The sequence below is a fragment of the Xenopus tropicalis genome, chromosome 6 (genome assembly GCF_000004195.4).
Source record: "Xenopus tropicalis strain Nigerian chromosome 6, UCB_Xtro_10.0, whole genome shotgun sequence".
NCBI lineage: Eukaryota > Metazoa > Chordata > Amphibia > Anura > Pipidae > Xenopus > Xenopus tropicalis.
Genome location: NC_030682.2, coordinates 32,051,160 through 32,304,067, shown reverse-complemented (window position 1 = coordinate 32,304,067; position 252,908 = coordinate 32,051,160). Strand labels below are relative to the sequence as shown.

The window sequence follows — 252,908 nt, the reverse complement described above, 5'->3', positions numbered from 1 at the left end:
AATTAGATAATTTGATAAATTCATGAATTTGCTAATAAATGGCGAATTCATTGGCAGGTTTCGCCTGTAACCAAGTGCCCTTTATGGCTCCTGCACAGACACCATCGTTCCGTTTATTCTCTAATTGGTTCATTCAAAAATGACACATATAAATTTCATTGAATATTATGAAATCATTTGGTTACAAGAATAACAAAGAACTGATAGTTCGCTGGAACCCTGTGTCGGTTTCAGGACGTGTAGCCATTTCCTGTGTATGGAACATGAGCACAAGGCCTACTTGGTACCAGCAGCTGCTCCTCAGGCCCCATCCCCACATACAGCCAATCGGTTGCTGTTACACAGATATTGATGGTAATGAGGGTTTATCAGGAACGCAGTAAGCCATACGATATGCTGACATTTCCGCTTCACTCCGATTGGCCGTCACAGTGAGGAATAGTTACATGGTGTGACCATGATGTTTGTGCTTTCTCTTCTGTGCTAAATGAATATTAGAAGGTTTTTGTAAAATAAAACAAAGGAAATTGAGTTTGCTCATAATGCTGAAAAGAAATTTAATCAGAAGTTTCCTCTTAAGGCAACTTTAGCGACTTCTGCAAATCGCGGCGCTGCATATGCCATCCCACTGGCGATTTTCATTCTAGCCGGTGCAATGGCATTTCGGGGAGATTAGTCGCCCACGACAAGGGAGATTTGTTGCCGGGGACTAATCTCCCCGTGTGTCACAGCCCTAATACTGTCAACTACTATTTAAACTCCTCCCACCCTGTAAGGCATTACAGACTAAATACATTCTAGACCCTCCCTCTGCTCCAATCCAAAACCTCCTTATTCAGGCCCTGAAGGTCCATTTATATGTTATTTACTGCAAATGTTATTTCATGTGATGTTCTTACTGTGTTTTCCTTTTTTTTCTCCCCTCCCCCGATTTTCTTCTGTACCCCAAAATTTGAAAATCAATAAAGAATTACAAAAAAACCCAAAACATAATTCTAAGCAACTTTCCAATATGAATTTATTAAAAATGTTCAGTACAGGTATGGGATCCCTTCTCCGGAAACCCATTATCCAGAAAGCTCCGAATTACAGAAAGCCCATCTCCCATAGACTCCATTTTAATCAAATAATTCAGCATTTTAAAACTGATTTCCTTTTTCTCTGTAATAATAAAACAGAACCTTGTACTTGATCCCAACTAAGATATAAATAATCCTTTCTTTAATAATCCCGATTCTTTAGAAGACAAAGTATGGCGATCCAAATTACAGAAAGATCCCTTATCCGGAATACCCTTGGTCCCTAGCATTCTAGATAATGGGTCCTATCCCTGTACTTTAAAATTTATGTGTAAATGTAATTGCTATTGAAAGCAGCATTTGCTGAACTCCTGGTTGTTACTTTTTATACAATGTTGCAAAGGTTAGTCTCCTCCAGCAATGCAGGTCTGTCAGTCTGCTGCCTTGTGTTACATTGTTTCAGTCAGAGCCCCCAGGGCAGGGAATTGGATAGACACTGCTTCTAATAGCAATTATATATACAAATAACTCAAAAACCATTACATATTTGTAATAAATGTATATTGCAAAGGTGTCTTTTATTAGGCAAGAAATATATTCTGGGTTGACTTGTCCTTTAACCCAACAGTAAACAAGAATTCTAAAATGATTCCAAGAATGTTGTTAGCAGCCAGGAGGCCGTAGCAAATCCTTAGTGAGTGGAAGGGCTTTACATGAGAGTATGGGGCTTATCGCTTCAGCAGCTTTAAGCAGAGAATAAATATGTATAAGCAGCGTGCTGACTGAGGAGATGAGAAGTGCTGATTGGCTACCAATTCTTGTACATTTATAATTGGGTTTTGTTTTTTTTAATCAGTGTAAATGTACAGTATTTACAGAGTTCATTCGGGTTGCGTTATTGAATGTAGCTGCGTTCCCTATACTGGAATATACAGAGGCTGCCATACATGAGTGCTGAGGTGCCCGCCCCGCCATTGAGGCATTCGCTAATTGTTTCCTGATTATTTTTAATATTTGTATTGAAATATGAAATATTTTTATTGAAATGTAACAGGTACATTGCAGACCCTGGATAAAGACGACTAGAAAATCAATAGAGTAGAGAATAGGAGCAGCAGGTTCATCTAGAAAACTATGGGGCAGATTTACCAAAATGTGAGTTTAGAGATTGATACATAAAAACTCACCCACGTTCTATTCATTCCTATGGGATTTTTAGAAGTGTATTTATCAATGGGTGAAAGTTAGAGCTCACCATTTCATAAACAGGCTTCTGAAAATCCCATACGAATGAATGGAACATGGGTCCATGAGTCCATGAGTTTTTATGTACCCATTATCCGGAAACCCATTATCCAGAAGGTTCCGAATTATGGAAAGGTCATCTCCCATAGACTCCCAGAGAGATGTATAAAAACCCGTGTTTAAAAACTCAAAATGGGTCCCATATCTATTGTCTGAGTGCCATACATCTGAGCTAAGTTAATTGAAGAATAGTTTAAATACATTTGTATTCTTAATTGCCTATAATTAAAGAGCAGGGACCATACGGAACAGGATCAGCCACCTTTCTGCTGCATGGGGCATTTTGTAAAGTCTATGGACACAATGCAATGTGTAGAAATGGCACCACTGCTCTATATATATATAAATATACTGAACACTGCAGCCTACAAAGAGCTTTCATCGCTTAGTTACTCCAATACATTGACCATTAATATTCACTAGCATTGCAAATGTAATGATATAGTAAGCTAATAGGGCCCGTGGAGACAAATGCTTAAGACTAGACTTTAGAAGATATCCTCACCCTATCAAGACTGGACTTTATGGGAGATGGCCTTCCCGTAATTTGGAGCTTTCTGGATAATGGGTTTCCAGATCAAATTCCTAAATATATATATTCATATAGAGCTTTTATTTAAACCTTGCAATGCTATATATATATATATACATTATAAAACTGCACAGTTTAAATAAAAGCTCAGTATATATTCCTATATATTACTGCTTCCAAAGGGCTTAGTCGTGTTTCCGCATGGCAATAATAAAATCTGAAATTGGAATGTTTCACATGAAGGTCATGCAAATACTGTGCTGTGCTTCATCTCCAGTGAATAACACAGACACGGGGATCAAATTGATTTATTTCTAATAAAAAGAGACATAAATGGGAACATTCACACATTGGAGGATTCATGCTTGAATAGGTAAGACGGCATAAATGCTGAAGAAAGATTACCTAGCACGCTCTTACTGTAATACAATATCCATTGGATTTGGCTGTGTGCATGCATTTTGGCAGTGCTGCTAAGCAGATACACTGGGTGGTATTAACCTTAAGCTGAACCACTTTAGTGTAACTGTTTGTGTTGCTGAAACAAATAGTGGTTCCCTGTGCTTGTTAGTGGGTGGCTGCACAAGGCTGGGGAGCTAGGGGTCAGGGCTGATAATATGGAGACCGCTTTAATCCCACTTTCTGTTCATTTATTCTAGGAACAAGCACATTTATATGTATTGCCCCCTCTCTAACAACTGCCACAAACACCATCTTTTAGTCTCTGCTTCTGCCCCTTTAGTTCTTCCACATCACTTTCTTTTACACTCTACACATTTATACCTTTTTTCTTCCCCTCTTCCCTTCTCTGACATATCTTTGACCTTATTCCTGTTATTCACTCTTCAATAGAATTCCCTATTACCTTCTAACAAGTGGGCCTTCAGCTGTGTTTGAGGTACAGCTCATATGGCCATGCTAGGGAGAGGGGTAGCACTAAGGATACTGGGTAATAATGAGCTGTCCAGTCAAACTGATATCTATGTATATGCCCTGTCTGGCCTCCCAAGCTCCATAAGTAACATGGCAATAACAACTCACATATACAGTATATTAAGAACATGACAGACTCTGAGGGGACAAAAGAAGTAAAGAAAACGAGAGAGGGAACAAAAGGGAAAAGGGGATATTGAAATAAGTGCACAAAAGTGCAGCAAATATTACAAAAAAATGTGGCATAGTGAGAGTTAATGATGGGTGGAATAGATAGGCAGGCATGGATTCATGGCAAATTTATACATTTCACCATCGGTGGATTTTTAGTGAAATGGGAAGAATTACGCGCGTGTTTTTTGAGGTTATCTTTGCTGATGCGTGCAACAATTTTTTTTTTTAAGCGTGGCATTTTCGCCGTTTCGGAAAAGGGTAGGGAGTAAAAAGAAATGTAACATAATGGGAGTGGGAGAGACAGCAGAAGGTAATGTGCGAAGGTAGTGAAGAGTGAATAACACAAGAAAAAGATGAGAAAATATGTCAGAGAAGGGGAGAAGAGAATAAAAAGGTATAAATGTGTGAAAGAAATGAGGGAGAACCAAAGGGGGTAAAGCAGAGACCAAATGGGAACTGACACAGAGCAAAAGGGCTGAAGAAAAGACTGAGGGAGAGAAGGAAGAGAGATAGAGATAGCATAGATAGAGATAGCATGGATAGAGATAGCATAGATAGAGATAGCATAGATAGAGATAGCATAGATAGCGATAGCATAGATAGAGATAGCATAGATAGAGATAGCATAGATAGAGATAGCATAGATAGAGATAGCATAGATAGAGATAGCATAGATAGCGATAGCATAGATAGAGATAGCATAGATAGCGATAGCATAGATAGAGATAGCATAGATAGAGATAGCATAGATAGAGATAGCATAGATAGAGATAGCATAGATAGCGATAGCATAGATAGAGATAGCATAGATAGCGATAGCATAGATAGAGATAGCATAGATAGAGATAGCATAGATAGAGATAGCATGGATAGAGATAGCATGGATAGAGATAGCATAGATAGAGATAGCATAGAGAGAGATAGCATAGAGAGAGATAGCATAGATAGAGATAGCATAGATAGAGATAGCATAGATAGAGATAGCATGGATAGAGATAGCATGGATAGAGATAGCATAGATAGAGATAGCATAGAGAGAGATAGCATAGAGAGAGATAGCATAGATAGAGATAGCATAGAGAGAGATAGCATAGAGAGAGATAGCATAGATAGAGATAGCATAGAGAGAGATAGCATGGATAGAGATAGCATAGATAGAGATAGCATAGAGAGAGATAGCATAGAGAGAGATAGCATAGAGAGAGATAGCATAGAGAGAGATAGCATAGAGAGAGATAGCATGGATAGAGATAGCATAGAGAGAGATAGCATAGAGAGAGATAGCATAGATAGAGATAGCATAGAGAGAGATAGCATAGAGAGAGATAGCATGGATAGAGATAGCATAGAGAGAGATAGCATAGAGAGAGATAGCATAGAGAGAGATAGCATGGATACAGATAGCATAGAGAGAGATAGCATAGATAGAGATAGCATAGAGAGAGATAGCATAGATAGAGATAGCATAGAGAGAGATAGCATAGATAGAGATAGCATAGATAGAGATAGCATAGAGAGAGATAGCATAGAGAGAGAAAGCATGGATACAGATAGCATAGAGAGAGATAGCATAGATAGAGATAGCATAGAGAGAGATAGCATAGAGAGAGATAGCATAGAGAGAGATAGCATAGATAGAGATAGCATAGATACAGATAGCATGGATAGAGATAGAATAGATAGAGATAGCATAGATAGAGATAGCATAGATAGAGATAGCATAGATAGAGATAGCATAGATAGAGATAGCATGGATAGAGATAGCATAGATAGAGATAGCATAGATAGAGATAGCATAGATAGAGATAGCATGGATAAAGATAGAATAGATAGAGATAGCATAGATAGAGATAGCATAGATAGAGATAGCATAGATAGAGATAGCATAGATAGAGATAGCATAGATAGAGATAGCATGGATAAAGATAGAATAGATAGAGATAGCATAGATAGAGATAGCATGGATAGAGATAGCATAGATAGAGATAGCATGGATAGAGATAGAATAGATAGAGATAGCATAGATAGAGATAGCATGGATAGAGATAGCATAGATAGAGATAGCATAGATAGAGATAGCATAGATAGAGATAGCATAGATAGAGATAGCATGGATAAAGATAGAATAGATAGAGATAGCATAGATAGAGATAGCATAGATAGAGATAGCATAGATAGAGATAGCATAGATAGAGATAGCATAGATAGAGATAGCATGGATAAAGATAGAATAGATAGAGATAGCATAGATAGAGATAGCATGGATAGAGATAGCATAGATAGAGATAGCATGGATAGAGATAGAATAGATAGAGATAGCATAGATAGAGATAGCATAGATAGAGATAGCATGGATAGAGATAGCATAGATAGAGATAGCATAGATAGAGATAGCATAGATAGAGATAGCATAGATAGAGATAGCATAGATAGAGATAGCATAGATAGAGATAGCATAGATAGAGAGGATAAAAATAGTAAAGTGCAGTGGAGAGAAACATTTGGGATGAGGCGTAAAGTCAGAAGTTAATAAGAGGAAAACATAAAGAATCATAAAAATGAAAGAAAATGTCAAGAAGAAGGTAAAGGCGGGTAATGAAGGATAAAAATAAGAATGAGAAAAGTGCAGGCCATAGAACAGTAAAAATGGCAGTTATTGCTGGGCACCGGGTACTGGCAGAGCTGGCAGTGAGGAATTGCTTCGGTAGCTCGAATGCTATCCTGTGTCGGTTTGCACTTTGTTACAATGTTACTGGCAACTATTACTGGGCAAGAGAGTTGGGTCAGAGCTGGCGCTGATTATTTGTAGTGCAGCCAAGGGATGTTCCAGCGATCTGACTGCCACGTGTGCGCGCTGTTCTTCTGTGTTACACAAACGTACAATAGAATTATTTTTTGGCAGTAAAACAAAAGGGCTAAATAATAAGCCTACTGTATGTGCTAAATCAGCAATTAGCTGGAATATGAAAGTAAAAACCTGACTGGTTGCTATTGGCAACTGCATTCGTGCAGTTTAGCACCTGCCTTAGTAAATCAGCACTAAAATCTAAGTGACAGTTCTGATGAGGCGCAAAGATCAGCCTGGTACAGAGATTCTGCAGTCTAGCTATAAGGCATTACAGAAACCTAAAGGGATCATTTAAGTGCTCATATAAAAAGTGTTTGTGTCCATTGTCAAGATGTGATCTACACCCCCAGCCTGAGGCACACAGCACAGCTATGGAGGTTGCAAGGCAGCCATGTTCTCACTTAGGTGCAGGGCTTCTTTGCACTATTCGGCTCCCCCAGTGTGCAAGTTAGGGGATGGGCAAATGCCTATGTATCTCCCCCAGCCAACTCTCATGAATACATCCCTGCCAAATGCAGGCAGCACTGTATTCAAAGGGAAAATGCATGTGGAGCACCTGCAGCCACAGGGGCTGATGGTTGGGCAGCGTGCAAAAGGCGATAAATATTTGCTTCATTAATCCAAGTGGAGCTAGAGGGGAACAGGTCAGTCCAAGTGGAGCCAGAGGGGAACAGGTCAGTCCAAGTGGAGCCAGAGGGGAACAGGTCAGTCCAAGTGGAGCCAGAGGGGAACAGGTCAGTCCATGTGGAGCCAGAGGGGAACAGGTCAGTCCATGTGGAGCCAGAGGGGAACAGGTCAGTCCATGTGGAGCCAGAGGGGAACAGGTCAGTCCATGTGGAGCCAGGGGGGAACAGGTCAGTCCATGCGGAGCCAGAGGGGAACAGGTCAATCCATGTGGAGCCAGAGGGGAACAGGTCAGTCCATGTGGAGCCAGAGGGGAACAGGTCAGTCCATGTGGAGCCAGGGGGGAACAGGTCAGTCCATGTGGAGCCAGAGGGGAACAGGTCAATCCATGTGGAGCCACATATGGATGTCACAAATACAAAAATGCTAATAGGCATACTTGAATAGGCCAGGCAGATAAGAAAATACTAAAAGTCCTAATGACACGTACAAGGAATATCCTATCATTAATTTGCCTTCTCAGTTCCAGCCCTTCATTTGAATCCCAGTGTGCGGGAATAAACACAAACACAATTATGTAAATATGCCGTTTTACAGACCATTGGGCAGATTTGGTTGGATATAAAACTGTTCTGAGTTTTATGTGACTCACAAAGCATATCCAGGCAGATTCCGATGATATTCCCAATGCTAATTTCACGCATGACCCTTTTTAGTAAATAAAGATTATTCAACATCATTAGGATTTAGCAGTGTTCAGATGAGGCGTGTGATCTATAAGGAGTAAAATTAGCACTCATATTTATATTTAATCATAGACGAGGCCCTTGTCACTGGGAATTCACTCAAGTACAAAATGGACTGAATGCAGCATCCCAGTGTAATAGACTGAGCACAATATATGTATCGGTATATAGTTATACTCAGGGCCAGAATATAGGGGGTCCCACGTCAAAAAATAACAGTTGGGCCCCTAAGTTGAGAAAGAAAGTAAATCAGTGATGTATTTAGTTGTTTGAGGTTCAGCCTCCCAAGTCCCAGAGTAACATGGCAATAACAACTCCTAAATAACAGCAGAGAAGCAGGAGGGTTTGTGTACAAAATAAATAAAATGCTCATATTAAGGTTTATTTTCAAGGGAAAAGATATTGAGAATATAGTAACATATACAGGCATTCATTTCTTGTAAATACTGCAATTAAACACATACTGTATGTGTATGCTGGAATGCTGGGAAACTCTCATACAGGCCATTTGTAAGGTAATGGCATTTCCTATTCTCTATACACATAGAGGGTTATTTACCAAACTTCATGTAATTTGTGTAACGTTTGTATTTTTTTCTAAAAACCACAAAATCTGTGTAAAAAATGATTCATTAAATAAAAACCGTGAAAAAAAATGAAATGTACCTCAAAAAACTCACATTTACTAAATAGTATATATTTTGCCTAGGACAAGTCCAATTGATTTCTACATGACCTCGCAAGCTTTTAAATGCCGAAGTTTTACAATCAAGTTTTTCACTTTTTTTTCACTTAATAAATAGTGGTGGGCGAACTAATATATATTATACAGTATATCATACACTCACCTAAAGGATTATTAGGAACACCATACTACAGGTATCGGACCCCTTATCCGGAAACCCGTTATCCAGAAAGCTCCGAATTACGGAAAGCCCGTCTCCCATAGATTACATTTTAATCAAATAATTCAGAATTTCAGATTTCCTTTTTCTCTGTAGTAATAAAACAGCACCTTGTAATTGATCCCAACTAAGATATAAATAATCCTTATTGGATGCAAAACAATCCTATTGGGGTTAATTACTGTTTTATTGATTTGTTAGCAGACTTAAGGTATGGAGATCCAAATTACGGAAAGACCCCTTATCCGGAATACCCTTGGTCCCGAGCATTCTGGATAACGGGTCCTATACCTGTACTACCCTTCTCTGACCTCTAGCATCAACAATGCATTTTCGCCCACAGGACTGCCACATACTGGATGTTTTTCACACCATTCTTTGTAAACCCTAGAAATGGTTGTGCGTGAAACTCCCAGTAACTGAGCAGATTGTGAAATACTCAGACCGGCCCGTCTGGCACCAACAACCGTGCCACGCTCAAAATTGCTTAAATCACCTTTCTTTCCCATTCTGACATTCAGTTTGGAGTTCAGGAGATTGACCAGGACCACATCCCTAAATGCATTGAAGCAACTGCCATGTGATTGGTTGATTAGATAATTGCATTAATGAGAAATTGAAAAGGTGTTCCTAATAAACCTTCAGGTGAGTGTATAATAATGGGCATTAATAAACTACCTTTTTTCCATGTATCTTTGCAAAGGGGAAGAAGCACACCAGTGTGTCGGCAATGCCTTTAAATAATTTATTTGCAGAACGTACAAACAGCACAAGCTTTTGTGGGTGACCCCTTCTTCAGGTGCAAGGGGGGGGTCACCCCCGAAAGCTTGTGCTGTTTGTACATTTCTGCAAATAAATTATTTAAAGGCATTGCCGACACACTGGTGTGCTTCTTCCCCTTTGCAAAGATACATGGAAAAAAGCCTTGGGAGCGGCTGTGGAAGTTAAGCACCCTCTGAGAACATGTATGTAAGTGGTGTGCTGAAGATTTTTGTTTATGTTGATAAACGACCCCCAGAGATGCAGTGTTACTGTTAGGGTGCACAGTCGTGACACCTCACATAAGGAGATGTTTAATGATGGATTCAGTTATGACTCCCCAGAAAAATTATCAATATAAGAATGTGCTATAGTGACCTTGCCCTTTAGAAAATGCAGTTTTATTAATGGAAGCAACAAGGGAAGGTTCCTCCTATAGCGTCAAACATCATAAAAAGTCTCCCTCCTGTTTCAGCAGTTTCTACATTCAAGGGATAGGTCTCCAAAATGTGAAAAAATAAATTAGCATTCTGTTACTTCCTGTAATAGGCCACTTAACATAATATAAACTATCTGTTGGTTAAGTATTTATTCTGGGGGTATAGTTTTCCTTTAAAAACCCCCTTCAGGATAGCAAGAGTGGATTTTGTGGCACATATTTACCCTCCTAGAGATTTCTGGAAACATACCATGATCTCTTATACCTACAACCAGTGGCGTAACAGTGCAGCGCCAACCCTGGCAAAATAATTCTTCGAAGGGGCCCAGCGCACACTTGCCCGGCTCTCCTGCTTGTGTTCCCTGCTCCCTGGCTGCTTGTGCCGGGTAGGTAAGAGAGCGGCTGAGGAGGGAGGATTTCTTTGAGCTACAGACTCTGCGGCCCAAGCCCCCCTATGACTGCAGGGTCTGCTGCCTTTATAATTACGCCACTGTCTGCAACCTTCTCATAGGTAAAGGTGGGGCCAAAAACACTGTTTTAGGGGACCCTAACTCTGCAATCCTCGAAACTTAAAACAGGGAACACCTAGGGGCACATTTACTAAAGTTCTAACGTTTCTCATTTGTTTATTGATATAAATTTGGATAAACTCTTTCCACAAACGTCTTCCATTAACTAAAAAGTCTAAACTGAATAAGTCCACGCGAGAAAAGTCGCAGAAAAGTCACACTGTGACTTTTTCCGAATTGTTGCACAAAAAAAAACAGTGTCAAAAATCCGAAACCTCCAAAGTTTCGAGAAAAAAGGGTCTTCAAAGAAAGGGAAGGGACCTCTGCCATTGACTTCTACATGATCTCGGCACGTTTTAGCTGGTGAATTGTCAGATTTCGATTTTTAGCCGTTTGGACACATTGGAAGTCTCAAAAAAAATCACAACTTTTTTTGGTGACTTTTAGCCTTAAAAATCTGAATCAAAAGAATAATCAGAGGGTTAGTAAATGGCCCCCATGAAGTATAGTTAGTTGCTGTTAAAACGTGGCTCACTGTATGCAGCTCTCTGATACTAAATAACATCATCTCCTTATTTATCTATTTACCCCATGCCCTGCTGCCAGCATTACACAATCTTATTATAACCTGCATACAGTGCAATTCAGTGCAAAGTCAGGACAAGGGAAGTAGATAGAAGGGTAGTAGGTTACAATAGATAGTGGTTTTACTATTATAAAGGTGGGGGTAGGTACTACAGTATTTGTGAACATAAAAATATTTTGATCTGAAGACCATATTTAAGGGGGACATAATATTTAAAGATTAATAGTGCATTTGTGCATGGGGATTTTTGTTAAGTTGAACATATACATTATAGTCATACAGTCTAAAGCCTCTTGGTAAAAACATTGTACCCTTTTCAACAATGGGAGCCCTTTCCCATTAAAGTATATTCATCACAAGGAGAATTCTATGATTTATATCCAAGCTAACAGAGAGCTGTGAAGCACCAATAGTAAACTCTCTTTGATAAAAAAATACCACATTTTTCATAATTCATTTGCATTGGCAGGAAAAGCAGCTCCCACTTTTATATCCTTTACATTTCTATATGAAAATGTCCATATAAATAAGGCTGTTTGTGCACAATAGCCTGTATGTGCTGCTGCTGCAGAAAAACAAAATGAAAGGGACCCTATTTATACATGGGGATATGTTTCATTTATTGCTTTTTTTCAAATATCTCTTACCATCCGTGTAAGAAATAACAGAAATATTTTCTCTTTTGTTGATTTTATCTTCAATGGTTTCCTTAAGGAATCCCAGTTTCACCAAGCGCTACTGCATGGCTGCACTGCTAATGGTACAGTTGGACTCTGCATTATTCTTGATTGATGACAAAAGTGCAGTATAGGAGATTGGTTTCATTTTCAGGCTGAAAAAAATTGGATCGCAAGAAAATAGCAAGCGATCATTCCACCTGTTACCAGCACCCGTAAGTCATTACGCAGAGCGGCCTTTAGCCGGAGATTGATCCGGACAAATTGCTCAGCAAACATGTAAACACTTGGAGAACACTCTGATTGTATAATCTTCCCCCAGCAATACCTATAATGATATGAAATTGACAATATGGAGGGACTTGCTATTACGGTAATTCATGTGATTAGCTGCAAACTGATATATTGCTACACAGTGTCAGCGCACAGACACACCTCATGAGAAATCAGTCAGGTTTGGGAACTTCAGGTAACAATTACACAAGCAGCCGTGTCAGTGACCCACATGACCTATAGGGAACGTTTAATGCCATTAATATTTAATGTTTACTTCCGAAAACGTATTTTTGACTTTATTCATAAAATGAATAGCAAAGTCACTTAGATTACTTTAATCTGGGAGATGCTGAAAGTGAATCTCAGAGTCGAGTCCATCACCGGCTTTTAAAGTTACACCCACAAAGTCTCCAGTTCCTGTGCAGATAAGTCTCCCAGAATCCCAGCTCTAGGAATGTGTTAGTCCGTAATGCAGTAAAGCCTGAATGCACCGGGAAGTCATTTGTATGCACGGGAAACGACATAAAGCAAATCTTCAATTTATTTCTCCTTCAACCTTTAAAATTGCTTTTAAAGATAAGATTTGTTTGCGTATTTGGTAGCCAAGGATGTGACAGTCGGCAACACTCTGAGTAAACAATGGTTTCTCCAGATAAGAATTCCCCCCTGAATGTGCCGTCTCAGCATCTCCTCTCCCGTCTGAATTAGTATTGTATAACGATTTTGTGTTCAATATATGGTTTTAAGACAAAATGATGTCTGAAAGAAGCACAGAAAAAAGCCAGGAATGCAGTTCCGAAAAGGTGAATGTGCGCAACATTATTCAGCGATTCAGCTTTACATGGGCGGCAGCAGCCGCGGCGGGAAGGGGGGGCTCCAGCCGTAAACAGGCCCGGATTTGTGGAGAGGCCACAAAGACCCAGGCCAAGGGCGGCACAAATTTGGGGGACTTCTCCCCACTTCTCCATATGCAAGTGTGGCCTTCCGCGCATGTGCGCGCGTACCCGCTGTTTGCGCATACGCACTCACGGGGGGCCTTGGGGCGCCCAGACTGGAAATCCAGCCCTGGCCGTAACGCGAGTTAAGAAATTCACCTCAAGTGGCAAAACCCCAAAACTGTTGTGTGCACAGTGGCTTTAACCTTACCCAATTATACGCAGTCGCACCAGAAGCAGCCCAACCGGGTCACACACAACATTCCATTCAGACAAACACTGAACTGAATTAAAATCCAATTTGTCCAAAGCTTTAAAGTCACATGACTTCAAATTCACATATTTACATTGAGGCTCTTTTTGTTTGGCAAATTCATTGAAAATGGAGGGCAGGGTGTGATTTCACTGTGTTTCAGTTATTTTTTTCACGTGTGTAAACATTTAAGGTTTCAAGTTTTTTAAGAGCACAGTAGAAATATTTATGTTTTTTTAATTCGAAAATATAGAAAATTCTTTGAATGTTGATAAATCTACTCTTGTGGATTTGACTGAATTAGAATCCTACAAAAAGTACTGGGGTTTGGCCATATTTCTGAACCCAATGCTGGATTTTGTGCGTCCATATCAGAAGCCCCCAGCCTATGATTTTATTTGCTCATGAAGATTCGTGACTTCTTAGGCCGGATATGAAAAGCTATAAACTCCATGGCTCCTCCCCCTTTACATTTATTCTAAATAAACACCTGCAGGCCTAAACAAAAAGTGCCCAAACTGCAAAAATGGTTGACATTTACCAATTCCGCTAGTTTTTGCAATATCGTTATTTAGAAAACCACAACTTGATTTATATATTTAATTCCACTGCTGTTTGGACAGAATTTCTACTGCAAACGTTTTTTCCACTTTTGTTATATTTACACAATATATTAACATCTATATTGACTAAAGATCACAGAAAGCTGTTTTTAACGGCTTAGACCTGGCAGAATCCCATTATTCTCTCTGGGATGGTAGAGAAGTTGAGGGGTAATGTGGTGGAAATGATGGGATTTCAGTGCCATTTTTCTGCTTTGATGACACGGCCATTCTATGGTGACAGCTATTTCACTTCCCTCGGGCTTGGCTGGAAACATCTTTAAGCTTTATAAATAGGCAATAACATCACTCAGAGAAACTGCTTATAAGCAGCGAAAGGGTAATAATCACTACTTCACCATTTTACTAACACGCCAGACTTGTTCAAAGGCGTTATTGACAGAGAATCTTGACAGCAATTAGTTTCTTTGTGACTACGAGGAAGAACAGTTTGTACTAAAGCTATACATTCTTATACTCACAAACCCCGGCAGCAGGCATGGATAGTTGAGCAGTACAGCCTTAATGATTAGGCTGAAGTCCGCAGCATTCTAAAGTCTGCAGCCATGTTGGAGGCCAAGGCCCACAGTATCTATGTCAGGTCTGGGTGGATGGACATGATATATACAGTGCATCAATATTACTGATACATCCGAGCAGAAGTTGCTGTGAAGGCAGTTGAATATCAGAAAAAAGAAAGTTATGATTGGTGGTTCATGCAGCTATAGGGAATCAGATAACCCTTTACCCCTATGACATCATCCAGTCTGGTTACACTCTAGAGAGCAATTTAATTGGCTGGGGGCCCCTGTGCACCTCTGGGAAAAGGGGAGTACCCAGGGATTGCCCGGCTTTGGAGTCAAATCCAAGGGTTGGACTGGAAGTTATAAAGAAGCCCCTGTGCTGCAGCCAATCAGAAAGCCTAGAGAGAGGGGAGAGTAAAAGAGCTGCCTGGGAGAGACTGTGCCGGGAGTTGAATATATCACACAGGTTCCCCAGTGCAGTGTTTATATTGTTTGTGATTGCATTTAATATTTACTGCATATCATTTTTTTATACAAAGTTATCTTGGTTACTACCATTTGTGTGTTATTTAATTTTCCTAGGGGAGGCACTGCGCTTCCCAGTTCCCAGTATCTTTCATGCAAAGAGGCTCAGGCTCCTAATAGAGGAACAGCCAAGACAAGAGAATGTGATCCAGTTCAATAGGAGTGCAGTAAGAAAGGGGTAGTTTAGGTGCTTTAGGTACAGCAGGGTGGGGCCCTAAGCAGGATGACATAAAAATTGCAATTAGTTTTACTTCACTGGGCTTTCTTAAGCATGTGACTAGGCTTGCTGATGTCCCCACCATCAAATATGCTTTCCTGGCAGTGTCATTACCAAAAGAGTTATTTAAATTCTAAATGGGCATCAATCACACAAAAGCAGCACTGTGTTATAATGAGGGAAACTAAATGAAAATGTAATACAAGTGCTATAGTAATATAATAACAGATACAGAATAGAACATTCCATTTCAACATTTTTGATCATCATAGACCGACTAAACATCAATCAGATTTACAGAATAGCACATAACTGTCACTCCTAATAGCACAGATCCAAGAATACATATATATAGTCCAAACTCTCAAAAAATTGAAGTCTGAAACTCTATGGAAAAAAAAATGCTTACATTTTGCACAGGACAATTCCTATTGACTTCTACATGAACTTGCAAGCTTTTTGAAGCTGAAGTTTTACATTTGAGGTTTTTATATTTTCTTACTAAATATGGTACATTCAAGTCCTAATTCAAATTCACTTGAGTACAAAAAAATTTGCATTGCAGCATAAATTCAAACTTTAATAAACCAGCCCCTTAGTCGGTTGAAATCTAATCATAAATCGTAGTCTGTTCTTGGTGGAGCACAACTTTGCCTTTAACTCTGGGATGATAACATTTCTGTATGTTACTCTGCCAATCGTAGTGCACTCTCTCCCCCCCTCAGTCCTGCTGGAAGTACCCTCCGCTGGAGACGCGGCATTAATTCTGAGCTGTACCCCCTAATGAACTATGGCATAGGCAGTGCTGAAAGCTGATGGAACAATAAAGCACTTTTGCTGCACTTATAAGGGGAATTGTGCTTATTCTGTGAATTTCAAACAAAGCAGCTGCATTTTTTTCTCCCTCTAAAGTCAATATGTGTGACGTGATTTAGGGTTATTTATATTTTATTGCACTTTCTGTACACTGACAAATGTTTTATGCCATTATATTAGGAAACTGCATCAGATTTTTAATAAGAAGGGTTAACTAACTCTTTAAACTAAACTAGGGAACTATCCATGGCAAGTGGCATCATTTAGCAAAAAAGTAATTCCCTCAGTCAAACGCATCTCCTTCTGTTGTTATTATGGGGGAAGGATTTTACAGAACAGAATTTTTTAAAAATTACAAACTTTACCAAAGTTGTGTTCATGCAGATTTCCCTGTGCTCAGTTGCACATAAAGGTACTTGTGTCAAATGTGCTCTTTACATCTCTGTGTAGTTGTGCTTGGAGCTGCTTAAGGTGGCCATACACATAAAGATCCGCTCGCCTGGCGAAGTCGCCAAACGAGTGGATATTCTCCCGATATCCCCACCTATGGGTGGGTGATATCAGGGGAATTTAGGCTAATTCGGTAGTTTGGCCCTGGGGCCAAACGATCAAATTATAACGACTGGAATAGGTGCAGTTGGCATCGGCTTGATGCCGTCCCCGATCCGACTGAATTTTTTAACCTGCCCGATCGATATCTGCCCGATTTCAGGACAGATATCGGTCGGGCAGGCCAGTTGTTGTTTCCCCTACACGGGCCGATAAGCTGCCGAATCTGTCCAAGGGAGCGATATCGGCAGCTACAATCGGCCTGTGTATTTGCACCTTTTGTCTTCCAACCTCTCATTCTGTATCCACCACAGTTGCACCTTTTGACAAAGAGGAATCCAGGGTTCCCTCAACTTTGTGCATCAATAGGTGCACTTGCATCAAAACAATTGGCACACACAACTGGACTTTGAAAATGTTTAGTACAAAGTGCGAAAATCAATTTTATTCATTTCGACAAATTGTCTGAAATTGCGTCAGGGGCAAAGGCGCTGCAGAAAGGTGCTACTGATGTGTGGTAAACATTCCATCAGCCCTAAAGATGTATAGTAGTACAGAGGCACTGTGAGACTCCATTAATTTGAAAATGAAGTCAGTTATCTGGCGTGGGCCCCTGGCCCTGTAGACATGAGTAGGGTTTAATGAGCGGAGGAAGTACTAAAAGTGGAGGGACTTGATAAAATAAATGGCGCAATATGTATTTATATAGCAAATTATTATATAGCACATTACGGATATATACAGTAATTAAATCATTCCCATCTGCTAACAGTCTAAAGTTAGTTATATTGTTACACTACAGATAAGGCATAAGTAGAACAAGTGGAAATACCTGCAATATGTACCCGATTCCCTGTACAGCACTTAGCACATGAACAGCACAATATGAGCACTATTTATTGCTATTGAAAGAGTGTGACATAAATCAGGGTTTAAAGGGTATACAGATATTTATGGGGCTTCCGTGTTTGTTTCCCATTGCTTGACAAAAAATTAGGGCATTTCAGAAAAACCTTAAAATAGTGAAAATAATCCCAGTTCTTACTTGAATACAGGATCATTATATTTTTCTCAGCACTTAAATGGGGAATGCAGGTGGAATATAAAGCGAAATATAGAGAAAGGACACATAAAATTATTTTTTTTTTTATTTGAAATATACAAAAGGCACAGATTTTGTCAAGTTAACATGACAACATAATAATAACAGGTATTCATCGCTGACTCCATTTCCATCCTGGCAGTTTCAGGCTAGCCTTGGACTAAACGTAATGCCTTTTACTGGCTAACTAATGGTTATCTTCATAGTTTGCCATAGTAATTATTTTAGTCCTTTACGTTTCAGCTAAAGTCCGACACTTTGATAAGGCTGGCACTGGAATTGACGGACAAGCTCAGGCTGGAGTCACTGCAGGTCACAGTCAGAAAATAGACAGGTTTCATCGACAGATAATCAAGGCAATGAGACAGGCCATGACCAGGATATGAGCCATAGCCTGACATGATAGCATAGCGGGTGCATGGCTGCTGAGGCAACCATTATATATAGTCTCCCGATCCATCATTCCAGTAGTTATCTCCACAGGTGGGGTTTCTGTACTCTCCTGACCATTCCTACACAAGTTTTCTGCGTGATCAGACTTTCCGTGTGGAGAAAATATCATTTTGAAAAAAGATATGATTTGATTAAATATGGAACCTGTACTGTTAGAATGGCTTGAATCATTCTTTTCCATAGTAACAGATTCCACATTTCCCTCAATGTTCCTTTGGTTTGAAGGTGGGCTGATATTCATAGAAGTCGCTTTCATATAATGGTATTTTGGGCTGGAGGTTTTGTTGAAAATCCATTGTTCAAAATCCTGGACTGAAGTATACACGCCATTGCTGTGTGGCTGACCACAGAGTCCTCCCCAGCTTACTATTCCAACCACATAATAGATGCCTGCTTTTTTTCTCTTGCACATTAAGGGGCCACCACTGTCACCCTGAAAACAAAAATAAAACAAATAAGGTAAAGTCCTAGCATATAGCAGACCCTGAAAAAGGCCCGGAAATGTGAATTCTCCAACTTAATACAAAAGGGAAATTAGACCAGTCCCTGGATCAAATTGGTACTTAATATTATCATTAGCCCTGTATTTTCTCATCAGCTAAAACCCCTTCTTGAAACTATCTAATATACAGGTATGGGATCTGTTATCCAGAAATTATGGGAAGGCCAACTTGAAGAGTCCATTTTAAGCAAATAACTCAATTCAATGATTTATTTTTTCTCTGTAATAATAAAACAGCACCTTGTACTTGATCCTAACTAAGATATAATTAATCCTTATTGAAGGCAAAACAATTATGTTGGGGTTAATTAATATTTATGATTTTTTAGTAGACTTAAGGTATGGAAATCCAAATTACGGATAACAGGTCCCATACCTGTATGTGCTGCCAGTACTAAAACGGAAACAGTTATTGCATGGGAAAAATACCCTTGTTTTAAATATGTGAAAGATTCTCCTTACCATACAGACATCGGGGCCTCCTTGCTCATAGCCTGCGCAGAGATTGTAGTCGTGTATCCCTCCGTTGTACCAGTCGCTGCTGTTGCAACGCTTGCGATCAATCAGTTCCACAGTGGCTTCTTGCAGCATAGTTGTGACTGTTCTAGCTAATGGGTGGGGGATAAATAACATGATCAATATGTGACACCAGCCTGAGTACATGCTAATGTGCAATCTGTCAACATTAAAAAAAAATTATAAACGTTTATTAATTGCAGGTACTAAATACACGAAACATGAAATTAGTAGTAACTCGTTCGGTATTGATAACACAACCCAGCCAAGACTTACGTTTTTCATTTAGAAGTCCCCAACCGGCAATGTGGCAGTCATCCATCTTGTAGACATTAGAAGATTTAGGGGGTAAACACGCCGGCTGTATGTAGTCGCTGAATTTAACTGGGTAATTTAACCGAATCAGCGCAATATCATTTTTATGTGTTTTATGATCAAAATCTTCATGCTGTATCCATTGTTTGATAGTTCTGATCTGTGTCTCAGGTCCCAGTTGCGTCAAGTCACGTGCTCCAAGCACAATTCGTGCTAAGTGGCGATATCTGATAGAGTAAAGGGAAGAGAAAAGGATGACATTTCTACACAATCTAGACAAGACAAACACAATCTAGGCAAGGCAAACCATCAGGAACCAAAGCTGGCATAGTATTGTCTGTGTGCATGGTGGCCCACCAATCCTGACCAATATCCATGTACTACGGATATCTGTTGGTTGTGGGATTAGGCAGGTTTTAAAATTGTAATATTTCATCTGCAAAGGTACTATCTTGGCTAGTATATGATTCATAGGCAGATGAGAAAGTGGAGAGGAGGACCTTCTGTGGGTAGTGCACTTTGCACAAATGAGCCTAACAATAGCAAAGCTCAGTCCATGTATGGCTGCCTTAAGCATAATGTTCCAAAAATACCTCAATATAAAATATGCTCAATTTGGGAATATCTTACCTCTTTAAATCAGATAGGCAATGAGCTGCCGTTACAACCCAACGATTGCTCAAAAGCACGCCGCCACAAGCAGACCCATAGCCGTCTTTATAAAGCATCTGAATGCTGGCCATCCATGGCCAACTGCCCGGCTCAGGAGTATTTCCTTCGATTACACGGCGTACTCGATGGTGATTTTTTACCAGAGGTCGGATACCACAAGCTGCTCGAGACAAAGGGAATAGAAAACATTAATATATATCTGGCAACAAGCAATGCTCCAATGAAATCCAGGAAAAAAATACATAGGAGATTAGTGTATGGAGGGCAGTTTTGGCAGTTGGAAATACGATGAAATGCAGTTTTAGTGAGGTAAGGTTTAAGCACAGGGTTTTGTCTGCTGTAGTTTTACTTTCTGAAACAACACTACTAAACATCAAATAATAATGTTACGTATCACAAACATATTATCTATATTAAATACAAAGTGTGTTACAGTGCTATACATAGTATCCAAACATCAGGTAATGTTTATTACTCAGGTTAAAAGAGTTATAGCTTATATATTCCAACAAATACTCACTTTTAAGTATAGAATTTTCAGAGAAAGATATAAAAAAAGAAATAAAAATAAAAAAGCTGAGTAAAAGCACAAACAGATTCATTCTGCCCTGTGCTCTCCTCTCACTGGTGAGTTATACTGGCCGCAGTGAGACCAGTGTACAGTGTTTGTACAGGGTGATGACATCACAATGCCTAGGCCTGGGCAACGACATCACAATGACAGGAGGCCTAGGCCAGTCAAAAAGCATCACAATAAAATGAACCTTTTATACATATAAACATAGACTGAAAATAGAAGTTAACCTGATAAATTATACAAGATTATACTCACTTCATTACATCATGAACACTATTTAGTACAAATGTATTTGATTATTGTGTGTATTTAGTTGTTCATACACAACACATACTCAATACAATGATTTGTGTACAGCGAGTTTGAGTGCCTATAAAGGGCAACTTTATATAGGAGATAAAATATGTATTTGATTGTGTATATTGGATGTTGTTTTTTTATAATCATTACACCTCGTGTATCTGTGTGTTAAAGTGTTTTTACATAATTATGCCATAATGACAACACTGTCCTAGAGCAGTGAGAAAGCACTGAGAATAGAAATCCAACACATACAATTTACTTGGAATCACTTCAGATTACATTCAGCCTATAATAATGTTACTGTCTGAATTCAGGCAATACCAATTAATTTGATAAAGCCTTTGCTCCTTTCAAACCCCTGCAGAGCCCTATATGCCACTGCTAAGCCATTCATGGCCAATGGGGTACATTCACCCTGACGCAGTAAGCACAGTGCAATTTTGGATGCAACCAGAATTTTTTCCCACAATGCACCATTTCCCCCAGAATGTATGCGTCATTGCATGCACAATGCACAATATATTTTTTATGTTGTTAATATAATATATAAACATATCTGGGGAAAATGTGCCTGTGCATAGAAGTCCCTTTAATGAAATTGTTTTAGATGCAACTTACTGCAAGGAAAAGCGCCAATTGCCCATTGCATCTGAAGACTTGATGAGCCCTTATATTTTATGGACAGCCTTAATGTTTCTAGTGCACATTTCTAGAAGCAGAATGTGCAAAGTACAGAATTTAAGCACAATTAGGCATGTTTTTTTGCCCCACAATGTAGCACTAATGGCATTAATGGAATTCCAGCATAATACCAGGCACTAATTAATTACTGTCTGCCACAACTTGTGTGTGATGCACCCTTACAGATACAATTTAGCCTCTGTTTTGGCAAATCAGTGCACAGTCTGCTCGCTGCTATGTGTGACAGTGCCTCGCTTCCGACACACTGGGTCAATAACAGCATTAGCATCCAATTCACTTGGTGCAAGTCATAATAATAATAAAGTATAGTCCATAGGGTGCACACCATTTGGAGCAACAAAACCTGGGTGCTAGCACAAAAAAATGCACTGAAACAAGGACAGCACTCCTAGGATTTAAAGAATTGTGAGCAAAATGTAAATGCAAAAATAGAAAGGTTTATAACTCAAGGTTTCGGTCTCACACAGAAACCTTCATCTGCACTCCCTCCCCCACATCTATTTAAACACTCTAGAGGAGTTTTGGCGCCAAAACAAGTCGCTAGGCAACCAGAGGCTAACTCCTACATGTAAACAAATACAATGAATATAACATATGAAATCACTCTAAGTGAGTCCAGGTTAAAATCAGGTAATGCCGAGACAGAGCAGTCCAGGGCAAAAACAACCAGTGCAATGGCAAAGTAAAAACAAAAGAATGAGAAAAAAGAAAAGGAAAAACAGCAGACTGAAAGAGGCAGAAGGGGACCGTTTACTCACCATCTTTGTATAGATTGTGTCCCCCTCAGGTGGAACAATTTAACCGCTCATGGCACCAAACAACCCCTGTGGTTAGTCCTGTATTGGTGGATGTGCATGTGCACCCAGCATCTCTAAAAAGCCCAAGCTGCGTGCCGTTGCTAGGCACCGCGTGCATAGCAACCACTCATGTTGCTGGTGGGAGACACCGCCAACCAATGCCCACTTATAGGGAAAAAGAGGCAAGCCTATCCTTTGTTATATATATATATATATATATATATATATATATATATATATATATAGAAAAAGGCTGAGGCACACACTTATAGGGATAACAACCTGGGTGCAAATCAGATAAACAATGTAAATATGTAAAAAATGCTGATGCACACCAGGAAAATTTAATCAAAAAAAGATACTTATTTTATTTAGATCGACGTTTCGGTCCTCACCCGGGACCTTTATCAAGATATGATCCTGGCTGATGAAAGTTCCTGTCTGGAACTGAAACGTCAGACAAATAAAAAACCATGCTTCATCATTTGCTTTTTATTTTATATATATATATATATTTAGTATGTGCTATATCAGGCGTAGCTTTATATAAGCACTTATGTCTATAGCTGACAGTAGAAATGATGATCATTATCCAATAGAAGGGCTCAGTGAATGCAAGTGCAAAGTCCACATTATGCTCTTGATTCTGCTGACCTTATATATGCAGCACTAGATGGTCTACTGATAACTACACAGCAAAGAGTTTAAGAATAATATACATCAATACATCTATCTACGTATCATCCGTCTATCCATTTAATGCAGCTGTATTATCTTAGATAGTGAGCACACCTGCAAAGTGCTATTCCAATGTGCTTACCTTCTCTGGAATTACTGGCAGCATGGCTCCTTTAATTCCAGGGACCATGCATCTATATGTAGAACTGCAGGCAATTCAGCAACAGAGGTGCGTCTCTGTATATCAGTATCACACTGATTTTTTTTCTGCTCCAAAGAAAGCAGAATTAATTGTATGACAGTACCTGTAGCCAAGATGTACTTAACAAAGTACCCAGCATAGTGAGAGGGCCCCCAAATCAACATAAATACAGTTAGATAGATAGATACAGTCAGATAGATAGATAGATAGATAGATAGATAGATAGATAGATAGATAGATAGATAGACACATAGATAGATACATAGATAGACAGACAGACCAACTTATAATAGATAGATGAGCAGCAAAATCGAGGGAATTCTAGGTGTTCTAGACTTCTACATTCCAGGAAATGAAATTCATGGCTTTACCCAACATTTCCACTGAAGTACCCAATAGTCAAAGGGCTCCCAAATTAGCAAAAAAAAAAATGGTCCCATCCACACCCCTCAGGCTAACACATAATAGGAGTAATTGAAAGATAATTACTGTGTGTTAGTGTTACCCATCATCTAAAGAGTTTTGGGACACTGGAAATTGCGATGTTATTTTGTATATAGCAGTGCCTAATGGCAGCTCCGAGTTATCAGAAATGCTTACATTTTGCACAGGACAATTCCTATTGACATGAACTTGCAAGCTTTTTGAAGCTGAAGTTTTACATTTGAGTTTTTTATATTTTTGTGCACTTACTAAATATGGAACATTCAAGTCCTAATTCAAATTCACAAAAAAATATGCATTGCAGCATAAATTCAAACTTTAATAAACCAGCCCCTTAGTCAGTTGAAATCTAATCATAAATCGTAGTCTGTTCTTGGTGGAGCACAACTTTGCCTTTAACTCTGGGATGATAACATTTCTGTATGTTGCTCTGCCAATCGTAGTGCACTCTCTCCCCCCCTCAGTCCTGCTGGAAGTACCCTCCGCTGGAGACGCGGCATTAATTCTGAGCTGTACCCCCTAATGAACTATGGCATAGGCAGTGCTGAAAGCTGATGGAACAATAAAGCACTTTTGCTGCACTTATAAGGGGAATTGTGCTTATTCTGTGAATCTCAAACAAAGCTGCATTTTTTCTCCCTCTAAAGTCAATATGTGTGACGTGATTTAGGGTTATTTATATTTTATTGCACTTTCTGTACACTGACAAATGTTTTATGCCATTATATTAGGAAACTGCATCAGATATTCAATAAGAAGGGTTAACTAACTCTTTAAACTAAACTAGGGAACTATGGCAAGTGGCATCATTTAGCAAAAAGTAATTCCCTCAGTCAAACGCATCTCCTTCTGTCGTTATTATGGGGAAAGGATTTTACAGAACAGAATTTTTTAAAGTTTACAAACTTTACCAAAGTTGTGTTCATGCAGATTTCCCTGTGCCCAGTTGCACATAAAGGTACTTGTGTCAAATGTGCTCTTTACATCTCTGTGTAGTTGTGCTTGGAGCTGCTTAAGGTGGCCATACACATAAAGATCCGCTTGCCTGGCGAGGTCGCCAAACGAGCGGATCTCCTCCCGATATCCCCACGGACGGGTGGGCAATATCGGGGGAATTTAGGCTAATTCGTTAGTTTGGCCCTGGGGCCAAACGATCGAATTATAATGACTGGAATAGGCGCAGTCGGTTCGGGGACGGCATCAAGCCGATGCGGTCCCCGATCTGGCTGAATTTTTTTACCTGCCCGAACGATATCTGGCCGATTTCAGGACAGATATCAGTCAGGCAGGCCCTAGTCGTTGTTTCCCCTACACGGACCGATAAGCTGCCGAATCGGTGCAAGGGAGCAATATCGGCAGCTACAATCGGCCCATGTATTTGCACCTTTTGTCTTCCAACCTCTCATTCTGTATCCACCACAGTTGCACCTTTTGACAAAGAGGAATCCAGGGTTCCCTCAACTTTGTGCATCAATAGGTGCACTTGCATCAAAACAATTGGCACACACAACTGGACTTTGAAAATGTTTAGTACAAAGTGCGAAAATCAATTGTATTCATTTCGACAAATTGTCTGAAATTGCGTCAGGGGCAAAGCCCCCTTGCAACCAAGAAATGCTTAAATTCTGGGGGAAAAACGCTGTATTATGGGAAAAAACATGGAGATTGAGCCTGAAATTTCCCTTTCCTCATTGCACTTGCAGATGTAAATGAAACCCTTTTGTTTTGCAATAAGCCACTTAACATCCGGCACCAAACTACTGTATAGATGCTGCTGGCACCCCCTAGCCCAAATGTTCCAACTTTCACAAAGAAGGAAACCAGCCCATGATACTGAATACAGGTAAGAAAAGTGGGGTGCACTGACATGTCATAGAGTAGAAATCATTAAAAAGTACGAATGTGACAGAAATTGTGCCTGCAGTCATACATAAGCTGTAGTAACTAGTACACAAGAAGGTTCATTTATACTGTAGCTTCTCTGCTACTGATGTCAGACTAATAGGCCTATAGTTTTCAGGCTAAGAATGGGATCTATTTTTCAGCAAACTGCACCACAATTTGCACCACATTAGCAACTACTCTGCACCACTCTACCACTAGGGTTGCCACCAAGCCAGTATTTGACTGGCCTAGCCCCTTGTTAAGCAGATGTCCCCCTCTGCCCCACCCATTTCCCTGTCCACCCATAACGCTGCAGAAAGGTGCTACTGATGTGTGGTAAAACATTCCATCAGCCCTAAAGATGTATAGTAGTACAGAGGCACTGTGAGACTCCATTAATTTGAAAATGAAGTCAATTATCTGGCCTGGGCCCCTGGCCCTGTAGACATGAGTAGGGTTTAATGAGCGGAGGAAGTACTAAAAGTGGAGGGACTTGATAAAATAAATGGCGCAATATGTATTTATATAGCAAATTATTATATAGCACATTACGGATATATACAGTAATTAAATCATTCCCATCTGCTAACAGTCTAAAGTTAGTTATATTGTTACACTACAGATAAGGCATAAGTAGAACAAGTGGAAATACCTGCAATATGTACCCGATTCCCTGTACAGCACTTAGCACATGAACAGCACAATATGAGCACTATTTATTGCTATTGAAAGAGTGTGACATAAATCAGGGTTTAAAGGGTATACGGATATTTATGGGGCTTCCGTGTTTGTTTCCCATTGCTTGACAAAGAATTAGGGCATTTCAGAAAAACCTTAAAACAGTGAAAATAATCCCAGTTCTTACTTGAATACAGGATCATTATATTTTTCTCAGCACTTAAATGGGGAATGCAGGTGGAATATAAAGCGAAATATAGAGAAAGAACACATAAAATTATTTTTTTTTATTTGAAATATACAAAAGGCACAGATTTTGTCAAGTTAACATGACAACATAATAATAACAGGTATTCATCGCTGACTCCATTTCCATCCTGGCAGTTTCAGGCTAGCCTTGGACTAAACGTAATGCCTTTTACTGGCTAACTAATGGTTATCTTCATAGTTTGCCATAGTAATTATTTTAGTCCTTTACGTTTCAGCTAAAGTCCGACACTTTGATAAGGCTGGCACTGGAATTGACGGACAAGCTCAGGCTGGAGTCACTGCAGGTCACAGTCAGAAAATAGACAGGTTTCATCGACAGATAATCAAGGCAATGAGACAGGCCATGACCAGGATATGAGCCATAGCCTGACCAGATAGCATAGCGGGTGCATGGCTGCTGAGGCAACCATTATATATAGTCTCCCGATCCATCATTCCAGTAGTTATCTCCACAGGTGGGGTTTCTGTACTCTCCTGACCATTCCTACACAAGTTTTCTGCGTGATCAGACTTTCCGTGTGGAGAAAATATCATTTTGAAAAAAGATATGATTTGATTAAATATGGAACCTGTACTGTTAGAATGGCTTGAATCATTCTTTTCCATAGTAACAGATTCCACATTTCCCTCAATGTTCCTTTGGTTTGAAGGTGGGCTGATATTCATAGAAGTCGCTTTCATATAATGGTATTTTGGGCTGGAGGTTTTGTTGAAAATCCATTGTTCAAAATCCTGGACTGAAGTATACACGCCATTGCTGTGTGGCTGACCACAGAGTCCTCCCCAGCTTACTATTCCAACCACATAATAGATGCCTGCTTTTTTTCTCTTGCACATTAAGGGGCCACCACTGTCACCCTGAAAACAAAAATAAAACAAATAAGGTAAAGTCCTAGCATATAGCAGACCCTGAAAAAGGCCCGGAAATGTGAATTCTCCAACTTAATACAAAAGGGAAATTAGACCAGTCCCTGGATCAAATTGGTACTTAATATTATCATTAGCCCTGTATTTTCTCATCAGCTAAAACCCCTTCTTGAAACTATCTAATATACAGGTATGGGATCTGTTATCCAGAAATTATGGGAAGGCCAACTTGAAGAGTCCATTTTAAGCAAATAACTCAATTCAATGATTTATTTTTTCTCTGTAATAATAAAACAGCACCTTGTACTTGATCCTAACTAAGATATAATTAATCCTTATTGAAGGCAAAACAATTATGTTGGGGTTAATTAATATTTATGATTTTTTAGTAGACTTAAGGTATGGAAATCCAAATTACGGATAACAGGTCCCATACCTGTATGTGCTGCCAGTACTAAAACGGAAACAGTTATTGCATGGGAAAAATACCCTTGTTTTAAATATGTGAAAGATTCTCCTTACCATACAGACATCGGGGCCTCCTTGCTCATAGCCTGCGCAGAGATTGTCGTCATGTATCCCTCCGTTGTACCAGTCGCTGCTGTTGCAACGCTTGCGATCAATCAGTTCCACAGTGGCTTCTTGCAGCATAGTTGTGACTGTTCTAGCTAATGGGTGGGGGATAAATAACATGATCAATATGTGACACCAGCCTGAGTACATGCTAATGTGCAATCTGTCAACATTAAAAAAAAATTATAAACGTTTATTAATTGCAGGTACTAAATACACGAGACATGAAATTAGTAGTAACTCGTTCGGTATTGATAACACAACCCAGCCAAGACTTACGTTTTTCATTTAGAAGTCCCCAACCGGCAATGTGGCAGTCATCCATCTTGTAGACATTAGAAGATTTAGGGGGTAAACAGGCCGGCTGTATGTAGTCGCTGAATTTAACTGGGTAATTTAACCGAATCAGCGCAATATCATTTTTATGTGTTTTATGATCAAAATCTTCATGCTGTATCCATTGTTTGATAGTTCTGATCTGTGTCTCAGGTCCCAGTTGCGTCAAGTCACGTGCTCCAAGCACAATTCGTGCTAAGTGGCGATATCTGATAGAGTAAAGGGAAGAGAAAAGGATGACATTTCTACACAATCTAGGCAAGGCAAACACAATCTAGGCAAGGCAAACCATCAGAAACCAAAGCTGGCATAGTATTGTCTGTGTGCATGGTGGCCCACCAATCCTGACCAATATCCATGTACTACGACTATCTGTTGGTTGTGGGATTAGGCAGGTTTTAAAATTGTAATATTTCATCTGCAAATGTACTATCTTGGCTAGTATATGATTCATAGGCAGATGAGAAAGTGGAGAGGATGACCTTCTGTGGGTAGTGCACTTTGCACAAATGAGCCTAACAATAGCAAAGCTCAGTCCATGTATGGCTGCCTTAAGCATAATGTTCCAAAAATACCTCAATATAAAATATGCTCAATTTGGGAATATCTTACCTCTTTAAATCAGATAGGCAATGAGCTGCCGTTACAACCCAACGATTGCTCAAAAGCACGCCGCCACAAGCAGACCCATAGCCGTCTTTATAAAGCATCTGAATGCTGGCCATCCATGGCCAACTGCCCGGCTCAGGAGTATTTCCTTCGATTACACGGCGTACTCGATGGTGATTTTTTACCAGAGGTCGGATACCACAAGCTGCTCGAGACAAAGGGAATAGAAAACATTAATATATATCTGGCAACAAGCAATGCTCCAATGAAATCCAGGAAACAAATACATAGGAGATTAGTGTATGGAGGGCAGTTTTGGCAGTTGGAAATACGATGAAATGCAGTTTTAGTGAGGTAAGGTTTAAGCACAGGGTTTTGTCTGCAGTAGTTTTACTTTCTGAAACAAATCATTTAATCTGCCACACATTTTCAGATTAATGACTGCTCTTATCCCAGTTTCTTTTATTCACTAAAACTAAAGGGGATGTAAACCCAAAAAACAAAATCCAGTAAAAAGCAACTTTCCAATATGTCAGTGATTTTAACATTAACTGTAAATATAATTCCAGTTGAAAGAAGTATTAGTTTGCCCCCTTCTGCACTGCTGGTTCTGACTGTTGACACAACATAGCGAAAATCCTCCCTATCTCTTCTTCAGCCACATTGTTCCAATGGTCAGAACCAGCAGTGGAGACAGTAGCAACTGGCAGACAGATACTGCTTTCGATATAAATTACATTTACCAATAGCTTTAAAACAATTGCAAATTTGAGATGAGTGTCTTTTTGTAAAAGTCAATGTAAAACACTACTAAACATCAAATAATAATGTTTCGTATCACAAACATATTATCTATATTAAATGCAAAGTGTGTTACAGTGCTATACATAGTATCCAAACATCAGGTAATGTTTATTACTCAGGTTAAAAGAGTTATAGCTTATATATTCCCACAAATACTCACTTTTAAGTATAGAATTTTCAGAGAAAGATATAAAAAAAGAAATAAAAATAAAAAAGCTGAGTAAAAGCACAAACAGATTCATTCTGCCCTGTGCTCTCCTCTCACTGGTGAGTTATACTGGCCGCAGTGAGACCAGTGTACAGTGTTTGTACAGGGTGATGACATCACAATGCCTAGGCCTGGGCCAGGGAAAAAGCAACGACATCACAATGACAGGAGGCCTAGGCCAGTCAAAAAGCATCACAATAAAATGAACCTTTTATACATATAAACATAGACTGAAAATAGAAGTTAACCTGATAAATTATACAAGATTATACTCACTTCATTACATCATGAACACTATTTAGTACAAATGTATTTGATTATTGTGTGTATTTAGTTGTTCATACACAACACATACTCAATACAATGATTTGTGTACAGCGAGTTTGAGTGCCTATAAAGGGCAACTTTATATAGGAGATAAAATATGTATTTGATTGTGTATATTGGATGTTGTTTTTTTTATAATCATTACACCTCGTGTATCTGTGTGTTAAAGTGTTTTTACATAATTATGCCATAATGACAACACTGTCCTAGAGCAGTGAGAAAGCAATGAGAATAGAAATCCAACACATACAATTTACTTGGAATCACTTCAGATTACATTCAGCCTATAATAATTTTACTGTCTGAATTCAGGCAATACCAATTAATTTGATAAAGCCTTTGCTCCTTTCAAACCCCTGCAGAGCCCTATATGCCACTGCTAAGCCATTCATGGCCAATGGGGTACATTCACCCTGACGCAGTAAGCACAGTGCAATTTTGGATGCAACCAGAATTTTTCCCCACAATGCACCATTTCCCCCAGAATGTATGTGTCATTGCATGCACAATGCACAATATATTTTTTATGTTGTTAATATAATATATAAACATATCTGGGGAAAATGTGCCTGTGCATAGAAGTCCCTTTAATGAAATTGTTTTAGATGCAACTTACTGCAAGGAAAAGCGCCAATTGCCCATTGCATCTGAAGACTTGATGAGCCCTTATATTTTATGGACAGCCTTAATGTTTCTAGTGCACATTTCTAGAAGCAGAATGTGCAAAGTACAGAATTTAAGCACAATTAGGCATGTTTTTTTGCCCCACAATGTAGCACTAATGGCATTAATGGAATTCCAGCATAATACCAGGCACTAATTAATTACTGTCTGCCACAACTTGTGTGTGATGCACCCTTACAGATACAATTTAGCCTCTGTTTTGGCAAATCAGTGCACAGTCTGCTCGCTGCTATGTGTGACAGTGCCTCGCTTCCGACACACTGGGTCAATAACAGCATTAGCATCCAATTCACTTGGTGCAAGTCATAATAATAATAAAGTATAGTCCATAGGGTGCACACCATTTGGAGCAACAAAACCTGGGTGCTAGCACAAAAAAATGCACTGAAACAAGGACAGCACTCCTAGGATTTAAAGAATTGTGAGCAAAATGTAAATGCAAAAATAGAAAGGTTTATAACTCAACGTTTCGGTCTCACACAGAAACCTTCATCTGCACTCCCTCCCCCACATCTATTTAAACACTCTAGAGGAGTTTTGGCGCCAAAACAAGTCGCTAGGCAACCAGAGGCTAACTCCTACATGTAAACAAATACAATGAATATAACATATGAAATCACTCTAAGTGAGTCCAGGTTAAAATCAGGTAATGCCGAGACAGAGCAGTCCAGGGCAAAAACAACCAGTGCAATGGCAAAGTAAAAACAAAAGAATGAGAAAAAAGAAAAGGAAAAACAGCAGACTGAAAGAGGCAGAAGGGGACCGTTTACTCACCATCTTTGTATAGATTGTGTCCCCCTCAGGTGAAACAATTTAACCGCTCATGGCACCAAACAACCCCTGTGGTTAGTCCTGTATTGGTGGATGTGCATGTGCACCCAGCATCTGTAAAAAGCCCAAGCTGCGTGCCGTTGCTAGGCACTGCGTGCATAGCAACCACTCATGTTGCTGGTGGGAGACACCGCCAACTAATGCCCACTTATAGGGAAAAAGAGGCAAGCCTATCCTTTGTTATATATATATATATATAGAAAAAGGCTGAGGCACACACTTATAGGGATAACAACCTGGGTGCAAATCAGATAAACAATGTAAATATGTAAAAAATGCTGATGCACACCAGGAAAATTTAATCAAAAAAAGATACTTATTTTATTTAGATCGACGTTTCGGTCCTCACCCGGGACCTTTATCAAGATATGATCCTGGCTGATGAAAGTTCCTGTCTGGAACTGAAACGTCGGACAAATAAAAAACCATGCTTCATCATTTGCTTTAAAACCTTTATTTTTTGGATTATTTAAAGTCCTGTGAGTGCTGGCCTTCTTTGCAGTATTTTATATATATATATATATATATATATTTAGTATGTGCTATATCAGGCGTAGCTTTATATAAGCACGTATGTCTATAGCTGACAGCAGAAATGATGATCATTATCCAATAGAAGGGCTCAGTGAATGCAAGTGCAAAGTCCACATTATGCTCTTGATTCTGCTGACCTTATATATGCAGCACTAGATGGTCTACTGATAACTACACAGCAAAGAGTTTAAGAATAATATACATCAATACATCTATCTACGTATCATCCGTCTATCCATTTAATGCAGCTGTATTATCTTAGATAGTGAGCACAACTGCAAAGTGCTATGCCAATGTGCTTACCAGCCTTCTCTGGAATTACTGGCAGCATGCATCTATATGTAGAACTGCAGGCAATTCAGCTACAGAGGTGCGTCTCTGTATATCAGTATCACACTGATTTTTTTTCTGCTCCAAAGAAAGCAGAATTAATTGTATTGCACTACCTGTAGCCAAGTTGTACTTAACAAAGTACAGTTAGATAAATAGATACAGTCAGATAGATAGATAGATAGATAGATACATAGATAGACAGACAGACCAACTTATAATAGATAGATGAGCAGCAAAATCGAGGGAATTCTAGGTGTTCTAGACTTCTACATTCCTGGAAATGAGATTCATGGCTTTACCCAACATTTCCACTGAAGTACCCAATAGTCAAAGGGCTCCCAAATTAGCAAAAAAAATGGTCCCATCCACACCCCTCAGGCTAACACATAATAGGTATAATGGAAAGATAATTACTGTGTGTTACTGTTTTTCATCATCTTAAGAGTTTTGGGACACTGGAAATTGCAATGTTATTTTGTACATAGCAGTGCCTAATGGCAGCTCCGAGTTATCATTATCTTAAGCTTACTGTATGTTTCTGTTTATCATTTAGTGGTTTCAATAAACATATTTCTCTTCAGCCAAATTATTTCTAACTAATAGTTTTTTTTAACTATATTGGTGGAAACAGATCACATGCGCTGTAGAAGGAATATATTGTTTAAAGGGGATCTGTTCTAACTACAGTATAACAGCCAATCTGCAGTAGATACATAGTAAATCTACAGTATTTATCTATTTGCCAGATACCTATCATTTTTTTTATAGCTTTTTTATACAAATAGTTGTGTGTATAAGACAAACTGAATTTAATATTAATTTAATATTATATGACTACCCCCAGTTTTGTGCCCAATAGAAACCAATTAGCAAACATTAGGTCTGAAGAACAAAAAGGGCCAGTCATCAAACGGATATTTGTAACAGATATTTTTTGCACAATGACAATCCCATTATTTGCACTGCTTTGTGCTATTATATTGGGGGTGTTTTTAATTTATCGTGTTTTGCTGGCTTGGGTGGGAATAAATATTTCTTTTATGTCATTTATGATGTAATATTTACTTATTATTATAGTGTTACTAGGGGGTCCTTTAAAGTCCTTTAAATGGTCTTGTGGGTTGATATATTTTCAACTGTTATTATTTAGTGTATTTTTTTTTTTTTATCACAATGACAGTTTCCCATTAATAAAAGAAACTGGATCTTAAACCATCAGCGAGGTTTTGTAAAAACTGGTCAGGTCCACCAAAAAATATGTGCTCCAATCTTTAGAGCTTGTGTTTTATTATTTTTTACTTGTTCTTTTAGGGTTTAAATAAGTATTATCGTTACCTTGGCTGACAGGCAATCCATTCCGGCTGAGTATAATTTTCCTCCTGGCCTAGCAGAAGCAGAATATCAGATACGCTGCCAGAATTGCTAAGGAGACTCCCAAAATATTCCTTCTGCGGAGCTGCAGTTAATGCCTGTGTTGTTCTGTTACCTAAATATTGGAAGATGGCATAGAAAAAGTATGAAAATGTTGTTCCAGTAATTAAATATAAATGAATTACTGAGCCCGGCAGCCAAAAAACTATTGCTCTGTGAGGCTACAATTTTATTGTTATTGTTAATTTCTAATATTTATCTATTCAGGCCCTCTCCTACTGATATTCCAGTTTCTCATTCAAACCACTCTCTGGTTGCTAAGGTAATTAGGGCCCTAGCAACCGCATAGCTACTGATGATCAAAAATACACAAATAATAAAAAATGAAGACCAAATGCAAATTGTCTTAGAATCTGTTCCTATTCAAGTTTTTGAAATGTTTTGAAAGAATTCAATTAAAAAACTGTCACTGTCAAAATGTGAGTTATATGCAAATATAAGGGAACTATTGGTTATTAATGGTATCGATATGATTATTTAAGTATAGAGCAGGAGTCTGCGTTGTAAACATACAGTATGAGCTTGGCAGTACTAATGAAGAAGCCCATTACGCCAGCACCTTATCTTTATGAATCTGTAACATATAAATACTGTATATACTTTGGTATAAAACCATAGGAGTGCCCTCCTATTAAATAATGCAGGGGGCCTTGTTCTTGCCATGCCATAAAATAAGTAAAATGGCTTTTGGCACAAGGTTTTCAAGAGGCGTTTTTGTGATGGTATCACTTTAAGCTATGGTTTATATCTTGACCATAATAAGTCTTATGAAAATGGTTCATTGGCCCCATTACGTCATCATATACAGTACAAAACAATATGATTCTTCCATCATTGGGGTTCATTTAGCGTCTGCCTTTGCTGATATCTTTACCTGAGTTAATAGACTGTTACCTTGCAAGTGATGAGCCATAATGGGTTGGAATATACACTGGTGCCCATAAGTATCATTTTTCAGAGAGAATATTTAGTAGGATGTTGGGTTGTTGTAAAACATATGTTATTTTATTGGCCCAACTTAATGATTGGGAAAAGTGATTTGCCATTTCTAGTTTATTTTTAGATTTATGATTTCATTCATAAAAAATTGCCCAATCCACTGATTTTCTACTTTAACAGCTTCCTAAATATACATTTTCAGTAAGCCAGATTTTGGGCATTTTTTTCCCCAGACTTTTATTCTAACCCTTTACAAAAAGACTACTAATCTCCTCCTTTTTCCCTGAATATTTAAACCATGTGGCCAGTTGCAGTCACATGACCTAGAGCCTTTTTTTCCCTCAAACTGTGCATTATTAACACCTATCAAAGTTGTAAAGGGACAGTGTAAAAATGAAACCGGGTAAAATAGACTGTGCAAAATAAAAAATATTTTCAATATAGTTAGTTAGGCAAAAATCTATAATGGCTGGAGTGAGCAGATGTCTAACATAATGGCCAGAACACTGCTTCCTCCTTTACAGCTCTCTAAAGGTGGCCATACACGCACCGATATTATCGTACGAAACCTCGTTTCGTACGATAATCGGTGCGTGTATGGCATGTCAGCGAGCCGACCGATATCGCAGGAAGCTGCTGAAATCGGTCGGCTCGCCGATCGGCCAAGTTAGAAAATTTTGATCGGGCGCCATAGAAGGCGCCTGACCAAAATTCTCCCTTCAGAGCTGAATCGGCAGAAGGAGGTAGAAATCCTATTGTTTCTACCTCCTTACCTGCCGATTCAGCCCTGAATGGTGTGTGGCGGATCTGACGATGTTTCGTGCGACCGACGGTCGTACGAAACATCGTGAGATCGCCACGTGTATGGCCAGCTTTAGGTTAGCGTTATCAATTATCCTAAAGCCTAGCTGTGATATTTTGTTGTTCCCTGTTGCACACTTCTGCCTGTTGAATTCTTTGTGCCCATCCTGAACTCTGCCTGACTCCAAATTTGAACCTACGCTACCTGCCCTCAATCCGGAACTGTTCGACCACGCTTTTCTCTCCGGTGCTTCACTCAGTTTGCCGCACAGGCTTCTCTCCACTCTCGTTTCCTCCTGTTCTCATCCTGGGAGGTTTTGTGTTGTGTGAGCCGTTTGTGTGACACTGTCTTCGTGCTGCCTTGTTCTTCACTGGAGAGTCCTGGTAAGCCTGACAGCTGGAGCGACCCGGTAAGCCTGACAGTGGGCCAGATGGGCCATAAATATTAAGTTAGTTTGCTTTTGAATCTGACCTGCGTGCTCACAAACTAACTGAACAGTCCCATGTGGCCCCCCCTAAAGTCACTGACTAACTAATAGGTTAGAGAGCTGTAAAGGAGGACGTAGTGTTCTGTATATGTTAGCTCACACCAGCCTTTAAAAATTTAATTTTTTCCTAACTAATGCAGTCTCTCTGTTTTACCCAGTTTCATTTTTACACTGAACTATTCCTTTAAGAAAGACAGAAATAATCTTCAAGTACACACCCCACTACCCCCCGCCCCAGCAAATGGGGTGATTTATGTATTTGGATTTTAGAGATAAAGGACATATATATATATATATATATATATATATACTTATTATTAATAAAATCAGTTAAAACTAATCTAAGGAGCTAATGAGCTGCTATATAATTGGCATGTAACTGTGGACAGCAGCTAACTCAGCTGGGAGAGCATAAGAAAATTGAAGAGTTGAACTTGAAAATTGCTTTGGACTGGTCATTTCTCAACCTTGTTTAGTATGTAAGATTATTATTTATGAGCAACATCCTTGCATATGGGACTCAATTAAAAAAAACCTTTTACTTGCCAACTCAGCAATAAAAAATGACTTTCAAACACAAAAAAGTGCAATAGAAGGTCCAGTGTGAATAAGCATAGGAAGAAGGATTTCTCACTGTAAACTGAACTACAGTGCCTAGCATGATATTAAGCACTGACATATTCTGCTTTGCCTTGGAATACCGCAGTAAATAGTCTATTATAAATTTAGAATTATTTCTACTTTAACAGTCTGTAGTTATGGTGCTGGGAGGTTTTCACATAGATCTTATGTGGTATCTAAATAGAGAAATCCATTTTAACCCTGTCTAGACCATTTTATGGGTATTGTACTGAAGATCTATTAGCATTTGCAACTCCTTAGTCATATGCTTCCATCCATTGTACTACATTTTCTCAAGACTGAACATATTGGTGGTGCACTGAGGAGCCATTTGGTGAAATGCCCCTCTACTGAACATTGCAGAAAGAGATATTGTCCTAAAATACCACACAATGCATCTGCAGAATCTCCATAACATTGTAGATGGGTTTTGATAGGTACCAACAGGAACACAACCCTTAGTACAACAGGGTTATACTTCTTCATCTGATGAACCCCAAGTGGCCATTTTGTGAAATTTTAATATTATATTGGAATTTCAGATATGGTCATACACAACATATCAATGAGATAATAATGTTTCATTAGTTTGGGGAAATTAACAAGAGGACAATAAATAATTTTTCAGTAATCCCCAGGATGGCCCAGCACTTGCAGATCTTGGCACATTTCCAAACCTTCTTTGAGAAAGTTTTATATATTAAATGGAGCCAACCCTATCTCTCACTTTAATGGCAATAGATACCTAAATATAGTATCTCACTCACATACATTAACCTATATTTCCAGGAATCAGATATTGATTGGTCCAGAGAAACTCCATTAACTTAAAAAGTCCACAGAAAACGTCTACTATCTACCCAACATGCTGAAGTTACTATCTACCCAACATGCTAAAGTAGAATTAAAAGATAACCTAGACATTATGTAATTGGTACAAAGAATCAATACATAAATAGATCAATAGAACATTCTTTTCTTCTATGCCAGTGAAAGCTTAAACCTGGAACCTAATGTGAAGACTACAACAAAATCCATGTTTTAATATGTATGTAAATACTAAAAAAACACATTTGTAATTTCAATTTCTTCCCCACTGGTCATGTGACACTTTTTATTTCCTTTCTGGCAAACAACAGTAGTCCTACCTTATAGCAGGAATTCTAGATAAACAATCAGGATAAGATCAAATGTCCCACAGGATAAAGCAGGATCAAATACCCTTTAATTGGAATGGCTTATCAACATGTATTGCCTGTGGGCGCTTTAACAATTACAGTAAAGCAGATAAGGAAACAAACAAAACAAAGGCACTACACTTAGGGCTCTGGTACACGGGGAGATTAGTCGCCCGCGGCAAAACTCCCTGCTCGCGGGCGACTAATCTCCCCGAGTTGCCTTCCCCCTGCCATCCCACCGGCGAACATGTAAGTCGCCGGCGGGATGGCAGATGCGGCGGGTCGATTTCGGGAAATCGCCGAAAAAGACTTGCGAGGCTTTTTCGTCGATTTGCGCGAAATCGCGCTGCCGCGTCTGCCATCCCGCCGGTGGGATGGCAGGGGGAAGGCAACTCGGGGAGATTAGTCGCCCGCGAGCAGGGAGTTTTGCCGCGGGCGACTAATCTCCCCGTGTACCAGAGCCCTTAGAAACAAAATAAGTATATGGATTTTAAACATCTAATGCAAAAGATAATAAGGGAACCCCTTTAAAGTTTTTGTTAGCATAGTGTATAAGAGAGCAAAAAATTATATAGCATATTGGTTTTACAATATTTCCATAATATATAAAATATACTGTATAAACTATATATACATATCTATTATTATTAACATTTATTTATAAAGCGCCAATATATTCCTCAGCGCTGTATAATAAGTGGGTTTCACACTGGACATACAGGGTCATTTTCAAAAAATAACAAGTTTATTTATTCTAAATCATGATGGGGCGTATTTATTATGCTGTGTAAAACTAATTCACCAAAAAAACGGTGTAAAAAGCTGTGTAAAATAAATGGAAAAGATTGCCGTTATCTTCCGTAAGTTCCGGTGGAAGAAAAAACACGTAAAATTTTTTTTCCACGGTGAAGCCTGGCGATGTGTGGCTAATTTTCTCGCCGTTTTTTACACAGCATAATAACTATACCCCCATGTGTACTATGTTATCCTATTTTCCAGACCAACCAGAGGACCAGTTCAGGTACAGAGGTATCAAGTTTTTGATAGGCAGACTATGGGTTGTGGCTAGTCCCCGTTTGCCCTGGTGGAAACATGAGCAATATTTGAGCCACTTGACCCATAAGTCCCCCATCATGAACTGAGGCTCCAACCTAAATGAATTTAATTTTACACCACCTCTGACACGGCAACCCATTTAAATCATTGGGGAAAATTCAAACGTCAAGAAAATTATGACTAACAGGGTTAAAAAAGTACAATTTACAAAGGGCTTAGTACTGCTTGAATACACAGTTTTATAAAGATAACTTCAGACAGGGCTTCCAAGAGTATCCATGGGAACTTCTTCACTCTGGAGAACAAAATCTTTTGATCAGGTTTTCCATATAATCATGTGATGCACAATAAAATGGAACACAAAATGGAATAACTCAATCAATGGGTTTGGTCCTTCAGTGTGAAAATTTGTTTTTTGACGACTGAAAGATGGAGGTCTGATGGTACCCCTGACTCTGTATGAGGACCTTTTTCCTTTTTTATATAAAGAGGGAAAATATCACCCTTTCGTTGTATTATCTAAGAGAAAAGGCTGCCTCTCCAGTCAAGCATTTTAGCCCTACACCTGGTTGCTGCTGGGTAGGGGTATTCACTCCTCCATTCCATATTTCTCTCTCAGACTGTTGCCATTGCTACCTCCATTTTGCAAAGCATTAGTAAAAATCGGAAACTGTGATTAAATGGCTTGTTATGTTCCTTGTGTTTACAGGGAGGAGACAGTTTTAGTCTGTATAAAAATATAGGTGGGCAATCTAATAACATGTATACAGTTTGTCCCAGATATAGGGGACAAACCAATCAGATGTCTGCTTTCAAACTACTTATTGTCAGGACTGAAGCACCTATTATTACAATACTCCCTATGGGAAGTAAAGATGTTCCCCTTTATAAAGCTCAACACCCCAACATCAGTGGTAACATAATGATTGCATAGTTACATATTTATTCATTAAACATATTATTTGGAATGTTTGCCACTGATTTTATTGCAAACATGCCAGTTTTGTTACCCATGACTTTGAGCATACTCTTAGCTATGTACAGTTATGTGCAATCACCAAGATGCTATTTATGAGAAATTATTGAGTAGCCAGATTTAAAGGTCAGTTTAAATGCCTGAAGCCATTGATGCTGTAAAATCCACAATTCAGAATTGAATCAGATATTTGTGCAACAAATAATGACTGCTATGTGCTCCTGACAGTCGGCTGTGACACGGTTGATAAGGAAATAAAATAGAAAATAGCCATGCAGTATTATTAAACATTCCTAAGGCTATACTTTTCTATATATCATATTCAAATGTTATGGATTCTATAAAACATTGATGAAAAAATGAGATATTTTAGATTATTAATAAAAAAAATTCATGTACTCAGAGTCCTTATAAATGAGAAAACTGCTGTGATATAAAATCTAGCCCAGAGCATAAACCAATATATAAGAAAAACCATTAAAGCTGCAGTGACCATAAAAGAAATGCTAAAAGCTCAGGATAGCAGGCAAATACTAACCCATTTTACCACCTGGGGGCATACAAGAGGTTATATTTACGAACGCATCCACAAGTGCAGATCCTCCAAAATAGACACAATGGAGTGTGCAACTTCACCTGTTGTCGCTGGAAACCTTTGTACCTATGCCAGGCTGGACTTGCAGCAGCCTCACAGCTAGCTGATCCAACTCCCACTCTGAAAATGCAACTAACCCAATTTGTGTCAAAATATTAGCACAATTGTGATGGATGCAAATTGGAGTGTAATTGCAATTATGCTGGAATTATGGAGGGGGCTGCTGATTCATATAAAAAATTGCATTTTACACACTGCACTTGTGTTTGTTTGTAATTTACCCTTCTTCTCAAGGCTGTCCAGCTGAAAGCTATGGGCAACAGAGGTTCCACCAAGGCCATAATGTCTGGATCACCCCATTTCACCTTCATGTGTGACACAATATAGGGCAAATCTACCCATCTGGCACCTCTAAGACCCTGACATTAGATGGTAAATCTACCCATCTGGCACCTCTATGACCCTGACATTAGATGGTAAATCTATTTTTCAACACCATGATTATATATATATATATATATATATATATATATATATATATACACACTATGATATCAATTTTTCTATTTTCATTTCTACCCCACTCATCCCCCAAAAGACATAGAATTCTCAATAACAAATTTGTAGTATATGAAACTGGTACATGGAAGTTCCACTCATTAAGACACCATGGCCAATACATTAATAGTCTGTTTATTAATCCTGATGGGTAATGTTTATACAAGGTGAGAGAAGTGATTTCTCTAAAATGATTACCTATGGTAGGAAGAGCAGGCTGCACACCTAGGGGCACATTTACAAAAGCGCGAACACTCTGAGCAAATTTTTGCCGATTTTTTCGGGCGTCTGCACGACTTTTTCGGACGTTTGCACGAAAAAATCTGAAAGGTTTTACCGCTGTTTACAATTGTTCGGTACAAAAATTTCGTGACTTCCAGATCGCCAATACGATATTATCGTGACTAATAAGAATTTTTCATAAGCATTTTCGTGATATTTGCAATCTTCAGAAATTTTCGTTTCCAATCCGATTTTTTCCCATTCGTGATTCGAATTTGTGGATTAGTAAATGTGCCCCCTAGACTGAATGCGCAAACATGGATGGGCTATTTACTATATGTAGTTTAGATGCGTGTTGCACATATGAAAATGGATTCAGAGTGGGAGGGTGGGGTAAGAGAAGTAGGAACAGGAACAGTCACTAAAGTGGGGTATATTTATTATGCTGTGTAAAAAGTGGAGTAAAGCATTACAGGGGGTGTTGCCCAGGGCAACCAATCGGCAATTAGATTTCAACAGTTAGAAAATCAAAGGAAAGCATCTGATTGGCTGCTATGAGCAACATCACTGGTAATGTGTCACTCCACTTTTTACACAGCATAATAAATATACCCCCGTCCTGCACATGGAAACTGGTGCATCAGGGAAATGTTCCTACAACTCTAAACATACACTTCTATACAAGTACTTCAGAATACAGGTAACATAACATATTACTGTGCTAGAAATATAACACAATCTTGCTGCATAAAGGTATCTATAGCCAGCATTAACTACTGTGCAACATGTGCACTGATTCAGCAGGTGTAGCTGTGTGGCTGCTGTATCTCACTGCGGGCTGTCTGTGCTGGCTTGCAGTGTCATATGAACAATTTGGAATAACTTTATAAAACTTAGGGATAAGGATTACTACCTGTAAGACAACAGGAACATTCACTTAGTCCTGCACATGAAAACTGGTGCATCAGGTCAATGTTCCTGACTTAGCTGTGCACTTTGGTTCCCCCTGCAGTAACAGAGCAGGAAGTGTTCCTGGAAAAAACACTCTTATAGGAAACAACATTTAAGTAAGTGCTGAACTTGTTTAAATGCACAAATTTTTATTAGGGGGGTGTATATTAACCTTATACCTCTTGTATGTCTCTTGTCATGTTGTTGGTATACAGCGCATAACAAGCTGCTTCTCTGAATGGTGCTATAAAATCGGAGGAAGCTGTTGATAAATATCACTGGTGTCCAGGGGCGGGCCAAGCCAACCGGGCACCCTAGGCAACCCGGTCGGCCACCTCAGCCCTGCACCTTCCCCCCCCCCCCGCGCGTGTGCACGCACACTTCCATAGGGTGGGGAGAGAGACAACCGGTGGGGGCAAGAGAGGTTCCTGCCTGGTGCCCCCCAATCATTGCGCCCCGGGCAGGTGCCTCTTCTGCTTACCCCTAGTTCCGGCCCTGCTGGTGTCATCCAAAAAGTTCCTTCCTTTCATCCTAGTTGTGTCAGGAATATGCAAATTTAGGTATGGGATATAAATGCCACTATGGTATATAGGTCAGTCATGTCAATTTACACAAGATATCCTGAACTATGCCTACTTGTAATCCAGCTCTCATTTCCTAGTAAATTAAAGTAATTATTGTACAGGTGTGGGATCCCTTATCCGGAAACCCATTATCCAGAAAGTTCCGAATTACAGAAAGGCCATCTCCCATAGACTCCATTATAAGCAAATAATTCTAATTTTTATAAATTATTTCCTTTTTCCCTGTAATAATAAAATGGTACCTGTACTTGATCCCAACTAAGATATAATTACCCCTTATTGGGGCAGAACAGCCCTATTGGGTTTATTTAATGGTTAAATGATTCCCTTTTCTCTGTAATAATAAAACAGTACCTGTACTTGATCCCAACTAAGATATAATTACCCCTTATTGGGGCAGAACAGTCCTATTGGGTTTATTTAATGGTTAAATGATTCCCTTTTCTCTGTAATAATAAAACAGTACCTGTACTTGATCCCAACTAAGATATAATTACCCCTTATTGGGGGCAGAACAGCCCTATTGGGTTTATTTAATGGTTAAATGATTCCCTTTTCTCTGTAATAATAAAACAGTACCTGTACTTGATCCCAACTAAGATATAATGAATCCTTATTGGAGGCAAAACAAGCCTATTGGGTTTATTCAATATTTAAATGATTTTTAGCAGACTTTGGTTATGGAGATCCTAATTATGGAAAGACCCCTTATCCAGAAAACCCCAGGTCCCAAACATTCTGGATAATAGGTCCCATACCTGTATATGGGAAACACACGGTCTCTGCTTGAAGTGAAAAATACAGTAACCATGAGTCAATAAGTGCCTAATACTGCACTACATTATGGGGCAGATTTACTAAAACTCCATAATTTCTCATTTTTCATTTTGAAATTTGACTAAATTCGTTTTCCCAAATATCTGATATTTACTAAAAAAAAGTTGCAAGGAAAAGTCGCTCCGAAAAAAGCCTTAAAAAACTCAACTTTTTTTTAACTGCCGGCGTGTCGAAGGGACCTTTGCCATTGACTTCTACATGAAATTTAATCTGGCGAATTGTCGAAATCGGATTTATAGCTGTTTAGACACACAGAAAATCAGTTGCAGTGTTTTTTCTCTGCAAAGTTTTTGTAACAAATCTGAAATCGAGTTTAAAATATAACATGGGTGGTTAGTAAATGAGCCCCTATGTGTTTTTGCTTTATATTTTATAGACACAACTCCAGAGTTATTAGCACTGACCTTAAGGGGACTTCTCTAAGTAAAGGTGAGCTAAACCTTTATCTTTCTATATATGAATGCAGAAAGAAGACCAAACCAAAGCATCCTTTTCTCTAATTGCGCTTCTATTTACTAATAAATTAATGGTGTTTGCAATAAACTGTATTGTGCCTGCATTAAACCAGTGGCTTCTTTTTAAAGGAGTCTGCTCTGTATCAAATTAACCCCTTAAGCAGCACCCTAATCTGGGGGAAAACATCTAAAAACAGCTAAAAAAAAGATTTAATCCTCTGTATCACATAGTTGTTCATGGTTAGAGAGATGTGTGCCCTACTATAACTTGTGACTAATTTCTGTAAAGATAAGTAATGCTTTCAACCACAAATAAATCTGCAGCATTTATTAAGAAATGATTGACTTCTGATAAAGAAAGGTGCCCTTGTAGCAATGCAAGAGGCCAAAGGGACAGAGGGCATTACACATCTAATCAGATATGATATTCTACCTAATGAAAGAGACCACTGTCTATCAGATCTCTGAAATCCTAAGGTCACAGTGTGCAGGACAATATAAAGCCTGGGTTTTACCATCGCCAGGACTCTGTAACTGGTACATACAGGATATTACTATTCCATCCACGTAGTAGGGCGCATCTGCTGCTGACACATATCATGGCATTACCTAGCATTTTGTTAATTCAGCAGTCAGAGTTAGACTGGGGGTCTCATCAATGTCATAAAATCAAACCAAGATCCCTGAAATTGATTGAGACAGACAAGGACATATTTTATACAATGAAAAGCAAAAATGTGAAAATATAAATATATATGTATAGGGCAGTTGAGGGTGCTCTGCAAGTGTTCCATTCACTCAAAACACCAAAAAACAAATAAAACCATACGAGAGCCGGCACTCATTTAAAAAGTCAAAGAACATGGTGGTCGAAAAGCAAGAGACAAGCCTGATGCACTTCATGCCTATAGGAGGGATGTACTGATAAACGCTGTGGCAACAGTTAGTAAGTGCATCCTATAGGCATTAAACACATCATGAATATTTCTATTTGGGGGGAAATTTTGATTAGGGGATGTTTATCAAAGAGCGAAACAACATTTTCATTAATTGGTTAATATGGCCCTTTATATAAAATGTAGGCAATTTCCACCCCGCTATATGCAGAAAAAATAACTGACTCCCAAGTTTTGTAGCGGCGTGGTTACACCTGGCACATATGCAACTTTGTTGTACAGGTATGGGATCCCTTATCCGGCAACCCGTTATCCAGAAAGTTCCAAATTACGGAAAGCCCATCTCCCATAGACTCCATTATAAGCAAATAATTCAATTTTCAAAATGATTTCCTTTTCTCTGTAATAATAAAACAGAACCTTGTACTTGATCCCAACTAAGATATAATTACCCCTTATTGGGGGCAAAACAAGCCTATTGGCTTTATTCAATATTTTAATGATTTTTAGAAGACTTAAGTTATGGAAACAGGTCCCATACCTGTACTCTCATGTTTTTGTAAATTGGTGGCACATTTTAATTTTTGATGACAGTTTGCTGAAGGTAAGTGGCCAGTTGTTACTCCTCACTACGCCTGGGACGTATGTTCAAAGCAGCCATTCCTGATGCCCATCAGAGCAGTCTGCCCATAGAAACATTGCCTCCCAGCAGCCTTTGCTTTCCCAGACAGGCACAGCACGTGCTTTTTTCCACTCATAGATATTATTAGAAAAATACAAGAACGATATGGAAAAGCTGAAACTTGCCGAGTTTTCAGATATTTGAATCCAAAGTGCGCTGGGCGGTTGTACATATGAAGGCACGCTTAGCACTAAATCCTGACAAGTATGTGCAGGAACCGCCAATGCAAATGCACAGCTGCCACATTTCCAGCCATTAATCTTCTGACCAGTGTCTGAGCATGAAACCAAATATCTAGAACAAACACACACGTATCAGGCGCAAAGCATTTATCTTCCTGTCATCAAAAACATCTCCAGAAACCGACAGATTGTTCTTCCAATGCATTTAACCATTCCCACACCGGCTCTTGGCCCAGCGGAGATTAGGGAAAAACCTGGAAACACAGAGCCTTGTTGGGTAAGGAATTACTTCATTATAGAACAAAGAACACTTGGTGAGATACAAAATGCTCAAAATTGTCCTAAGTCCCAATACCCTAAAGGATTTTAGCCAGAAACTGAAGGAACTGCCCAGGGCGGTGTTTATTGGGGATGCCCAGCTTCCCAGCACAGTAGCACAGTAGCACTCAGTGGGAGCTGCTGAGCCAAAAGCAACATAGCAGCAATGTTAAACTGCCAATATATATTTACTAAATTACTAAAAAATGAATGCAAATAGCAAAAGTACCCACAAGAGCATTTGTTTACTTTCATGTTCTTTATGGGTTTAGATTTCTTTAAAAGTTATATTTCAATTTCACTTAAATCCCTACTGGAGTATACATAGAGTATCCCTGTGCCAGTTGTTAGACTCCCCACAGACATTATTGGGCTCCACAGCAAAATCTCTTTACAGCCCCCAAAATCCAGCACGATGATACAGTATGCTGCACAAATACACTCAGAAAATACTTAGCCCCTTCTCCCCCCAGAATTTAGCACAAGTTACATACTGTTTTGGGGCCTGGTCTGGTAACACCAATGCCTATGACACTATTGCACAAGGACTTCTGGGAGAAATCAGGACATGTCATGGCCTTGACCCAATTCAACTGTAAAGTGGATCAGAACTGGTGATTTTGGACATATATGGGCATATTTATTAAAATGTGTAATGTCAAATTTGAATTATCAGTAAAAATGAATATTCCTCACAATATCTGCAACTCATTTTGGTGTATTAACTTGCATTAATGAACATTCATGTCTGTTTTGTACACAAACACAAACATTTCAAGAGTTCCAATGCGGATTTCTGGTCTCACTTTTTGTAAACATGTTCTTCTGTGTCAGACTTCCTCTCCTTTAGGGCTCCTTCAGGTTTGGGGCACAAGTCTGCCCCTCTTTCCCTCCCATAAGAACTCACTCCCCCCACATGTGTAATCTGAGCTATAATGGCTAGCGCTGCAAGCAGGAAGCTATTAAGACCGAGCTAAAATGGCAGCTACAATCTTAAATAAACAGAGAAAGCTTCTAGGGTTCTTTACTCAGTTATGGTAAAGCTTTCTGCAGAATAAATATATAACGTTCTAGGTGGCACTAATGTGACTAATCTATTGGCAGTAAAATATGAAAATAACTTTCCTTCTCCTTTATGAGCTTTTTAAACATGGCATAATCGAAAATTGAGAATATTTATGTGCACACTCTGCATCCTAGTTACACCACAACTTTGGTGGTTATCTCTTTTGCAAATATTTAATAATAGTATAATAATATTAGCAGTAGAAAATGTAAGCGTTTAGGGGAAAATGTGCAAAAAACTATTTGTGAATAACTATGTGCTGCCCAACTTTATAAATGACTCCCACTGAGCCCTGTACAAACAAACCCCCCTCTTCATATAGATAAGTCCCTTATTCAGGGAGTTTATCTGTGCACTGGCAATATGTTTAGCTCAAGAAATAACAAAAACCATAGATCATTCTTAATTAAAACAATAGAGAGGAAATATGGACACATGTCCAATTCATTGAACTCATGTTAAACATAGAGATAAATTAGCCCTTGTTTTACCTGGGCTTGAGCACCTTTCTATTCTGGCTGCACATGTATACATTACACATTGCTGATGGAAATAGGGTGAGAACCAACCTCTATTAAGAATATTATAATCAATGTTAATAACAGGAAAAGCAGTAAACTGTGGGAGGTGACCTTCTGTAAGAAAGAAACTTCGGGCCCGATTCACTAAAGTCCGAAATAAGGAGTGCTATTTATAGCATGCGTTAAAAATCTTATCACTTCTTATTTTTCGCTCGATTCACTAAAAGGACACTTGTCATAATTAAGAAGCGATGTTCTTGGCGTTATTTATCTTGCAACGACATATTTTCAAGCAATATATTACGCAGCGCACAACATATTACGCAGCACGTTGCTTGAAAATATGTCGTTGCAAGATAAATAACGCCAAGAACATCGCTTCTTAATTATGACAAGTGTCCTTTTAGTGAATCGAGCGAAAAATAAGAAGTGATAAGATTTTTAACGCATGCTATAAATAGCACTCCTTATTTCGGACTTTAGTGAATCGGGCCCTTCATGTGGTATCTTCCACTTAGTTCTATATAGGCCATGACTGAATAATTGTGAAGAAAGCATTTTTTTTGCATTTCCAGGATTCCGGTTGGATTAATTTACCTATGTCATCCAGGGAGCCCATGCTGTCTATCTGATTCCACTTACACATCATGATTAAAAGGAAGAAATATACTGTATTTGTCTTGATGAAATCCATAGCCATCTGGCTCTTGAGCTAGTTACATTGGTGAACAGCAGGAGGGGAAAAGAAGAAAACAACTGCATTATCAGCAAGGCTCTCATACGGCAAGAAGAATAAAAGAGCACAAAAGCAGATCTTTTGCATTCTGTTTAGCTAGATTGGATACATACCCGTGAGGGTTCGGCATATTGGCCTTCATGGAAAGAGATGCTGCTCTGCTCCTAATAATATACAGGCTAAAGGATCAATAATATTATGTAATAGAGGTAGCAGGCAACATACAGTTGACCTCAGCAGGCCTAAGGTGTGTATGGCTTAGAGTGCAATATGACTATTCCTTCAGTGATACACTCATTTTGTAAATAGGGTACTCAGGCTATCATAATCCTCTCCTCTCTGCATGGGAAGTGTGGCTGCCCTAGCATTTGTATTAACTGAAAGGTACTCCAGCCTGGTAAATTGCTCCGAGCTGAGGCCACGCTAATACTAACCATACGCAATGCACCTATTTTGTTGCCTTTGTTATTTTTTTTGCTATGGGAACTTTAGAAGCTTTTCCTCTTTCAGTTTTGGAATAAACAAAGTAGAATGTACAACCCACACACAGCATGTTCTACTTTCTTAAAAGGGAGTTTGATTTGGGAAAAGTATGATCCTTAGTCCTACGTTATTGGATGGACCATGCTGAGCATTGGCCACCAGACCCATTCCTTGCTGACCATTTTAATTAAGGCTAAGATGAGCCAGCCGTGTCCCAGCTTGCCATATGACACTGTTGTGGCCCGCGGCCTCTGCAAGTCTTCTGTCTGAAAGGTGTGCAAGTCTCTGTGCCCCGAAACTAAGTGCAGAGATCTGTGGAAATGCCAGAAGAGAAGAAGCCAGTATGCAAAGTCCAGCATTTTCTTTTTGTACTTTGCCCTTAAATTACTCCCTTATATATTGCACTTCAATCTCCTGCTCTTGGTCTGTGTGCTAGCACTAGCCTACACAGTGTAGGAGAAAAATGATACAAGTATAACATTAGGCTGATGTCAGAAATAAAAGAAATCTAATTTATAAGCCAAATAGTTATGGCACAGTTAATGGCTCTAAATTGCAGGTTTGATCAGACAAAAAAAATCTCTCTCTGAAGCTTACGGCTAATGCCCCAAGGGGTAATTAGAAATCAGCCTTGCTGACGTTTCATAGATGTTTGCTTGTACATAGATGAGGTAAAAGTTCTAAGGCTGATGTCCCAGGGGGAGATTAGTGGCCCGCGATAAATCTCTGCTACCAAGGGCGACTAATTCCCCCTGGCAATAAAGGGAATCGGCGGTGGAAAGGCCTACATATTGCTTTGTTTTTCAGAAGTCAAGTGAAGTTGCCTGCAGGAGGAATCTTTGCGCAACTTCATAGAAATGTATCGATGCATAGGCCTTTCCAGTTGCGATTCTCTTTATTGCTGGTGGAAAGGGTTTTCAGAGAGATTAGTCGCCCTTGGTAGCAGAGAATTATTGTGGGCAACGAATCTCCCCCTGGGACATCAGCCTTAAAACTTTTACCTCATCTATTTACAAGCAAACATCTATGAAACGTCAGCAAGGCTGATTTCTTATAGTCCCTCATGATGTAGACTTTCAGGGCTTATTTATGAATGCAGGAGCATCTGAGCTAAAATGGATTCAATGCTGGGTGCATATTGAACTACTTGTGTCCAAATACACTTGTTCCCCTCTCTTATAGTTGTGCCTGGCACCACCACCTCCTCTGCTAAATTACCTATTGACGCTGGAACTACTGACACAACCTAGCTTTAATTGCATCAATAGGCACAGCAGACTTGCACCCCAAAATCCTACTCTAACAATATATGCTGGAACAAACCTTTAGCCACAATTTGTATCTGATTTGCAGGTCTTCATTTAAAGGCTTTGGGACTCAACAGCATTGAAATGCAACTCCCCATGGGCCACAATGAACTCTGTTGTAGGGATTCACCGAATCCAGGATTCGGCTCAGATTCAGCCTTTTTCAGCAGGATTTGGATTCGGATTTTGAATCCACGCTCCTAGCCAAACTGAATCCATAAAATCATGTGACTTTTTGTGGAAGTTAAAATTTTTTGCAATGCTCTTTAGTCGTTCATTTCGATATTGAGCCAAATCTTTTCAAAGGATTTGGGGGTGCAGCCCTACTCTGTTGTAATAAACATAGCAATTTGCACACTGCACTTGTAAATTAGGGTTTTTAAATGTAACTATACACTGTGCATTTATTGCATCATTGCTAACCATCCCTCTAGCATGTGGATTTCGTTTTCTGTGATGGTTTTTGTAGTGCCGTTTTTATTACTAAATTATACAATGTACATTGCAAATAATTCATTTTTCTGTTTAAAATTTTTTTCTTGAACCAGCAAGTGTATATTTTTTTAGCTGTAATATTGGTGTGTAGGCACCAGTGCATTGTGCCTGAGTCTGAGCTTTCAGAAGGAGCCAACACTACACATTAGAACTGCTTTCAGGTAACCTATTGTTTCTCCTACTCAGTGTAACTAAAGTAACCATGATTTGGCTGAGCTGGACTTGGATTTTTACTATTGAGTGCTATTCCCTTATCTACCACTAGGTTCATGGGGGTAATTTTAGCAATGCAGGTAGGTGTCAGGGAGCAGTTATCTAGCAACCTTCCCACTGTTCTGTTAATAGGCTGCTGGGGGGAGGGCGTGACATCAATCTGCAGCACAACAGTAAAGAGAGGCTAAAGTCACATGACTGAGGGCACCTGGGAAACTATGAATATGTCTCGCCCCATGTCAAATTTAAAAACTAAATATTAAAAAATCTGTTTGCTCTTTTGAAAAATGGATTTTAATGCAGGACTCTTCTGAAGGAACGCTATTGCATTTTGTAAAAAAAACCAAAAACGTGCTTTCCCATGACAGAATCTCTTTTAAACAAATCCCTATAAAATGTATGTTGCATGACTGATTGTTTATTAGTTTAGCTGCTGTCCTGGCTCAGTCTGCAGCATGGATTAGTACTAATTAAAGCATCTAGTTTGGTCTTTCACTAATGCCAAGGCTCATGAACCAGAAAAAAATGCTCTCCATTTGATGCAGCCATTCATAAAATGAACAAATTATTTAGCAAAAACATTTCACTTGGCTCATTAATAAAGGTCAAAGGCACCATTATCATTATCACTGATAAATGTCCCTAGTGGCAGTTATTACTTCAACCAAGACCATCATTAGAAAACACAAACAACACACCATTTCTTTTAGTCAAGAGTCTTTTAGTACATAGCCAGGTTTTTATTAAATATGGTCATGTAGTCAAGGACGGTTCCAATGTCCTGTAAGTCAAGTCTAGTTATAACAGTATAGCGCATACACAGCTGGGGAGAAGCTAATGAAAAGGAATACAATCCTGTGTAAGTGTAATAATCAAAGAAAAGAAACAGCATCACAGGACCAATGCTGTGTCTTTCCTATAAGGATTTATAATAGGTGGAACTGTACAGAATCCTTTCATTCAATAAACCATACAATACTGGTGCACACAATCAATTCATTGCATTGTATACAGCAATATTCACTTGACAGCAGAGAACACTTAAATACATACCAATTTAAGAATTCTAAAAGGATGGCATAGTAAGTGATTTCTTTCCAGGAAACCATGGTGATCCCTGAAATTTGCAGTTAAACTAAATAGGAGCTTCCATTTTTAACGCAGTATTCGTGTTCAATTAAAATCATTATTAATGGCTATTTTACAGTACAGCTGCTCAGCGTGACCTGCACAAGTCCTTGTTTTTAGACAGTATGTGCACTAATAAGAATAAGCGCTCATTACATTACTTTATAGTGCAAATGGGAGTCAGACACAGAGCAGAATTTGCTCCTTTAGCTCACTGAGTATGGTATACTGGAATAATGGAAAAAGAGTTTGGACAGTGACAGTAATTAAGGAAAATCTCTGTTTATACACCCAATTCTGAAACCAAATAATATATTAAAAGACTGTGAAGGATAATTTTACCATCAAGTAGAAATCCATGCAGCAAGTTCAGGACTATGTCATTTTATTCTAAATTGTGCAGAGTGGTACCAGGGCCAAACCCATGGGTTATAAATTACATTTACAGTAGGTTATTGATCATTTATCAACAGGAAAATATCTAAGTTGTTGGTTTTGGTTTGGCTGGCATTACATTGTTTTGAACCCCACCATTGAAGAGAAAGTGCTTTGTTTGAAACATCTCCAGATGCTTTATAGGTTTAACCATTAAAACTGGACCGAATGGATCTCATGAAGACTAGCAGGAAACAAATCAACACACATAATTGTATAATATAAGTGAATTAAAATGAAAAAGACACCCTTATCCATTCATTATAGAATGCATTCAGTGTAACAGCTGAGCATGCATCCCATCTGGTAGCATGATTTTTGGGTGAGAGGATTCCAGGGCAGTTATCTTTTTGGCCTGTCAGTGTCATCGATAGCGGCTAGGAGCTTCTGCCTGGCCTTTTTATTGATATGGGATCCAAGGCAAACGTTCACCAGGTTTGTCAGCTGCTTGGTTGAGTATTCCTAGGGTTACACAGAACAAAAGCGGTAATTGGACAGAGCATTCATGCATAATCTCACAAGCATTATCAACAGAATACTGTATTTTTATTCATTCTAATTATACACTCCAGGTTTTGCCACTGCGTTACTCAAAGCTCCATATTAAAAGTTAACTGTTTACATTTCCTTTTGCATGAAGCATAGATCATTAAAGTACACTTACTCCCCACTTGCTTTGCCCCCCTATCTTCTGTGAACACATTACTGACTAAACTTGGACCACTTTGCTCTTCTGCTCAATGCTTTGCCTGCTTTCCGCAATGCAGTGGTGATTTGTACACTGAATACATGGTATTATGCTAACCACACTGTTAGGGACACAAGTGTAAGATCGGTTCATCTAACAGATTTCATCCCTGCGTCTGCCTGTGTCACATGTGTGTTGGCAAAGTTTACTGCCCATATAATGTTAACACAATTTCTCTTTCTACATTCTCTGTAACCAGTGTTAGGCTGACAGGCCTGCAATGATTATTCAGTTATATGGCACTTTAATATCACTTTTATGCCAAATGTTATTATAGTATTTTATAGGAGAAGGAAGCGTTAAATTACTGGGGGGTGATAAAGTCACCCGAGCAGTACTCCTGTTATCAGAGAACTGCTGTTTGTTCCTACCTTCTAGGTTGTGCTACAACTTGGACAGATTCAGGTGTTGGCCACACACTGGTAACACGGGATTTATATGAGCAAACCTAGGCAAACTGAGTAAATCCACTTACACCATCTATAACTTAGGGTAAGCATAAAATATGGAAACTGAAAAGTGTGACATAAACTGTGGCTCTTCTTCAGGAATGTGTCTGTACCTGGTGGAACTGCAGAGAAAAATGTTTTCCCCAGACTGTGGAAATTCAGCACATAATTATTTATTTTTCTATTGGCCTGAAAACTGCATACAACATAGTTTGTTCTGGTACTTTCATAGTGTACACGTTATGCATGGGTATGATATGCCATTGTATGTGTATTGTGGGCTCTGTATCATAAAGTTACAATGGGCAGCCAAGGCATACAGACAAGACAGATGCTTGAAGGTACAGGCAAGTGGCACTTCCATACCCACAAGGAATCTAACAGATTGCACAGAAAATAAATCATGATTCCCAGTATTTTGTACATACCATATAGTTTGTTATGTCATTACGCTCTATGCTTAACAAAAGCTTTTGGCCCTGGAAAATACTGTACTAAAAAGACAAACACAAAGCATTACCCTGTGCTCTTTGATCCAACGTTCCATGTCATTTTCCGTCAAATAATAGGCCTTAATATAGGTCTCCACAAACTCCTTATCAGGAATCGGCCTGATGTCTGTGAGTTTTTCAAGTTTCATCAGAAACTGCTGATAATCCAGCTGCATTAGAGCGCGGCCTTCGTTGCTGCACTTCTTCACATTGGCATAGCTATGGGTAAAAGCCACACAATAATAAAAGGAGAAACATAAGCACCAAGTGGTTTGACTGAGGAAATGTTTACAATAACAGAATGAAGACATATACAAGTAGGAGTTTTTGAGTTATTTATCATATCTTGGTGAGTTTTGCCTTAATCATTCAAATATACCTATGTATATAGTGGCCTTTATGCATGGGGGTGGGGGTAAGTGATGTAAGTGGGCGGGGGTCTATCATGTACTCATTGAGTTTCACTGCGACGGTGATCATGACTTGAGTTTGGCACTACGTATAATGACAAGGGGCCTGCATGTTATAGCAGCATGCTTGCCTCAGGCTGGGTTCTCCTGTTAGCAAAACACACTGAAAAATGAAATATATTTATACATTGTCTAAATAGCAAGTATTATATGTTAAACAATTGTTTTTATCAGTTTTAATGAAAACTGATAACTGGGCATGCCATATGTTGCAGTACTTACACTCAGAGTGCTGCAATAGCTGATGTTACATTACTAACATTACAGATATACTTATTGTACAGCGCTGCGGAATATGCTGGCGCTTTATAAATAAATGTTAATAATAATAATAATAATAATGGGTATTTTGACTGTAACAGCCTTTTATCTTTCCTTTCTGGCAGCCTTGATGATATGGTCACTTTGTGATTGTGTTTCCCCAAGCTCACACAGCCAATCTATGCTAATCATTTAGGACAGCTCCTATTTAAACCACCAATAAGAGAGCAGCACTTCTGACACAGGCGAAGGAATATTGTTTTTAGAGTAACATATAAATAACTCCATGCCACAGAGCAGGGGAATAAGAATATATAATTTAAAAGAGCAGCCTATAAGAAACAGTAAGTGAATATAAATACAGGTATTGGATCTGTTATCTGGAAACCCATTATCCAGAAAGATCCGAATAATAGAAAGCCTGTCTCCCATAGACTCCATTTTAATCAAATAATTCAGATTTTTAAAACTGATTTCCTTTCTCTCTGTAATAAGAAAACAAAACATTGTATTGAATGCCAACTAAACATATAATTAATCCTTTTTGGATGCAAAATAATCCAACTGGGTTTAATTAATGTTTTATTGATTTTTTTAGTAGACTTAAGATATGGAGATCCAAATTACAGCAAGATCCCTTATCCGGATTACCCTTGGTCCCGAGCATTCTGGATAATGGGTCTTGTTCCTGTAACAAGACTATAGGGGGAAAAGAAGAGTCACTGGTCTATATTAGGGCTAATTTAGGGATTTTGAAATATGAGGGGAAATATAGGGATTCTAATATTACTATTATGTTACTTATCATACAATAAACTGTTACATTTTATACTTCAAGCAGATGCTAAGGCATCCATTCAGATTTTTAAAACGTGTGTTTCATCTTAAAGGGGTTGTTGAACTTAACTTTTACTATAACGCAAAGTCTGAGACAATTTGCAATTGGTCTTCATTTTCTTTACTTTCAGTTTTTTTAATTATTGCACTTTTTGTTTAGTAGCTCTCCACTCCCTGGTTGCTAAGGTAGTTTGCACTCTAACAACCAGATAACTGCTGAAACTCCAATTATTAGAAAAAATAACTTTTAACCAATTGAAAGTTGCCTAGAATTGGCCATTCTATAAAAAAAAATAAAAAAATTAACAAAGTTGAACTGCCCCTTTAAAGAACAAGAAAAGCCCTACTGCGGAAGTGATGCCACACGTATGTGACGGGGGTAAAATGCACTGGACCCCTCACCCCCCAACTCCACTGCTGGATTTCCACAGGTAGGCCTGGTGGCTAGGGAGGGTTTTTACTGTTTTCATTTTTGAAACTATATTGATTATACAGGCACCCGAGGGCCACCCCTGTAAGGCTGCTTCCCTAGGCACAGGGCCTCGTGTACCTATATAAATATGGCAATAAAAATCACTTCATGAATATACAGTATCTTATAAAAAGATTTCCCATTTCACAAATATGGGTTGGACACCAATGTAACCTGCCTTTGAGATGAATTTGTCACATTTGAAAAGAAAGTTTCTCACCCTTCCACCAGTGTTCTATTCGCAAGACGAATGCAATGTTCCCAGAGAATATTGGAAACTGGCAAAGGGATCCGGACATGTTTGGAAAGCTCAGATAGCTTCTTATTAAACTGTTCGAATTCCTGGAAAAATCAATGTTCTTGTTAGAAGTATATAATGATAATGTGCATAAATGGAGTGAGGAAGAGATTGAATCAAGCAGGCAATATAATAACTATAATAATTAATAAAGGATCATGCGGTTAAAGAGGCTAAATCAGTTGATGGCACGCAGGCAATAATCAGCTAAGTACCTTCAAAAGAGCATCTACATATAGGTTATGTTGTGACATGATTTCCTTTACATCCCATTTCACATTGGCCATAAGAAGCAGCAACTGTTCATAGTCGATGGCTTTGGCAGCAACGATCCAGTAAATTGGCTTACGGAGTTCGCTGGCTGTAGATACCGTCTGGAAAAAAAATAATAAAATACAATCAACAGCAACTAACAACAGTAAATACAGAGCATGCAAGGGTCACGGGTGGCAAAAATGATGTGAGAAGAAAGTAATGAAAAGCATGTATAAGGGAGAAAAACAAAACCATTTCCAATACAGTACTAATAGGGAGCATTAAATGAGTGCTTCCATACTATAGGTACAGCATTAAACCCATAAGGACACCAACTTCATGTGGAGTTGTACTGGAGGGAGGGGCATGTCCATATTAATGAAATAATTTGAAATATAAAAGCATATTTCCTTGTTTTCCTTGTAACCATAAACAGTACCATGTACTTGATCCCAGCTAAGATATAATTAATCCTTATTGGCAGCAATCCTATTGGGTGTATTAAATATTTAAATGTTTTTTTAGTAGATATACAGTAAAGTATAGTAACTAAAATTATGTAAAGACCCCTTATCTGGAAAACTTCAGATCCCATTCTGGATAACAGGTCCCATACCCGAACTTGCTTAAAATTGATTCAATGGCAAATGGCATTCCCATATTTTGAAGCTATCTGGATAATTGGTTTCCGGATACTGGTATGGGACCCATTTTCCAGAATGCCTGGGACCTGGGGGTTTCCGGATAAGGGGTCTTTCTGTAATTCGGATCTCTTACCTTAAGTTTGCTAAAAAAAGTTATTTAAACAGTAGTTAAACCCACTAGGATTGTTTTGGATCGAATACGGATGAATTATATCTTAGTTGAGATAAAGTACAAGGTACTGTTTTATTATTACAGAGAAAAAGGAAATCATTTTTAAAAATGTGAATTATTTGATTAAAATGGAGTCTATGGGAGATGGCCTTTCCGTAATTCGGAACTTTCTGGATAATGGATTTCCGAATAAGGGGTCCAATACCTGTAATAGATCCCATATCTGTACAATCATACATATATGTTCCTCCCTACTTATCTCATCAATATTTTCTACTTTACTCCTCTACATAGCAGGGCCCTGCAACCTTTGAGAGGGATACTGCTTTCTTCACTTGAGACCAGAAAAATATATTAACAACAATCATAATATGAGTACCTTTGTTATACTAAAAAAATCTAATACTGAAATACTGAAAAATATACCCTAAGAACTGTTTGAATTTTAATTTATTTTCCATTAATTGGCACACAAGCTATGGGGACAGATTTTGTTTTACCGAGCTATATTTTATACTACGATTTCTGTAAGAAAATGTTTATTACTGTATCTTGCTTCATGCATATCAGCTAACAGCTCTAATAATGGAAGAGTCTATGATGTGCTGGCAGAGTGAGCAGGTTCGGTTGAGCCAGCGGTAATACTTGGCCTTTGAATACAACATAGCAGACAAGTTACGGGGATAAATCCTTTTTGTATACATTGTTAGCCAAACAATGAATAATTTATTTAATAATGTGACAAACAGCTTCAAAAGGGAAAAACAGACAAATAATAATTTCATAGAACAATCTCCAGGAGACAAATGGTGCCAAGGACAGAATTCATAGGAATAAAAAAGGAAGCAGTACAAAAATATGTGTCACTGTCGCATCAAGGAGTGACAGCAGAGCTTAATGTTCTTAAGAGCAGGTATAACCTGGCACAGTAACGGCTAACCTGGGAGTAGAACTGCTGAAGGAAAGGCTTTTTAGCTGCTGGCATCACAGAATCAAGATGCGTCTGGAGAAATTCAAATTGTTCAGCCAAGAAAACTCTGAAAAAAGGAAGATTAGACAGTTATAAATGAGTCAATGCAGTATTGGAAAAGCATTAGTGCGCTAGGATGGTTTGCTAGGTTCTGCTGGGAACGGCAAATACCCCATTGCATGACCTTGACAAGAGCCACTCGGCAGCCTGCTTGGATGATTTTTGTTTTCTTATAGTGACACCGAGTCTCAGTTAATTTAAGATCAGGGCTGTGACTGCTCATTGCAACACATTTATTTTTTTTTTGTTCTTGAGCCACTCCATTGTGACTTTGGCCTTGTGTTTCGAGTCATTGCCCTGCTGAAAGATATGCTTTTGGGCAAATCTTGCTTCCATTCTTCCTTCTGTTTAAACAAAAATGCCCAGTTGCTGGTGAAGAAAAGCATCAGTATGCTGGCACAGTATGTCTTCAAGGTGCACTGCACTCAAATATAACTTGAAAGCATCCCTAACAGGGGGCATGTCCTTTCTGTGGATGATTGAGTTTGGGCGAATGGTAATGGCACTAAAAATACTGCACCTGTGTCTAATGCAATCGTAATAGAAAAATGAATCCAAATGCAAAAGGCAGATATTCATTTTTTCTGTATTTATTATGCGCCTGGCCCCCATCCCCCATATAAAGAATATGCCCTTGTTGGGCATGCATTAAAGGAGAACTAAACCGTAATAAAAATTAGGCTAGAGATGATGCACTTTATATTTTGGACTTTAATACGAGCCCAAGGGCTTGCAAAAGCAAGATGCTGCCCAAGACTGCCCCATTTTCTTCTCCATGCTATGGACTGCTGCTAAGTTATCTGAGCTTAGTCAACAGTATAAATCCAGCAATAAATTCATGATACAAGGCTGATTAGTAATTTACATTAGATTCTATAGCCACTTTTAGACTTGTGTAGGCCATCTTCCCTAGTCATTATAAATGCATATCTCAATATACAGCAGGAACAATATTAAAGGGTCAAATGGCGGGTAGTTATAAAAGATGTAAACAGAAAATAAATGGCCACAAATAAGAATAGAATTTGCATTTAGTAATGTAATATTGTCCATTAGACTGATATTGCATTGCAAATATTAATTGTGCATTGTGAACTGTTTAAGGCACGCTTGAAGGTGGTGTAATCTTTTGGAGCAAACATAACTACATTTTCATTATAAAGTTTTATTACATACACTGCGCACTGTCGCAAACAATAACATTCACAAACCTTCTTCCACTGTCGGAAGTGGTCGCTAAACAGTTTCCGCCTTCGCAAAGCCCATATTAAATTTGGGAAAAGGCAGATTTGTTCACACAGAGAAGTATATTTTCTCACTGCAAATCATTTTTTATTACATTCTCCCCAAAGAATATAACAGGAATCACACACAGATGTTATCATGTCCTCTTCATATTTTCTTTGTTACTATTCTCTTGGGATATGCTGAAGTTAATTGTCTTTTTAGCCATGTGATCCAATTTACACCTTAGGTAACAAATGGCATTTGGGACAGAGGTGTTTGAATGGAACTATGGCTTTTGGTATCCTTCTCCACTAAATATCCCAACATTCAAAGACAAGCCCATGAACTTGATCTGTAACAGAGAATGCTCTATTAAGGCAATCAGCCATACCCTCATGCAGTAAGGAGAACTAAACCCTAACAATAAATATGGGTAGAGATGCTATATTTTGTATCCTTAACTTACTGCACCAGCCTAAAGGATCAGCATCTCTATACTAGTAATGATCCTTTAAAGCTGCCAAAGGTGCTCCCCACCTTGAATTTTGTTAGGAGTGTCAGTGACACTGCACATGCTCAGTGTGCTCTAGGCAGCTGTTGAGGCTTAGCTGACAATGCAAATTATCAAGCAGACAATTTGGTTTAACTTTCATATAATCTGATGCTGCAGGGCTGGTTATTTAATTCTGATGCTAATTGTACAGGGGGATTACAGTCTGAATATGAGGTGTGAACCATGCAGGGGTCCATTTACTCTAAGTACTGATACCATTTAAATCTTCCACAAAGGTTAAAACATCAAAGCAGCCAGACAGGTGGGGGGTCACACAGAGGGGGGTCGCGGGCCGCCAGTTGGACAGCCCTGGTCTATGTAATGGAAAACAGACATATAAGACCTATTTATAAACAAGACATTAAATCCTTATTTTTGTTTTTCTATCAACCTATCCTCTATACTATGGGAAAGATACAACATAGTAGTTTTGTAAAATGAGAAAACTTGAGTTTCATTGATAGTTTATGAGTTATATGCTTTTCCTAATTAACTAAAGCCATACATCTAAAAGGCTTACAGTACCTAGATATGTGTTTGGTTGGCTAGAAGACTTAATTGCAGAGGCACAGAGAAGCAACTTCAAATACACACATAAAATGAAAAATGAACGCAAACACCAGATGCTTTATAACAAACAATATGCAAAAGCTGCTTAATTTACAGTGCTAATAACACTTCCACCGTCTGTAACAAAGCTGCTAATTCTGTACTGAATGAAACCTATGAAACACTGTGAATTAAGATAATTACCCATGCTCTGTGCTGGGAACAGGTCAAACCTTATTTTCTAATCTAAACTGACAGAAAAACGTTTGTTGTGTAATTCAGAATGGCTGTAAGATTCTGTAAATTGGTGTGAAATATAGAACATAATGATAAAAGCCATAAAAAGCCCAATTTCAGGTGAGAATGCAAATCAGTGAAGCAATGTAAAAGCACAAATATCATCATTCTGCTGTTATTCTATAGGCAAACCCCATGTCACTTTCATTCCGACTGCAATACAGGCGACTTTAGGGAGTTTCTCCCAAGGACAGCCCTGGAAGAATATTCATGTATAAGGACATTAAAAGCTTTTCAGCAAATCAACAGCAGAGAGTGTGACATGTTTAATGCATGGGCTTTAGCAGCACTCTACATTAGCCATATGTAATGTATGAAGTAGTCAGATGCCAATGCATTAAAACACTGTTAGCAAAAAGTAAACCATGTATTCGTTGCCAAGATACTCTACAAAGTAAATTGTACAATGCAAGATTTACAATAGCATATTATCATTAAGTGTGTGTCTGTGTTTGTGTGTGAAGCTTCATTCATTTTCAAGGGCAATATATTAAAGGCTAAGGACCTAAGAAAAACAATGTGCTCTATTCTAAGAGTTTAAAATATATATTTAAACAGAAGCCTTGTAAATCTCTTATGGAAGCATATTTCCAAATGCTATAAAATAGTAGTGATGATTAATAAATAATAGGGATGCACCAAATCAACTATTTTAGAAACCCCGAATAGTTTGTGAAAGATTTGGATGAATACCAACCCAACTCCTAATTTACGTGCGCAGTGAAAATGTATAAAATTCTGACAAAAAGTCACATGATTCTAAGGATTTGGTTCAATCACAGGCATGGATTCGACCAAATCTGAATCCCACTGAAAAAGGGCAAATCTTGGGCGAATCCCAAACTGAATCCTGGATTCGGTGTATCCCTAATAAATAATTCAGACTGTGGTGTATCTATCTTGTCAATATGGAAAGTAAGACATGTAGAAGATACACATTATAGCAGAACAGGCATTGAGTAACTATAACAATAGAAGTGACTGGTCTCATATCATGCATCAGTACAATGGCTTCTATTAAAGGATTTTAATAAATAATACAAATATTTTATTACTGTAACAAATGTACAAACCTCCATACACATATATTGTGGCCACCTAGTTTGTGTCCGATAGCATTTACAATCTAATCTCTAAATTCTTGGAGAGAAATTTGACTCATCCATCGAAATAACAGGGGAAGTGAATGGCGTTTCCCTTAATCAGATTCCGTTCCAGTGTCTTGGGTTTTTCAATTGAAACGTACAAAACAGGACAAGAACATGGGGCTCATTTATCACTGTCCCTGTTACAAATACAAAAGCACTAATGTTTCAGAAGCATGCCCCATATTTGAGACCAGCAGCGGGTCAGGTATCCGTGGAATACCCACAACATGGTTGGGTTTTGGGTAGTAAGTTCCGATTCACCAACCAGGCAGGCGGTCCACAGATACTCTGCCTGGGTATTCAGGTAAAATCTGGCAAATAGGCCTCCTACCAATTCCCCAATGATCAAGTAATTTTCTTCTCTTGACCTGGTCGATTCTGTTGTGGGTACCTGGCCAGGGTAGGGGGAATAGAAGTGTGGTGAGTGTGGGTTGGGTTGCAGACCACGACACGTTCATGTACAACTTGCACCAGAGGCAATACTGCACTCTCACCTCTTGTTGGATTAAAAAAAAAAAAAAAGGCATAGAGCGCAGTGTTGTTGGGTTTAATGCCAGCCCTGTCCTTACCACCCGCCAAAGGACTGATGCACAACTTAGGGAACCAGTAGGTGATAGAGTATATGCCTACATGACCGCCCCTCATTAACACAGTGATGTTAAATGGCGGACAGCATCTGTTATTTGTATTTACACCCCTATATAGGCATAACTTCAGATAGAAGGCAGGTTCCATTACTGATAGAGTTTGTGTGTACAATCAGCCACTGATTTGAAGTTATGCCCAGTGAGCCATATCTCTAAAGGATTTATTTCTTATTTATTCCTAGTTATTTTGTAATAACAGTGAGCTAATAACCTAAGAGATAACTGCAATGTTTGTTTTAATTTTAATTTCGTTTTTCCCCTTAACTCTTAGCTGAACCATATTAGAGAAAAGGAAAACAGGATACACAGATCAAATATCACATAAAACCCCCCACAATGCTGGAACTGCTGTGTATGTTTTTAGTTAGAGATAAATGAAAGCTCAGAAGGTGAACTGCCACAGGTTACACTTTAGCAAAACAAGCAAGAGAGTTCCAGCAGGGAAATATTTAGCCTCAAACATCTCCTGATTGTTGCTGACAGGAGGCTACACATCCTCACATCAGAGCTTGACCACTAACCTTATATATTCTAAGAATGCTCCAAATGAAATGCAGAGAGGGAACTATGGCATGTCACATTCATCAACCTTATTTAAGGCCTCTGACCTTATCAACAGCAAGTTTCCCATTATTAATAAGAAAAGATGATCTCCTAGGCTTCTCAAATAGATCAAGTCTCTCCAACAACAATACAAAAGCCCCAGCTGATCTGTCACAAGGCTTTTAGTTCTGCCAAGATGTCAGTCCGAGAGAGATGTTCACAATTTTTACCTTTTATTTATACTTAAAATATAGATAGAGTAGCTGAACTAGTTATGCCTGTCTCAAGCATATTATTAGACACCATAGATCTGTCACACTTAATACAAAACTGAAAAGCACTAATTACATTTCCGATGCTCAGCCTATGCTAAGTAAAAGGGGATGCAGAAAACTCCAACAAAAGTGGATGGAGTAATTTCATAATATATTCTTACAGGCATGATTTATTTCATTATTACTAAAAGTAAGTAGAGACTACTTCAGCTCAATGGTGGAATCAAAAAATCAAACATATAAAGATAAATCTGGGCAGGCATCCAGCTGGTGGCCCCATTGGTTTATATAGATTACCAATGCTGAATTTCTCTCCATTCTGAAATCCAGTAAATCCACATATACAGATCCATATTTTACGTAGCAAAAGTTAATTAAGGGCAAAAGTTGGCCAATGCACAACACAATCCTCCATGTGTAAAGCTTAGACAGATTATGATTTGGCTGGCATTAAAATTCCTGCATGGTGAAGACACACAGCTACTAGTAGCAGCTACTTTTTATGGCTACTAAAATAGACAATGCTTCTTATTGTCTCTACATGTGTTTAGCAGAGGCAATTCTCAGTATTGTCTATGGCAGGGTATTTCCTGGTGTTTAGTAGCCGTGACAAGTAGCTGATACTAAGTAGCTCCGTGTGTCTTCACCCATAGGTGTTATAGTAAGTAATACACTGGTAGGAATTTGTTGAAGGGGAACATCCGTTTCAAATAAATTAATATCAATCTTAAAATCCATCACCAGGATAGAATTGCTTCTTCTTGCTCTTCTTTAAAATAAGGGTTTCCCATTGCGTCTAATAAATTCTTATACACGGCATGAAAAATATCATAATGCGTGCATGGCTTTAATAGCATGCTTGGAATTACACAGCATGACAAGCTATGGTTTAAATATAAATAATAGGTCAATAAAATGAAATGGGCTTTTGTCATTTCAAATGATATAAAAATACCTTTCTTTAATAATGATACATATAAAGTGATTTGCATAATACATTCAATGTACTGCTTACAAACACTTTGTATCTGCTCTTATTTACAGAGAGAATGGCAAATGAAAATCCCATTAATGTCAGAGGAAAGGGACATAATATCCACTATCGGTTGCTATTGGAGAGAAGTACACTGTATCATGAAGCCTGGCAGAATACACATTCTCCCCAAGTTATAAATAAATACCATAAGACACTAGTAAAATTCAAATATTTCAATCAGAGATTGTAAAAAATGGAAAAATAACCTTGTTGAGTAGAATTTATAAAGGCAAATTATTTCCTAAACAGAGAACAAAACACATTGACATGACATTGTTGGAAATGTAGCAGTTTAGTGAAACAATAAACACAAATTGTACACTCACATAACATCTCATTATTTAAATCATATCGAACATTGCTTTACTTTTAGACAAAATACTCTTAAACCAGCCACACGTGGGAAAATCTGTATTATTTGGAGTTCCAAACAAGCAGATCTTTGCACAGTTTGGCCACCCAGACTTTAAGAAAAATCAGGCTGATCTAATACCTTGCCATCCCCATAAGGACTATATCAGCAAGGTAGCCTGTTATTTTGCTTCTGTCTGAAGTGGCCAAGATGGCAGCTAATGCTGGCCCACATATAGCTAGCCAATTTGGCTTTCATATTAGCTAACCAACTTTACAGGCAACAAAAGATCTGTTTAGAGAACAGGAAAAGAGAGAATGAGTAGAAGAGAAAGCTGCTGTACTTACAAGGATTCTGTAGCCACAACTCGTTCAGAGAGACCATACAACGTACTACTATTTGTTAAAATGACCATGTGGCTAAGGTGTGGACTTGGCACTTTCTCCTTTCTTTCTTCAGAAGAAACCAATGAGACAGCATTTTCACCAGATACTTCCTAAAAAAAGCATTTCTTAATTAAAAACTGAAATTATATTGCTAAATATATCAAGACAGTTGCATTGCATGAAAGGACTAGTCTAGACAGGTCACCAGTGGTGGCAAAAATCTGCCTCCAATAACTTTAAGAGGCAAATTGCCATTTTTTAAAATGGAAATTTGTCTTTCTAATGCAGAAAGTACAGTATCAATGCCCCCCTCCGTCCCCAGACCTGCTCTGCGGCAAAAGAGGTAAGTGAGTGGCAGCATTGGTGTTGCTGCTGCCTAAGGCTTGCATAAGGGCATGTGGTGGTACAAAAGGGATGCAGGCTAAGTCTAAGTCAGGCAAGCTTAGTGCTTTCTCCTTAATAAAGAAATAAAGGAATGATGCATAAAATGGGAAAAATAAAATCCCATTAAGTATAAATTGGCAGTGCTACCATAAACAGTAAATACCATTACATATCTTGGTATCCATCTAATGGAGAATTTACAGTAAAGTACTTCCATCTACAAGAAAATATGGATTTATATTATGCCTTATTATTATGGATGTGTACTTGAATTAGACACAACAGACCTTTCATGCCCTTTGAGTTGCAAGTAGCAGGAAACCAAAATTTAGCACGACAATAACATTTTTTCTATAAATGTAAATTAGCCGACTGTTAAAATAAGACAAAATTATCCTTTATAACATCTATAACATTTTATGACTTAACTGTAAATAGACATCATTTACAGAATTATCTAACTCATAGAAAATAGACAATTTATTCAAGTTCAAAGTCTGTTTTGTAGAAAATAAATCCTGAACCAAGAATGAACTCCATTCCCCAATCTTAAATGCTTGTAGTATATCATATTTATCAGGAAATGCAGGAGCAAGCATATTTATCAAATCAATGATGGCCGAAATTGAAAAATTCTATATGTCAGCCATCAGGAAGGCTATCTTGCCTCACACCTAATAGAAAGGGCTGCATTCATAGCATGGCAATGTGTCAGATTAATGTGGAACACTCTGATAAGAACCACAACATAGTGATCAGAAAGGATGTGCTTGACTATCTGAGAAATAGAAATTGGCCCAGGAAACGTCTAACGTGAGGCTGATAATTACTGAATGCAAGTTTGGAATGACACAAATATAAGGATGACATAATATGAAGAGTAAATTAAACTAACTATAATTCAGAACCATTTTAAGGAAACATTTGCAGATACTTCAATTTCACATGCCTTACTCCTAGCTTGAAAGCTAAATAGGGTGAAATTAGGGTGGTAAAAGCACATCAACCCTATTTGGCTTAGCACCAGAATTGGTAAAGGAACAAATAGCCACTCCCCAGATATCTATCAGGTAGGTTTGAAAATCCTGTTGTTTGATGATCACATTGATGTGAACGTTGATGTGGATTCAGCCCAATTTGGCCCAGAATGTAGGTGGCAAAATTGGGCAAAAACTGCTTGTTTGGCAACCTTGCCAGACGAGCAGATGGTGATGGTACATTGGGAAATTTGTCACCCTTGGTATATCGCGTATTTTAACATTGGTAAAATGAACAGGGCTTGTACTGAACGCTGTTTTTGCCTGAAATATAAACTTAAGTCACATTCTACTTCCTGATCACAAGAACCACAGATATTTCCTAAAGAAAGCACCAGGCAAAACGTATGTTTAACACAAGCCCTATTCATTGAATCTACATTGAAAAAGGGGGTACACTGTCCCTTTAAGAGTGTGAATAACAGACTCATGTTGTTCCAGACCTGCTTTTGACTTCACACAAGCTCTGAATTAACTTATCAGTCAGACATTTTGCTTTATCCAATCGATTTTGATACAGTTAGGTTCATCTGCCAAATATATAATTCTAGTGACTACACAAGCACAGACAATTTTACATTTGATCAGAATCTGCACCATATGAATTGTAATTATGAAAAAATGTGACTAATTGCTAAGGCTAACTTCTGTAATTAATTAATAATTAAAAATAGAAAATATAAAAGCAATAAATGCGTCCTTTCCCTGTTCTTGTGACTAGAGCAACCAGAGAGAATTATAAGCGACCCATGAAACATACTAAGGCTGATGGCAAAAGTGGTATTTTCTCTCCCAAGAAAAATCACCAAGATAAAATACTAGGGTCTCTGGGAAAAGTCAAATAGTGGTGGGTATTTATCGCCTCAAAGCACATAGCCAATTAATCTCCTTCATGCCTTAAACAGTTTGACCAATTAGCCTTTCTTAGGGATCTCCTTGTAGCTATTTCCCTAAATAAGAAAATATTTACAGGAAATGCACTTGGGGAGGAAATAAGCACTTTATAAAGAAATGAATGAACATGAACTCATGTCTGTGCTACGTTCATCGGTATCGTAGCAATCACCATATGCTCTCTGAATGTATTAAACAGGATTAGTGACTGGAGCAGGAATGCACAGATACACACACATCTATTTGGCCTAATAAGAGTTTCAGGGCTACTTATTTATGGTTAGTTATTACAAATTATATGCTGCCAGAAGGGAGCTGAACAATATAATGAGCAATGTCTGCATTACGTGATACAAAATGATGCCCTGATGGCATGTCTGATCGTACATTATTAAATGGAAAATATAGGAGCTAGGAAAAAAATATTTAAAAATTATTCCTCCATTACTTTTCCCTTCAATAAAAATAGCTGTTTATGATAAAGTAACATAACTGAATGGAGAAAGACTGTGGCAGTATGAATTAATATGTGAATATCCCATTTCCGTTTATGTAATATTTTTAGTCAAAAGTAACTGCCATTCTTAAAACACTCTGAGGCATGCTGGGCTAACTAGCAGTCTGCCATTCCCCAACTCCAGAAGCTGGTAATAATTCCCCATTCCCCAACTCCAGAAGATGGTAATATTCCCCGTTCCCCAACTCCAGGAACTGGTAATAATTCCCCATTCCCCAACTCCAGAAACTGTTAATAATCCCCATTTCCTAACTCCAGAAGCTGGTAATATTCCTCGTTCCCCAACTCCAGAAGCTGGTAATAATTTCCCATTCCCCAACTCCAGAAGCTGGTAATAATCCCCATTCCCTAACTCCAGAAGCTGGTAATGATTCCCCATTCCCCAACTCCAGAAATTGGTAATAAACCCCGTTCCCTAACTCCAGAAGCTGGTAATAATTCCCTATTCCCCAACTCCAGAAATTGGTAATAATCCCTGTTCCCTAACTCCACAAGATGGTAATAATGCCCGTTCCCCAACTCCAGAAATTGGTAATAATCCCTGTTCCCTAACTCCAGAAGCTGGTAATAATTCCCCATTCCCCAACTCCAGAAGCTGGTAATAATTCCTTATTCCCCAACTCCAGAAATTGGTAATAAACCCCATTCCCTAACTCCAGAAGCTGGTAATAATTCCCCATTCCCCAACTCCAGAAATTGGTAATAATCCCTGTTCTCTAACTCCACAAGATGGTAATAATGCCCGTTCCCCAACTCCAGAAATTGGTAATAATCCCTGTTCCCCAACTCCAGAAGCTGGTAATAATTCCTTATTCCCCAACTCCAGAAATTGGTAATAAACCCCATTCCCTAACTCCAGAAGCTGGTAATAATTCCCCATTCCCCAACTCCAGAAATTGGTAATAATCCCTGTTCCCTAACTCCAGAAGCTGGTAATAATTCCCCAACTCCAGAAGCTGGTAATAATTCCTTATTCCCCAACTCCAGAAATTGGTAATAAACCCCGTTCCCTAACTCCAGAAGCTGGTAATAATTCCCCATTCCCCAACTCCAGAAGCTGGTAATAATTCCTTATTCCCCAACTCCAGAAATTGGTAATAGTCCCTGTTCCCTAACTCCACAAGCTGGTAATAATGCCCGTTCAATCAACATAAACAAAAATCTTCAGCACACCACTTACATACATGTTCTCAGAGGGTGCTTAACTTCCACAGCCGCTCCCAAGGCTTTTTTTCCATGTATCTTTGCAAAGGGGAAGAAGCACTCGTTCCCCAACTCCAGAAGATGTCAATAATTTCCCACTCCCCAACTCCAGAAGATGGCAATAATTTCCCACTCCCCAACTCCAGAAGATGGCAATAATTTCCCACTCCCCAACTCCAGAAGATGGCAATAATTTCCCACTCCCCAACTCCAGAAGATGGCAATAATTTCCCACTCCCCAACTCCAGAAGCTGGTAATGATTCCCTATTCCCCAACTTCAGAAGCTGGAAATAATCCCACACACTATCTTTACTTAGCAGCGCTGATTCTATTTGTCATGAAGTAAGATTTGTAGCTGATTGATTTGATTCACAGGGTGATCATTTAAGTTAAAAGCTCATTTATAAAAATAAACCGAAGGGTAGAATAGCATATTTGCTTTCTTTCCTCTCTAAACATAAGTGACTAGCTGTAACATCTCCTGTCGTTACATCACTCATGGCAGCTATTGATTCTACTGCCTGCGCATCAAGAAAATGGAGACATTTTGAGTTCTCTTGGAACAAACATTTTAATCTTCAGTGACGGATAGTTTACTTGCAACACAATGACTGACAAAAGAGGCGTATTTGCAAAGAACAAGCCAAGAAGATGATAGATGCTATATTAGAAGAAAAAGCCCAACAAGTTTTAATCTAGTACTGATGACTGAATGGACGTTACAGATACTTTAACAGGCTGATCTGTCAAAAACTGATCCAATCCTGCACCACCTTCATTAAAGATACTTGCGTCTAAATACAGTCCTTGCATTTCTGTATAGTTGCATTGGGCGCTGCTTAGTCCTTCCTGCCTTCTATTCTGACCTACTGCGCCTATTGATGCAGGGGAACCCTAGAGCTACTTGCCACCGCCGCACCAGGCGATAACTCCATGGTTCCCTTAGCACCCTGCATGAATCACTGCAGTTCAGTTGTGGCAAAATAAAAAAACTGGGCACACATTTCAGTCACATGCAAGACACCAGAAATGATGCCAGACAATATCCTGTTCAACTGCACATGAATTGTGATGAACCCCTTGTTTATTTTAGTGAATCGGATGCCACTGTGGTAGCAGCACATTGCTCCTTTGAAACCGTCATGATACTGGAACTGAAAATGTTGCATTGCGGGAAAACACGGCAATTGCTCTCAAAATTGCACTTTTCTCACTTGTACTTGGACATACAAGTACCCTACTTTTGTATGCAACCTTAGAAGACGGAAAACAAAATGTGTGCAAATAAAAGTGACAGCAAGAACTAGAGGTATAGGATCCATTATCCAGCATACTTTGGACCTGCAGTTTTCTGAATAAGGGATCTTTCTGTAATTTGGATCACCATACCTAAATCATTTAAACATGAAATAAACCCAAAAGGATTGTTTTGCCACCAATATGGATTCATGCAGCTTAGTTATCATCAAGTACAAGCTACTGTGTTAATATTACAGAGGAAAAAGGAAACCATTTCTAAAAATATAGGATTTGTAGCTTAAAATGGACTCTATGGGAGATAGCCAAATTCCAGATAAGGGATTCCATACCTGTATTATTATTGAGTCTTTCCATAAATGGTAAAATATATACACACTTAGTCAAAACCCCCATTTTTACTTGAACTTGCATTAGAAAAACCCAAGCCTTGCTAAATATGCCCCATTATCAAAACACAACAAAATAAAGTGTATCTTTCATATACATCTCTTTAGTTTTCTCTTATTTCTTCCTTTCAGTCCCTCCTTCGGGTTGGCACTTCCAAACTGCTTTATCCTTCTAAATTATGTAACAGAACTTACTAGCAGAACTGAATTATTTGCTGGACCCAAGACATGTAGTCTAATCAGTTAAGGTAGCCAATCTACTATGCTCTCCGACTGCTGTTCCCATGGTCCTAACAGATGGAGAGCATACAAAGGGCAACACAGTGTGGCTCCCTTTCTATTGCTCAAATTGGAAAACACAAGTAGGTAAAGAGAAGTTTGACCCTACCAATGTACAATACACTTGCTGCACTGTCAAACTCCTGAGCGATATCGATAAAACAGAGAACCACCATATTTGCACAGATAACTACATGAAATTTGCATGAAAATCGTAAAATTTTATTTCTACATATATGGTCACCTTTATTGTTTGGTCTCTACCAGCAGAAACTGATCGGCGATGACTGCTTGTCATACATGAAAAGTAAAATACAATATCATGGTAGATTCTGCAATATCATGCCTTCCAGGTACAGCTAAGCCATTATTTGCTTTATAGATTATATCTGTATGTGAATGGGTAGGAGAATAAAATAAGCAATAGCATCATATACTTTCTTACCATGTCAATCAGACTTTCTTGAATTCTGTTGAGTGTTGTTCTGAGTCTGCTGCTACTGAGGCCAAGGCCTGTGGATTCGTACTGTAAGACAGAAGAAATATATTTCTTATCCATCAACTGGTAAAACATTATATAATGCAAAGTCATTTTGTAGCAGATATGGAAAATAGCGAACCAGTAATAAAGCTGTCAACAACTTGCCATGCAATATTACGTTATTAAGACTTTGATGCCTATACTGAATTTGCACATCTTGATCTTTCTATTGTTTCAGTAGATTCATATATTATAATAAGGATAGGAACACTTGTGGAAATATAGATATGGGACCTGTTATTCAGAATGCTCAGGACCTGGGGATCTTTCCGTAATTTGGATCTCCATACCTTAAGTCTACTAAAAAATCATTTAAACATTAAATAAACCCAATGTGATTTTTTTAGTTGGGGTTAAGTACATGGAAATCATTTTTAAAGTATTGAACTATTTTTTTTATAATGGAATCTATTGGGAGATGGCCTTTCCATAATTTGGAACTTATGGGACAGGGGCTTTCCAGATGACGGGTCCCAAACTTGTACGTTTGAAAGAATGTACAGTTGTGTAAGTTGGGAGTGTTCTTTAAGCTGCACACAAAGATTTATATTTATATTCTTTTGTGCAAAAAAAATTAGACTTCCACAGGGCTATATAAAACAGTGCAGGTTTTTCAGCTTGAAATTGCCATGCAGTAAGCCCTTTAGTGTTTCCCAATTTACAACCTAGGGAATGCCAACAAGGCGGTTAGTTTTTTCCAAGGCCGGTGGAAAAAAAACTTAGCAGTTTATTTCTCTGAGCTGTGCCAAACATTTGGGCAACCCCAGTGAAATCGGGTTTACATGTTCTATTAAGCATGTCATCTGCCATAGCACTTAGGGATCAGCTGTAAAGCTAACACTTGTATTTGTTATTAAATTCTAGGCAATGTCTTTGATCAGTCTCACCTGGCTTGGCTACATGGCATATCTAAAGCTAAACTTGGTACAGGTATGGGACCCGTTATCCAGATCTCCTACCTTAAGTCTGCTAAAAAAAAAATATTTAAACAGTAATTAAACCCAATAGGATTGTTTTGGCTCCAATAAGGGTTAATCATATCTTAGTTGGGATCAAGTATTGATTGTTTTATTACAAAGAAAAAGGGAACAATTTTTAAAAATGTGAATTATTTCATTAAAATGGAGTCTATGGGAGATGGCCTTTCCATAATTCTGAACTTTCTGAATAATGGGTTTCCGGATAAGGGGTCAGATACCTGTACATACATGCTGATCTGTCAATTCGGCCAGGTAAACCACTGAAAACTGGTCAGCACAGGCCATGGTCCTAATGTTCAGCAGTTCCTTCCATGACTGGATCAAAGCCCACTGTGCCATTCACAGACCTAATGTAATGCCAGTCAGCCAATTTGGTTGAAAACTAGTCAAATTAACTGACAGTTTAAAAATGCCTTTGTGCTGCAGTCTTATATATAAAGTGCCAAACTTATTCAGAGAAAATGTAAATATTACAACCTAGCACAGAGAATTTTCTTTGGTTTTAAAGGTTATTGGTAATATATTTAAGCAGAGCATATTAATCTGAAAAGTCTATTGTTTGTAAATTCATAATTCTTTGCACAATACCTCAATTAATAGTCTTCCTTTTTTGTTTGTTTTGCAGCTCTACAGGCCGCCTTACTCCTCCTCTCAGTCTGCACTAATATAAATATGTCTGGAAGGGTCTGCAGCCTGCTTGGCACTTATCACAATTGGATTACCTGCAATGTGCGTTGTGTAAGATCTTTCTTTCCTAATGTTTGTCTCTAATCCCTTACAAGAGTCTGTGATACATATTTGAATTGCCACAGCATGCTTTTTCTGCTGTACTTCATCCACCATCCTTTGTGCTAGAGTATCTTACACTGCCTGCTACAGTTTGGTTCTTCTCTGCTTAAGTACGTGATAGAACACCCACTATCACCAAACAAAAAAACTCTCTTACGCAAGTTCCGCACTTTACAGAATTGTCTGCACAACTCTTGTTGAAAGTCAAAGCTCAGTGGGTTGGAGCTCCAAAATAATCCTGAGATTTATGAAAAGCCAAAAAGCTACAAAGTTACATGGAGCCACCAGCTTTGAGGGGCAGTGTATCTTTTTCAATATGGGTTCAATGACTAGGACTATCTATATCTATCTATCTATCTGTATCAATCTATCTATCTATCAGTATCTATCTATCAGTATCTATCTATCTATCTATCAGTATCTATCTATCTATCTATCAGTATCTATCTATCTATCTATCTATCTATCTATCTATCTATCAGTATCTATCTATCTATCTATCAGTATCAATCTATCTATCAGTATCAATCTATCTATCTATCTATCTATCTATCTATCTATCTATCTATCTATCAATATCAATCTATCTATCTATCTATCTATCTATCTATCAGTATCTATCTTTGTTGCACTAAACAAGAAACTGTAACCACTGTAACTTTCTTACAACCTATCCTATCACTGGTTTAGCTTTTTCATTGTTTGAGTAGAAGTTAGTAGTAAAACAAATTACCAGACCATAGACAAGAGATCTATATAATAAGGTGCTCCTTTTCTCAAAGCCTAAAAAGACTACAAGTTGGGGGAAGAGGGGGTTTAGAGAGCTCATTATATAGATTGTAAGCTCTATGGGGCAGGGACCTCCAACCTCTTGTGTCTTTGACTCTTAACTTATTGCAACCATATCTTTTATTTATTTGTACTTATTGTTATACTTTGTATTTATTATCTAAATAACCCCGTTTGTTTTCATGTATTCTACAGTACAGTGCTGCGTACATAAGTAGCGCTTTATAAATAAAGATATAAACACATACATACATTATTGCCCCGTTTATTATCCATGGGAAGGGGGCAGTACAGGGTAAAACAGCTTTCCATTAATTATTTATATAGCAATACATTTAGGAATGCACCAAATCAGCTATTTTAGGATCAAGCTGAACCCTGAATCCTTTGTGAAAGGTTCGGCCGAATACGTATCCGAATCCCAATTTGCATATGCAAATAAGGATAAGGAAGGGTTAAAGAGAATCACGCACAGTGATAAATGTTCAACTTCGGTTTTATGTTACAAAAAGTCAAATGATTTTATGGATTTGGATTCGGTTTGGCAAGAGGCACAGATTCTGCCAAATCCAAATCCTGCTGAAAGAGGCTGAATCTTTGCCGAATCCCGAACCTTATCCTCAACCAAATCCTGGATTCGGTGCATCCCTAAATACATTAGGCTAATGTAGAATTTTATTTGGCAAAGATCTTAAATTCAGCAGAGAATTTTATTTCCAAAAATGTAATTATAGAGGTAGTGACACCAGAAATGATACCTTTTTTAACATCTGTCACTGCGTTTGCATGCTATTTATTTGCCATAAATGTATTTGCCCAATGCTTTTACATTACCAATCTAATGCCCATGTTCCCCTATGAGGGGGCAGCCATATTTGTGCAGCAGTAGTCCATTAGCATTAAAAACTATAACTGACAGGTTGAGAAGGGACAGTCAGGTTGGTAAAACAGTCAACTCAATGAAACCATTGGCAATCACTAATCTACTTACTGCATCATTCCTTCCAAAGAAAGTGTACACCGCATACAAGTAGTAATCAAACAGCTGCGACATGCAGTGGATGACATCAAATGCAATTGGTTTTAATATTGTCATCATCTGCATGTATTTCCCTGAAATGATAAATACAATTCAGTTTAAATTACATCCTAATATACAAATATTTTATCTTCAGTACATAGCACTACTTGAGAACACAGCCTTGAACATTCTTACATTACATTAATATTTCAGACAGTGGAATATGTGCTTTAGATGCAGGAAAACAAATACTATGGTGTGATTTATTAATGTAATTCAACTTTTTTCCATGATTCAAATTTTCTTGGACAAAAACTCCCAAATTCAAATTATACTGTATTTGCAAAAACTTGAATGTTTGGTATTTATTAAAGGGGAACTCCGGTCACTGAAACCCCTAATATACCTATTACTGTAATCTGTCCCTTTAAAAAGTATTAATAAATACCATTTTTATATGCTGAAATCCAGCTGCAAAACAGTTCTTCTCTTTCTGCATCATTTGAAATTGTGGCAGGGGAGGAGGGACTAAAACGTTGATGTTACAAATTGTAACAACTTCTCCACAGCTTACAGACAGCATGCAGGAACTACATAACCCACAATGCATTGCACTGTGATGTTCCTTTCCTTATTAACATCACATGTGCAGGCAATTGTGGGATTGGGAGGATGCAGGCTGAAGGCAGGCTGAGGACAGTCGACTACTGTTACACTTTAGGCTTAGGTAACTGTTCCAAACCGTATTATTACATTAAAAATCATGAAAAGGCTGCATCATTTTTATTTGATGTATATCGCAAAGTTACCTTTTAAAATCCTTAGGTTGTGTTTGGGTGGAATACCGCCTTAAGCACACAAAAAAAAACTTACATCTAAAATTTTGTCCTAAGCAAGATTCAAATCATTTTTTCAATTTGAATAAACATTCTAGTTTTTTAAAATTGTGAGGTTATTCAAAATACAAAAAAAACCTCCAAAACTTAACAAATTAAAATTTTGATACATAGGCCCAGGTCTGTTCTGATGGAGTCAAACTTGTAATTACATTCTATGCTAATGTTTCAACGGATAGGATTTACATTAGGTTCTAATGATATTCAGGGAAAGTTCTTTGCATAGATAGAATGGAAAATAGAAAAATAGCAAATGTTAGAAAACAAAGCATGTAGTGTAATACTAGTCAGAGATTAAGCTGGGACATCAGAGGAAAGATAAATTGCAGTGCAGTAAACAGATGAGGCTGCTGGGCTTTACATTTTTACATTCATAACTATAAAATCCCTGAAGGGAGAAAAGAATTACTGAGTGGGGGGGGGGGGATCAGCTCATAAGACAAATGCATTTAGCCAAAGTTACATTATTTAGAGGAAACCACTAGGCGGGGATATGCCATCCAATGACATATTACTAACAGGAAAACAGATTGCACCTATTAAGTAGGGGCCTCATGATGTGTGGCCGTGGCCTGCCCTTGTCATTGTCACAGGCCTAAGCATATACCTAAAAGTTCAAATGTATACACTTTCAGCTAATGTACTCATTCATTATGCACACTATTAGCCACTTTATATTGATGTAACAAGGTCAGTAGCATATGGAAATACAGGCTAGCATGTTGGGATGCCACTTCTGGCAGAATATAAATAGCAGGAAAACAAAAAGCAAAATGGCACTCAGGGCTAACGGGAAATAATTCCTTGTTAGAAAGTCTTTATTTGCGAAAAAGATGCAACGTTTCGAGGCCAATCAGCCTCTTTATCAAGAATATAAATAGCACCCACTCAACCCACTGAGTTACCGATTACACCGAATACAGAACAAGCTAAGTTGTAAAAGGAGAACTATAGCCTTAAGAGAACTGACATTATACCCCACTGTTCAACATGAGCTAAATAAATAGGGTTTGGGCTCTACATACTTTTTCCTATTGTTTTAATCTAAAAAAAATATGGTTTTTATTATTTCTTAAGCTAAACAGGGCAAATGAAAACTTAAGCTACTCCTTTCAAGGCAGATAAATAGATACCCAGTACATAAATAATCTACCTGCCTAATTGACATCTGCTAACAAAACTGTCACAACAAAGAGGGAAGGAAGGGGGTTGAATACTGACAATCTGACATGAACCTTACCAAGGAATAATCATCAATGCAATTCTTTTCCCCCAAGTATTTAAGACAGGTAATGATTGATGTCAAACAGAAGGATTAATACCTGTAACTGTAAGCATTCGCAACTGATTTACCAGCATGCTGAAACTGAGATATACCTTACACAACTTTTTTTTAAAAAATTTCATTTAAAGAGCTGGCAGGCTAATATTTCCTCTCTTCACGGAGAGCAGTGATTAAAATGATGTACCGCTCTAACCTCAGTAACTGCATTAAACATTTTAATATTCTGTCATAAGGTTAATAACTGCTAAAGGTGCCTTACACTAGGTTTCACTGGACTCATTTTGTATTTGAGTCACTAGAACTTCTAGTTACTGTGACCTCCAAAGTCACTGGCAATATTAGCAATGGGATTATGTATGACTGTATTTTATTAGCTAGAGAGTAATTACAGTCCAGGCCACACATCTCTTTCAATCAATATTCAATTCACTGTTCTAAAAATATTTTATGTCATTCCAAGTCTTGTGCCTGGAGAAACCATTAAAATAAATCTTAACTAATATTTAAACCAATAACTTTTTATTGGTTAAAACATTTCAGTAAAACATAATCACACAAAATACTCTGCAGTTTTATGCAGTATAAGGATATTTGTAGTCATACTGGTTGCTCTCAGGCTACAGCCACACGGGGCTAATTGTCAGCCTACAGACAGACACAGGATGGGAATCAGCCCCTATGCTCCCACCAACCTTTCCATGTGCACCCAGGGCCACTGCGTCGGTCTGGGTACAGGTACACAGAGCGGATTTCAGAGCTGAAATGTATACTCTTGTGTTTTGGCTCCAAAATCCGCTCCCTCTGCCTATAATTGGGCCAATGCAATGTCTCTGTATACTGGCCCATCCAAAAGATGATCAGAGCATAGGGGCTAATTCTCAGCCTGCGTCTATCCACAAGCTCAGAATCATCCTGTATGGCTTAAGCCTGAAGAAAGATTTATGTAGTTGCATTAACTCACACATTACTGTACATGGCAACCAAGGTATTGTGATGCTGCAATGCTTAATAATGACTATGAATTTTTCTGAATTATTGCTGTACTGAAAATATACCTAAAATAACTGTACCCAGGGCTGGGAATCCCCGCTAATCTGTTATTCTATTCTAATATTTTTAATTGTGATTCTAATTATATTATTCATTTTGTACCGACTTTACTCATCACACAAGTAAATCAAAGACCAGCTTACATCACATCCATGTAGTTAGTTCTACTTAGTGAGTTTTGTGTCTACATGGGTGCTTACTCATAGGCACCCATGTTGAAAGGAAACATGTTAGCTGCATTTCACATTTGTCAAAACAGCCTTTGATTTAAAGGAGAAGGAAAGTCATTTTGGCATTTTAGTGCCAATAGATTTGCCACCTTAGTGCCACCTAGAACATATATTTATTCTGAAGAAAGCACTACCATACCTGAGTTAGGAGCCCTAGAAGCTTTCTCCCTTTGCTTAAGACAGCAGCTGCCATTTTAAATAGCTTCCTGTTTGCAGTCTAGCCTTTATAGCTGAGAGCACACATTCCTAAGGGAGGGAGCTCTTAGCATTCTTATGGGAGGGAGAGAAGGAGAGGGTAGAGAGGAGAGAACTGGATTTTTCTAAAAGAGGAAGTCAGACCCCCGAACAATATGTTAACAAAAAAGGAGACAAGAAATCCTGTGTTTCTTTTGATAGAGGACTCAGTGCAGCGATTCTGTGAGTGCTTATGGCTGTATTTACAAAGACCTTTCTGATAAAGCTTACTTAGTTTTTACCTTAGGTTTTACCTTTCCTTCCCTTTAATTTTGCTACGGAGATTTCCATTTCTAAATAGAATATAATGTGTAATTTATTTGCAATGTATTGCTTAATGAATTAAGTAGTTTAGCCTAACTAAAAAACTGTTATTATAAATATATGTTATTAGATAAGGTTTTTTGAAGGGATTATTTAAAAACCTAAAAGCTCTATTCATGTGCTCTACCAGAGTTGAGTCTATTGGGTAATGTAATAAATGGTCTTACATTTGCTACTTGTCTTTTAACCCAAAGCAACAAACCAGCAGGCAGCATTCACTGCTCATCTGTTTCAAAACACACATTTGATTGGCTGCTGTGAGCAAACATAACACTTTTTATTACATTGCCCAAATATGTTTCTTTTGCAGCACTTCACATTCATGAAATGAGTGATCGATACTGTTGTACTAATTTCATAAACCGAACTACAAGTCTAAATTTAAAGCAACAATTTAAAGGAAAGCAATGCACTTACCCACAAGTCTTATTACATTCAGTGTAGTGTTGGTTAAAATAGGTGCATTGGCCTTGTTCAAACTATAATCGGATCTCTTTCTGCTCCTCAGAGTTTCCCTTGAAACACTTCAGTGAAAGCAAAAAAGTGCACATAAGAACCTTGCGTAAAGGCAGCGGCTTACTTAGCAAGAATGCTCTGGATTATTTATTTTTTTTTTAATGTTTCTCATGATGCAATGAAATGAAAAATTAAAAGATGTCTAACAAAAACAGTGGACAAACAAATGCAACAGTAGCCCAACACTTCCATGTGCATGCACTAAATACCAGTGATATGTAAAAACATATAGGGGCATATTTATTATGCTGTGTAAAAACCAGCGAGGAAATTTGCCATCCATCACCAGGCTTCGCCGTGTAAAAACCGGTGTACAAACGACGTAATTTTTTTACATGTTTTTTCCTCTGCTGGAACTTACATAAAATAACGGCATAAAATCTAACGTTTTTTTTTCCATCAAATTAGTTTTACACAGTATAATAAATATGCCCCATAGCATCAAAATAAAGTGATAAACAATTGTATCTGCCCTGCAGGTAAGAACATTAGCATGCAGGCATATTATATGTATTATACCTTTTTCATATTCAGCAAGAATTTAAAGCAAAAATGGTATGCTCATTTTTAAACACACCCCCAGTGATTATACCTCAATTGATTTTTTTGTCCCCTAAATTTGGGGCAGATTTATAAAATCCCAATTGGTTAATCCCAATCTCATAGTCACAGGAAATTATATAAATCAAAATGACTCTCTACTAGTTTAGGTGGCTTAGGCGATGTCTGACCTTAAGGCAGCCTTAATTATGGTTCTCAATTTTTTTCAATTTGTTTTCTCGCAAAATTGTGGGGAAAAAATCCACTATTTTGCACAAAACTGCAGACTAAACTGCAGTTGCGTTTGACGACAATTTTTTATAAATGTGTTCCTTAGCCTGTTCTCCGGAAAAACCTGTCTTTGTTCCCCTTCCTCTGTTACCCCTGTGGGAATTGGGGTTACTCCTGGAGACTGTTGCCTACATCCTTATAAAGGTAATAAGATCCCTTTGAGAGAATTTAACACTTACAATACAGAAGCTGTTATTTACAGATTAAAGCGCTCATTATGTCCGCAGACACAGTGGGCAATTTGCACTTTTCCCTACAGTGAATTGCATCTAAAACCACTTTCAATAAAGATTCTCGCATCCTATTGTGCTTCCATATAGTAATGCTCAGTAGTGATCAGTCCTTCCTGTCTTCTGTTCTGAATTGAGCCCGACTGCTTTTATTGATGCACAGCGCTGTGTGACCCCTGGAGCCATTCCCTCCTCACCAGGTGCAACTGTCTCTGTGTTGGCGCAACTGTGCCTGATTTACAGTGAAGCATGCGCTCAAATGCCTTGATTTTGATTAATTGGACACACTGTGCTGGGTAAGAATCAGTGCCCACTTGTGTGTTCAATAAATTAATTCTGAGGGGAAAATAGTTCATTGTGGGAAAAAGCATAGAGATGGTGTCTGAAAGTGCACTTTCCTCGCTGTGTTAGGTGCAATTAAATTATAAACCAAAAAGTAAACAAAAAACACAGGAGAAATATAAGAAAGAAACTAATATCAAAGCATTATTTGAAAAACTTTGCTCTGGTGCACAAGTAAGAATTTTGAGACACAAGTTTGCTTTAACGAGAGTGCTTTTGGATTTGGAACCTGAAGAGTATTGCACCATCTGTGCCAAGTAAAGTAAATAGCAGCAGTAGAAATACAGTATAACAGAACATATACACAGTATCAGTCACTGCAAGCAGCAGAAAATATAGGATACAGCAACCGTTACCTTTTTGTGGGCACATCCCCTGTTTGCTCATCAATATAATCTCTCTTCAGTTCTTCAGGGACATCACTATCACTATCATATTCCTGATAAGCACTCTTTTCTAGCTCATCTGATTCATACTGAAAAACAAACCAAATACATGTTTCTTTTTGCCATTGTTTTATGAAGACAAAATCTACATACATTCTTGCTATTGCAACAGTAGCTTGAGAAAAAAGTAGAGCTTAAAGGAGGACACTATTCATAACATACAGGGACTCTTTTTACATACACAAGTCCAAATTTGTAGCTGCACATGCTATTATGCAGGGACATTCCATGTAGGAATAATGAGTATCAGTGCATAGTAGGTAAAACAAAACAAAACATTACGCAATATCAGCTTACATCCACAGAACACAACTAAACACAATGAAAGTTATGAAGCACTGTTGACATCTTCAGGCAGTAGAAAGACTGTGGAAAGTGAATGTGACTCACTGATAAACACGCTGCAGAACTCCGATTCCGTGTAGAAAGTGTTTATTATGCCAACAAACTAAAGGTGTTTTATTACACAGTGTGTAGGCTTGAGAAAAGACTGGTGCCCGAAACATGGCCTGGTTTGTTGGCACAATAAACACTTTCTACACGGAATCGGAGTGCTGCAGTGTCTTTACTGTTGCAAAGTAACAAGATTACAGCTCTCATCGGTAAAAATGCTGCTATAGTGGTAGAACAGCACTCAATAGTAAAAATCCAAGTCTGCCCATGACTCCTCAAGAGAAACAATAGGTTACCTGAAAGCAGTTCTAATGTGTAGCGCTGGTTCTTTCTGAAAGCTCAGGATCAGGCACAATGCACTGAGATGGCGCCTACACACCAATATTTGGTCCAGCAGTATTTTAAAATACTTTTAAATAGTAGAATGAATTCTTAGCAATGTACATAGTGTAATTTAGTAATAAAAACTGCACCATAAAAATGATGACTGAATCCCTTTAACATATGCCCTATTAAAAAGCCGCAAATACAAACCTCTGGTATGCAGAAACAACATTTACAGATGTTAAACAACTTTAAATAGGGGTTTACCATGCATTAAATAGACAATAAAATATGTAAGGAAAAAATAGATTTAGCCCTGCATTGTTATTGTATATTAAGCTCTTGCAAGAAACTTGTTTCTCCCACTATTACTTATGAAAAGCAGGAGCAGGACCCTTACCCCATTTGCAGCAAGCACATCCTCAGTGTCATCATCTTTTACAGCAGCCTGTATCTCAAAAGGGTTTCCTCCATTGGTGTACTGTTCAAACAACGACACTGCTGCCGACTCAGCGGAAGAGGTTTGCTTACTTGGTGACATAGATGGAGAGCGAGACTGCCCCAAGCATTTGAATTCCTGTTGAGGCACAGATTAAATATCCATTTTATTAGAAAGTCCAGCCATTCATTCTAAAGGGTTGCAAAGGCTGCCACTGCTACTGTAATTTGCATTCTCTTTTTTGCCACAAATAACAAATCACGGTAATGAATCAAATTCTTTAGTAGAAAAGTTTATTTGGTTTATTAAATCCAACATTTCAGTTCCTAACTTTCGTGAAAACTCCTGTGAGTGCTGTCATCTGACTACTTTTACTATGAAATCCGCACAAGCACCTGGGTAATGTCTCTCTCATGGAGTGCTGCTTATCTGCTATTGTTTGGTTGAAGCTAGGAAAACAACCTACTTGGTCCTGCAAACAATTTGACAATTAATTCAAACCTGCACAATCGATTTTCTGGCCAATGTTACTAAGTGTACAATAGTTTGGTGCACACTAACCTTACAATATTTTGATGGTTTTGTTGGATCGCACTGAAACTGGTCATTAAAGGAGAAGGAAAGACTAATAAAGAGTTAATCTCAAGCTGCAGGCATACCTTCAGTTCTCTCAATAGGTCCCTTAAGTCTCCCCATATTTCTCCTGTTCAGATGATCAGAAGACTCATAGTAAAAAAAGAAAAAAACGCTGAGCTCTGTAAAGAAAATTCCCATAATGCCACGCTCCTGCACCAAGACCCCTGTACATGTGCCGTTAGAAAGACTATGAGGAACCTTCCTGCTGATTGGCTCAGATCACATATTCCTAAGGGGGGGGGGAGGAAGTTCTTAGCATTCTTGAGGGAGGGGGAGAAGGAGAGAGGAGAGAGCTGCATCTCTCTGGCAGAGGAAAACAAAGAAACAAGAAATCCTGTTTCTTTTGACAGAGAACTCAGTGCAGCATTTCTGTGAGTGCTTATGACTGTATTTACATAGACCTTTCTGGTAAAGCTTACTTAGTTTTTACCTTTCCTTCTCCTTTACATATGGCAACAAGCTGCAGCACCCCTTGAGCCAAGGTATAAATAGCAGTGGTGATTGAATTCTAATGCAGTATCAATAAACCAACACTATTTTTTTCTCATATTTGGTTTAATATTTTGCCTTCTGACAGAGGCTAGGAATTGAGGTTTCATAATCCAATATGAACATAAAGAGACTTCTCCTAAATATTCCACGTCTCTGCGGTCATCATGACTTACACCAATTTCATTTTACAACAGTAGCCCAAAAAATAACCTAATACCAAACAGCACATTGGCAGACGTATTTCAGACAGATTAGGTAAAATGCTTCAGCATAAGCACAGGGTGCCTTTGTACCAGTCTCGAGAATGGAGCAATATATATATATATACAGTATAGTATTACATTCCTCCTTGCTGTCAGCAACAAGCTCAGGGATGAACTGCAGCACTAGTCAAGAACAGCAAGGCCAGATAAAAGGCAACAGAGTTTCATAGCCAAGTAGAGACATAGGAATTAAAGTCACAAAAGAAAAGAAAAGTCAAAATATTTTTGTTAAAACAGAAATTATTTTAACTACGCATTGACACTGCAGGGGTAATACAATATGAGTGTACACTTCTAAAATGAAATGCAAGTGTAAAACATAATGGAGATAAAGTCAACTGATCAAAGTAAAGATGTTTGTGTTTGCATGCAGCTGTTTATATTGTGACAGTAATACACAAACTTGTTTTGAAACTATAAAAGTCATATCTCATATTATCTTGTAATCATAAAGTATGTACAAAGAGAAAGAAAAATGTCCCTTGCGCTCTAATTCTTTTAAAAAAGATAACCAGCCCCGCAGTTGTGCTTCAAGTCAAACTTTAAATTTGGAATCTTGTGAGCAGATTACCGACTGATATAGCCTGGATAATAACTTGTCAAATGCTTTTCAAGTGGGTTGCTACAACTGAGAAGTGACAGTGTCTTAAAATTCTCCTGGAAAGAGTGTCTGAGTTGGAGATACTGGTAGTTTGAAAAGTTACCCTCAGAACCCTAAGTTGTTTATATGTAGGAAATCTCCCTTCTGCAACTGCAACATATATTATATATATATATATATAATATATCCTGTCCCTGATGAAAGTTCCAGATAGGAACTGAAACGTCGGACTGAATAAAGCCTCACATTTATTCATCTACACCTTTGTGATTTTTCATATGAAAACCCTGCGTGTGCTTTCAATCCTACCCTGAGTATATATATATATATATGTGTGTTTATTACCCTTTTGGTGACCTATATGGTAACTTTTCAATATAAAGATTAACTAACAGAGTGCTAGAGGGTTTACATATAATTTACATTGTTTTTACTAAAAGAAAGAAGAATTAGATTGCGTAACCAATAAATGGCAGCCCAAAGGCTAAAAGAGTCAGAACACAGAAAAAAACATTACAACTGGTAGCAAACTGGGTCAGCAGCAAGCACAGGAAAGTGTGTGCAGATCCAGGCAAATTCCAGGAGGTCAAGGATATTAAAAATAGGCTTACATAGGTCAATAAGGGCAGTTCTGCATATCCTCCCTAGACTCAAGGCATGTAACAGCAAATCTTGGGTTGGACAAATTCCCTATTGTATATATGACATCTGGGAAAGAAACAAATCTATATCTAAGATGTGACGTGTTAATTCCTCCTTGCCCTTAGAAAAATAAGGTAGAGATGCCTTTGTCATGTTTATGCTTTCCTAGGAAGGGATTTCAAATAGGATTCATTTATTGACGTAACTGCATTGTACAAATACCCCTTTGTAGTTATGCAGACAATTTGGTTTGGAATCAGTACCAACTGACTGATTGCACTGGCAGGGAGAACATTCCCTTTACTTTCTGCCTTTTTTAAAACCCCACAGCAGAACACCAGTGCTGATTGTTAAACAGTTGTAGAGCAGCTCTGCTCGGATGTTTCATTAAAATGAGTCTGAACAGCAAACACTTTAGATAAAAAGTAAACAGGAGAAAAAACAATAAAAGCAGCAATCAAGACACACTTACATGTAGCTGCAAAATGCTAAAACTTGACTTGACTGGGCAAAGTTCCCAGGTCTCATTTTCAAGAAACATCCTTAGTTCTTCGAGGCGTGTTCTGGAAAATTAAAATCAAGAATCAGGCTGTGAAAAGAAAGCTACACTAACAGTTCATTTCAGAGAACACCTTATGCATAATCTGATGCCTAACATAAATACATCATTGATATCATGGCCATGTCTTGGACAGGCTAAAACATCATCAGTAATTCAGAGGACGTGGTGAGGAGACTTGAGTGTTAAAGGCTACGAAAACGTATTGACTTTCTAAATGCAGCCCATGCACTTCAACAAATACAAAGTAAAATAGGAATCATTAAACTTTTATTAAACTCTCAGAGACTTTGGATCCCACTGGCTTACCGTACAGAATAACTAATTCATTGGCTTAACAAAGCAGATAACTTTTAATTGGTAATACTGCTGCTAAACTAAAAAAACTAAACAAAACATAGTTAATTAATAAAATTATAAAACTATATATATTATTATATAATAAAAATACTGTTATTAATGCATATTTATAAAGCGCCAACATATTCTGCACCGCTGTACAATATATTAACCTCAGAATATGGGGCTGCATTTAGACAGTTATTTTATTTCCTGGTTGGAATGCCTCTTTAAAGAAGACAGAAAGGAAAAAACTATGTAATCTTTATTAGAAAGGTCTATGTAAATAGAGCCATAAGCACTCACAGAAACGCTGCACTGAGTCCTCTATCAAAAGAAAAAGGATTTATTGTCTCCTTTTTTGTAAACATGTTCAGTATCTGACTTCCTCTCTCAGAAAAACCTTCATTTCCGGGCCCCGGTCTGCGCAGCTCTCTCCCCTCTACTGCTCCCTCTTCCCATAAGAATTCATAAAACTCGCTCCCCCTCTCTTAGGAATGTGTAATGTGAGCTATACCGGCTAAGCTGCAAGCAGGAAGCTATGAAGACCAAGCTAAAATGGCAGCTGCTATCTTAAACAAACAGAAAAAGCTTCTAGGGCTCTTTACTCAGGTATAGTAATGTTTCCACAGAATAAATATAGTGTTCTAGGTGGCACTAATGTGGCAAATCTATTGGCAGTAAAGTGTTAAGGTTTCATTTGATTACATTTTTTTAATTTAATTTATTTTAATAAATAAGGTGACATTTGTGCTTTTTAAAAATTCAAGGTTAATCATGATAACCTAAAACCCAATACTGAAATCATGTTCACGCTTTAAAATTACACTGTATATGGAAAATTCTTTATAGAGTTTTTTTGTTTTGTTTAAAGAAAAACAAAAAAATTGTCTGTTACTGGCCCTACAGAGAGATTCTATAGAATGCAGGTACAGGTATCGGACCCCTTATCCGGAAACCCGTTATCCAGAAAGCTCCGAATTACAGAAAGCCCCTCTCCCATAGACTCCATTTTAATCAAATAATTCAGAATTTTAAAACTGATTTCCTTTTTCTCTGTAATAATAAAACAGTACCTTGTACTTGATCCCAACTAAGATATAATTAATCCTTATTGGATGCAAAACAATCCTATTGGGTTTAATTAATGTTTTATTGATTTTTTAGCAGACTTAAGGTATGGAGATCCAAATTACGGAAAGACCCCTTATCCGGAATACCCTTGGTCCCGAGCATTCTGGATAACGGGTCCTATACCTGTATTTGTGACATGTTAACACAGAAACATAAAAAAAGGACAGATTTTTTTCATTCTGGCTGCATTGCTTCAGGCAAGGTCGTGCACCCTACTCCAACTCTTAAAAGTCAATTTAATGTGTGCCATGGATTACTGTAAGATCTTCGCCTGAATTAAAAGACAGCCCAGCGGGATACAGAGCTTAATAGAATAAGCCTAGAAACCCAGTGGTAGGTTAGCCATCTCTGTGCACAATGCCAGTGGTATGATGGTCAAGCCGTCAGATCTATTCTTTTCTACAGTGTCTATTCTACTTTTCTATTCCTTCTCACTTTAACTGTGACCAGTGACATTTATGTAATAAAACAGAACATATGACAAAAAAAATAAAATAATATGAGGCAGCATAATATTCCTTTCTGAAAGTACATCTTCTTCTATTATCTATGTCTGATCTCAGAAAAGAATGTTTGAGAACATAATACTGTTATGGACAAAGCAGAAGGCTAGAGCTGCATGCATTTCCATCTATCAGCTTAAATAATATATGTGTATTGCTATCCTTAGTGTGGCGGAAAGCATATACCTAAGGGGTCTCCCCTTGGACCAGCTTGAAACTGCATCTAAGTTACTAAATGTGGCAATATCTAATTTAAATTGTAAATGAGAAGCAGAATTTAGGGGCACTCTGGCAGCTGGATATGCTTCAATATGTCACAACTCATGTAGATTCTGCGCTCACTCTGAATGGTCAAATCTGAATGATTACAATATATAAAATAAAATATAAGGATATAAAAAATGACCACATACACCAAAGGATACATGCTTTTAAACCTTTGAACTCCACGGTGACATTGTATATGCTTTTATTTTACAGGCAGTAAATGATTTCTTATTATACACACATTTCCATGAGTTATGACATAGGTGACATCACTAGGTTCTGATGATATGAGTGAGAACCGTTTTTAAGTATTGATTTTATGGAGACCGAAGGCAGAGTGCTTTTATACAGATCGTGGAACTCTGAAGTGACTTAAAATAGCTCCATATTTTTCAACAGGGGATACATTATTTGTCAGTATAAATATTTAGTAAGTCATGACAAAAATGACATCATACTTAGGGGCTGATTTATTAAAGTACGACAGGTACGAAATACAAAAAAAATCGTATTTGTTCATACTGTGAATATTTTCTGCATCTATTTCGTATATTTGAGCGACTTTTTCGTACTTTGCTACAAAATTTGTGCGACAAAATCCTATTGTCGCCGAGTATGAAAGTTTCGGATTCATTCAAGCTTCGGTATCGTGACTTTCCTTGGGCCAGGTTGGAGCTGCAGAGTGCCATTGAGCCCTATGGGAGACTTCCCTTGGGCCAGGTTGGAGCTGCAGAGTGCCATTGAGCCCTATGGGAGACTTTCCTTGGGCCGGGTTGGAGCTGCAGAGTGCCATTGAGCCCTATGGGAGACTTTCCTTGGGCCAGGTTGGAGCTGCAGAGTGCCATTGAGCCCTATGGGAGGCTTCCCTTGGGCCAGGTTGGAGCTGCAGAGTGCCATTGAGCCCTATGGGAGGCTTCCCTTGGGCCAGGTTGGAGCTGCAGAGTGCCATTGAGCCCTATGGGAGACTTTCCTTGGGCCAGGTTGGAGCTGCAGAGTGCCATTGAGCCCTATGGGAGACTTTCCTTGGGCCAGGTTGGAGCTGCAGAGTGCCATTGAGCCCTATGGGAGACTTTCCTTGGGCCAGGTTGGAGCTGCAGAGTGCCATTGATTCCTATGGGAGACTTTCCTTGGGCCAGGTTGGAGCTGCAGAGTGCCATTGATTCCTATGGGAGACTTTCCTTGGGCCGGGTTGGAGCTGCAGAGTGCCATTGAGCCCTATGGGAGACTTTCCTTGGGCCAGGTTGGAGCTGCAGAGTGCCATTGAGCCCTATGGGAGACTTTCCTTGGGCCAGGTTGGAGCTGCAGAGTGCGATTGATTCCTATGGGAGGCTTCCAAAATCATGCACTGAAGGATCAAAGTCAGAAAGGATTTCTCACCTTTTACGAACGTTTGGATCCGAAAATTTCATGACTTTCGGATCACCAATACGATATTATCGTGACTAATACGATTTTTTCGTAAGGATTTTTGTGATATTTGCGATCATCAGAAATTATCGTATTTAATCCGAATTTTTCCAATTTCGGGATTTGAACTCGTACATTGATGAATCAGCCCCTAAGTATTGATTATAACTGATGACATCACTAAGCACCGTTTATTATTACAAATCATCGAGGAGTTCCATAACCATATAAAGGTACAATGCAGGAGGTATATCCCATGAAACTCTGGCTTTTAATATCAACATATTTTACAAAATACATTATTTGTTATAATACACAAGTTTAAGTAAATTACGTGACACATACGACATCACATAACACTGATTAAAATTGATGGCATCACCAAGCATTTTTCACTAACCATTTATATTATTATTTACAGGCTATTTATAGTTCTTGTGTATTATAAGACTATAAACTAAAGTAAGTTAAAATAATATAAATAGCACTGTATAATACAGTGATAAATTAAACCAAATTAATCCATAATAGCTCAAAATATATTTATTTAATTATAAAAAGTCAGATATATTATAAATAACACTTAATAAACACTTCTATAAGAATCTTTGTGAAATGTTCCACTGTAACTAGCAAATTCTACTATAGGCAGTCACTGATAAGTGGCAGATCCTCTTGAATAAGTATGTGAAAATGTATCATTTTTGACAGTGAAATGCTTTTAGAAAATCAATTTTGGTGCTGGATGAAACCAATAATTTAGAACACGAGGAGCTGTAACTGTAAGAAGAGGTTAAGATTCTACTGCACAGCCCTGTATGGCACAGAAAATCACATTCAATGTTATAGGGGTTTATAACAAATTTGGCTTAAAATACATTTCACTGCATGGCATAAAGTACATTTTTGAATAAATATGAATCTTGATGTTGCATAAACCTTTACAGCATTAGAGGGATTTGAAAACCCAATTGCTATATAAGCACCATAATCCCTGAAGGACTGCATATTTCATGCAGTTCTACTGTATTTCCTTTTATACTGGCCAAAAATGTGTTTATAAGGTATAATTTACTGAAGGAGTAAAACTTGGCATCACAATTACCAAGGAAGCACTATTTCTACCCAGAATTCCAGAGTATCTGCATCCAACAAAATTTTGCACCTAATACCAGAATTGCAAAGATTTGCACAAGTTAATAAATTAAACACAAAGGGGTGCAGCTTTCACGTATGATGTAAGTAGGGACATAAGGGCAAACACAGACATACTGTACATTTACACAAGTAGCTACAGGTGCAACATACAGAGCCATAACACCTGCCACCTGGTTCCTTGTGCCATGCAGAAAAATGAAATTCAACCAACAAATGACAGAACCAAGGTCAATTTCGTAGAATTCTAACAGGAAATACAGTTACCTGTGATAATTTTTAAAATAGTTGACGCTCTGTTTTCTAATGGACTCCTGCAACGCCTCAGATTTACTCCCACAAAACTCTTCACCAACTTGCATTAACCTGAAAGAAGACACAGTCTAAATCAGAAATGTATTACTGTATACTGAAAAAGACAGGTAATGAAGGGTTTATGAGAGCTAAAGAATGCCACAGTTTATCAGGACCCTCGATCAAGTCACATTCCCATTTTTGTTCTTGAGACTTTGCTTATATGCACCAAAATGTACATTTAACAGATCAAAACAGGTTATTCTGAAGTACTTGACTGTATTTAGTATTATTCATACTTACTTTTACTTTACCCAGAACTTGCTGAAAAAATCAGCCCCATAGCAAAACGCTATCACAATTCTATTCCAGTGCTGCTAGATAAAATTTGAGCACTGTCAGATCTATTCCATAAATCAACATCTATGGTATACATCTAACAGTGCCCAAAACTGTTAAGAACGTTGACCAAAATCTTGGACAACAAAACCTTTTCCCACATCCCAACTTTTTACATCTGGGTCACTCTATTTTTTTGTTTAATCCTTATCCTGATGCAGGCCAGTGTTATGCAGAGCTCTTGGATGGAGCATCTTTACTCCAGTTTAGTCAAGCAAAGGGTCTGTGTGCCTTTCTGGGTATTTCCATAATGACCAGTTGTTAGAAGCTGTCATCTCAGTTACTTCTATTTGTTTCAAGCCTGTGTCTGATTTGCAAGATAGCTTTGAGGAGTGACCATTTCTAGGCAGTGGTGATTTGTTGGTTTTCATTTCCTGATAAATTAACCCAACAGTGCTCACTAGGATATCCAAACACTTTGTTATTGTTTCATACCATCTTCTTGCTACTTATATTTGTATTAATATATCGCAGAAATACTTTTTAGCCTTTATTTTTCCCACAATGGTGTGCTTTTAGTAAAATGTGGCAGTTATATTATCATATCTATGATTCATAGATGGAAGCCAATAGTAAGAAAAATGTATCCTTACTCAAATGTATATTTTTTCCCTGATCTGCACTAAAACTTACAAACATCAAACTCTTTAAAAACTTATTTTAAGTATATCTCAAGTATATTAAGCTATAAAAACATAACTGTATCTAAAAGGTTGCAAGGTCATGTAGAAGTCAATGGGATCTGTCCAAGGCAAATTTTAAACTATTCACAAATTTTTAATTTTATTTAACTGTTTTTTATATTAACAAATAAGCAAATATTCCAATTATTTTGAATGAGCTTATTCAAAGTAGAAGAAAACCTTTAAAAACTCAAATTCTAATAGGCCTCCTTGAGCTTCTATAACACATGTACAAATAGCATATGGAAACAGAATGCATTATGTTATTTGAATTCATAAAACAATGTCAAATTCACTTTCTTATATAAAATATCAGAAATAAATTTCAGTGTAGGATTTGTAACTTCAGAAAATTAGAGAATGTGCTAATTGATGTATCACATCGAAAATGTTTCATCTTAAAGAAAGTAAGAGCTGTCAGCCATTGATGCTTCATATAAATAAAGAAATTATTAGCAATTTTGATGATAATGATGAAAAAGATGCTTAAAAATTACCTGCTGACTATATCTAAAACAAAGATAAAATCATCGTATTTGAAGTTGGACATGTCTGTTCCAAGAAGATAGGTTTTGACTTTTAGTTGAACATCCTAGAAAACAATAACAAACATTAATAAAAAGAAAAGAACATTTATCTGTCAGATGCTTGAAGGGTAAACTGTCAGACATTCCATCTTACACAAATAAATAAACCCCACTCACACGCTTACAAAAACAGACTTTTTCCTTCTGGGTGCTCAACAGAGCAGAAACAGAACATACTGAAATGACAGAAAAATAAAAGGTGAAAAAAACTTTATGTAAAACTAAAGCTTAACAAGGCACTTTATTCAGCTCAAGCCTTCCGTGTTCTCCTATGCAGTCAGTACATTACAGGATTTAAATCTCCATCAGGCTTTGTTGAGGGTTGCTACATAAGAATTTATAGAAAAAGACAGCTTTGAAGACAGATTTGAACGGAACGGTGTAAAATATATTATTTTTATTTCTCCGGGGAGCAGATTTGCATTGAATCTGTCTTGCACAGCAATGCATTTCTGTAGCCTTGGTATGGCAATGAAAGTTAAATTTGTTCCTGAATTTTCCTACTACAGTAAAGAATTAGTAGCTTGGTCTCATACATCAGTATACACATTTTATTTGCACATCTTGGATCTTACAAAGTCATTTACAAAGTTTAAATATTGAGTTCTTTGTCAATGAGTATATTGGTAGACCAGGAATTCATAGGCAGGCACATTAAAGCACACAAGGTCTTTCATCCGTCTAGCTACTGGCACGGCCCACCATTATCTTATATCTAGTGCAAGTAATCACTTCTCCATGCAGAAGACAAGGACACGCACAACCTTGAGTCTGAGTCCAGGATCATTAGCAACCTTCTAGAGAATCAGGTCTAATACATTGCAAAAAAAATATACTGGGAAAGAAGCTGCCTAGGCAGACAGACAGGTATGTAATAGAATTAATCTTGTAGGAAAAACTAACACATACTAATGTTTATACATTTTAACCATTAACCATATGGCAAGAGATTTCTTGGTTTAATCAACAAGCAATACAACAAACCAACTTTCAGATATGGAACTACTAGTGATTTACAGATAAAGCAAACTCATATAAAACATGTCAGTTTCTAGGTAAGGGCAGTACATTGTCACTTCAACTTGTTCAACACCTTTTGTCCTATGGAAATAATAGTTTTATCAGTTTTCCTTATCGTTTATGGCAATCACCCTACTGAATAAATACAGATGGTGACATTAATAATGTCTCAATACTTACAGCTGCTGCAAAGGTCACACAGTAGATAATTTGTATAGAATAAATTACAGCAAGATATGGTGATAAATGGTATATACTGCGAATGGGGTTGTTACATTTGCATTTAGCCTCAGTGCTTATATAGGAAGACATTGTTCGTACAGACCTGCCAGTTATTGAAGAAGACACTGACAAAGATACCGGATACACATATGTGAGGGCTGTTCATTGAAATGGGCACCAGATAAGCAAGAACAAAAATTAAGCAACATCAAGACTGGACATATAAGACATATAATTCAAAAAGTAATATATGAAAAAGTTGGTTATATACTATGTGGCTACAGACTTTCTTAACACTTCCCAAAGCCTTTCTGTATTGAGAAAAATTATCCCCTTAAGAGGTTGCATAGCCTACTAGTCATGAAGGTGACCTTACACCATTTGGGGGTTTGAAATCAAAACTTGCATTTAGTTGAAACTACAACTGAAAAGTTCCACCAACAATAACTTAAGTCAGCCTGTAGAAGGAGACACCACTGAGCCTGGGTATCTAGCCCTAAACAATGAATACTATATTAATTAATACTAATTTCTATTTACACAGACTGTATTGGCAAATGCACCATAGAATAACGAAGTTATCTATTTAAACATTAAAGATGGAATATCTGCTTTTTTCTGAATCATATACTACTTATACAGTTAAAGTAGAAGGAAAGGCTTGTAAAGAGTTAATCTCAAGCTGCAGGTATACCTTCAGTTCTCTCAATCGTGCCCTTAAGTCTTCCCATATTTCTCCCGTTCAGATGATCAGAAGCCAAACAGGAAAAAACGCTGAGCTGTGTAAAGAAAGTTCCCATAATGCCTCGCTCCTGCACAGACACCCAGACCAAGTGAACATGCTCAGTTAGTAAGACTATGAGCCAGCTTCCTGCTGATTTGCTCAGATCTACATTCCTAAGGGGTGAGTGAGTTCTTAGCATTCTTGAGGGAGGGGAAAGCAGGAAAGAGCAGAGAACAGAGAGCTGTGTGTCTCTGGCACAGGAATTACAGACACAACTAATCTTTTTTCAGAGAAGTCAGTGCAGTGTTTCTGTGAGTGCTTATGGCTGTATTTACATAGACCTTTCTGATAAAGCTTACTTAGTTTTTACCTTTCTTTCTCCTTTAAGTCAGGTTAAAAAAGACCAAAGTCTATCAAGTTTAACACCTCTAAATGAACCCCAGTTCACATATATACACATACTTATACAGACCTACTGTATCTGTACACTCACAAATATAAACTATATATACTAATATCTATACTAACTAGCTGTAGAACATAAGATCACAATAGCCTCGGATTCTATGCTTGTTCAAGAAATCATCCAATCCACTCTTAATAACAGAATCTGCCAACAAAACATTCCCCAGCTTCTATGGCCATACTATGGAGAACCCATGTCTTTGCTTTAAATGAACATTCGGTTCCTCAAGTCTAAAGGGGTGGCCTCTAGTGCATTGATGTTTTCTATAGGAAAAAAGCATCCAACTCTATCTGTCTATATTGTCCTCTTGCACTTGTACAGAGTCATCATGGTTCCTTGCAAGCGCCCTTTCTCCAGAGAAACAATCCCAAACAAACAATCCTTTCATAGTTTAATCCTTCCATCCCTTTTACTAGTTTAGTTGCACGTCTCTGCACTCTCTCCAGCTCATTAATATCCTCCTTAAGGACTGGAGCCCAAAACTGCACTGCATACTCAAGGTGAGGCTTTACCAGGCACCTATAAAGAGGCAAAATTATGTTTCCATCCCTCAAACAAATGTATTTTTAATGCAATATATAGGTCACAAAATTAACGTGTCTTGATGACATATAAGAATGTTTTTATGGAAACACACTGAGCGAGTCCCGAATGTTATGATTTTAAAACTTTTGCATTCATTTGTTAAACCTAGTGGTTCAACTGTTGCATAGTTAGGCAATTTTACACAAAGATGGCCAACAAGTTTGGTGGTATTCTAGCTCTCATTCACTCTGTAATGAAATCAGCACCACAACATACACATAACTGGATGTATATGTTTATATAATGCTGCATAAAAAAATAGATATACATACATAGTAACATAAAAAAGGTTAGGTTGGAAAAAGAAAGAAAAAAAGCTAGGTTTAAAAAAACCACATAGGGAAACCCACGAGAAAACATTTTGCTGAGAACAAAAAAGATCTGGGATCTTTTATAAATCAGTCACTACTTAACTAATATAATCCTTCAATTACATTATGATCTGGACGTACTGCTTGTTATAGATATTGTGTACAGTCTGATTACATGTTTATAAAAGGATTATCTAACTGGTCAGGCAAATGTTTTTAAGCCATTTAAAAAGTAATCTGGTCAGCACTGAATATACCTACAAAAGAAAATCCTGTTTAATGTTCTAGAAGAATATTCTGTTGTGAAAAGCCTGGTATGAGGGTAAATAACAACATAAGGGTAAAACTGACAAACGTTCCTTCTAGTCCATTACATTTTTACTTTCATTACTGACAATTTCCAAGACCAGTAAAAACTAACCACTATGGTTGGTGGCTATAGGTTCCCAGGCAAGTCCAACATTTTGCTGTATTTTAACTTAATCACCTCCAATCACAATATCAAATTCCCTTTGATCATACTATTAAAAGGGCCTTTGATGACACTGCTTCCTCCTGCCTGGTGCCAATGTTTGCAGTCAGTTGACTAGTGGGTTATCGTTTTGCACTTAATGTGATACCAAGAAGCAGATATCATCAAACCATAGCAGTTTAATCATCCCCCTGACTGCCATATCAAAATCTCATTTCACGGTTACTCATAAAATATCAGCAATTTAAGCAATTTCTCGTACTAAACATACCCCAACAAACATCACTCTGTCAAAATCACTTAACTCCCTTTCTCTAGCAATGATTACTATGAGACTTTATACTGGGCAAAGGTGCACAGGCTGCATTCACGTTGTATAAAGTACATCCATATGAGTGATGAAAAATAACATATGAACTACAGCTCAGTCTAGGACTAATTTGCTCAAATGTTTCCTTGTGTAAAGCACTGAAAAGGCCAGCTATGCATTACTTAGCAAACTTAGCAATAACCTCAGTGAATTAGGCTCCACAATATATTACTTTAAATTTAATCAGATGTAATTTTGTTATACTAGAGACACTATAAACCAGTGCCACTGATCTCTCTCATGATTTCTATTTCGTATCATATTTTTTATTTAAAAACACAGAAAGGTTAACAACCTGCCATATGCGTGACAGTCCATGCTCCAATTTCTTTTTGATATAACTTCGATCAAAGTTGGTATCTTCTGTTCCACTGACATTGTTCATATCTGCAGAAAAAAAAGGATGTTAGGAGTAACCAGAATGTTTTCTTTACCCGACATAACACGATCTGATGTTAAACATGAGTAAAGGTGGCCATACACGAGCAGATCCGCTCGCTTGGCGATGTCGCCAAGCGAGCGGATCTTCCCCCGATATCCCCACCTACGGGTGGGCGATATCGGGGAGCATTTAGGTAAAAAAAAAAATAATACGATCGTTTGGCCCTAGGGCCAAACGATCGGATTATGTGGGCGGCAATGGGGCAGTCGGATCGGGGACCGCATCAACGAGCCGATTCGGTCCCCGATCCGACTGGATTTTCTAACCTGGCCGATCGAGATCTGGCCAATTTCAGGCCAGATATCGGTCGGCCAGGCCGCTCTGCTCTCCCCATACACGGGCCGATTAGCTGCCGAATCGGTCCAAGGGACCGATATCGGCAGCTATAGTCGGCCCGTGTATGGGGACCTTTAAGTATAGTTCAATGTAAATTGCTGGGCACACTTTAATTGTGTTACCTATTTGATTACATTTGATTAATTCTGTAAAAAGTAGGATACAACTAGTAAATACCTAATTACACCTTAGTAACCATTAGGAGTTCTGAAATTGTCACTCAACAAGCATGGGTTCCTCTATGCAACTATGTGCCTAAGGGCTGTGGCAGATGGGGAGATTAGTTGCCGCACGACAAATCTCCCTTGTCGCAGCGACTAATCTCCCCGATATGCCATCCCACCGGCTAGAATGTAAATTGCCGGTGGGATGGCATATGCGGAGCCAAAATCAGCGAAGTTTCCTCTCAAGGCAACTTCGGCAAATCGCCGCGCTGTGTATGCCATCCCACCAGCGATGCACATATAGCCGGTGGGATGGCATATCGGGGAGATTAGTCTGTCACGGCCCTAAAAAGCAGGCAAAGCTTTAAAAAGATTTCAAATCTTTGTACCTCACAATTTCCACTGTCTGTATTGTCATAAAAAATGCCAGTTCAGGGGAACCATACAAGTCAAGGCAGGAGCTGAAAGACTAACTGGAACTGGAACCATGGACTACATTGACTGCAAAGGAAGGAGAAAGTCTAAAAATCACTACAGGTATGGCATCGGTTATCCAGAAAGCTCTGAATTATGGGAAGGCTATCTGCCACAGACCCCATTTAATCAAATAACTAACATTTATTGAAAATTTTGCTCTGAAATTATAAAAAGGTACCTTGTACTTGATCCCAACTAATATACAATGAATCCTTTCTGGAGGCAAAACAACCCTGTTGTGTTTAATTAATGATGTAATTATTTTTTATGAGACTTAAGGCATGAAGATCCAAATTATGGAAAGACCCATTATATCAAAAAGCCCAGGTCCTGATCCTAATCATTCTGGATAACAGGTCCCATACCTGTAGTATAGTATCTGGAATACACTTTTTGGCAATGCATGCATCTAAATGACCTATAAATTAGAAACCAATATGTGCTGATGCTAATGGTATCTTGAAATATCAAGACTTAGAACCTAAAAGCTGATGAAAAAGGTCTGAAAAGCCACTATTTGCGCAAAGCCACATAACACACCATCTGATCAAACAGGGCATATTAAAAAGACATTCAGCATAGAGACCCTAATCGTTTTCTGCATTTTTGTTTCTTGCAAAAAAAATAAAGACGCAAAGCAATACTTGGCAAAAACATTCCAGAAATTGTCTGAGATCGATTTACATTATCAAAACAGTACTTTGCTGTATTCAGATGTTTCATATCCACATTCAAAGATGAAATTTGACCCCCAGTGATTTATTAAACTGGGCTTTAATTGAAATCTAAAATGACAGCTCACCATAGAAAGGCTGAATATTCCAAAGCAGTGTCAGTTCAAAGTCTGTGACATTTCACACGAGGAATACTTTTTAGTGTTAACAGCTTATATTCAGCAAAATGTATTTATATGGACAGAGCAGTGGCTAGTCTAAATGATTTCTTTGGATATCACAATTCACTTTTGTAAAATGGGATTCCTAAGGGTTATTTTAATTAAATGGCTCAAATTTATTGGACCCTTTTGCTACAAGCTACAAATAATAAAGAATTTATATTAGTTTTACCCCACTGAATCAAATCAATCCAGGTGCCTCCTGCCCCTCATGACACACACAGGTCTCTGTTTTTGGCGGATTTTAGAAACATGCAGGGCAGGGTGCAAGTGTGCAATAACATGGCGGCTTGTGCCAGTTTTATTGCATTGTGTCCCCTGTTCGGCACTATGAAATGACCCCACTTGAGCAGTGGCAACCTACATCTTGAATACTAAATCATTTAACATTTCTACACAGGATGGCACATTTGCTTAGGGAAAATAACACTTTACTATTGTAACTATACAGTCACACTATTGTTTTTTGGAAACTTCTTTAGAGTTGATAAAACCAATGTATCAGAGACGTTAATCACAGCTTAGGGACCTACACCACATGCTCTATTATCCTAACTCATACTCCTCCCCAGCTCAATAATCACATTACCAATGTGTTTTCATATCTTGATGGTGGTGGTGATTTATATAACCAAGTCATCAGAAAGAAATATGATTATAAAGTCTTTGTCACAATTGCCTTCCCAGCTCTGCTATATTAGATGTCCTGAAGGTGCTTCTGAAGCCTGCTGCTGGCCGGTTTGAAGGCAGCCCACAGTAGAATAATGCAAGGTTCCCGCAGGTATGTTTTTTTAGTTTTTAGACATTGCACTTCCCTCAATATCTCATGCAAACAAGTTGCACCGGAGCAGTCTCACAGAGCACTCTGTGCATAATGGTATTGGGAAGATGTAGCATTAACATTCCAGCCAGGACTAAAACTGTTTCTATTTGTTTTTTTATAAACAGCTTTTGAGAACAAAAACAGAACACATATGTGCATAAGCCACAGGGTATGAGAAGATGATACACACATCTACTTTTATTATCCTTTATTACCCTCCCTTAATATAAGCATTTCCCTTCATTGTGTTTCTGCAAGTTCAGTGTGTGATGATTCTGACACAGCTGGATCCCTAGTGCACCAATTCATTATAAGGGTAAGATTGAACTTTAGAGTAGGTGTGCTGATCCATTACTTGTTATAAAAAGCCCAGATTTTACAAGGGTGCAGATAACCTAGGAGATAAAGGATATGTGCATATGCAACACATTTGTTTATCGTCTCTGTGCCACTGTTAAGCGCTACTCTGATGTCTGCAACGGTAAAGGTGGTGGGCCCTAGGCTACATATAACGGCTTGGCATTATGTAATATTAGGACAATGTGATATTGCAAAAGGGTGGCATTTCAAGGGGCTGCCAGGTAGAAATCATTTTAAGTTCAGAGGGAACCAAGAAAAATTGGGATAATTCTGTTTTGCCCCTGGGTACCAGGACTAGAAAATCTACCTGGAATATAACAATAATTTATCTTGGATAGTTGCAGCTCCTCCTGCACTTTTGAAAGATACCATAGCATTTTTCCTGTTTAATTAAATGTTCTGCATTTTGCACCCTGCTCTGCATATAGGAAAACTGCATCAGTTCTCTGTGTAGGAAAGATGCTGGTGCTTAACTTTCCCTAACCCTGGGTCAAAACTAGGGGTAGGTAGTTCTCTGGTGGGCCTGTAGGGTGCAGATTTCCTAGGGATGTGTTATGGTTGGGTATGGGTTGCCTAAGGGTGTGTTATAGTTGAATATGGGTTGCAAAGGGGTGTGTTATGGTTGGGTACGGGTTGCCTAGGGGTGTATTATGGTTGGGTATGGGTTGCATAGGGGTGTGTTATGGTTGGGTATGGGTTGCCTAGGGGTGTGTTATGGTTGGGTATGGGTTGCCTAGGGGTGGGTTAGGGTTGGATATGGGTTGCCTAGGGGTGGGTTAGGGTTGGGAACGGGTTCCATAGGGGAGAGTTGGAGTTGGGCACAGGTTCCCATAGGGGTGGTTTATAGTTGGTTGCAGGTCATAGTTTTTGTGACCCATACATAACTAACTGGGATTCCACTAAAGGTGTAATTTTTTTAAGGTAACTATATTTTTTAAAATGTAATACATTTTTTTATTGTAACTTTAAATCATGTACTATTTAAAACATGATTAATGTGAGTAAAAGTTCTGTTTAAGTTATATATAAGGTTATATTAAAGAAAACAGAGATAGTATAAATGATAGAAAAATGACTAAAATTTTTCAACTATTTCTCTCTGCCACAGAGAATGCAGGATAGAATGCAAGTGGAATATGACAGGAGTTCAATTTAGGAGTCAAATATCTAAAAGGATATTGAAGAAGCTCAATAGAATCTTTTTATTTTTTTGTCAGTGCAATTTGGATGAAAGCTTTGTAGATGTTTCTTCCAAGGATAAAATGGGCAATAGATAGCTGTAGTTAAAGTTTGTAATCATATTTAATATCTAGTTTAAAATCGTGCTGAAAGATAATATAAGCATTTTCCAGCTTCACCAATAATGTATCATTTGTACTTACTTTTCTGTGGGGAGAAAAGCAGCAGAGACAGAATTGTAACACATACGCCATGTAATCAAGCAATTTGCTGCCAATTCTTTTTATCAAATGGTAACAGTCTATGGGCAGTAATTTTATATAACCAAAAAAAATTGCCTCTGTTCTGTAAGTTAGCCAGTAACTGTATTTTAAAAACTAGGAATATATTTATTGAAAAAGTTCATTCATGCAGATATTTAAAGGGATAGTTATCCCTTTAACATAAAGAAGGGTTATCAAAACGGCACCTTTATCGGAGCTCCCCGTTGATCCAGTATGGTCACTGTGTTTTAAATGAGGGGTGGGTGTGTTTTAAAGGTTCCTGCCAGAAGCACACAAGGTGGGGGACAGCCAATCACAGCACTGCAGTCACACAAGCAAAGACAGGCTTGAATTCCCTATTAGGTCAGCCTAGCAGCTGATTGGCTAATATCCTACAGTGTACTGAGTGTTCCTGGCTTCCCTGCACACCCTGGGAAAGGAGGCAGCAGGTAGTGGTACAGATGGGCAGGAATAGCAGGAGTTTGGGGGAAAGAAAAAAGCAATAAATCAGCCCAACACAACTTTTCTCAATACATTCCTTCTAAATTTCATACTTCTAAATATAACATCACCCTAAGCCAGCAGGACCAGAACTGTCCAGTAATATCAGCATTATGACATCCAGTTGGGCTTTTATTTATTAACTTGACCACACAAGATCCAATAGTGCTTGTCAGTCTGGACACTCTTGACCTAAAGGTGGCCATACACGTTCAGATTTTAGTCTTCATCCGATGAACGCTTGGATATCGATTGTATATTTAAAGGCAATGATCTAAAACTTACATTCAGACTGAAATTGTAGGATAAAGCCCTAAAAATAACAATTCGGAGGATGTTCTGAACATGAAATAGTTGCAGACACCAATCACACGAAAGTGACTTCCTGGAAATACATTGTAGGTCCCCCAAGGATATCATCAGATACACAATACAGATTTTTTATCGGGGCGATAATTCTGAGCCCACACATGGTCCGAAAATCATACCAAACTGCATTTTGTACCATTATATTGGTATGTGTATGGCCAGCTTTAGTCAACAGCTTACTGCCATATGCATGTCACCATAACTATGGCATCTGCCTACTGATATCTGGCCAGAGCTCAGCATCATACTGTATAAATCAGGCTGACTGGAAAATCCAGTTGGGCCATGGATCAGGTCCTGTTCAGACAAGTCAGAATGAGCTTCTAATGTGATCTGCTCTTTGTACAATTACAAGATGTCTTCTTCTATTTCTTCTATTTGTCACATATTGTATATTGCTAAGTAGTAGGTTATTACAGTGCCAAGGAATTGGTTGGTATGGTCCTAAACAATCAGTTGGCACTTTGTAAATAATAATTTAACAGTAATAATAATTTTAGAAAATTAGCACCTTTTAAACATGGTAACACCTCTATTTTACTATGTCTACATTTATTGTTTTCAAAATGTATAATTTACCACTAAACCCAATCTGTCTCCAGCTCTTAGGATGTTTTAATTTCAAGGGCTTTTGTAATTACTGAATGTTGCTTAATACCTTGCATTTGTGTACACATTAAAAGCTTTAAGACTGGATTCATTTTCTACAAATACTTCCGTGGCAAAAGATTTCAATGCCATGAAATAATGTGCACATTGTTAAAATGTAAAAGACCCTTGTTTATTTTTAAATACTATTTATTCACAAATGCAAAAGAAAGCCCTTCTAATAATGAATAAAATCCAGCTTTAACAGCTTTGTACAAAACAACCTTTATGACAAAACTAACTATTATCCAAAAACATTAACACCCACAATCGTCCTGTTCTTCAGAAAGCTTTGAATTATGGAAGGACATCTCCTAAGCAAATAATTCTAATATTTAACATGATTTCCATTTTTTCTGTAACAATTAAACAATAGCTTGTACTTGATGGTAACTAAGCTGCACGAATCCATATTGATGGCAAAACAATCCTATTGGGTTTATTTAATGCTTAAATGACTTTGGATTTCACATTTCAGCCCCAATACCTGTATATCTCAAACAAATGAATCCACTGAATGTCTCCAGTGTATAAAAAAATCATCATCATCATCATAATCTATTTATATAGCGCCAGCAAATTATGCAGTGCTTTGCAATAATGAATGAATATAATCATACAAAGGTATACAGTCTAAACATTTCTCTATGCTCAGAACTAATGCATACCGAGGGGCACAGTTACTAATCCACGAACGTCCAAAAAGCGTCCAAATGCGTTTTTTTCGTAATGATGGGTATTTTGCGACTTTTTCGAGAGCTCAATACAAAAAAGTTGCGACAATTTGCGAAAGTCTTAATGGCTATGAAAAAGTCGCGTCAATTCACAAAAGTCTTAATGGCTATGAAAAAGTCGCGACAATTCACAAAAGTCATAATGGCTATGAAAAAGTTGCGACAATTCACGAAATTTGTAATGGCTATGAAAAAGTCGTGACAATTCACGAAAGTCATAATGGCTATGAAAAAGTCGTGACAATTCACGAAAGTCATAATGGCTATGAAAAAGTCGCGACAATTCACAAAATTTGTAATGGCTACGAAAAAGTCGCAAAATGTTCCTTTTCCAATCCGAATTTTTCCCATTTGGATTCGTGGATTAGTAAATCAGCCCCTTAGTATTAAAATCATATAATAACAACAAATTATTTCTAAACATTTAAAGTACATTAAGTGGTAAGAAAATAACACCAATAGGACTGCATCATTCAGGGCCTGTGGTTTTCCAGATAATATGCAGCACCAAGCCTTGAGGCTACATTTAAACATAAACATGTGTGATTTTTGAGAAAATGAATTTAATCATGGCTTTAAAAACCACTAAAACCATGAAAATAAGACTTTTGATAAATGGGCCTCCCCATGTTGCATTTTATGACTCCCCTAGGCACCCAGAGCACATCTGTCCAACTGGAGGCCGAAAAAACTTAATGGGAAAAATTTACAAAAGTGCTGGTAAAGAAAAAATGTTGTAAAATTGCCATGAATTGTCAGATGAAATCTCAGACACTTTTCAGTCTATATCAACTATTTAGCAAAACTGTTGTTGGGCTTCGTAATATTCGTGTTGTAGCTATTCAACTTTTGAGAATTTGTCACAGCACATTTTTGATTCCAGATTCATTTTTTCCAGCAATTAAATTTTGCCTGAAAATTGTCACTATGGAGAGTAATTTTTGGCACATACAAAACTTTTGAGAGTTTTTTTTTTTTTGCATTTACATAACATTTAAATATTTGGCCAAATCATTAAAACTAACAGATACAATTAGACACCTTTAGAGCTGCGTTCAAAACACTTTTAGGTATCCCCCCCATTTGGCTCTCAATGCTAGGGCCCTATCCTCTGCAAAGACTACAGATACATTGTTTTGACATCATCATTTTTAGTATAAAATATGTGTTTTGTCATATAAAGAACCTACTAGATGTAAAAATGTCTGCAGGACTGACCAAAAGAATAACTGTTTCCTCCTTCCTACTGTGTCTCATACCACATGGCACTTACTCCCTGTGTGTTTATACTTATTTATTGTATTTATTATAACACTTGTCCTCCCTCTGTGTTACTTTGTATATTGTAAGATTGTACAGTGCTGCGTATCCTTGTGGCTCTATAAATAAAGTTATACATACATACATAAAAAGAACGTTTCCCTCTAAAAGAAAAGTAATATTACAGAAGAATTTCATATTACAATACGAAGCCAAAGGTTGTGGACATTCACTTGAATATTGTAATTCTATATTATCCTCTTACCAGGTGTGGGAGGTGCAATTTCACGCTCATATTTTTCATGCCACTCCATAGTTCGAAAGTAACTTAGCATAACTTCCCAGAGTGCTTTGCAGAGGTCAGTGAGGCAGGGAATGTAGCTGTCTGAGGTTATATGCTATAAGGGAAAGGAAAAAGGTATCATGCCTTTATAATGGTGCCCAATATAAGAAAATTTTTTGGGAAAAGAAAAACCAGGAAGCATGGTTAAAGGAGACATATTGGATAAATGGGAAAACCCTCATTTTATAGGCAATTATGAATAATATACGGTGCTGGTTTCCCTTTGGGCTAAAAATTAATCCTATCTGTAAAAATGGCCCCTTTATTGGAGCTCCCTATAGATCCTATCACTTCTCTGTCCGAGTTTGAAATGGAGAGTGGGCGTGTCCTAACGGTCCCTGCCAGAAGCACAGTAGGAGGGGAAGAGCCAATCACAGCCCTGCACTCACACAAGCAAAGATTGTCTTCAGTTCCCTATCAGGTCAGCCTAGCTGCTGATTTGTTCCTATCCTACAGTGCAGGGTACGGAGGGCCGCCGGCTCCCCAGCACATCCAGAGAATTCAGCCAGCAGGAAGTGGAACAGATGGGCGGGGCTAGTGGGGTTTTGGGGGAATTTCTCAATAAATCAGTCCAAAACACAACTTTTTAAGCACAATCCTTCTATATCTAGAGGAGTATAATTCCCTGGTGCATTCATAATTTTTATAGGATATGTCTCCTTTAAGAAAAACAAAAACATGTTCAGCACAAGCCCCATTCATCAAACTCATGATGAACAATGGGGTATACTGTGCCTTTAACTAATCTAGCATAAATTAATGTTTAAGGCAATCATAGAGTTTCATAGAGTCAATCATAGAGTTTCATAGCCCAGTGACTATTGTGAGCACTAATTACACATTATTTTACTTTGATGGTTTTATTGTATCTAATACTTTTATTGCATTTTTAGGGATTCAGTTCCCCCATTGCTGTTGACGGCAATCAATTATTGCAAATCAATTATTTCATAGTGATACTAGTGAAACTTAGATTTCAACCACTGATCTCACAGCATGAACTTTTATTGCTTGGATTAGTTTGATTGAATTTTAAGCTTTTATTTTATTCTGCATTGCTATTAAAGGGACCTGTCACCATAAGAAATGCTTCCAAATTCTTTTCTATTGTGCTGGCCAGGCAAAATATACATTACTTACACTATATACATTGTATAAATTGTGTTTCCTTGAGTCTTGGAATTCACAATCACAGCAAGCAGGCAGGTGCCAATTTGTAGACATTGGGGCTCATTTATAATCACTGGGCACATTTGCACCAGGGCAGTAACTAATGGCAACAAATCAGACAATTGCTTTCAGTGTTCAACCTGCAGCTCGCTGCATCATGCCAAAATCTTGTGTATGACAAGAATGGGGGACCTAATGCATATACCCAGGCTACACAATTATATACCATGATGATGGGGGAATGAGAGAACTGCAGTGACATCAAGGAAATGCTAAATGGAAAATTAAAGTAAATGCCTGCCCCATCCCTATGCCTGATGCATAGAGGCAGGGCAGACAATATATGCCTTGACATCTGAGATATTTAAATGCCTTTATAACAGGTATGGAGGTTTTAATTGAAAAAAAAATTTTGGTTTCCTGTTTAATTTTTAAAGGACTTGCATTATAAAGCTTTTAATGTCTGTGTGACGGGTCCCCTTTAAATTGTTAACTCTTTGGGGAAAGGCCTTCTTTACCTCTTGTATACACCCATTTATTGTACACCCACTCAAGTGTATGCACCCAATTATTGTACAGCGCTCTGGGATATGTTGAAGCTTTATAGATATGTGAAAATAATAATAACCAATGGCAGATAATACATATACAAAGACAAGTTTTGAAACAAAAGTAAAATTCTGCCCACCGGTCTATGTTTATGTACATAAAACGATATGACGAGGCACAAACAAGGCAATATATGTCACTCCTGCTGTGCTGAGTAGTAACTTTCATCAGCCATAGCCAACCATTATATACACTACAGAGTTTGCATATTATTAACTAAATCTAGACTAAAGGGTTGCTTCAGTGCATTAGAGAGTCTCACCATGCAGAGGTCTTTGTATGGAAGTTTCTGGAACTTTGTATCTGTGTTTCCAGCACACAATTCCACATATCCAAGAACTACCTGGAACACTGTATTATGGATGGCTTGGGTGAAGTGCATGTGCAGTTGATCCATTGCAGTCTAAAAAAAACAAAAAAGAATAAATGTTTCCTTTCATACATGTTAATTTCACATCTTCCAACGGTGCTGAGAAGCATGCAACCAAAATTGAGCAATATTTTTTAATTAAATAATTTTTTAAAGTAAAAATTACAATTTCAAATTAAGTGGAGATGTGCATGTAGCCCACACCAGCTGCCTACCTACAGTCAACATCAAGCACAATATTGTACAAGTTGCTCCTCGCCAGAGCATGATATAAAGTCTGTACCTAGAATTAAAATCTGTGTGGCAACTTTCCTGTATATTAATAAAATACTGTACAAAAGCAGCAGCAAGCAAGAAATTACTGAATTAACTATTCCCATCATGCAGAAAAGTATGTTTCAAGGAAGAAAGGGGCTCAGAAATGTCCTAGCCATGAACGACACACCAGTCATTTGTGCTGTATATACATGCTGCAAATCCAACAGCACAATCATGTGAAAGGGAATTAGTGCAAGCTGTTTCTATAATGGGGGACAGCAGGTGTTTAAAAAGACAAGCAGCCAAATACAGATTTAAATTCTGATTACTTTGTATTTACAGGGCCAGCTAATTAGCAGTACATACTGTAGGTTTTGTGTTCTCAGCTAAACTGTTGTGATTGAAATCACCTAAACTTTATGGTCTATGAAATCTTAAATAAAGGCAAGCAGCAAAGATGCCCACACACATACATTCACTCACATTAAAACTCAAAGGGTGCTCACCAAGGTCAGGACCAAAACATTAGATCAATAACCCCCCTTTTTTTGCAAGTTTGTAAATGCTGTGAATATTGTTATTTGTTACAGTAGCAGCACTGGCACTCAGGTTGTTGTTTGGCTTGTGAGGGGGCCATGCTTAGGACAGTAGATTTAGGGGGTGGCCCTTGGCACTTCTATGGGAAAAAATTATTGTGGGGGGGAAAAGAAGATAAAGAAAATATACTGTATGTTGCATTTGGCTTGGGCAATTGCCACACAGACATTGCTGAATGTTGCTATATAAGTTAAACATATAATACAATGGCATTTTCCCATAACATTTAAAAAAATATTGCCTTATGCACTTTATATGCCTTCAAGCAAAATGTTGCTGTGAAAGCTGCCAACGCTACTGAATTGCATGAAGTCTTTAAACCAATGAGTACAATAGAAAATGAACGTCTACAAGAAAGCCATAAAAAGCCTTGTTATATGATATTAAGGAGGCAAGCTGTACATCTGGCAAGCAGAACAGCGGGTTAAACCGTTCTGCATACTATTTAAATTAACAGACAGATCCATCTGTACAATGCATCAGGGAACAGATTTAAGATTTTCTTTTAGGAGATAACATTCTAAAATGGATTTATTAGAGGAGCTGGAAAGGGCTAATAAGGATTATTAGTGAGCTGTTACTGAAGGCTTGTTACATGATATGAAGTGGGAAACACATCTGGCAAAAGGAATAGCTAGCACAGTAGGTTAAACTGTTCCCTATACCATTCAAATAACAAGACTGCTGCATCTGTACAATTCATCACAAAAGAGATTTAACAATGCTTTTGAGTAGATAATATTCTAAAATGAATGTATTACTGGTGCTGGAAAGGCTTGATATTGATTATGTGGCATGTAGACCGAGAAGGACAGTCCATCATTTTGGGAACCTGTAGTAATCCTGACATAACTGAGTTTCTTAAAGAAAAGTATCTTAAAGAAAACAAATATTTCAAGCGATGCTCACATTTTGCAAAGTGCTAGGACATTTTAAAAGAAGCACATTCCCAAATATATTATTGCATCCAATATGGATCATTTCAATATTACTAATATTTAAAGGGGACCTGTCACTCTAAGAAATAATTCCAAATATATTTATATATTTCTATTGGGTTTGTGAAGCAACAGAAACTTCTTACACTAAATAAATAATATAAATTTTGTTTCCTTCAATCTTGGAATTACAGAATCACAGCCAGCAGTCAGGTGCCATTTTGTGGACACTGTTATTAAGTTAAGCTTGGCATCATACAAAGATCTTGTTTTGGTGATAGAATGGTTGACTGATACCCACGCTCATGCACTGGCTACACAATTAGAATGTGAGAAGGGAGGGGGAAAGTGAGGAGTGTAGTGACATCTTGGAAGTGCTGAATGGAAAGTGAAAGTAATTGTCTGCCCCGCCTCTAGAGGGCAATATATGATTGAAAGCTGAGATTTTTAAATGTCTTTATAATGGGTATGGATGTGTTATTAAAAAAACAGGAACTTGGGTTTTTACGTTTAATTTTAAAACTTTTATTATACAGCTTTTTATGTCTGAGTGACAGGTCCCCTTTAAAGTCTGCACTTACCACAAAGTGCCTTTAGGCTTTCCCCTCTCAACAATGGAGTCATGAACCCCCCTCCTTGAAACTGTGGCTGAATGGTCGATACACTAATGTTGCTGATAGCTAAAGAGGACCCTTAAGAAATACTGGTTCTCCAAGTGTGGTTTTATCCAATCAAGCCAGACAACTACTGTTCTATACTGAACTGAATGATCTTATTAATGGAACTGTCACAGCTGGTGTGTGCTCAAAGGCAATGAGGCAGGTTTCAGTTCACTTCGATTTACCTAATCAGTGCCTTTGTCTCTGCAAGGGTGGGCAGCACTACGGTTCTATTATTATTTCACTTTTTTGGAGGGGAGGAGATTTATTGCAGATCGTTTCCAGTTATTACACATGATGACGCATTTCTTAAAGACCCTCAATTTGAATGTAATTGAAATTGGCTGATTGTGCCTCCCCCATAGTAATAGTAGGCTCTGGCCTAATGCCTTTTTGCTGATTTATTAAAGTGGCTCTGATTACAGTAGCGCAAAGAGTAGCTGCAGTGAAACTAAGGGAGGCTACAATGCAGTTGAGCAATTGAGATATGGTGTGTATTAAAGAGGGGTATTAATAAAAATGATTCAACTACCACCTTGCATTTAACCCTTTACTAGTGGGGTAAAGGGGACAATAATATGTCTTTAATATCCCGAGGGGTAACTTTTCCACAGCCAGAGCAGGATGGAAATAAATGCCCCCGGACAGAATACTCTCAGACTCTCATGCGAGCCTCCAGAAATCAAGTAAACACATTTTTCTAAGTAGCCTTTCACCTGCTATCTTCTAACCTAATTATAAATAATATAATTATAAAGATTATAATCTTGTTATTGCTTTGTCTTACAGAGATCTCTATCAGTGAGTAGTTATGCTTTCTAACTGGTCTCTAAGAAAGCTTCACAGTTCGGCATATGTCCTAAATATTTGTAATTTGTTGGACTTCTTTTTTCTGCCCTTCTGTTGTTTTTACACTGGTTAAAGAGTTTGAGGACTATTCACAGCATCTGATATATCTGAACCCAGCACATTATTTCTATAGGCAGTGTGTAACAAGATGTGTCTATACCCACCTGTGTTTTGCCCAGTAGTCTGTAGGCTTGGTGCACTTTGGTGTAGTGAGCAACATCAAAGTTCTTGCAAATCTTAGAGAGAGCAACATCAAGTTGTTCCTACAAAAAACAATATCAATGTTAAGAATACCAAATGATAGAGATTTGCATTTGATTGCTACTGTAATGAGCTTCAAAGGAAATGGTCACATCAAAGATGCTCCTAAAATGTTACATTAATGTAATAAATGTGCAGGGGTTTACCCCACTTGTAATTTCCTCAGTTCTCCTGAAAAAAAGTTCTTGCTAACATCCCTAGCTGGAACACTCACTGGTGAGTTACAAACTGCCTCAGCATAAAAACTATACCTGTGGGGGGGCTTAGTTTTTTTTACCTGAAATGTCACTAGGGCTGGAGTGGTGTAAGGGTCATCACCAATGGAAAAGTGCAAACATGATAAATGGCATTAAACTCTAATAAAAAAAATAAACCCTTGGTTTGGCAGATGCCAGGAAAAACTAATCATTTGGGACAGTTTTCCATCATGGAAGAGTCTGGTTCCCCCACCATGGCCAACTGATCTGATTAAAGCTAGTAAAAAGCTTTCCAAAAAGGGTACAGGCTGTTACAGTAGGAAAAAAAAGTAGGACCAATATTATCATAACCCCCATGGTTTGGGAATGAGATGTTGGACACCAAAGTTCCAGATATGGCCATAGTGTGGTATTTTTCTGCTTCTAAACCATATTTATTAGACCAGATCAGATTGTTTATGAAAAAGGATAAAGGGTTTCACTACTTGTTATTTAAATACAGAACATAGTTGGACTTCTAAAATCATAGTATAAAGACATTTGTGGATTTGAGGGTTGTTTTTTCAATATAAATAAACATGAACTCATAAACTTTTAGATTTCGTTTTACATTCAAGTTTTTCGGACTTTTGTGCTTAATATACATCGAACATTCAAGTTTTAGAAACCACAATTAAAATTTGGAAGTTTTTGTACAAAAAAATTTGAATCCTAAGAGGGAAATTACACTTATTAATATACCTGTATGCCTTCTATAACTAACAAAACCCAACATATAAATACAAAATGTCAATGCAATACATGTGGAAGCAAATAACTGTAAAATTCACTGGGGCTCATTTCTAAACACTGGGCAAATTTGCACCTGGGCAGTAACCTATAGCAACCAATCAGTAATTAAATTTTTCCAGTCAGCTGCTGGTATAAAATTGAAAGCAGACTTCCGATTGGTTGCCATGCGTAACTGCACAGGTGCAAATTTGCTCAGTGTATAAATTACCCTCACTGTGTTGGTACTGGGCTTTAGTTTAGGGTCTTACTCCCTTTTACTTCTATAATTCTGGTTACGCAACATGCTCTCACCTACAGGAATACTCAGCATGTGACTGCTTTTCAATTATAATAGTTATTTTCAAACGTCTGAACTGGTATCAAATCGATCAGCCTCTAAGGGCAGAATTGTTTTGAAGAAGAAAAATGCATTATTATTGAAAATAACAAAAATTCCATTGGCTTGCTTTTTCTTGGTAGAAATTGCCTGGCAAAACTTAGGGCTGACTGCTGGGTGGTTTTATTTAATGAAGCTTACTCAAAACCATCTTGAAAGTAACTAAATCCATAAAAAATGAATTCTCTTTGTTTTTCTCTGCCACTTTTTTTTTTTTTAAATATTTTATCACTTTATAGCATAGAATAATTAAATATTGCCAAACTAAAATACAAGCCACATTTAATCACAAAGCTATTGCTTTAAAAAATGAAAGTATTGCTACCTGAATAGTCTTTTGCTTTATTTGTGTCCTTTATTTAAGTTATGGTTTAGAAAAGGATATAAAAATTCCAGGTTTAAACAGCAATATTATATGGACATTTCACCTATTTAAAGTGAGACAAATAAAATAAGGAAACCTTCTCCCAGAATACCTTGCACCAATAAAAAAAAAAAAAAACATGAGTACTTATTTATGAGTGAATTATTTAAACTGGGTAAGTGAAAAGGTTCTGGTGGTGGTTGTTACCAATCAATTAGCAAACAACACCACCCTCTAGTGGTAAATCTGTATAATGTTGTTTTACTCAAGGCCATGCAAAAATGACTCCATTACTGTACATAGAATCAACACATTGACAAAAAGGAAGACAAACAATGACAAAAGTAAGTACTCTACAATAAGACTTAAACAGAGGCACAAAAATAATAACTACAGAAAGGCTTTCACTGCCCAAAAGGTAGATTGGAATCTACCAGAAGACCTTGAGTAAAACCCAGGAATTAATACAGTTACCATAGACAGTACTTTAGGTACTTCCCATTATTTTTATTTTACATTTTCCATGCCAGAGTTTTTACTTGAGGGGGAACCTGATGTGATATCACTAAATGTAGAAACCACAGGACTGAACAATGGGCACCCCTGTCTTACACCAACACTACCTAAGGAAGAACATCTGCAACTGTACCCTAATTTAGGTTCCATTTGAAGTATAACCCAGTTATTCACATCCACCACCATCTACCAAACACACAAATAATGTAAATTATTATCCATTATACAAAGTCAAATTATGAAGCGAAAATACAAAGGCCCGCAGTTTTAAATTTTGTATCACTGGTGACCAACTGGTGCAGGAGTAGGATATCAATTATAAAAGGTCCTCAGGCTGCACCAACATTTTAAACACAGACCAGTTGAATATTACATCAGGGGCAGGTGGCATCATTTGGGTTAGCGAAGGGGTTTTGCCATCAACCCGGAAGGGGAGGTGGTAAATACAAATTCAGAAGTATTAAGTAGATAGGTTACTCATAGGAAAAGACATTTGTAGCCACTGAAAAAATAATGGGAATAATAAACTGCTTCTTGTCAATTTTAGGAAATTTGAAAAATATTTTCACTCTCATTGGGCGGCACCAAGTATTCCTTATTCTCATTTACAGGAACAGGTTTTGGCTAAGAGTTACAAACACTTGGCAAAGTCATTTAAAAGTTTTGGCACATTATAAAAGAAATAATGGTGGTTATGCAACTATTTTATTCACATCCCATTCCACAAAACGGCACAAAATGCATTAGTTTAGCCTTTAACGAGTGCCAAGCTTCCTTCACTGGAAATAATTCCAAGGTATCTGTAGCTGTACATAAACTATACCTATTCCTTATATTTCCCAGAAGAGCATGCTGTTGTGAAGTTAAAGGGAACAAGATATAAAAGCTTCCCCCTCGGTAATTCATAACAAAAAAAAGTTATGTTGGAAGACAGAAAACAAATCTGAATAAATCAATGATAAGCTTGTAATCACAGTGGAACATTTTGGAAATGTTTTAATTTCATGCCTGCCTAGGAGATAGCTTTTAATTTAGATGGCATACAATTTTGTACTGTAACAACATCAGGTATGACAGATCATCTTCAGTTAATTAAATTAAATCAAGCATATGTTCACATAGGATACAGAATGCAAGTACACCTTAATGAACTGTTTCACACAATGTGTCAATAGTTTAATATATTCCAACTTTCTGACTGCAATCTGTTTATTAAAACAAAAGTTCTGAAATGTCAATGTAAAATATTTAGAGAACCAATTTACAACACATATTTACGAGAGCAAATACATTATTGCAATTCCACGAATGACCTTTCAGCTGAAAACCAAAATGGTTGCAGAGATAAAGAAACATATAGAGGAAAAAGAGGGCGCCATTTTGAATTGGTTGCAATTTTAGAGAAAAAAACTACAATAAACAAAGAATAATAAAGTTCTTCTCCCTTACATTCTCTAATAATAAACATTAATAATAAGATGCTTACCTCAATTTGTTCTAGAGTATCTTGCAGTTTTGAGTTTAATTCACTGAAAAGGACATGAAAACAAATGGTAAGTGGCAGCTGTGTCCAGGAATTCATCTTATGTTATGCTCTCATTAATAGTATTACAGAAGGAATGCTAATTAATACAGCAAAGGAACAAGGAAGATTTCTGTAGGCTGGATAGGGGATTCTGACAAAACTAACTAAAAACGCAAGCCAATGCGATATAAGTGCGATCGGCCCATGGCAAATAAATGCAAAGGAATTTATTAACAAGTCCACACTAGTGCAAATGAAAGGCCTCAGTGTTATCCCAACCAGTACCTGGCCTTTCTACCATGCAGCTGAAGATGTGGATTTCTCTACTTCAATGACCAAATTTAAAATGAATAAGCCCTAAGGGAGAAAGAAAGTCATTTTGGCATTTTACTGCCAATATATTTGCCACATTAGTGACACCTAGAACAATATTTTTATTCTGCAGAAAGCTTTGCCATACCTGAGTAAAGAGCCCAAGAAGCTTTCTCTGTTTTTTTAAGATAGCAGTTTTCTTTGTATTTTTAAGATAGCAGTTACCATTTTTGCCTGGTCTTCATAGCTTCCAGCTCAGATTACACATTCCTAAGGGTGGGGGGAGTGAGTTTTATGAATACTTATGGGAGGGTGGAGCAGGAGAAGGGAGAGAGGAGAGAACTGCACAGACTCTGGCCCAGGAATGAAGGATTTTTCTGAGAGAGGAAGTCTGATACTGAAAAACATGTGTACACAAAAGAAGAAAATAAATCCTGTTTCTTTTGATAGAGGACTCTGTGCAGCATTACTGTAAGTGCTTATGGCTGTATTTACATGAACCTTTTTGATAAAGCTTACTTCGTTTTTACCTTTCCTTCTCCTTTAAAAGTAATTCTGCCTGGTGATTTGCAACAACCCCCTAAGCTTAGCTTAGCTTCTCAACAGCTGCCCAGAGCACACTGAGAAAAATATGTAATAATCTGAAATAAGAAAAACTCGAAAATTCTCTGCTCCTTTAATTGCCACATTGATAAGTCTGTGATGCAAGAGAGAATGTTTACCACTAATAATAAGAAGGCTGGTTTCACAGTCTAATAAACAAACCCAGTGTACAATGTGAACGTCAGTCATAGTTCTCTCAACACATATGAATTTATTATTATTTTCAACAGTGTGAATTGGAGAGTTTTTTCTAATTTAAATAAACTCGTTTAAAAAAAAACTTGAATGCCTCATATTTGTGAGTTTACAATCTCGAAAAAAATGAAAATCTCAAATTGAAATTATGGCTTGACTTTGCCTAGGACAATTCCCATTGATTTCTATATAAACTCACACGCTTTTAGATGCGGTTTACTGGATTACATTCCAGTTCTCGGGTTTTTAACACTTAATAAATCAGTTGAATTTTTGAACCAAAATTCAAATTCAAACATGATGAATCACCCCCATAAGAACTGCATCTAAAGCAATAAAAGTATGCGATATTGGAATCTGTAAACATAATTTATAAATGACAGCTTGATTAAAAGGGCTGGTAGCAGCCAATAGTAACTCACAATGCCAATTTCATTTGTAGCAATACAGAGTTTTATTGCAAAAAAAATAAAAACCAAAAAACTTAATACGTGCTAAAAAACAAAATTCAAATGTTAATAAATCAGACCCTCAGTCTTGACCGGAGACTGCAGCACATACTATTCAGTCAGCAGGGTCCTTGTGTCTCCCCAATGCTACAGTCATCTTTCATTAGCTTGAACTCATTAGATGTCAGTTTTAAATCCCCAGTTTCACCACCAAAATGGATTTGTCATGAGATCAAGCAGCTAAAAATGATGTATTATTAAGGCGCTGTTGTTATTCTCAACAGTGTAAAACAGTTAAGGTTAAAATTTGTATGTAAAGCTTCATAGAAGAAGCGGTTTCTTGTACTTTTCACATATTGTAGCACAGAAAAGATAATCACTGCATTACTGGTGCAAATAGGTCCCAGTTAATTAAAATATTCTGTTTAGCTGGCAAAGCCTTTAGTAAATCAGATTTTCTGCATATGATTTTGCTATTTGAAATATATTGCAGGATGCAAATGATATTTTAAAGTCAGCTAAAGTATTTGGTTTTATTGCGGTGGATATAATAACTATGGGGCTAAATCTGTGAAATCTGTCTCACTATATAAATATATCACCAGAGAAGCGGCTATTAGTGAAACAGATGCCTAGAATCATCAATCTCATAGAAAAGCCACAACCAGGACAATATGAATACATTGTTTTATCCTGTGAATTATACTCCAGCTATGCAGACTTCAAGATGGTAGAGCTCAGTTGAGCATTCTACAGAGAACATTTCCACTGCTTCAGAGTCCATTGACGGCCAACTTTACACCACTCTGGGCAACACTTTCAGGCCCATTTATCAAAATTTGAATGTGTATAATTTAAGAGATTTTTTTTACCACAATGTAATTCATTTTTTAAAAAAGCACAAATGTCTACTCATTATTTCAAAAAATCCAAAAACAAAAAAGCATGAACAAGAAAAGTAAAAAGGATTAGAATAAAAATACGAAAACCTCAAATTCCTAATTTTCATGAGACTCTTTGTGCACTTACAAAAAAAACAAAACATGAAAACCTCCAAAACCACCAATTAAATAAAGACTGTTCCACTGACTTCTATTTGACCTCACCAGCTTTTAGATGGCAATTTTTACTATTAGGGGCAGATTTATCAAAATGTGAGTTTGCCGCTTAATACATAAAACTCACCTATGTTATATTCATTCCTATGGGATTTTTAGAAGTGTATTAATCAATCTTTGAAAGTTAGAACTTACCATTTGATAAATACACTTCTAAAAAAACGATACAAATGAATATAACTTGGGTAAGCTTTCATGTATTAAGCTCTAAACACACATTTTGATAAATCTGCCCCTTTTCGTGGTTTGTACGCTTAATAATTAGTAATACAGTAATTTGTATAAGCCACAATTTTTAGTGCTAAAAAATACGATTAGTGAAAACGAACAAAATAGAAACAAAATGGGCCCCCAAATTCTGCTGCTAAGCTATAAAATATCCATGCTCCAACAAATAGTTTATGTGTTACCATTTACATGTCTTTCCATACCATAAGGCCTAAGGAACTAGTGATGTGCAGGTCGAGAAAATCTTGACCTGCGCCCGACTCTAACCCACTCTCTCCCTCCATTTATAGACCTGAGCTCGACCCGTCTCGCAATGACGGCGGTTTCTGGGCACGCACCTATAAATAGAGAAGCTGGAAGAGAGCTGCCGGCAGTGTATGGTTGCAGGTGGGGAGGGCAGGCAGAAGAGTTCAGCCAGAACCCACCCGCAACCCACCCTCTCCCTCCATTTATAGACCTGCGCCCGTCCCGCAATGACGGCGGCTTCTGGGTACGCGCCTATAAATAGAGAAGCCGGAAGAGAGCTGCCAGCAGTGTATGGTGCAGGCGGAGAGGGCAAACAAAAGAGCTCAGGCTAAACCCGCCCGCAACCCGCATGTGACGTGCTGGGGCCAGCCCGCACTATAGGCACTAACTGGGTTCTCTTCACCAGTGTAAAAAGACAATTTAACAGCCCTCCACCCCGTACATGTGAATACTGACAGGACTGGAATCCACCAAAAACCTTTCCGATTAGTTGTTGCATACAGTGACGTCAAACAGTTTTGTTGATGATTTTTAGAACCAAGGGAAGAAATCAAGGCCAAGTTATTATTTTCTTTTGGATACCATTCATTTGGAATTGGACAGTGCCTTGTGCAGTGTGTATCACATGGTTACACACTAAACTTTGTTAACTTTAAACAAAGAGAAGACAAATGTGGTTGGAAATGCAAGAGATCCATATCCACATATGTAATGCAATATGGATCGGGGAATTAATAATATACAGGTAAATGAACTATTATACAGAATGTTTGCTTCTGGATAACAATTTTTCCATAATTTGGATCTCTATGCCTTAAAGCTGGCCATACACTACAAGATCTTCTAAAGTGGGAGATATTGGGCTAATCTAGGGCCAAATGATCAGATTATAACAATGGAAATATGAGCCATTGGAGCAAGTCGATGTGGGTCCTCGATCCAACAGGAAAATCAAACCTGCCCCTTCAATATCTGGTCGATTTCTGCCTAGATATCAGTTGGGTGGGCCTGTCAGAGGGTTCCTTACACAGGCAGATAAACTGTCAAATGGGACTGAAGGGCCTGAATTGGTAGTTTCAATCTGCCTGTGTATGGCCACTTTATGTCTGCTAAAAACCCATTAAACAATAAATAAACCCAAAAATATGGATTCATGCAGCTTAGTTACCATCAAGTACAAATCAGTGTTTTATTACAAAGAAAAAGGAAATTATTTTTAAGAATTAGAATTATTTGCTAAAAAAGGACTCTATGGGAGATGGCCTTCCTGTAATATGGGTTTTCAGATAATGGATCCCATCTCTGCACATCTAAAACAACATTTGTTCAAATTTGCAGAATATAAAGAGTCTAGAAGTAGACAGATATGTTGCAGTTATGCTGAATTATGTTAATGAACTTATTTCATTAGGCAATAAAGACAGCTATTGTTTTTAAAGGTTCCATAAAATGCAAATGATTTCTAAGGGCATTAAACAACCTTGAAACAAAATATAGCCAAATAAAACCTTAAGTCATTTTCCCAGCTTCAGCAAAGTGTAAAGGAGCTGCTGGTTGGGTGTAATCAGAGCTGGAAGATGAGAGAGCAGTTTTAGAATTGTCCACAGGGGCTTTGTGCAGCAGTTCCACACTTCAGTCTGGTATCTGAAAGTCTAGACGTACTGATATGCCTGCCACCGAAATCCTAATTAAACACCACATGAAATTAGCTTTTCTTTTTTTTTCTTGATACCTGAATAATTAAAAATATTATGAATCCTTTCTGGTGAAAATTATGATGTGCATTTTCTACAGCAATAGGAATCTTATTTTCTCTCCTATTCTTTCATATAGAGTCAATCTTTTATCACAAGCTGGCCATATACGGGAAAACATTGTCACCAACATATGAATGATCTTATCAGCTAACCAGTTGTTAACATACGATTCATCCCACAACGGCTAACGATATGTGAAGAGACTTACTTTTTTTTTTTCTTAATAATTTTTTTATTTTGCGTTTAGTATAACAATGTACAAAAAGGTGCACCTTTTGGGGGGTCCCACGGTGCAGGGTTGGTATGTAATATGATGAGAACATTCAAAGAGGGGAAAAGAAAAAGGGGGGGGGGGAAAGAGAGGGGAGGAGAGAGAGTGTGAAGAGACTTTTGTCACACCTCTGAGTTGGCTGCAAGATCATACATATAATAACCGATGGTTATCCGGTCCTTTTTTTAGTTTTGCATTTAACCCGACCCTTCAAAATAGGAATGTGCAGTTTACATTAATTTAACGATAATTATCTGATCATCCCGTCCACTAACTGGTTTCTTTTTTTCATGACAACATTTTTAAACCTATCCAGCTGACCATGGCTGAATATTTGCACCCCATCAATGTAGTGATAAGCTGATTTTATTGGATGCCCATAAAATATTTGTTTCATGTGACTAAACCTGCCCATGTATGGCCACCTTAGAAAGGTACCAACCAGACATCTAACATACAACAGGACAAAATTCTAGAAATGGCCTACCCTTACAATACACCAAGACATCATTGTTGTGTCAGAAAATAAAATTGTTGCTGACTTTTAACAGGCACAGATCTAACAAATGAGTCATTTTTAACACATGCAAACAGATTCTGAAAGTAATTTCAACCACTTCAGGATCACTAATCATGTACCATGTACCCACCTTCACCCTTGCAAGCATTTGGCAGCTCTTATTAAATTTAGTTGCAAACTTTAGACAGAAAAAAACTCAAAACATTTCTTAGAAAGAACATAAGGAGTTTGTTTTAATCAGGCTGATAAAATTGAAGTGATCTCCAAGGCAATACATTAATTATTTTCACAAGTGAAAGCTTTAATGCGACGCTATGTCCCCCCTTGGGCTGGAGTGACTCAAATGTCTATTAACATGGCAACAACAGTGTTCATTCAGCTCAAAGCAACACTTTAATTAGGGATTAGCGGTTCTAAATACATGACTCAATACAAGCCATTACATCAAGTTAAATGGTAAGAAATAAACAGCAAAATTGTTTAAAGGTGGCCATACATGTTCAGATTTTAGACTTCTGACAAACGTTTGGGTATTGACTGTACGTTTAAAGGAGAAGAAAAGGCTAAATCATAAGTGGGTGGAGGCCCCTCTCAGTGACAGTAATCGCTTACCTGTAACTCCCGGCCGGTGCTACTGTTAGGAGAAAACTGCACCGGCCTGGGGTAAATGCAGGCGAGCAATTCTCCTTCTTTCTTATCATTTATCAGTGATCCTGGGACCTGCGCATACGCAGTTGAGCAAAAAAGCTGGCTTTTTTGCTAAAGTTCGGCATTTCACTCTACTGCGCACACGTGAAGACCAAAGGAGGAAGAGGAATGATCGCTCGCATACACACCGGCCGGTGCAGTTTTCTCCTGACAGGAGCACCAGCTGGGGGTTTCAGGTAAGCGATTACATCAGGGATCCCCAACCTTTTATACCCATGAGCCACAGTTAAATGGAAAAAGGGTTGGGGAGCAACACAAGCATAAAAAAGGTTCCTGGGGGTAAGAATAAGAGCTGTGATTGGCTACTTAATAGCCCCTATGTGGACTGGCAGCCTACAGGAGGCTCTGTTTGGGATTATACTTGTTTTTTATGCAACCAAAACTTGCCTCCTTACCAGAAATGTAAAAATAAGCACCAGCTTTGAGGCCACTGGGAGCAACATCCAAGCGGTTGGGGAGCAACATGTTGCTCATGAACCACTGGTTGGGGATCACTGGATTACATGCTTACCTGATACATTTTGGCACCCCTCGGTGATTGTAACTATCCTTCTCCTTTAAAAGCAATGACCTAAAACTAACATTCAGATTGAAATTGTAATATAAAAGTCGGAGGATGCTCTGAACATAAAAGAACTGGCAGATAAAAAGTTATCTGATTGCCATGGTACAAAAATTATTGGGACGATAATTCGGAGCCCACACGCGTTCTGTGTATGGCCAGCTTAAGACAGGGTGAATGCACTAAAATGCTACATACTTTATTCACTGTACATTTTCTACTAGGGTTGCCCAACCTGAGGTCCACCATTTGTATCACAATACTGCAATCTGCCAGAGTTGTAGTGCAACTACAGTCGAGGTCTCGCAGGTTGGAAGCCAGGTAACTCTTTTACAGCTCAAATAATTAGTTCTTGGCACATTGTTCAAAACGATAAGGAGATAAAACATAATTATGCAGGAAAGATAATAACAACATAGGAAACCCAGAAGATTCAAAGGATGTGTGCTTTTGTGTAAATAACTTCCGTACATTATCTGTACCAGACATAGACTGTACACTATTGCATAGTCTAGCAACAGCAACCTGCTATGTTTGGTTACTATGAAATGCTTTCCTAAGGTTTCCCCTATAGTTATAAGAATGAGTTAAGCCCCTGAACCCATATCTACACAAGGAGATTTAACAAATGTGGAAGCACCTGTTTGCTCTGAACTAATAAAGAAAATGCCCCACTAATTAAAAACTCTATACACTTAAAGCCAACAACAAACACCTGGCACCAGATCTTTATTGTACATCTGGTCTTTTCCAGATTGAGGTTTTAACATATTATGGAACATTAGAGGAGTTAGCAACATTCAAATGTTTGATATTTTTCTGTGATTCAAATTTTTTTGCATATAAACTTCCAAACTTCCAATTTCCAAACGTGAATGTTTGATATTTTTTAAGCACAAGAATTAAAAGAAGAAGAAGATTAAAAAAAACCTCAAAATGTAAAAGCTTGCAAGTTTGCAAGTTCATGTAGAAGAAGAATTTGTAGACCCATTGAAAATGATGAGGAGGGGAAGAATACAAATTGGAGTTTTTAATAGTGTTTTTTATATATGCAAAAAAAATAGCAAATGTTTGAGTTTGATAAATCGTTGAGTTTATTCAAATTTTACCATTTAAAAAAAAAGGAAAAATGTGAAAATTGATAAATAGGCCTGCTGGCTTTACAAATCCTAAAAAGACACTTAAAGATGCTAAAAACATTTGAATATTAAAAATAAACCCAGGATGGTTTTGCCATCAATATGGATTTATGTAGCCAAGTTATCACCATGTACAATTCAAAATAAAAAAAAATGAAAGATTTCTTTGTTAAAATGGGATTCTATGGCAATGCCAAGATTCATAGCTTCCTGGATAACAGATTCCAAACTGATATTGATAGCATTTGTAGAAAACAAGTGATAAAAAATATCTACTATGCACTGGGCTTTATTCCTAGAGCAGTGAAGTACTTTATTTTCACTATTACCTGTGAAATATAACACTGTAACATATTGTATTATTTCCATTACAATTTAAATTTATTAGGAGTCGATACATTTTTGGCGCTTCCGACTCCACGGCTCTGATTATTAAATAATGCGCTGGTTGCAATTTCAGGCCAGATTAGGGGCATGTCAATAATTCTTATGTTTACCCAAAAGTCAGCATGTTACTGTTAGCATCCCTTTGGACTGACACACATTTAAAGTGAATATAATTATTACTGTATGTGCTCCCGTTGTATCGGTGCCTATGTATGTATCAAGCAGCTCTAACAACTGCTAAGGTTGTCTCAAACCAGTGAATACGGTGGAAGCCAGTAGCCTGCAGAGAGGTTAAACCTTCCAGCCAAGGTCTCACAATGCTTCCTGCTGCAGTCAAATTGAGACCTAAGGAAATCTCGCTGTGTGTCAGGCTAATGGCACAGGAAAGAAATGAAGAGTGACATGAAGCTTCATTATCATTGCAGAAGAACTGCAGCTAGGGATGACTTTCTATCTAGCAACAAACACGTAGCAGCATATCCAGGTTAAGAGCATGCAAACATTTTCACAACACACTAGAACAAATAATATAAAATCTATCTTCATTAACAGAAGTTTTAAGGGGTGGTACGCTTTAAAAAACTATTTTCAAACAGTACAACTCAATGATTTTTAATTGCTTTTTTAGCACTTAGGGGTATGGCTTTATGTAGCTCTGGTCAATTTTACAGCACAGATTTGTGCTCCGAATTACAGAAAGGCCATTTATCATATATTATTTAAAGTTTGTCCCTGAGGAAGAGCACTGGTTGTGCTCGAAACGTTGGAATTTTTTCAATAAAAACACTTTTCCTTTTGTACCAAGTCCCTGTGTGTGCGGCACTCTTTCTATTATAATATATTATTTAAAAATGTTTTATTAGACTTAAAATTTGGTGGTCCAAATTACTAAAAGACCCTTATCCTGAAAAACCCAAGCCATGAGCATTCTGGCTAACAGGTCCCATACCTGTGCTTCAATACAGACATGTGGAACAAACATTACAATAAATATGCACAGCTACATCATTTCTATCATTCACCCTGTAATAGTGTTTGTCAGGTCTGTATGACCGCTGGCCAAGTAGCTGATGTTTGAAAGCACAACTTCCCCATTCCACCCACAAAGTGTTGGGAGTAATACAATGCACTTTTATTGGGGGGGATTCTACTGAAATTAAACAGATAAGTAGAGCATGAAATCGTGTTTACATTTAAAACAAACATACTGCATTGATATATTTGGCCAACACGAAAACAGGAAAATTGACCAATATGTGTACCTTATACAGCTGTAGTGTCTAAAGGTGCTAGCTGCCTTCTGGCACTCCAAACAGAGCTGAATAGCTCCAGGATAGTCTTCCTCCTTCAAATCAAAATTACAAATACATAAATAAAATATGACAATTTCTGTAACAGACAGATAATCATTCAGTGCAACTCACTCTAGAACATCTTTGGGTTAAAACAGCATCCTTTCTAAAAGATATCTCAATCCAAAAACAGTTTTTTGCTTAATGAAAGAAAATGCAGTTCGAAGCAGCTTTCCCATATACATCAATAAACAATTTCAATGGGTTTAATTAAATAAGTTAATCACATTTACAAGTTCTATGGGTCCGACCATATTAGCAATGTAACAGGAAAGTTTCTCAGAATTGCATTATGCAAAAAATAATAGAATGTGACAGACTTATTTCTTGGTAGATAAGTACCATATCTTTGGTACATTGTCCACTGAGGAATGGAAAATAACACACTTCACAATTTTTTTTTTTGCTTTTGCAATGGTGTCATCCACTTGATGTATGATAAGACAAAGGGGCAGTTCACCTTCAAAACATATAAATAATGCAGAAGTTAGTGGATAAATAGGGGGGATGCCCTCTTGGGCTTCGCTCTATTCAAGGGTTTAGCAACAGGTGTCTGCACTATGAAACAGAGCATAAAGGCCACAGGCCATTCTGCAAATGAAGAACGCAGTGTGCAAAAAAGTCTGGTCACCGGCTCTCTAATCTGTTACTGCAGTTTTTTTTATTGTCAAATTTGACTAAACTCGTTTTCCCAAATGTCTAATATTTATTAAAAAAAAAAAAAGTCACAAGGAAAAGTTGCTGCAAGTAAAGTCAGTGTAATAAAAAAAAAGTCAGTGTAAAATTCTTTTGATGATGCGATTTGCCTTATTGCGCTGCAACTGGGAGAATATAAAAGTAATTCATTTTAAAATACAGGTATCGGACCCCTTATTCAGAAACCCATTATCCAGAAAGTTCTGAATTACAGAAAGGCCATCTCCCATAGATTCTGTTTTAATCAAATAATTCACATTTTTAAAAATGGTTTCCTTTTTCTCTGTAATAATAAAACAGTACCTTGTACTTGATCCCAACTAAGATATAATTACCCCTTATTGGGGGCAGAACAGCCCTATTGGGTTTATTTAATGGTTAAATGATTCCATTTTCTCTGTAATAATAAAACAGTACCTTGTACTTGATCCCCACTAAGATATAATTACTCCTTATTGGGGGCAGAACAGCCCTATTGGGTTTATTTAATGGTTAAATGATTCCATTTTCTCTGTAATAATAAAACAGTACCTTGTACTTGATCCCCACTAAGATATAATCAATCCTTATTGGAGCCAAAAAAAACCCTATTGGGTTTAAATTATTTTTATGGCAGACTTAAGGTAGGAGATCTGAATTACGGAAATATCCCTTATCCAGAAAACCCCAGGTCCCGAGCATTCTGGATAATGGGTCCTATACCTGTCCATATTTTTAAAACTGTATAAAAAGTGGAAAGCTTTTTTTTTAAAAAAAAAAAACCTGTTTATTGGTGTTTTTTCAAACTACCCCTAACATTACAGAAGACATTTATATGTTATCAGTATTTTAGTGAACACGTATTTAGAAAGCGGCAAGAGATGATCAAGTCAGAAAGGAGTTAGAGCCCGGCGCTGCTGTTAGGCTCTAATACCCAACAGAGCAGAATGGGATTTGGGAAAGGGATTTGGCTGCAAGCATCCTAATGCATTCTGACAAATGAAAAAACTTTCTTGACAGTCAGGAAAGTGTTGATATATGAGGAATATATTAAACACTGGTTTCGCAGTACAGTATGTGATATCTTTTAATGTATCCGTAAATGTTATTAGAAACCTGTGCATTTTCAAGCGATAAGGTGCTTCCGGCAGGCAAGAACATAAAGTGATCAGCAACTATGCCACAAAAATCATGGCAGTATAGCAACCTGGTGCATATTAGCCTCATATTTATTTGTCCATTACTGTATCGCAGCAAACATCAGGTGAAGACAAATGCAATATAAATATGTGTAAAAACATAAAATGCTTTGGATTTTTACAATATAATTACCTCTAGCATTTCACTTAGCCGAACATCTGTTCTTTGCTGCCAAATAAAGATGAAAAGAGGATTAGATTTCTTGCAGAACTGTTAGGAGAATACATATGGTATTTTAAGGATGTGCTTCATTACCAGCGTTTTAATAGTTCGTAGAGACTTCAGTAGGCCAATCAGCTGCTGCCTTTTCCTTTGGTTTGCAAGAAGTCCCAGGCTAGCTTGAGTGAATCCTTCCTTTGCCACATTAAGGTGCCTGAGAGAATTGAAGAGAAAATTGGGTTACTAACTTATATGCACTGAAAAGCAATCTACCTTGCTACTTCATGCCTGATATGAGCCACTGAGCTGCTACTCTCATCCCACCTAATTCCAGATGTTGCTGGGACTTTGTTGGACAGGGGGTTCCACAAGTGAAATTCTGCAATGATACATTTCACAGGACAATCTCAAATTCCCCTGCCAGAACTAGTTTCAACATTTCAAAAACTAACCCCATGCTATTTGGCTTATATTTTACATACAGTGAATTGGAAAAAAAAATTCTGATTAATATAGGATATAGGATCTGTAACCGGAAACCCTTTATCCAGAAAGCTCATCTCCCATAGACTCCATTTTAAGCAAATAACAATTTTTTTCAAAACAATAATAAGTCAGTACCTTGTACTTGATTTGAACTAAAATATAACTATTCCTTATTGCAGGCAAAACAATCCTATTGGAGCAAATTACAGAAAGATTTGCTATATGGAAAACTCCAGGTTCTGAGCATTCTGGATAACTGATCCTATACCGGTATTCTCATTTTACAAAAAATAATACAGTGAAAATAAGGTCATAGCATCTGCTGCTGCTTCTCATCAGTAGGCACTGAATATCTGGGTAAACACAAGGAACTATGGCTCCTGATAAAAATGGCTCGTGTGTGAGTGTGACAGTGACCTTGTTAGACTGTAAGCTCCACTAGGCAAAATATAACAGCACTACGTAAATAATAATAATAATTGACAAAATACAGTAAAATACAGAAAAACAACATGCTAGACAAAGGGGCTGATTTACTTACCCACGAACGGGTCGATTGGAGTCCGATTGCGTTTTTTTCGTAATGATCGGTACTTTGCGATTTTTTCGTATGTTTTGCGATTTTTTCGGATTCTTTACGAATTTTTCGGATCCAATACGATTTTTGCGTAAAAACGCGAGTTTTCCTATCCATTACGAAAGTTGCGTAAAAAGTTGCGCATTTTGCGTAGCGTTAAAACTTACGCGAAAAATGCGCAACTTTTCGCGTAAGTTTTAACGCTACGAAAAATGCGCAACTTTTTACGCAACTTTCGTAATGGATACGAAAAACTCGCGTTTTTACGCAAAAATCGTATTGGTAACGAAAAATTCGTACAGAATCCGAAAAAATCGCAAAACATACGAAAAAATCGCAAAGTAATCGCAAAATGTTCGTTTTCAAGTCGGAACTTTTCCAATTCGGGTCGGATTCGTGGGTTAGTAAATCAGCCCCAAAGTCTGCTAAAAATTGAAGCTTTGGTAAAAGTCAGTTGTTCAGGAGGACACAAAGCCTTACAGGGCATAAATCCGGCAGAGGATAAAACATTATCTGTACTTATAAGCAAGGCATCCATCTGTCAGTGTGCACACAGGCTAGATTCTGGGGTGCAAGAGTGAAACCTGTATATTCATGATAAAATCCCCATATGTGGTGCATATTAAAGTCAAACTAAGGGCAGCAGATCTGAGTTTTCTCCATCAATGTATTTACACTGCCAGAAAAAACACAGTGAGTGAAGTCATGTGTGTAGTGTCATCACTAGTGAAGTCATCAGTGTGTAGCTGACAGCTAACAGTATAAGTGTACACAGATTGTATTTTAAAGTGTTCTTTATTTTTACCTTCTTCCATTAGTGCAAATCACAGCAGCTAGCTGCAGGCCTGTCTGTAGTGAAGTCACACGTTCCAGCTCCTGTGAGAAAACAAACTGCTCTTACAAGGGGTCTTAGTTTAACAAAAAAGCTAAGGCTAGTAGGTAATATAGGCTCTGGTCTTTACAAAGTAAGTGTAATACTACTTTCAGCAATTTTTTAATAAGGCATGCATCTGTCATTCTCCCAAGTTGTGACATCCGTTATTGTTACCCATTATGTCATCCAACCTGCAGCTTTATCCACCACCATATTGAATACGTGCTGTCATCCAAGGCTGGGGGCAACACAGATAGGAAGGCAGAGATGAATTTTTGTGATCTGCTGATCCCTAACCATATCCATTTTTTTGACCCACCACTGCCAAATACATGTATTTTCTGTGAATAACTGTGGATAACCAAACTGCTGTATGTTTTTACTCTTGCACTCTTACGCAGGTAAGTAATGGGGGCTGGGAATGTAAAGGAGAATGAAAACTACTAGGCATTTTACATTTTATTGCCAATCATGTGTACAGAATAAAATGAAACAAATGTGGTGTTTCTTTTCAAAGAAGACTCAGAGCATCATTACAGTGAGTGTTTATTGGTCTATTTACATAGACCTTTCTGATAAAGCTTACTTAGTTTTTACCTTTCCTTCTCTTTTAATTTAAAGTAAAACTATACCTAGTATAACATAGTATTTTAGTATTCAGAATAAATACTTAACCAGCACATTGGATACTTAATTTGATATAAACTACCAAAGTAGAATATATACATATTAGTAAATATTGCCCTTTAACATCTTTTCCCTTGAGCCACCATTTAGTGATGGGCTGTGTGCTCCCTCAGAGATCAACTGACAGGAAATAATGCAGCTCTAACTGTAACAGGGAGTAGTGTGGGAGTAAACTCTGTCCACTGATTTTACCTAATAAAATGTATGTGTGCCCTTGGTATGTTTGTGTGCACCATGAATCGTATGATCCCAGGGGCTGGCCCTTAGGCAATATTTTATTTAGGATTACCCAATGGCACATAATGCTTAAAAATGATATTTCTATAAAAAACGTTTATTTAGATACAGCAGGGTTTTACATATGAGATGTTTTACATGATATACAGCAGGAAAAATAAGTATTGAACACGTCAACGTTTTTCTCAGTAAATATATTTCTAATTGGGCTTTTGACATGGAATTTACACCAGATGTCAATAACAACCCAATTAATCCACACATATAAAGAAATCAAAACACATAAGTCCATAAACTAAGTTATTTGTAGTAAAGTAGAATGACACAGGGAATAAGTATTAAACGGCTTACTGAAATGTATTTAATACTTAGTAGAATAGACATTGATTCTTCCACACAAACTGTCTTCAAATCTTGAAGGTTCCGGGGGCCTCTTCTATGAACTCTGATCTTCAGTTCTTTCCATAGATTTTCAATTGGATTCAAGTAGGGTAATTGACTGGGCCATTCTAGCAGCTTTATTTTCTTTCTCTGAAACCAATTAAGAGATTCCTTCGCGGTGTGTTTGGGATTATTGGCTTGCTGAAATGTCCACCTTCGTTTCAGTTTCAGCATCCTTTTAGATGGCAGCAGATTCCTATCAAGAATGTCCCTGTACATTTCTCCGTTCATCCTTCCTTCAATTATATGAAGTTTGCCAGTACCATATGCTGTAAAACAGCCCCACATCATAATGTTCCCACCTCAAAACTTGTTGGTATGGTGTTTTTGGGGTGATGTGCAGTGCCATTTCTCCTCCAAACATGGTGTGTGCAATGATATTCAAAGAGTTCTTGTTCTCATCTGATCAGACTATATTCTCCCAGATTTCATTGGCTCGCCCAAACTTAAAAATTTACATTTTCGCCGGTGGGATGTCATATCGGGGAGATTAGTCGCCCGCAACAAGGGAGATTCGTCGCGGGTGACTAATCTCCCTGTGTACTAGAGCCCTTACCCATCATGAGATGCTTCTTGTGTTATACCTTGGTGATAAGAAACCTTTTTGTAGGCCATTGATTAGGGCTAAACCAGCTGATATTTATCTGCACTGAGAGGAAGAAGGATTGCTTTCTAAATACTGACAGATATCAGCAGGTTTCTTGGCTTCCCATGCGTGTTTGTGCCTCCTTTTCTTCATGTGCTCAATACTTATTCCCTGTATCATTTCACTTTATTACACATAACTTAATTTAAAGACTTATTTGTTTTGATTTCTTTGTATGTGTGCATTACTTGGGTTGTTAGTGACATCTGTTGTAAATTTCATGTCTAGCCCCATTAGAAATATATTTACTAAAAAAACCTAAATTGTTCTAAGTGTAGTTTTCCTTTAAAAGACATGTAAACTCCCCACAAAACAAGTTATCGGTGAACAGCCTCTTCAAAACATTTAAATACCAGCCATTCAAGTTGTTTAAAGTTAATAGTAAGGATGCAGTACCCCTAAATCACTTAGAATTCCTTCTTCTTTTTAGTTCTGACCATGAGTGCAATAGGTAGGTATTACAGCAGTTAACTGAGGTAATTTGTAACCACCATTCATGGCATCTCTAAAATTGCACCCATTCTGTAGAATACCATGATTTGAAAAATAGCACCTCTTGTGCATTGTTATCATGTCAGTTGGGTCATCATGAAGAGGCAACAGGAGAATAATTTTTTTAGTAAACCACTCAAATACAGGATTAGCATCAAGCTGTTTACTCTAGTCAACAAAACAGATGTCACCTCCTTCAAATGTTGTGTGCTACATCCGTCATAAGTTTAGATAGAAAGAAGAACACAACTGCAATTCCTTTACTGGCAGTGAAACACACAGTATAATTCAGACAGCTGACCATATGTGAAACAGACTGTAACTGCTCCGGTGAAAACTTAAACAAGCTAACCTCTTTAAGAATAATAGTTTATTTTGCATCTTTAAATAATCACAAAGATAGCCTATCCATCATTGATAGTGGTAAGCATTTAGTTACTCCATAGTATACGGAATCAGATAGGAACCAATCAGCAGCTAGGGAACTGAAGCCTGTCTGTGCTTGTGTTACTGCAGGGCTGTGATTGGCTACTCCCCTCCTACTGTGCTTCTGGCAGGGACCATTACGACACGACCACCCCTTATTAAAAATGCAGCAGGGACTGAAGCGGATCTATGGGTAGCTCCAATTGCGCCATTATTAAAGAAAACAATAATTTTTATTTCAGAATGAAACCAGCACCTTAGCACGTTTGGCTAAATATGTAAGCTGTTATGTCTTGTATTTGTATTTCTTTACTCTGTAAAGTGTTGCAAGGAATGTTAGTGCTATATCATTTATAATAATAATAATAATAATAATGATGATGATAAGCATTCTTAAAGCGTGAAATTGTCACTCTAACGTCTCAACATCTGTATCAGCTATGGGATGATTCCTGTCCAATGGTTGCTTATAAAGAACGCCTCAACACAGGGCGGCAATATGAAGGTTCAGCTCAGATGAATAAGAATGCAGATAAGGAATGGTTTTGGTATAATGTATGCATAACTGTCATATCTATTTACTGTAGGAAAAATTGAAGATATCACCTTCCTATTAAAATGGAATAATTCCGCTCAAAGGATTTACTGGCATGGTGGTTAGACTTGCAATAAGATCATTTTGCTGATCAATAACTTTCAGAGTGAATTTATACCCCATTCTAATGAAAATTACATATTTTATTTATTTGTGAAAATCTGCTAATCTAAATGGAATATCACTTGTCACAGGAAGCAGGGAAGTAATTGATAGAAAGCAAAGTGAAATTGCATCTGCTTATTAATAATAATACATTCAAACGGCAGTTAATAAAAAAAAGGGACTATAGATGACAGGCACTTTGGTGTTGAAAAATATTGAGTTAAACTTAATAAGGAACTTTATGCTTCCTGCAAGCAAGAAAATAGATAAAAGAATGGACAGACGACTCGGAAATTAATGACACCGCAAGGCAAAGGAAGGTAATAATTAAATATTACATCCTAGAGAAAAAACAAACTTGCAAAGTGCTATGTTCACACTAAACAGAACAGCAGTCTAGCTGCCGAATAATATCAAAGATAAAATGAATAAGGCTTTAAAGCTAATTTTCTAACTAAAGGTTTTAGCTTGAAATAATGATGCAATATACTGAAGAGAATGTATTCCAGATTGAAACTTTAGAATCATATTTAACAGGCTGGCTTAAGTATATAGCTATGTATAGATAACCAGGTTTATGCAAACCATATATCTGAGAGTTCTTAAAGGAGAATTAAGGTATAATTACAGGGGGGTGCCAAGTTAATCACTTAACTGTTACCCCAGGCCTGTTCCTGTTCACTAAAAACTGCACCAGCCTGGGATAAGTCTGTAGAAGCTCACCATCTTCTCAACATCTTCCATTATCTAAAATTTGGCACCCCTCTGTGATTATACCTTTCCTTCTCTTTTAAGAGTTGTTCTGATTTCTCCAGTCAATGGGACACTTGCACAGTTCCAAAAACATATTCTTGGGCATTTACATTACTCTGATAACTATCAGAGAACAAAAAAGCCAGGAAACAGTCTGACATTTCTCATACACAAGATTTGGTGAGAGCATTTTGAAAACATTTCAGAATGTTTTGACCCTCTATTGTATTTAGAAATTTAGAGAAGTGTGAACATAAATGTTGTGCCAAACGCTGTAAGAGGAGCTAGATCTCTGCAGAGCTTGCTATCTAGGTAAGTAAAAACAGACATGAAGGCAAAAGGGACTATTTACAAATCTGCAGGGTGAGCTGCTTAAATTTACAAGACTAATAGGGGGTTATGTAATAAAAGTTTGCCCAAAAGCAGTATAGCATTTACTGGTCACCTGTTTAAAAACAAACATCTAATTGGTTGTTATGGGTTACTGCTCCTGGGCAAACTTAATGCCTTTTATAACATTTAGGGGTTTAAGTTTTTAAAAAGGAGAATTTAGGCAGGATTTTTTAACCTATGGAAATTCAAGAAGTTTAACTATTGCAATACGTTCCAATAGGCTATTATTTTTTTAATGAATTAGTTATAATTATAATAATGTTTCCCACTGGCCTAAAAACTTTGATAGGTTGTCAGTGAAGCAGAAAAGCAGGCTACATTGTTATCACAAGTAGGGGATCCCTATCCAGAATACTTGGTACTTTTCCAAATAAGTGATCTTATCTTTCTGTAAGTCTGCTAGAAATGATTTGAACATTACATAAACCCAATAGGATTGTTCTGCCACCAATGTGGATTCATACAGTTTAGTTACCATTAAGTACACTGTACTGTTTTATTATTACAGAGAAAAACAAAATCATTTTTATAATTACAATTATAAGTTTATAATGGAGTCTATAGGAGATGGCCTTCCCATAATTCTGAGCTTTCTTGATATTGGGTTTCTGGATAAGGGATCCCATACCTGTACCTATCTGTTCTTTCAGACCTTCTATGCCATCTAGGAATCAGCATATATGAGAACACCAACTGGTATCAACCATTCATTAAAAGGAAACAGATTTGTTTATTTTTACCTTGACATATGCAGGTTGTTTTTCAAGAATCAGATCCGCAACTTTCTTTGATACCTGCAAAACAAATGTGCACTATATGAGAGGCATTCATGGAGGAAAACGGAGTCAGCATTAACAAGCACTTGACAAGATCCAGTGATTTGGAGGAGAGCACTAGATTTTAGCAAAGCAGCATGCGTTTCTGATTCATTATTCAAGTGTCAAACAAATGGCAGCACTTCAATCAATGGATGGATGAAGTGCAAGTAACTTGTATCTAAGAAAGAACAAACACAAAAAGGCATTGCTATTATAGTTTAGTAAGTGCTACGCTGTACCCATTAGCTTCATTATATATCAGCTTTATGTGTTTGGAAACAGCAATCAGAACTGGAGCACAATAGATATGCGCATCATATATGTGTTTTATAAAGAAAAGCCTAATGAATTCATGTTGTTATGACGCAAGCTCTCAATAAATCATTGTGCCTTCGGGATGTATCATTTGCACTGTCTAGAAAAAAAAATGTTTTTCTTTAGTACTAAGTCTTCAAAGAACACAGCATGGGGCACAGTTGCCACAGGGTGCAAGAAACAATACACAATATGCACATGTTATGACCCAGGCTAAAAGAGGGCCAGACCAGAGTGACCCAAAGTGAAACTGGAGATAAAAGGCAAACTACAAGGATTTGTTTTACAACCCCCCAATTATGTGGATGCCCCTAAGACTTAATAACTGTATGGTACCAATTTTTTGGGCATCCCCCCTCACCAGTTATGGTAACCCCAAATTTAGACCCCATGCCGCTGCTCCTTTTCACAGAAAAGGACACCACCTTGGGGTTCATTATAGAGAGTACCACATCAATATCTTGCTTCTGGTGCCTTGCCCTGCCCTAGGTGATGTGCATGGGCAATAGAGCAAAATAGGGAATTAGAAACTGAAAGCTGAAGCATAAACACAACCCAGGGCAACAACAAGGATAGCAGACAATGGAAGCAAGATGGCATTGCGGTGCTTCCTACAATAATGCCCCAATGTTATATGCCCGTTTATGAGCAGTTGGTACAGGGCATTTACAAAGACTGAAAATAGTGTGATTGCAACTGCAAGCATAAAATGGTTTGGTTTAAATATTCATCGGATAAATATAATGTCAGCTGTTGTTCTGACTGAAAAAAATGTGAAAAAGTTGAGAGATTCATAAGGTAAGAAATGTGCTGCTCCCCACCAGGGTCAAATTCCACATCACGGAACATAGCAATATCTGCAGGTGGTCCTGAACAATACATTTTGCTTTGCTCTATTCAGTTTATTATGGGACTGAAAATAGAATGAGCAATATGTCAGATCCGACAGTATCTAAACCCATCACTGTGACTGAATAAATAAATGGTTATCAACTAAAATGACACACTTTTTTTCATTTAAATCTTATATGACCCACTGGATGAAACCCTGTAGTGTAAATAAGGAGAATGAAAGGGTTTCCCAGTCTGAAACCAAGGAAGAATCATTAGGGCTTATGTACATCCACAAGTGCAGTTATGGTCCCCTTGCACATAAAACCACTTTTATTAAAGGCAATTGTGTCAAAATGTGCTCCTTGCACTTCCCTAACGTTGCACTTGACACTGCTCAGCCCTTCCTGCCTTCTGGTCCAACCTAAGCGCTGCTGCTCCAGGCCGCCAAGAAGCTGCACACTCACATGCCGAATACAAGAAATTAGGCCAGGCAGAGTTTTAAATTATTCGAAACAACCATGGCTGATTTGTGACAAAGTGTATGCACACTTGTATTAATTTTGGCAAACTGCATGCAGCATTACCCCTTTATGACCACAATGACACCAGAATTCTGGGGGGAAAAAAGCTGCATTAATAAATAAAACCATGGTTATTATCCTTGAAACTGCACTATGCTCCCTGCACTTGTATACGTACATGTGCCCTATTGAGTATAGTTTGATTGACAGGCCACTGGCTGCATTATGAATTGCAATTCCATTAGTGGATCTCTACAATATACCACTACACCAATAAAAGTTAGCGTATCTGCTTAAAGGAACAGTAACACAAAAAATTTAAAATGTTTTAAAAGGTGTTTGCTTCAGAAACTACAGTTTATATAAATGAGTTGCTATGTAGCCAACGAGGGTAGCCATTCAGAAGGCATACTGTAGATTACATAGCAGGTAACAGATCAGCTCCGTGGAATACAATGTGATTCTACAGAGCTTATCTGTTATCTGCTATGTAACCTGTGCCATTTAGCCCTATTTCAATTTGATAGCTGCCTCCATGGCTACACAGCAACTTTGTTTATAAAAAAAAATAGTGGTGTTTTAAGGCAAATATACAACTTGTACCAGTGCAGGACAACAGTACATACTATTTTACATAGTTCTATACACTATCTTTTTGGTGTTACTGTTCCCAGATATGGGTGAACTAGAATCCATTTAGATCATCAGAAACAAGTGAGCTATTAAGCATACTACTAAAATACATAGGGTTCTACTTTGTGTCAAAGAATTCAGAATTTCTGGGGGCTTAATTAAAAAAAACAATTCCTATTGTTTGAAGAAGAAAGAGAGTTTAGGGCCTCCTACCAATTGTAGCAAAGTAAATGAAACACAACAGCTACTTTATAGGGAATGCACGCAGCACTGCAGAACGCATTTCATCTAAGATTTAATCAACTCTAAACAAAGCTATGAATACTGAATTTGAATTAAAGAGCACAATCCAGGGACCTGATATGCCTTGTCTTGTGCAGACTTGTTTACACCGGTTCCGTTTCTCTTTGCTTGAACTATGAAATTCAGACCAAGCGTCAAGGGCAGATTTTGGGCCAAAAATGCCGACTGCCTGATGCTATCCTGATTCTCTTAAGCAAAGGAATGGCATCTGCTAGTCACAGACAGTCAATGTCCCCATATTTATCAGAAGTATGCCTGACTTAAGCCCCTCTCTTCTTCATTCTCCTGCAGGAAAAGTAATTTGCACCCAAAACCTAACTTATCTGCTTCACTGAAATGCACAGAATTGTCTCCAAAAGTCCTCCATTATCATCCAAAGAAGAGCAGCAGGGAGCACGACTAGAAAGGTGGCAGGAGTGAAACAGGGCAAGGTCAGGGGCTTGAAAGGCATGGCCAACATGCCCCCAGATCACATTAGATCCAGGCTGGCATCACCATGCACATGGGGTGGATTTCATTCCAAATGTGTTTAAGTGTCCAATGCACAGGACAGTTTTAAGTGGTATCTGCATCTATGCTTGGTCCAACTTACTAACTGACAGGTAAAAGGTTTAATATCTGGTGTCAGTATCTGTTTAAAGAACTATTATTTATTTGTTTAAAAAAAATAATATGTGAAATTAATTGGAGATTTCTGGAGTCAGGAAGGAATTTTTTCCCCTCTGCGGCAAATTAGAGAGGCTTCAGATGGGGGTTTTTGCCTTCCTCTGGATCAACTAGTAGTTAGGCAGGTTATATATAGGCATTATGGTTGAACTTGATGGACGTATGTCTTTTTTCAACCCAACTTACTATGTTACTATGTTACTATGTTTTCTATTGTGTTCTTCAAGCAAAATAAACTTCATTTACACTATATAAATTATTTTAATCTTACTTTCTTCAGTCTTGGAATTCACAATTGCAGCAAGCAGGCACTGGTTGCCAGGGGATCTGGCACTGGACAGGAAGCAGTGCCAGAATATTCATTTTTAGCTGTTAAAGGGTGCAAGCATAGTACATAGATCGGTGAAGAAGTTCTGCACTGCCTAAGACATTAAATGTCTGTTAATGTTTTTAAAGGCCAAGCCAGAAGAAATATAACATCAAGTTGTTGGTAGCAAAGTGCTAGTATAACTAGTCAGACAATAAAGTGAGAGTTGAATAAGCTGGCCTGGCTTATTTAAAGGAAAACAAGTGGTTTTACTTACTGCCGCCTGCTGGTGCTTAAGTTTATCTCTGTATTCTTCCACTTCTTGCAGATTCAGAACCGGGGGGAGTTTCTACATGGATAAAACATGAAAGCACATATGATATGCTGTGGAGAAATTCAGCCAATACAGTTATGCAAGTCAAAATTATAATTACGTTTTCTATAATTGTTTCATTTTACTGACTTTGAATATGTGGTCTATGAAATTCTGGTGGATTTCTATGAAATCCTAGTGGTCTATGAAATCCTGGTGGATTATAACACTAAGGGAGACCCCCAGAGTAAACTGATCACTTCATAAAACTAGAATCTTAGCAGCTATCTGGTTGCTAGGGTTCAATTTATTCTAGCAACCTGGAGCTGGATTCAGTGAGAGACTGGAAGATGAATAGGAGAGAGCCTTAACAGAGCGCTAATAAAAAGTAACAATAACCAGACCATGTTTGTATGTTTAAACCCAATATAAATTTATGAGAAAAAGGTAACAATAGCAATACAACTGTAGCCTCAAAGAACAATACTTTTTTAACTGACCCTGACCCCCCAGCAACCAGAAAGCAAATTGCAAGCTGGAAAGTCAGAGGAGGAAGGCAGGTAACTCAACATTTGCACAAATTACATTACACTGCACATAAGCTGTGTCTGGACATAGGGAAACGTGCTTTATCAGAGGAACCTGGAAGGTAAATGAAGACTAAGGGGGGCCTTTATCTTAAGACTTAGCTTAGCATTATAGTGATGTATTGGTTTGCTTTGCTGCTTTACACTGCTTTGACTGTAACCACACTTGGGCAGGGATGAGAATGATAAACTATCTGTATAAATAAAGGCTATTAATAATAATATTGCGCCCCAGACCTCTCTAGGAGCATTAGCACCTGCCCTCTGGCCTTAGACAGTATTAAGACCCGGTAAAAAGTACCTAACCCTATGGTGATATTAAATGGTACGCATCTGCTTTACCTGTTAAAGCCAAACAGAGATCACAGTGTAAACAGAATGATATCGCTAAATGTAAATTGTCTGTATCGATTTACCAATGAAGTACCATCAGGGATTCCTAATTATCTAGTAACAAAGCAGTAGATGTGCATGGAAGGAGATAGGATTTCTTCTGCACATACCTGGGAAAGCGTCAGCGGCTTGTGCGTGTTACAGCAATGCAATGAGCCAAAAAACCTAGACTGGGAAACCGGATACAGCCCTGCACTGAATCAGCAATATGTACCCAGCCAAATTCCAGAGAGGGTTTTATAAGTGCGGTTATTAGGAATGAGAGAATACAAGGCAAACGTGGTTCATGATACACAGTGTGTAAGGTTTCATTGGTATCCCACAGTGAGGGTAATGTACAGAATGAATGGGGTTATGTAATAAAAGCCACTAGGTTACTGCTACTGGGCAAACTTAGTGCTTTTTATTACATATGGGGGTATGTGGTCCAAAACAGGTACAAACAATATAATAGCTACCATTTTATAAACCCACATGTACATACATATGGCTGTTGCACATTACTGTGTCACTATGTCACTATGTTATTTTGGGCATATTTCAGTTCACTGGCCAGATAGTGCAGTAACAAGCTGCATCCTTCGAGTTGTATTAGGGAAACAGTATGAGGTCTTTTTAGATTGCTATGGTGTCCACTAGGAACATCTTACAGGTATGGGATCCCTTATCTGGAAACCCGTTACCCAGAAAGCTCCAAATTACGGAAAGCCTGTCTCCCATAGACTCCATTTTAATTAAATTATTCAGAATTTTAAAACTGATTTCCTTTTTCTCTGTAGTAATAAACCTTGTAATAAACCTTGTACTTGATCCCAACTATGATATAATTAATCCTTATTGGATGCAAAACAATCCTATTAGTTTAATTAATGTTTTATTGATTTTTTTGTAAACTTAAGGTATGGAGATCCAAATTAAGGAAAGACCCCTTATCCGGAATACTCTTGGTCCCGAGCATTCTGGATAACAGGTCCCATACCTGTAATATCTTTCCAGCAAAAAGTTGTGATTTAGTAAAAAAAGAACTGCCCTAAGGCACACCACAATACCATAAAGGAAGTACCAGTTTGTTCACTAGGGTTGTTCACATTTAAAATAACTTTTAGTATGATATGGATATTGATATTCTAAGACAATTAGCAAGTGCTTTTGATTTATTTTTTTAGCTTCTTAGATATTTAGCTTTTTGTTCAGATGCTCTCCAATTTGGAATTTCAGCAGCTATCTGGTTGCTGGGGTCTTGTTTACCTTACTATGCAGGCAGTGGTTTAAATGAGAAACTACATAAATAAGAGGAGGTAATCAATATAATCAATAAAAAGCAACAATAAAATTAAAATTGTAAGCTCCCAGAGCAATCGTTTTTTGGCTGCTGGCTTCAGCGACCCCAGTCTGAAAGGCAAATAATACAAAAACTATAAAAAAAATAAATAATGAAGACCAAATGCAAAGTTGCTAGGACTAGGACATTCTTTAACATACTAAAAGTAACAATAACTTTGAACCACCCCTGGAAAATTTCTCGCTTCGGCACTCTCATTTGTTATGGACTTAATGGCACCATGGTTCATGCTAAGTGGTTGGTGGCAGAAAGGGGCACTTGGATCATTATGCTTTTCTCTAAGGCAATTGGACAAGTTACATGCATGCTCAGATGGTGCACTCTGGCCTGGACTAGTATAGCCTAAAAATAATAGGTCCCAATGAAATAGAACTAAATCAGTACTGTAGTGATGTCTAACAAATACAACTCAAGGCTACAAGCAGTGCACAGTTATATACTGTACTTTACCATTGCTTCAGCTCTTTACCGTAATTGCCCAAATAAAAATAGAATGCAATTTGATTTTTCTGCTATTGGCAATTAGATTTGATTAAAAGGACACTTTCTTATGGAAAATCAGCTCTTGATAGATGCATGGAAATTGGTAGGCATCCAGCTTCTATTAAGATGAATAATGACAGGATTCTTTTTCCAGCCCTCCAGATTAGATTGTGCTTGTGCTACACATCCACTGCTTCTGACAAGTGAAGATGGACCTCCTGGCATGCAAGTAGCGATGCCACCTCAGTAGGGAAGCACTACAGTAACTAGCTACATAGAATGTGTCTGCAGGGCACATGGGAGCAGTAGGTTTAATGACCATGCCTGTGGTCAACACAAACTATTTATATATGTATGCTAAAAATGCTACATGCTGTGGTGCAGAAGCCGCTGTGCATTAAACATGTCTCTGGATGGAGAAAAGTCTGACTTTCAGCAGATATCTGATATTTTTCTAAATGGTCTCCCTTGACCTTTCAATAGAAAGGAGCATTGTATGCAGCAGGATAGCATAAAATCATTAGCAACATATTCCCATTCCCTATACAGGCATTTTTTTAAAGATAATAAACATATGAACACTAAGCTAAGTCAGCTGAACCAGAGGCAGCGTGCACTGCAGAAGCAGAACACAAATGGAAGTTGGTAACTTTTTGTGGCCGTGTGTAAAGTTGGCCATTTACAGAGCTTTAAAAGATCTTTTCATTACCGTAGGACCAAGCTTATCCTGAAAAGATTGTTTAAGATTTGTACAATCAAAGAAAACATTGGACAATGAGCAAATTTCATTAAAGATGAAGATTTTCAAACCTGCCTAATTGATTTTCTGACCAATATCGGATGAAAGATTGCTAGATGTAGGATCGATCGGTGCACACTAACCTTACAATAATTTGACACTTTTGTCACTCAGATCACACTGAAACTGGTTGTTAAGTAGAGAAAAGTCGTGTATGGCCAGCTATAAGCAATAGCACCTAATGGCATCTTTAAAAAAAACAAAAAAAAAAAAACTGTTTCTGAAATGTCCTTTATTCTCAATTAAATCCCCACTTCTTTAAGAAAAGAAATAATTTTTTTATCATAAATTTGGATTTCCCACATGGTTACCATCTAACTTTCCAAATATCCAAAAAAAAAAAAAAAAAAAAAACAGCCAGTTTAAATCAAAAGCAGACCTTGTTCATGACCAGGAGTGCAGTTAAATAGTATATTCCAATGTGTCAAAAAAACTGAATAATGGATATTAATCTTGCCCAGATTGTATTGTTTATTTTGTCCTCCACACAAAAACTATAGCATAATGATAGAAAATTCCGATATACATTTATAGTACAATTATACACATTTTCTGTGGTTTAGAAGATATTTGTAAATGGAATTGTTATTAAACACAGTTTCTGTCTCATTGTTTGAATTCTCTGCATTCCTTGTTCTAAATACTAAAACAGAGTGTAGCTGAAGCAGCTGATTAAAGTGGTAGGTCACCTTTAAATTAACTTTCAGAATGATGTAGGCATTGATAATCTGATACAATTTGCACTTGTGCTTCATTTTAATGATTCTTCAGTTATTTAGCTTTTTGTTCAGCAACTGTATTTCAGAAGCTATCTGGTTGCTAGAGACTTATTTACCCCAGCAACCAGGTGGTAGTTGGAAGGACTCTATAAGAAGTAGTTTAAAAGGCTCTATAAGACGTGCAGCATATTGTAGGTTTAACTCTGATATCCCTCAGTGTTGCTATGCAACAAAATAAAAAATTACCTCTAAATCCTCTCCTTACATCAATTAAAGTTATTTAAAGGGGATGTAAAGGCAAAAAAACAATATTGCATGTACTTTAATGAGAAATTTTGTACATTTTCTTTAAAGTAAATGATAATGTGGAGGCTGAATTCACTGTTTCCTTTCCCTCCTGAAGCAGCAACAGAAAACCTTTCCCAGCCACCAGAGTAGTAAGAAAACATTTAGCGTTGCTCTGCATTCTGAATGGCAAGGAAGCAGAGCAGGGTTGTTTCATTTGTTTAGTTATTGTTGAGGCTATTCTCAGTGAGAAAGAACCCCGCTGTGCTTCCCTGCCCTTCAGAATGCAGAGCAGCGCTGATCCATTTTCTTACTGCTCTAGCCAGCTGGCTGGGAAAGGGTTCCTGTACGCAGTTTCAGGAGAAAAAAGGAGATGAACAGTGAATTCTGCTCCATGCAGTCGGACACAGTAGAACATTTCTAATTCAGTACATTGCAAATATGCTTCTTTATAGGTTTACAAGCAATATATGCAATATTGTTTTTTTGCCTTTACATCCGCTTTAAGTGATGTTATCAAAAATGACACAGCAGAGCGACAGTCTTAAAGGGCCTGCAGGGGAGAATTTCCCATGTTCATCATAAACCACAAAATAACCCTTTGCCTTTCTCACTATAATATATCCCTTTTTACTTACCTCAAGCTCATATTTTACAATATCAAAAGAGTCGCTGGAGAAATATATATCTTCAATGCTGTTAATTAACTCCTGTTGTGCTTGTGGATCTGTGGCCCTTTCACGAAGTTCTCGTAGCTCCTCCTTTATAAACAGAAAGCAGGCCGAAATTAGTTGGGCAGGTGCACAAGCCACAGCATTTTTAAAATCCTGTCATGCTTAGATAAATTAGCAACTAACAAGTTGTCAAGTGGAAGAATTACCTAAATAATCAGTTAGTATCAATTAACATAATGCTGAGCATCCTGCAATGAGATGGAGCTGAGTTTGGAGAGAGTGGGTGAGCCCCTTAGCTTGCTGTGATACTGTATAAAGCACAAGGGCAGATGGATAGGCTGAGTGCTGCTCAGACAGACAAGCTGGTAGAAAGGCGGGTGAATAGTGAAATAGAATGCATATTTTCATCAGAAAAGGTTTTGCAAATAAAGGTAGTTTACAAATAAAGACAAAGTGTTATTTGGTTTTACATCTAAAAGAGTACGTTTTCATTTAAGTCCCTCCCTTGGATAGTAACTTTTATTCAGGGCCCCACTTGGCTCATAATAATATTACAGATATAGGAGAATATAGCTGTATCTGCCATTGGCTATATAAACACACAAGGCTGCAGGTCACACAACTACAAGGTTACTGTGAATATCTTTATCACATATTGCAGGGGATACCTTACAGCTTAAATGTTTATGGGGAAATATAATAAAGGATTCACATCTCCAGAAGGGACCATTTAGTGCCTTTATTTACATATAGGGGTAATGTAATAATGTTTGTCTTTGTTGAGTTCTCTCCATTCTCTGAATCTGTGACTTTCCATTTCTCTCTCCCTGTGAAGTTTTTAATAAAAAAAACATGAAAACCCTCATGTCTGTTTCACCCCTTTGCACTTATTTGTAAACTAATATGTAATTTCCTACAGAGAGTACCCAGGATCTCTGAGCTTAGCTTTAGTGTGCCATCCTAACACACATTAGGAGTCTCTATCCTGACAGCCCCGTTCAAACACTTTTGAGAATATTACAAAAAAGTTATAAATATTTAATAATAGACCCATTTCTGTTGAAAAGCACATTACTGCCAAAGATATATTGATATTCCAAACCCCCTTTAAAAACAGGTCCACAATTGCTCATCTCTCCCTAAAAAAACACTGCCCTTTATAACTTCCTATCCAACAACAAAGAAAGCAACATAAAATAATGTAAAAGATTGTAAATATTTTACAGACAGGTGATTATTTGTTTTTACGGCTTACACAAAATCATAAACGTAAACTATAGCCTATATCCATTAAACTCCAATTTAGATAAGTTTTCTTTTACACTGCATTTGTTTATGTGCTATTGCCCCCTGCTGGCAGAACAAGCCTCAAGCCATTTTACCATTGACTATTCATTGTAACACATTATTTTACTTATTTTATTAGAGCAAAATAAAGAGTCATTTGTACTGCTCTATTCCAATATAGTAGCTCTACAGATCTTTAATGGCTTTTTAAGGATCCAGAAATGAACCAGTATAAGGTGACTGCTATTTTAAAACATGCACTGGGAAATACAGTATTTTTAGAAGAGATGTTTAATGCAGGAGTCGCTGTTTAAAGGGGACCTGTCACCCTAAGAAATAATTCCAAATTGTTTTCTATTGTGTTTGTCAAGCAAAATAAAAGTCACCTACACTGTAGAAATCATTTTAATTTCATTAAATTTTTCATGCTTGTGCTGCTCACCAACACTTGTAACATCTAAATGTGGCTCACAAGTAAAAAAAGGTTGGGGATCCCTGATCTAGAGGACATGTAAAAAAAAAAAAACTTCCATCTAAATTCACCTTTAAACCTCTAATGTATCAAGTTTTATTTAAATTTTTAAGTTACATTTTTGTTCTCTCTGCCTCGTAATTTTTTTTTCCTTTCTGGCAATTTTTCTATCTTCTATTATGGTAACTTCTACACCACAAAACATAAAAATGACAAAACCAACAGTAGCATAACCTCAGAATAAACTACAACATGCATCAATACATTACTACCTGTGGATATTGTTAGAACAAAGGCGTGTGAGAAGTAAGATAAGCTACGTTTAAAAGAACCATGAGGGCGGGAAGACACAGAAAAACCACACAATATGAGAGCTTATAGAAAATATATTGAATAATTTCTTTAATTTCTTTAGGTGCTGAGGGAACTCTGGAGCTACTGCCTGATCAGGAGGTGGCAGTAGCTCCAGGGTTCCCCTGTATCAATATACACAGCGGTGCCTGATTCGGAACAGAAGGACTGGCACCAAACTATACAGAAGCACAGAGAGCACGTTTTGATGCAAGCAACCTTAATGAAAATGGCTGTTGGCACAACTCACTGCGGAGTTGCCTACTGCACTTGCAGACATAAAGGAACCCTTGAGCCTCCATCTTCTCTTTGTCTATATTCTTAAATGCAATATTTATACAGCCATGTAGGTCTGCTGTGTGAGCCTTGCCTCGATTTCTGCTGTCTTGAACCCTTTTTATTCAGTCATGTAGGTAGAGGTATAGGATCCATTATCCAGAAAGCTCCGAATTACGGGAAGGCCATCTTCAATAGACTCCATTTTAATCACACAATTCTAATTTTTAAAAAGGATTTCCTTTTTCTCTGTTATAATAAAATGTAACAAATAATCCTTATTGTGGGAAATTACTCATATTTGGTTTATTACATGTTTAAATTACTTCTTAGTACACTTAAGATATGGAGATCCTTATCCAGAAAACCCCTGGTCCCAAGTATTCTGGATAACAGGTCCCATACTTGTACAAGGTCCAATGTTATTTTTAGACCCTGCTTTCTTACACCCATGTCACTCAATCACAATGGCAGATGCTGTAGGACTGGGACAGACTGCTTGTGTTCTCTGCATCTGGCACTTATTTGTACCCATCTTGTACAATGTACCCATGTTGCACACCCTATTCTAGCATATGTATTGTGTTTCTCCAGATGCTGTAGATCTGTTTGTTCTGTATGTACACTGTAGCAGATCAAGGGTGTCTGGCATGGTCACCTTAATTAAATTAAAAACTATTTCTTAAAACCTTTTTTAACTCAGACATGAGTGGTCTGTAGCTATTAAGGCAGGTGTTCTTGTATTCTTAGGTTTTAAGATAATTGTGCACCTTTGGCAGTGACACACTGAATATGCCTAAGTAGACTGCTGAAAGTTTTTCTTTGACCAGCAGCAGTTTACTCGGAGAGACACTGCCTGCTGCAAGGGATTGCTTTAAAGAAGACCTTGAGACCATTGTCATTAGAGACTTGATATACTGGCTCATTCATTCCCAAGCTAAGGCCAACGGTTATAAATCTGTTTTTAACCTTGCATAGAAACGATAAAGCTGGAGCCGGAATCAGGGAATCTGTGCACCACTCACTACGGAAAGCAAAGGGACTCAATGGGGGGAATTCACAAAAGTGGGTGATATTCCGACAAAATAAAAGTGGAGATAGATTTGTCGGATTTCCCCCTAATTCACAAACTTCTATCTCCACTTTTGTGAATTTGTCTTTTAAACAGACAGTTTTCAGATTTTGTCATTTTCCCACCATTTTTTTTATGAATTTGCATTTAGCTGTTAGTAAATCTGTCGGTGCCATCAAACTCAGTCCCACAGCTACAGGAGCCTTGGGATATGAATTTTACCAGCAGGATTTTGCATTTTATATGCCATTTGCCATTTCACTTTGGGGCATTTCCTGAGGGGTAACTTTAGTTTGCACAGGGAAACTATACATCATTTTTTCAGGACAATCTGGGCTTTCTAATGTTTTCTATATTTCTGTGTAATTCCACTCCTGTAACAAGATTTAAAGGTCTAAATACATTCTTTTCTAGCCCCTACTCATTACTGGGCAGCAGCAATCCGGCCCCCACCCCAACATGCCCGGTGAATAGAGCTCCAACTAGGGGACTAGGGGCCACCGGGTGTTTATCCAGTGCCCTGTTGGGGCCAGTCCAACCCTGTACCCCAATATCCCAGTTTGGGTGCCAGTGTCTGTGCCACCAAGATGGCTATTGGGAACAGGTTGGGACCAATGCTGTGAAGCAGCTCTGTAGTTCTGGACATGCTATGGGGGCACAGATAAGTTGGGGCAAATGTCAGTGAACTGATTAAAGAAGGGGCACTGCTGCTAAAACTAAAAATTTGCCTGGGAGGCTTTACTTTTCCTTTTAATAAAAATGTTTACAATATATTCACACAAAATTTTTATTATTTCCTCATTGATTAAGCTAAAACTAGCATAGCAATGCAAATGTGAGGTAAAAACTTTTTATATATAAGATATAAATTAAACTTTTTTTAATCAGTGTTTTACTGAGTTTTAATGAGGCTTTTTGCACCTATTGTTCTGATGCTAATCCCCATTAATATGTTAATGATCCCCCTAATGGGGTGAAACCAAACAAAACAGAAGAGCTTAGAATTGATCTGACAGAGTTACACTGAGCTTTACTCCATTTTGAAAACGTCGGGGAAAAATGTCGGGAAAAAATGTTGTTAAAACGTCGTATAAATGTCGTTTTCCACCAGTTTTTCCACCACTTTTACTCCAAAAAAGGGCTTTCTCCCCCTATGGGGGGAATTCACTAAAGTGGAGAGAGCCCTTTTTTTGGAGTAAAAGTGGTGGAAAAACTGGTGGAAAACACTTTCTCCAGATTCACAAACAGAAATCCACCTAAATTCCGACTCAACCGTCACTTTTCTGTTTTTGGTGAAAGAAAGACAGTTTACAGACACTTTTGTGAATTTGTTGTTTAAATGACATTTATACAACATTTTCACGACATTTTTCCCCGACATTTTCAAAATGGAGTAAAGCTCAGTGTAACTCTGAGCTCTTCTGTTTTGTTTTGTTTCCCCCAGTCTCCATTTCACACCTAAGGTAGGGGCCCCATTGGGGGGTCGTTAACATATTAATGGGGATTAGCAGACTATTGTTAGGGGACAAGTTTCTGTCTAACCCTAGAACAATAGGTGCAAAAAGCCTCAAGTAAAACACTGATTAAAAAAAGTTCAATTTATATATAAAAAGTTTTTAATTTTATAATATATATTATTTATATATATAAAAAGTTTTTACCTCACATTTACATAATTATGCAGATTTTAGCTTAATCAATGAGGCAATAATAACATTTTGAGTGAATATATTGTAAACATTTTTATTAAAAGGAAAAGTAAAGCCTCCCAAATTTTTAGTTTTACCAGCAGCAGTGCCCTTTAATCACTTCACTGACACTTTCCGCAACTTATCTGTGCCCCCATAGCATGTCCTGATCTACAGAGCTGCCTGACAGCATTGGTCCCAACCTGTTCCCAGCAGCCATCTTGGGGATCAGCAAACAGCACAGGCACACTGGCACCCAAACTGGGATATTGGGGTACAGGGTTGGACTGGCCCCAACAGGGCACTGGATAAAAACCCGGTGGGCCCTAGTCCCCTAGTTGGAGCTCTATTCCCTGGGCATGTTGGGGGCCGGATTGCTGCTGCCCAGTAATGAGTAGGGGCTAGAGAATAAGGTATTTAGACCCTTAAATCTTGTTACAGAAGTGGAATTACACAGAAATATAGAAGAAAATGATAGATTGTCCTGAAAAAAATGATGTATAGTTTCCCTGTGCAAACTAAAATTACCCCTCAGGAAATGCCCCCAAAGTGAAATGGCATATGAAATGCAAAATCCTGCTGGTAAAATCCTTATTCCAAGGTTCATGTAGATTTGGGACTGGGTTTGATGGCACCGACAAATTTACTAAGAGCTAAAGGCAAATTCATAACAAAAATGGTGGGAAAATGACAAAATCTGAAAACTGTCTGCTTAAAAGACAAATTTACAAAAGTGGAGATAGAAGTTTGTGAATTAGGTGGAAAATCGCACAAATCTATCTCCACTTTTTTTTTTTTCAATCTCCTGTACCATATACCAGCAGGGGATAACAGATAGCACTCACAGGATATCTCCTGTATTACATACCAGCTTGGCACTATTATACGGCTCAGGGAATATCTCCATTACTCTCCTATCAGCTCCCCAGTGTAGATTCTGTTCTATGATTATTTCCATATATCCTAATCAAATTCCCAAAAATAACCCTAAAATGCACTCGCTGATTGTAGCGGCATTGGTGGCCCCATTGGCCTGTGCTGAAGCTCAGCTTACCTATCAATTGGCTTCTTATTGCCAGTGATAAGAAACAGATTTTTCCTGTGACAGTTGCTTTCAGCTGCCATGGACAACACAATTCCCTTGAAAATACAAAGAGAGGATTTGTGAGGAAATGTAAATGCAGCCACTGAAAAAAAATCTGGACATCGCTCCACCAGCCTATTTCTAAAGGCTGATATCCTTACGTTGGAAGGTTATGTGACCGTGCCCAGGGCAGTCACGAGGCGGACCCCGGTGGAGGGAATTGAACCTGCAACCCCGTCGTCACAGGGCGGTCTCCCTACCACTAGGCTATCCTTCCTCCTCCCACTTATAGGATGTTTTTTATTTGCTACATAGTGGCAGTTGGTGTATCCTAACTGAGAAGCCTGCTGTTTGCTCAAGACCTATATAACTAGGGGGACTGTTTAATAAGTAGGGAGAATGAATCTGAGAAAGTTGATAAGTGAGCCCCAGGGGGGGGGGTGTCTCTTTCTAACCCTAAAACAATAGGTGCAAAAAGCCTCATTGACATTTTATAAACAAGTAAAACACTGATTAAACAAAAAGTTGAATTGATATGTTTTATATAAAAACGTTTTTTCCCTCACATTTGCATTGTTATGCTAGTTTCAGCTTAATGAATGAGGCAATAATAACATTTTGAGTGAATATATTCATTTTTATTTAAAGGAAAATTAAAGCCTCCCAGGCAAAATTTTAGTTTCAGCAGCAGTGCCCCCTCTTTAATCACTTCACTGACATTTGCCCCAACTTATCTGTGCCCCCAGAGCATGTCCAGAACTACAGAGCTTGCATGATAGCATTGACCCCCACCTGTTCCCAGCAGCAATCTTGGTGGCACATACACATTGGCACCCAAACTGGGATATTGGGGTACAAGGTTGGACTGGCACCAACAGGGCACTGGATAAAAACCCAGTGGGCCCTAGTCCCCTAGTTGGAGCTCTATTCACCGGGCATGTTGGTGTGGGGGCTGGATTGCTGCTGCCCAGTAATGAGTAGGGGCTAGAGAAGAAGGTATTTAGACAATTAAATCTTGTTACAGAAGTGGAATTACACAGAAATATAGAAAACATTAAAAAGCCCAGCTTGTCCAGAAAAAATGATGTATAGTTTTCCTTGGCAAACTAAAATTACCCATCAGGAAATGCCCCCAAAGTGAAATGGCAAATGGCAAATGAAATGCAAAATTCTGCTGGTAAAATCCTTATTCCAAGGCTCATGTAGATTTGGGACTGGGTTTGATGGCACCGACAGATTTACTAACAGCTAAAGGCAAATTCATAAACAAAATGTCGGGAAAATGACAAAATCTGAAAACTGTCTCTTTAAAAGACAAATTCACAAAAGTGGAGATAGATGTTTGTGAATTAGGTGGAAAATCCGACAAATCTATCTCCACTTTCATTTTGTCGAAATATCACCACTTTTGTGAATTCCCCCCCTAAGTATCCATCACTTTACAATGGAACAAGGTGAAGTTTTGGTGACAGGTGACAGTTTTGTATTACATTGTAAGCCTAAGGGGGGTGGAACTGGTTCCAAAGAGCACAGGCTATCATGGTTTCCTTTCAGTCTGTGAAATCAGGTATGTCTGTGTTTAAAAAAAAAAATGCATTTGTATTCAGTTCGGGAAGTTCAGATAGTGTTTATACACCTTTTCTGCGTAAGTCCAACTGAATGAGCTCAAAAAGGGTTATATTTTTAAGTCCAAAGACCTGATGTTTGTTTTTGAATAGTTTTAACCACTACTCAGGCCTGACTACAAAATTATGCTCATTTACAAGCCTATATTCTGCCCCTTCCTGAGAACTCACATATTAACGACTTAGAATATCTGTAACAGAGCTTTTAACATATCATAAGCTTAAAGGGGAACTCCACCCAAACACAAATCTTTTTGAAAGGTACACATAATTCCAAGTAACTTTGCAATATAAATCAATTAAAAAATATGCAGATTTTTCATGATTTTAATGTAATAATATGGTTTGAAACAATGACCTAAGCCCCACCCCCTGTTCTCAGCCTGCATCCCCTAAATCCAACAATTCCCTGCACATGTGATATCAATAAGGAAAGGAACATCACAGTGCAATGCATTGTGGATTATATAGTTTCTGCATGTTGTCTATGGAGAGGTTGTTACAATTTGTAACATCAAATTTTTAGTCCCTCCTCCCCTGCCAGGGTTTCAAATGACGCAGAAAGAGAAGAACTGTTTTGCTGGATGGATTTCAGCATATAAAAATGGTATTTATTCATACTTTTTGAAGGAACAGATTACAATGATAGCTATATGAGGGGTTTCTGCGATGTGTAGCAAATTTTGTTTCAGAAGCCGGAGTTACTACAAAATGATTCTCATTTAAAAGCCTATATTCTGAGAACTTATTTTGAAAAGCTTAAGCTTTCTAATTAATGATCAAGACCACATAATAAAGGACAGCTGCACCTATTGCATCTATTAAAATTAACTGTTTTGCTATACATAGCTTTAACATATCAGAAGCTTAAGAATAATCATTAAAAATACAGAACCAAACAAACCTAATAAATCCAAGGCAAATGCAATTCTGACAATGAAGATGAAACACACAATGAGCAAGATACAGCACATCAGGCTAATGGATCATGTATATATTCCTGAGGGGAAACGGAGGCGATGCCAACACAGGAAGTAACAGCCTCTGCCAATTGTTTTCCTTCATAATTTTAAAAGGTATGAACATCAAAATAAAAAGTTTATTGGTGCTGAAAACAATGAGGAATATAGTGCACTGCCTGGTATTATTCTAAAGGTATCTGCTGCCTTTCCATATTAGACTACTGCCACATGTGGGAGATTCTTGACAGGCCAAAAATCCGCAGGAACACAAAGTCGATTTGGGTGCAGAACTGCTCAAATGTGTAGTTCCGCACCAAAATGCGCCCTGTGTGTCTGCACCAGGCTCAGGCAAATAAAGAAGGATATTCTTGGCCTGTGCTCATCTGCAGGCCGAAATCACCCACGGGTGGCAGTAGTCTAACAGCTGTGTGCTTTATGACAGGGATTGTGATCCAAAACTCACCATCAGAGCAGGTATCTTTAAGATAATAGGCTCTACTACACATCATCTGAAATGTTTACTGTAAGCAAAACTACTGACAAGACACTGTGCATTCTCCTATAGTAACATCAGCTTTATATAGCCACATTGCTTCAACAGGCCTTCAGCTATCCAGTTCTCAATAATGGATAGTGTAATCCAGGGGTGCCCAAAAGATAGATCACCGTCTACCAGTAGATCACTTTAAATTCTCTGGTAGACCTCAAGGTGGAATGCAGTGGGATTACATCCCGCCACTTCTTTTAGACAGAGTTGGCAGGCTGTGAATGGCCACCTTAAAGGACATGTCAAACAAAAATAACATGCTTTAAAAAATGCTTTAAAAGTTATCTGTAAATGTAATTGCTATTTGAAAGCAAAATTTGCTGAACTCCTGGCTGTTACTTTTTAAACAATCTTGCAAAGGTCTCCTCCGGGTCTGTCAGTCTGGTGGCTTCTGTTACATTGTTTCAAATGCCAGAGCCACCAAGGCAGAGAATATTTTGGGTTGACTTGCCCTTTAAGTCAAGAAGAATGAAATATATAATTGGTAAACCTGGTATAACCAAGCTTTTGAATGCTCACCTTTGTAGGAGTCCGCAAGTTCTCAATTGGGCTAAGATCATGGAAACTGTCCTGTGGACTTTTAGAACCCTTTAAAAAAAACAAAAAAAAAAAACAGTTGTACGCATTAAAAAAAGTGGTGAAACATCTTCTGGATAAAAACAGAATTACATACATTTCTCAACAGAAAGCATAGTAAAGTAGAAATTCACTTGTGTCTCCTGCATCACTCACAATGTATTCAAAATCTCACATTTCTAATTGGGAGAGAATAATTATATAACACTGAAGATGGAGAAAAATTGCAATAGAGAATATAATCCAAAAACACTCCACTCTGAGCCAGCTATTTCCAAGGGTGTTAGATAATCTGCAATGCACAATATAGGCTGAAAAATCTGCAATGCACCATGTAGGCCAATTCATGGGGTACCAAAAGAGGCAGAAGTGCAGAGGGGCAGCTGCTCTGCACAAGAGGTCAGAACAAAAAAGCCATACTGTGTGTTGCCCCCCTACAATCTCCATCCATTCTGCCTGTGGGCTGATTGGATGAAGAGGGTACCTGGCTGGCCTATGTATGGCTGTTTTTAGGTTCTGCACTCATCTTGGAAAATTGCAAGTAGGAACTGGAACTGCAGCTGGAAACGGTTTCCATGGTGATTTCTTAGTGCTGAAATCTTAGAATATTCAACAAAAAGTGTTTTTGCTAATGTGGTATTTAAGAGCAGGGGTTAGTTAGACAGGCCTCAAAAAATTATTGAAGTTGAGTATATATATATATATACTCCATAAATAGCCCTCACGGCTTATAAATCAATAAAAAACTTTTATTAGTTTTCCATATCGACGCGTTTCGACCCACTAGGGATCGTCATCAGGATCCCTAGTGGGTCGAAACGCGTCGATATGGAAAACTAATAAAAGTTTTTTATTGATTTATAAGCCGTGAGTGCTATTTATGGAGTGGATGTAAGATTTGATATGCACCCGGCTCCTGTCTTTTGCGTATGGTGAGTGCCGCTACATCGGACTCTCACTCTATATATATATATATATATATATATATGTCTATATCTGTGTAAGTTTGAAGTATTCAGCAGTCAAACTGAAATAGCATGGGCATTGGCAGATTTATTTAAGTTTCCCTAATGTTCAGAAAGTCCCCAGTAGCAACCTGTGACCTTTGGGAAGTCTCTTTGGACTCCACCTTTAGCCAGAGTGTGGATGAGCTGTAGGGCCTGATGTGGAGGAAGGCCTCAGTTATAGGGGATCTAAACCCAAAGATGAATTGATGAAACCTACTGAGTGATCGTCAGAGCAATTTTGCTATTTTCATGTATTTTTTAGCAGTTCTAACCAGGCTTTGGGATCAACAGCTCTCCGAGTCAGAGAGTCAGCAACACTAGTGTTAACTGACTCTACAGGAGTTGCAATGGAATTTCATAAACATTTGCACTAGCACTTTGACCTTCAAATAGAGTTGTTGAACTAACAACTCTCTACTCAGAAACCACTAAAATCAGAAAATTAAGTGGCTGCTGTAATACCAAACTGGAGAGCTAGTGAACAAAAAGCTAAGCAACTGAAAACCCACAAAAATTGAAAAAATGAAGACCAACTGCAAATTGTTTTATCACTGTCTACATCATACTAAAAGTTAAAGGGGAAATTCTAAAAGGGAACTACACCTTTAAGCAAGTGTCCCAGAATTAGCAACTGATTATGTTTACAAGAGCAGGTGGGGGAAGCTGGTGGGGGCTGCTACAGTACTTGGGGGGCACATTTAGTGTATACCATTGTTTAACCCATCCACAGTCACGGCTGTATTAGATTTGGTGCCACCCTAGGTTTGCGGCAACGGATTTGGCCAGGACGCATCTGGCAGCAACTGGGAGGATTTTTTATAATTATCGATTATATAGACACCCAAGGGCCACCCACCTAAGCCTTGTTTGCCTACATATATATATAATATATATATATATATATATATATATATATATATATAATGTAGTTCTTCACTATCTTCAAATAAACTATGGAATTTTGTGATAAGACCTGTGTGGAGTGGCCCATTTCTTGATCGATTATATATATATATATATATATATATATAGATACGGTTCTGTCCGGATTGCGAGGGCTATCAGATCGCAGCTGCATTGCAGATAATTAATAATTCTGTAACTTGGATTTCTATGCCACCAATATGGATTCATGCAGCTTAGTTACCATCAAGTACAAGCTACTGTTTTATCATTACACAGAAAAAAAAGAAAATAAATCATTTTTAAAATTAGTTGTTGGCCTTCCTGTAATTTGGGAGATTTATTAGGAGATGGCCTTCCTGTAATTCTGAGAATTATGGTTAATGGGTTTCCACATAAAGGATCACATACCTGTAGCTCTTATTTACTGAACTATTCATTAAACCTTCTGTTATTAGTTAAGAACCAGCGGTGCCCAGATTGTTTTAACATTGTCACAGGCGCAGTTCGAGAGTTGTAGTACAGCTACATCACCTTTTTCTCTAACATTTTAGCTTAGTAAGAGGCCTGTGCAATGCATGTTCTACTGGCAAAACAGCAGTGGCAAAGTGTGATCCCCAGTCTATTAGATCACAGGGAACTACCCCTTTATCTGCCATTGTTTACTGAAATCATGTATAATATTAACACCAGAAGAAGCCATAGAACATATTACTTTTGCGCAGGACAGGCACAATCTACACAAAACCCCATACATGTACTCACTTCAAGCCTTACTGCCCCTCAGTGTAATCTCCCAGCAGCACGGTATCTGCAGTGCCCATGGCCCCACTGACAGGCTCCCTCTCTCCCAGGCCAGGCTTCCTACCCACACTGGCCCTGCATGATTCCCTGCCACCCCAGAGCAGCCCATACCTGGCGGGTCATTAGGGACTTGATCTTCTGCATGTCGGACCCCGGACTGTTCTTCCTTCCAGCAATTTAAAAACGTCAAAGCCCAGCCAATTGTACGTTCTATTCAGCTACAGCCAGCAGGCAGCCATACTGAATGTCACGTGATCCAACAGGAACTGGGACTTGACAGCACGGAAATGGTTCATGGGAGTTGTAGTTCGGACAGTGCTATTGCAAGGGAGGGAGTCTTAGAAGTGAACTACATTAACCAGCATTCGCTGCTCGCAAGCCTGTCAACACAGCCAGGTAGACAGTTGTGAGGAAGGAATTGTGTAGGTGACTGGGAGAGAGTGAGGATGGTGGGTGACTGGTGCACAGAAAGGTGCTGTAGGAATGATTAAAAGCGCTGAAATGGTTGTCAGCGAGTTGTGACTGTGCTTTCAGCTCCTTCCTCCCCCCTCATGTTTACAGGTGGTTCAATCCACCCCGCCTGTGTTCCTTTACTGCTGCGGCTTATGTGCTGCCTTCTTTTCTACCAGTTCCCATCCCCTTCCCTTTTCATCATGCTATCACCTTATGTAATAAAAACCAATAAGTAAAACGGAAGCTAATATGGTCTTTAGTTGAGATAACTGGATGGCAAAAACTAGGCTTTGGTTAAATAAAGCTGTGATTGTCCCTCATCGCGATTTACGGGTGAGCAAGATTCATGTGTAAAAAGAGTTGGGGAGCAACACAAACATGAAAGGGTACCTGGGGGTGCCAATAAGGGCTGTGATTGGCTATTTGGTGGCCCCAGGGAGCAACATGTAGCTCACCAAGCACTGGTTGGGGATCACTGCCCTACTTATACAGGTGTTGGTGCAAACGGAAGCCTTATAGCCTGCATGTTTTATTTGCAGTTAGAATACGCTGTTGGTCTGTAGTGGACAACAGAGCCCAAAGCACCTCCTACAAGCAGAGGGGGTAGGATAGCCTAGTGTCACCACATCATCAACTGCAACGTTTTTAGGCGAATTTTAGAAACATAAATAGCGCCAAGTTTAGGAAAGTTTTGTCATTTGGTGCAGAAAGACATCTATTTTAGATTCATTAGAATGTGTCCTTCCCAAAAATGTGTTTTTCTGGAGGTCTTTGTACAGCATAGGGAAAGCTGTGTGTTTGTAATAACTAGGGGTGCCTAACAATTGGCACCCCACAGTGATTTTTACTTTTCCTTCTCCTTTAAAAATGCTCAATTTTTGGCAAGCTATAGTACAGTGTATATGATCTATAGTGGTCTCTGCAAACTCTCACCCAGTTAATCAGAAATGTTCAAGTTGTCCGTAGGTTGATCCTATACTAGAATCCTTAGGGTGAAGACACACATAGCTACTAGTCACGGCTACTAAAATACACAATGCTGATCATTTACTGATTATTGTCTCTACGTGTGTTTTAGCAGAGGCAATTCTTAGTACTGTCTATGGCAGGGGATTTTCTGGCGTTTAGCAGCCATGACAAGTAGCTGTGACAAGTAGCTGCTACTAAGTAGCTCCATGTGTCTTCACCCTTAACTGGCATTGCTGCAGATTCCAGATATCATTAAGCCAGTCTTTTTTTAGGTGGTATCAGGATTTGAAGGATATGATGGAAATTGGATCTTTGACTTTGGCCTGAATGTTGAAATCATTCACACTTGCACCCTGCCCTGCCTGTTCTAAAAGATTCATACTGCATCACATAGGGTTTCTACACATTGGTGGTTCTGCTCTGCGCTGTGACAAACCCATTAAAGGAGACATATTGGATAAATGGGAAAAACCCTAATTTTGTAGGCAATTATGAATAATATACGGTGCTGGTTTCCCTTTGGGCTTAAAATTAATCCTTTCTGTAAAAATGGCCCCTTTATTGGAGCTCCCTATAGATCCTATCACTTCTCTGTCCAAGTTTAAAATGAAGAGTGGGCGTGTCCTAACGGTCCCTGCCAGAAGCACAGTAGGAGGGGGAGAGCCAATCACAGCCCTGCAGTCACACAAGCAAAGACAGGCTTCAGTTCCCTATCAGGTCAGCCTAGCTGCTGATTGGTTCCTATCCTACAGTGCAGTGTACGGAGGGCTCCCCAGCTCATCCAGAGAATTCAGCCAGCAGGAAGTGGAACAGATGGGTGGGGCTAGTGGGGTTTTTGTGGAATTTCTCAATAAATCAGCAGGAAACACAACTTTTTTAAGTACAATCCTTCTATATCTAGAGGAGTATAATTCACTGGTACATTCATAATTTTTATAGGATATGTCTCCTTTAAGTGATTTCAGTCTGTTCCTGGGTTGCTGCAATGTGTATGAGCCCCTATTGTTGGTTGATGCAAAGAACTGAACATTGTGGACTATTCAGTTTGTAGAATATGTTTAGTACTTTATGACATCGGTCCTAATGTAAAAACACAGCATTATCCACTTCAGCTTCCAATAAAGAAAAATACAAGACCAGAGGGTTCTTTTTATTGCCCCCTCCTCCACTGAAACTATTCTTCGCTTAAAATGTAAATTGCACTTTCAAGAAACCAATACAGAGAGTCCTTTCTGTTTAATTCTGGCAAACGGTATGTGTCATGTATTTATTACTTTATGTCAATCTGATGAATTATTTATTTGGCTATTCCATATCTATTTATGTACAAAGAAGGGGGTGGAGGGAAGGGTAAACACTAGAAACTGATAGTAAGCACTGCATTTATTCTCACTTCAATTTGCTATCATTGCTTCCTGAGCTCTGGAGCTGGAGGAGTTTGTTGTAGATGACAACAAGCATATTTATCAGAAATAAAGCTAGCCGTGGGTCACCAGAGGTAAAGTACACCACTCTCTATTCACTGTATCACAGTATTAGGGGCATATTCATTGAATTCTCACTTTCATAGTTTGATAAATATGTCCTTAAAAATACAATACAAATGAATAGAGGGGAAGAATTGTCCTCTGGCTGCCCATGGCTTACTCTATTTCCTGTTCTGATAAATATAGGAGACGCTCGCTGCAGGTACCCCAGGCTGGTTCTGTTCTTTACTAACAGGGGCACCAGCCCGGGGTAAAAGGTAAGCAATTAAAGTCACTGGGGGGTGCCTAACATTTTGGCACCCCAAAGTGACTTAGCCTTTCTTTCTCCTTTAAATTGAAACATTCTATTTATTCTCATAAGGTCCCTGTATGAATGGCTTATATTTGAACTGCTCCTAAACTAGTTCCATTGGTTTGCTCTTGTAGGGTCTCCAAGCTTATTTGGTCTGATCACTCACTAGTTCTTACTCATTTTGACCTGTTCACCACCTGATTTTCTTGGATTAACTCTTAAATATCCTACAACAGTGTAGGTTGTAACTTGGAACCTTCTGGAGAATATGCATTTTGTAACATACATAGTGTGGTTTGGGTGCCTAGTGTATTAAAAAAAACAGTTATTTACAGGTTTTCTCTTAAAGGGGTGGTTCACCTTTAAGTTAACTTTTATTATGTTATAAAATAGCTGATTCTTAGCAGCATTTCAATTGGCCTTCATTTTTTATTTCTTATAGTTTCTGAATGATTTGCTTTTTTCTTCTACCCTTGCAACCACATACCTGCTGAAATTCCAAATTGGAGAGTAGCTAAATTACTCAAAATCAATAAAAAATATAAAATGTGGATCAACTGCAAATTGTATCAGAGTATCAAGCTCTGTTATACTAAAAGTTAATTTTAAGGTGAAAAACCCCTTTAGGCTTGATCAGGCTATGTAATATAAGTGGCACCAACCAGATGTGGCTCATAGGGAAACCATAGATGGGCTCAGGTTTCATTTAATTTGATCACTTTCTGATCAGGTTGAGAAGAAGGTATAGTGGACAAGAAGGTATGGGCAGAATGATACAGAATTTTGAATTGGTCGTATTTAAAATGTTTCTTGTCGAAGGGAAATAAAGCTTATATTGCATTTTCATGATAGTTCCCCTTTAAGTTTATGCTTACTACATAATTTAAAAGCAGTACTGATTGACCTGTTAAAGAACTGGTTACAGAGCAAAAATATCATAGTAGCAAATTCTTCAAAAGAAATCAATAAACATATGCACTGTGTGTATGTACCAAATACATAGCTTTCCATAGTACAACAAACAATACAGCTTCCAGGGGACTCATGGGACATAAGCACTTCTTTCTTTGTGTAAAAAGTGTAAAGTTTGCTCACATCTAATAACCCATAGATGTGTGTTTTTAAATAGTCAACCGGTAAATGCTATGCTGATGGGTTAGAAATAGCAAAAAATAACTTTATTACATTAACCCCATACTGTTTAGTAGGCAACTTCATCTGTTTGTTTGCCATTCTTTTGTTTTAGCTCAATAACTAGCATGTAAATTATGCAAAGACAAGTGAAATTAAAAAGAAATGAGTACAAAACAAACTCCAGCAAATCATATAATCATTCAGGGGAGAGTGAATTGTGAACAAACCACTACAATTTCTTAGCTTTATTACTTACATCAGTTTCTGTACCACAGTGGCATTATATATTACTGGCATTATATATTACTACAATTATTTATAAATCTCTTACAAAATAGAACAAAAGGTCTCATTTTTACATTGCCTTTTAAACATTGTCACACAACATCGCCAAAAACATATCTATTGCTTTCAAAATTACTAGATTTCATGTTAAATTACAGGACATATATGGGATCTGTTATCCAGAATGGTTAAGACCTGGGTTTTCTGGATAAGAGGTGTTTCTGTAACATAGGAGACCATGCCTTAAATATAAATAAACAGAAACAATGCAAGTACAAGATACTGTCTTAATAACTGGTGAATCAGTGAAACATGAGCCATTTTAAACCATATAGAATGGGACATTGATTTGCTGTTTCTTGGGCCCTTTCTGGATAATAGATCTCATATCTGTATATATTATTATACATTTTCATTAAAAATAAAGTATTGACAGTGTGAAGACTGATAATGAAGAGAGGCCACCAGAGCACAGTAACCATATGCCATCAGTCAAAATATCATCCCTGGCTTATTCATTTATTTTGTATACCAACAATATGGGAATTTGTTAAGATTATGCGAGAAATTGGGGACCCTACCCAAAATTCCAGCTAGAAGGGCTGCATGAGTTGCATATAATTGAAATGTAATAGTTATTAATCAGTGCGATGCAGCAAACTGCATTTATTAGACGGGTCCCTAATTCTACAACTGACCTGCTAACCTTACTGTGAGGGAATGGGCCTGGGAGAAATGGGATATATAAATACCAAAGAAGAGAAAAACTACAAATGCTACAAACACGTAAGTGCACATTGGACAATTTTCAGTATATTTTTCTAATTGTCCAAATTCTAATGTTTTTCATTAGATATTTGTCTTGGGCTTGTGAAAAAAAAAAAAAAACACCTTACATTTAAATAGAAGGGTATTATAGCAGATTTATGTGCAGACTCTGGAAATGAATCAATACAGGGCACCTCAGGATTTCTGAAGAGCAATGACGCCTGACAATTATCAGGTTAGTGAACTAGTTAATCCTCTCTAATGTACCAGTGGCACATAGTGCTCCCGGCTGCAACTGAGATATTCCTGGGACATCATTGCTATGCTCCAGCTTTCCCTTTTTGTTATGATCCAGCTTTCCCTTTTTGTTATGCTCCAGCTTTCCCTTTTTGTTATGCTTCAGCTTTCCCTTTTTGTTATGATCCAGCTTTCCCTTTTTGTTATGATCCAGCTTTCCCTTTTTGTTATGATCCAGCTTTCCCTTTTTGTTATGATCCAGCTTTCCCTTTTTGTTATGCTTCAGCTTTCTCTTTTGTAAACATAGGATTGTATTGCCATAGAACACTTATTCTCTCCTACAGTTGCTCGTGTGGAATCCCCTACAATCCACCACCTTTGAGGTATTTAACTGGAAATGCTTTTGACAGCAGGGGCCACAAGGAGATTCAGAACACGTATTGAGAAATAAGTGTTTTAGCAGCTTCCGGCAGAGATGTGTGCATTTCCAGATGGGTAGTTAATCTTCACCTGCAAAAGATATATTTTTTTAATTAGAAAATTGTGCAGAAGTAATAATAATGTAATCATAATACTATAATATAATAAATAATGCCAGTTAAACAAATAGTTTATCAAGGGTCATGTGGTTTTTTTTTTCCACTACAGGTTTGGGATCCCTTATTCGGAAACCCATTATCCAGAAAGTTCCAAGTTACGGAATGGCCATCTCCCATAGACTCCATTATAAGCAAATAATTTTAATTTTATAAAAAGATTTCGTTTTTCTCAGTAATAATAAAACAGAACTTTGTACTTGATTCCAACTAAGATATAATTAATCTTTATTGGATGCAAAACAATCCTAGTGGGTTTATTCAATATTGAAATTATTTTTAGCAGACAAGTTATGGAGATCCAAATTACAGAAAGATCCCTGATTAGGAAAACCCCAGATCCTGAGCATTCTGGATGACAGGTCCCATACCTGTATTAGTATTTTTTGTTGTTAAAAAAAAACAAACTACATTTTTCACCACTGAATGTGAATGTAAAAATGTGCCATCTAAAAGCATTTGAGGTAATGTAGAAGTCAGGGGGCGCTGTACTAGGCATAAATGGGCCTCTTAATTTCAGTTTAGGCATGGTACATGTTTTAGATTCTTTAATTTTAATTTACACATTGTGTGTGATAGGGAATTGATATTGAAGGGCACTGCCACATGGGGATAAACACAAGCCAAGAACTCACCTCTTTGCTCCTAAAAACTTGATTGATGTACCATTGCTTCAGCCTGGGTGCAGGCACATGGAGTGGATTTCAGCGCTAAACTGCATAGGTGAGTTCAGTCTGCTCAATGTGACTGCATCAAGGCCAACGCAATGGTTCCAGATGCAGACACATCAATAAGCTTTTTGGAGCATAGGGGGCAGAGTCTTGGCCTGCGGTTATCCACAAGCCGAGAATCCCCCATGTGGCAGTGCCCATAAGCTTCACTGGGGCAGGGACTGAGGTGAATTATGTGTTATCTCTGTAAAGTACTGCGAAATATGTTAATTCTCTGTAACTAAAAGGTTATATTAATATAGGTGGCATGAAAATTGTTTCATTGCCATTGTATTTGCAGGGCAGATTTACCAATGGTTGTATTTAATTTGTCCGTCATTTAAAAAAAGCTCTACATTTTCACCATTTATTATGTGCCAAAACTGAAAAAAAATGTGAATGTAAAAATGGGCCTTCTAAAAGCTGTTGAGGTCAATGGGAGCTGCCCTAGGCAAACTGTATTAATGTTTATTTAATTCCTTGCTTTAGAGGTTTTCAAGTTTTTTTTTTATTTTTAAGTGCATTGAAATTCTTGCAATTCAAAGATTTTGAAGTTTTTTGTGTTCTTTTCATTTTCATTGCGTATTTAATTAATTTGTTATATTTGAATCTTTTAATAAACGACTAGACATTCATGGTATTAGTGGAAATGAGTTTATTTGTGGTTTCAAAAAACCTCTATAACCACTGAAATCAGAACGTTATTAAATCTATATTATATTTAAACTGTGGCTATTGGGAGGGTATGCTATACACAGCTTCCCTTGGCTGACAGTGACACTGCAAGCAAGAGTGACCTCAACCCTGAAGCTCAATAATGCTTGGAGTCTCAGTAGGAAGTGAGTGAGTCTATTTATATGTTACACAGCTATGCGCCCACGCTTCTCTATCACTTTTTATTTTGCTGGTAAAACAAAGCAAGCAATGTGTAATAGTGACACAACTCCCGCCCCTTCACAAAATACACAAAACATTTTTTTTTAAACATAGGAGGTGTGACACTATCACGGACATGAGATCTGCTCAAACACAAATACAATCAGTCAATAAGGGAGTAAACCCTGAGTTTCTTGGATGTTTGTGCCAGAAAATAATGTGTAATATTTAGGTAAAGTAGAGACAATTTTGAAAACAATTGAAATTATGCTTAGGGGCACATTTACTAATCCACGAATCCGAATCACGAATGGGGAAAAAATCGTATTGGAAACGAAAATTTCGGAAGATCGCAAATATCACGAAAATGCTTACGAAAAAATCGTATTAGTCACGATAATATCGTATTGGCGATCCGAAAGTCACAAAATTTTCGTACTGAACAATTGTAAACAGAGGTAAAACCTTTCCGTTTTTTTCTGATGAGCCCTTGGGCAGGCTGGGCACCATTAAAATCTTATCAGTCAGTTGGATAGGCCTATAAAAGGCAAGTCATATTTTTTGCAAAAGGTTTTGTTGCTGGGCTATAGTTGGTCAGTTTTTTACTATTTATCTTCTTGTTATCAATTGTCTGCTTTAACTGACTTAAGGTGACTTAAAAAAGCATCACAGAGAAGCCTGAAGTGGGTTCCAGGTGCTCGGAGGTGCTTTTAGCTAAAAGATATGGAACAGGATTTCTAAAACATAAAAATTATGCTACTACATAAGCATCTTAAACATCGTAGAAGAATTCATACTGACTGCTCAGAGAATGGTGATGTTGTAGACATTTTCAGAGCACAAAAAGTTTGTTAAACTCATGCTAAATATGTACTTTATGCATATACTGAGGATATTGTAGTGACACTCAATGGTGGCATCCAACCCCTGGTAAACATTCTCTGTTTGGCTTTTTTCGTTTCATTACTGAAAGTTACAGCCTAAAACTACAATGAGTTAGGCTAATAATGAAAAGAACCACAAGACATCTATTCTATGTGTTCTAGAAATTATAACATGTGACTACCATAACAACGTGTGACAAACTCAGTGGAAGGTGGGTGAAGAGCATAAACCTTCCAAATTTCCCCAAGGTCTAGGCTTAATGCTAAATACATGGGCAGATAAAAGCTGCAGATGGTCTGAATTGGCAGCTTATCAGCCTGTGTAAGGAGCCCTCAGATAGGTCTACCCAACCAATATCTGGCCAAAGATAGGCAGGTTTAAAAATCCCATTGGGATGAGGAATGTATTGGCGCATTGAGTTGGTCCTTGTCCAGGCTCCCTGTACCCCGGCAATGGAATCTGATTGTTTGGAAGATCGGATCAATTTGATATCGACCACTTCAAGGTGACCATATTAGTGAAATATCTGCTCATTTGGCAATCTACCCATATGAGTGGATCCTTCAGTGTATGGCCAGCTTTAGAGGCTAGGATACCAAAGAATTATATTTATTACACTTTAACCAAAGATAGCAGGGGTGGGAGACATATGCCCTATAATAAAGCACCACGCCCAAGGTACATATGTATATTATGAAACTATTGTACCTTTAGGGCTCTGGCACACGGGGGAGATTAGTCGCCCGCGATTTAACTCCCTGTTCGCGGGCGACTAATCTCCCCGAGTTGCCTACCCCTGCCATCCCACCGGCGAACATGTAAGTCGCCGGCGGGATGGCAGACGCGGCGGGGCGATTTGCGGAAATCGCCGAAAAAGACTCGCGAGTGTGCCCCCCGTGTGCCAGAGCCCTTAAGGTTCTTATTATGTTTGGGTTTTTTTCATTTGTTTAGCAAGCCAAGAAAGTACCCAAACCTTGAACCACACCCGTATAACTAATCAGCTGCTTTCAGGATCCACAAATGCCCCTCCTCTGTATTCTATTAAACTGTTTATCCTTTATCTTTAAGGCCATGTGGCAATGAGCATTATCTGTTCTTTTATAGGTAATAAGGCTACAAGTTATTTACTGAGCTGTAAAAATATTTGAACAGCTACTATAAACAGAATAACTAATGTGTGGATTTTGCCTTACAGTTTCTTTCATTTACCCTTTGTAAGTAAATAGATTAGACATCAAGTTAAGGCTATTTAGAGGAAATACAAGTCTTTTTGTAGCAAATACAGACACAGGGGTAGCTGAACCTTTTTACATGCAGCCTTAAGCCCATGGCACACATTGCATGTCACTCATTGGTACAAGCAGCTAGTGTAGGACTGGGGCACAAAGGACCACCAGGGAACCTGACATCAAGGGCAACTAATTTCGTTCATCGCTATAGTCAGTAACTTATCAGTCCATATACGGGGCACAAGGACTGACTGCCCAACCATTATGTTGTCAGAAATCAAATCAGGCTAGTTTGACAATGCTATCAAGTGAGGACTACATCAACATGTTGATATGGTCCTCACCCAATGTATTTCTGTAGGCCCCCAAAAAATTTTGGTTGTTGGGGCATGGGTTGTAAATCTCGCCTATTGCGGGCAGGTAATCTCCCCAAAATGCCTTCCCACCGGCAATAAAATCAATAAAGTGCATCACGGGTGGGAAGGCATACACGTCACTTCATCTGCTGAAGTCACGCAACGTTTTCTGCAGGAGGGCAGAGATTTACCACAGGAGACTAATCTTCCTGTGGGCCAATTAGAATAACTAATTGTTCTAATGCTGAAGTTAAATATGAATTTCTGTTTAACCAGACACACAGCACTGATATAGTACTACTAAGCATTATTTGTGTATTACAGTTGCCTCCAGGGCAGATGATAAAGTAGCATAACTAGAAATTTCTGGGCCCAAAGTAAAATCTTTGTACTGCCCCACAAGATGGTCTGAGTCTCAGAATAGAAATTAAAATCCTCAGTATATGGACACGTTACCAATAGCCAAAGTATTTATTGGAGTTCATCAGTTCAACAGTGGGCATATTAGCACCTGGGTTTGGTGTTTCAGGGGTAATGTATAGTAATTTGTTATCCCGTTGATGGATTATGTTAGGAAGCAACTGTGCATTTTTTAACATCAAATGATTTATTGTCTACAAGACCACAGCCCTAAGTGTAAGATTACTTACTCCTCTCTGTTGTCGTGCTGCTGTTCTGGAACATGCTGTATAACCTCATACACAGTGCAGCTTGTGTCTTGGGCGTGTGAAGCATTGGACACCGACACAGATTTACTGCTTGGCACCTTTAACACAAAACACAACTGATTTATTATGTTTCTTCAGAATATTTTATAGTAATGTGTATATATATATATATATGTATTTATTATGCAGCTTCATATAGTAAAAGGGTCATATCGTTTTATTTGTATTTTTCCTTTATATTTTTACAATGGCAATATTAACAGGAATTGTATATTTGTTTTCTTTCAACTTTTACCCCCTAGAATTTTGAGGGCATTACTCACCTTGAAGTTTTAGCCTGAGCTGCTAATGGTTGGGCATAACTTACCTTATCAACTCCACTAACTCTTTGAATGGGCTGTGAGCACAAACCCCCCACCTGAAGCCTAGAAATCCAGTGTATGGTTTGCTGTCATTGGTTGCATGGCCTAAAGAAGACCTACATGGATATTCAAGATCAGGGATAAATCTCTCTACAGAGAACTACTAAGGTACTAAGCTCCAGTCTGCAGTAAAATGTAAGTATATTCTATCCTTTACAGACTAAGGTAAATTACTGTAGTTCCGTGATCTTTTTTGAAAAGCTATGGACTGGGCAAAATACTGGATCAATGTATTATTGCTGATTAGTTTAATAGGGTAGGAAAATGAATTACATTCCTGGCTAAGTACAGTACAAGTCTTTACAATGTGTAATAATCTTCAATATTTTAATAAAAACATAATAAGAGATAAGGCAACAAGGAGTACTTACTCTGTGAGGTACATAAGGATCGGGCAAGGTAACAAATTCATAGATTCCAAAATCATTCATGGCATCTTCATGTCCTGCAGAAATAAGAATAACAACCGCATTGAATAAGAGTAATCTCAGGTAGTATCAGATAAACCACATTGTTGCACAGGTTTAAACTAAAAGTTCTGAGTACTAAAAGTAAAAAAAAAACTAATTTAGAGCAGAACCAAAAAGCCTTAGCAAGCCTAGTGATGCGCAAAGATCACTCTTGTCTATCAGTTACATAAAAGTCTTCTCTGTTCATAGATATATCAGTTGGTGCTACATAGCAGTAATTAAATATGCTATTGTATATCTTAACTATACATCATATTTATCTGTAATAATACATCCATACGTCATACATATCAGTAAAAATATATTCCACTGTGTGCCATAGCTACGGGTACCACAAATTTCTTTTTTTCCAATCTTCCCTGTATAACATTTATAAGTTGTAGATTGTATATATATATATATGTATATAATTGTATAATATATTGTGTATATATATATATTGTATATATATATGAAAAATTTCTATAATTATTACTGTTTTGTCACATCTCTAAATATGTTAGACAATAGGAATTTTATATATACATATATATTAATTTGAACAAATACAAATCCCGCAAAACATGCTGAATTTTAAAAAAATCCTGGACTAAATTCCATATTTAGTGTCTCCCCAATAATTACAATGATTTCCTATTCCTGTTGTGTTTTCATTATACAGCAAATGTATTGGTGCTACATATCTGCATATCTGTTCCATTAGGCATTATATCCTTAGTTGTTACACACCACTGATAACCTCACTTAGTATAAAAGGCATCAGCACTGCACAGTGGAGATTATGTTTTTGTAACCCTTTTTATAAAATACAGGGAGGCAAATGAGAGACCATTTTCACATATTGAGTTGCATTAATGTTCCCTTGTAAATTGCTGCTTGCACAAAAAAACACATTTTAAAAAATACCAGTTTATTTTACCATATATAAATTATATATTTATATATATATATATATATATAACCATGAAGATAAAAATGAGTATTGCATTGAGTTGAAAATTTTTACCAGAAAAAATCTGTGTTCTTCTGTATTCTTGAGAAGGCCTTTATAAGAAAAAAAAAACAAGATGAAAAAGCCATTTAAAGGGTTATGTATGTAAAGATGCAACGTTTGCTGTTGGTCTAATCACCAATAGTCAGGCTTGGATTTGTGGTGAGGGATTTGAAGACCGGGCCTAGAGCGGCACAAATTTAGGGGTGGTATGCCGCCTATGCCGCACTAGAATTTTGCTCACATACGGAGCAATGGGGGCCTCTCCCCACTGCTCCGTATGTAAGTTTAAATAATTGTGTGAATGCACATGCGGGGGGGGTGTTAGCGAATGGCGGGGTGCAAATGGGGGCTGCCTCAGGGTGCCCAGATGACAAATCTGGCACTGCCAATAGTAACCAATTAGCAGGTAGCACTTACAGGCCACCTATTTTAATTCAAAAACGGAACCCCATGCGTAATAAAAGGCACAAATTTCAGTTACAGTAACCCATATCAGCTAATAAGATGCTTGCTTTAAAACTGCACTAAAGCTCGGCTACAGAATTTGGATATAAATGCTACATGTTTTAGGGCTTGTTTACAGCAGCCCCTGCTCTGAGTGGACGTGTTAAGGGGTGCAGTAGCCACCGCTTAGTGCTCAATCCCACTTGCAGCAGGGGCAGTTTTCCACTCCACACCTTGTGCCGAGTGCTGCAGATGCGGACACAGGGCAGCCCTATCCTTACAGCTTACTATAGGCCAGGCATTGCGTACAGGGCACCATTGTGGACTACACCTACAGCCATTTCCTAACTTGAAGGTCTGAATGATGCATAAGTTAGGGGGAAGGAGGGGTAACCCCCCACAGACAGCTTTGTATTCATGTGGACGGCAGCTACAAGTCCCTCTGCTCCATGAAGCTCAGAGACCTGCATCATTTCAATGAGCATGCAAGTGGGCTGCAAAATATGGTGGATTGCATGTTTTTTGCACTTTGCACCCTGTTTTGTACTGTGCTCCTAGTAGCTTCCCAGTTAATTTTTTTTTCTGCTAAATTATAATAAGCAGTATACATACACAAAATGTTTGTTTCATTGTATAAGGTTGTACCAGCTTCTATGGGAAATGTTACCTCAACAACCCCTAAGCCACACAACAGCAGATTGGAGTACAGTGAGCATGTGCAGTGTCACTGACATTTATAGGATGATCTAAGGGCATCAAAAGATGGAGAGCTTTTGTATACATCTTTGAAGAAAGGATTATTATTTTTATAGGGCTGCTTATTTTTAGCCTTTCATTTCTTTAAGATGAAGCATAAGGAAACAGATAAATACCTGTTGTGTTGAATTTTCCATGGTCTGGCTGAAAAACAAAATGAATTATTGTTAATTTAAAAAACTGGGTTGAATGAATTTTGATTCCACACTATCAAGTAGACATATGCAGTACCTCTGAAGAGTCGGTAATGGTATTTCTTCCAGACAAACAGAAGGCACATAGACAGAATTATAAACAAAGAGATGCCAGTTATTGCTGCCAGAGGGTATGTGTTCCCATTCTGTTCTAGCTTTTGTGGATCTGTAAAAGAGAATATGGTTTAAAGATCCAGTAACATATTTTTATTTATTACAGGTGCTCAGAATCCCCAACAAGACATGGGGAAATAATCCTTTACAAAAAAAATTCAAATTCATCTTTGCATGATTATAGGGCTTACTAATGATTGCAGTCCCAATTTGAAATGGACACAATTGTTGTGTGTATTGATGCCTTTCATCACTTGCACCTAAACAAGCATTATGTCAATTATAAAGGGGTTGTTCATCTTTAAATTAACTTTTAGAATGTTGTAGAGTGCTGTTCTGAGATCATTTGCTATTGGTCTTATTTTTTTATTTGTGTTTTTTGAATTATTTAGCTTTTTGTTCTGCAGCTCTGCAATTTGGGATTTTACTGACTATCTGGTTGCTAGGCTCCAGATTACCCTAGCAACCAGGCAGTGGTTTGAATGAGAGACAGGAATATTAGGAGAGGGTCTGAATAAGAAAAGTAATAAAAACTAACAATTTCAAAATTGTAATTGCAAAGAGTAATCTTCTTTTAGTTAAAGGTGAATCACCCCTTTAATGATCATGTATCATGATCATGTATCATGTGACTTAGCATTAGATAATTCAAATTCATAATATAATTAATTAATAATATAATAATACAAATTTCCATGTTACTGCAATTCAGTAGTAATGCAGATTTGTTCATTATTTTTTTCCATATAGTAACCATCATTATTGCTTGGAAAAAGTACCAGGCTTATTAAACTGTATTAAATCAGTATCTTTCCAAGTTATCACAGTTTCACAGTTATTATTGCCACTATATCAGCACATACTCAGAATATTACTCTGCCTGCCTATATACAAATACTAACATTTGCCCCACTCATTGATACAGTACTATGCTGTTGTTGGACTGTCACTTCTCTCAGGACACTGTGGCTGAGACCAAACAAAGCCTTCTGTGTGCCGAGTCCCTGCCAGCAAACAGCCCCTGCTGCATTTGTTTGCATTTATAACAAAAGAGTTGTATTCAGGACAAACCGGTTTGTTTCATTCTGGGAAAAAATATTGTCACTTGGTTCTGTTGCAAGTAACATTGGCTGCTGTGTATAGAGACTGACTTATGGATCTAGAAAATGGACAATTACAATAGAATTTGCAAAAAGCTAAGGTTGACAGTCCTTCCTATGCGCTGCAGGCTTTATTATCCTACCACAGCCCAAAGCACCTGTATTCAATAAACAGGGATAGAGTTGACATTCAGCTCATTATTTAAATGAAATGTATCAATATCTTTTCAATTTGTTGCACTAAAAATGCATAACAGTAAAATGAAAAGTTTTTTTATTTGACATTGGATCCCACCAATCTGGCCAATAATATCTGCCGACTTGGCCCCTCCAGGCTGTAGGTAATTAATCTGTGTATGGGACAAACTGAACTTTATTTAAAAAGGTTCTCTGCATTGTAACCTGTGTCATTTGGGAAAATAGGTTCCACTTAATTACTATACATTAACTCCGTGTTAGTGTTGCAATGCTATTGTATAAAACCAATAGTACAAACCAGAGGAGGTCTTTGGATTTGAGAGAGATTATGAGAACCAGTATCTAGTGTGCTACAAGAGATTCTGGTCAGCCATTGCTGTATCATTTTAAAATGTGCAGGTTCTGTGGGATGAAATGATGTCTAGCTGCATTATCATCATACCTGTGGATGCATAGATGACTGTGAATTGTGTTTCATCGCGCTTCCCAGTGATGTTGTTGTATGCCCGGCACATGTAATCCACTGTTTTTTGCCCTACTTTGTCAGAAAGAATTTTAAAGTATGGACCATAATTAATGATTTCTGTTGAATTTTGAGTCCTCTGGATCCATGAAAAAGTATTTGGGGGATTTGAGTCGGCTGAACAATCAAATTGTATGGATTCTCCAATGTCTACTGTGAACACCTCTCCGACTTTAAGGCCTTTATCTGAACTGACTGTGAGCCCATAGGGCCCATCTGAAAAAAGACAGAAATATAATAAAGCCAAAAGGAATCTGACCAGGTAAGCATCTGCATACTGAGGAAAGCATTCATTTGAATATTGACAAAGTAAGGTTAATATGTGTAAACCAGCTTATTCTACAAGAACTTAGTACAGGTATGGGACCTGTTATCCAGAATGCTCAGGACCTGGGGTTTTCCGCATAAGGAGTCTTTCTGTAATTTGCATCTCCATACCTTAAGTCTACTAATCATTTAAATATTAATTAAACCCAGTAGGATTGTTTTGCCTCCAATACTTAGAACTTAGTTGGGATCAAGTACAAAGTTATTTTGCTGGGGACTAGGGTTGTCATCCGGCCAGTATTTTACCGCTAATCGCCGTTTCACCAACTCCCTACAACTTGTTCTGTAAAAAGGGATTGAGCTGAAACTGCCATATAAGGTTGATCAAGCAGAAAAGTTCACATGGGTTCCAAGGGAGAAAACATCAATATAATTTGTGTAAAAAGGCTTACCCATGGAAAAAAATCAATATATTTTTTTCTCTTCTAACTAGATAAGCACTTTCCATAGTCAGGCATGTTTATCAAATAGCTTGTAAAATAATAATTCACCTGTGTCACTAAGATATAACTGCTGCTTGGGCTTTGCTGATTGGTCCTGTCAACATTACAACCCCAGCCATTCTGTCTCTGAGCAGATGGCAGGTACTTACTGACAGAGATCTTTTTATCGCTGCACTCCCCCGCAACCATGGCATATGGCACATGGAAACCCGTAAGCGCAGGGAGTTATAGCAGGCCAGCTATTGAATGGTTATTGATGGAAAGTTGCAATAGTCAAAAAGACTGATCAGCTGATTATATCTGCCTCTTATGTAGCCCTGTGCTACTAACTGTTCCAGCTCAGAGATTCTCTTGTCTCACAGTCTCATAGTTATTAGACACTGACTCCAAGTAATAAGAAGACTTTCCTGAAGCCTCAAAACATCCTTTGTTTCCTAATTCTTCTACATTGCTTTGTCCCATCAGTAAAGACAGAGTGCGGCTGATTAGAGAGCAGGGCTAATGAGCAAGCATATGGTCTAAAGCCACATAAAACAAATGGAGTGCTCAGTAACCCAAGGTTTATTTCAAGTAACAGCACGTAAGTCTTTTCCAATGATTGAGCAGTATCACCAATCCATATGGTATGTGATACAGATCTATGTGATCTTATAATGTTAGGTATCCATTGTTCCAATGAGTTATATCAGTGCTTCTGAAACTGGACAAATCTCACTTGAGGGGACTTCTGAGTGTATACATTCTCAGTACTGCTGATAGGGCACATGTATACATGAGCAAAGTGCAATTTCAAGCAATTTCGGCATGGTTTGTTTTTTTTAAGAATGCAATGTTCTTAATGCAATTGTGCATCTACCGCAACTGTGTTGGATTTACCAAATGAACTGTGTTGCAAATTGGGCACTGGATATTTATAAAGTGTGGTATAATTTCTGGAGTTCCGCCTGCGAGTGACGCACCCTATTCTTTTGGCTCAAATGAATTGGTATATATTGGTATATATAACAACCCTATGACAAAGGTACATTGCATGAAAAGAATAGTGGTCATTTGATGGACTTTGATCCTTTTTCAACCCAACTTAACTATGTAAACCCCACTATGTCAGGGCCCCTACATCAGAACCTCATAAATCAAAGTAATAAATCAAGTATTAAAAAAGGAAGGCATTGTGGCCTTACTTACAATAAATTGTTGGTGTGATTACATCGCTCTCCATTTGGCTGACATAATTCTTCGCCAAACAAGTGTAATTACCAATATCTGTCTTCATCACAGAATCAATGAGAAATGTGCCATTCTGGTAAAAGTTATAAGATGGACTGCTTTCCAGGGGCTTGCCATCTCTTAGCCACACATATGTAACACGTGTTCCTTTCTCGACTGCACAATGAAACGTAATGTTCCCAATGTATTCCACCACTTCATGGGGAGGCTGAATACTAATGGTAGGCTTTGATACAGGAACTGCAAAATTAAATGGGAATTTGGTAATACAGACATTTTTAGACAGTGAACTAAGAAGGATTAATTCAACTATTAAATGATGTAACTTGGACATAAAGCAAACCAGCATTCATCACATACCACCCACTGGCCTTCAGACTGGGCCCCTGTTAATTGCTTTGGGCCCCACAGTCTGGGAACCTCTGTTCTAAAGGCCCATATTTATAACATATTATAATATGAGCTTCTAATTCAGACTATGTCATGCTGATCTAATGTGAGTGTGTAGCAAGTTTTATATCATTTTATATTTTATTTTGCGTTTGTGACTCTTTTTATTCCTACCATGTCACCCCCTTTATGGAAAGCTAGGAAATACATTGCTCAGCTGCTGCTAGTAATTTATACATTGCCACTGAAAATGCTAGAAAAATGATGTTTCAAACCAGTGGTCAATGCAGTAACCTTTGTCCCAGTTGCATGCAGGACAGGCAGGTGGCACAGAGTCCACTGTGAAGCAGGTGAAGGCGAATCAATGAATATTTGCCTTTTTGGGTATACAAAGAAAAATGATTGTATAGTCCACACTACAAGAACAGCTGCAGTCCATATAGCTTAGATAAAGCAGCAGTACCTATTATATATTTTCTAGTTCATAGAGGTTTAGCCTATTATGAATAATTTTCGAGGTCACATGTGCAGATATAGACTATGTTTCTTCGTATTGTGATAGTTTTGACTAGTGGGCCAGATTGAAAACCGTGGGTTTGCCCAAGGGTTGGGCAGGTTTGTTCTAAAAATGGGCCTCATCGTCGGGTCTGGGTCAGATGTGGGTTAGGATTTCCCAACTGTAACACACGTAACTTTTTATTTGCAATCTGTGGCTGGGCTCCATAAAGCTGGCCTTCATCAGTGGCATAGTGTTTCTCCAGCCCACCCCTTGTGATGTCATCTCGAATTCAGGTAAATGCATGGGCTTGGGTCCTAAGGTCCCTTCTTAATTTTGGGCTGGGCGGGCCTGGGTTAAGAAGGGGTGAGTTAGGGTGGGTGTTATTCAGAAAATATTCAGCGTGCTCATCCCTAGTTTAGACCTCATGCAGGTCTGAATGTACAGCAGGTCAGCTGTACATTCTATTATCCAGAATGCTCAGGAACTATGTTTTTCTATGTGTTTTTCTGGATCTCCATCTTTTAAGTTTAATAATAATTTAAACATTAAATAAACCAAACAAGATTGTTTTACCACCAATATGCATTTGTGAACTATAGTTACCATCAAGTACAAGCTACTGTTTTATGTTAACAAGGAAAAAAGGAATATACCCGTACTAAGTTGCACTTTTACAAATACCCATAGCGTCCAATCAGATGTTTACATTTATTTTCTTGTAGTAGACTGGTACAATTCATTAATAAGCTATTATAATTTATAGCATACACAGCACAATCATTTCTCCCCCAGTTACCCCCTGTTGATAAGAGTGGAAGCTTCAATATTGCTTCATAAAGAGAAGGGCAAGATAAGCTTTTCTATTTTAATATGCCCACAATTTATGCTCTAGTGGTAGATGGGCTGTCTGGTCTCAGTTATATTGTTCTGTGTTTATTTGCAGTAAAGATATATAAATAAATGGAGCAGATATGATCACCTCACTGCCCCCCGTTGAGAAGAATGAGTGGGTCTCTTTCACCAGTTGCTCTGAAGCACAAATTAAAGTGCTGTTTATATTTCATCAGGAATATACACAAACACAGACACACATTGCAAACAGACCCCAGAGTTATTTTTGGAGGAGAGCAATATTACGATAAACCATGCTATCAATCCTGAATAATGCAGAACTGTCCAAACTCTCTCCCCATCACTTACACTAAAAAGACAGGTTTGCATTCTTTAAAAGGTCATTCTATAAAAAAAATTACTGGTGATTTGATTTATAGATAGGGGCTGGGAGTCGCAGAAGGTCATTATATGCAGCAAGAGCTGTCTGAACATGATATTGCTGTTGCTTTCTTTCACTGGTAGAACAGCTTTATTTGTTAATTAAAGGAACATATTCAGATCTATAGAGACCTTCCACAAACCTGCGTTCTCTACGTTGGTTACTGGATTCAGTCAGATTTGGGTTATCAGACATTGCGTAAGCACCCAAAACTAAACCAGTTGCCTCCAGTTCACTTGAATGAAAATGCTCACTAGTCATTTTGGGGCTAGCAGCACTGGTTCTGTCAAGTGTTTCCTATTCAATGGACATTTTCATATTCTGGAAACACCACTTTAACTGGCAAAGGGGAGCCAGGGTTATGAATATTATTGATATGGCACAATGCTAAACCACTTGCAGTCATTTAAACAGTATGTTTCATACCCAAGTGAAAATATAACAGTAGGAAAACATCCATTTGGGATTATGATTTATTTATGCACAGATTAAACAGACCTGTTTCTGCTGGATAGCAAGGTTTCCAGGAGGTGAGTGCACTCAGAACAGGCTTATTATATCATAAATATTGTATGTTTCACAGGGATAGGTTGGTGCTTTGCAGAAATGAGGCTGAAAGATGATACTTCAGACGAAACCAAAAACGATTGCAAATAATTATTGACTCATAAAGCTGTTTAACAGTGACAGGCCCATTATTCACCAAGGATAATAAACAGACGTGTCTGTGCAAACTTCCCCATTGTATTACAGGCAAAACTCTATAATAACCTATTTTTTATTATAACTCAAATGTGTCTGACAGGTTGATAAAGAAAAGACCAGAAAAGTAACAGAGGGAATGTTATAGCTCTGAATGTAATCCTTGTTAGCCCTTGGCAAACATATACAACAAGCATATGTTTGTACTATATGTATTGTGGAATAATATGGGCACAAATAGGCAGATGTGAGTTGCATTTCAGATTCTTTTGAGGCCCACAAATAAATACTTCACAAAAAAATTCCATCTAAAAAATAAAAGTTTCCCAGAAATCCAGGTCCACAAATAAATGTTTTAACTCTTTAATTCTTTCAAGAATGTTTTTTTTTCTTTTTCTATTTTAAAGGTTTTGTTGCTTATTATTAAAAAATATCATTTACATTTTTAAACACTGCTCTTCAGCTCTTTTTTTTATCTCGTTTGCTAAAATGGTATCTGAGTGAAAAGAGGCAAAAAAAAAGGAACAAAAAGTCATAGGTTTTACCCACAGTGCAATAAATATTCAACTGCTGTCAAACCTTTGCACCCATTTCTAATTTCAGATTTATACCTACCATCTAAGAGTGTCCCATTGTATCCCCTTTACTAGCCGGCTATTCCACAGACAGGAGTGCCTGTACCACATTTGGCAGCTACCCTAAGGCTTATGTCATATATTGCCCTTTTCCTACACTGTCGGAGAAAATGGCAGTTTCGCCACCTAGAAAATGCACTCTTAAGCAATTTCTACCTGAGATCTACTCCATATGCATGCTGACAGGTGGATCTCAATATTATAAATATGCACAGATACTGAATGGAAGGGGGCCAAATTGGTGTTTTCTCCACTAGCATTTTTACATTGACGGAATGTGTGCCATAGAATACCAGGGCAAAGAGGGTATTTTGCTCTAGGTCCCAACTTTACAGAGTCTACTGGAAACTGCCTTTAGTGATAGCCTAGACCTACATCTGCTGTCAAACAACTGTTTCAGCATTCCCAGCACTTTTGGGAGAAGGAGAAAGATGATTGTTGTGTGTATAGACTTACCATGCACAATAACATCAATCTTCTGAGTGTAAGAAATTGTAGTATTGCCTTTGATGTTGACTTTCACAGTGTAGTTTCCCTCATCTCTTAAATGCAAGGAATAAATCAACAGTGATGCGTTTGGAGGTTGTAAGGTGAACTTGTGTTGAAATTCCAAGTCAGAAACCACTGAGTGGTTAATAGATGATAGCAGAAACATTGCTGGGGTTTGGTGCCTTTCAAAAAGCCATATGATTTGGATTTCAGATGCAGAAACGTAAGAATCATAGTGAACAGGAAGGACAAGTGGTCTCCCTTCGATGCCATGGATGGTAGGTGATGGGATTCTGATTTTCAGGGCAGAGCAAGTTCCTGTTCCATGAGACACCATGCAAACATGATGGTTAAAATAAGTCAATGGCATGTTTTATAAATTAAGTAGAAGTACAAAAGAAGACATTGGATATTACAAGAAATTAATGCTATCTGTTGTAACCACTTATTCACTGTACCAGCCCCAGCAAAAGGGCACTTGGGAAGATAAATTATTGTAAATAAACAATATATATTTATAAGCAAAAGGAAGTTCATTCAGCGCTATATTGTGGTGTAATAACTTGATTGCAGCTTCCCAAATTGATCCACTCTGCCAGATCCTCCAAGTAAAGCCAACAATTCCATATATATTGCTTCATTCCCTTACAAATGTGAGTGCTCAAGGTTTTTCTTGCAAAACCTGTAGGTGATTTTAATATCACACTCTGGCTAAATCACCTACTCAGCAGATGCATGTATAGCCAGGCTATATATAAAATGTATTGTATGTGAAATGTATAACTAGGTAATTTTATATACAGTCACTAGAAATTGCAGTTTTTCCTATTGCAGTTGTCCAGTGAGCCTCCAATGGTTTAAACACTGACCCAATCCTTCTCACTCAGTTTACTAGAAGTTTGGTAGCAAAGTTCAATGCATACAGTAAAAGCTAACATGTGGTCTGATTATTCCCTTAGCCTATGTCTCCTGTTAAATTGCTGCCTCTTCCTGATATGATATTACTATGTAAATAAGTATTTTGTCGCATTAAAATGATTGTTGACTGAATGAGAACAATAGAGAGTTTGCGGTCTCATGGAGGTGCCTTACCAGCCTGTCCTCAGGTGCTCCCACACAGGCACATGTGTAAGCAAAAAACATTGTGTGTCATGCTTGTAAATTTATTACCGAAGCACAATATATAGCATCAGGCTATATTAAATATTTATTTCCAAGCAGGTCATTGAGTGCTTGCCTTGCCTTACAATGGTTTATCTGCTTGCCTACCTGAAGGTTTATGGTGGAGCACCTCATTTAGTGTGTTATATAATTGTATATTCTCTCTATTGTGTTGTCTTCTAGCTAATGTTCACAAGGTGAACTCCAAGGTATTCTCCACACATGAGTTCCTACACTGGTAGAAAACATATTAGGGGTAGTTACCCTCGACATTCTTCGGTGGAGCTTCAGCCACTCTGCTAAATATTCCACATAGGATGAAGCCTACAACTAGCTGGCCCTCATTCATGGGGTGTCCCTAACTTCCTCTGAGGCATGAACTTACTCAGGGGCCTATTTTGCAATGGGGACGTTCTACACCAGGCTTTCGGCACCATGCTCTACTCAATGAGAGTTAACATAGCAATCTCTACCTCAGTGGTTCCTAAACTCAGTGGTGAGTGGTTCCCCCCCCCCCCCCCTCCCAGTGGCAGGGAGATCAGAAAAGACTGAAGGCCAGTTAAGGTGAGAATAGGAGAGAGTGGCAAATTTACTATTTCATCTCGATTTACTTTTAACACTGACCTAGATTCCCTAAGGCAACACAGTGACACATCCTCAAATCATACAGACATGAGCACAACAAGAAAGCACTAAACCGCATGCAATTTAGCACACAACCATAATTATGCTGGAATTCTGGGAAAAAACATAGGTTAAAAAACATAAATTTGCATCCAAAAACAGCACTTTGCATAATGGGCATCTTTACTAAATGCACCTTACATGGTTATGAAATAAAAGGTGCAAAGACTGTTGCTGCTACAAGCATCTTATTGGTTCTTATGGGATACTGCACTTTTGCACTTTGCTGTGCTTTTTATTTCATATGAATGTTAGTTTTTGTTTTTTGTTTTTTTTTAAACAGTGACAAAAGTCACAGATATATTATGCATTTTTTACACCTCACTGGATTTTGTTTAGCAAACAGTAATGTTTCACTATCAGAGTCAGACAGGGCTAGCGGACACTAAGAAAAAACCCAGTGGCCTCAGCCCTTGTGGGCCCCGCGACCCAGACCTGTTTCCCACTTGCCCTCTCCCATTTCTCCCCCACTGCCCTCCCCTGATTGTGGCAAAATTAAAGGAACAGTAACACCAAAAAATGAAAGTGTATAAAAGTAACTGCGCTGGTAAAAGTTGTGTGTTTACTTCAGAAAGTCTACTATAATTTATATAAATAAGCTGCTGTGTAGCCATGGGGGCAGCCATTCAAAGGAGAAAAGGCACAGGCACACAACAGATAACAGATAAAACACTATTGTATTCTACAGAACTTATCCGTTACCTGCTATGTAACCTGTGCCTTTTCTCCTTTTTTCCAGCTTGAATGGCTGCCCCCGTGGCTACACAGCAGCTTATTTATATAAATTATAGTAGTGTTACTGTAGCAAACACACCAGTTTTACCAGTGCAGGGCAACAGTACATTATATTTTTATTACTTTAAAGCTATTTCATTTTTTGGAGTTACTGTTCCTTTAAGTATAAGTTGCAATTGCAGGGGGGTAAGGGCTGGTAGTGGTTAAGCTGGCAGGTAGTGGGGGCCCCAGAAGAGGTGTGGGGGCCCCTGTGGTAGCAGCCCCAGTGGGCATTGCACACCCAAGTCCAATCCTATTCGATATAACATTTATCAGAGATAGTGGGCAACATTCCAAACCTTTCCAATCCATCATGTTTTTGCTACTTAGCTCCCTTTCCTATATGCAGAAGAAATGCTGCAGGTCTCTGTGCTCACCAGCAGTGTATTCAAGAGTGGCTGGGGGAAGGCACGTAGGTGGCCCCTAACTTGTGCATCAGACACACAATTTATGGAGTACTAGTAGGCAGAGGCCACTGCAGATCCCTATGGCAAGGGGTAAGGACATGGCTTCAACTCGGGCACAATTTTTTTATACAGTACAAGGTACACAGCAGAGACCCTTGATGCAAGGGGATCACTGACCCCACTAGACAAAAAACTTTTGCTCTTTTAGGCTACAACTTTTTATTCCTTATCTTTCTATTTAGTCTCTCATTCACACCACTGCCTGGTTGCTAAGGTAAAAAAGACCCTAGCAACTAGATAGCAGCAGAAATTCCAAACCGAAGAGCTGCTAGACAAAAAGCTAAATAACTAAAAACACTACAAAAAAGAAAACTTGCTATATGTCTCAGAATAGCAATGTCTACATCATATCAAAAGTTAATTTCAAGGTGAACAACTATTTGTACAAAATATTTAGACACTATCGTACTATAAATGAATAGGCTATTAGTGCTTTTCATATGGGGTGCCTTTGGGGGTTGGGCTCTGAAAAAATTTCTTCTCTACCCTCTATATGGCATATGGCCTCTATATATATTTACTGGCCTGGCACAGGGAAGTAAAACTATGTATGTGTTTAATACAATAACTGCTAAAAGAGGTATTAGTCCATTTGAAAATAGAGAAGTAGATGTGCTTGATGATGAAAAGATAATGAATATTATATTGCACAGGTATGTGAGATATTATGTAGAGGCAGAACTGTTGGTACAAAAGGTCATTCTCTAGAACTGGAAGGTACATGATGCATGGGAGAAATGTACTTTAATGAGGAAATTTCAGTGGCAAAGCTATTTTTCCATCCAAGAGAGTCCAGAGTTTTTTGAGTCATTTACTATCTGATAGGCCCAAGTGCTAGCTTGTCATGGAGCCATATAGCCCCCTTCACTTCAGATCTCATGTCAGTTTGTTGGCACATTTGGTGCAGGGAACAGTGTGTGCCGCTGGTGATCCCTGCACTTAATGCCTGCCATGAGCCCATGAGCAAAATGTTATGTACAGGACTCCAGTTGCTTCTTGCAAATATCCAAATATCCAAATATGAATAATGCATACTTAAGGGACTACCATGGGTATGCTTACATGCCACCTCTTATCATTTGCCTACTCTAGAATTCTATATACTGTCAGAGGAAACTGTTGCGCCACATACTGGAAGCAAAATTATTTGTACCTGACAGTAGTGACAACAAGAAAGCAAAGGCAAGCAATTGGGTAAAATCATGACAATATGCACCTACAGTATCTTTTGCACTTTCCCTATTGTTAATGAGCCCTGAAATCTTCTCCCGGCTCCCTGATCTATAGTCATCATTTCTCATAATTTAGAAAGCTGTAGAATATCAGGAAAGGGAACTAATTATCTTGTTAGTGGAACAGAGATCCATTGATACTGTTTAACCCAGGAATGCAGAAGCAGAGCTTCTTCATACTGTGACACTTGATATTAGTTGGCAAAGGGCATTATGAGCAAGAGGTGAGAGGACAGAATGAGTATAGGTACATAAACTATTTCAGTGCAATATGCCCAGTTTTTTCCAAAAACTGTTCAATTATCAGGAAACTGTGTAAGTTAAAGTTAAAAGTTAAAATATGAAGAGCTACTTTGCACAATTGAACGAGGGGCATGTTATAAAAAAAAAAAGTTGTTGCTTTAGGCATTAAGTAGACAGCAGCATCTCTGTCATAAATGCCAAAATGGAAAAAGTGGGAATATGTGCTAGGGATGATTTTACTGGAAACATTAGTAGCCCATAGTCACCAGTCAGAAGCTTTGAGCAGTTGCTTGAAGGTAGAATGTGCAAAGCAAACAGCTTACTAAGCGTTATATAGTTAATTTGGGTTGAAAAGAGACAAAATCCATCAATTTAAACCCCAGCAGACATATATCACACAAGTAGATAAACCTATCATTCACATATATAAGGGATAGTTTACAATGCTCCAGTGGATGCAAAAAAAAAAAAATTCTGCCATTTTTTTTGTATGTTGGCCACTGTGTGGGTTATATTGGAAATAGCCGCAGGCTTCTGCACTCTGTTTTGGAGTGCAGAGGCCTGTGAACTGCTCTCTAAATCTAGTGTGGCCTGTGTTAGACCATGCTAGATTCAAAAGGGGCAGGCAGGGGAAGGCATGTAGGTATCCTGTCCTCCCGCCCCAGGGCTAGCTGCAAAATCGCCACTTAGTGCTCTTGCATTGGCACCCTGGGTGACCCATATAAACCATACACTGTATGGCATACAGTATATACCAATTCCTATACCAACTAACTATAGTTTACTAGTGCTAATTTGCCCAGTATAAGTTAATGAACAATTTGCCCAGTGTAAGTTAATAAAACTTCTAGCTTTGCCTCAAGGCACTAGCTAAATCATTTCCATTTTTATACTATTATTACATTCAAACACACACATATATATATATATATGTATTTTACTATGTCTTACATTTTCAAGGCCTAACTCACTCCTAAGTAGGAAGCTGGATTGCAGAGTACATTCTTCTATGGATGCACGGCAAACTGTCATAAATGCTCATTAGTTTGTTAGAAGCTTCAGGCAAGTAGACTGTAGAAAACAGGTGCTCTATATTAATAAAAATACATAGCACATCATTTATTGTATAACATTTGTTAGATATCCTCAGTATTATACCTCAGTGATATCTAACTTGACGGCCTCTAGCTGTTGTAATTTATCCCTGCTTCTATGGTGGCCGAGTCTTCTTGCATCTCTAGGGGTCCCTCTAAAGTGGCCCTGTATTTAAATCTCTGGAACTTGCACTTTGACTTAAGTGACCTCTTCTTGGAATGCAGAACCCTCATGCAGAATGAAGGCCGAAATGTGCGTATAAATGCAATCCCAAAACACAAGCAGTGTTGACAGGCAACAGCAGCCCTTGGTTTACAGTTAAATAGAAATGTTTATGTTCTTTGAATGAAATAAAGCAGGGAATAGTTTCTCTCTCTCTCTCATTATTGCTTTCTTGTGTATCTACACACAAATATTTGCCATTGGCAGCAAGGATAAAAGTGTAATATCAATACCAAAAGCCACAATGCAATTACCAATAATGCAGCCCCTGTCGTAGTATATAAATTGCACATAGACTGCGAGTCGGAACAGACAGTGTTGTGGAAATTAATCAAAGAAGCAATATTGATACACAGTGCTGGGGTTTCCTATATACTTGGGACTTACTTTAATACTATAATGCTCCTTATATACATTTACTTTAAAAAAAAAAGATTAATTTACTCTATCTTGGTATTAAGTACAATGTACAGGTTAATTATTACAGAGAAAAAGGAAATTGATTAAAATGTACTTCTGTATTTTGAAGCTTTCTGGATATTTAGTTAAACAGGATCCCAGAGCTCCTTGAGAACATGAGTGTTGTTTTGTTTCTTGTCTTTGATATTTTTTTAAGCTCTTCCATCAAAATAGCAATTTACCCTTTAGAATAGTGTCGTTTTTAGGCAAAACACCCTGAGGCAAACTGTCCCTGGCAGCTTTATAGAACCATTGTTGTTTGGTACACACATTTTGTTAGGACACTTTTTTCACCAACATCACAGTGATATCCACAGATTTTACTTTTTCAGGACCCCACCAAAGAGGTTGCTCTTTTTTTTCCGCAGAATGTAATTAAACATAATATTGGGATGCAATACGAGAGTCTATAAATATTTAAACATAAGAATTACACTTTAAAAAATTCATAGGGGCCTTTTAACAGTTATATTGGAGCACAAGAGAACAGCTTGTCAAACTTTGTGTTTGTGAATGTGTTGTTAGAATGGCTCGTATATAATTCATGAGACCAGTACTCCGTGATATCCTGGTTTCAATGGCCTTGTCTTTGTTGATTATAATAAAGGATCCGTGTTTACTGCTTGGATAGGTCATGTCAGCTGCAGAAAACCTGATCACTCAGAATTAAGTTTAACCCATGTTCGTTCCAATAGACCAAACTAAGAATATAAATGACTACAAGTTTTAGGGCATTTATGTTTTAGTATTGCTGAAACTAATTCTATAGGACAGTGGTTCCCAAAATATTGGTTGGCCCCAATGGGTGGGTCAGAAGCAGTGACAGGGGGCTTGGCCTGAAGTCCATTTTCTAGGTACCCTTGAAAGCCAACTTTGGAGGTTAAATAGGCCGATATTTGGGGGAAACAGTGAACACATTTAATGCATAACTTTAATATCTTAATAACTTTAATATCCTGGACCCCCCCTCAAAAAAAAAAAAGTTCAGCCCCTGTCCATGTTATGCATACAGTTCCGCAAACTGATCCCTCTTCATCATCTGCGATCGATCAGGGATCGAACAGTGGGGTTCAGGAAGGAAGGAGCTTGCTGAAGGGGAGAGTACTAGGGTACCAGGGTTCTTACCAGGGTCCCCCTGTGGTATTAGGATGTGCGGATTGCTAGTTAAGCAACTGCTTTGAACTATGGCTGAATGACTAATATGTTAATACTATCCTGTATATGTAACCTTATTATGAGGTTAGGGCTTCAACCAAAAAGTCAGACAACCACTGGTTTAGGGAGATGCAAGTATCTACCCATTTGGCAACAGGCATTTGCAGTCACACCACTATGCTTTTATCTGTTATGTGGGACTGAGCTGCAAATGTAGTACAGAGGGTATAATAAGGCAAAATGATGTCAATATCACTTCATAGTAGAACTCCAGCTATTAGCTTTCCCTGAAGGAGGGCGCTTGCTGAAGGGGAGAGTACTAGAGTACTAGGGTTCTTACCAGGGCCCCCCTGTGGTATTAGGATGTGTGGATTGCTAGTTAAGCAACTGCTTTGAACTATGGCTAAATGACTAATATTATCCAAGGTGGGCTTCAACCAAAAAGTCAGACAACCACTGGTTTAGGGAGATGCAAGCATCTAACCATTTGGCCACAAGCATTTGCAGCCACACCACTATGCTTTTATCTGTTATATGGAACAGGGCTGCACATTTAGTACAGAGGGTATAGTAAGGTAAGATGATGTAAATATCACTTTACATCAATACAGCAATAGTAAGAACCCTTGCTCTTAGCTTCCCCTGAAGCCATAGCTCACAGTTCAAAGTCCCAAGCATGCAATTTATTGTAATTTAATAAGAAAGTGTTGAATAAAATGTCTATAAATCTATATAGTAAGTATCCAAGACTTGTTTGTGGACCAGATTACATATAGTATCTAAAGCAGATTTAACCCAAGAGGCAATGAAGACATGTCATGTACTGGTAAAATACAGGCAAAAAACCCACCTTGCATATGTATAGCATATACAATATATTTATCAAGTTAGTTAAGGTTACAATAATATGAAAAGTAAACATTAAAAATAATGTAACATAATAAAAAAAAATCTCAACTTCGTTTCTTTTTCATTACTGCTGTCAAACAATATTTTTTCATTTTATTGCTACAACAATAAGTGGAAAGTAAGGAGCCTTACCTAGAAGCAGCGCATATAGGGTGATGTTTAAAAGGTAGGATGTACCACTGAGGAGCTCCATGGAAGCATCCTGTCCCATACAGTTGTCACTTAGCTGCAAGTGTCAAGTCACTGGTGAGGAGAGCAGCTGCTGGTTTATTTGCTAGGCAAATCAGTAATGAGCTAACAGACCCTGTCCTGCCTCTTGCCTTAGGTGATTTGAATGTGTATACAAAGAGACATAAGGGGAAGGAACACCTGCTAGATCTCTGCTCACCATTCATATGCATGCACGGCCAGCAATGTCTCACTCCAGGCAGGTCCTGGATTTAACCAGATAGACCAGACCACAGTAGCTCAGGGTTGGCTAAACTCAGCCTCCCTGGCTCTGGCTAACAGTACAATCTGTTTTCATTGCAGGGCAATTATTGGGCTGCAACACACTCTTAGCCAGTTTCATTGCCCTAAATAAAATATGGAGTTTGCTGGATATAAAGTTATGCATGTAAAAAGAAAAATGGCAAATTATGCATTTATTTTATCATTGCTGCCCACATATTGCATTAAAAAGGGCTCAAATTATAAACTACGAATATAACGGACTTATTTTTCATAGAAATTTGTTGTTTCAGTAAAAGGAAGTCACAACTGGAATGCCAATTAAATAATACAATAGTTAATAATAGTACGGCTCATGTATGGGATCTGTTATTCAGAAACCTCTTATCCAGAAAGTTCTAAATCATGGGAAGGCCAACTCCTATAGACTCCATATAAAAAAGATGCAGTAATTAAAATATTTTCAATGTATTTTCTTTTTGTCAGTAATAATAAAACAGTACCTTGTACTTGATCCCAACTAACATATAATTAATCTTGATTGGAGGCAAAACAAACCTATTGGGTTTATTTAATGTTTAAATGTTTTTAGTAGATTATGGTATGGAGATCTAAATTACAGAAAGATCCCTTATCTGGAAAACCCAAGGTCCTCAGCATTCTGGATAAAAGGTCACATAACTTTATTAGGTAAAGTTAATTTTGCTAACTTTGATAAATTCAATTTGTTGTCACATCATCATTTCAATTATTATTATTATTATTATTATTAACATTTATTTATAAAGCGCCAACATATTCCGCAGCGCTGTACAATAAGTGGGTTTCATACATTGGACATACAGAGTAACATATAAAGCAATCAATAACCGATACAAGAGGTGAAGAGGGCCCTGCCCAAAAGAGCTTACAATCTACAAGGAGATGATTTTTCCCACTCACTTGCCATAGGAAATCATGGATTAGAATGGAAAGCAAATTGTACTGATATTTTCCACAAACTTCTTTATAAGCGAATTTATGACCCAAAACTATTTTAATATGAATACAGGAATTGGACCTGTTATCCAGAGTCTAGTGTTTTCCGGATGAGAATTCTTTCTGTAATTTGAATAACCATACTATAAGTTTACTAAAAATTCATTTAAACAACAGTAAATAAACCCAATATGATTGTTTTGCCACCAATAAGGATTAATTATATCTTAGTTGGGATCAAGTACAAGGTACAGGTATAGGACCTGTTATCCAGAATGCTCGGGACCAAGGGTTTCCGGATAAGGGGTCTTTCAGTAATTTGGATCTTGATACCTTAAGTCTACTTTTAATTGATGAAATCAATAAAACATTAATTAAACCCAATAGGATTAGTTTAGATTCAGTAAGGATTAATTATATCTTAGTTGGGATCAAATACAAAGCACTGTTTTATTTTTACAGAGAAAACGGGAATCAATTTTAAAAATCTGAATTATTTGATTAAAATGGGGTCTATGGGAGGCAGGCTTTCCGTAATTCAGAGCTTTCTGGATATTGGGTTTCCAGATAACGGATCCCATACCTGTACTGTTTTATTATTACCAATCAAAAGGAAATATATTTTAATATTTTGAATTATTTGATAGAAATGCAGTTTATGATAGATGACCTTCCCTTAATTTCTGTATGACAGGTTTCTGGATCACACATCTCATAACTGTATTTGGCTGAAATCTGATTTTTTTTAAATGTAGAATAGTTCAGTAGGAATATTGACAAAGAATTGCTGTTTTTCCTGTTGTCACCTTTTATGATTCCTAGTTCTGGGAGTCCGTAGACATTTGTTTTCACCAATATAGGAAAGTATCATACAGTACATAGGATTAATGTGAAATTAGTGTTGGGAAGAGGCCCATGACATGGTATAACAGGATTTAGTAGAATCTCCTTGTTACTTGTCATTTATTTGGGAGGGTGGGTGTGGGGCACAGCCACATTGTGTTGTGAAGCCCCTTTGTTTAACATATGTTACAGCAAGGGACAATGTAATACACAGAGGGGGCATACAATATAGGAACAGAGCAGGTGTGCCCAATAATTATACCAGTGGGGTCTCTTAGTAAATCCTGGTCAGCTGTTACAGGCATACATCAATATTCTGTTAAAAGAAATGACAAACTGTTTAATATATGCCTACACCAAATACTGCCTTGTTCTCAGCTCGGAGGCTTAATGGGAAGCATGGCTGCCTTCTAGTTCTGGGTTCTGAGTTTGATTTGGCCACTATCTGTATAAAGTTTGTGTGTTTTCCCTGTGTCTGTGTGATCCGGTTTCCTTAAAGAACAAACAGGCAGATTGTCTCCTGATAAAACTGACCCTACTCTGTGTGAATGTAATAGGGACCTTAAACTGTAATAGTCACAGGGACAGGGACTGATATTTAATCTCTGTAAAGAGTTGTGTAAATCTGTCAGCTCTATATAAATACCAAAATAAAAAATAATCTTGGCATTCACGCATGAGCTCTAATGCTCTTAATATAGTCACCATAGACCTGGGTAGAAAACCACCCCCTAGTGGTCAAACATAGATATCTCTGATTTATCAAAAAAGGGAAAGTTGTGCTCAACCATTCATTTTAATCCATTAGGTGGGGGTGCAATGAGGTTGTGACCACAAAATATGTATACACAGAAACAAGAAATCCTCTGCACTCACCCATCATCAATATATATATAGGACATTAAGACATTCTGTGCATTAAGTTATCATTTCAGCCTTATCAGCCTTTGCTTCAGTGTGACTACGGTAGAGTGCTCCAGTGAGGGTGGCTACATTAAACATTTAACGGTACAAAAACTCTTTTTTTCACTTTCTCCACTGGCTACAAGGGGGGTACAGAAGGGAAGTTCTGGAAGAACTTTGGGGTTCATTTTTCTTGTCTTGGGGAGGGGGAGGTTGCAATGGTGTTGTGGGAACTTGTATAATTTCACGGCGGGGGGCTATGCTGAGGAACATCGCATGCATAGGGGAAAGTTGGGGCGGAGGAGACTCGTTTGGGCTGTGCTGGGGGGATACGGGCTGGCAGTGTTGGGGAAAATTGAGGATGCCCAGGGGAAAACTATACACGTTTTTTTGGGGGGAGGGGCAATTATGGTTGCATGTTTGGCCTGTGGGGGGAGGGGCAATGCTGGGAGTACTTTAGGGTGAAGAGGACAAAACTGGACACTGGGTGTAGGCAGCTCTGGTTGAACTTAAGGTCCAGATGGAGCATAATGGTATAATAATATAAGGGGATACATTTAACATATTTGAGGCACGGAGGGTTTGGGCAGTGCTGTGGGAATGTGGGATGCAGAAGGTAAAATTTGCATAGAGGGTGGGGCAGTGCTGGTGGCACTGGGGGTGCAAAGGGGATAGTTTTACAAGTTCAGGCCATAGGTGGGGGGTCTTATTTTCTACACCCCCTCTGGATCCTGCAGATGATGTCAGTCTTTCAGTTCTTGCAGCCCCCCTGCCTCTTCGGCCTCTCCAGCCCGTGCCTGACAAGCGAGTGACACTCGCACACACTTTCATTTACACTTGCACACGTACTTACATATTTGGGGGATTAGGGAGTTTCGCACATTTACATGCTCACAGACTCGCACACAACATTTGTAGTTTGTAGAAGTCTATGGGGCCGATTCACTAAAGGGCGATAAAACGAGCGCTATTTATAGCATGCATGACTTAATGCTCGATTCACTAAAAGGACACTTGTCTGAATTAAGAAGCGATGTTCTTGTCGTTATTTATCTGGCGATGACAGCGTTACAAGGGATATTTCACGCTATTCCGCACGTAACCATTACTTTCGGTAAACTACTGTTCTGAAAATTACCATTTCCCTGAAAACTGGAGGTTTCATTCTAGGGCCAATACAGACTTGAAAAAATCCCACTGCAAACTCCATGTTGTGTTGCCAAACGCTCACAAACCGCAATGTTGTTTAAGTACCACCTGCCCCAAGTAGGTGTTAATATTCGCACAAATTAATGCGATATTTTACGCATTTACCACTTCATATGTGTTTGTGAATCATGCGTATTATATCTATTCACTAATTAACACAATACGATAGAAATAACGATTTTGGGTTTATTTAATGTTTAAATGTTTTTAGTAGATTATGGTATGGAGATATAAATTAAAGAAGGATCCCTTATCTGAAAAAAACCCAGGTCCTCAGCATTCTGGATAAAAGGTCACATAGCTTTATTAGGTAAAGTCAATTTTGCTAACTTTGATAAATTCATCATTTCTTTTTGAAAATTCTTTATTTATCATTTTGTAAATATGGGGAGGGGGTACAGAAGGAAAAAAGGGAGGGGTAGGGAGGGGAACATTGCAAATGTTAGTCTATACATTATTATACAGTTTCATTTTCAGGCAAGCTGTCATCAAGTCATATCTACATTTTCCATTAAGTATTCGATTGTCTATACCTTGTAAATCTTACTTCTAGAGTGCCCTATGTGGGTGGCTGTTTTTTGATAATGTTTTATAGTGATCTTAGATAGTCTATCCAGGGGGTCCATATTTTCCTATAATGGTGACTTTTATTGTGTATCATGAAGGTTATTTCCTCCATTTGCCTAATATCCTCTGTGTTGGCTAGCCATTCTGTGAATAGTGGGGGGTCTGTAGATTTCCATTTTCTTGGAATGATCGATTTCGCAGATTGTAATAAATGTAACGTGAGAGGGTCTGAAATGGTGGCATTACTACGTAGGCGGACATTAAGTAGAATTAGTGCAGGGTCTCCAATGTCAAGATTGAATTTCGTAATGTGATTTATTGCGCCCAGAATATCCAACCAGTATTGTTGTATTTTGGGGCAAGTCAGCCAGATATGTGTGTGAGTGCCTCTGTGGCTGTTGCATCTCCAGCATAAATCAGAACTGTTGGGGTACATTCTACTTAATTTTGCCGGTGTGTAATGCCACCTCGTTACTAGCTTAAAGATCGCCTCGTTTGTTCTCGATGCTCTGGATGTTTTGTGCATGGTGCTGAGGATTCTGTCCCAGGTTTCCTCTGATATTTCGGTGGCAAGTTCCTTGTCCCATGCTTTACAAAATGCCCTGGGTGGTAAGGGCATGGCATTCAATAAGTACCTGTATGCTTTAGAGAGTGGTTTATTAATCGTCTTTGAACCTATCATGATTTGCTCCCATGGAGTCAAAGGTCTGTTCCATCTCTGAGGCTTATTAGCTTGTAGGAAATGATAAATTTGGTTATAATTCCATATGTCCCTCGGATGGGGTCCCCATTTTTTTTGAATTTCCGCTAATGTGATTATTCTATTATCTTTAAGAAAGTCTTTAAATCTGGTCGGTTGATTCTCCCATGATGCCCATCTATCAAAAGATCCTTTTTCCAATCCTGGGGTAAAATTGGGATTTAATGTGAGGGGTTGTAGGACATAGGGAGTGCTAGTAAGCTTATAGGTTTCCTTATTTTTATGCCATGCCCTTAAAGTCGCATATATCAAGGGATGTTGTTTTACTGTCCTTAGAGTAGGCCCTTCCTCTGACCATAGTGCATTTTCTAAGGGAAATGATAAGAACTGTTGTTCCAGTATACACCATTCTTTTTTCGTTTTTTCTAGTGTCCACGCAAGAATTCGGACTAAGTGTGTGGATATATAGTAAAGATAAATATCGGGAAGACTTCGGCCCCCTTTTTCTTTGGGTAAGGTAAGTTGTGCATGTTTAAGTCTGGGGTTTTTCCCGGCCCATATAAATCTCGAAATCAATGATTTTATTGTAGTAAAGAATGATTGTGGGAGATGGATTGGGATAAATTCATCATTTCAATGATTTTTCCCACTCACTTGCCATAGGAAATCATGGATGAGAATGGAAAGCATTCTAATTCAGAGCGCTCAAGCCTAGTGTTTTCCAGATGAGAGTTCTTTCTGTAATTTGGATAACTGGTTAAAGTGCACAAGGAAGCAATGAATTACTAAATATTCGGAAAGGATTTTTTACTGTGAGAGCTATAAAGTTGTGGAATTCCCTCCCCGAATCAGTCGTGCTGGCTGATACATTATATAGCTTTAAGAAGGGGCTGGATGGATTCTTAGAAAGCGTGGGAATACAGGGTTATGGGAGATAGCTGTCAGTACAATTGAGGGAATACAGGGGTATGGGAGATAGCTCTTAGTACAAGTGAGGGAATACAGGGTTATGGGAGATAGCTCTCAGTACAAGTGAGGGAATACAGGGGTATGGGAGATAGCTCTCAGTACAAGTGAGCGAATACAGGGGTAGGGGAGATAGCTCTCAGTACAAGTGAGGGAATACAGGGGTATGGGAGATAGCTCTCAGTACAAGTGAGGGAATACAGGGGTATGGGAGATAGCTCTCAGTACAAGTGAGGGAATACAGGGGTAGCAGAGATAGCTCTCAGTACAAGTGAGGGAATACAGGGTTATGGGAGATAGCTCTCAGTACAAGTGAGGGAATACAGGGGTATGGGAGATAGCTCTCAGTACAAGTGAGGCAATACAGGGGTTGGGGGGATAGCTCTCAGTACAAGTGAGGGAATACAGGGGTATGGGAGATAGCTGTCAGTACAATTGAGGGAATACAGGGGTATGGGAGATAGCTCTTAGTACAAGTGAGGGAATACAGGGGTATGGGAGATAGCTCTCAGTACAAGTGAGGGAATACAGGGGTAGGGGAGATAGCTCTCAGTACAAGTGAGGGAATACAGGGGTATGGGAGATAGCTCTCAGTACAAGTGAGGGAATACAGGGGTAGGGGGGATAGCTCTCAGTACAAGTGAGGGAATACAGGGGTATGGGAGATAGCTCTCAGTACAAGTGAGGGAATACAGGGTTATGGGAGATAGCTCTCAGTACAATACAGGGGTATGGGAGATAGCTCTCAGTACAAGTGAGGGAATACAGGGTTATGGGAGATAGCTCTCAGTACAAGTGAGGGAATACAGGGTTATGGGAGATAGCTCTCAGTACAAGTGAGGGAATACAGGGGTATGGGAGATAACTCCTCGTACAAGTGAGGGAATACAGGGGTAGGGGAGATAGCTCTCAGTACAAGTGAGGGAATACAGGGGTAGGGGAGATAGCTCTCAGTACAAGTGAGGGAATACAGGGTTATGGGAGATAACTCCTAGTACAAGTGAGGGAATACAGGGGTATGGGAGATAGCTCTCAGTACAAGTGAGGGAATACAGGGTTATGGGAGATAACTTCTAGTACAAGTGAGGGAATACAGGGGTAGGGGAGATAGCACTCAGTACAAGTGAGGGCATACAGGGTTATGGGAGATAACTCCTAGTACAAGTGAGGGAATACAGGGGTAGGGGAGATAGCTCTCAGTACAAGTGAGGGAATACAGGGGTATGGGGGATAGCTCTCAGTACAAGTGAGGGAATACAGGGTTATGGCAGATAACTCCTAGTACAAGTGAGGGAATACAGGGGTATGGGAGATAGCTCTCAGTACAAGTGAGGGAATACAGGGTTATGGGAGATAGCTCTCAGTACAAGTGAGGGAATACAGAGGTAGGGGAGATAGCTCTCAGTACAAGTGAGGGAATACAGGGGTATGGGAGATAGCTCTCAGTACAAGTGAGGGAATACAGGGTTATGGGAGATAGCTCTCAGTACAAGTGAGGGAATACAGGGGTAGGGGAGATAGCTCTCAGTACAAGTGAGGGAATACAGGGTTATGGGAGATAGCTCTCAGTACAAGTGAGGGAATACAGGGGTAGGGGAGATAGCTCTCAGTACAAGTGAGGGAATACAGGGGTAGGGGAGATAGCTCTCAGTACAAGTGAGGGAATACAGGGGTATGGGTGATAGCTCTTAGTACAAGTGAGGGAATACAGGGTTATGGGAGATAGCTCTCAGTACAAGTGAGGGAATACAGGGGTATGGGTGATAGCTCTTAGTACAAGTGAGGGAATACAGGGGTATGGGAGATAGCTCTCAGTACAAGTGAGGGAATACAGGGGTATGGGAGATAGCTCTCAGTACAAGTGAGGGAATACAGGGTTATGGGAGATAGCTCTCAGTACAAGTGAGGGAATACAGGGGTAGGGGAGATAGCTCTCAGTACAAGTGAGGGAATACAGGGTTATGGGAGATAGCTCTCAGTACAAGTGAGGGAATACAGGGGTAGGGGAGATAGCTCTCAGTACAAGTGAGGGAATACAGGGTTATGGGAGATAGCTCTCAGTACCAGTGAGGGAATACAGGGGTAGGGGAGATAGCTCTCAGTACAAGTGAGGGAATACAGGGGTATGGGAGATAGCTCTCAGTACAAGTGAGGGAATACAGGGGTATGGGAGATAGCTCTCAGTACAAGTGAGGGAATACAGGGGTATGGGAGATAGCTCTCAGTACAAGTGAGGGAATACAGAGTTATGGGAGATAGCTCTCAGTACAAGTGAGGGAATACAGGGGTATGGGAGATAGCTCTCAGTACAAGTGAGGGAATACAGGGGTTTAGGAGATAGCTCTCAGTACAAGTGAGGGAATACAGGGGTAGGGGGGATAGCTCTCAGTACAAGTGAGGGAATACAGGGGTATGGGAGATAGCTCTCAGTACAAGTGAGGGAATACAGGGGTTTAGGAGATAGCTCTCAGTACAAGTGAGGGAATACAGGGGTAGGGGGGATAGCTCTCAGTACAAGTGAGGGAATACAGGGTTATGGGAGATAGCTCTCAGTACAAGTGAGGGAATACAAGGTTATGGGAGATAACTCCTAGTACAAGTTGATCCAGGGACTGGTCCGATTGCCATCTTGGAGTCAGGAAGGAATTTTTTCCCCTCTGCGGCAAATTAGAGAGGCTTCAGATGGGGTTTTTTGCCTTCCTCTGGATCAACTAGTTAGGCAGGTTATATATAGGCATTATGGTTGAACGTGATGGACGTATGTCTTTTTTCAACCCAACTTACTATGTTACTAGGGGGAGGGCAGTATTGATGTCCAATAGGAAACAAGTAAGGACAAAGCCTGGATGTGATGATGTCAGCATATAGGAAGTTCCCAGTCTGTCAGGTTCAAAATAGGCCCCTCCTATCCCATCAGAAAACTGATCATCAAAGAGATAGGAGAAGGACTGATTTAACAGGTATAAAAAGTAGCTTTTACAATGGCCTTTTTACTTTTTTTTTAATGGGAAATGGATTTTCTAACACACTGGGAGCATTGTTGGTGGTTTTAATAAGATTTGGACGTTAAAGGACATGTAAAGCCTACATTTGCCTACAATGTATATCAGTTGGGCACGTCTCCCCCACCCAAATGGCATCATTTGTACTGTATATATGCCAGCACCATCACATTTTCCTAAAGCAAATAGCAGCTTTCACCTGGTGGCCATTTTTCCTCTGATACATAATTGGATACATTTAAATCTGCAAACAGCATATACACACACAGAGAAACTGGACAACCAGTGTGGCAGGTACTGAAAGATTTCAAAGAGGCTGTTCACTGACTACATTTGTGTGTGTGGGGTTTACATGTCCTTTAAAAGGACATGTAAACTCTAAAGTCACTTACAGCCCCTGTGTGAAGAGGATCTGTCCCCCACCTGAACCGCATCACTATCGCTGCCCAGAACTGCTCGCCAGCATCACCACATTTACACTGAGCTAATGACTAGTTTCTCACAGCGGTCATTTTTCCCGCCATCATAGATGAATATACAAAGTGGTTTTCCAAATGCGCATGTGCGCAGCCCCCCCCCCCCCCCGCCCCGCCTGACCTCTCCATATATATTTTTTTAAGTGCAATCCTAATCATCAAAGCTTATTCTAAAGGGAGGGGGGAGAGTGGCTGAGCGAGCCGTATGAGTTCTCGCTAATACTCCGGTCTTGGTGTTGGTCTCATAGCGCAGCACAATGGGAAAATTCAATTTAAAACTCTGCACTTTATTTGAATGGATGGTGATGCTGCTTAAAAATGGATGTGATGCAAGCTGGAGTATATATTAAAGTAAGGCCTTTCATATAAAACTGCATGTTAACTGGGATTTCCTTTTCCTTGAAGGTGAACAACCCCTTAAAGGTACCAAGAAATGCCCTCCCCTTTAAGCAAAACAGGGATTGTTTGTCCATATATTGCAATATATTTCAAGCTGGCCAACTGCGTCAAAGTCATCCCTACTGGCCAGTCCTACACTGACTTATGCAGAATTCTTCTGCTTCAATGTATATCCTGCTAAACTAAAGCAGTAGAATTCTTAATGAATCACATAAGTCAGTGTAGGACTGGCCAGTAGGGATGACGTAGTTGGCCAGCTTGAAATATATTGCAATATATGGACAAACAATCCCTGTTTTGCTTAAAGGGAAGGGCATTTCTTGGAAGCTTAATGCACAGAATGTCTTAATATCCTATATATATTGGTAATGGGTGAGTGCAGAGGATCTCTTGTTATTGTCTATATGTATTTTGTGGTCACAACCTCATTGCACTCCAACCTAATGGTTTAAAATTTAGTGGTTGAGCACAACTTTCCCTTTTTTGCTATAGTTCATACAGGAGCAATGGCCAGCTCCATGTTGTAGCTCCCACCCTTTCCAGCTACAGTCAGGTGATCCCAGTGGAGCCAATAAAAGGGCAACCATATGGGGGTTTTAACCTTGAAAGCAAGTAAGTTGCAGGTAAAACTTAGTCCCTTTGCTAAATGTATATTGAAGCAGTAGAATTCTTAATGAATTGCATAAGTACAGGTATGGGATCCATTATCCGGAAACCTGTTATCCAGAAAGTTCTGAATTACGGAAAGGCCATCTCCCATAGACTCCATTATAAGAACATAATTCTAATTTTAAAAAATGATTTCCTTTTTCTCTGTAATAATAAAACAGTACCTGTACTTGATCCCAACTAAGATATAATTACCCCTTATTGGGGCAGAACAGCCCTATTGGGTTTATTTCATGGTTAAATTATTCCCTTTTCTCTGTAATAATAAAACAGTACCTTGTACTTGATCCCAACTAAGATATAATCCTATTGGGCTTAAATGATGTTTAAATTATTTTTTAGTAGACTTAAAGTATGGAGATCCAAATTACGGAAAGATCCCTTATCCAGAAAGCCCCAGGTCCCAAGCATTCTGGATAACAGGTCCCATACCTGTAAGCATACCGCCCAACTGTCCCGCTTTCTGCGGGACAGTCCCGGTTTTGGCAGCGCGTCCCGCTGTCCCGGATAGTTCCATGAATGTCCCGCATTTCCGTAATGCGGGACATTCATGGAACTATCCCGACAGCGGGACGCGCTGGCTGCACGTTACTCCTCTTCTTCAGCGTCTCCTCTATATGCGGCTCCTTGTTCTGTGGAGCCAGGCCTTTTATAAGGTTGCGCCCGTGCGTATTGACGTCACACGCACGCAACCTTATAAAAGGCCTGGCTCCACAGAACAAGGAGCCGCATATAGAGGAGACGCTGAAGAAGACGCTTCAGCAGCAGCAGCCAGCAGCATGTATGGAGGCACTGTATGGGGGGGGCTACTCTGTATGGGGGGCACCTGTGTATGGGGGGGCTACTCTGTATGGGGGCACCTGTGTATGGGGGGGGGCTACTCTGTATGGGGGGCACATGTGTATGGGGGGGCTACTCTGTATGGGGGCACCTGTGTATGGGGGGGCTACTCTGTATGGGGGCACCTGTGTATGGGGGGGCTACTCTGTATGGAGGCACTGTATGGGGGGGGCTACTCTGTATGGGGGGCACCTGTGTATGGGGGGGCTACTCTGTATGGAGGCACTGTATGGGGGGGGCTACTCTGTATGGGGGGCACCTGTGTATGGGGGGGCTACTCTGTATGGAGGCACTGTATGGGGGGGCTACTCTGTATGGAGGCACTGTATGGGGGGGGCTACTCTGTATGGGGGCACCTGTGTATGGGGGGGGCTACTCTGTATGGAGGCACTGTATGGGGGGGGCTACTCTGTATGGGGGGCACATGTGTATGGGGGGGCTACTCTGTATGGGGGCACCTGTGTATGGGGGGGCTACTCTGTATGGGGGCACCTGTGTATGGGGGGGCTACTCTGTATGGGGGGGATACTCTGTATGGGGGGCACCTGTGTATGGGGGGGGGATACTCTGTATGGGGGGGCACCTGTGTATGGGGGGGCACCTGTGTATGGGGGGGCACCTGTGTATGGGGGGGATACTCTGTATGGGGGGGCACCTGTGTATGGGGGGGCTACTCTGTATGGGGGGCACCTGTGTATGGGGGGGATACTCTGTATGGGGGGGCACCTGTGTATGGGGGGGCTACTCTGTATGGGGGGCACCTGTGTATGGGGGGGGCACACCTGTGTATGGGGGGCACCTGTGTATGGGGGGGCTACTCTGTATGGGGGGGCTACTCTGTATGGGGGGCACCTGTGTATGGGGGGATACTCTGTATGGGGGGCACCTGTGTATGGGGGGGGGCTACTCTGTATGGGGGGCACCTGTGTATGGGGGGGCTACTCTGTATGGGGGGCACCTGTGTATGGGGGGGCTACTCTGTATGGGGGGGGGCACCTGTGTATGGGGGGGGCACCTGTGTATGGGGGGGGCACCTGTGTATGGGGGGCACCTGTGTATAGGGGGGGCTACTCTGTATGGGGGGCACCTGTGTATGGGGGGGCTACTCTGTATGGGGGGCACCTGTGTATGGGGGGGCTACTCTGTATGGGGGGGCACCTGTGTATGGCGCGGCTAATGTGTGGGGGGCACCTGTGTATGGGGGGCACCTGTGTATGGGGGGGCACCTGTGTATGGGGGGGCTACTCTGTATGGGGGCACCTGTGTATGGGGGGGCTACTCTGTATGGGGGCACCTGTGTATGGGGGGGCTACTCTGTATGGGGGGGATACTCTGTATGGGGGGGCACCTGTGTATGGGGGGGATACTCTGTATGGGGGGGCACCTGTGTATGGGGGGGCACCTGTGTATGGGGGGGATACTCTGTATGGGGGGGCACCTGTGTATGGGGGGGCTACTCTGTATGGGGGGCACCTGTGTATGGGGGGCACCTGTGTATGGGGGGGGCTACTCTGTATGGGGGGGCTACTCTGTATGGGGGGCACCTGTGTATGGGGGGGATACTCTGTATGGGGGCACCTGTGTATGGGGGGGGGCTACTCTCTATGGAGGGCATCTGTGTATGGGGGGGCTACTCTGTATGGGGGGCACCTGTGTATGGGGGGGGCTACTCTGTATGGGGGGCTACTCTGTATGGGGGGCACCTGTGTATGGGGGGGGCTACTCTGTATGGGAGGGCACCTGTGTATGGGGGGGCTACTCTGTATGGGGAGCACCTGTGTATGGGGGGCACCTGTGTATAGGGGGGGCTACTCTGTATGGGGGGCACCTGTGTATGGGGGGGCTACTCTGTATGGGGGGCACCTGTGTATGGGGGGGCTACTCTGTATGGGGGGGGCACCTGTGTATGGCGCGGCTAATGTGTGGGGGGCACCTGTGTATGGGGGGGCACCTGTGTATGGGGGGGCTACTCTGTATGGGGGCACCTGTGTATGGGGGGGCTACTCTGTATGGGGGCACCTGTGTATGGGGGGGCTACTCTGTATGGGGGGGATACTCTGTATGGGGGGCACCTGTGTATGGGGGGGATACTCTGTATGGGGGGGCACCTGTGTATGGGGGGGCACCTGTGTATGGGGGGGATACTCTGTATGGGGGGGCACCTGTGTATGGGGGGGCTACTCTGTATGGGGGGCACCTGTGTATGGGGGGCACCTGTGTATGGGGGGGGCTACTCTGTAATGGGGGGGCTACTCTGTATGGGGGGCACCTGTGTATGGGGGGATACTCTGTATGGGGGGCACCTGTGTATGGGGGGGGGCTACTCTCTATGGAGGGCATCTGTGTATGGGGGGGCTACTCTGTATGGGGGGCACCTGTGTATGGGGGGGCTACTCTGTATGGGGGGCTACTCTGTATGGGGGGCACCTGTGTATGGGGGGGGCTACTCTGTATGGGAGGGGCACCTGTGTATGGGGGGGGCTACTCTGTATGGGGAGCACCTGTGTATGGGGGGCACCTGTGTATAGGGGGGGCTACTCTGTATGGGGGCACCTGTGTATGGGGGGGCTACTCTGTATGGGGGGCACCTGTGTATGGGGGGGCTACTCTGTATGGGGGCACCTGTGTATGGGGGGCTACTCTGTATGGGGGGGCACCTGTGTATGGCGCGGCTAATGTGTGGGGGGGCACCTGTGTATGGGGGGGCACCTGTGTATGGGGGGCACCTGTGTATGGGGGGGCTACTGTGTATGGGGGGGGGCTACTCTGTATGGGGGGCACCTGTGTATGGGGGGCACCTGTGTATGGCGGGGCTAATGTGTGGGGGGGCACCTGTGTATGGGGGGCAAAACTGGTACATAGTTAGAACTCACTTATAACTGACTGCCTTCTCTCTATATTTGTATTTTATATGTAGGAGTTGCTATATTGTTTTCCTTAGGTAGTACAGTATGAGGGTATAGCACATTTGCGTCTGATCCCGCCATTTCATCTATATAAAAGGAGTATTTTTTTTTAAAGGGGTGTGGCAATTGGGGTGTGGCCACAAAAGTGGGCGTGGTCAAAAAACTTTGACATAGTTGGCCAGCTTAAAGTATATTGCAATATATCTACAAACAAACCCTGTTTTGCTTAAAGAGGAGGGCATTTCTTAGTAGCTTAATGCACAGATGGGTTGCGTAATGAGTTGCCTTTTAGCACTAAAGTATTAGCTCATATAAAGGGGCATATTTATCATTATCATTTAATAAATATGCCCCAAAGAATCAGCTATGCCATAATAATATCTAGTTAGCTCAATGTCACTTGTACATTTTTTTAAACAAATGCTTTCTCTGGACCAATGCCTAGTAAAAAATAAATAGTAAAAATGAAGCAAGAGGGGTGGGACCCTTATTATCAGCGGGAGGTCACTTGGGGGTGGAGAGCAGGCAGTGGAAAAGCCAAGATTCTGAACTGTTATTTTTCATCTGTCTAAACAACTGAGGAACCAGCTATACAGTTATATAAGGCTTCCATTTTAATAGACCCAGTTCTAGTAATAAAACTACTGATGCATGGGAGAATCAGAAGGAAATTTAAAAGAGACGTAAAGTGTAAAGGTAAACAAAAGTACAGTACCGGAAGGTATTCATGTCAAGATATTCAAAGGATGGAATTGGATGTACAGGCATATATAGCACCCAACAGATAATTTTATTTATAGGAAAAGACAAAATCACTTTTTGGCAAATATCATTTTGTATTATATTTGTCTAATTTCTGCCAAAGCTGAATCAGTTTGAATTTGAAACGGCAAAACAATATTATAATAAGAAGTCCATAACCGCCCATGTTTTAATATGCTGCATGGCTGCCACCGAATTGAAGTTAGAAAATTCTTCACTAGATGTCACCAAAGTACTACCTTTATATAGTAAAACTGCATTTCAAGGTATGTATGTGGAAAACTTCTTTGCTAAATCGTGCACCTCCCAAGATGATCACAGATCCTCATTTAGGAAAGTATAAACATGCATAAGTATATTGTTTGTTTTTCCATTTTTTTATTCCATGAAACATTGCTGAGCGACAATAGGGTGAATATATTAATTTTGCCTTTTTATGGTCTCAGGTTCAAATTCTTCCAATGGCTGCATTTGCAGGTACAAAACATGGCAAATTGCATACAAAATTGCATTTTGCACACTTTGAAGTCCTTTGAAGTCCATGTCATTGGGTATTGCAAAAAATAACCAGTATTACATTAGTCAAACACACCCAATTGAAGAAAAATCAATCACTTATTGATATGAAGGGCCCCTCCCCTACAGCCTCGTGTCATTTTAATGTTACTTAGTGGCGAGAGACCACCTTACTTTTTTATAGTTTACCTCTGCATTTTTGGAATTATTATTACTGCTATTATTTTATTACATTATTATGTTATACTTCTGAATTTTTGTTATACACTTTGGGGCACATTTATGATCGCTCAAGCCTTTTGGCTCAAACAATCATAAAGGAAACCCTACGAGAGTCAAGGAACCCACGCCTCAATAGCTGAGGTATTTTTTCTCTGAGCAGGTTTTCTTAAATAGGAAAAAGTTTGGCAGCTTTTTGGTGCCAATCTTTTTCTCATTTAAGAACACCTGCTGGAAAAATACCTTAACTAATGAGGTTTTTTCCCTGAAACCCTGAGTTCCTTAACTAATTTGGGGTTTCCCTTATGACTGCTCCAGCTCAAAGGCTCTAACAACCATAAATCTGCCTCTAATGTTCTCTTATGATTTTATGTATTGTAAGATTTTTTTAAAAAAACATAAAATAACAATGTAGCAGAAGCAGGCCAAGAAGTAAAGTCCACTGCTTGGTACCTATAGGGCCCTCTGTGTGGCCCCCCACCTGCCTGGCTGCTTTGATGTTTTACCTTTATGCAAGATTTAAATGGTATTGTATGGTATGGTATGGTATTGCTTAAAAATGTAATCCCCTGTGTTGTTCACACCTTTTAATCCCTGCATTGTTCACCCCCTGCAGTGGTCACACCTCAGGCTCAGGCTGTAATTTCCCTTATGACAGCTCCAGCTCAAAGGCTCTAACAACCATAAATCTGCCTCTAATGTTCTCTTATGATTTTATGTATTGTAAGATTTTTTAAAAAAACCCATAAAATAACAATGTAGCAGAAGTAAAGAAGTAAAGTCCACTGCTTGTCACCTATAGGGCTGAGCAGTCTCACCCTGGTGGCTTTTAAGGCTTTAATCTATAATACCAGGTAAAGCTGTTGACATAGAGCAGTGCTGTCCAACTGGTGGCCCGCGACCCCCCTCTGTGTAGCCCCCCCCCCCCCCGTCTGGCTGCTTTGATGGCTTACCTTTATGTAAGATTTAAATGGTATCAGTACTGAGATTAACTGGCCCCCTGCATGTTCCTCACCTCAGATTCAGGCTGTAATCCCCCTGTATTGTTTAAAAATGTAATCCCCTGTGTTGTTCACACCTTTCCTTTTAATCCCTGCATTGTTCACCCCCTGCAGTGTTTGCACCTCAGGCTCAGGCTGTAATTACCCCCATTTTTCACCTGTTCACACCTCACTACATTGCATGTACTGCCTGGACAATGCTGACTGTGTGTATGGCACACACAGGCAGCATAGGGTAGGCAGGTTATGGCCCATAGGCAGCATAGGTCAGGGAGGGTATGGCACACCTGCGTGCTGCCTGTGTGTGCCAGACTCTGCCTGTCCTATGCTGCCTGTGGGAGGTGAACCTGGCAGGGCTTTGTTCTGGGAGTTTGTTAGCAGTTGGAAATAGCCATTAAATGGTCCCTAAGGTGTGTAATTATGTGGTGGGGGTTGCTGTGCTATCCACGGGGCAGGAGGAGGCATATGGATTTAAGGGTATCTCTTAATATGACATAATATAATAATTTCACATATGAATCAAACTGGCCTCCATTAGCGGCCCTCCACCATGTATGGTAGAGAAATTCCGGCCCTCGGCACCGCAGAAGTTGGACAGCACTGACATAGAGGAAGATGCAAGATGCAGCTCTCCGCTATAATGACCGGCTGCTAACTGTGAGCGTAGGAAAGAACTGTCAGTAACCTTGAAAGCTCCACCCTGACACAGGTAACTATAAAACTGCAGTGTCTGGCATTTTATTGCTCTCTGTTAACTATGTTACTTTAGAAGTAGTTATCAGGACAATATAAACAGTTTACACCAGCGATCCATTGCAAATCAGAACAGAGGTCACTTTAAATCTTTGTGCTACTGACATCATGCATCCCTCCTTCCTTACACGCCCAAATCAGCTGCTATTCAGAATTTCAAAAGAAACGAAACTTACTTCCATCAGTGAAATGCTGGGGTGCAGATAAAAGACAAGGTAAGCATTTATTTATACACTCTGGCTATTGAAATTATTACTGAACTTATCAGCTATCAATGCAGCCTGGTAAGGGAGGCCTTGAATTACTGGATCGCCTAATCTGAAGGTAGTTCTATGGTTCCTTGTATCAATGCATGCACTTACATGTAATCAATCAGACAGGCTGGGTGGACGCATTGGCCCCCACTGCAAATTTCAAAGCACTATGTAGGGGCATAAGTACCTTTCTTAATAGTCTCCATATGTCCTCAAGTTTGAGTTCACTTTAGCTCTTTGCACTTGTGCTCTGTTTGTAAATAAGGATTCCAGAGTCCTGCATGTGATACAATGATGATGATGCTAGAAACTGAAGTTTAGCAACACAACACTGCTCCGGCAGTAAAATAGAGGAGGAAGAGAGTGTAGTTTATATACCCAGTCTATTTAAATTTTAATTTGAAAAGAGGAGGGATCAACACCAGTATTTAGGGAAACTACTTCCTAAAATACTCCAGATGAATTGGCCTAATACACGTCACAGTTTTTTGGAATATGGGAGCAAGTGTCAGATTTTCACAATAGATAAGAAAATCAATAGATAATATTCTGTTATAATAAAACGTTATATAAATTGGTTAGTTACATGTTTGTCAGTAATTAGACAATGATGACCCTGCTCTGCAAAGAAAAGCCAGCACAAGCGCTTTTGCAGTCTCACTTGTAAAGCACTGCATATATACTTGTTTTATATATACATACAAATACAAGAAAGATTATAGTTACACATACATTAGAGAATAGGGATATACGGTGGAACTCTTATACAATCATTCTTTAAGTCCACCCTCATTTACCTTGACTGTGGTCAGATTGGGGTGAGGGGAGGCTAAATCAATGGTGCTATTGCTCTCTCTGCACTAAAGGTTTCCTTTTAAAGTTACTTGTGGTGGCTTTCTGCCACACCTGTGTAAAGAGCAGAGTCTGTACAATGGACCACAGTGCCAAAATGTTAGGCACCCCCAAGTGACTTTAATCGCTTACCTTTTACCCCAGGCTGGTGCCCCTGTTGGGAGAGAACAGCACCAGCCCGGGGTACCTGCAGCGATTCCTCCTTCCTGGTTCCCTGCATGCGCAGTAGAGTGAATAGCGGAACTTTAACAGAGAAGTCGGCTTTTCACTCTACTGAGCATGCGCCGACCACTGGCATTTTAGGAAAAGGTGCTGTTTTCTCCTAACAGGGGCACATTTTGGCACCCCCAAGTGACTTTGCCTTTCCTTCTCCTTTAAAACGGCAACATTAGTCTTCTTTTATTTACTTCCATATTGTTTTATATCCTGAATTATTTATGCTGATATGTTACCTAAAAAGAAAACCTTACAAAGATTCAAAGTATAAAAGAACAGTTTACAAAAAAGGTAATTATTCTGTTTCTTCAGCATTAACAGGCACAAGACAGATGGACTATGATCTGATTATTTTGTGGCACTGAGATATATAATATAGGCTAATACATGTCTATAGTCATAAACTGATCAACATATAATGAGTAACAAGCTATAGATATACAGAGAAAGAAAAAGTAGATTCCAGCCATGTAACACTCTTTATAATTTGTATCCACCCATGCCATGGGCCTCTGTATAAAGGTGCAAACCAATCATTCACCAGAAAATAAGATGTGTTTTATTTTCACACACTTTGGCTTAAAGGAGAAGGAAAGGTAAAAACACTAGTAACACTTTTTTTGTAAACATGATGTTTCAGTGTCTGACTTCCTCTCTCAGAAACATCCTTAATTCCCATGGCCAAAATCTGCTCAGTTCTCTCCGCTCTCCCCTCTCCTGCTCCCTCTCCCACCAGAATGCTAAAACTCCCTCTGATTCAGTCTTTATAACTTATCTGTGTCAGCCTAGGTGGGCCCCACACACCACAGTCCTACGCTGTCAAGATTTTTGTGTTTCAGTTTCCCCAGCACCTGTAATCCTGTTGTACTTTCCACATCTCTTTTCTTCAGTGGCATATTGGGCATTGTGTTTAGAAAATTAATGAGGAATATGAAGACATATCACACCATTGCTTTGATGCAGTGGGGTAGGGCCTGGCCACACTACTTGTGTTTATCTCTCAACAGATGGTACGGGGGGTACATCATTTATTATTATACTCAAGTTCAGTGAGTCATGCGACAGGATTACATCTGATTATAATTGATGACATTACCAAGCACTATTTATAAGGACATTATTTAAGGGAGAGCTAAACCCTAAAAATGAATATTGCTAGACATGCCATATTTTATATAATGAACTTATTGAACCAGCCTAAAGGTTCAACAGGGGGTGACCATACTGGACATACTTGACAATTCTTTAAGAAGTGACTGCGACACTCACATGCTCAGTGGGCTGTGAGCAGCTGTTGAGAAGCTAAGCTTAGGGGTCTTCGGAAATGATCAAGCTAAGAATATGATGTTTGTCTGTCATATAAGCTGATGGGCTGATGATTAATGTCTGATGCTAAGAGCACTCGTTTCAGAGCAGCCATGCAGTAATCATCTGTGTTACTAATCAGCCTTATATTGTGCCATTTATATTCTATATATACAGTATATTGTGAGTGGGTGCCTAAGCTCAGGTAAGTCACAGCAGCACAAAATATGTGCAGGGAATCAGCAGAAAAGAAGATGGGGGGCTACTGGGGCATCTTTGGGACACAGATCTTCCCTGCTAAAGGGCTGTGGGTACCTTGGGCTGGTACAGAAACTCAAAACATAATTGACAACATTTCTAGCCTACGTCTTTAGTTAAGCTTTATTTCTCCTTTAAAGGATATTCCTGCCTCTTAATTAGCCGACTGAGAGGGATTATTAACCCTGTCTGCGCATAAATCATATACATGCACACACACAGTATATGCACACAGACTGCAAAATATATTTTTATAGTACAATATTGACAAATAGGGGGTCTTTACAGTGTAACATATGCACGAGGGACAGTCAGTGTAAGGCAATGGGTGGGTGGTCTTTACTGTCCCATACATTAGAAATATTAATGTTTTCTTCATTAGAATAAGAAAGTCATTTTGACATACAGTTTTAATTACGCATTTTGCATGTTTTCATGCTGCTTATTCCTCTTTAGTCACAACGGGGTCATTTTTGGTACTTTATACAAAAAATTTTTTTTTTACAAATACTGAATTTAAAATGTTACTTTTAGCAGTTTGGTGATGAGGATATTTGAAAATAACCATGATAGTTATGTTAATTCTATCAGCTGATCAATATGTAATTTTCTATTTATACTATTTTTTCCCTAGATACAGCGCCTTCCTATGAACTGCAATGGTTTCTGCACAGTAATTGTGGCAGGGTGATCCCCTTGTGCTTTTAAAGCTACAGGGTAGGTGATACATTTTATTGACTAATTAAGTAAATGTAAGCTTTTAGGGCTACTCCACGCCGCTTTTTAAGTCAACTCCTTATGTTTCCCTTATAATAACCACTTGTTCAACATGAGTTTAATGAATGGGTCTTGTAGAAAACAAAAATGTCACCTACAGCTTTTACTAATAAATATATATTGTTGTTTGCTAATTGCAAACTGAATGTGCTTTCCTTTTTAAAGTTTCTAGATTTTCAGAGCAATTATTGGAGGTAGTTAAAGGACCAGTAACACAAATATTTTACATTAAACACATGCCTTCAAAACATTTTTATTAGCAAATTTATCATACAGAAATATTCATATCATATTCCTCTTGTGACAAACTTCCGGTCACTTCCCCCTCCTCCCCCTCCCTCTCCCTGTACAATCTCTGCAGCGCTCCGTTCACACAGACATCTAAACAGAGCAGGAGCTAAAATAGCGTTCACTGCTCACTCCTCTCCCTGAAACACCACGAAAAAAGCTGTAAATCACCTCCAAAGCATTCTTCTAAATTGCTAGAGAATGCAGGAACTGGAAGTAAATCGCCACATCCAGGGCCGGTTTTACCAACTGCGGGGCCATATTGGAACCATTTTTAGTACATTGTGAATTATGCTTAGTACAGGTGGAATCCCTATGCTGCCATAGTTTTATAGTTTTTCAGACTGTTCCTGCTGAATTGTGCTTAATACAGGCACACCTCTCAACATTTAAAAAATGTAAATAGGGACAAAAAACGCTGCCACGCGTAGTGCAGCAAAAAAAATTTTTTGCCATGCCCATGGAAAGAATGCAATTTGTCCTGCAGTGTACTCCCATTCCCTGACTCACCCAAGACTAGCAGAACAGAGTAGCACTGAGCAGCGTTCATGTAGCCATCATATGGAGCAAACTTAGGGGACTGTTCCTGCTGAATTGTGCTAAGTACAGGGCAATCCCTATGCTGGTATAGTTTAATGGTATCTCTCTGTACAGGCTATGAGCAAACATAGAAAACAAAATTTTCTGGGCCCCCCTCCTCCCACACCCTGCCCCCAATGGCCCCTCCCCCAGTGACCTCTCCCATCAGTACAAAGGACACAGACATTGGTAGCCAGGGCCCCCCCTAAAACATTGCTAGCCAGGGCCACACCCCTAAAACATTGGTAGCCAGGGCCACACCCCTAAAACATTGGTAGCCCCCCAAAACATTGCTGGTCCTCCCCCAGTGTCCTCATACTATGGCCCGCTCCTTCCTGCTCCCCCACTCCCCACAACATCCTCCAGCTCCCCCCCAAGCATCCTCCAACTCTCCCGCCAGCATCCTCCAGCTCTCCCCCAGGCATCCTCCAGCTCCCCCAACTCTCCCCCAGCATCCTCCAGCTCTCCCCCAGGCATCCTCCAGCTCCCCCAACTCTCCCCCAGCATCCTCCAGCTCTCCCCCAGGCATCCTCCAGCTCCCCCATTTCTCCCTCCAGCTCCCCCAACTCTCCCCCCAGCATCCTTCAGCTCCCCACTCTCCCCCAGGTGTCCTCCAGCTCCCCCAACTCTCCCCCCAACATCCTCCAGCTCCCTCAACTCTCCCCCCAGGTGTCCTCCAGCTCCCCCAACTCTCCCCCCAACATCCTCCAGCTCCCTCAACTCTCCCCAAGGCGTCCTCCAGCTTCCCCAACTCTCCTCCCAGCATGCCCCAACTCTCCCCCCAGCATCAAACAGCTCCATCAACTCTTCCCCAAGCGTCCTACAGCTCCCCCAACTCTCCCCCCCAGCATCCCCCAACTCTCCCCCCAGCATCCTCCAGCTCCCTCAAATTTCCCCCAGGCCTCCTCCAGATTTCCCTCAGGCATAGCCCCAGCGCCCACCTGCTTCATCCTGCTCTCTCTCAGCATCCCCCTGCTCCTCCTCCAGCTGTCCGCTGCTTGCATCCTCCGGCTCACTGCGTCCTCGCTGTTAAAGGTTGCACATGTACGCACGGGGCGCGACCAATCAAATTACTGCTGACCACCAATGAAAAGGCTCGTCATTTTTAAACGGGACCCAAGCTAAAAAAAAAAAAGAGAGGCGTATCACGGCGGGGCCCCCATTGGTGCGGGGACTGATTGCTAGCAATAGGTCCAATCGGCCTAAGGCCATCCCTGGCCACATCGACATTCACTGAGCAAGAATACACATGCACAAGTATTTAATAGTTATAAAGTGAATCCTCCAAACAACAGGCACATAAATAGCTCCATGTATGTAGTAAACAGCAAATAAGAAAATGACGTGGCTTCTTAGACAGTCATTTAGACATTTGTTCAGAGACAAAATTACTTAAAGTCTTATTGACTTTCAAAGAAGTCTCTTGGATGCCCCTCTTTCTATTATGATTGTATGATTTGTTTCACTAAAGGAAATCATATAATTTGTCCGATGCCGTGGAATATATTATAAAAATCTTAAATTCTTCATTTGTAGGGAATATGGAACATCCAAACCTGTTGGATAAGCCATTGCATGTGCCACATAATGTTGACACCTGGACTAAAAATCAAGTTAGACAATGGGTCACACAGGACCTCAGTATTGGCATGGATGAAGGTGACATTTTATACAAACAAAATGTAACAGGGCAGGTCCTCAATATATTATCTAAAAAAGATTTTATAGAGATGGGAATAACTTTTGGAACTGCTTCCTTAATAATGCATCGCCTAAAAACTATGTCTACAACAAGCACAGGCAATAAAAGTGGCAGTGCTGACAGTTCTAAGAAAGGTGAAGAAAAGAAAAAAAAACAAAAGAACGAAGATAAAAATGTTACAGGTTTGACGATCCCAGAAAAGAAAGAAAACATAGAAAAGGAAGAAGAGAACATATCAACAAATGCCGAGAATGAATCCAGCTCTGCAAGAGTGACCTGTACTCCATACCCCTTTGACTGTACCCACGAAAGTAAAATTTATGTTCAATATCATTTCCTTCAGCCTGAATCTGGAACGTCCAACTATATCGACCCTGTTCATGAGTACAAAGAATTCACAAACACTGAAAATGCTACACAAATGATAAAAAATGAAATTTTGCAATGAAGTCTTTAGGTTTGCAGCTGCCTGCATGAATGTGCGCACTAATGGTACTATACATTTTGGGGTGCGTGACAAGCCACATGGGCAAATTATTGGTATTAAGATTGACAACAGAGAAGCATATGTTTCATATATTTATCAGATGATGAACAAATATTTTGAGGAAAAGCAAGTAGAAGTTGCAAAGCAATGCATTCGGCCTCCAAGATTCATAGATGTGCTTTATCAGCAGAACACCCAGTCAGATTTAGTTGTTATAGAAGTAGATGTTGTTCCTGAGCATGCTTATTGCAATACAGAAGTATTCTCCACATATCAACAAGTTTTCAGTGACAATAAATGGTTGAAAAGTAAAGATAAATCTTGCTTCATTCGAGATGGGGAAAGCTCTAAAGACATCCTTGCAAATGTGCGCAACAGCGATGCTGATTTAAAAGTATTTTACTCTAAACTGAAAGAAAGGGATGATGTTAGAAAAAGAGCAGAAGAAAAATATAAAATCAAGCAAAGGAAAAATATTGATGAGGGTCCAAAACTTGTGAGTTTAATTACAGGCAACAGAGGCATGATGGATAATTCCTATTACAAATGGTACATATTAGTGGCTAACAAGTGCCACCAAAGTCAATCAAGTCACCTGGATTTTATGTCTGAAATTCCATGGTTTGCAGTTTTAGATCATGACCCAGAGTCTGTTACAAATGGGTTGTGCAAATCATATAGAGAAAAACGAGTACCAAATTGCACTTTCCAAGTCAGTATCAAGATATGGATAATGTCACTTGTGAGAAACTTGAAGATCTTAAACTATATCAACAGGTCAGCTGGATCTTTTGTAATGGGAGGTCAGATCTAGAGAGTAAAGATTATGAAGCACTGAATTATAGGCAGTGGCATAAAGAAAAGGCAGCGGAAGTAAGAAAGTTGATTTCTTTTCTTTCACGGAAAGACATAATGGAACATGGGAAATTTCTTGTTGTTTTCTTGCTACTTTCCACAGTTGATGACCCTGCTGATCCTATTTGTGAAGTGTTCAGCACATTTTATCAGGAACTGGGTGGGGTGGAGGATATCTTATGTATCTGTGAAGATGAGCATATCTTTCAAAAATGGAGAGATCTGCAATCTAGATTTGTTAGTGCAGAGGAAATGGAAAAAAGATGCATATATAACTTGGGCATTGAAAAAGTAAATGGAACAATCCTCAAACTTAAATCTGTGAAACAGTCTAGTTGCCGCTTCTTGCCATCAACTGGTTCTTCCTCAGTTGTACTACAAAGGAAAGATGAAGATCTCATGCCAACGTTAAATATTCTTTGCTTAAATCAATGTCAGGATACAGAAATAGAGAAGGATGAATCGAAGTTTAATTCATTCAGGAGAGACCAAGAAGAGCACTTTTATCGAGGAGGAAAAGTTTCATGGTGGAATTACTATTTCTCTATGAAACACTATACTGGACCATTTATCAAGAGGGACATTCATGACAAACTAATGCGTTTGATTGATACGTGGTCTCAGTATGACAAGCAAATAAGTGTAAAAGTAATTACCCTCTATCATCATCCTGGCTGTGGAGGATCCACATCTGCAATGCATGTCCTATGGGAATTAAGAGAAAAGTTCAGGTGTGCAATTCTACATCGGAAGGCTGATAGTTTTGTAGACCTAGCGAGAGAGATAACCAGCCTTGCTACTTATGGGTTGTCCAACAGCTCAGATTACTTTCCTGTGCTGCTTCTTGTAGATGACTACGAAGAGGAAGAAAATGTATACAGTTTGCAAAACTATATCAGATCACAAATTGCTGAAAAGTACATCAGATATGAAAAGCCAGTAGTGATCATATTAAACTGCATGAGATCTCAGAACCCAGAGCAAAGCTCAAAAACCTACCCTTCTGACAGTGTTGCACTCAAACACAAACTTTCACCTCAAGAGCAGAGAGCCTTTGAAGCAAAACTAAAGGAGATTGAGCAGGAACATAACAAGCCAGAGGATTTCTATTCTTTTATGATAATGAAAAGCAATTTTGATAAGGTATATATTGAAAAGGTTGTGAGAAACATACTTAAAGGTTTGAATACAGCTGGCAAGGAAGCCCAGCTTATCTCCTTTCTCGCCCTTCTTAACAAATATGTAAAGGACTCCACAATATCAGCTTCAATGTGTGAGGAATTTTTAGGCATATCCACAAAGAAGACATTCTGGGGGAATGAGAGTATTGAAGATAAAATGGGCACTTATTTTACTATAATAATACAGACAGAAGTGGAAGAATATGGTGGGTGCCAAGGCCTGCGCATAATACACCCATTGATTGCAAGTCGTTGTGTAAAGGAGTTAAAAAACACTTATGCTATAAATGAAAGTAATACTATTATGCAGCTATTAAATACCAATATATTCTATGATTTGGGAATAGGCAGAGATACTTTTTCACAAAACATGCAAAGCATGCTGATCACTAGACACAAGAAAGAGCATGGAGATGAAATGGACACCCTCTTCTCCCCGTTAATTGAAGAGTTACAGAAGGAAGAAGGCAATGCTAGTGTTGAAAAAGTATTAAGAGAGGGATCCTTCAGATTTTCCCAAAATCCATATATTTGTCAGGCACTAGCAAGACACTTCTACATTCGAGAAAAAAAATTCAGCTCTGCATTGGAATGGGCAAACAAAGCAAAGACTCTTGCACCCAGTAATTCGTTTGTTTTGGACACTTTGGGCCAAATATACAAAACACAGCTAAAGGCCCTAATGGACAATCACAGCAAAAATAATCCATTAACAGCACAGGCTTTGGAAACTCTTCTTGAAACAGCAAGAAGAGCATCTGAAGCCTTTAGAGAATGCCAAGAACAGACAGAAAAAACTGAAGCTGAGCGTGAGGAAATGGAATTAGTGAAGTCAAAACGATACTTTGTGTATAACACTGCTGGATATCTTGGGCAGATTGAAGTTTGCCTTTATACAGTAGACATACTTTTTAAACTGCCATGGTTTAATTCAAAAGATGTGTTGACTAAAAAACACCTGCTGCAGTATTTGTCAGGTAAATGGGATGTATCAGTAGGTTGCACAAGCAGAACTGATCATGAATTGTTTGATGTTCTCAGAGAATATCAGTACTTCCTAACTAAAGTTAAATTACATTTAAAGAAGGCTTTTGATTTTTTCCAGGACTATTTTGTCTATTTAAAGCAGAGGAATATTCTAAGGGAAAGTACTGAATTCAAAACACGCGAGAAAGTATCCGACCTCTTCAAAAAATATCGGAAAATTTTCTGTGACCTGGATCTTACACAGATAACGGGTGGAGAAACCAGACTAAAAGGAAGCATTGCTTTGTATATTGAAGATTTCAGGGCTGGACTGGAGAATTACAGAGCTGATAGATTTTCCGGGATATTAGAATTTCTCAATGACAAAGACAGCAAAAGGATGGAATCTATCATACAGGCATATCAGTATTTACTCCAGCACCCAACAGACACCTTTATTTTAAGGGACAAGCAAAATTACATTTTGGCCAATATTGTTCTGTATTGCATTTGTCCAAACTCTCCCAAATTTGAACAAACTGAAATTTTAAAAACACACCTGAGAGAGGTTTTGCAGATGGTTGGAGACGATCACAAGTACTCAGAGCCTTACTTCCTAGCATCAATACTCTTCTGGCCGCACAACTTGCATCAACTTGACAGAGACTCGGCACATCTTGCCAAATATGTTGCGTCCATGAGAAAATCTTTCAGAGGGCAATACCGACACATGTGCCATGCCAAGCTTCCCATAGCTCATTTCTATCTTGGGCGGAATAGTGGCCACAATCTGAATTAAATTCTCTTTGGCTGTGTGGCGATATATGGAAAGAAAAAGAAATAGCAGATCTCTTGCTTCGTGTGAAGGGAAGAGCAGAAAAAAATCTGATCTATGTGGAATGTGGCCAAGACCCCAAAATTACAATTCCAGTAAGGCCCGCTTACCTTGGTCAATTAAGAAGTGGAAAAAGCATTGAACGAGTGTCTTTTTATCTAGGATTTTCCATTGATGGTCTGATTGCCTATAACATTGAAACAATCTGAAATAATGTGTATCCTTGGTTAAAGGAGAAATAATCTCAAATTTAGTAGTACCCCTTTGTTTTGTGCATTTTGTGTGGGCCATTCTTGGCAGAGCTATATAAAAGCTACATGCTGCAGAAGAGATGTGCCATGCTTTATGTATAGAATTTTCTTAAAGGAATACTGTCATGGGAAAACATTTATTTCTTCAAAATGCATCTGTTAGTAGAGCTTCTCCAGAAGAATCCTGCATTGAAATCCATTTTTTAAAAACACAAACAGATTTAAAATTTCACATGGGGCTAGCCATATTCTTCATTTCCCAGGGTGCCACAGCCATGTGACAAAGTCACACTTTACTGCTGCGCTGCAAATTGGAGTGAAATCACTACTCCGCCCCCCCCCAGCAGCCAATAATCAGAACAATAGCAAGCTCCCTGATACCTATATTTCTAAAAGTGGTAGATATCAGAATAGTACTCAATAGAAAATCCAAGTTCAGCTCATGACTCAAATTACACTGAGTAGGAAGAACAATAGGTTATCTGAAAGCATCATTTTTGTATTTATACATGAAATAATCATTTATTACAAAGTCACTTAACTGTGTGGGGAAATGGGGCATGTCAACTTTAACTGTCATCTAGTAAATATTGTCTGATCTTTTGTCATTGAAAAATATGAAATTTGTCCTTTATACACAAATCAAAATAAATACAATGTAATACTTACATTATTGGGTTTGTCAGGTTTTTCAGTTTATTTGGGATTGAGATGATATTTTTTCAAAAAGTATTTTCAGCAGTACTTGAGTACTCACGTGTAAAGCACAAATTCTGCCTGGGTGCAGCGTCCAAAATCCGGAAACAGAATAGAAAATAAAGAAGCCGCTCTCACAGGACTTATGTGAAAAAATAAAGATTCCTTTAATGAATGGTGGACTGACGTTTCGGCTGAACACCTCAACCAACAGATGTGCAAGCGTGACGTCACACTATACAATATACTAACACCCATTGTTATTGTGTGGATTACATTAACATATGTATAAAACGAAACTTATACAAGACATATATATATGTGTATATATATATATATATATATATATATATATATACACATCAGGAGAGAGCCAGCACTCATGTCAGTCGGGTCACAATAGAATGGGTGCAGGTCCAGGTGAAGAATTAGATACATCATTGAAGAGATCCGCACTCACAGGACTTATAGAATTAATCTGGTGTTTATTGAGAAGACTAACGTTTCGGTTATATCACTAGCCTTTTTCAAAGTGACTCACACAGCTAAACCAGTGTCTAATTAACATTCAGTGGCGGAAAAAGTGGGGGAATGACATCATCAACACACGTCAATCATTGGGGGAAAACACCAAAGTTGTGAATAAACAAAAGAATTTGCAAAAAATTAAAATAAAAGGGAATATATACACAGAAAATACGGCATATAACAACTATATACAGGAGATTCTGAAGCACTTGTGTCTCAGGAAAGCGCAACATTGTATGCTGTTAAATGTAACAAAACAGAGCTCAACTGGTGAGAAAAAAACATCAGCTACATCATCATAGATTTGTTGCAAAGTTAATTCTAGTACCTCAGTGAGAGGTGGGAGTTGCAGGGCAAGGACTAATGTTAAAAGGGAAGCACAGCTGCTTACTACTCCAGTATATATACACACACCACTCCTTGGAGTGTCAGTACTTTCATGCAAAAAAGTATATATAGCGGGGTGCACAGCCAAACTGAATATACAAAAAATTATTTCCAGACCAACACATCCTATAAAAATCGTCACAACTTTATCGTAGACACATTACACAGAATTAGCCTAGGAGTATTTTGTGCAATGTGTTTACAAAAACGTTGTTAAGATTTTTATAGGGTGCATCAGTCTGTAAATAATTTTTTAATATATGTAATCACAGTGCCACTCCCTCTTCATTTTTTGCGCCCAATTTACTACAGATAATTATCTTTCCCCAATACAGAGAGTCATACAACTATAACCTGCTGTGGAGCAAACAGTAAGGGCTCCCTTTGTTCATGTTTGTTGGATGACAAATTGTGCTTCAGTTTGAGTTGTAACCTTTTGTAATGTCCTTTACCAGAACAAAAGATGATGAGGGCAGGGCGATGATGCAGTGGAGGAGGGAATTGGGTGGATTGGAGTTGGGGATGGCAGAGATTGTGGGCCTGCAGAGTTAGAGAGAGAGCTGGATGTCAAATCACTATATAAGAAATACTGTACATTGCTTTGTCCACAACTCACCAAAAGTCACGAGCTTTTGGTTTTTGTCTTTGTTTGTCTATATTTTGTGGTTACAGCCTCATTGACCCCCACTGCCTAATGGCTTAAAATTTTGTGGTGAGCACAACTTTCCCTTTTTTGCCCAAGTGCAACACCCTGAGCCTTTATCTAGGGGAGAGGAATTAAACCTTTTGGCAACAGGCAGGCACTCAGACAGCAATCCATAAAAGGCAGAAAGTAAAATTATAACAGGTTTATTGGCAACATCAACGGAGACAGCCTTACACATTTTGTGTTCTCCAACACTAGAAGTCATAGGGTTGTCTCTGTTAATGGTACCAATAAACTTGTTTTGACTTTACTTTCTGCCTTTAATGTGTAACCCCTATTTGGCTGTAAAACGGTCAAAGCACGGCTAGTATAGGTTTAGAGCATGGGGTACATGCGACTCAATCCTTCAGGATGGGCCTTCGCTATATGCAAGTAACCAGGGGTGTAGTGAAACTACAACTCACTGGTGTAATGCAATTTAGCAAATAATGGAAGTCAGAAGGTTCTTGCAGTTGAACAAATAATAACCGGGTTTATTGTCAGAGACAAATAAGTCAAGATGCATGGTTATTTCAAATATACTCACAATGCAGATACAGATGCACTAATGATAGTACTTCCTGAGGACAACAAGAGGTAATTACCCAAAAGGTAATAATTAGTAATAATAATAGTAATGCACCGCTTGAATCCAGTACTTCTGAACTCCCATTAAACCCCCCCCCCCAACCCTCAGGTTTCATTTTTGACAGATGCGAAAATAGCAGCATGTGATTCTCCCTTTCATTTGTCATTGATGGGCTTCACTTCTGGCACACAGCCTTTATAACGGCATTAGTGTCTAAATTACTTGGCACAAGTCAGTTGCTACTATTGAGGCAACATACTAAGGGGCATATTTATTATAGGGTGATGTTGCCCATAGCCCTCTAACTTTAAGAGTCCTACAGCCGACTGTGGATCAGTGTTTAGATACTGCCTGTCTCCTATGTCTTAACCGTTTCCCTATGCTGAGGCAACAGTGCCTGTATGGAAGGGTACTTCAAGCTATTTTCCTTGTTGGAGCCAAAACTGCTCTTGCTTCCTTCCCTCTCTATCTCACTTTCCTAAAAAGTGCTCCATAAGATCTAACTGGTCCTCATTCACGGGGTCCCTGTCCCCGACTTCACTAGAGTAGGTGATGACTCTAGGGTAAATAATTGCTTTACTGGGGCCCTGTTGATCCCAGGCTCAGTGGACCTTCCACCTGAGACACCAGAGGCAGCCAAAGAGAAAGACCCACCCCTTTGCTAAACACTATATTAGAGTGCAAAGGGAGAAGTCAACCAAATAACCAATAGGCACATAATACAAATTGTAAACTGGATACATGGGTCTTTGCCCAGTAACAGCATAAACTAAGGAAGTTGTAGGATTTAAAGCCATAGGGGCACATTAACCCTATGGGTCCCTACAAACGCATTGCTCATTAAGTGCCTATTTCCAAATGGTTTGAGAGAGCTGGATGTGTTAGGAGGGTGCATTGCGGTGGACCAAGTGCTTAAGAATGGGCAGTTATACATTTGCTGGTAAATTTGTGATTCCATCCCTGGTCTTATCTGGTCATTTAAATAGCTAGGCTTGCATGTGCTGAAAGGCTGCCCCTGATATGAAGTTAGACATTTCCTCACTAGATGTCACCAACGTACTATCTACACATTAGAAAACAACATTCAGAGTATTTTTGTATAATAATTAAGTGCCAAAAAGTTTTCTTTTCCTTTTGCAAAAAGTCTAATTTAGGTTGAATTGTTATTTTTTGCACACCATTAATTTTTATTTAGCAAAGATACAAATATACATTTTTTTACTACTTAAAACATTTTTACATTTTTATTTAAATTACCTATTCTAAGGTTGTAAAATACATTAAAAACCAAAGGGCAATATTGTTGCCAGTTTGCTACAATGTTGTCACAATATTGACGTTTCACTAACTTGAGAATTATTTTTTTGCATTTTTTTTTTTTACTATGAGGAAAATGTATTACGGGTATGGGATCCCTTATCTGGAAACCCATTATCCAGGAAGTTCAGAATTTCAGGAGGGCCATCTCCCATAGACTTTATTAGAAGCAAATAATTCTAATTTTTAAAAATTATTTCCTTTTCTATGTATTAATAAAACAGTACATTGTACTTTAGTCTAACTAACATATAATTAATCCTATTGGATTTATGCTTAAATAATTTTTTTGTAAACTTAAGGTATGGAGATCCAAATTAAAGAAAGACCCCTTATCTGGAAAACAGGTGCCATACCTGTACATGTACCTACAATCCTATATAATACCCCTTGATTTAATTTTACATGAACATTAAACACACCGTCAGGTAACATCATTTTAAAAATGTCCCCCAGGTACAGACTATAGTTGCACTGGAAATCAGACACAGGTTACACAAACAGGCTACACACACACAGGTTACACACTTTTAACACACCAGCGCGTATAGGAAATACAGTAGATTCATATTCAGCAAACAATAATGGCAAGTTACATAGGGTTGAAAAAAAGACCAAAGTCCATCAAGTTCAACCCCTCCAAGTGAACGTATAACACTGCAGGTAGCAAGCAGCTTCCTTTCAAGGATCAGCTGTGAATTTATGTTATTCTATAATGTTATATAATATAATGTTCTATAATGTTTTGCTCCACTTTTTACACAGCATGTAAAAATATACCTCTATGGCTCAGCACCCTAAACTGAGATGGGACACACACAATCCTTCTGTGACACATTGCCTCATTCACCATCCTTACAAATCCTGAGAGACCTGAGTTAGTAATGCTGGTACATAGAAGGGGCAAATTATTTAACACAGACTTGTATGTTAGCAAATAAATCACTTACATTATGTATAACACAGAAAAGGAACACATTTAACACACCGGCATGTATACAGGTCACTCCTACTTGTATAACATATGTTATACAAAATAAGCTCCATTTCCTCTAGCACTTAGAATGTACATGAGCAAATTTCATTCTTAGGTGGACAGTACTGATACATTATAGTGCCCCTAAATTATTTCAGGATGGGGTAATTAGACTGGGGTATTGTATGGCAAACAAACATCATCTAACAGAACATTGTAAGGTAGGGATATCCAGCCTGGCACCCTCTTAGTAATGCCAGGGTCAACAAATAGTCAGCCTGTGCCTGACCATAACCAGCCCTCTCCCAACCTGACCCACTTTATTTTTTATATACCCATGCTGGACCCAGCCCTCTCTGGCATCACCACGGAGAGAAGCGAAGCTGACAGCCATCAGAAAGAGGAGGAATCAAAGCTTGCTGGCAGCACAGATGGGGCAGAGCTGAGGACAGATTTCTGCCCACCACCTGCCTGCGACCCATTGGAACGGTGTTGCAACACTACACCCTTTAGCTTTGCTCTTACTAACCCATAATCATGAAATAGCTAAAGGTGTTCCCTTTCTAATACAATATATCACATGGACAGTCTAAAAACTTCCTGTACATAAATTATGAATCTTGTGAACACTGCATAGACGTTATCTTTAAGGATCCTGGAAAAATCCTGGTGGGTTGACAGGTCTGCCTACTGACCAATTCCTACCCTACAGCTGAGAATGGACTTTTTGGGTTCTGTAATAATAATAATAGTAATGCACCGCTTGAATCCTGTACTCCTGAACTCCCATTAACCCCCCCCCCCCAACCCTCAGGTTTCATTTTTGGCAGATGCGAAAATACCAGCATGTGATTTTCCCTTTCATTTGTCATTGATGGGCTTCACTTCTGGCACACAGCCTTTATAACGGCATTAGGGCCTGATTCACTAAAGGGCAATAAAACGTGCGCTATTCTTATTGTGCGCTAAAATTTTTACCGCCGCTTAATTTTGGCGATTTTTCGCACGATTCACTATAAGCATACTCGCGCTTTTTTACGCGCGATATTGCAATTGTTATTTAACTCGCGAAAGACTATTTCAATGCGGTATTTGCCGGTACATGCGCTAAATTACGCGAATAATCGCCGCATATGAATGGTAGCATAGAAATAGTGTATAAAAATTGTCACCGCATATCAATGGTGTATATAAATATTAGCCACATATAAATGGTATCATATAAATAGTAGATGCTTATAAATAGTAGCCACTAGTGATGAGCAAATGTGTTCTGGTTTCTTCAGTGAAAAATTAGCAAATCTTTCGAAAGATCCACGAAACAGCAAAAATGTTGTGCAGGCAAAAAAATTGTTGCTGTGACTATTATTTTTTGACACTTGTATCAATTTTTGGATGTGCGGTGAATTTTTGCATGGCAAATTTATTCATGCGTTTTGCCATTGGCGGATTGTTTTGAGAAACGCATGAAAAAATCCGCCGCGAAAAAAATTCAACGCACGTCCAAAAATTTGCTGCGAATCCATGCCTGGCGAAACATTTCATCACTTGTAGCCAAATAGAAATATTTGCGCAGATGAACGCACGCCATGTTAGCCATACACGCCAATACTTGCAGAAAATTACTGTATTAAAAATGAACATTTCGCTGCAAACTGGCGGCTGCGTCACTCTAGGGGAAACACAGACTTGAATAAATAACACTGTAAGTCCATATTTTATTGCAAAAAATCATTTACTGTACTTTTGTATAATTTTTCGCCTGCCTGTAGTAGGTGTTAATTTTCGCATAGCCGAATGCGATATTTAGCGCGCAAAAGTTTTAGTGAATCATGCGATCGTATTCTTTTCAGCGCGGAAATTAACGCAAAACGGTAAAACTAGTGCGAGAAATACCCCATGCGAAAATGGCGATTTTTCGCACGCGATAATACTATGGAGAATCGCGCGCAAGTTATTTTGCGTTTTTTAACGCGAAAAAGCGTGCAATAATTTTTATCGCCCTTTAGTGAATCATGCCCTTAGTGTCTAAATTACTTGGCACAAGTCAGTTGCTACTATTGAGGCAACATACTAAGGGGCATATTTACTATAGTGTGTAAGCCTACAGGTGATGTTGCCCATAGCAACCAATAAGCAATTAGATTTTAACGGTCATCTACAAGTTAGACATAGGCGGATTTTCCATAAGGCTAGGGGAGGCTAAGCCTCCCCAAACCTGCTTGGCACATTAAAAAAAAAACAAAAAAAAAAACCTTACTCCGTTTCTGCACTGTCCTGGAAATCTGTTCTTGCAAGCCCGTTTTGCTGTGCTCTGATTGGATGTTTCTTCTTGTGGATTGTCCAATCAGAGCACAGCTTTCTTGACAGACAGTAAAATTGACCAATCAGAGCACAGATGCACACAGGGATCGGGAGATTTTGCAAACTGGAAGCAGTACAGAACTGAAGACTGAAAAGAAGAATCTGCAAGCTGTAACTTTACCTAAGAACCAACTTTTGCTGCAGTTTTCATCCAACAGGTACGATACAGTTCTAAAGAATCACTAGCTGACATTAAATTGTTTTTTGCCTGACCTATTACATCTATAATAATTTATAATCTATCACCTTACCCTAACAGATGGAGGGTAAAAAAAAGTTAACTCTTTCCCCTGCAAAAGCTCATTGTGTGTTTATATATTTGTTGTTGTTTTTTGCACTTACTATTTTTTTTTTTTTGTCATTGTTTTTTTCATTTCTAGTTAGTTACAGTGGGGACAGTGCTGTGTATCAGTGCCAGTGTTATAGTGCCAGGGCCTGAATATCTGCCATCAGTACCCACTGCCTCTCACTGTATATAATGTGCTGGTTTTGTAAATATGGACTGTGTCTCACTGCATATAATGGGGAGTCAGTACCCACTTGCTATAAAACTAACAAACACATCTAAAGGGGTGGTTTACTTTTAAGTTAACCTTTAGTATGTTATAGAATTACCTATTCCTAGCAACTTTGCAATTGGTCTTCCTAATTAAATTTTTTGAATAATTTGCCTCTCCTCTCCCTCTTTCCAGATTTCAAATGGGGGCCAAAAAATATTGCTCTGTGAGGCTACAATTTTATTATTATTATAATTTTGTATTACTTATTTTTCCAAGTAGGCCCCTTAACTATTCATATTCCCATCTCTTGTTTAAACGATTACCTGGTTGCTAGGGTAAATAAGACCCTAGCAACCAGATAGCTGCTGAAATACCAAATGGAGAGCTGCTGAACAAAAAGCTAAATAACTGAAAAACCATTAAAAATAAAAGTGAATTCGAATGCGAACTACCCCTTTAAGCTAACTGATCACAAACACAAATGTTTGCAGATCCCCTAACAGAAGTGCATGTATGAATACTTTTACATCCTAAACATTTTAGGGTAAAAAAAAAGAACCCCCCTCACTTTTGTACAGTATCCCTGGGAGTCAGTGGGAACGGCAAGAGGTAGTTGGGAGGTTAATTTTTTACATTTTTTTTTACATTTTTCACATTAGCTGTAGGTCAGTCTGTGTATGGGCCATCTTTAGCCTCCCCAAACAAAAAAGTCACCCTCCGCCTATGAAGTTAGAAAACAAAAGCAAAGATCTGATAAAAATGCCCCTAAGGGTACCCTAAAATTACAGCCAGGTCCAGACTGACGGTGATTCCAGGGTTCCTGGAAAACTGCTTAATTATTTCAATACATCAGTTTTATGATATTTTGTTATGTAAATTCTATAAATAAATATCAGTATCCTTAAATCCCTAAAACTTGTCCAGCACTTTATTAAATGTTCCTTTATAAAGAAATGTGAATATTGTCATTTTGTGAGCTGTCATACATCACTTAGCAACCTATATTTCAAATAACGGGAAACTTCTTCATCTCATGAGTACAATCTCATTTTCCTGAGCAATAAAAGCTGAGATGAAGCCTGGCCTGTGAACATACATTTGGGATCACTGTGAATTACAAAACTGAGATTTTTGCCAGGATGTCATTTATGCTGGTTCCAATAATTTTGGGATTTCCAAATACTAATTGCTATTTTCCAGGACTCCTTTCAAAAAAGGAACTCGAATCATATTATCTGCCATACTAATGCATTTACAGTATGTCTGCTTTATGTCATGGGTTTCTAAGTGAGTGCAAAGAACGTAGCAGTCTGCAAGAGACCTAGAAAGAGAGCCAAGACAAGATAAAATCAATAGACATGATAAACAGACATGCCTGTACATATAATATAGCACTTATTGCACTTACGATATCAAGTTTTGGTACTGGACTAATTGCCCAGTAGTTATTTGTTGGTGTATAAAAATACACAAATTTTGGTGTTGTTGGCTAAGTTATGAAATTGATTAATGTGGTCCCTCCTCACTATTTTCACTCGGAAATAGAAACCCTTTTTGGCACAACATATAGAGGGGCCATGAGTAAAATGACTTTCAGATCAAGAGAATTTGTGCTGGCAACTGACACTACTGGAGACAAAGTAAATGATTAAAGCTGAGTTTAAATTCAAAGATATCTATTTTGAATCTTTTGATCAGCTTGTGTAAATAAATGCAATGTCAGGAACTGGGAAGCTTCCTATTGCGTCAACCATTGATAATGATGAATATATTCTCCAACAGCCACCCAAGTCCAAAGAGGGGTACAGGAGCATCCGCTAATGACTTTATAATGCCATGGCTTGGCACAAAATTCACAAAAAAAGACTCTGTGGACCCAGGTTTAATCCCGAGTATAGGTCTTAAGACGGCCCTACACACACGAGGTCGCCAAATGAATGGATTTTAAGGTGGCCATACACAGGCAGTTTTACGCTGCCAATTTGAGTTCTTTAGGCCAATTCAGCAGCTTATCTGTCTTTGTATGAGGCCCCACAACTGGCCTCCCTAAATGATTTGTGGACGAAAATCGGCCAAGTGTCAAATGGGCAGGTTTCAAATTAGCTCAATATCGCCCACCTTAGCTGGGCATATCAGAGAAGATCCACTCATTTGGTGACCTCATTTGATGACCACACTTACCGTGTATGCCACCTATAGTGTATGGCCACCTTTACTTAGTAAGTTCCTGGGTGTGCTGTCATTTGTTATTCTACTTGATCTTCTGCTGTCTGACTCTCCTGCTTGACTGTTCTGATAATTGGCTGCCCTGATCTTTACCTGGCAATCAAATCTTTGAATACCATGTATTGGACTGCGTTTGCTGTCTTATTTCTTCCTCCATGGTCCGGGCTCTGTCTGATCTTAAGAATACTCTGTGCACAAAAGTGCCATTGTGTCAATAGGCCTGCCATTTGCATGTGACAAAGGAGAAACAAGGAGCACCAGATTGTGCTTGTGACAGGTAGAAGGTTAGGGCAGACAACACAGCTTAACAGATGTAGGGACCCATAGGGTTAAGCTCCCTATGGTGTTATCCCTTATCTTTATGTTATCTGTGTTGTAATAGGGCAGAGCCCTCTACACTCAGATTACTGTTATTAGGCTGCCCTCTATAGGTTTAGCCCAGGTTGACCACTCCCCTTGTGCAGACTATATAGTGTCTTGCACAAGGAAGTGGCTTCCTCTTTTGGCTGCATGCTGTGTTCTGGACAGATCCCAACTGAGCCTGGACCAGAACATAGGCCCAGAAGCCATTTGTACCCTAGGGGACCACCTACCCTAGTGATAAGTCGGGGACAGGGCCCCGTGAACGAGGTAAAAGCCAGCACAGACAGTTTCATTTATAGCACCCTCTAGGAGAGGTGATTGTAGTCAGATTATTTAGTAAGGGCAGTTAATAGCCCCAACCAGGAGTTGTAACAAAGGGTTTAGTCCACCCAGGCTTTGTGTGCCATTTCTGAGGACCGCGGTTAAGACATAGTATTCAGGCAGTTTCTCACCCTGATCAATAGTCGGCCGGAGGGATCCATTCCAGATAAAGGGCCTCCATTCCTGAATTCAGCTAATCCTATGTGCATTCTCCAAAGGGGTTATTCTGTGCCTAAAGTGTCACTTCTGCTGTAATATCTGTGACATCATATACTGCTGTGTCTGTGAGTATACCCTGCTGCACTATAAAGCTGTGCCTTTTCCAATAAATTGTACTATAGTTCATGAGCAAGAACCTTTCTGGCGTCCATTATTCCATCTACACCACACACGCTCTACCTAGTTGTAGTTCAACTACACCCTCAGCTCCATCAATACCTCCCATATAGCGGAGGCCCACTCCTGTGCATTAAGGTTGAATGTAACCCATGCTCTATACCTATCACTAGCCTGGGTTTTGCCATATCATAGCCAAACAAGTGTTACATTTTGGCGCCCAACGTGCTTTTATATTGATATATTCAATTTATTTAATCCGGAGCCATAGCCTTGAGGGACTGAGCTGCTGTGTGTGTGTCTTTAAATTTTGCTGACAGGCACTGCTGATCGCTACAGACAAAGGGCCTGCAGTCCTGATCGTAAACCTTAATCAGTAATTGGCCGTGGGTTCGGGCTTGAAAGGTTCCCCCGAGTATTCCCATTGGCCAGCGCCACTGTCAATCATCATTACTAGTTTTGGCGCTCTTTTTGCTCTGAAATCCCGCGTGAATCAAGTTGTTGACGAGATTTCACCGGGGAGGGGGCAGGAGCTGACGTCACGGCGGCCATCTTGTGACTCGCACTTGACTGAGTGAGACGCACGCCTTAAGAGCTCCTGTGCCTACTAATAGTAAAACGGTTAGCGGCTGCTACCGATTGCACTATTCTGCTTATATATATTCTCAGCTTCGCCTTATCCTACCTGGGGACCCAGAAGGACGTACCGAGCGACTGAGAAGGAGAATCTGTGCCTTGCCATCCACGCGGCTGCGGGACGGACTAGCCGGCCAGAGAAACTCCATACTACTACCTCAGCATACCGTACCTTCCCTGCGGCTGCGGGAAGGCTGCGACTGTGCCAAGACCTTCCGGGTGCGTGCAGTTAGGACCTGCGGCTGCGGCCTAACCAACACCGGAGGATAGTGAGTATCAACCGCGGCTGCGGACTACTCCCATAAGTGACCGCTTAGTAAACCCGAAGCGGGTATATAAATTGCGGGACTGTAACACTAATTCCTCAGGTCAGCGCATAGTAAAATACCTAAGATGGCTGACACTAGCACTTCCCCTCGCCCACTTACTCCGGAGACCCCGGAAAGTAGTGCTGAACTACAGCCCCCACAACGCTATGCGTGGTTGGGCACATTTGGGGAGCGCTTTGAGGAGGATGGCTCAAAGTGGATAGAGGCATTCTGTGGCTGCTGCTACACCGAGATCTCCCAGGCCTGGCGAGACTTGGAACCAAGGTGCCCATTTTGTAAGACCCGCTGCTGGGCTGAGCCATTAATTTGTCCACAGGGAGTGGCTGGTGAAAAAGGTGCTACTGCGACACCAACCCAATCTAGACCTGCCACACCCATACCTGAGAAGGCCGTACAGGAGCCTATCCAACAGGGCCCTGCAGAGTCTTCAGGAGACTTTTTGTTGTCACCATCAAAATCCTCCAACAGTGAGGAATTGGTTACGGCAGCTGCTGCTTTAACTATCCAACCTGCAGTGGCAGATAAAGTTGCAACTGTGGCCCCCACCGAATCCATCAGTGATGAGGAAGCTGTGCAAAGGCTAGTTGCCATAATGAAAGGTAGAGGGCGAAAAAGGGCAGGAAGCCAAGGTGAACCCAGTTCAGCATCATCCACAGGGAGTGGTATGTTGCTGGAAAGCGCCACCCGCCGCAGGTACCCTAAGCCAAATTGGGGCCTGATGGACCTTGGCCCATTACCCAAATGCACACTTCCTGAAGGGGAGCACCGGTTTGCACCCATGCCACCCGTCACCCCACCTACTGATCCCACCTTTTGCTTCCCGCCAGAGTGGCCTTGCACCCCACCGCCCCCACATGCGGTAAATAAAGATACCTTCTGTTGGGTGGCACCGGGGAGAGCTGACCCCGAAAGATACAGGGCAGTTTCCAGGGTCCAGAGGCTAATAAACACCCGTGTATACGAGAAATGGGGGTACTACATGCCGTACGCCCCCGAGTGGGTGTATGATGAGGTGAATAAGTATGTGGATGAGTGGGTGTACGGGGAGTTAATCAGACGGGAAAAGATCGGCTTGGGAGGAGTCTTTAAGAAAGACCGGGAAAAACGCCACAGAGATGTGGATTACTTGTATGACATTGCCCAAGAGTGGTGGTTCGGGAGGACCATCCTCAAACACGGTGTCAAGTCCTGTGGTAAGCACCAAGAGGAGCGAAATTTTTCCCTCAGCTCGGATCTCCCCAGTGGAGGCCGGATCGACAAGCCGCACCCTGCATACTACGTCTCTTACGAGGTAACAAAGGCCAAGTATGAGAGAAATATGCATTGAGAAAACCCCACGCCGGTTCCAGGTTAATTTCCCTTCACCAGATGGGATTTTCCCCCGGGTGGGAGGTGGGTAAGTTATTTCCCTAAAGTTAAGGGCAAAATACCCACCGTTCTCATTGGGCACACTCCTAAAGGACTGCCGGTACTGCTGCATATAGGGTGTGACCCCATCTTCAGTTTATCCACAGTGGTGGATTTGTTATTTTAAGTTTGGAACTCTCCACATTCCTTCCGGAGAGACTGTAAAGTTTGTTAATAGTTGGGTGAACAAACAAAGACTGCTGCGCCCCATTCCACTACAACTTCTACTTCATTGCCTGATCCACACCACGAAGTGCATGTCGAGACATCCATGAACACTGGGTTTGGGTGGAAGGCCTGGACTTAATAAAGTTGATGGGTGGGGATGTATTACAGTTTGAATTGTGCCCAATAACAATTTCTTTACAGCCAAGCATGTGCCTGGGGACCCCTGAGTGAAGGCAGGATCGTCCTCATGTGTAAGTGTATCTGTTATATCCCTGTTGCAGGTTACAGGTGGTATATCAAGGATACCTAAGTGTGTACCTGAGCACCACTGTTTAGGGGCAGGAAGGTGACTCAAGATTTCTAAGTATTGTGCCTGTCATACCTCTGTTGCAGAGTCAGATGGTATGTCATGGATCTATAAGTAAAGTGCCTGAGTGATCTATTATGACACTCATGAATGTATATGGTTTACAGTAACGTAACTAGCAACGAAACAGTTCATATTTTGTTTACATAAAAATTTCTGTTACAGCTAAGAAGGTGCCTGGGAACCTGTATAGCAGGATAAATTCCCATGTTTGCATTAGAGTGATCCTACAGGACACTCAAAGTGTATATGATTCAATAAAGTTGCTGTATGTGCCTAATTTTTCTTTGCAGATATCCAATGTACCAGATACTCCTCAGGAGAGGGTATCAGAAACGGATGTAAGGATACTGTATTTTTGCACTAAATCAATGCACTACTGTTTTTGCTTGAAAAGTGTGCTTAATATTATTTGCCATTGCCGGGTCGGAATGGATTTTTCCCCCGGGTGAATGTAGGGACCCATAGGGTTAAGCTCCCTATGGTGTTATCCCTTATCTTTATGTTATCTGTGTTGTAATAGGGCAGAGCCCTCTACACTCAGATTACTGTTATTAGGCTGCCCTCTATAGGTTTAGCCCAGGTTGACCACTCCCCTTGTGCAGACTATATAGTGTCTTGCACAAGGAAGTGGCTTCCTCTTTTGGCTGCATGCTGTGTTCTGGACAGATCCCAACTGAGCCTGGACCAGAACATAGGCCCAGAAGCCATTTGTACCCTAGGGGACCACCTACCCTAGTGATAAGTCGGGGACAGGGCCCCGTGAACGAGGTAAAAGCCAGCACAGACAGTTTCATTTATAGCACCCTCTAGGAGAGGTGATTGTAGTCAGATTATTTAGTAAGGGCAGTTAATAGCCCCAACCAGGAGTTGTAACAAAGGGTTTAGTCCACCCAGGCTTTGTGTGCCATTTCTGAGGACCGCGGTTAAGACATAGTATTCAGGCAGTTTCTCACCCTGATCAATAGTCGGCCGGAGGGATCCATTCCAGATAAAGGGCCTCCATTCCTGAATTCAGCTAATCCTATGTGCATTCTCCAAAGGGGTTATTCTGTGCCTAAAGTGTCACTTCTGCTGTAATATCTGTGACATCATATACTGCTGTGTCTGTGAGTATACCCTGCTGCACTATAAAGCTGTGCCTTTTCCAATAAATTGTACTATAGTTCATGAGCAAGAACCTTTCTGGCGTCCATTATTCCATCTACACCACACACGCTCTACCTAGTTGTAGTTCAACTACACCCTCAGCTCCATCAATACCTCCCATATAGCGGAGGCCCACTCCTGTGCATTAAGGTTGAATGTAACCCATGCTCTATACCTATCACTAGCCTGGGTTTTGCCATATCATAGCCAAACAAGTGTTACACAGATAAATGTGGAAGTGTAAGTAAAGTTCAAGCTCATTAATGCAAGTCTTCCTAAGCAATCCCAAACTAAAATCATCAGCATCTGCCATAGGCTTAGCTTTTCCTCACTATTGCAAACAGAAGCCACTGTAGGTGGGGAATGGAGTTTCAGTGGTTTCTGTTTCTGCTTGGAGCACTTTGGCAGTGATGTTTAGATAGTTACATAGTAGATAAAGTTAAAGAAAGACATACTGTGTGTCCATCAAGTTCAAACCTACCAAACTTTAGTTGATCCAGAAGAAGTCATAAAAATGTCTCAAGCCTATTACCTACAATATTACTATATTACTTCCATTACAAAATGCCAACATATTCCACATCATTCCATGTCCTAGTGAACCTTACAATCTACAGTCTTTATCATATTTACATACGCTTAAAAAAACTTTTATTTGTGTCTGCATCGAATCCGCCCTGGTGCAGGCACAGGCAGCCAATCTTAGACAACAAACGGGTGACTAGGAGTTCGTTGTCGGATATCAGCGTATTCAGTGCTTCTGGGTGCAGACACGGCTAAAAGATTTTTCAAGTGTAGGGGTGATTTATCAGCCTGCACTTATCTGCAGCCTGAAAATATGCTCTGTGTGACCTTGCCCTAAGTCCTCAACTGTGCAAAGCAATAATGCTTAACACTGTGCCAATGTGCTGCCCTAGACAAATTTGTTCTATATCCACCACTGGTCAGTATATTATATTTTCCATTCATGTAGAACCCACCATCTTGCCTTGAAGGTAGCTTGACATTTGCTGTTCAGTGCTGTCATGGAACTACAGCAAGATGACCAAAACTCATAGTTTTTTCTAATATTGCTAACCTGATTATTCGGTATGGGGCACTTCTTACCAACTGCTACACAGACAAGGGCTTGATGCTAAGGAGTCTGATAAACTATCACGTAAGAAAATACAAATGGTATATTCTTCTATTTCAATACTGTAGAAATATTTATACAATATAAATATACAGGCATCCTATCACCTTGGCATTATATTGCGCAGATTTATTATGCGATGTAAAAAACGTCAACAAAATTGGGCACACATCGCCCAACTTTGCCTCTTAAAAACTTCATTTTTTACAAGATATTCTTAGAACAACTTCCACCAGAAATAATGATGTCAGGTTTACACTATTTTTTCTGTACATTTCATTTTACACGGCATAATAAATAGGCCCCAAAACCTTCTCTATAATCCTTGGCATAAAATATGATTCTATCTATTTTTAGGAACTGCTTGCAATAGACTTGATAGGTAATAAGGAAGAATCACTGAGGCTATATTAAATGAAAATACATAACAGGCCTATGCAGTATATTTTATGCTCTCACTAGACACTGAAATCCCACATGTGAGATGTGACAGAATGTAACTGCTGGAGATTTAGGAAACACGCTACAGATGACTAATACTGTGGCCATACATACAGCACGGAGACATGCCAAAATAACAGCCTGCAAAATGACATATGAGCCCAGCTCCACTCAGCCAATATGTGGGAGGAAAGTTAATAGGGGAGAAAAGTCTTGTGAAATTCAAGGTCTCGGGAATATGATTAGGATAGAGGTCTTACAGGGGGAGTAGATGCCAGAGAAGGGGAAAATCTCTAGCAAACTAACAAATGATCAGATTAGGAGAGCAGTATATGGTATTTAGACAGAATATCAATTTGTAAAATACCCCAGTTGTTGCCATTTAGCCAATTAAGGGCACTGGCACACAAGGAGATTTGTTTCCCTCAGTAAATCTGGGTCTTTGGATCTCTGCAATAAAATAAATACTCGCTTTTATCTGCTTTTTTTCACATTTTCCCATGATTGAGCCTGATTGCCTCAAGTAATGTGTATTACTTTGGTCAAGGGGAAAGCATTACAGGGAGATTTGTGGGGCAAATTTACCACGGGCAACAAATATCCTCACATAAAAGTATCCTAAGCCACATTAAATGAAATCCAGGATGGGTTTGGATTATCAATAACTTTACAGTATCTAGAAAGGCCAAATAGTATAATTATATGATTTCACTAGATTCAAAATATGCAAATGTACAATTTCACCCATTGTGATGAATATAATTATATATGATGCAGTGGAAGGCTTTATTAACCAGCTGAGAGAAAGCATGTCACCCCGCACATACCTGCCACACAGACCTGAAGCTGCGCATCTCTCTGGGGCTAGAGCTGTCTCCTTGAACCAGGATGTCTCCCAGCCAGTCCGAAGCTTTTTATGTGTGCGTGTGTTAATACTAGGGATGCAGTGAAACCAATTGTTTTCTCCTCAAATCTTAATAGGCAGTTTAGGGTTCAGATTAGATTTGGCATTTATCCAAATACAGACCCAAAAACTATGGAATTGGTGCATCCCTAAATTATACAGAGCCCAAGTTTTCCCTCCCAAAATGCTTTTCAAGGCTACCACTCTCCATTGGTTGCTTTGCTTAATAGGCACCACAGCAATGTTACCTCTATTTCTTTTTTTGACTGTCAGCATAAAAATCATAATTTGTATGAAGTTTTTAAAACTATGTGCAGACTGTGTGCCCAGATAAGTGGTTGGACTACAATGAAGTAATAAAAGACATTTACTTACCACAGACACAGAGTGCACTTCTGAATGCCATTAGCATGTTGCAGCATTTTTTCCCAGAATTCCAGCCGTGTTGCTGTTGTCAGGAGGAATTGCAGCTGACTCAATTGTAGCCGAAGCATCACAATTGCACTGGCAATGAAAGAGATGTGAAAAATGTTCTAACTGTAGGGAACCCTAGAGCTACCACCCAGTTGGAAGGTGGCAGTAGCCCAAGAGTTTGCCTGTGTCTATAGCAACAGCACTAGAATTGGAACAAGAAACAGGTGAAAAGTAGCAGCAGCACTGAGTGCAAATATATTTTGTTTGTTTGTTGATGCAATTACCTTTAATGAGTAGGTTTTAATACACAACTGACTGTAGGGGAAATTTGTGGGCCCTCAAAAGGGGATATCTTAGGTTTTCACACAGCATTCATTACATGCACCACAATTTGGACTTACAGTATGTGCATGTGTAAGGAATTTTGCACCAATGCTGTCCCATGACAAAAACTGGCAATGAGCTGGCTAGTTCAGTTATATATTTGTAAGGCAGCTAGAGTTACCTTTCCCACTCTGTGTGGAGCAGAATTTGTTTCTGTGCAGAGAGGGGAAGTACCTGGAAGCAGGGGGTATATTCTCAGCCTCTGCAAACTGATCAGTGAGAAGGAGGGAGGAGTCTCCACCCCAAGAGCTGCTCAGGCAGGAAGGCCTACAGAGGGAGATAGGAAGAGCTGCAGGGAGAAGTAGGCACATTAAGGCATCTGGAAAATAAACAGGGAACCTTTGTGGCAACACAGAGTATTTATTTCAAGGTGCAGAGGGAAAGGGATCACTTTTCCTGGCTCTAAAGATAAAAGCAGACTGTTTCCAGGGCACAAAAACCCAAAGGGAGCTCTGAAGAAAAACTAAGAAACTGGCACTTCATTGGGGCCCCCCAACAGATCAGACATCAGACAAGTAGTATTCCTGTGTAAAGTGAGTCCTGGTTGCCAGTAGCCTATTTATGTACTATAGGACAGCCTGACCAAATTTATCATACCTTTCAACATTTGAAAAATGCAAAGAGAGACAGGGTCAGACTGGGCCGCCAGGGCCCACTAGAGCTTTTTCCCGGTGTCCCGGCGGCCCAGTCTGACCCTGTCCCTCTTTGCATTTTTCAAATGTTGAAAGGTATGATAAATTTGGTCAGTCTGTGCCGCCGGGACACCGGGAAAAAGCTCTAGTGGGCCCCGGCGGCCCAGACCCGACCCTTGCAGCGCTCCCCCTGCCTGACTGCTCCTGCCCCGACGCGTTAAATTTACGCGCTCGGGGAAGGACGTCGGGTGGGGGGCCCTGCGAGGGGGGCCCCTCTGGGGGGGGAGGCTATGGGTGTGGGCCATATGGGCGGGTTATGGTCGAGGGCCCCGGTGGGCCCTTCACCCCCCAGTGGGCCCTTCACCCCCCAGTCCGACAAAAAGAAATGGTGCGCGTATTGTAGCAAACATTTTTGACCATGCCCATTTTGTGACCATACCCCCTAAATACCACTCCCATTTGGCAGGCTATGTAAAGTTTACATACATTTCTGGGGGCTTTGGGGTCTTGTTTTATTTGATATTACATTTTTGCTAATGAAGGTGAAATTGCCAGTTAAGCTGCAAGTCTCAGTTCCCCCAAGAGACCTGTTTAGCTTATTAGTTACATTTGCATCCAAGTGCAGGGGTTGAGTATTCTGGGCTCTCTGCCAAAAGCCTACTTACCAAATTAAGTTTGAGAAACTTTGTATCTTTTTTGGCATTCAGTGCAATAAGTTTAATAAGAATCCAGGACTGCAGGCTGAGCTGTAATAATCGGACTTTCCTGTGGAGGTATGATTTATCAAATGCTTGTCCTGAACCAGAAAGTCTACCAACCTCTATAAGTTGATATTTCTGTTAATGTAAAAATAAAAAAACTTTGAAAACTATGAAAATAAAACATAAGAAAAATATTTTCACATAAAAATATAAATAAACAGTGTATATAAATGAAATAATAAATCTCACCCTCTCTCATTTTTTTAATAAATACTATATACGTCAGCCCGACTTCAGTGGTAGAATGTTTGCTCTTTCTCTGTTATTTTTTTTTTTTTTGCAGGGTTGTCTAGACCAGTTATAGTGACTACTTTAAGAATAACTAAGATCCTAATACTGCCAAAACTCGGAAAGGTTATAGTGAATTCAACTGCACAGAGGAAAATGACGCCATGTTGCAATGCAGAAACCACCCTCAGGTTTATTTTCCTCTGCTATTGTTATGAATAGTTCTATTGAAAGTAAAAGTATTAAGTCATAGGTCTGGTGTTATTTTTAGGGCGTGGGGGTTCTTGGGATAAACCACTTGTGATTAATTTAGGTGTACTTTGGAACAGTTCCATGTTTCATGCACAGTACAAATGCCACACAAACAGTAACAGTAATATATTAAATGAAACCAAACGTACAACTCACAATAATCTACCAATTGTTCTGATTTTTAAAAGATCAAGCACAGAAATCACTGTTATTTACAAAACAGACAATTTAAATAACTATGTACTGCAACAGATTATGTCAGTTTTTACATTAATAACTGTATGGCCATGTTCAAAAGAACATGGGGCATATCTAAAAAGCAAGTCTGTTTGCAATCTTTAAAAAATGTAACACATTAAAGCACAAACAAACACATGTGTACACATGCACAAACACACATACAGTATAAGGGGTCCTCTACAATGCAACTGACAGTGTGCAAAGTGCAAAAAAAAGTTTGCAATTGCTTCTTTTTTTCACTTTGTACACTGCGCGGGGCATTATGTAAGTAGCATCAGGCCTCTGTGCTCCTTTTTGGAGCACAGACACCTGTGACATGGGTTGCCTGCGTTAGGCAGTGCTTGATCCAAGATGGGCAAGAGGGGGGAGGCACGTAGGTATCTAGCCATGCACCACCTACCCCCATGTGCTTCCATGCTCTGCTCTTTGCAGATAATGCCAGATTTTTGCATATGCGCTCAGGTGATTTGTAAATGACTCCAATATTATGGTGTGCCTACACTCAGAGTTACAAACAATATTGTACTTTCCTCTTTTCATAGTTACAGAGTAACATAGGGTTGAAAAAAGACCAGAGTTCATCACGGTCAAACCTTCCAAGTAAACCCAGCACCCACAACCTATACTGACCTATCTATACTATCACATACAGACCCATACTGACCTATCTATCCACTCACACACAGACCCACACTGACCTATCTATCCACTCACATACAGACCCACACTGACCTATCTATACACTCACATACAGACCCATACTGACCTATCTATCCACTCACATACAGACCCATACTGACCTATCTATCCACTCACATACACACCCATACTGACCTATCTATCCACTCACATACAGACCCATACTGACCTATCTATACACTCACATACAGACCCATACTGACCTATCTATCCACTCACATACAGACCCATACTGACCTATCTATCCACTCACATACAGACCCATACTGACCTATCCTATACACTCACATACACACCCATACTGACCTATCTATCCACTCACATACAGACCCATACTGACCTATCTATCCACTCACATACAGACCCATACTGACCTATCTATACACTCACATACAGACCCATACTGACCTATCTATCCACTCACATACAGACCCACACTGACCTATCTATACACTCACATACAGACCCATACTGACCTATCTATACACTTACATACAGACCCATACTGACCTATCTATACACTCACATACAGACCCATACTGACCTATCTATACACTCACATACAGACCCATACTGACCTATCTATCCACTCACATACAGACCCATACTGACCTATCTATACACTCACATACAGACCCATACTGACCTATCTATCCACTCACATACAGACCCATACTGACCTATCTATACACTCACATACAGACCCACACTGACCTATCTATCCACTCACATACAGACCCACACTGACCTATCTATCCGCTCACATACAGACCCATACTGACCTATCTATACACTCACATACAGACCCATACTGACCTATCTATCCACTCACATACAGATCCATACTGACCTATCTATACACTCACATACAGACCTATACTGACCTATCTATCCGCTCACATACAGACCCATACTGACCTATCTATACACTCACATACAGACCCATACTGACCTATCTATCCACTCACATACAGACCCATACTGACCTATCTATCCACTCACATACAGACCCATACTGACCTATCTATACAGTCACATATAGACCCATACTGACCTATCTATACGCTCACATACAGACCCATACTGACCTATCTATACAGTCACATATAGACCCATACTGACCTATCTATACACTCACATACAGACCCATACTGACCTATCTATACACTCACATACAGACCCATACTGACCTATCTATCCACTCACATACAGACCCATACTGACCTATCTATCCACTCACATACAGACCCATACTGACCTATCTATCCACTCACATACAGACCCACACTGACCTATCTATACACTCACATACAGACCCATACTGACCTATCTATACACTCACATACAGACCCATACTGACCTATCTATCCACTCACATACAGACCCATACTGACCTATCTATACACTTACATACAGACCCATACCGACCTATCTATACAGTCACATATAGACCCATACTGACCTATCTATACGCTCACATACAGACCCACACTGACCTATCTATACACTCACATACAGACCCATACTGACCTATCTATACTATCACATACAGACCCATACTGACCTATCTATACACTCACATACAGACCCATACTGACCTATCTATCCACTCACATACAGACCCATACTGACCTATCTATACACTCACATACAGACCCATACTGACCTATCTATACACTTACATACAGACCCATACCGACCTATCTATACACTCACATACAGACCCATACTGACCTATCTATACACTCACATACAGACCCATACTGACCTATCTATCCACTCACATACAGACCCATACTGACCTATCTATACACTCACATACAGACCCATACTGACCTATCTATCCACTCACATACATAAACCATATATACCAACATTATTCTAAAAAGTATTAAATACACAGGTATGGGATCTATTATCTGAATTTCTTGGGGCCTGGGGTTTTCCAGATAAGGGATATTTCTGTAATTAAATTACCATTTCATAAGTCTACTAAAATATGGAATAAATACAATTGGATTGTTTTGGTGCCAACATTGCTTTATACAGCTTACGTTTCATTATTACAGAGTAAGGGTAAATATTAAAAAAATAAAACATTCTTTGCTAAAAATGGTTTATGGGAAATGGCTTTCTGGATATTTGGTTTCCTGGTAATAGATCCTATACCTGTACTATAATTTATAAACTTGCATGGGTTTCCACTTACAAAGACACTCAAAGATAATATACCACCAAATCCCATTATTTTCAGTGGACATTGTTGTTTGTAACAGTAGTAGAAGATGGAAATGTCTAGGAAAATACTGTTTATAACAAAATGTATTTTCCTTTATTGGCCTATAGTTACTGTATCTATAGTTACAGTATCTATAGTATAAGATGTATGGGTTATTGAGCTTACAAAGATATCTCTTATATGAATAATTTCATTTATTCTGATTATAATGTGAAGTATCTAGTAGTGATAAGTCTAAGGTAAGTATAAGTAACTAGACTTGCTTAGTAAGAGGTTTCACCACTCCTAATGGCTTCTTCAGTTCAGCTGGTTGTTATGGAATTCCCACACTTTTAAACACTTACTATTCCAGTTACAGTGAACCCACGGAACTATTCGGGTAGATGTTAACTGAAACTCATTGAGGTGTGACATAACTGTGGTCCAACCGTAATGGTGCCTTGAAACTCACCGAGGCAGATGTTAGAGTGGGAGTTCCCCTAATTGGATTCAGCAGCTGTGGAACTACAAATTTGTTACAAAATTACAAGCAAGACTATGGCCATTTCCCTAACAGCCAACAAGGAAATCTACCATATGTTCCTTGTGTAATAATATTTGTGTTTACACTCAGCTTAATGATCAGGCCACCCTTCATTGACCTAACAGATCTGCATTCAAACTACAACATTTTGACAGGTTAACAAAAATTGGTTCTTTGAATAGCAAATGTATGGTCAGAGGGGACACACAGTATAAGTGCAATATAAAACTGGAAAATGCACATTTGGGATCGATGACTAATAAGCACCTGTTGTACACAAACAGTGGTCATCAAATTTAGGAATCTGGTTTGTGGGGTGAAAGGGTTGGGGGTAGTAATGTTGGCTTATTTAGCAAACCATAAATGCATCCTGTATGTTATAAAGCATTAATAAATTCGTTTTTTTTAGTAACTATTTACTGAGGACAGGGCATTTCCCAAGGGCCTGTAAGAGGGGTTAATGGCTTGTCTGTTTCTAAGGTTAGCAACAAGGGCATTTGCTGAACTAAAATTGCAGTAAGCAGCGCATTATATATTATGGCTGACAGTTTTATGCAGTGTCTATGTTTAATAATTAGAGGGCAGTGTGGTTTAGAGAAAGCCTATGTTGCAGACAGAGCAGGAGGTCCCCCAGTGTCACCTAGGGTTTGCCCCAAGAAGAAATATAAGGAAGGGAAAAGTTGGCTAAGGAATTTTTGGATGTAATTTATGAAGCCAATGGCCTGAGAAGGCAACCATAGAGGGCATTGCTAGCTGAGAGCTTGTTCAAAAATCTTAAATAACTTCTTCTATGAGATTCCTCTGAGAGTCTGGAAAATATCCAGTTAGCTTTGAGCATTGAGAAGTTTAAACAGGTCAGCACCCTGCTGGGTAATCCACCAGTACTGGGTCACAGTGACACAGTCAAAGCTGGAAAGGCACTTATAAAACATTGTTGAATGGACAAGTGTTTCCCGTAGTCCTCAAGGGTCCCCCGTGGAAGGAAAGTACAATGACATTTACTTAAAAGTCTAAACTGAAAAAGTTTGTGTAGGAAAATGCAGCAAAGTCACAAAACTCCAAATTTTTCGAATTGTCACACTGAAACCTCTACTTTTTTGAACTGTTGCACAAAAAAAAGTGCAAAAAATCTGAAACCTCTAAAGTTTCTAAGCAAAAGAATGTTCCTCCAGGAAAGGGACATCTGCCATTGACTTCTACATGATCTCAGCGGGTTTTAGCTGGCAAATTGTCGGATTTGTATTTTTAGCGGTTTTGATGCATAGTAAATCTCAAAAAATTTTAGATTTTTTTTAGGGCTAAAAAATCAAAATCGGAAAAAAAAATCATTTCTAGATGGTCCCCATAGTGTTTATTATATATAGCGGATATGGTATTTTATTTCATAACCAAATAGGACTAAATAAAAGTTGAAAGTTGGGTTGATCTCTAAGATGAACACCACTCTTGTAAGTTTTCTGTAAGCTGAAGGTAAATCAGCTTACATTCAATCAAACAATAAGCATCATTACACTCCCAGCACAGCTTTAGGGCTCTGGCACATGAGGAGATTTGTCGCCTGCGTTTTTTCCCCCTGGCGCTTTGGCGACAAGTCGCCACGACAATACCCACAAAGAGATTTCATGCGAGTTGAGCTCCAGGCGATCTGCTACCCATGGTACACTCAACAGTTAACCCCCCCTCATGTTTACTCAAGTCGCTCAGAAAAGGGTCTGTGTGCGATTTGAAACAGCAGGCGATTTGAAGTAGCCTCGTATATTTTGACGCTGGCGATTTCCATTGATTTAGCATTGGCGTCTTGTCGCCAAATCGCTCTTTTAAAAATCGCCGGCGACAAATCTCCTCGTGTGCCAGAGCCCTTAGAGCTCCTTTTAGCACCCTTAATGCCCTATGTACCAAGCTCCAGACTAATACTCAAGGCACAAGGAGTAAAGAGCAGAAATGCCAGGCCCAAGGGAGCCCTATGCTTAAAATGAACATGCCATTAATATATTTATGCACCTAAACTGTAGTGGATGCTTAATTCTTGTTTTTACAGAAAAGTTTCCTGACCAGCCATGCTGTTTGTACTTAGACTGTATCAATTTGGAATCAGCGAGTTGGAGCAGAGGAAATCTGTCAGTAAGTCACAGAATGAGTAAGCTGGTTGCAGCTGGAACAAAAGGACTGGGTTCAGGAACTCACAAAATAATGTATAAACCAATTTATTAAAGATCCAATGCAGTTTAGTGGCTTCTTATTTTATAATAGCAACTGTTCCCTAAGCAGGAGATAAATACATGGTACCCCACAACCTTACACCCCTGGCACTCCCTATATTTGTGCCCCTATTTTTTCTACTAAATATAGAAATGTGCCAGGCCACCACATACTTTACTGTCATCCAGAGTGGCAGGAAATACAAGGCAAGGTACTGGTGTCATCTGGGTCCCAATAGAGAAGAAAACAAGATGATGCTTACAGCAGTATTTACATTTGAATATACATTTTTATATTTCACTGAACAAATGTCACTGTGAACATTTAGATAACATTGTCTGGTAGCAAAGAAATGTGTTACACTCTTGAGTTACACTTATACCTGCCAGCTGCCCACTTATTCCAGAACAGTACCGGATATTACAACAGGACACAACTAAGTTTACTTAAAAGTGGGCAAGGTTATAAAAGGTGAGGTTTGGGTGGCTAGGGTCTGGGTGGATCCAAACATCATATTTCCTGTATTTTGTGAGCAGCAGCACAGCTAAGGCCACATAACAATACCTTTAGAGCCCAGGCTGAGACTTGCAATCTGTGGGTTCTGGCAAATGCCAGAGGGGCTGCTGTAAGATGCCACTATTTAGTGGGCTGGTGGGGGCTGTTTGGGCCTCTGTGTACTTGATATGCCAGAGCCTATTTTGAATCCCACAGCAAGTTTTTTTCAGAGTGTTAGGCTGATGCCACACAGGTGTATTCTCGGCAAGCCGAAAACCGTTTGCCGAGAATACGCCCCACTACTGTAGTTTTCGCCTGCCTTGTGCCTGCACCTGAATGAATGGAATACGCTTGAGTGCAGGCACATGTAGCCGATATCCACCAAAAAATGCAAGACTTCACATCTTTGGCGGATATCGGCTACATGTGCCTGCACCCAAGCGTATTCCATTCATTCGGGTGCAGGCACAGGTAGGAGCGTATGGCGATATTTTCGGCAAGCGTTTTTCCGGTTCGGATTCGGCCGAATCCACAGTCCTGGCCGAACTGAATCTGAATCCTAATTAGCATATGCTAATTAGGATTTGGAAGGGTTAAATGTCTGTGTGAACACGGAAGTGAAAAGTTTATCGCCGCATATGCTAATTAGGATTCGGATTTGGTTCGGTATTCGGCCAAATCCCTTGGGATGGATTTTGGGGTTCAGCCCGAACCCGAAAAACTGGGTGTAACCCTATTTTGGCTACGGTTGTACTTTTAACACGCAATCACCTGCGTGTGGCGCTACAGGAGCCCTGAGCCCCCGCTTATTATGGGGGACAGGTGTAATATAAATGAATAGCGTGCCTCCACCCAGGGTAGGTATAGGTAGAACTATATGTCTCCTCCCTGGGAAAACTCTATGAGGTCCTCCTTGGACCCGGACTCCCAGCAACTCCCGGTACCTTGCCCCTCCCTTGGGGTAGCTGCTTACCAGGCAGTTGAGGATCCTCATTATATGAACCACCAAGACACTGGTTAAAATGGTGAACCAGATGAACTTGTTTATTGATGCAGGCAGAACACTTCAGAGGATGTCACACAGACGGCTCAAGTCACACACTCTTTGGGCTACCCCCGGTACTCCCGCCGGATACTTCCACCTAGGAACTCACCCCGGTCCACGCGTAGGGCCCCTTCACTGGGAACACTCCCAGGTGCTGACTTGGCTCCTCTTACTACACACTACAGGCCCTTAACTCCAGCCATGAGTGCTGGGGGGTCTTAACCCCTCTCTCTCCTGTCGGGGCTATCACTGCCCGTTCTCTCTAGCCTGCCTGTCACTGCTAGAGTGACCTGTTACAGTACCTCCTGTACTAGAACACAAGCCTGTTATACGCTTCTTTACAAGAAGCAGTCCCAGGACGAAGACCTGCTGAAACTGGGAGTCATTCCCTTTTATACTTTTAGCACAGCGACATCTAGTGGTGGCTGTTAACTTGCAGGGAAACTCCCTTTTCACACATAAACACCCAGGACCACCTTTAGGTGTCCAAATCTCATAAGGCCACCCTCATGGTGCCTGTCTAAAGGGGAACTAATCCTGGAGGGGCCCAATTCTTTGGGGTCCCTACATGGGTTTGGTGCATCCCTAATATATATTGAATCCCAGCCCAGGCCTGTTAGAGTCCCCAATTAAAATCTCAGAAAACATAATCAGTTGTGCACATAAAAGAACAATACATCTTCATGTCAGACATATTGCCCACTTGGCCCTTAATTCTTCTGCCTCTTCAGCAACATCCTCACAGGGATGACTGTAATACAACCATTTATTTTATACTTAACAGTATAGCACTAAAATTGTAATAACATCCAGTACTAAAAAAGTCAAGTTTGATATTAAAGTTGTTTTTATTGTGCTTTTCTTGGTTTAGTTTGAAATTTTTCACTTCAGATCTTTCCACAGACAGAGCACAAAACCAGGAATACAAGCCGAAGTGATATTCCTAATATACCAAAACCACATGGAGCTAAAGCACATATCTCAACATAACGCCAAGCCTCAATAAATTTGTTGGGCTCCAAAAGGTAGGCGTCAGGATTACATATAGTCATAAACTGGATACAATAAATTAAACAATGTTGGAAAATACTTTAAAAAACTGTGCACGTACAAAAGAATTCAATAAGAAGGAGAAGAGTGAGGGGATAAAGAATCAAAGCATCTTATTGAATGAAATTCATGTTTGATAAGTGTATATTAGCATAGGGGTTCAGCTCTATATAGTTAAGGGGTTGTTCACCTTTAAATTAACTTTTAGCATGATGTACAGTAGAGTGATATTCTGAGACAGTTTGCAGTTGGTGTTTATTTTTTAATTATTTAGCTGTTTGTTAAGCAGTTAAATTTTAGCATCTCGGTTGCTAGGGTCCAAATTATCTTAGTAACCAGTGGTACGAATGAGAAACAGTGGTTTGAAACTGGGAATAGGAAAGAGCCTGAAGAGAAAGATAAGTAATAAAAAATAACATTAACAATAAAATTATATTCTCACAGAGCAAGTTTGTTGGCAGCAAGGGTCAATGACCTCCATTTAGAGTCAGAAGAAGAAAGCAAATAAATAATAATAATGAATAAATAATTCAAAAATTATAAAAAAAAAATAGTAAACATACTAATTTTCTAGGCAGGGTAGGGGGCCTTAGTCTCTTAGAGATTGCAGTGTATTTTTCAGTATTAAAAACCACTGTGTCCTGCCCAAATGACTGGCAGGAGGGTCTCTTGTTTTAGATCATATGCTATAGGCAGATTATGTTGGACTGAACAAAGGTATATGTAAATGGGGCTGGAAACCAGTATTTTGAAATATATCTAATTTCAAAGGATCGTTTGACTTGTACCTGAAAGCTGAAAAACAGTTGCTGTAGGGTCAAAAATCCATTTTCTGGTTTGTGAGCCTGTCAGGGCTATAATAGGATTATGTCACCCTTCTTTACACTTCCCCAAGTATGGAATGAATTATAAAGGCTTCTCAAACTTTTGCCAGCTCTTTTAAAATATATATGTTTACACTGGCCGCATGAAAACGTTTCCCAGAAATATATTCATTACTCTGCTACATTCAATGGTTTATCTGGCTGTGCTAGTAAAATGACACATATTTGATTATGTTACTCAGCAAATTGTTTTATAAGTAGATCTCCTGGGACCAAAATGTTGCAGATGTGACTTACAAGGCATTATATATATAAAAGGCCAAGTAACATTGAGACCTCCTTTGTCATGTATGCTAGTAATGGGGTTAATTGCAACAATTATAATCTTTTCACCCTACTGAGCTAAAACAGAGGCTTTTGAGGCCTGTTCACTGTCCCTCAGTCATATTAGACATCTGTGGTTGGGTGGCCTTCATTTATGAGAGAATCCTTTGCCTAGGGCTATGTATTTTGCAGAGAAAGAAAGTCTGGTCACCTCTCCTCACTGATTACTCCTTGTAAATTAGTTTTTAGTTTGAGTTATTCAGGTCTTAATTTACTTTTCTTGTATCTCAGTAGTTTCTATGCACCAAATGGAATAATGTATTCACTAAAATATCAATCTCTCCTGAAGGCCTGATTAAAAAGTATATTTGAAAAAAATTACACCCCCAAGAAATCCAAGGTTATGACAAAATAACTTCTTCATTATTCCTTCTATAGGGTGACTTCCAGCTGGAGGCTGTGAATGTCCATGGCTGCCAATGTAAGATATACATAACAAAATCTTAGGGGGCCATTTACAACCATATGATTTTTTTTTAGATTAGACCTCACCACAAAAACATCAGACACTTTCTATTAATTAATATGACATTTTTAGAAGTATATTTATCAAATGGTGAACTCTAACTTTCACCCAGTGATAAATGTTCTTGTAAAAATCTTATAGGATTGAATAGAAAGTTGGTGAATTTTTCTGTGGTCAGCTCTAATCTCACATTTGGATAAATCTGTCCTTGGTGTGTTTGTGTATTTTTATTTCTGCTCTCCTATAAATCTTCAGGTTTATCATTCAATATATAGGCTGGTTTCTGTAGTCAGTGGGGTAAACAGATAGTGGTGTAAATTCCAAACTGGCATAAGTATAGAATGAACACCTCTAAAGAGGAACAATAATGAAAAATCTTTTTATATGATTGAAAATATAAAGTCTAGACAAGCACTGTAACAATTTCTAATTTTAAAATGTTTTTTAAAAAATACAAAGTTATGGCTAATTATGGAATCTGCCTCCCATCCCCAACCCTCCAGGATCTCTGGCTCCCTGGTCTGCGTCAGTGACGCCCAGACTCATCAGGGAGCCAGAGATCCTGGTGGGATAAACCGGTGGACATTCTCTCTTCCTAACCTCAGAGTGTTAGCGCTATTTCCTTTGTGTGAGTATTGATTTCCCTGCACTACTGCTAATTTGTCTTGGACAATAAAAAGTTAAAGTTGATTTGCAAGAGCTCCTGGTGTCCATTCCATCCTTTATTTAAGCTTTGCACTACACTGTGGCAGTGGAAGGTATAGTTCTGCAACATCCCCCATAAGCACCTTCCATATAGCGAAGGCCCATTCTGTCTAAGAGAGTCACATGTACCCCATGCTCTATTCCCTAGCTGGACATATATATATTATACAGCCAAATAGGGGTTACAGAACACAATCTGCATGTCAAAATTAAGCCAAGTTAAGCAGATTTGCATTTATGATAGTTCCACGTTAATAGTAAAAAGATGCGGGTTGAGAAAGTGGCTTTATTAAATTATAGTAACAATATGGTTATAACTGAAAAGGCAAATATGTTAATTTCTTCAGTGCATACAATAGAGCCAGAGTTCCGAAATCCACCGAATAGCTGTACTCTTGGCTCAGCTCAATCAGTCAGTGGCTGACGCAGGATATGGTACATAAAGGGTTACTCAAAATTAATGTACCAGGGCCAGATGGAATACACCCTCGGCTACTGAGAGAGCTTAGCCAGCATGGCTTTATGAAGGACAGGTCATGTCAGACAAATGTTATTGCTTTTTATGATAGTAGATGTGATCTATTTGGATGCTGTAGATATAATCTATTTGGATTTTGCCAAAGCATTTGATACCGTGCCCTTACAAATGACTGCTTTCTAAACTAAGGTCTGTTGGTCTTAGTGAAGTAGTTTGCACATGGAGAGGAAACTGGCTACAGGACTGGGTACAGGGGTGGTTGTTAATGGCACATTCTCTACTTGGAATAAGGTTCTGAGTGGGGTTCCTCAGAGCTTTGTACTGTGTCCACTTTTATTTAACTTGTTTATTAATGACTTAAACACAAAACTTCACATCCAGAATGTGGCATCCTTGCAGCAGGATCTTAAAAACCAGCATCAGCTAAGTAGCAGATGAGATTTAATGTCTATAAATGTAAGGTCATGCACCTGGGACATAAAAATATGCAGCCACTTATACCCTTAATGGGACTGCATTAGGCAAATCCATAATGGAGAAGGACATTGGAGTCCTTGTAGATAATAAACTTGGCTGTTGCAAGCAATGCCAGGCAACAGCTGCTAGGGCAAACAAGGTTTGAGCTGTATTAAAAAGGTCTCTTTACAGAGTGCCAGTAAGGCCCCATTTATAATATGCCATGCAGTTTTGGTCTCCAGAGCTCAAATGGGATATTATTGAATTAGAGAGGGTCCAGAGACGGGCAACTAAGTTGGTAAAGGGTATGGAAAGTCTCAGTTATAAAGAAAGACTGGCCAGGTTGGCTATGCTGGAGAAGATGCTTATGGGGGGTGGTATATAGGATAACTATGTTTAAGTATATAAGGAGATCATAAATAAAAATGCTTTATTTACCAGGAGGTCCTTCCTGGGGACATGAAGGCACCCATTACGATTACAAGAAAGTAGGTTCTGTCTGAATACTTGGAAACGTTTTTTTACTGTGAGAGCTGTGAGGTTGTGCTTTAAGAAGGGGCTGGATGGCTTTTTAGCTAGTGAGGGAATACAAGGTTATGGGTGATAGCTCTGAGAGATGGGTCCAATTGCCATCCTGGAGTCAGGAAGGAGTTTTTTCCCCCTCTGCGGCAAATTAGAGAGGCTTCAGATGGGGTTTGTTGCCTTCCTCTGGATCAACTAGTAGTTAGGCAGGATATATATAGGCATTATGGTTATAGGCATTTGAAAAAGATGTTATTGTTTAGAATGCACTAATCAAATACCTACACTGGCAATCTATAACATTACACTTTGCAGGTGAACTTTATAGGTAATTACCAGCCTATTTAACCTAATGCATTTCTTCATCAGTTGAACGTGTTAACAAATATTTAATTTGAGTATGATTTAGCTGTGCCTGTTTCAGAGTGATGCCCTTTGAAGATGTGTTCTGAGCTAAGAATTAATAAATGTGTCTGTCTAAACATTAAGATACTTTCTTATTAGAGATGAATATAGTTTGTATTTGACAAGTAGATTTTTCCATAACCTACTCCCCTCCCCATGCCTTTGAGTGTTCATCCCAAATGTGCTTTGTTTGGGTTTATGTTTAGTTAAGAAGTGCTTTGAAGTACAGAAGTGAAATGAGGACATGGAAAAGTTTAATAGGTTGAGAGGAAAGAATCATACTATATAAATAGATCACCAGATTGTTTAATTAAAGGAGAGCGCTAAATAAAAATGTGAGGCATTTCATGATGTAATGTTTGTTTTTAAAGTATTCTTAAGTACAGATGTGTGACCTGTCAAACAATGTTATGGATGGGTTCCAAGACAAAATGGCCACACCGGTAGAGAAAAGTGTCCAGCTTGACTACAAGTCAAAGTACAGGTGTGGGACCTGGGGTTTGTCAGATAAGGGATCTTTCCGTAGTCTGAATCTCATTTTTTAACCCCCATATGTAATAAGAGGCACTAAGTTTGCTATGAGCAGTAGCCCATAGTAACCAATAAGATGTTTGCTTTTAAACAGGTGACCAGCTGATTGATTGCTATGGGTTAATGGTAATATGATGTTAATGCTTGGCCCCCACTATGCAATGATGTTTTTAAACTTAACTTATACCTTATAAATTAAAGAGGAACTAAAGCATCTAAAGTAATTACACCCCCCCCCCACAAACACACATTCCATTTTATCTTGTTAAAAACATTTGGTTTGTCCCAATGCATAGCATGGTCAACAGTACTGCTTGTACTACAGATCATGTACCTTGCATGAGGCTAAGAGAGACAGAGGGTGCTGACTTTAGCCAATAGCAAGGATTAGGAACTGTTTTCATTAATGATCATCTTACTACTGCTAACAGGCAAGTGAAATTATTATTATTTATATAGCGCCATCAGTTTACGAAGCACTTTACAGAATAGAGGGGTACAAAACACAGAACAGTTAACATATACTGTACATATAAACGATTCAGAAAAATGGGTTACAGGATTGGATGAGGATGAGGATCGGAGACACTAGGGGGAGGACCCAATTCGCAAGAGCTTACATTCTAAAAGGGAGGGCGGCTGAGACATAAGGTCAGGGTAAATAGCCTGGCGTTAGAGTTCATGTTGGTGTGTAAAGTGACAGTAAAATGTAAGTACATTTTTTCAATATCAGTGAAAGCATCCTTTCTATTGCTTTATTTTAAATAAATCCAATAAGATTTGCCTGCCTAAAGTACAAGGTAATGTTTTATTATTACAGAGAAAAAGGAAATCATTTTGAAAAATTAGAATTATTTTTTTTGTAAGGTTTTCTTTATTGGTTTTTTACAACATTACACAAAAATAACATTTAAAATAGAAAAGAAAGCAAGAAAAGATATATGAAGGTGGTGGTGGGCGCCCATAATTACTCAGTCACAGTTTATGCATTTTAGATACAGTTACATTGTTAAAGCTTCTTGTGCCTTAAGCTAATCATTTTGGCCTGCTGGGTTATGTAGTAGTGGGTCTGCCAGCCAGCAGCTCCAGACTTTCTCAAACTTAGCTGGACATCCTTGGGCGAGGTAGGAGTTTTTGCTGTGGCAGTGTATCATCCACTAACTTGGTCCAGAATCTAAGTGTAGGTGGCTCAGTGGCCTTCCAGGTAAGTAATATGGCTTTTCTAGCATAGTGTAAAAGTTGTTGCAAACATAGTTTGTCGCCAGGGGGTATGGTGAGGTCTTCGGTGTGGCCCAATAGACAGAATGTGACTGTCTGGATATTTGGGAGTCCCAGTGTGGAGCTAAGATAGGTAAGTATTTCGGTCCAGAAGTGTTGGATTTTGGGGCAGTCCCAGAACACATGTAAATAATTACCCTGAGCTAGATTTCATTTCACACACACATCTGGGTAGCCCTGGTACATTTGCGCCAGCCTGTGGGGAGTTAAATACACTCTGTTAAGAAATTTAACATGGATGTAACGATCCCTTGTGGCTATATTAATTTCGGGAATTTGCTCAAGTATGTCTTCCCAGGTTTCATTATCTAGCTGGGGAAGGTCCTGGGCCCATTTTAATTTAATGTGATTTACAGAATCATAGTTGCTTTGTAGAAGGATAGCATAGAATCAACTGAGTGGTTTGGAGAGGTCAGGTCTATGTAGATAGCCCTCAAGAGAACTCTTGACCTTGAGACCTGACAGACCTCCAAATCTCAAAACTTCGGTGAGAAGTTCCGTGAGGGACTGCTTAGGATTAGCCAGATATATTAACATATCATCTGCATAGAGCGAGATTTTCTCCTCTATTCTCTGCAGTTTGAGGCCTTGTATGTCTGGATTATTGTGTATTCTGATGGCCAGGGGCTCTATGACCAGTGCAAACAGGAATGGCGAGAGTGGGCACCCCTGCCTGGTACCCCGTTGCAGGGGGAATGCCTGGGACAGTTCCCCGTTGACTAGGATCCTGGCGGCTGGTGAGTCATATAGGGCCTTTACCTATGCAGTAAACTGGTACCTTGCAAGTAGGGCCCAGAGATAGGGCCACTCCACGGTATTGAACGCTTTTTCAGTGTCTAGGGCCACCAC

At 39.0% G+C, this 252,908-nt stretch overlaps 5 protein-coding genes across 8 annotated transcripts; 1 reads left to right on the top strand and 4 right to left on the bottom strand.

The window, feature by feature from the left end:
* Nucleotides 1-17,883: 17,883 nt before the first annotated feature.
* LOC100497408 (acrosin) lies at nucleotides 17,884-20,932 on the bottom strand. Its single transcript, XM_031904647.1, has 5 exons — nucleotides 20,834-20,932; nucleotides 20,272-20,473; nucleotides 19,603-19,868; nucleotides 19,273-19,418; nucleotides 17,884-18,741 (listed from the first exon to the last, which is right to left on the bottom strand). The coding sequence occupies exons 1-5, from the start codon at nucleotides 20,913-20,915 to the stop codon at nucleotides 18,193-18,195; spliced, it is 1,245 nt and encodes a 414-aa protein (XP_031760507.1). The 5' UTR covers nucleotides 20,916-20,932; the 3' UTR covers nucleotides 17,884-18,192.
* A 5,918-nt stretch (nucleotides 20,933-26,850) lies between these two features.
* LOC100490933 (acrosin) lies at nucleotides 26,851-42,791 on the bottom strand. Of its 2 annotated transcripts, XM_031904537.1 has the most exons (6): nucleotides 42,733-42,791; nucleotides 34,290-34,440; nucleotides 29,237-29,438; nucleotides 28,568-28,833; nucleotides 28,238-28,383; nucleotides 26,851-27,706 (listed from the first exon to the last, which is right to left on the bottom strand). In XM_031904537.1, exons 3-6 carry the CDS (start codon nucleotides 29,347-29,349, stop codon nucleotides 27,158-27,160), a joined length of 1,074 nt encoding a protein of 357 aa, XP_031760397.1. In that variant the 5' UTR covers nucleotides 29,350-29,438; nucleotides 34,290-34,440; nucleotides 42,733-42,791; the 3' UTR covers nucleotides 26,851-27,157. The 2 variants fall into 2 exon arrangements, with proteins under 2 accessions (XP_031760397.1, XP_031760396.1); XM_031904536.1 differs by lacking the exons at nucleotides 34,290-34,440; nucleotides 42,733-42,791 and adding an exon at nucleotides 30,198-30,452.
* A 9,457-nt stretch (nucleotides 42,792-52,248) lies between these two features.
* Nucleotides 52,249-157,764, bottom strand: vps50 (VPS50 EARP/GARPII complex subunit). Of its 2 annotated transcripts, NM_001114244.2 has the most exon segments (28): nucleotides 52,249-53,570; nucleotides 54,826-55,015; nucleotides 57,057-57,178; nucleotides 57,350-57,508; nucleotides 59,146-59,242; nucleotides 66,210-66,358; nucleotides 72,655-72,735; nucleotides 76,300-76,421; nucleotides 80,766-80,872; nucleotides 82,624-82,742; nucleotides 83,831-84,007; nucleotides 86,976-87,066; nucleotides 92,135-92,233; nucleotides 93,741-93,835; nucleotides 98,296-98,387; nucleotides 106,717-106,849; nucleotides 108,836-108,976; nucleotides 112,409-112,507; nucleotides 116,237-116,279; nucleotides 126,033-126,115; nucleotides 128,130-128,165; nucleotides 128,253-128,370; nucleotides 130,025-130,095; nucleotides 135,609-135,662; nucleotides 139,543-139,614; nucleotides 144,825-144,947; nucleotides 154,744-154,812; nucleotides 157,626-157,764. In NM_001114244.2, coding segments are annotated over 28 exon segments (2,895 nt in total). In that variant the 5' UTR covers nucleotides 157,659-157,764; the 3' UTR covers nucleotides 52,249-53,450.
* Nucleotides 157,765-162,048: 4,284 nt separating this feature from the next.
* Nucleotides 162,049-206,831, bottom strand: hepacam2 (HEPACAM family member 2). Of its 2 annotated transcripts, none has more exons than XM_012965610.3 (10): nucleotides 206,661-206,831; nucleotides 179,627-179,977; nucleotides 175,630-175,911; nucleotides 173,594-173,890; nucleotides 171,777-171,905; nucleotides 171,662-171,689; nucleotides 170,358-170,395; nucleotides 169,253-169,326; nucleotides 168,442-168,557; nucleotides 162,049-163,649 (listed from the first exon to the last, which is right to left on the bottom strand). In XM_012965610.3, the coding sequence occupies exons 1-10, from the start codon at nucleotides 206,677-206,679 to the stop codon at nucleotides 163,646-163,648; spliced, it is 1,338 nt and encodes a 445-aa protein (XP_012821064.2). In that variant the 5' UTR covers nucleotides 206,680-206,831; the 3' UTR covers nucleotides 162,049-163,645. The 2 variants fall into 2 exon arrangements, with proteins under 2 accessions (XP_012821064.2, XP_002934643.3); XM_002934597.5 differs by lacking the exon at nucleotides 206,661-206,831 and adding an exon at nucleotides 188,193-188,383.
* Nucleotides 206,229-217,180, top strand: samd9l (sterile alpha motif domain containing 9-like). Its single transcript, XM_018094845.2, is given in 6 exon segments — nucleotides 206,229-206,434; nucleotides 209,739-209,821; nucleotides 212,285-212,876; nucleotides 212,878-213,635; nucleotides 213,638-216,727; nucleotides 216,730-217,180. Coding segments are annotated over 4 exon segments (4,689 nt in total). The 5' UTR covers nucleotides 206,229-206,434; nucleotides 209,739-209,821; nucleotides 212,285-212,289; the 3' UTR covers nucleotides 216,984-217,180.
* The last annotated feature ends 35,728 nt before the right edge of the window (nucleotides 217,181-252,908 follow it).

Coding starts and splice junctions, on each gene's coding strand:
- LOC100497408 (XM_031904647.1), bottom strand. CDS start 20,915: ATGAATCTGTTTGTGCTTTTACTCAGCTTTTTTATTTTTATTTCTTTT. Junction 20,474..20,833: donor TGAAAATTCTATACTTAAAA/GTGAGTATTTGT, acceptor TGTCTCGAGCAG/CTTGTGGTATCCGACCTCTG. Junction 18,742..19,272: donor GAGGCCCCGATGTCTGTATG/GTAAGGAGAATC, acceptor TTTTGTTTTCAG/GGTGACAGTGGTGGCCCCTT.
- LOC100490933 (XM_031904536.1), bottom strand. CDS start 30,279: ATGAATCTGTTTGTGCTTTTACTCAGCTTTTTTATTTTTATTTCTTTT. Junction 28,834..29,236: donor TGCCTATCTGATTTAAAGAG/GTAAGATATTCC, acceptor TTACTCTATCAG/ATATCGCCACTTAGCACGAA. Junction 27,707..28,237: donor GAGGCCCCGATGTCTGTATG/GTAAGGAGAATC, acceptor TTTTGTTTTCAG/GGTGACAGTGGTGGCCCCTT.
- hepacam2 (XM_002934597.5), bottom strand. CDS start 188,271: ATGGGACAGGATGCTTCCATGGAGCTCCTCAGTGGTACATCCTACCTT. Junction 169,327..170,357: donor AAGAACACAGATTTTTTCTG/GTAAAAATTTTC, acceptor TTATTTCTGCAG/GACATGAAGATGCCATGAAT. Junction 168,558..169,252: donor ATCCTTATGTACCTCACAGA/GTAAGTACTCCT, acceptor TTTGTGTTAAAG/GTGCCAAGCAGTAAATCTGT.